Genomic DNA, 265,854 nt, shown 5'->3' with positions numbered 1-265,854 from the left:
AACAACAAAAAAAAAAAAAAAAAATGGTTTTTTCATGAAAGATTGTGTGGTGTTACATGACTTTTGGTTATCATCTGTGTTAGCTTTTTAATGATATTGTAAGTTTATATCATTCCAAAACTAACATAAGTAGTTTTGTTAGAACTTTATTAATTGTAGAAATGCAATGAAAGAGAAGTCAGTCTTAATATCATATTCTTAAGAGAATGAATGAATGTTCTGTAAAGACAACACAATTATTTTTTGACAGTCGAGATATAGTACGCCCACAGATACGAGACACCTCTGCGCATGTCAAAAGAAGGAGAATCCATTCCGATAATAGGATAATCAATCCGTATTGTGGGACGAGTGTTTATTATTACACGTCGGAAAATTAACTTCTCTTTTATGATCATTGTAGTTTTTAAAATGGTAACTGCTTTGCTTGTATAATAGTTGGAAAATTTTATGTATAAAGCATGTGATTTTGCGTGTTGGTGACCAATTCGTACATGGCCTTATTTCTTTCTCCCCTTCAACATGAATTGACTCTACTTGGCAGCCTGCCAACAACAGCTGTTGCTTCTGCAGTCAGACTATAATAGCTATTTCTTTATTTTTAGAAAAAAAGTTGAAATCTTCTAGAAGGTATATATGAACATTCTCATTATTATAACCAAAAAGGAATTATAAAAAATTATTGCCCATGAAACAAATGTCACCTCTTCTACTAGAAGTTCTTCCTTACTCAATAATGATGTTTTTGAGGCAATTCAGTGTAAAAAATAGGTTGTGACAAAACTATTTTTTTACACTGAATAAATTACTAACAAAATATCTTCACATAAATCTCAAATGAAAACATTTGCCACATAACATTCCTGCATGCAAAAAATATCTCTGAAAAAGTTGGTCACATCCCTTAGAAGTTTAGTTATTTTACTTCCTTTTCTTTCGTTAAGAAACTGGCATCATTTTTTCTATCTCCAAAAGGTGAAATTAGTCTTTTCCAGGAGTTTACAGAATCTCTTGAACAAACCATGCAGGTTCTACAGAGTTAAATTGAGCAGTTTTTCATGCATGAAGTCGACTTGCAAACCATGCTTTGATGTTGCCTTAGATCATCTGATAAAAAATAAAAAATAAAAATTCTCTAATTCTTGTACTGAGAAAGTAGTCATCCATGTGGTGAACAGTTTTAACAGCATTCCAGTTATTTCTTCAGTTTTTCATTAAATGAAGGCTCATTTCTAGCACATTCTATTTCACGTGACTTGATTTGTTTTGTGTTGTTCTTTACTTTTTTTTTTCTGGCTTTGATGGTGCTAGATGATACAGTAGGGAAATATTAGCTTTAATATTGTCATTCTTCTACAATAGCATTTGCATTTTTTAAAATTTAATAAGTGAAAACATTTTATTCAAAATTTCTGTAGTATATGACTGTATCTTGTTTTTATTTTTAATAGTAGTTTTCATTAAATAAATTATTTCTAGCTATAGCTGGAAATGCTTCAAATATCTCATTTTAGCAAAAATATTCAGATTATAAATGTATTCTTTATTTCAGCCTATAAAGAACTTATTTATTTTTATTACGTAAACTATAATATTTGATACGAAAATCCACCCACAATGTAGAAGAATATATTTCTTTGAAAAGATGTTTAACCACCTGAGTAATTTGCTTTAGCATTTTTGAAAATGAATGTTAATACAAAAGCTTACATCTTGCAGTATTTAAGTATTATCAACAACAAAAAAAAAAGAAGAAATAAAGATGTCATAATAAAGTTTTTTTGCTTGCTTGCTTTGAGCCACTTATGCCCTTTTAAGCACTCAAAAAATACCTCATTAGTTTGTTACACAAAAATAATGATAAAAAAATATGAATGTTCCAAAAAACACACACTTTTCACTTTTTAGCAATATCAAATTAGATTATTAGAAAAGTAAACAGCAGGCCATTTACCAGTGGGGGGAGGGCACTGTTGTACTAGGGATCATAAGTGATCTAAAATTAAATTAAGAAATGGCATTTATATATATATATATATAGTTTTTCCAGTTACCTGTATACCTGTTTGTCATTTTAAAGTATGTACCATGCTGTTTACTGATTTTAACATTATCATAATAGTCCTTCCCATTTTTAAGATAATGGTTCCAAAAATTGTGTATTGCAATCAGGTACTTAATTATTTCAGTAAATAAGAACATATAATCAGCTTAAGTGATATTTGAATTTTGCTTGACCATATACACAGATTTAATTTCTGATAATTTGGGAACCTTGATAAAAACTTTTCATTATTTCAGTTATTAATTATAAATTATGTTGGTTAGTATCAAAGAAGCCTCTTCACTCAGAGCAAGGATCTCTTAATATGCTGTTATCTCTGTTTTAGAACTGTTATGATTATTCTTTACAAATTAATGTTAAATCTTTGTGGTGGTAAAAATTGTTGCCAAGTCCCTGAAGGCTTGGATTAGTGTGAAAACCCCTTCTCCAGAAAAGTTAATATATTTATATATTTTAGAGTTTTCTTTTATTTAAAAGAAAAATCAGTTTGCAATCATATTTGAATGGTGTATTTAAATAATTGGTAATTTATTGATATTTTGGTGGATAGGTGGAAAAGAGGTGATATAATAAAGATGTTTAAGTTAGTGTTGAGGATTTTATCAGATTAATACAGAGATGATTATAAAGAGGATGGAAAGTGAAAGGAGAAGAACGAGAGTTTACATGGAGAATTGTGAGCGGTGAGTGGAACTCATTACCAGAATGAATTGTTAATTCTGGGATTGTTGAGGAGCAGAGAGTACAATATGATAAACATGTTGTTAGTTAAGTGGACCTCCCATAACTCCATGGAGGTTGGTGTAATCAGGATAATATTCTAATCACTTTACTAAACTCGCTGTATCTATATTCACCCTCCCCCTCTTGTCCTAAACTTTGTGTTCACATTGCATATATTGAAATATTTTAAATATTTCAATAATTTCTTAGCCATGTCTTATCATTTCTATTCATATCTCAAAAAAATAGCCTTTAAAGAACTTGCATGTTTAGTGCAGAAACAAGTTGTTCTAATCAGTATTTTAATGGTTCACTTAAGCGGTTCACTCGTTTGTGTTGTATTTTTTGGATGAGTCATTTAGCATTTGTGGGCAAAATCTGTGTTACTGGAGAGTGACAAATTGAATATAATTCATTTTCTAATAAGTATAAATCAAAAGAACTTTTTTCCTTCTGGAAAAATTTGAAATAATGGAAAGTTTCAGAAATATTATAACCTGGATTCACATCTCACAGGGATAGATAATACTTATTTATGTAATTATCATATTTAAAATTATTTCTCTCTCTTTTTTTGTTATTGGTGAACATCTCAGCGGATTAAATTACTTCGTAATTTAAATTTTTCATTTTAGTTTCATATTTCATTGTGGTTTCTCATTTAGTAGATTCAAAAGTGTTATATCATCATTTTGTGATGTAAAAGCATAGCATGCTGTAATATTATAGATATATTCCTAAGTCTGTTACATCTTATGTCAGAATGTGGTGTCATGAGATGTTCAGTAGTCTAGAAGTGTTAAAATACCGATTTAAAAGGCACCTCTGCCTTTTAAATCATATTTTGACACGAATCAGGAATGAGGGAACATGGATAAATGTTCCCTCATTCCTGTTAAGGAATGAGGGAACATTTATCCATGAGCCTGAAAGATATAGATTATAATCATTTCTAGGATGTAACTGTTATAAAGATGTTTAACTTGTTTGAAATAGATACATAAACATAAAATAAGTACATAAGCTGCCATGTTTCTAGAAATTAAAGACAGAAACTCAAACTGTATGTAGAAATAGTATAATTTTACTTTAGTATCTAAAGCATACTCAGAATGTTAACAATGGAACACAAAATAAAATGCAATAATATAATTATTTTGAAAAGCATCACTACAGTGTAAGTAAGACAACAGATGGTCAGCAAATTTTTTAATTAAAAAAATAATAAATATATATATAATAAGGTAATAATTAGGAATTTTATAGAAAATTGATACAATAGTATTCTATCTGATGACCAAGAGTCATTAGATCTGTTTAAATTTGGGCAATATAGAAAGGCCTGACATCTCCCTTTCTAAAACTATTCTACAAGGAATCTACTATTATGTAAAATCTTGTTTTCTTCCAAGTATCCTAAGTTTAGTCAAGATGACAAGCTCAGCTAGGCTAAATTGCTCTAGTTCATGATTCTAGATGTAAGATTTATGTTCCTCATGATGGATGGCTGCAGATAATGACTTTTCTCCTAAACCTGCAGTATGGTAGAAATGCCTGACATCTCCCTTTCTAAATTTCTATGTTGATATTCATACTAGAATAATGGTGTGAACGACACCAATAGACAAAAAAATTAAAGTAATTAAATAATTTATTGAAACTTATAGATATTTTGCTGTTTTTTAAGTTCACATCTGATCCATAGAGGGCTACATTCCAGACAAAGCTTTTAATAAAGCTCTTCCGCGTTCTCATTGGATAGCATCACCTGATATAGTGGATGAGTTTAAGAAGTGGTACGTAAACTATGTATTGATGTACTGTGATGAGTCTTGTGACTCCATGGAAGTCAGGAAGAAAATAATATACTTTGATGTTAATAGAGTTCTTTTCTTGTTAAATTCCTTTTTTGCTTGTGTTGTTTGTATTCTTACATGTTTTCTGCTTCTCCCATATGATTATTAGGCTTCCTAGGTAGGTAAATTCTTTTACTTGCATTATTCTTTTCCCTTCTAGTGAGATATAATTTGCTCTCCATCCCTGATACACTTCATGACTTTTGTTTGTTTGTTTGTTTTCTGATTGATTTTCATTTAAAAGTTTATTCATTCTGCAAGTGAATCTTGTATTTCCTTTTCATTTTCTGCTACGAAGGCTATGTTATGTGTAAACTTTATTGTGTTATAAAGCCTACCATTGATCATAGTTATACAAAGGGGGCTGTTAGGCTTTTTTTTTTTTTTTTTTCTGCATTGCCCAAATTTAAACAGATCTGAAGGCCAAAGGCCAGAAGTAATACAATAATATTTTCCATTATTATGGGAACTATTGTATAAGTTTTCTGTAAATTCCTAATTATTATCTTAAATGTTTATTATTTTTTTAATTAAAAATTTGCTGACCATCCGTTGTCTTACTTATACTGTAGTGGTGTTTTTTTAAATAATTCTGTTATTGCATTTTATTGTGTTCCATTGTAATGTAATGTAATGTACTGAGGATGCCTTGGATACTATTGGCAAAAATTTTGCATTGATTAAAATTATTTCCATGTAAGTTTGAATTTTCATCTTAATTTCTATAGACTTTTCATATAAAGGTGAATTAATCAGTCTCACACTGATGTTGCATGCTTTTTCCTACTGGAGAATATGCAGTGTCTTACAATCCTAACCTAATCAGTACCAATTAAAAGAAAATAATAAATAAAGATCCTTTGTGAGAAGAAAATTGTTAAAACTGCTTACATCAGTCTGCTAATGTTGAAAATGAAATTGAAATTATACTCATACTACTGATCCCCCATGAATAAGATTTGGTTTCCGTTTAGGAGAAGTAATTTGCCTACTCTCTTGTTTTTTGATGATAATTAATCAAGATATGTACTCATAATTGAGTAACACAACCTGCATTTTACTACTCACTTATGAGTAAATGTAATGAGAAGTGACCATCTTGATAGACAACACCAAAGCTACTACCCAGTTATCATATCACATGCCTTGGTGAGGTGGGATCTGAGTTACATTACAATAATACTAGAAACATGTTCAGAGTTCAGACTCCTTTTTAGCTTGATTAGTAGCAAAGGATTTTTATCTGCCAAAACTACATTGCTTAGCTGATTTATTTTCTAATGGCTTGAAATCAGTACCTTATTACTTCATGAGCCATCAAATGAATTGCTGACTATTCTTAAATGCATTTTTAACTAGGAATTTTCTTCTATACTAAAACTCATTGTAAGAGACCAAACTCTATAGACAGAACAATGGCATGAGTATAAATATTGGAGAATTACATTCAGAAACTAATAACAGCTAGACAATTTCAGTTTTTTGTATTTTTGCTACCAAAATCTGTAAGCAAATTGAAGTTTGTTAAATAAGTATATTTAATTCAGATTTGTGAATTATAACAGCATATCAATTTAAGTAGTGGAATTTTTGTCCTCAGCTTAAATAAAATAGGATATCAGAATCATGCATTGTTCCATTTTAAATGAAAATTTTTTAAATGACCACGTAAGAAATAGACTATTTACTCTAAATTGTTTATACGATAGCTTTCTGATAAACCTTATCATATACAGAAATTCAACTTTTCCAGTATTGATGATGCTGGAAGTGTTGAAATTATTGATTAAAAAAGTATAACTGCTTTGCATTTATTAATGCATCATTTTTTCCCCTTCTTAGCTTAAGTAATATTATAGAAAATTTGATTTAGTTATGATTTTATTCTATATGGAAAATTAACACAATGATTTCCATTGTTTCAGAAGATTTTTGGTATAAATGTTACTTTATGACAATTTAAGAACACTCACAAAAATGAGGGTTCCCATACTCTCCCTCCCCCCCACCCTTAGTTTCAGTTTTAAAAGTATGTGATTAAAAGAATTTCTTTTCGGTCTGACACTAAAAGTTTTGAAAATATAAGAAGTTAGTTGTTCTGTTGCTCAATTTTTATTAGTTAAAATGCCATTTGAAATTGGTAGTATCCTAATAAAAGAGGCATGCGTTTTATGTTGGATATTACATTAAATATGTTTACCACTGCAACTAGGACTTCCAGGGGCATAAGTTCTACCTATGTTTAGTTGGAATGTAATTTAATAATACATAAGTGTGTGTGTTGTAGAGTATGCAGGAACAGCATAAAAGGAACCTACAAGCTCTTGTGTTAACAGTAATTTCATTTGCATTTTGCTTTTTTACTATGGAATTTTAATGTTGCCATCAAATGCCTTGTACAAAGAACTCGTAATCACTTTAGTTATTTGCCTTAGCTGTGGTAGTATAAAAAGAAACCATTTTGTTTCTTCTGATTCAAGGGGAACATGCATTTATTGTACATAAAGAAGTCAGAGGAGTCAGAAGGGTTTGTTTGTTGTATTGGCACTTTCACTTTATAATAATTCATTTAATATTAACCATAAGGTGAATCATTGTCATCACTACTGTATATTCTGAAGGACAGATCTGGCAGCAGATTCTGTATGTTTTGTTTTGCCCCCATTGTGATCTTGAGTTTAAAAAAATGGAGTTGTATTATAGATGTTGCCTAAATATATCATCATGAAATTCATATGTACATAACATTCTTTAAACCTGTTGTCTTTTTGTGTAGTAATTTAGAATAGTGTAACATAATTTTACCAATGCTAGCAAACTAATAAACTACGTTAATTAAATATAGTGCACTAAATGTCCAAATAATCATAGTAGTTGCTATCTGTTTAGTGAATTCATTGTGTTATTGAGTTTGATGTTTATGTTCACTCTGTGTGTTCACATTTTTATGCCAATACTTATTCATTTCATATAACTTTGAGTGAGTGCCACTGTTTCTTGTCCTTCGATATTTCTGTCATTAAATCATTTGTTTTCATGTACTTAGAAGAAAATTTTAAAGCAATATTTCAGAAGCAGACTTGGAAAACATTGTTGAGTTTTAATACAAAAAAAAGTTTAATGTGTGTAAATTAATATTTCAGATTTTTTTTATGTCTCTTATCACAGAATAATTATTTTTATTCATGTAAAACATTGACCTCATTTCTCTTTTTTTTTAACATCTCCTTTAAAAACTCAGGAAATTATAGTATTGTCTCACCTATGTTATAATGTTAGACTTTTCAGTGTTGTGTATTATATTCAATAGAATGAAGAAAATAAATGTTTTCAGTTTTTTGGGATGCTGTTATAATTCCTTAAACTCATTTAAAATCCATAGTAATCATGAAATATCAATTAACAATACCAACACATCCAACACTATATTTATTCAATTATTAATATAATAAATTAACATAAAATTCTACCTAAATCATTCACATTAACTGATATTACGTACAAAACTTTCTCCACCTTATTATAAAAAGATCATTTTTACTGAAGACAAATTAGATATGGAATAGCATCAGTCACAGAATCATATTAAAAATTAAGATATTAGAAAGGAAATTGACATCATTAGCATTCAAAAATGTGCTAACAGAACTAATGTTATTATAGTATTCCGAATACTGTAGAGCTATATTCTGAATAGCACCTCCATAAATTGGGGATTCTTAAGGGGGTCAAATTGTATAACTGGGAGGAGATCTCTACATAGCCTTTTAAGAAATGCAGAGAACTGACTGGGACTTCTGATTTAATGTCCAATCCTCACCTTCTCTTGGTGCACCATGTTAGGTATCTACCCAGATACTGAACGAATGAAGATAAGCTATTGGCAAAAAAGTTACAAATTTCCTAAGAACGTAGTTAAGAAATTCATGCACAGTATTTACAGAAAACTATGCAAAGAAACATTTCAGTATGAAATATGTACAGCCCAAATTGCGATACAGTTCTCACACTGGCATAGAATGCTTAACACCAAGTGATTCAGGAGTTTTCTTGAGGCAAATTGGCATACTCTTCCTTCAGAAAATAAGGCTTATCCTATCCAGGGAAAGGATAAGCCTTATTTTCTGGAGGGAAATTTCGAGCAGCAATGCATCTCAATTGTGTTCTATGGGGTTGAGATCTGGAGAGTGTGCCGGCCACTCAATCTACAGAAATATCTCCACTGCCTGCTCATGTATGATGTGATGTGTCATGGTCATCCATAAAAATGAATTCTTCACCTAGTACAATGAACAATCGAACATGATGTTGAAGAACTTTGTTGCAATATAGTTCACCAGTCATGGTTCTTTTTACTAGTATTTGTGAATTGGTGCGTCCACATACCCAAACTCTTCTTCTACAGCTTCTCCCACTTAAGTGGGGTCACTGTTTGTTATGAGTCTCCTCCACACCTTCCTGTCTTGGGCTGTCCACATACCCAAACCATGACCTGAATACCACCGTAATCTATCCATTTCAAGAACATTCTTGCAATGATAAGCAGTACCACTTTCATGCCAGATCAAGTGTCATCTAGAATCGGAGAAAAGATTAAACGACTCTCATCTATAAAGAGTACTTTAGCTCATTGGTGTCTTGTCCAGCTTTTATGGAACCTAAAATGGCTTCCACAATGAGCTTTGGTTAAAGGGATTGCAGACTACAGGCCTTAGGCATATTGGCTTACTTGTTGCAGACGTCTTGCCACAGTTTGTCGAGAGGTCTTCATGCTAAATGGTAAATCAAGGGCAACCTCATAGCAAATGTCTAGAATGCATTTCATTGGTTTGAAATGCTGCACAGAACCCAGACGTTTTTGTGACGTTACAAGACATACAAATTTTCAACTTTATTCCTTCACAAAAATAATTTGCTTAGTGCAGCTTTTTACCTTTTATCCTGTTAAGTGTGATATTACATGTTTCCTTTGCTTGCGATTCAGAAATATGTGTACCTGCTTTATATACTTGAAATTTTCAGCTATACAAATTGCTGCAAGTTATTTTGTCTGAATTTGGGGTTAATCTTCAGAAATAGTGTTCATCATTCGATTTTTTGACACTAGTGTGTGTGTGTATGTATATAATATATATATATTATATACACACATAGGTAACATAACATAACAATTAACGTTGTTGGAGTCAGATAGTTATTCGGAAATTGAGAGGGATCCAACAAGAGAAATACACAATAGAACCAATAATCTCCTACAAAAGACCACAGAAATTCCACAAAATACACGGCTTTCCATCCGTTCTTTACACCCACTCATTCCAAGGTTATATGGTCTCCCTAAGATACACTAAAACTATCCACTGAGACCTATAGTAGACAGCATCGACTCACCCACATACAGGTTATCCAAATATCTGGCGTCATCGTTAAAAGGTTATGCGGGAAAATCTTCTTATATTAAAAACTCAACAGATTTTGTCTCTAAAATCAAGGACTTAAAACTCAAATCTTCTGCCATCATGCTGAGCTTTGACGTGGTAGCACTTTACCAACATTCCGACACAGGAAGTTCTCCATATTTTAAAGAACAAGATTTCAAATAAAATGTTCTCTCTGCTATCTCACTGTGTAAACTCTGGCTATTTTGAATTCGAGGGTCAACTTTATAAACAGGTCCAAGGATTAGCTATGGGAAGCCCACTCTCTCCTATATTAGCTAACATTTTTTTTTGAGGATTTTGAACAAAAGGCAATCTCCTCTTTTAGTTTAAAACCAAGAATTTGGCTTAGATATATGGACAATATATTCCTCATATGAGAGCATAGTATTGAGAATCTTCACAGGTTTCTCAACCACTTAAACAACCTCCATCAGGATATCAAATTGACCATGGAGTTGGAAGAAAATAGTTCCCTCTGTTTCCTAGATATTAAACTCACCAAGACGCCTGAATTAATAAAAGTCTCTATATTTAGAAAGCCAACACACACGGACAGATATTTGCATGCGTCCTCACATCACCATCCAGTGCAAAAGTTGGGTATTATATCAACTGTTGCGAAGCATGCAAGATCTGTACTGTCAGATGAAGAACTACAACATCTGAAATGGAGCTTTAAAAGCAATGGCTACGCTTTAAAAAAAGTATCAACAAACAATTATCCCATCGTCAACGTAGAGACACAAGACGATTCCAAAGGTTATATCTCCTTGCCGTATATCAGCACACTATCCAATAAACTGAGTAGAATCTTAAAGAAATTTAACATACAAACGTGCTTCCCGACTCTTCCCAAAAATAAGATCAAGTTTCAGCAACTACAAACAATCTCACAACCTTCTACAATTCCCAGGTGTATACAAAGTCACATGCGAATGCAGAAAACCTTACTATAGTCAAATGGAGAAATCTATCCTCCTACGTCTCGAGGAACACCAGAGAGACATTGCTTACAAGAGAACCAGAGCTACTGCCCTATCAGGCCATGTCCTGTTTTCAATAAACACGAATAATGAAAGTCGCCAACATGAAGTAAATTGGACAACAACTTCAACCCTACACATTTGCCATGATGAGGTAGAATGCCACATTGTCGAGTCAAAAGAAATCACCTTGGACCTTCTTCATATGAACAATAATCTCAGCTATAATTTGTCTGACTCTTTCAGCTCTACTATCAGATACTGGAGATCTCGTGGTTCCACACATGCACAAGTGTACAACAATAGAACTTTAACACAGACTATAGCTCAAGTTCATAATAACTGTAATTTACAGTCGAATATTATAGCTTTAGAGTGTCTCAATGTTTTTGTTTTCAGTGTCTTTTAATAGCTTTCTATGTTCTTAACGCCTGATGAAGTCAATCCCGACGAAACATGTTGCGTTTCAAATAAATCTCAATTTGTTATAATTCTCAGTTTTTTAGTCAGTTTATATTAAAATGAACATATCCAACCACCGAGTTAATAGTAGTAGTAGTCTATATATATATATATATATATATATATATATACACACACACACTGCTTTGAAAGAAGTCGATTTACACCTATGCAAAGTGTATTGTTCCATGTAATGAGTCATATTTATATACACACACACACTGCTTTGAAAGAAGTCGATTTACACCTATGCAAAGTGCATTGTTCCATATAATGAGTCATATTTATAGCTAGTATAAATTAGTTGAATATGATGCTTCCAAGTCTTTGTGCAACTGTTTCCAGGTGAAATGGGTGTAAAAAGGGAACTTACATTTGAAAATGGCATTGTAATAGGATGCCATGTTGCAGGTCTAAATGGCAAATGGCAAATTGGGGAAAAATTGGGCCATCTCAAGCCAACAGTAAGTGATACCATACTGAGATGGAAGTGCAGGGAGTCAACTGCATGTACTAGCTGCAGTGGGTGACCCATCACACTCACTGACCATAGGTTGCTACAAATGAAAAAATGCAAAAAACCACCATTCATAGGCCAACACATTGAATGCAGAGTTCCATGCATAGATTGGAATATGAATCAGCAGAAAAGCATTTAGAACCAAAGCTCACAACTTGGGTTTCCATGGTAGGATTTCAATATGCAAGCTCCACAATCCCCAGTATCGTCTTCAGTGGTGCAGAATGTGTACAGTGGGATGTGAAAGCCTGAAAAGTTATGTTATGGAACTATGAATCATGCTACTCCCTCTACTGAGCAGATGGATGGGTGTGGGTATGGCAGATTTTCAATGAGCATCTCTTACCAATAGTGCATATTCCTAGCTCTCCTCCACGTGGTGCACCCTGGGTATTGCTAAATGAGCTAGAGCGACTACTGGCAGTCAGACTTATCTTAACGATTCTCCTGGCTATAGACACATGAAATTACAAACTATGCAATCACCAAACGGACCTTTTCAGAACCAAAAGAAAAGAAAACTAGCTGCTAATTTCTGATTTGTAAACTCAATATTGAAGGAATCAGCATTGCTAAAAGTCAGTATCTCTCAAAAATCCTTCGAGAAAATGATATAGACAGCTGTCATTCAAGAGACGCACATATCTAATGAACAACAATTGAAATCTAGAGGAAAAATTGCAGGGTATACGATATATTAGAAGCTACACATCATCAAGCTCATGGCTGTGCAACTTATGTACACAATAATATAGAGAATGCCCACTTAATATCAGCAAATATTAATCAGAATATACACCCTATCATAGCCAAAATTGAAGATCTCACAGTGATTAACATTTATAAGCCTCCCCTGGTAGAATGGCCACCTGAAGTAATGCCTATATTTCCACATCCTGCTATTTACATAGGAGATTTTAACAGCCATCACACCATGTGGAATTACAATAATAATGATGAAAATGGTGAAGCATTAACAAACTGGGCTGAGCAAAACAATCTTAGCTTAATATTTGATGCAAAGGACAAAGGAACCTTTAAGGCTGCAGCGTGGAAGAGGGAATACAACCCAGACCTCTGCTTTATTACCCAAAATTTGCAAAATCAACCGATAAACACAACAAGTCCTTGAAGATTTTCCACACAGCCAACATCGCCCAGTATTGGTAGAAGTAGGAATACAAATACCAATAATAGTCTATTCCATGACCAAGATGGAATTTTAGAAAAGCGAACTGGCAGGATTTTTCACAAGAACTGGATAAAATAGTAAGATGGATACCTTCTGTCAGTGAAAATTACAACAGATTTATTGGAGCAGTCATATCAACAGTGAAGAAGTGTCACAATCACTTAGAATCTGGTGACTGTGACATAGCTGACGAGTTACTCCAGAAGCTTGATAATGAGTGCAGAGAAAAATGGATAAAAACTACAGAGGAGTTAGACTTTAAGAAATCAAGTAGAAAAGCGTGGAGCCTATTAAAGAAGTTAGGTGGAAGTAACCCAATCACTCGTAAAGATCCTTTGGTGACTCCAATCAAATTGCCTGTCGAATAACCTCGCTGTCTAGAGCCCCTCGAGATCAACAACACACATGGGAAGTTAAACGAACACTCAAAAACTTACGACAAAGTGCAGATGGCAGTTCCCAATTTTCAAGAGAATTTACCACAGACGAAATAACTGAGGCCTTGAAGGAGGTGAAAACTGGCAAAGCACCAGGCTTTGATGGTGTTCACCCTGAATTCTTGTTAAACTGTGGGGAAAATGCTCATCAATGGCTATCAAGATTCTTTTCTCACATTTTAAGGACCGGAAACCTTCCAACTGCCTTTAAGAGAACTAAAGTAATAGCCATATTAAAACCCAACAAGCCTCAAAATCAAGTAGCGAGCTATCGTCCAATTGCGCTCCTCAGTTGCTGTTATAAGCTCCTCGAGAGACTCCTTAACAGAATTGGGCCAAAAATATCTGAAGTTATCCCTGTTGAGCAAGCAGGCTTTAGGACTCAACGTAGTTGTATGGACCAAGTACTAAGCCTTACTACCCATATCGAAGCAGGCTTCCGGAGATGTTTGAAAACCTCTGTTGTGTTTGTTGACCTTACTACTGCATACGATACGGTATGGAAAGAGGGGATGCTATACAAGCTGATATAAGTCATACCATGCCAATCCATCATAAGACATTGGTAACATGCTTTCTGACAGGTTCTTCCATGTGGTACTGGGAAACAAAATGAGCAAACTGAAAGCTGAACAATGTGCTCCCACAGGGCTCAGTATTAGCACCAATTTTATTCAACTTATATACATCTGATCTACCGACAACTAGGTCAAAAAAAATTTGCTTATGCTGATGACATAGCCCTTGCCGTCCAACACAAGAGCATTGAAGTAACAGAAGATATTCTCACAAATGACCTTAGAACCATTGGGGAATACTTTCATAAATGGAGACTAACACCAAACCCCAATAAGACCGAGGTCAGCTCTTTTCACCTAAACCCAAATTGGCAAATAGGTGTTTAGGTGAAATCAGGTCAGCTTTAAAAACACAATGCTGCAGCACCAAGATTCCCTAAATATTTGGGTGTTACCCTGGACAGAACACTATCTTTCAAAAGATATCTAGAGAATCTCTCTTTAAAGATCAGAACTCGTAATAACATCATACAAAAACTGTGTTCTACATGGGGTTCTTCTGCTATTACACTGCGATACTTCACGTTGGCCTTAATCTACTCTGCGTCAGAATGTTGTTCGCCAGTATGGCTAAACAGTCCTCATATCAAGAAAATCGACACAAATAAATGCAGCGATGAGGACAACAGGTTGTGTCAAATCTGTCCCCCTCTACTGGCTTCCAACTTTGAGCAATATTGCACCACCGAAGTTACACAGACAAAATGCTCTAGTAAAAGAATACAAAAAAAAATAAACAGCAATACCCTATTGCCGATACATGAAGACCTCCCATGTATAAACATGAATCAGCTTAAATCCCGATGGTCTCCACTAATACTGGCTGAAGAACTAGTCAATAGCAATTTCAATGTTAATTCAAAATGGCTAGAAACTTGGAAAGAAAAATTGCCACCAGACTTAAACAAGTATATCCTTCCCAACCAAAATCTGAAAGGGAGATTGAGCTTCCACGTCACCTATGGAAAAGCCTAAATAGGATACACACAGGACATGGTATCTGTGCAGACAGCTTATACAAGTGGGGAAGATCACCTACACACCAATGTGACTGTGGGGCCATAAATCAAACCATCTGGCACATTGTGGAGAACTGCAGCATAAGAGTGGTGACCCGAAAGACTTTTTTGAGGCAGATCCTTCAGTTCTTGATTGGCTATCTGAACTAGACTTAAAATTTTAGACTTTTTTTTTTACCTCATATTTGTATATGTGCATTACTTGTTTCATTTTTATTGTCTGCACAAATATGTATTTATATATTCTGATATCATGTGTCTTTATTATGTCATAGGCTAAATAAATAACCCCGATTTTAAATTCTGAGGTGCCACGAAGACTGACTTCTGAGAGGTATTGGAATATTATTATGTGACACCTCCAGGGAATCCAAAGACTCATCAAGGGAGAGTGTGCCAACAGCATCGACCGATTGAACCCCTTTCAACTACTAACCATGCTCAAACTTGCTTAACGTTTTGCGTGAGCCATTAGTAGCAGAGGCATTCTAGACAATGCAATGCTTCTTATTTTGTGGTGTTTCTACCAAGCTGACCATTGTCTCTTTCAGCAAGACAATGCACCATGTTTTTTGGGGTATGGAAGACAGAGATGGAATAATTACTCTTGGTTGGGATATACTTTTGGAGGCGGAGGAGATGGGAGATCTTGGGATGGTGGTGGATGGGGGGATTTGGAATTTGGGAGACATACTGCAAGAGTTGTGAGGAGAAGGCAACAAATTCTGGGAATGGTGCAGAGGACACTGACTTGTAGAGGTGGGGAGATTCTGTTTCCATTGTGTGGGGCTCTGATTGGGCCACATGTTGACTGCTGTGTACAGATTTGGTCACCCGGTTTTCAAAAGGATGTAGGGATATTGGAGAGGGTCCAGAGGTGATTGACCAAAATAGTTTCTGATCTCTGGAATGTTGAGTGTGAAGAAGGATTGATACAATGCAATGTGCAGTCTGGTGGAATGAGGGAGGAAGGGAAGATATGATGGAGACATACAGGCTAGTGGGGGATTGTTATGGGATTAGCACTGAAGAGGTTTTTTTATAAAATTGTGAGAAATTGGGAGTCATCCCTGGAGGATGTGTGGGAAGGGTGAGCAAGGGAGTGAAGAGTTGGGAATGATTGGAATGCATTGCCTGAGACATGGTGTCTGCAGAGAATTTAATGTGTTTAAGGCACAGTGTAATGAGGCATGTATGTGACAGAAGGTACCTCCTAGATAAATCTGTGGCTCCATGTTTTCTTAGGATAATAATGATAATAGTAATAATAATAATAATAATGTCATAAGGTTGCTGCTGCTGTAACTGCATAGTTTGTGGACATGGACATCACCACACTTGACACATGGTCTGCAGAGAATTTGAATGTGCTTAAGATACAGTGTGATGAGGTGTGTGTGACAAAAGGTACTTCCTAGATGAGTCTGTGGCTCTGTCTGGTCTTAGAATAATAATATAATGTTATAAGGCTGCTGTACCTGCATGGTTTGTGGACATGGACATCACCACACTTGATTGACCTCCATAGAGTCCTGATCTCAACCTTATTGAACATTGAACTGGTTTATCAGGTGAGGTAAAGGGATGTCCCTCCCACAACAGTCCACATTACATGGTTACATGAAGTATGGTCCAAAATTCCCATTGATCTCTATTGTATGCTTGTGGAAAGTATGCCCCCATAGGAATGCTGCAGTCAACGTATCAAAAGAAGGTCCTGCATCTTATTAAAGTGGGTGCCATGGCTGTTTATTCATCACACTATAGTGTTCGTAGATTTCTTTCAATGCAGTATATATTCAAGTTAAACTTGATTACTCATTTAGCTGATGATGAAATCAGGCTTATGATGAAATTTACTTGTAGAAATAAATTTAATCAGTAAATTATACTAGATGATGTCCCTCATACTATCCATTCATTCACATCTCTTCCACTTAAGCAATGCCTCCTAATTGATACTTAATCCTTTTAGAGGAATGTGTATGAGAACATAGTTGAGGTTACAAGATTTGATAATAACATCAGAGTTATTAGTAATTAACTACAGTAATTATTTGGAATTCCTTTGTGATAGCAGTTCTGTGACCTTGAAGGGGGGGGGGGATTAAGACTAAAAGAGAGGATGAGTCTTTACCTGGTCTCTTTCAGTGAAAGGTGAGTTAGCTGGTCTCATATGGAGATAGGGCGGTTTTTTAACCCAGAAACTCAAGTTTTTCATCCCCCAGAACAGGCAAACAAGCCCCATGAACACAGATGGATTACAGTCATGAATACATGCCAGCCATATGCTGGTCCCAAGCCCGGATAAAATTGGGAGGGGGGGGGAGAGCAATGGTGAACTACTCTGTAAAAAATCTCACCCAGGAACACTTTGTGGGCAATGCCTACAAAGTCACCTAGGGTTGGAAATGACTGAAGGGGGAAAAACACTACCAGAGAGGATGAGAATAAAAATGCATAAAAATGGATGGAATATCTCCTATAATAAAAATATATGATGTGTATATACATCACGGTTACCATTGGATGCAAAGTGCATATTAAAATTGTAATACATTTGATATTACATTGAAATATATGATGGATACGAAGTGTATGAGGAGTGATGTATTTTATCCAAATTGATGGTAACGTGGTTAATAATACTTTACTTTTCTTTATCTCTTTAAGTCACTGACACACAATATTATCATTAATTCCTCCACTATGATAACATATAACATACTCCTACCTTCAACTCTACAGACTCCATACTTATGCACTACCCCCTCTGAAATTCTTCTTCTGTATAGGTTTTCAATGTATCATTGATCTTATAATCAAATTTTTTCCTAAATTTCAATTACTTTTTAAATTTCAGTAATCTGCTGCTTACAAACCTATTTGGGCACTGATTATAGACTGGAATGAATAGACATTATCCAGATATTTATTATCTTTACCAGGGGTAAAAATAACATCTAGAATTTCTTAGAGAAAACAACCACACATGAGAGTCCCTCATCTGGGATTTGATCATCTCATCAAAGGATATTATTAAAAATGAGATGTCAAATCATCCTCCAGGTGGTGAAAGTGACCATGAAGCATTAGCATAGCTGGGTTTTTAGCATCCTTGTCCAATTCATAACTAAGCAGCTTTTATATTGTGTCAATTTCAATAATTAATAAAATATCCTACTGCTTTGCCTTTCTGATACCAGCAACCTTGGCAACTGTCTAATGTTGAAGCATTCTTATGCCTCATCCATGAAGTAATCAATTGGATGGTGGCCAGCCATATCATAACTTCTGTGAGAAACAGATATATACGGAACTATAAGGCTGCCAGTTATGACAGACTCAGGAGATGGGTTGCAACTATATCACTGAGTGTGGGAAAAGGAGATGAGGGCTGGGCTGCGTGTACCCTTCTCGGGAACTATGTGGCAATGTCTGAATGTATTCCAAAGGTCATAATGTTAAATAAGGTAGGTGTGAAATTGATGAACAAAGAGATTAAGTATGCAGTCCAGAAGAAAAAGGTTATGTAGGCAGCACAAGATGAGTGAAAATAATCAATTGCCCAAGGAGTAATAAAAAACAAGCAAGGAAAGTGAATTGCTTGTTCGGGATAGCAAAAGTACAGTATCATCAGCAGTTAGCTAATAAGGCAAAAAAAAAATTCCAGAGTTCTTTTGATACGTGACCAATAAAAGTATAAATGGTGATGAAAGAATGATATTGGTTATTGAAAGTCATGGAATGACCACTGTGGAGGATAGAGTTGAGACATTAAATGAGCAATTCATAAAGATATTTCATCCTCACAAATGTCATGCAGAACTTTAGTGCACTGGGAAGAGTGAGTAAGGAGGCATTTATGGTAAGTGAACTGGAAGTATATCAGGAACTGAGTAAACTTGATATAAGGCTATAGGACTTGATGAGATATCACCGTGTGTTTTGAAGGGGGATAACATTGACATTCCTTTTTAACATGAGTGATAGACTTGGCCAAGTTCCAAAGGGGAGGAAAGAGAGCAAAACTGTCCCCCTTCATCAGGGTGGTGATAAGAATTAAGGGTTCCAATTATAGGCCAATCTGTGTATCTGGAGTCATGGTCAAAGAAGTTAGCGAGGATCAAGATTCAGAACTGGATTGACAACAGCAGCATTCTCTTTGAATGGTATGGATTTGCTAAAGGAAGATCACATTTTAGCAAGCTACTTACTTGTTATAACAAGATGACAAATGCATTTAACAAGTAAGGTGCATATATAATGGTATATTTAGATTTTGCAAAGGCCTTTGATAGATTGCTACATGACAAGGTGGTAATTAAATTGGAACAAATGGGATTTGGTAGTAGATTATTGCACTGGATTGGAGATTGTCTGATTGGTATCAGCAGGTTGTATATGGATGAGCGATATCCTAGAAGAGGAAAGTCACTAGTGGTGTGCCTGAAGTATCTGTTTCAAAGATACATCTGCTCTATACCTCAAGCATGATTAGTAGAACATGCTGCTTTGAAAGAGAATGGGCAAGTGAATGGAGGTTTCCAGTTCAATGTTGTAGAGTGTAATTTTTTTAAATTCAGAAGACAAATATGGAATGTTGAGTATACAGCTGGTGAGAATATCTTAAAGGAGGTATAGGAGATGAGAGATCTCAGTGTGATGGTGGAAAAGGGCTTAAAATTTTGGAGACACACACACACAGATAAAATTGTGAGGATAGTACAGTGGATCATGGCAATCATGCAGAATATACTGACATGTAGAGAAGTAAGGATATTATATGGTTCCATTGTATAAGGCTTTGATCAGGGTTGCATATGAATTGCTGTGCAGATCTGGTTATTTGGCTTCCAAAAGGTTGAAGAGATATTGGCCAAGGTTGTTTCTAGACCTGACTTAAAGTGGTTTCTAGTCTTTGGAATATTGAGCATGAAGACAGATTGAGGAAATGCAGTTTGTAGTATTTAGTGATCAAGATTAGTGATAGGAGGGTGGATATGATTCAGACATATAAGTTGGTAATAGGTTATTTATTACCAGATTAATATGATGAGGTTTTTTATATATTGGAGAGAGACAGGGAACAGGGAATCAATCAGTTATTGGAATCTGTATAAGAGGGTGATGAGAGAAATAGGTTTTATGCAGCCTGGTGGGTGACTGGAAGGCACTGCCTGAGAATATGGTAAGTGCAGTGACAGTGAATGCTTTTAAGGCACTGTACAATGAGCTGTGTGTATGACAGTGGAACTTCCCATGATGATTCTTCAGACTCCATGAACATCTCATGGTGATAATAATATATATATTTTTAAACTATGTACACTAAAATCTGTCAACTTCAAACATTATATTTAATATTACTGAAAAGCCTATCCCAAGATCCCATATATATATAGGGTGTTCGGGATAAATTTGACAGTTTCGTAAGGAAAAAGAAAATCTTCTTTGTATCTATTAAATTTAATGAATTGACAAAAAAACATTACAGGCAGAGTTAATTACAATACTATCAACAAGATTTACTCAAAATAACCACCATTAGCATCGATCACAGCTTCAATTCTGCTTCGGAACCTCGAACAAGCTGATGCTACAGTCTCCCTGGGAAGGGCCGCAAAAACTGTTTTAATTTTATCCATTAACTGGGCTTTTGTATTACTGGAAGTGCGATTGGTGTCTTTTTCAACTGCGCCCCATACAAAATAATCCATGGGGTTAAGGTCTGGGGAGTTTGGAGGCCAAACATTTGGACTGGTGAAGTCGTAGAAATTTTCAGACAACCATTTTTGACTTTTCCCAGAGGTGTGGCAAGGGGCCGAATCCTGCTGCCATACATATGGCCTACCATTGGCTTCCCTTGTTATCCAGGGCTTGACTACAGTTAGCAACTCCACGAACAAAGCCCGAATTCCAATGCCAGGGTTCTTCAACACCTGTTCCTGCAGATTTGCGAGGAATTCTGCTGTACGAACGCAATCAGATCGTCTGCTAGGGATCTTTCTTCTTGCTACATCCTCGTAGTCACCATTGCAAGTCTCTAGTTCATGCCTGATTGTTTTTACTGTATTCAGGGAGCATTGGGCAGCAGTCGTAATATCCTTATTTTGATGGCGGGCACGAATCATCATGATACAAGTTATTCTCTTCCATGATTCAGGTGGGTTCCAGCTATCCATCCTTTTTGACATCTTGTATATGAATGAAGAAGGGTCCAAACTTTTAAATGAAGAGAAGTGTGTGTTAATACATGTAACTTACGGAAAAATATAATTAATTATAAATATGTCAAATTTATCCCGAACACCCTGTATATTATTGGATATATTTCTTTTATTATTGTTTTTTACCTTTTTTTTGCTTTCTTTGTCTTCTTGTAGGTAACTCAAATATGTTTTTCATTTTTCTTTAAAATTTCTTTTTAATGTTTTCATTCCAGATTTTTAAATCCATTCATCTTCAATATTGTGTTTAGTATCTCCTCTGTAATCTGTTTTACTGTTTGTTATTAAATGTTTGTAATATTTTTGCCATATATATATATATATATATATATATTATTTTATTTATTTATTTTTATTATTATTTTTTTTTGTAGGCTTTCTGGTTGGTGTTAATTCTTTAATCATGTCAGTATTTTTGTTTTAAGACTATTAGAGCTGATTAGAAAAATTACCAACTCCTCTGAGGAGTGAGTGAGTGTATGTGTGTGTGTCTGTCTATCTGTCTTAGGGTGCCAGTTTTTCTGTCTAGAATTATGTAATCAGTAAGGGACCTTAGCCTTCTAGTATTTCAGATATAATCATTTGTTATATCTCGAATGCTAGAAGACTAAGGCTGTGATAGTAAACTTTTTTATTTTTTTTGTTAAAGGTGATGAAATTTATCTAACAACACTCAAAAAATGCAAAAAATCCATTGCTTCTTACTTACTCAGATCTATTCTCAGTAGTCATTATTCTCCCTTCCAGCAACTTCCCTTCCAGATGACTCACACCAAAACCATTCAAAAACAGTCCATCACTTATATTCAGTTCCATTCAGCCTTAAAACTCATCCCACACATTTAAAAATTGCACTCCTTTTTCTTCATACATTTTGGCTAACATACCATTCATCTATGCTCTCCACCTAAACTCATCACTGTCATATCTGGGCAACATGCTGCCTACCTTTCTTACCACACTATTATTTTTTATTCTCCTCGACAACTTCTAGATATCTGTTTTTACATTCTCCTTGTTTCCAACCAAGTCATTTGTTCCTGCTACCAACTCTTTTGTTCTCTATCCATCACCTCAATTATTCTACTCATTCTACCTCCAGGAAAATAAACCTTGTGTATCCTCTCATTCACTACACCTCTAATTATTGAATCTCCATACAAGGGGAGAGATCAGTGGTTAAATTCTAAATGAATAAGCTCCAGTGCCCTTAAAGTAAGGATCATAAATGTGAGGTTATTGCTAAATTGTCAAAACATTTTATTTTATTTTATTGATTGATTTATTCTGGTGAAGTTAAAGCCATCAGGCCTTCACTTCCACACCACCAGAAACATTAAATACAAATACAGATCTTTCCTTTCATTCAATGTATTAATATTATGACATTGCAACTGATGGGAATCGTGTGTTTCTGTGGATTCATTACAGACTTCTTTCTCTTCAGAAACTACACACAAAACTGTCATTACAAACTCATTTTGTATTATCACTGTCATCCTAGCTATTTTTCTGTTTAAAGAAGATACCATGTACTTATCCATAGTTGAAATAGTAGGCCCACATAAACACAAAAATATTACACGATTTTCTTTGTGCCTCTCACAATCATGAACTCTAATAAACAACTGCTAATCTACTGTACTATTGTTGGTTGCTGACAGTGTTGCCAACCAGAAAAAACAAAATATCGCTACGAGTCTGTCAAAATTCTGCTACCCTATGCTGCAATAATGTTTGCTTGTCAATCGCTGTAGGATAACGCATTACAAGAAACTCCAAACCTCTCCATCCCTTTCATCATGCATTCATAATCAGGCGTATGTTAATACTGACCTTATATACACATTCAAAACTGTAAACAATTGTTGGATAATAACAACTGTAAAGGGAGAAAAGTCACAAAACAGAAAAATATTCCGGGTCCGGGCCTGATGCATAAAAAAGTTCCGAAGCTGAGCCCCCAGAGGGCCCAGGACTAGTGAATGCATTTCAGTCAAGGTATGATGAGCTGTGCATGTGAGAGTGGAAACTTCCATGATGAGTCTCTTGACTCCATGGAGGTCTGTTGATAATAATATTTTCATACTATAGTAATGATCATACTAAAATTTCATTTCAAAGACATTTCCATACTAAAATAATTTATAAAAATCCCCCTTCTCTTATGAGAAGGGGGATTTATAAAGATGAAAAATAACTTGATAATGCAATTTGTAGGTAAGCCATTTGTTTTCTGCAATTTTTATATATGTTCATAAGGGACCATTCTTAAATTATGCAGATTTGGATATTTGGGAAAGAGGAGAAGTATTAGAATTTGTGATACTCAATACTGTGAGGGGAGGAGACATATATGTAGAATGATGTGACATCAATAAAAATAAAGCATCTTTTTTTTTTAAATTTTGTATTATTCAGATTACAAACAGCACCTTAACAAATTTATAAATCTTAAACATTAAAAAGCAGAAGCCAGTTCTGTTATCTATCTGTCTATTGTTGGAAGTTTTTCCACTTGTTATACTATAAATTAAAGATACCAAGAAATTATATACTTGGTTTAATCCTTTATCCAAGTCAAACAAAGTTTGTGCCTTAAGTATTTTCAGGACTGGGGCAACTCATATATCAAATAAAGTTTGCACCTGAGTATTTTCAGTACTGGGGCAACGCGTATATATAGAAGCTAATGACTTCACATCACTCACCTTAGTATCCCATAATGCAAAGCACATATCCTTATGGACAAGTATAATACTATGCATTATGGGAAGGGTCACTATCCAGACCAGGTAGTGACCCTTCCCATAAATTTCGACCTTTATTGGGGTCTAATCAGTGGGAGCCAGACCCAGGGGTGATACTAAGGTTGAAGTAAGACAGAAGTCACTGATGAGACCTCAATAAAGGTCGAAACCAGTCTGGGTAGTGACCCTTCCCATAATGCATAGCATTATACATGTCCATAAGGATATGTGCTTTGCATTATAGGATACTAAGGTGAGTGATGTAAAGTCATTAGCTTCTATATACGAGTTTCCCCAGTACTGAAAATACTCAGGTGCAAACTTTATTTGATTACACTCGGATAAAGGATCACACCAAGTATATAATTTCTTAATATCTTTAATTTATCTATCTGTCCATCTTGGAATTTCAAAACATGACAGTGAAGTGTGAACATTATTGAAGTCACAAACAACAGAAATTTTATTTGGAAATTTGAAAGGCTGAACTTTGTATATTTAATTTTAATTTTTATTTGTTATATATACCATGGGGAGGGATGAAGTGTCTTCAATCCATCCACATGCAAGGAAAGATTCAAAAGTTTAAAAAAAAAAAAAAAAAAAAAGCCTGATGTCACTTAAAGTTATTTCAATGACTGTAAAAAATCAATGGAAGTACTTTTGAAAAACATAAAAATGAATATTTCAGTGTAACTATCAAATCCTGAAAAAAAGTAGAGAAAAACCAATTTAGGCAATTCTTTATTTATTTATTTTTTTAGATCTTTGTATTGTGGTGATAATAAGTATGACAAAGAAGTATAGTAAAATAACTGGAACCAATTGTTTTGAACTGGTGTAAGATTCTCCAGAGAGCAAACTGACAGACAACATAATACAATATACATGGTTTAAACAAAAAAAAAAAAAAGAAGAAAACAAATATATAAAATGAGAAAATATAAACATTTTCATATCACATATTTCTGTAAAGCTTCAGGATGCACATCCAGGTTCAAATTCTAAAAAAAAGTTATTCAAATTCTAGAAATCTACTGATCTTAGTTAGTACTTACTCATAGAATTTAAACTTTCATGTTATTGATTTTAACATAAACTAATATTTCTACTTTACAAGTAGCATAAATTAAATTTTTTTCTTTATATGGTAACCTACAAATTTAAGTATTTTTTTATAATCAAATGCATAATTGAAGTGTAGTCAATATAAATAACATAACTTTTTTTTTTATTGTGGTAATTATTTAATAAATGGCATTGTAAACATACAGCATATGCAGAAAAAATATGTATGACTGTTCTTTGGTAGAAACCATCTCTTTGCTGATTTAAAAAAAAAAATTTGGGAACAATAAAGAGATGAGATAAAATTGCTTGCTTGCTATATTTTTTGTTCATAATGTTCCTTCACCATTATTAGATGAATCTGTATAACTGCACAAAGAAATAATGTATGGAGTTTGTGCAGATTAATTGTAGTCCAAAAATGTGCAATCACAGAAAAACCGTATTTAAAGATGACATGCCCATATAAGTCCCACGTGTGAAACAGACCTAAAATATCTTCCATCCTTTATCTGTTTATCAGCTTAACATATACTTCAAATCATGTTCATAAATAGCAATGAGAAGCATAATTGTTATTCCTGTAGAAATTCCAAGAAACTGAATTGCTATGTGATGAGAATTAGATTGCCAAGATTCAGTTGCAGCAGATCCAAGCTCTGGTAACTGAAAAGAAATATCAGAGACAATTAAGAAATAGATTCTCCCAACTATCCTTGATTTAAACTTGTGAGAATAAAAAAAATATATGTGCTTTACACAAAATGGGATAAGTATGAAGGTGTTTCAAATAATAAGTTAACTAGTATCTTCATGTGGAGTACTTCATCTGATACAAGGTGCACATAACACTTAAATCAACTTTAGTACAATTTGCTTTTCTGTGTTGTCACCAAAGATGTTTACGTGTTTGTCCCGTGTGTTGATGCCACGTGTCCACGTGAAACCAAGGAATGCAATTCCATGGATAGAAGACATTAATGTCATATTTCAAACTAAGATATGACAGTATGATGCACATATCACTGGTTATAAATTATCAATTACAATGATACAGCTGCAAATTGCTTATCAGCCAGATGCTTCTTCAAGTGGGCCAAAGACATAGCCTCCATTTACAGTGGCATATATCTTCAGTATTTGTTCTGTCATTAGAAAAAATATTACACTGGATCTAAATTTATTTACATGACATAACATTAGCTCCATACACTTCTGTCAGTGGACAATGAATTTCTGTTGGTGCAATATCCTTAGAATTCAGAAATCTACACATCACTACACATCTTGACATTGATTATTTTTCCAGTTACCATGTAATCTTGCAAATGATGGTACTGCTGAATAGTGACTCATGTGGCTGTATGATGAAACAAATGCTGCAAATACTGTTTCCCTCTTTTCAAATCTCCTCCCATGCCATATGATGTTACCTTATTTTTTGAAACACCCTCGTATAAGGAATGCAATATTTTCCATTAGTAAATACTCATATCTATGACATAACTGAATATTTATTATAGTTATTTATTTATTATTATTATTATTATTATTATTTTAGGATTTTTCTGGACATTGAGTTCATACTGCTCCTAAATATATGAACACTGATTATCTAAGTGCAAAATCATGGAACAGCCTTATACTACTGATCATCAAGACAAACTGGAAAATGAAATGATTGGGAAATTAATTTGTTAGGAGCAAAAAATAATATGAAAGAGATTTATTTTGCAAATGCCTTGCATCTGGTGTAGATCTTTCTTTCTGAATTATTTAATTCTACCTTTTTAAAAAAAAAATAGTGGAAGGGAAAGCTTTCAGAAGTCTAAAGTGATGTGGAATATTATAAAGACTGAAAGATTTGTAGAGAAAGTACATAAAGTCAAAAATCCAAAGGAATCATTAAATGAAAACATGTTGTATAAAAATCCATCACCATTAAATTATATAAAATTATTACCAGGATGACCACCAATATTTTTTTAGAGGTTGCAAATGAGTAAACAAAATAAAACCTGATACATCAGGTTTTATTTTGTTTACTTCATATGTTCCATCACACTCAGGCAGGAAAATTATGGAAAAAGTACAGTAGGGTTATATATAGATACCATATAGATAGGTCTGTATATAAATACCATCAAATTTGGAAAGTGTTAATTTAGTCAAGGAAACATTTTATTGACAGATCAGATTATGTAAAGTCTGTGTGAATTTATGGCTGAGTCAGTTCTGATCCCAGTCACTGAAAGTTGCAATACTGTTGTTGTTTTAAAAATATGAAAATAGCACCATTACAGAATAGTGGCTGTTCTTGAATTTGTTGCCACTGTACTATGGTATGCTATTTTAATTGTTGATTTATTATTATTATATTGTTGATATTTTTTCTTAGCTGATTTATTTAAATGATTGGGAATGTTGGGATGATGATATTCAGATAAACATGACCAAAGGGATTGATATCTAGAACCTACACATATGGCAGTGGAAACTATTATTATTATTATTTTACAGCATCTCCATGGAGTCCAGAGGCTCATCGTAGGAGACTCAAATTAACCATCATACACACCAATCTTATCATACCTCTCCTTGAACCCATTCACCATCAGGGAACTCACAACCAATTCTGGCAACCCATTCCACTCACTCATGACTCTCCATGTAAATAAATCTGGTCTGCACACCCTACTAACCACACTCTTACACAATTTCCACAGATGGCTCATAGTTCTCTATTTGTTGTATTGAAAAATTTCCCTTCCATCAATATTATAAAATCCCATTAATATCTTAAAAGTATCTATCATGTCCCCTCTTTTCCACCTATCAACTAAACTTTGCAATCCACAAACCTTCAACCTATCCTCGTAGGGAATATTCCAGACCTGTCACCACCTTGGTCACTCACTCATCTCTGAATTTTTTGACCACCTCCTGGTGACCAAATCCGTGCGCAGTAGTCAAGATATGGCCAAATCATGGCCTCATAAAGAGGGAAAATAACTTTCTTATCTTTACTTGTTAGCATGTTTTTCAATGTCCAACTTTTGCAATATGCCATCTGGACTTCAACTGTTTGTCCAACATCCCAATCCCTAGTCTTATCAATTTCTTGAAATCTAGTGCTATCAATGTGATACACAGTATGTAATCTTTTCAAAATGAAGCTGTAGAGAGTGGATAAAAGCTGAGAATAATATAGTATATAGATGATAATGCCATTAAAAAGCAATAAAAGATAGTCGACACATAAATCTTTTTATCTGTCAATTATTTGTATAAAATCAGTGACTATATCCCAATATGCTTCCTCAACTGATATTGACCGAGTGATAGTGGTGTATCCATGTTTCAACCAACAGTCTCTAGGTTTGAATCCTGTTGTGAGCATGGATGTTTGTAATTGTCATTAGGTGAGGATGTGAAGATGAAGCCTGGTGTTAGATCACCGAACTTCTTATTGGAGGTCGATGTAGTTTGAAAAAGATCCACGTTTGGTTTCTAGAACAGTTTCTGGGTTATACAAAAAAAAATAAAATAAATAAAAAATACAAAAAAAAAAAAATATATATATATATATACAGGGTGTTCGGGATAAATTTGACATATTTATAATTAATTATATTTTTCCGTAAGTTACATGTATTAACACACACTTCTCTTCATTTAAAAGTTTGGACCCTTCTTCATTCATATACAAGATGTCAGAAAGGATGGATAGCTGGAACCCACCTGAATCATGGAAGAGAATAACTTGTATCATGATGATTCGTGCCCGCCATCAAAATAAGGATATTACGACTGCTGCCCAATGCTCCCTGAATACAGTAAAAACAATCAGGCATGAACTAGAGACTTGCAATGGTGACTACGAGGATGTAGCAAGAAGAAAGATCCCTAGCAGACGATCTGATTGCGTTCGTACAGCAGAATTCCTCGCAAATCTGCAGGAACAGGTGTTGAAGAACCCTGGCATTGGAATTCGGGCTTTGTTCGTGGAGTTGCTAACTGTAGTCAAGCCCTGGATAACAAGGGTAGCCAATGGTAGGCCGTATGTATGGCAGCAGGATTCGGCCCCTTGCCACACCTCTGGGAAAAGTCAAAAATGATTGTCTGAAAATTTCTACGACTTCACCAGTCCAAATGTTTGGCCTCCAAACTCCCCAGACCTTAACCCCATGGATTATTTTGTATGGGGCGCAGTTGAAAAAGACACCAATCGCACTTCCAGTAATACAAAAGCCCAGTTAATGGATAAAATTAAAACAGTTTTTGCGGCCCTTCCCAGGGAGACTGTAGCATCAGCTTGTTCGAGGTTCCGAAGCAGAATTGAAGCTGTGATCGATGCTAATGGTGGTTATTTTGAGTAAATCTTGTTGATAGTATTGTAATTAACTCTGCCTGTAATGTTTTTTTGTCAATTCATTAAATTTAATAGATACAAAGAAGATTTTCTTTTTCCTTACGAAACTGTCAAATTTATCCCGAACACCCTGTATATATATAATATTAATAAAAATGAAAAAAAAATACCATTGTAGCGCAATTTGAAGAACGATAGTATGTCACACCCTTTGGTTGGAAAAGGCCTAGGTTCGATTCTTGTCATGATGAGATAAATCTTTATTATTATTATGATTATCTTCCTGATCCCCATGGAGTCACAAGACCCATCGCAGGAGGTCAACACTAGTGAACACAAAGTCTATCAAACCACTCCTTAAAATCAACCACAGTCTGCACATTCGCCACTCTCAGGAAGTGCACTCTTCCTGTGGGTGTTCCAAGATCTCTTGCTTCCTCCACTTCTTCCAGTATAACTCCACCAAATGAGTATGAAGCATCCCTTCTGTGAATCCTAAATTTTAAAACCTTACTTTTACTAAAATAAAGAGTGCCGAAAGGCTTCAGTTTGGTAATGCAAAGTTATATAAGTAAAGTGGAAGATTTTAAAATTTGGGATTCACAGAAGGAATGCTTCATACTCATTTGGTGTCTATGTGTTTTAAGTTTCTTGGTATGTTGTTGAGTAGTGTGGATATCTCACAAAAAAACCATATGAGTTGTTGAAGGGTCTAGAGATATAAAGAGTTGTTGTGGGTCGAGTTATGTGATATGTGTCTCTGTTGTTACGGTAGGGTGAAGTAATTCCTTAGTAGCATTATTTCTGTGTATCCCCATAAGCGGTTTGGATATTGGCTGTTGTATAGGAGACCTCCAAATTACTGTTGACACAATTTTCGTATGTAATGTTTCTAATTTTGTTAGGTGGCTGTTTGATGTGTCTGTGTAGACTGTTATATCATACCTGAGTAGATTCGCAAATACCATGATATAGGAATTTTTTTTTGTCAGATGGAATCATGTCTTCTACTTGGAATAGTTTTGCTGTGATGATGCAGAGTTTAGTACATAAGTATTCTATATTTTGTCCATTTAAAGTGACAATCTATTCAAAGGCCAAGGTATTTTGCATGTGTTATGGGTGTAACTTCAGGACATGGGCAGCTATTTTTGTTGTTAATGCAGAGGTGTGTGTGTGTGAGACAGTGTAGTGATGGTGGTGCAGGGCACATGATTCTCAGATTACGTATAATTAACATCTGTCTTGGTGCTGTTGATTATATTGAGTTTTGGTAGCAGTAAGTTGTGATTTCATTTAGGTCTTGTTGTGTTTTGGAGAGAACCATGTTGATGTCTATGTTGACTGCTAGTAGAGTGGTGTTATCTGCGTACCGATATATTTGACTTCATGTGGCCAGGTTAGGAATGCCATTAATGTACATGTTGAATAGAGTAGGTGATAATATAGCACCTTGTGAGACACCATGTTTTTTTTTGTATATCCTGGCAGTAATGTGTTCCTATTTTTGTTACTTGTGTTCTGTTTGAGAGAGAGAGAGAGTTCCTGAACCAGGTATGTAGTTATTCCGAATGAGTATAGCAGCAGTATGTCATGTTCAATTGTATCGAAAGCTTTTGGTTAAGTCAAGAAGTATAAGGACAGTGTACTTGTTTTTATTGAGGGCTTTGTTTATGACATCAGCAATGTCTTCTAATAAGGTGATGGTGCTTTTTGCTTTCTGAAGCCATATTGGTTCTGTGAGATAACACTGTACTTCTGTAAATAGTTTTGTAGTCTAGTGTGTGTTATTTTTTCAAGAATTTTGGAGATGACTGGTACGTTAGCAATTTGGTATGTAATAGTTCTGCGTATCATTTCTTTTGCTGTTCGTAAATTGGCATAATTATCGCAGTTTTTAGTTGTTGTGGAATAATGCTAGTGTCGAATATTATGTTCATGAGTCTCAGAAGTATCGGATTTATTTGTTCAAAGTGTGTTAAAAGGTGTATGAGTCTTATTTTGTCTATTACAGAAGTGGTCTTTGGTTTTAGCTGTAAGAGCACTTCCTTCAGTTCCTGTTTTGTTACAGGTAGAAAATACACAGTTTGCTGTTAACTTTGTGTTTGTAATTTTTTGTCAATCATTGGTAGATTATCTTTTTTTTAGTTCTTTGACATTATTTGTGAAGGTGTGGTTGAATGAGTCTGCTAGTTCCTCTTGGTTCATATCCTGACCAAAGCATTTTTGCAATAAAATCTTGTGCTGAAGTTTTCTTTTGTTGAGTTAGTAATTCGTTAAGTGTAGCCCTTGTTTGCTTCATACTGTCATTATACTCTGTAAATTTTTGAAAGCAGTAGTGTCCTTTTGCCCAATGAATTTTTGTTGTTAGTTGATTTTTTTTTTTTTTTTGTGTAATATTTGTAAATGAGTGTTACTGGGTGACTTTTTTAGTTTTTTCACATAGATTTTCTTTTACAGTAATACTACTTAGAATGTCGCTATTTATCCATGGGCTATTGCCTGTTTGCCACTTTGTTTGTGTAGGCTTTGTTGCTTTTTTGTATATTTCTGTGAACATTAGTTGGAAGTTCTCATATAAAGTTACAGGGTCTTTTATTTTGAGCAGGCAATTCCAGTCTGTATTTTTAATAAGGTTGTCAACAATGTCTGTCAACAATGCTCTTTAATATGATGGAGTTTTGTAGAGTTTTGTGGTGTTGTGGGGAGGAGAAAGTGCGTAATGAAATGAAGCTGAGATAAAGTAGTCATCGGCGATTTTGGTGTTAATTACTGATGAGGTACATATGTTAATAGGAGCCCATATGTTGATTATGGTCAATGCATGATTGTGTTAGTGAATTGTTGAGTATTCCTTCTCTTGTTGGGGAGTTCATGGTCTAGAGTTTAAAAGATATATTTCAGTGATTACACCACATTTTTTTTTTTATTATTCAGTTATATAAAACACTGAAATAATAATTCCTGACAAGTTTCGTAAATCGTAGGATTTACATCTTCAGGGGGTAAATAGTATAACTTAAAGTTTAAACAAGAGAATTAATAAATACAAATCATAACCGTCTGGCTATTCATAAAACTCAAATAACAGAATGCAGATAAAAAACGTTATTGACTTTGAACAATACTGGATGATGTCACGTGTTCTTGTTCTCGTTCATACAGCCCGAGCTCAGATTGAGGTAGATTTTTTATTAGAGCTGACCACACTTGATGGAGAATTAAACCGTGATTTTTATTGCATTGGGTTGGGTTTTTTAGCATATTAGCAGCTTCTTTAAATTTTCTTATATAACTGTTGTTTTCTATGTATGACATCATCGTTTTTTGCCAGAGTACATCGTGTCCAGTGGAAGTGGTATGGAAAGCAAGACCCATTTTTTGTTCTCTTTTGTATTGTATGTCTTTGGTGTTCAGCCATGCGTATTTCTCCAGATCTTCCTGTCTGTCCTACATAGCAAATCCCACAAGAGCAATGGATTTTGTAGACTCCTGGTTTTTTAAGAGGATGATAAGGTGGTTTTGGTGGATGTAGGAATCTTGAGATTTTTTCCATAGCAAGGAAGGCTACTTTTATGTTGTGTTTGTTCATTAATTTGGCTAGCTTATCTGTAACATTTTTGATATAAGGAAGCAAGATTGCGTTTTTGTAATCTTGTTTTATTGTGTTGTTAGCTGGAGGCATTTTAAGGATTCTCGTGATGGTTTTTGTTTCATATCCATTCTGTTGGAGGATTTGTGTTAAGTATTTTAGTTCTTCATTACATCTTTCTTGTGTGCTGGAGATATTGTATGCTCTGTCTCGAAGAGTTTTAATTAAGCTTATTTTTTATGAAGGATGGTGGTGTGAGGTTGCATTTAGAAATCTTCCAGTGTTTGTCGGCTTCCCATATATTGAGAAGGAGAGTTTACTTTCTTCATTAACTTCTAACAGAATATCCAGAAAAGGAAGTTTTTTATTTTTTTTTTGTTCTAAAGTGAATTTTATGGTGTTGTTACAAAAATGTTACAGATAAACTAGCCAAATTAATGAACAAACACAACATAAAAGTAGCCTTCCTTCCTATGGAAAAAATCTCAAGATTCCTACATCCACCAAAAACCACCTCATCATCCTCTTAAAAAACCAGGAGTCTACAAAATCCATTGCTCTTGCAGGATTTGCTATGTAGGACAGACAGGAAGATCTGGAGAAATAACCATGGCTGAACACCAAAAAGACGTACAATACAAAAGAGAACAAAAAACGGGTCTTGCTTTCCATACCACTTCCACTGGACATGGATGTACTCTGGCAAAAAACGACGATGTCATACATAGAAAACAACAGTTATATAAGAAAATTTAAAGAAGCTGCTAATATGCTAAAAAACCCAACCCAATGCAATAAAAATCACGGTTTAATTCTCCATCAAGTGTGGTCAGCTCTAATAAAAAATCTACCTCAATCTGAGCTCGGACTGTATGAACGAGAACAAGAACACGTGACATCATCCAGTATTGTTCAACATCAATAACGTTTTATATCTGCATTCTGTTATTTGAGTTTTATGAATAGCCAGACGGTTATGATTTGTATTTATTAATTTTCTTGTTTAAACTTTAAGTTATACTATTTACCCCCTGAAGATGTAAATCCTACGATTTACAAAACTTGTCGGGAACTATTATTTCAGTGTTTTATATAACTGAATAATAAAAAAATATGGTGTAATCATCGAAATATATCTTTTGAACCAATTAGCCACAGAAGTCTACGCCTGCAAATGGTCTAGAGTGTTTATATTAATGTCTCCTATTAGGATGTGTTTCAATGCCTTTTAGCCATGCTTCTAATTTGTGCAGAAAGCTGAGTGGATTTTTATGTGTGTGTGTGTGGGGGGTCTGTATTATGTTTGTCGTCTATTTGATACTATGTTTGTCGTTATTTGTGATTTTCAATATTAGTGTTTCTGCATGTTCAACACGAGTTTGTTTTTCCATTGCATTGTATTTTTCTTTGATAAATGCCATGATGCCACCTCTTCTTTTGTTATTATTATTATTATTATTGTTATTATTATTATTATTAAACAAGACTTCATGGAGTCAAAGACTCATCTAGGAGGTCCTTTTATCTCACACACATCTCATCATACCGTGTCTTAAACACATTCAAGCTCCTTGCAGACACCACACTCTCAGACAAGGCATTCCAATCACTCACAACTCTGCATGAAAAAAACCTGCCTCTCACTCCCCTACTCACACCCTCTTTATACAGTTTCCAGGGATGATCTCTGGTTCTCCCCTGATCTCCCACTATTCTCTGTAGAACTTCTCCACCATTGATCCTATAACAACCCATTACCAACTTGTAGGTCTCTATCATATCTCCCCTCTTCCTTCTCTCCACTAGACTCTGCAAATTACATCTTTTCAATCTTTCCTCATACTCGACATTCCAGAGGTCAGAATAAAAACCCTGTCCACGCCCAAGACCGACTAACTTGGCTATGGATGAGGAAGATCTTTCAGCTCCTAACGTCACCAACGGGAATCGAACCTAGGACACTCCTTCCCCAGGCATATGTTGCAAAGCGCACAGCCACTAGGCTAACCGCACAGTGTTTGGTCTGCATAAAGTGTAGGGCTATAGTTATTGTGTTGTATGCATAAGCTTCTGTGTCATTTGTTGCAACTTCGGTCAGGATTAGTACATCTATGTTCATCAAGGTGCATTGATTGATAACACTGCTTAACCAGTTCTTGATAACACTTTACATTGATAACACTGCTTAACGTTCTTGACATTTCTTATGACTCATTCTCGTTGTGTGTATAATGGTAAAGTCGGTATTTGTGGAAATGTCTGTCCATTTCTTCAGAGTCAAAGACTTTTATATTTATATTTGGGATCTCCACGTTATAGTTTTTAGAGATAATTTTAAATTTTGCTCTTAAAGGTAGGGATAGTTAATGCACTATATTGGTAGACTGCTTAGATCGGATTCTCTTTTAATTATATAAACTTAAGTGTTCACATTTCAAGTGGATTCACAGATATTTATTCTCATAAATATCTGTGAATCCTTAGTCCACAGAAACTTGTAGTTTTTTTCTGTTTTTGTTTTCCTTTTCTGGTAGAAGATTTTTAAAGTATGGGGTCCAGTGTTCGGATATACAGATTGGAGTTTGGAGTTGTTTGTCAGTTAGGATCGATGTTGTTGTTGGCCTTGTTTTCTTGGTTGTGGTCTCTCAGACTTTTGCTGTAATAATAATAATAATAATAATTATTATTATTATTATTATTATTATTATCATTATTATTATCCTTTTGACTCCAAATTGCTTTATTTTCTTCTCTGAAGGTTTACAATCTATTATTGCTGTCAACAATTTTTTCTCGAGTATCTCCCATGCACTAATGACCCCCCTCTTCCTTTAAATTCTTTCATCCATTGCACTGCTGCAAGCTGGTTTCTAAGTCTATAATAGTCATAATCCTGCCTTATAATTCTACATAACTTTCTTCTGTTTTGATACCTCCTCATGTTTATTCATCCTCCAAGTCAGGACTACATGGTCATTTTGCTAAAGGTGGGGGGGAAGCAAATATGACATCTCAGTCACAATCAGATCCTCTGATGGTATGACCAAATCCAGAACTTTTGATCCTTGTGTTTCCCTCCACTACTTGCTCTCTAAGATAGTTGTCCCACAAGAAATCCAAAAATTCAGTTCCCTTATTACTGCATGCTGTCTTCTCTGCCAAGTTAATATCTATAGTTGAAGTCCCCGATAATGATCACTCACTTTGCACTTGCCAAACTAATTTGCCTAAACATTTTCTGCTCATCACCATCTATATTCCTTGGCCTGTAGCAAAATCTCACTAAATATCTTGCTCTATACACCATATACCATCAAAGTCATTGGTATTATTTTCACTGAGATTCTCCACCTTGAGAGTGTACAATTCATCTCTTATCATGAGTAACACTCCACCATCACCACATTCACCTTCCCCTATCTGGCCAAAATATGCTATACCCTTTGATTTCTATCCATTTTAGAACATCCTCCTCAGTTAACCAAGTTTCACTGATACCAATAAGCTCTGGAGAGACTAGGTCAATCAATGCCATAAACTCATTCTCTTTATTCCTAATGCTCCTAGCATTTGTATACAGAAAAATCATTGTATTTCCAGCCTTCCTATAGCCATTGTTATTTCCCTCATACTCCACCTGGCTCTGAAGCAAAAGGTAATTATATGAGTAGAAGATTCTTGTAATATAGCAAAGTTAAAAAAAAGAAACAAAAAAAAAATCAGAGAATATGATAACAACTGGCTAATAAATGATGATACAAAAATCTAAAAGTATGTTTGACAATTTAGAAAATATTTTCTTGGATTCATTATTTAGAAAGATATTTGGTGTAAGCTGTGTATAATTTTGAATTTTTTCTATGACTTATTCTAATCATGCATGATAAATTACATTATATTTCATTATTCTAATAGACAAACTTAAGTGTTGAACATGGCTTATTTTTCACAGTATTAACAACACCACAAACACTTTTATCAACAAAAATGTTTTATTAACGCTTATATTTCGCTGATTTTCTACTCGGCATCATCAGAGCACAACACACATGTAAAGGCAACAGTAAGTGAGTGAAACAATATAATTGCAAAAGACGAAAGATCTCAAGTCCTATTTTTTTTGGCACCCTCTAATGAAAAAAAAAAAAAACAGCAGTTATTCAGGAGTTTTTCTTAGGATAACCATCTCCCAAATTTTTGGCAAATTAATGCAACCACATTTGTTAAGGTTGGGAGAATTCTTCAAAGCCATTGCTGACTCAAAAAATAATCTTTCAGATCTATAACGACTCCTAAATAGCACATTCGTTTTCCTCCATCTAATCCTGTGTGAAGGAGTGTCCAAAGCGTGGTCTGCCAGTCCCGACTTGCCATAGTAATAGTAGCGGGTGTATCTTTCATGTTCTTCCAGGCGGATGTTCACTGATCTTCCTGTTTGCCCATAATAGGCCAAGTCACAGTCACACGGAACTTCATATATTCCTGGGTGTGCTAAAGGGTGAAGTTTATCCTTAGGCAAGCGGATCAGAGTTGCCAGCTTGACATGAGGTTTGAAAGTGGTGTGAAGGCCATGTTTCAACAATACTTTGGCTATCTTTTCCGATGTACCTCTGATATAGGGGATAGAAATGGTCATGTTGTATTCTTGTGTGTTAGAGGAGGGCAGAGTAATGGGCCTATGTAGTATTTTATCTATTTTGTAGGGATTGTAGCCGTTGGCTAAGAACGTATGGCGCAGGTATTGGAGTTCAGTGGTCAGAGCTGTATCGTTAGAACAAATGGCTCTGGCTCTGTGTGTAAGTGTTTTTAAAATGGCGTACTGTTGGACTGGATGATGATGTGATTGTTTATGTAGGTATCTTCCTGTGTGTGTGTGTGTGTGTGTGTGTGTGTGTGTGTGTGTGTGTGTGTGTGTGTGTGTGTGTGTGTGTGTGTGTGTGTGTGTGTGTGTGTGTAGGCTTTCTGTAAATAGAAAAAGATAGTGATCCATCTGAAAGGCAGGTGACTAATGTGTGAAGAAATGGTAAACAGTTATTTGATTCTTTTTCTACTGTGAAGTGAATTTTGGAGTATTGGCTGTTTAGGTAGGTGAAAAAAGCATCCATTAATACTGTGAAAAATAAGTCATGAATAACCATCAACACCTAAGCTTATCTGTTAGATTAAGTGGTGAACATTACTGATAACTTATTTTAACAGTAATGACAACACCAAACGAACTAATTTATAAAAAGATATTTATTTACTGGCTTATATTTTGCTGGACATGTATATTGTATATTTAATTATGATCTACTGCATGCATAAAATTTATATCTACAAATACAGAAGTACAGTTTATTATAAATCATATTTGCTTACCATATCAACCAGAGCAATGTAGAGAAACATCCCTGCTGTTCCAGCAAATACCCACATTGTAGCACTGCTGAGATTACCAAGGGCAACACCAATTGTCATGCCAATAAAACAAAGCACAGAAGACAACAGATTGTACATCAAAGCCTGTTTGACTTTCATTCCAGTTTTTAGAAGCATGGCAAAGTCACCTGAAGTGAACAGAAACAATGAATGTTACACTAATGCTTGCATTTACAGAGCAAAAAAGAAGTGGACTACTTATATTCCTTTAAGATAAACTATCGCACTCTCCAGTTCTGTGAATAGTAAATAAAAATAGGGAAGTGGAATGGTTTAAAATCTTTCCAGAAATCCAGAGAAAAAAGTGAGACAATGCCTCACCTTACTTCAAGCATTGGTTATTATTAATATTACTTCAGGTCTATCTAGTCAAAGGATATATCATAGGAAGGTTCACTTTATTTTAATTTTTTATCAGTCCTATGCCTAATCCTCACTTTCTTGTGGTGTGTCATGTTATTAGATATCGACCTGAATACTAAATAAATGAGGATGGACTAGTAAGTTCAAAATTAGCTGACCAAACTGTATTCTATATTAGCTTAAACTACAAAACTTCCTTCATGATGAAATGTTGTACCATCTAGAATGTCACTCAGACGATCTGAAAACAGGTGCTTTCAACATAAGAAGGTTAGTGAAACAAAGATGATGATGATTTATGGTTTTAATGGAGCAAGGACAACAAAAGTCATACTGCACCATATTATTATTTTGGGCAACTCCAAGGAGTCGACAGACTCATCGAGGGAGGCCCTAACATCATGTCAAGAACAACTATTCGATATTCACACAGTATCTATCATACCTTGCCTTGAACTCATTCACAGTCTTAGCACCCACAATAGACTCTGGCAGCTTATTCCACTCATTCACTACTCTCCAAGTAAAAAACCTAGCTCTAATACCCTTGCTAACCACATTCTTGTCCAGCTTCCATGTATGGCCCCTAGTCCTCCCATCACAAAAATATCTTCTGAATTAATCTTATAGAAACCCTTCAATAATTTGAATGTCTCAATCATATCACTCCTTTTCCACCTATCAACCAATTTTTGTAACCCACAAATCTTCAACCTGTTCTCATAAGGTTCATTCCATAGACCTACTATCATCTTGGTCACTTGCCTCTGGATCCTCTCAATTCCTCCCCATCAAGAAGAAATACTGGCGCCCATATCTGGGCACAGTAGTCTAGATGGGGTCTTATCAAGGCTCGATACAGAGGAACAATAACGTGTTTGTCTCTGCTTGTTAAAGTATTTTTCAGCAACCAAGTGATTTGATGAGCTGATTTAGCCACTTTTGCGATGTGCCCCCTAAACTTCAATTTCCTATCCACCAACACTTTAAAATCATTCTGCCATATGCATTTTTTCTTTTACTTGCAACATATCAAAAAAACTGTTTGGGATTCTCTTTAGCCTGCATGGCTAATGTTCTTTTATAATCCGTTTTTGCTTTTCATACCACACTCGTTACTCTTCTGGCCTGCACTTTATACCGTTCATGTGCCTGTCAGTCACCTTTTTCCTTAAATTCCCTTCATAGTTGTTTCTTTTTTTGGAGCTCAAGCTTAATGTTGTTGTTCATCCATTAATGGTGTTATTCATCCATTTAACCCCTACTTGATTTATTATTCGGATTCTAGGTATACAGTCAGCCATTGCTTCATGCAAACACTTCCTAACCACGTCCCATGCACTATCAACATCTAGCCCTTGCAGTTTTACATGCCATGGTACTGATCCAATCAAACTCCTAAGCTTGTCATACTTACCAGCCCGATAATTCTACATGTACCCTGTCTTAATTGTAAATTCCACACCTTTAGCCACCTCCCAAGTCAAGACCCTATGATCACTGTCACCAACTGGTGGTAACATGGTCATATTCGTTACAGCCAAATTCTCAAATGCAATTACTAGGTCAAGCACTCTCTGACCCCTAGTATTTTCCATTACATGCTGTCGCAGATAGTTATCCCTTAATAATCACATAAAATCCAATTCCTTCCTTCCTCCCATATGTCCTCTCCTCCTTCCAATCAATGTTACCATACTTGAAATCACCCATAATAATTACCCTCCTTCCACTCATTTCTTCTATTTGCTTATGCATACTATCTCCACCATCTGTTCCATCACCTGGTCTATAACAGCACCCAACTGTATATTTTGTTCTGCTAGTTTCAATCTCACACCAAATAGCCTCAAATGTGCTCTTTTCTCTATCCTGCAGTTCCACTTGTATTCTCCTTGGCTGTAGCTCATCAGCTATCATCAATAACACTCCTCCTGCCATTTTATTCTCCTTGTCACTCCTGAACACACCATACCCCTCCAATTCAATCCCACTAGCAATATCATCTTCTGTCAGCCATGTTTTACTAATGCCAATAACCTGTGGCCTGGAAGTGCCAACCAAGGCCAAAAATTCTTCCTTCTTGTTCCTAATACTTCTGTCATTAGTGTACATGAATTGCAGAAGCCCATTTGTCCCCTCCTTATTTTGATGCCTTATACTAACTATCCCATTCTGATTCATAGTCTTTCATACTCGCTTGGGCATATTACACACATTCATACACTGAACTGTCTCCCTAAAGTCTGCATATCTACCCCCCCTTAATAACTCTAGTTTCCCTGATTCTGCACATCCACTTCCACTACATTTGACAACACCTTTTCAAGTCTCTGTACACCAAATCCATTCAAATGTAAGCCATCCATCTTATATAAATCCTTTTGTCCATCGAACTCACTCCAGACATCCACAAATTCCACACCACTTGTCCTGCATAATTCACGCATAAAGTCATTTGCAATTATGGCCCTCCTCCTCCTATACTCTTCATTGTCATACCGCGGCAACAGACTCACCATCCTAATTCTCTCACTCTTCTCTTTTGCTACCTCACTCATAGCCATTTTATCTCCTTTCAAATCATTTGTACCTGCTACTACTATCAATTCTTTCACCCGCTGCTTTTGCATTCTAATTGACTTGCTTACATCCTTAACGTTCGCACCAGGTTGGTACAATTTTGTTAAACTCTCAACTAACACACCTCTTACTAAGGAATCTCCATACAACACTCGCTCTTTCATTTTGTTTACACTCACTATCATACCCTTAATTTTTTCTATCATACTTTTGCCGTTTATCAGTCGCTACGCTCGGTAAACATTTTTGCCAACGCTCTAGCTGCTGATTTGCCCTTTGTATCGCTCCGCATAACTGAGCTATCTCACTCATTGCATCAGTCTCATGATTTTTATTCTCTGATAATTCATTCATTCTTTCTGTATGTTTACCTTCATTCTCACTTTCAATGCCACTCTCACAGCTATCTGGTACTACCTCGCAAATATCGCCATTTTCTCGATTCTCACTTTCAACAACGATATCACTCTCATGACCTGATACACTCTTTAAATCCTCACATTCTTTACACTTTCTGCACACATTCACTCCACTATCATTGTTTAACCAGACTCCAACCGCTCTCGTCAATGCATACATTTCACAAATGGTACACTGAATCAAATCCTTTAAATTAAAATTTTTAGACAAATATGGCGACCTGGACGCCATCTTTGTTGTATTCCTCTTTATGGGGACCATGTGCGATAATCGTATCTATCAATTTACTATTTTAAATACTCAGAAAACATCCAAAAATCACCCAGACATGCTAAAATACGAAAAGTAAACAATACTATGTAAATACTATGCAAATTCACCAATTATTATTCAAAATGTCATCTGTTCAGGAGCTCAAATGTCAAAGATTATAGCAGTACACAAGATAAGACAATCACAAATATCCATGTCCATGGTGGGATTCGAACCTGCAACCTGTTGGTTGGAGAATGGGTACACTAACTACTTGGCCAACCAGGCCAGCAGTGAAAGAAAGAAAGAGATAATAATAATAATATTAATATTATTATTAACATACAGCTTCCTTTCATAACTTCTAGGGATGGCCCCTTGTCCTTGCTCCTTCCTCCTGTTCCAACAAGCAAAAGAACTCCTCAATGTCAACTCTGTGTCTACCTCTCAACAGTTTAAAAGTCTCAATCATATCACCTCTCCTTCTTATATGTACCACATTCTGCAGTCCACATTCCCTCAGCCTGTCTCTATAACTAACATTGTACAGTCCTGATACCATCTTGGTTATCTACCTCTGCGCCCTTTCTACAGTTAATTCATCCCCCTTCAAATCCTGGGGACCAAATTTGAGAACAATAGTCCAAGTGTGGTCTGATCAGGGCTTTATTCAATGGAATGACAACTCTTTTATCATGCAGGTCAGCATCCTTCTCAGTATTGAAGCAATCTTCTGGGTTATTACCTTCACTGCCTTTGCAATATGTTCCCTCAATTTCAGGTTTTTCTATCAATCATCACTCCCCAGATCCCTTGCCTCCCCTATTTCCTCCAGTACAGCTCCTTCAAGAGAGTATGCATTCTCCCATTGATGTATCTCAAACTTCAAAACTTTACATTTAGCTGTATTAAATGAGATCCCCATTCATTTGTCCATCTGTTCAGTTTTCAAATCCTATTGCAGGGCTACCACATCTGCACTATTACTAATAGCCTTTCCCAGCTTCACATCATCTGTAAACAACTAAATATCCCCCTGCAATCCACTGACAATGTCATTGATATAAAGATTAAACAATACAGGTCCCAGTATTAAGATCTACAGAAATAGGTTACGATGCCATTGTATAAGGCCTTGATCAGCTTTCATATGGATTATTGTGCACAGATTTGGTCCCGGGTTTTCATGGTAACGAGGATATGTTGGAAGGGTCCAGAGAAGATTAACAAAGATGGTCAGTAGGCTTTGGAATGTGGAGTACAAGAACAGATTGAGAGAATGTAAGTTACAAAGCCTCATGAATAGGAGGAAAATGGGAAGGGGATATACTGAGACATATAAGCTAGTCAGGGATTGTTATGAGGTTGACATGGAAGAGATTTTTCATAGAATGGGAAATGGGATAGAACAAGAGGTCATCACTGGAAACTTTATAAAGAGGGTGTGAGCAGAGGAATTTGGAGAGGGGTTCTTTGCATGGAAAGTGGTTGGTGAGTGGAATGCATTGCCTGAGTGTGTTGTGAATGTAGACACATTGATTCAGTCTAAGGAATGGTTGGATGAGCATTGTTTGCAATACTGTGTACCTCCCACAGTGAGTCTCTGACTCTATGGAGGTCAGGTGATGATGCTAATAATGTAATAATAATAATAAAAGTCAATCATATTACTAAGGCAAGAGCACCTCTTAACAAATCCATGTTGATTCTCACAGATAATATTACCTTCATCTGCCCAATGCTGTATATGGTCCCTCACTAATTTCTCAAAGATCTTTAACAACTACTGATGAAACATAAACTGGCATATAATTTGACACTTCCAGTCATCTACCATAATAATTATAAGATGTTATATTCAGGCAACAGTGATCAGAGAAAGAAAGAAATGGCTAGAATATTCAACATCTGAATTCTTTCTTTTAAGGTTACATAGTGGTTATGAGGTTGTCATGGAAGACACCTCATAACCACCATAAGAATTTATGGAGACACAATGCATGTGTTAGAATAATTACTTACTTATCATTAAAAAAAAATTAACATTTGACATTTCAACCTCTGTATTGAGGTCATCATCAGGAAAACATACATATCTACAGGATACAAGCTATATTATGATACACTAAAAAGTAAGATGATGAATCTAAATGTTTGTTGATCATTTATCCTAGCCTAACCTCTGGGGGAAGAAAATATATATATATATATATATATATATATATATATATATATATATATATATATATAAAATATTATTAAATAAAAATAATGATAAAATATAAATAAATAATAACAAACACATAAAAAAATAGAACTACATTGAACAATTTCTGAAGTCTTCTCATATTAAGATTTTCTTCTGTTTGGGATTGTTCTGGATGCTATATGAATTGAAGATGGGATCCTCCAAATTTCTGGAATAATTAATCCATCATTCTTGTTCAGATTTGTCCAAAACCAACTAACTTGGCTATAGCTGAGGAAAATCCTTGAGCTCCTCATGTCGTCGACTGGAATCAAACCTAGGACACTCCTTCCCCAGGCATATGGTTGCGAAGTGCATAGCCACTAGGCTAACCGCACGGACGTTTTACCATACTGGAGATATTTAATGTTATGTTTGTGTTCATCTTTTCTAAATGAGATGGTGTGTCCTGTTTCCTTTATTTAGGTAGGTTACAGGTGCATTGAATTTTGTAAACCCCTGGATGAGCTAGGTATGGAAGAGGACCATTGAAGGAGCTAAGTAAATTTCTTAATTTTGCAAGTGGTTTGAAAGTTGTCTTAATATTGTATTTAAGTAGAATACCATAGCCATATCATACATTAGGGTATTTCAGAAAAAAATACATATAACACTACTTACGAGAGGACTTTAGGAACTGTTTAATATAGTTCTATTTTTTTATGTGTTTTTTTATTATTTATTTATTTTTTTTTTATTTAATTAATTTTATTTTATTTTTGCTTTTTGGAAGCCTCAGTTGCTGTTTCTGTATTTAGTGACTAGGATAGGGTCTCTGATTTCTGTCCTGCATCTCTTCTGAAGTGCAGTGCAAGTGACCTTTCAAGTATATGCTAAACACCTGGGGAATCTGAACCTTCCCCATTTGAGGGTGCAGCAGTCGAGCAGTTCTGCAGATCAGTCACTAGATAATATAAGGTACTAAACCTGATGGTAATGCATCAGGAGGCTTCCTGAGCATATAATAAATAATCCTGCTACGAGAACCTCGACAGGAAATTGAGTACCCTCTGTGTGAATATAGCATGGCAGAGTTGAGGAGGGCTAGGAAGACAGTAGAGCAGATGTTTTGACCTTACAGGAGGATTTAAATAGACTTTGTGAATGGAGCTAACAGTCCATTGAAGCAAACTATAAGATTTTAAAATTTGATAACTATTGATGCGAAGCATATATGCTCTTGTTGGGGAAATTTTGAAGTGAAGAAGATAAGAGATCTGGGACAGTTAACTGAAGTTTAGGAGTTGCACTGCTAAAATTGCAATTTGTGGGTGATAAGACTACGATGTCTCAAGGGCATGACTTGGTCTCTGAAATGATGGCTATGTAGACAGATTGGCAGAATTAAATAATAAATAAACATGTAAAAACCACAGTGATATCTTTAATTAGTAAAAGGACAAATTACAACTCCAGTCAAATCCAACAGATACTTGACTCTTATGTTCCAATACCTACAGTTTCTTCAACAGTCCACAGAATTCCTATTCCGTACATTCCAGGAATCTCAGAACCTATAGGTAGAATTCTGAAAAAGTATCAATTGATTCCAACATATATTCCTATCAACAAAATTTTTTCTTTATTACCTTCTACAAAGGATAAACCGTCTTCTCTATCTTTGGCTGGCATTTACCAAATACCTTGCGAATGCGATGTCTCTTATTTTGGACAAACTGGCCATTCTTTGGAAAAAAAAAAAAAAAGAATATCAATATTATATTGATTATAACAAACCTCTGAAGTCTAGTCAGGCGCAGCACAGTATTGACTCTACTCGTAGTGTCCAGTGGGATAAAGCTGTTCTTCTCCATAGATGCAGATTCAAATATGAACACTTATTCAAAGAAAGTTGTGAAACTATCTTACACCGGCCGAATTTAAATAGAAATGATTGTCTTTCTCTCTCAAAGATCTGGGAGACTTTTATCTTATGTAAAAAACCATTTATCTTAATATATTAAAATTGTTATTTTCTATTATTTCCTAGCACATGGTAACAATTGTATTTTAATAGGTGATCCACTGAACGTTTTGGCTTGTATTCCATTCCTATTACTGTAACAGGCACTGAAGATGCACTATTAATTTTAGTACGAAATATTTGTCCTTTTACTAATTAAAGATATCACTGTGGTTTTTTGTGTTTCTTTATTATTTAATTTACTATGCCACAGGTTCCTCTTAAAATCAGATTGGCAGAATGTCATTCACAAAGCTTTGTGGAGGAGAAGTGATATGATTGAGTAAACTGAAACCCATAAATTGGTAAGGGGTTGTTACCAGATTAATATGGAAGAGCTTTTTCATTAAAGGAGACAGAGGTAGAACAACAGTTCAGCCCTGGAACCTGTATAAAGGAATGTGTGAGCAGGCATGTGAGGAGAAATTTTTTGTGCACAGAAAGTAGTTGGGATGTGGAATGCATTTCTCAAGCATATATCTGAGTGAAAAAATGGTGAATGAATTTTAAGTCTTGGTTTGATGAGCTTCTTTTGACTCCTGGAAGTTTAATGTTAATAATAAATTCACTGAACTATTGACATGATTTTTAAGCCAAATTTAATACAGAGGTTTAATTTAAAATAAAAAAAAATAAAGATTTTATTTAATTAAAAATGTAATACAAATGCAGGATAAAATATGCAGTGTTTTATCTAAACCACAGAAATGGGAGTGAATTAAGTTATATGGAATTGAATCATGGCAGTGAAGAGGATAAACCACTAAACAATAACATCAGCAGAAATTAAACTTTTGAGAAAATAAAAGTGAGATGCACTAAACTGGACAAAAAGAAAAAAAAAAGAAACAGAAATTTTACAAAATCCACAGGAAGAGGTAACCTTACAAACGGTGCACAATGTAAAGAAAATATTCAGTCCAATACACAAGGTTCATCAGCTGATAGTACATTGGCACCTTGGATGGGAAAATCAAATTTGAACTTGTTTGCATTTGATTTGAAGCATTGTATTATGTGCATTTCAAAGAACACAATCCCAGTGAATAGCTGCTACATGTATTTCAGTGGATTTACCAAAGAGCTGGAAATTATTGATGTTAATTCAGAAGAACAATGTTGATAGAAGAAGATGCAAGCAGTCGAAGTACTTTTTTAGGGAGCTCTTTGAGGCACTACCTCAGATATGAGTGCAGTATTCATTGGTTGGATAGATTTATGATTTGTGATTGTCTTAAATAAATTCAGCATGTGAACAGAATATCACCAATTTAGCAATAAAAAATACTAAAATATAAATCCAAAGGAAAAAGAAAAGGAGGATGATTCTTAACGAGATGAACTGATATTGAAGCAGGCCACTCATACCATGAAAGGAAGAGGATAAAATTTTTATCATTACTGATCTTGTTTTACATTACCATTTTTATATGTTACTTTATTATTTAAACATTTAGATTCATCTTACTTTTGTCTCGTGTATTGTAATGTTGCTTGAATCATGTACATATGTATGTTTTCCTGATGATGACTTCAATACAGAGGTCAAAACGTTGAATGTTACTGTCTTAATGATACCTAAAGTGATTATTCTAACACCTGTTGTGTCTCCATAAATTCTTCACTATGAATTCGACATCTGAATGTTCAAAATTTAAGTGAGAAAATGGACAATGAGAATTTTTTATGACACACTCCAGAAAAGGTCTCAGTATGGAAGAAGCAGAAGAAGAAAAAAAAGAATAAGATGAATTTGAGTCAGCACAGAGAGGTAACTGACTGAGATAAATAAAAAGAAAAGCATATTCTTGGTTGAATATCTAAACATTAGAGTAAGAAATGATTGCCAGATATGCAAAAATGTCATGGAAAAATTTAGAAAAGAGCAAAGCTAGTAATAATAATGATAGATAACTGATGAATTTTTATTCAGGACATGGAGTCCTGAAATCCATGTATTTATAAATACCATGTTTGTTAGCCATTACAGATTATTATTATTATCATCATCATCATTATAAGGATATCTTCATGGGGCTCATGAAGATATCCTTATAATGAATCCTCATGAAGATTCATTTAAAAGAATCTTCATGAGAGACCTGCAACGAGTCTTTTGACTCATTATTTATATGATACTTCTCATACTTCGCCTTAAACTCATTAACTTTCAGGACACTGTAACTATCTCTGGCAATCCATTCCACTCTTTCACCACTCACCAAGCAAGAAATGTAGTCTGCACACCCTTACTAACTACACTCTTACACAACTTCCAGGGGGTTACCCCCTTGTTCTTCCTACTTATCAGGTATTGAAAAAACATCTTTTGTGTCACTCTTATAGAAACCCTTTAGTAACTTACAAGCTTTATCATGTCTCTACTCTTCTTTCTGTTAACTGAATTCTACAATCTTCAATCTAGGGAGGGTATATTCTCATTCCACAAACGTGTCACTAGCTTGGTCACTCAAATAACATGGTGTTTTAAATGACAAAAAAAGGTATTTGACAAATAAAATGGTATTATATTATATAAATATAACATTATACAGAGCAATATACTTAGTACTTAAATTGCTATTTAAATTGCAAGTAATCATCATAGTCATCATTGAATTTCTGATGTGTACCATCAGGGGTTGTACAGAAGAAAATCATAGTCCTACATGAAGTTTGCATTATTAGTAATAACTTCCTACTAATAATTTTCCTTCCCAAAGTACCTCGATAGCTCAACTGAAAGGACATTGTACCCTTCAATTGGAAAAGATCTCAATTTAATTCTCATGTTCCTAGCTTATTCCTAATGTTTCTTTGCATACAGAGAAAACCAGTGCATTGCGCATTCTTATAGCCATTATTACTCTCCTCACACTTCATCTAGCTCTGCAATATAGTGTGCACCCTTTCACATCTCAAGCCATTATTTCCATATGAGTCCATCCCTACTACATTCCACCTATGCAATTATAGTTTTCCTGCCCTGACACACTCATTTGCCTAGAAAACAACAGTCTCTCCAAATGCCTGCATCCTTCTCGAATTCAAATGTACAAGTAATCTATTTCTTGCATATAGTTCACTTCTCTCTTCAAATGTGCTCCACACATTCACATATTTCAGATCTCTCCTCCAACACATTCTCACTATCATCCCATTCATAATCACTGCTCTTCTCCTCCACTACACACTATCACAGTGGGCAGCATGCTCACTATCTTTCCTCAGACACATTTTTATTTCACTATCCCAAACATCAACTTCAGATCTCGCATTACAATTTACGCTACCTCTCAAGGTAATCATACCAACCATGACTACATATTCTCTACATTTTCACCCCTCTTCATTGCCATTGCCACACTATTTATTGTTTCATTAGGCAAGCACTCCTCTGGTATGCTACTATCCTCCCTGCCCCCCAACCCAGTCATCGAATCTTCATGCATGATACTCTGAACAGATTCATTCATCTTTCTCTCATTAGGATTCCTGATGCTTTCTGTTCCAGTCTCTCTCTCTCTCTCTCTCCATTTTCCCCAACCTCTCTTTTTTTTTTTTCATTTCACTATCTCTTGTTTCCACAGTCTTCTTGACTTTCTCCAGTTTCCTCTCTTTCCCTGTCTTGCTCTCTGACACCCTTCTCTCTCTCATTTTTGCACCAGTCAACCTCTCTGGCTTCTAATATCTTCAATCACCCTCCTAACTCAGTCTTCATAATATTACTTCCACCTCCTTTCAAATGAATCTTGCATCCTGAAACTTTGTGAAGATCAGTAATGATAAAAATGTAGTCCTCTTCCTTTCATGGTATGAGTGGCCTGCTTCAATATTAGATCATCTCGTTAAGAGTCATCCTCCTTTTCTTTTTCCTTTGGATTTATATTTTAGTATTTTTTATTGCTAAATTGGTGATATTCTTTTCACATGCTGAATTTATTTAAGAGAATCACAAATCATAAATCTATCCAACCAATGAATACTGCTCTCATATCTGAGGTAGTGCCTCAAAGAGCTCCCTAAAAAAATTTTATTCAGTACATAAAAGAGAAGTTAGCTTGATTAATAACTCCTCTCACATCAAATCATTTCACTCATTTTCACACAGGCATTCAGATTCGACTGCTTGCATCTTCTTCTATCAACACTGTTCTTCTGAATTAACATCAATAATTTCCAGCTCTTTGGTAAATCCACTGAAATACATGTAGCAGCTATTCACTGGGATTGTGTTCTTTGAAATGCACATAATACAATGCTTCAAATCAAATGCAAACAAGTTCAAATTTGATTTTCCCATCCACGGTGCCAATGTACTATCAGCTGATGAACCTTGTGTATTGGACTGAATATTTTCTCTACATTGTGCACCGTTTGTAAGGTTACCTCTTCCTGTGGATTTTGTAAAATTTCCGTTTCTTTTTTTTTCTTTTTGTCCAGTTTAGTGCATCTCACTTTTATTTTCTCAAAAGTTTAATTTCTGCTGATGTTATTGTTTAGTGGTTTATCCTCTTCACTGCCATGATTCATTTCCATATAACTTAATTCACTCCCATTTCAGTGGTTTAGATAAAACACTGAATATTTTATCCTGCATTTGTATTACATTTTTAATTAAATAAAATCTTTATTTTTTTTTATTTTAAATTAAACCTCTGTATTAAATTTGGCTTAAAAATCATGTCAATAGTTCAGTGAATTTATAATTAACATTAAACTTCCAGGAGTCAAAAGAAGCTCATCAAACCAAGACTTAAAATTCATTCACCATTTTTTCACTCGGATATATGCTTGAGAAATGCATTCCACATCCCAACTACTTTCTGTGCACAAAAAATTTCTCCTCACATGCCTGCTCACACATTCCTTTATACAGGTTCCAGGGCTGAACTGTTGTTCTACCTCTGTCTCCTTTAATGAAAAAGCTCTTCCATATTAATCTGGTAACAACCCCTTACCAATTTATGGGTTTCAGTTTACTCAATCACATCACTTCTCCTCCACAAAGCTTTGTGAATGACATTCTGCCAATCTGATTTGAAGAGGAACCTGTGGCATAGTAAATTAAATAATAAAGAAACACGTAAAAACCACAGTGATATCTTTAATTAGTAAAAGGACAAATATTTCGTACTAAAATTAATAGTGCATCTTCAGTGTCTGTTACAGTAATAGGAATGGAATACAAGCAAAACGTTCAGTAGATCACCTATTAAAATACAATTGTTACCACGTGCTAGGAAATAATAGAAAATAACAATTTTAATATATTAAGATAAATGGTTTTTTACATAAGATAAAAGTCTCCCAGATCTTTGAGAGAGAAAGACAATCATTTCTATTTAAATTCGGCCGGTGTAAGATAGTTTCACAACTTTCTTTGAATAAGTGTTCATATTTGAATCTGCATCTATGGAGAAGAACAGCTTTATCCCACTGGACACTACGAGTAGAGTCAATACTGTGCTGCGCCAGACTAGACTTCAGAGGTTTGTTATAATCAATATAATATTGATATTCTTTTTTTTTTTTTTCCAAAGAATGGCCAGTTTGTCCAAAATAAGAGACATCGCATTCGCAAGGTATTTGGTAAATGCCAGCCAAAGATAGAGAAGACAGTTTATCCTTTGTAGAAGGTAATAAAGAAAAAATTTTGTTGATAGGAATATATGTTGGAATCAATTGATACTTTTTCAGAATTCTACCTATAGGTTCTGAGATTCCTGGAATGTACGGAATAGGAATTCCATGGACTGTTGAAGAAACTGTAGGTATTGGAACATAAGAGTCAAGTATCTGTTGGATTTGACTGGAGTTGTAATTTGTACTTTTACTAATTAAAGTTATCACTGTAGTTTTTACGTGTTTATTTATTATTTAATTCTGCCAATCTCTCTACATAGCCATCATTTCAGAGACCAAGTCATGCCCTTGAGACATCGTAGTCTTATCACCCACAAATTGCAATTTTAGCAGTGCAACTCCTAAGCTTCAGTTAACTGTCCCAGATCTCTTATCTTCTTCACTTCAAAATTTCCCCAACAAGAGCATACATGCTTCGCATCAATGCTTATCAAATTTTAAAATCTTATAGTTTGCTTCAATGGACTGTTAGCTCCATTCACAAAGTCTATTTAAATCCTCCTGTAAGGTCAAAACATCTGCTCTACTGTCTTCCTAGCCCTCCTCAACTCTGCCATGCCATATTCACACAGAGGTACTCTTTCTTGTCGAGGTTCTGGTAGCAGGATTATTTATTATGTGCTCAGGAAGCCTCCTGATGCATTACCATCGGGTTTGGTACCTTATATTATCTAGTGACTGATCTGCAGAACTGCTCGACTGCTGTACCCTCAAATGGGGAAGGTTCAGATGCTCCAGGTGTTTATCATATACTTGAAAGGTTACTTGCACTGCATTTCAGAAGAGATGCATTACAGAAATCAGAGACTCTATCCTAGTCACTAAATACTGAAACAGCAACTGAGGCTTCCAAAAAGCAATATGTGGTACTTCAATGGACAATCAAAATCATTTCTACAACCTGAGGTTTTAGCTAGCATTTTTTTTTACTCGTCTTCAGCTGAAAAGCAATTATGAAAGTTCCTTTAAAACATCATTATTAGTAGTATTTATATCAATTTATTCATTAAGCACTAAATCATTTTTGAAATCAGTAAAAGTTACAAAGCTACATTATGGGCAGAGTAAACTTACCTAGGTTGAAGGCTGCATGTATGAGGATGTATGTGTTACCACATGAAAGAGTACATCTGTTTTTATAGAAACTCTTTCCCATACCTTTGCATTTCTCCATAGCAGTAACAATGCTTTATCAAAATGGTCAATGGGTGGGGTGTTTGAAGAAAGCAGCATTGGAATGTAAACTCATGGTCAGGAGAATAAATGAGGTATAAGTTAAACTGATGAGTAGCATAATTAAGCAGAAGCTGTAAAAAAAGAAAATATTATGGAGGGTATATAAGGAGAAAAATGACCAGCACGTTCACGAACAGTACAAAGCATAGGCAAGAAATAGTAACCATCATGGTAAGGAAGACAAAATTTAATTACATGATGAAACTAGCTAAACAGACCAAAGGAAATCTCAAAGGGTTCTTCCTTGTGGTGAGTAAAATGAAGACTGATTAGGATGAGAGAGAGAGAGAGAGAGATGATAGAACCAGAAAGAATAGTTAAATTGCTTACTCATTTTGGAGGAATGTATAATACAGGTGTAGATAATACAATAACAGATGGGACAGAGATGATGTAGATTACAGCTTGATGAATTGCAAGTTCTTAGGATACCAAAAAATCTCAATGTGAATATTACTTTGGGATTTAATAGGATATTGGCCATGTCTTATGAGAAGGTACAAGACATCTGGGAGTGCTTTATTTACAGTAATCATCTAAAGAGCACAGTCATCTAGATGTGGGCATATCAAGGCCTTATAAAGATGAATAACATTCTTATCTCTACTTGTTAGTGTGTTCTTCAATAGCCAAGTACTGTTATGGACTATCCTAGCAACCTCAGCAATATGTCCTCTGAACTTAACTCTCTGTCTACCATCACCTCTAAATCTCTAGCTTCATGTTTCCTGGAGTACAGTTCCATCAATGTGATAAACAGCTTGTAATCTATTTATCCGAAAATATGTAACTTTACGTTTCTCCACACGAAACTGACACCCATTATCTTTTGCCCATACTGACAACCTATTTAAATTGTTCTGCAAGCTCTCCACATTGCCTTGATTAACTATTACTCTACCTAATTTTACATCATCATCATCAGCAAACAACTGAATATTTTATTTGAGGTTACTTCCTATATCATTTATGTATAAATTACACAGCAGTGGTCCTGGTACTGAACCTAGGCACACCACTAGTTACCTGCTTTTGCCTGAATTCTGCTCCACCATATAACACTTTTCGATATTTGTGGACCTTAGGACTATATTGTAGATATGGGCCTAAGCAAAGGGGCAAAATAATTCCGTTGTATAACAGAGGTTCCAAGACAGAAGCAGCAAATTATAGACTGATCAGTATCCCACGAGCAGTCATTAAGAAATTAGTCAAGGAAGAATTTCCACTATCTTTTCCACCAATATAGGAATATTGTATTCCTATGTTGATATGAATACAATATTCTATGGAGACTAGTACACTTTGTAAAAAGATAGATCTTGCCTTAGTAATTTATGCACTTTTGATAATAAAGTAACAGATGAGTTGGAAGGAAATGGTCTCACTATGTTACTGACAGACTGCAAAGGCATTTGACACGATACCACATGGAACTCTATTAGTTAACTGGAAGAAAGGTGATGAAAACATAGTTGGCAACATGAATAAGAGGGAGTTCAGTCTATTTAAAATAATTTAAAGAGGACTGACTGCTGATGGAAAGACACGAAAGAGTAGTACATAGCAAAAAAAAATCCTAGCAAAAGCAGTTAATAATGGTGATGAAGAATCCTGCAAAATAATTTAAACAGACTGATTGTAGGCAAAGGATAAGAGGAAAGGGAATTTTGAAATGTAGCTCGCAATGAATAAGAGGAATGCTGACATTAAAGAGTAGTATATGATAGAACAGAATCCAAGAGAAGGTAGATGACCAGTATTGTATCACAGGGAAAATATCTTTAATTTGTACATTGAAGATATAAGGAATGATTTGATGAGAATAAAATCAATTTTTTTTTATTTTTTATGATGATGCAAAAGTAAAGAAAACAGTAGTTAATAATGGTGTGAAGAATCTTGCAAAATAATTTAAATAGACTGACTGTGGGCAAAGGATAACAGTTGTCATTTTAATGTGGCAAAGAGTAGAGTTATACACTTTGGAATGAAAAGATTACAAGCTATTTATTACACACACACACACACACACACCACACACACACACACACACACACACACACACACACACACCACACACACACACACACACACCACACACACACACACACACACACACACACACACACACACACAAAAAAAAAAACACTGGATATTATTCAATACAAAAAATGGAATACAAAAAATTGATGAAGCTGGGGATTTGGTAGTGATGGAGATGGTGGGCAGGAAATAGAAATTTAGAGAAATTATTCATCATTATAAAGCTTTGACATGGCCACATCTGAACTACTGTGCACAGATTTAGTTCATCCCCTGGATTTCAGGTCTGCATAAGTGTTGAAGAAGATTTAGAGAAAAGTGAACAAAATAGTGACTGGTTTGTAATTTGCAAACAAGGTGAAGATTGTTTGTGGGTTACAGTTTACTTAATAGGCAGAAACAAGGATAAGGCAGAAATATATGTGTTACTAAAGGAGTTTTATAGATTGAATGCTGAAGAAATTTTCCAGTACATCACAGGATGGAAGAAAAACAAAGGATCACCCTCATGGAAGTTGTGTAGCAAAGTGGTTAACTTTATTTAGAATTAATGAAATTTAGAAAGAAATAATTACTGCATGTACAGTGGGTGAGGTGAAGGGACAGTACCCCAGGATCCCAATCTTCTTAAACCTTTTACTAGACATTTTATTGTAAGAGAAATACCTTGTCTCAGTATGCTGAAATGTTTGGGTCTGACCATGCAAAGATTATTACTGAACCATATGCTGAAAATGCCTGATAGGGTGATTACCTGAAATTGTATTTTAAAAGTAATCTATCCTTTAACTTAACAAAAATATTGACAAAAAGTGTATATATATATATATATATATATATTTAAGAGATCTTAAAAATAAACTTTTTTACCAAGTTCATGAGGAAGCTCGTGGCAAAAGACTGCAACAGTTGTGCTTAAACCTCCTGCTATTCCACTGGCAAATGCAGCACCTGCAAGATTCAATTTATGCATCACTGAAAAATGAGTAAAGTCAAATCAGAAAATCATATACAGGTCATGTTTTATATGCCTATAATGTAAAATGTAAATTTTATTTATTTAGCAAAGGAAACCCTTTGCTGTTGATTACTACTTTTACTCTCCAGCAGTACCAGCAAGATGTTTGCACTTGACTATGCTTTGCTACCTCTTACTCTGTTTCAGATTGCTGTTTATGCTCCATGGTGCCACTTGTAGAGGACTGTCCCTCAATCCTCTACAAGTTTATAATATTTGAGTTCCATAGCCAGAATGCTACATGGAACTCTGCTATGCACATGAGAACAAATGGGGGGATGGATGTGACACTAGTGTGAATAAGACAGTGGCTGATGGAGAGATATCAAAAACTGGCAGAATCAAGGCAAAAACAGGTGACTAATGGTGTGCTGCAAGGTTCAGTGCTAGGATCACTACTTTATAATTTGCACATAAATTATAAATTCAGTTGTTTGCTGATGATACAAAATTAGATACAGTAATAGTTAATTAAGGCAATGTGGAGAGCTTGCAGGAATTTAAATGCTGTTAGTATGAGCAAAAGATAGATGATCCGTTTCATGTGGAGAAATGTAAAGTTATACATTTTGGGATAAACAGATTACAAGCTGTTTACCACATTTATGGAACTGCACTCCAGGAAACAGATGAAGCTAATTTAGGGATGATGGTGGACAGAGAGTTACAGTTCAGAGGACATGTCTAAGGTTGCTAAAATAGTCCACAAGAGTACTTGACTATTGAAGAACACACTAACAACTAGAGATAAGAAGTTATTCCCTTTTATAAGGCCTTGATATGTCCACATCTAGATTACTGTGCTCAGGTCTGGTCTCCTAAGTTTCTTGAGGATGAGGAAACAGAGACGTTTCAGAGGTGAGTGACCAAGATGGTGAGTGGTCTGGGAATGTTTCCTAAAGATAGATTGAGAGTGCGTTGATGTGTGGAGGATAATGAGGATGTATGAAGATTGAAGTTAGTTGATAGGAAGAAAAGAGGAGATATAATAGAGACATTTAAGTTGCTGTTGCTTAAAGAGTTTTATAGGATTGATGCAGGGGAAATGTTTCAGCACTTGTCCAAAGGGGCCAGAACAAGAGGTCATACCTGGAAGTTGAATAAAAGTGTGCTTAGTAGGGATATGAGGACTAGATTTTTTGTTTATAGAGTTGTAAATAAGTGGAATGGATTACCAGAGTCAGTTGTAAGCGCTTTGTCTGTTAATTGGTTCAAGGAGAGGTATGATAGATTGTGTGGATAGTAGTTTGGATCTCCCACGATGAGTCTTTGAACTCCATGGAGGCACCTGTACAATAATAATAATAATATAGAAAGACTTAATAGTAAGAGAAATGCAATTGGATATACCAAAGATCTATATTATTATTATTATTATTATTATTATTATTACATGATACCTCCAGGGAGTCCAAGGGCTCATCGCGGGAGGGCACTCTACTCTACTTTGCTAAATACATTTCACCCTCTTCACTACTACTTAATTCTCCTACTATGACACTACTGCCATCAACCCCATCTACCTCCCATCATTGCCTACAACAGTATTTTTTTGTCTGCATTCTGAAGGCTGATTTGTCTGTATGCAGGATGAAAAACTTGAATTTCATAGAGGAAAAAACCGTGCTACCTCTGTATGAGATTGGCTAACACACCTTCAACTGAAAAAGCCCATATAATAATCCCCCTCATTACGATGAGAATTTAATCCAGGTCTTTTGCAATCGAAAGGTGAAATGTTCCGCTGTTCTTTCATTTGCACTATGAAGACACATATTAGAAGAAGAAGCACATAGGATGAGAAGAAAGTGGAAAGTGCAGTCCAATCCAAGTGATATTTGCAGAAGTACATATTAGAAGAAGAAGAAGCACATAAGATGAGAAGAAAGTGGAAAGTACAGTCCAAGTGATACTAGCAGAAGACTATAGTGAGAGCATTTGTATATAAATTAAGGAGAATGGATAATAGTTTTCTGGTTTGGATAGAAAAATGGGTGATGGATAGTTATTTATGAGAAAGATATGGGAAGCAATGGTTGGAGGATAAAGAGGGTAACAAGTAAGGTGCTAAGATTCTGTGCTTTAACCAATGCTATTCACTTTATATATATGGATTATATGGTTCATGCATTACTACTACTACTTGACACCTCCAGGGAGTCTAAAGACTCATCGAGGGAGGGCATCTACTCTACAACTCTATCTCCACCATCCAAATCCACCAACTAAAATGAACCACAACTACACCAACGGCATCTACCGCCCACCACTACCACTAGTATTTTCACAGAAAATCTCAATGTGAACCAGTTAACTGGGATTCGAACATGCAACCTTCTGGTTGGAGAGCAGATATGCTAACCACTCAGCCAACCAGGCTGGCAACATGTATGGAAGGAGATATTCATTTACTTGCAGATGATGCAAAATTTGGGAGAGGTATGGTGGAAAATTCTGATATGATATGATATCCTCTCTTGAAGGGATACCACATCAGAAATATGAACTGCAATGCCAGTTCAGTGTTGTCAAGTATACTGTATCAGTGGGATATAGAAGGTGAAGGCAAAGGATATGACAGTAATCATGAAAGAGATGAAGTTCAGAATGTTTAGTATCAATAACTTATGTCAGCCACCTACCACTAGAATACCAGATAATGCTCTCCATGCTTGATCTTTTCTTAACCAGTTATCCTTTTAAAACACCAAAGACCAGCTTTCTCACTGATAACTCAAACCATAACTTGTTCATATTTCTTTTTCTATGTAATACCCATTCTTTCACTCTCATTCTTTCACTCTTTCATTCTTTCACTCTCAGGCTTATGTCCTTTGAATACCACAATGCTACAAGAAATTATGGAATGATCATAATTTCTTGTAGTATTTCTTGGATCTCTTTCTGATCCAAACACCTACTCTGACAAATCACTGATAACTACTTTGTGGCAATGTGTAGACACATTGCCACAAAGCTACTCTGCGTATACATTATGAGAAGTGCTATTTCTCTCAGTATTGCACCCTTTTTAAGTTTGCCAGTTTTTCCAAGTATCATCTCTGCGATTCTTTCACCTTTAAGCCTGCACCTGTGCTTACATATTCTGATACTAGAGACAGTCTTACATCATCCTATTTTTTTTTATTATTATTATTATTATTATTATTTATTATTATTACCACGGGCTACTCCAGGAGTCCTTAGACTCATCGAGGGAGGCCCTAAACATCATGTTCACACAGCTGTTCAACATTCTCACAGTATCTATCATACCTTGCCTTGAACTCGCTCACTGTCATAGCACCCACAACAGACTCTGGCAGCTTATTCCACTCATTTACCACTCTAAAAGTAAAGAACCCAGCTCTAACACCCCTGCTAACCACGCTCTTGCCCAGCTTCCATGGGTGTCCCCTAGTTCTCCCACCACCAGTCCTGATCTCAAAAATATCATCTGAATTAATCCTATAGAATCCTTTTAGCAATTTGAATGTCTCAATCATATCTCCCCTTTTTCGCCTATCAACTAGTTTCTGCAACCCACAAATCTTCAACCTGTTCTCATATGGTTCATTCCATAGACCTGCTATCATCTTAGTCACTCGCCTCTGGATCCTCTCAACCTCCTCCCCATCAAGAAGGAACCGAGGTGACCAAATCTGGGCACAGTAGTCGAGATGAGGTCTTATCAGGGCTCGGTACAGAGGTACAATAACTTGTTTTTCTCTGCTCGTCAAGGTATTTTTCAACAACCAAGTGAGTTGATGAGCTGATTTAGCTACTTTCGCAATGTGCCCCCTAAACTTCATCTCCCTATCCACCAACACTCCCACGTCCCTGGCCTCATCAATCTCTTGGAGTACAGTTCCACCAATGTGGTATACTGCTGCTAATCTTTTCACTCCGAAATGCATAACCTTACATTTCGTCACATTAAATTGACATCCATTCTCTTTAGTCCAGAACTCCAATCTATCTAAGTCATCTTGCAAGACTTTGACATCTTCTGCATTCACTATCGCCCTACCCAACTTTGCATCATCAGCGAACAAATGAACTGTCCCACTTAGACCATTCCCTATATCGTTAATGAACAGATTAAACAGCAGTGGTCCAAGAACAGAACCCTGTGTCACACCACTAGTCACAGGCCGTTTTTTGGACTCTACTCCTGAATAAACTACTCTTTGATATCTCTCCATCAACCACCCAGCTATCCATCTCACCAACCCTATATCCATTCCCATATGTTGTAGTTTACGGATTAGAATTCCATGTGGTATCCTGTCAAACGCCTTTGCCAGGTCCAGCAGTATCACTGTAAACCCATTTCCCTTATCCAGTTCAGCCGTCACCTTGTTATAAAACTTGAGCAAGTTACTGAGGCATGATCTACCCTTCACAATGCCATGCTGTCCTCTGTACAGTATCTCATTTTCATCAATCCATTCCTGTATTTTTCCCTTGACTACTTTCTCCAAGACCTTGACAACGACTCCTGATATGCTGATCGGTCGGTAATTTGCAACCATAGTCTTGGATCCTCCTTTATGCAGTGGAACTATTTTCCCCTCTTTCCACGCCTTCGGGACTAAGCCAGACCTGAGACTCAGATTAAACAACATGGTCAAGGGCACTGATAATTCATTAGCCGCTTCATGCAAGACCCGTGCCGGTATACCATCCAATCCCACAGATGTATTCACATTAAGGTTCTGTAATAGACTATTCACCTCCACTTCATTCATCACAATTCCCATATAAACTAATGGTTCCTTCATTTTTTCAACGTCACCACCCGGATGATATACTTTTGCAAAGTGCACGCTCAGTAACTCCACTATATCGACTGGTTCAGTGAACTCTTTACCATCGTCATTCCTTAAAATCATTTTGCCATGTACAGTTTTTTTCTTGCTTGCAGCATATTGAAAGAACTGTTTGGGATTCTCTTTTGCTTGCATAGCTAGTTTCCTTTCATAATCGGCTTTTGCTGTTTTTACCACACTCGTTACCCTTCTAGCCTGTACTTTATACCGTTCGTGTGCTTGCAGGTCACCCCTTTCTTTAAATTCCCTCCATAGTTGTTTCTTTTTTTGCAGCTCAAGTTTAATGGTGTTATTCATCCATTTAACCCCTCCTTGTTTCACTATTCGGACCTTAGGTATACAATCAGCCATAACCTCCTGTAAATGGTCTTTGATCACTTCCCATGCTCTATCGACGTCCAGCCCTTGCAGTTGTACATGCCATGGCACTGATCCAAGCAATCTCCTAAGCTTGTCATACTTGCCAGCACGGTAATTCCACATATACCCTGTCTTAATCACAAATTTCACACCTTTAGCCACCTCCCAGGTCAAGACCTTATGATCACTCTCACCAATAGGTGGCAACATGGTCATATTCATTACAGTCAAATTCTCAGATACTATTACCAGGTCAAGCACTTTCACACCCCTAGTATTTTCAATTACATGCTGTTTCAGATAGTTATCCCTTAATAATTGAATAAAATCCATTTCCTTCCTCACATGTGTCCTCTCCTCCTTCCAATCAATGTTACCATAGTTGAAATCCCCCATAATAATTACCCTCCTTCCACTCATTTCATCAATTTGTTTATGCATACCATCTCCACCATCTATTCCATCACCTGGTCTATAGCAGCACCCAACTGTATATTTTATTCTGCCAGTATCAATCTCACACCAAATAGCCTCAAATGAGCTCCTTTCACTATCCTGCAATACTTCAATTCTCCTTGGCTGCAGTTCATCAGCTATCATCAATAACACCCCCCCCCCAATTTTATTCTCTCTGTCCCTCCTAAACATACTATAACCTACACATTCTATCCCACTAACTATATCATCTTCCGTCAGCCATGTTTCACTAATGCCAATAACCTGTGGCCAGGAAGAGCCAATCAAGGCCAAAAATTCTTCCTTCTTGTTCCTAATACTCCTGGCATTAGTATACATGAATTGCAGTGTTCCCTTTGTCCCACCCCTATCTTGATGCGTTATTCTAAATATCCCATTCCCATTTTTTGTCCTTATTGCTGGCTCAGGTACATTATATACATTTTTACACTCAACTGTCTCACTGATGTCTGGATATCCACTTCCCCCCCTCCTTGGTAGTTCTAGTTTCCCTGGTTCTGCACATCCATTTTCACTTCATTCAGCAACACTTTTTCCAGTCTCCGCACACCAAGTCCATTCAAATGCAGTCCATCCATCTTGTATAAGTCCTTTCGCCCATCAAACTCATTCCACACGTCCACAAATTCCACACCACACCGTCCGCATAACCTGCGCATAATATCATTTGCGATTATGGCCCTCCTTCTAAACTCCTCTCTGTCATACCGCGGTAACAGACTCACCATTCTAACTCTGTCACTCTTTTCTTTCGCTACCTTTAACAATACTTTCAAGTCCTCTCTCATAAAAAATTTATCACCTTTCAATTCATTTGTACCAGCCACAATTGTTATTTCTTTCACCCTCTGTTTTTGCACTCTAATGCTTTCACTTACATCCTTAAATTTCGCACCCGGCAAGTACGATTTAGTTACACACCCGATTAGTACGGCAAGTACGATTTTTGATTGGCTCCTATTCGAAATTTTTTTTCTCTCATTATACACGATTCCGTTGTTATTCCTGTTACTTCTCTAACTTGCACATTCCATTTAATTTTCATTATTATAATCAATAATATTTTCTATATATGATTTTTGGCATTCCACCTTTCATAACAGTGAAGTCAAAGGCTTCACTGACATTAATGTTCATAAATCCATCTGGCTATATACATATATAATATCCACAAATACATGATCACACACACACACACACACACAAAGCTGGTTAAAGAAGCAACTAAAAACGAACAGCTAGAAGTTACCAAAAGTACTCGAAATCTGCTATAAAAACACTTGCAGAAGAGAAAAGCCCAGACTTGTGGGAAGAAGAATGGAAGATATCAAAAAACAGATCAACAACAAAAGAATTCTTGCCAAGCATTAGAAGTAGACTCCGGCTTTTCAGCCGGAGTCTACTTCTAATCCTTGGCAAGTCTACGCCATTTCTCCAAGTTTAACCACACTACTAACGGGACATGGAAAACTAAGACACTACCAATTCCATATCCTGGAATCGCCATCATGAACTTGTAGTCCACACCATCAATAGACTGTTGACCACATACCCTACGACTGTCAGCTACTGGACTCCATCCAGATGCCCCTAATACAACATGTCATCACTTCTGGAGACAAGTGACCAGTATCAAAACAGAGATTTATTGAAAGTATTACTCAGAATTAATTAAATTTGCCAATAAGATCAACTTCCAGTGCTTGTCTAACATAAATAATCTAACATAAATTACTGATATTGTGTGAATTATATGGTGTTAATATATGCATATATAAAAATATAAATGTAAATATGAATATTGATATAAAAATATAAATGTAAATATGAATATTGATACAAAAATATAAATGTTAATCAGTACTTGTAAGCTACATGTAATATAAGTATTGTATGCAATAGAGCATATAGGAATAAATTACCTCCTGGTAGGGTTACTATTGGGAGGAAAATGCAAACACACACACACACACACACACACAAAAAAAACCCTACTCATCCATGACTCCGAATTTTTTTAATGATACTTCCCAATAAGTCAACTGGAATTGCATAAAATGATTAACAATGATGTTAGTTGGAGAAATTATTCGCCAGCCTAGCAAAATCTATCCACCATAGGCAAAGTGTATTTGTCGAGCACTGCTTATAAGTATGCAATATAATAACTTAATATGCTTGAATCTGGCCACATATGAAACTTTTAACCTTTTTTCTATCTTTCATCAACATTCAATCTATACAATCATATCAAATGTGATATCATATAACATTTTATATAAAGAACATCATTTTGTTAAAAAAAAATCATAAAAATATTTTCCTAAGGTTTACTGAATTTGAAAATGAAAATTACTGCATAATAATATGCAGTAATTTTCATTACTGCATATTATTAAATGCCAAAAGGATCAGTTATTATATTTACCAATAGCTAAGCCATCACAGAAATTGTGGAGACCATCTCCCATGATAACCATCCATGCAACAGCACTAACAGATTTTGGCACTTCATGACTATGGCTATGACTATGATGACCATGGTCAGACATTGTAACCACATAACTATGCTCATCATCAATATTTTTGTATATCACAGTTTCCTGTTCTTCAGTAACACTGGGTAGAAGAATAACATCTGACTGAACTTGAGAACTTGCCAAAAGCAACTTATAATCACCCTTGTTAGAATCCTGAGACACAAGTTTTGTTTTTATTACATCAGAAGTAGGACAGTGTACATCATTTTCTTGAGGTGGCACATTTAGCTCTTCAAGAAAAAAATATTAAATATTTTTTAAACAATTAATTTATGGATACATTAAATATGGATAAATTAAATCAAATTTAATATTCTCTCTCTCTCTCTCTCTCTCTCTCTCTCTCTTGCTCACTCCTTCTGTGTGCTAAATAATTAGACTTATAATTTATACTAAATGATATGCAATATAATAACTTATTATACTTGCAATGTGGCCATATGAACTTATTACAATACTAAGAAATTATGGGATAACCATAATTTCTATTTTCTTTTTTACTATTCTCTCTTTCTGATTCAAACACCTACTATGACAAACTGATAACTTATGGAGAAAGCCAGATATCATCTTAGAGTAAATTATAACTAACATACTGAATCCTAGCTAGTTTATGCCTAAAATGTAAATGTGTTATGAAGCAGCAAGCATAAAAACACAGTGATCTCCATTTTGCATAAAAATGTTGTGTGTAGTTTGCTTCATTCTTGACCAGCAAGTATAATAAATTCAGCAAGAAGTTTATAAAACTGAAAAGTACAAAAATCAGCTGTGAATCATAAAACATTGTGTGAAGCCTATGGTGACATTTTGTTGAAAATATATTCAATATCCTCCTCCATCTCCTATGTCTATAATCATAGTAAAGAGCATATTTGCTATATTTATCTTTAATAAATAGAAGCCACCAGCTAGACCATCTTAACAGAATGAATATCAACTATGAAATATTCTAAAGTTGGATATCATCTGTTTCTGTAAATCGTCTATTGCTTGATCTTCTCAGAGTGTATTTTATTATGGATATGATTGCAGGAGAACTTGACATTGTTAGCAAGGAATGTGTGAGCAAGGCTAATCTTAAGGTGTTATGTTCCTTTAAACAGAATGAGAGATGGAAGGTTAACAAAACAGATGTTTGATGCCAGGAAAAATATTCATAGGAAGAAGATGTAGGGATTAATGCAGTTAGAACTGCTTTAGAAGACCAAAATATAAGATCTCACAATATATGAGTCCTGTCAGGTGACAGACTAATTTGGAAGAACTCTCGGTAGTGCATTAGTAACAATGTAAACTTATGCAGTTTATCCTATACCATGATAATATCCTGATTTCAGGCAGCTCATAACTTGGAAACAGCTGATCATAAAATAATGAGTTATGAAATCCTCTATCAGTAATGTTGATTTGCTGCCACTGAATCACATCTTATTCACAAATGATTGCTGATCTCAATTCTTCTTCTTCTTCTGAAGCTTTTCCCACTTAAGTAGGGGTCACTGTTTTTGGTGCGTCTCCTCCACAACTTCCTGTCTTGGGCTGTAGCCACATCCAAGTTCTTCATCCTCAGGTCCTCCTCCACCATCTCCCTCCATCTCTTCTTTGGCTGTCCATGCTTCCTCTTCCCCTGCACATCCATCTGCATGACCTTTCTTCCCACATACTCTTCCTCCCTCCTCATCATATGACCAAACCATCTCAACCTTGCCTCCTGTATCTTTGCTCCTAAGTTCGTAACTTTCACCGTTCCTCTTACATAGTCTTGATCTCAAGACTACAGATGGCAAACCCTTCCTCCAGACATCATTCATTGTTGTAATTAATTTAAGAGAAGAAAACTCTTTTCTGAATCTTTTCAAGTATACTTCATAAGAATGCTTTGTTTGCTAATGCTTGGATAAAGGATTAAAACAAGAATATAATTCTTTGTCTAGTATAATTACTCTGTAATCAAGCAAAAAACTTTCTACAGCTATCTCTACTTCAGAGTGTTTTAATAATATGGTGATATCCATTTTGCTACTTGCATAAGGATATGAACTTCACTGATTTGGCTCTCAATATCTTCATGAATCTTGCTCCTACTGATAAAACACAATAAAAGTATGCAGATAGATGTTGTAAAAACTTCAGGTAATTTAAGCCCCTCTGTAGCACAATTGAAAGAACAATGGTACATTGTGCCCTTCGATTAGAAAAAGGCCTAAGTTCGATTCTCGTCATGATGGGAGGAATCTTCATATGGACTTTTTCAATCGAAGGTGAGTTAGCCGATCTCATATGGAGGTAGCGGGTTTTTTTCCTACCGGAAACTCTGGTTTTTCAACCCGCATACAGACAAATCAGCCCTTCGGAAACACACAATTTACAGACAAAAAATATTAGCTGTGGTGGTGGCGGGTGGTAGATGGCATTGATGGAGATGATTGATAGTAGAGGTTCAGTGTAGTGGTGGAGACAGTTGTATAGTAGGTGTCCTCCTGCGATGAGTCTTCGGACTCCTTGGAGGTGTCACGAATAATAATAATAATAATTGTATTGTTTTATAGATGTCCTGAATGAATTCCACTAAACAGTTGTTATTATTGCCAGTCAAAGCTTATATAAAGCTAATTTATATACAGATTACCCAAATTAACGTTCATCCCACTGGCAGCTCATACAGTAGCACTGAGACACTGCAGCACCCCGAAGGAAAAAATGAAAAAATTAAATTTTGTTTATGTTTATAAAGAATAACAATGCTTACAACATTATATAAACGCAATGCAACATGTTAAAGGTCAGCTTATATTTCAACATTGATTGAATAGTTAATAACTGGAGTTCCATTAACACTTTAGATTATGAAACAAATGCACTGCAATCTATTGCAGTGTCGGAATTATCATGTTTGGTCAGTTGCAGCTAGACTCGCTGATATTACAAGGCTGAATTATGATGAGTGTCACTCTTGAAAATATGAAAAGAATTATATTTTCTCAATTATCGTTACATGAAAAATTATCATTACACAAAACAGATGCACTGCGATCTAATGCAGTGTCGAAATTACCACATTCGGTCAGTTGCGCTAGACTTGCCGATATTTGTTTACACTTGTCACTGCATGTAAAAAGTAAATCTGACACTGCTTGTTGAGCAATGTCACTACAGGTAAATTGTAAGCTTGCATGCAAATATATTAAAAATTTTATTAATATTAAATTTAATATATAATATTAAAAATATTAAAAATATTATTTTCAAATAATATTTTAATAAAGCAAATTTTTTAATATGTAAAAATAATTCAGTTTTTCCTAATCAGTAACCAACTTAGTAATAAATTGGTTACTGATTAGGAAAAACTGAATTATTTTTCTTATTTTGCATATGCAGCACCCCCACTTAAAATTTTCACCAGCCGCTACTGGTTCATCCTGTCACCTATTTAAGCTGTCAAACTCATTTGATATTTTTCCAACAACACGAAGTAAACTTATATCTAGTCAATCCCTAAAAAGGGAGATAAAAGTCAGATCAGATTATCTGGGAGATATGCTGCGAAACAGCATATCTCCCAGATATTCTTATCCACCTGTAGACATAATCTATAGAAAGATTGGGAAAAACTCATCTGATTGCTCTTGACATTTCCAAGCATTCAACAAGTTTGTCACAGAGGCCTCCTTGCTATATGCTACATCCTATGATCTTCAGTCATTTGCAGTTGGGTTGCCAGTTTCCTTTGCCACTCATTCTAAAAAGTTAAAGGTTTCCTCTTTATACAGAGTTCAGATTCAATTTGTTGAGTCATCCCCCCCACCCTTCTTTTTTCATTCATTCCACCTCTGTTCTTTAGAACAGCATCTTCATCACACTGTTTTATGCGAGGACTGTGATTTTCAGGTAATTTCTGTCTTTTTACTTGCAAGATATCACTATATCCCCACCCCCTGGACTCAAGTAATCTCCTTTATAATACTGTGGTTCACACATGTACCTTTGATAACTGTATGTAAATATCAGATCTATTCAGTCTTAGAATGTTGATCTTGCATTTGAGGTTGAAATATGGGATATCCAGAAGGCAATATGGTTAAGTGATGATTCCCCCCTCCCCTTCTCTCTCTCTCACTGGCACATTCCAGCCAGTTTCTGAGAGAAGTTCTGTTTCTTCTTATGTCTGTTCTTTATTCAGCATAACAGCACTTATTTCCATAGATGATGTTCTCCTTCACATTCTTCTAGACATAAATAATGTTAGCATCTGGTGAACATCCATTAAGAATCCAACTTCAAACCTGTGAAACTAGTTTCCTCTTTTATTACATCTACTTCAGTCCTCTGGAACAGCTATCACTTATAATTTTCCATAAGGACTGCTTCATTAACTTCTTCCACACACATTGCACATATATATTAAAAAAAAGAAGAAAAAAACTCCATCTGATCTATTAGCCTTAGTCATTGATCTCAACCAATACAGTATCTTGAAATGTGGAATTCATCCAAAAATGGCTCTGCGAAATCAAGATACTGTATATGTATACATCTCACTTATGCAGTAAACTTTTCATCCTGTTATAAAATGTAACCTGCTATAGGATTTAGGCTGCCAATTATGCAGTGGTTCAGTGCACTTTATGAGTATCACATCATAATATAAATATTACTAGGAAGGAAAAAAGCAACATAAAAAAAATAAATCATTTGCCAATGAAATAATTTGTTTTTTTAGAAGTTTATTACTTACTATGTAAGACATCTTGACTCTCTTTTCCAATAACACTTTCATAAGAATTAGCTTTGTAATGAGACAGCTTTTCTCCAACAGTAATCATAGTTTTGTCTGAATCCAGAGTCACTGATTTGGAGGACTGACTAACCTGAAATTATTAAGACTTCAAGTAATATAAAACAAAACTGAAAATAATACAGATTTAACTACTTCACCATCTGAAAATTTACCAAAAAGTTTACCAAATTCCATGTTTTTTATTAACAATATCATAATAACATGTAATTACTAATAAAAGACATGGGTGTTTTGCAAAAAATCAATAGATATAATTATGAAGCATGCTAAACTTATATGCAATAAATTTAATTTCATGTATAGAGCATTGTCAAAATAATACAGACAATATGTGCATCATATTGCTCTATACCAGTGTTTCTCAACCTATGGTCTGCGACGATGGGACAGGTGGTACACAGGCGGACTTACATTAACCAAATAAATCTATATATTTTAATTATCCAAACAAAAGAAATTAAAATTGAATAAGTAAAAATTATTGAAATAAAATGGATACTTAAAAAAAAATAACGGCACAATGTTCATTCCATGAACATTCTGCCACTATTTTAATTTGTAGCAGCAGAATGATGAGTAATAAAAGAGGGGTGAAGTGAACAACAATATGGTTTTATTGCTTCCACCTTCCCTTGCTGTTTTGTCAGATTTGAAGTAAACACATGTTATCCACATGACTACATTTCAATCAATTGCTTGTTGTTTATTGATTTTTATTGCTGAAGGTTTTCCACACACGTTGCACATATATATTAAAAAAAAAGAAGAAAAAAACTCCATCTGATCTATTAGCCTTAGCCATTGATCTCAACCAATACAGTATATCTTGAAATGTGGAATTCATCCAAAAATGGCTCTGCAAAATCAAGATACTGTATATGACACATCTCACTTACACTAACTAAGAAGTGCTAAGTAATACTTGGACAAAGTGTGTTGTGACTTAACCCCAGTATTTATATATTTTTCAGAAATCGCGAGACAGAAAGATAAAAACAAGCTGACAATTGAGTTGAAATGCTAACTGTCTTCAACCAAATTCCAATAATATGTGAAACTGCCATAACAACATTCACTATATATACACACATATATATTTCTTAGTTTTAGCTCGTTTACGAATTTTAACGTTCAATTGAATGTTATTGCTGCTTTGTGGTGAGCGAACTCACACACATCTAATTAATAACAACAGTTTTTAGTTAGATACCGTGTTTGCAGGTGCAACATATGGTTTTGCTTGAGTCTATACAGCATAGTTTCTGTATGAGGGGGACATGTGATTCATTGATTAGTGTTGTTTTTATCCCAGTTTCTCTAATTGCACTATTTGTTGAGAAATATATTACACAGACTGCTGGTACCTTATTCACTGACATAATAAAAGTACTTGTTTTTCTAGCCTCTGCAGTATAGTGGCTATTGGGGAGGGTGTGTTGTTTACCGCAGGAGCAAGTTACTATCACTCCGACGTGAACATGTTTAAGCTTTTTTTTTTTCATGTGTGAGGTATATGCGATATTTTTAATTTCTTTTTTCGAAAAGTAAAATCAGGGGTGCGAGTTCTATGAAAGGGCGAGTTATATTCGAGTAAGTGTGGTATTTCAACTATGAATAAGTACATTGGTACCTTCTTTAAACGGAAAACTAGCACGGATGACAGTGATAATACAAAACAAGTTTGTAATGACAGTTTGTGTGTAGTTTCTGAAGAGAAAGAGGTCTGTAACGAATTCACAGAAACACAGAATTCCCATCAGTTGCAATGCGATAATATTAATACACTGAACAAAAGGAAAGATTTGCTGACTTGCTGGACACTCGATCAGTGGATCGCATTCAAAGGTAAATACAATTGGTTATTTTGTAGGAACATTTTTCTCTTTTGTGACTTTTCTCCCTTTAAGGTAATTATGCCTACATTATTGAGTTATTATTCAACAATTGTTTACAGTTTTGAATGTGTATATAAAGTCAATATCAACAGTAGCCTGATTACTAACGCGTGATGAAAGGGATGGAGAGGTTTGGAGCTTCCCCGGATAGTATTCAAAGGTAAATACAATTGGTTGTTTTGTATAGGGCCCCAAAACTTATTAGTTTAGAATGTAACCACTGGGAAAAGGTTTGTGTCCTTTGTGTCCACCTCAAAACTCTGAAACAGAATTTGGAAACATATTTCCCGAATAACTTTTATAAGAAATTTCTGTGGGTTCACGATCCATTTCAGGCTTGCAATCATGAGAACGATCTTTCATTATCGAAAAAAGAACAGCTAATTGAGCTTTCAAGTGACAGTGGGCTTAAAATGCAATTCTGTGATCAGGGTTTGACTCGATTCTGGATCTCACCTTCAGTGAGAAGTGAATTTCCCGAATTATCAGAAGAAGCATCTAAAATTGTCATGCAATTTTCTACAATCTATCTTTGCAAGAAAGGATTTTCATTGCTCCTTCAAATAAAAACAAAATACAGAATTCGTCTTTGTGTGTGTGTGTGTGTGTGTCGATCTTTGACTGAAGATAACCAATATTGAGCCAGATATCCAGCAACTCTGCAAGAGAAGAGAAGTTCAACTATTTCATTAAAAGTAAGTAGTAACATAATTATATCATATTATTTATTTTATAATATTTTATATATAATATTATTATATATAAATTGTTTACTTCAAGTTAATTATGTTTTCATATATATTCAAAACATGCTTTTAGATTTATTATGTTATAAATGGCACAGTTTTTCCCAAATGTTGGTAATCCCCATGTACGTTTTTCAAAAAAATTACATAACTTAGTGGTCCATTGAATTGTTTTAGGCATTTTACTGGTCCTTGGGCTTGGAAATGGTGAGAAACACTGCTCTATACAATATGATGCACAGAAATAATCATGCAAAATACATACATACAAAGCATCAAAATATGGTGCACATAGAAATAATCACAAAATATGTACATACAAAGCAATGTACAGATTATATTATATTATCACTGGTTTAAAAATTAGTCACTACTGACCAACTCCAGCTCATCCATCCTTATTCTGGGATCAAAAAAAGCTGGCTGGTAAACAACATTTTATAAATTCCTCTACCTCTGTATATTATCACCATGGCTCTATGGAGTTTAATAGGTCACCTCAGGTCATGTCTATCCTGTGACAAATGTGTTTCCTGTTGCATCTGAAATTCATTCAATTTTAACACTCACCATGCCACATGATATTCCCCTTTCTCTCAACCATCATCATCCAGCCCAAAAAATAAAATAAATTCTGTTCTTTACTTCTTTATTCATCTTACTTTGAGAAGGCCTTCTTTGATCATTTGACATCCTATTCCCATGAATAATTTCTTTCAGTATCAATTTTACACTTACTCCAAGAATCAATTTTTATATGGCTCAATCATATCACTCCTCTTCTTCTATTCACTAAGCTCTATAATTATATTTCCACAATATGATCTGGTAGATAATATTCTATAGTGCTGATTTATTTCAATGACTCATTTCTAGACTTTTTTCAGAATTTCTACTTCTTCCATAATCCAGGATATGAAACTTGTGCACAGAAGTCAAGATCTTCTCAAGAACTCATAATGAAACAACTGTCTCCTTATCTCCAACTGACACTGTTTGTCTCATTATTGTAATAACTTCTAAGTTATCTTTGCAACTTTAGTACTGTTAGTATTATTATTAACATCTGATGTCTATGGAGTCACATACTCATCATGGGAGGTACACACAATCACACACAAAGCTCATCCAATCTTGCCTTAAACTGATTCCATGTTCAACATTCACAACACACTCGGGCAATGCATTCCACTCACCAACCAATCTCTATGCAAAGAACCTACTCCTCACATCCATCTTATACAGTTTCCAGGGATGACCTCTTGCTCTACCCCCCCCTCTCCCATTCTCTAAAAAATTTCTTCCATGTTAACCTGATAACAACCCCTGACTAACTTATGTCTCAATTATATCCCCATCCTCCTCCTATTCATGAGGTTTTGCAATTTACATTCTTTCAAACTGTCATCATACTCCACATTCCAAAGGCCACTGACCACTTTTGTGAATCTTACCTGGACCCTTTTCAACATATCCTCATCACCATTGAAACCCTGTAACCAAATCTGTGAACAATAATTCACAGGAGCCCTAATCAAAATCTTAAATATGACTATTATTATTTTCCTGACCTCCATAGAGTCACAAGACTCATTGTGGGAGGTCAACACTAAGTCTCTCATACCACTCCTTAAACTCATCCACTGTCTGCATGTTCACCACCCTCTCATGCAAAAAACTTACTTCTTACTCTTTTATTTCCCTCCTTTTGCAACTTCCACGGATGGCCCCTTGTCTTTCCCCTCCTTCTACTATAAAAAATCTCCTCAGTGTTAACACGATAATAAACCTTCAATAGCTTAAATGGCTGGATCATATCCCTTCTTCATCTTCTATCCATCAAACTCTGCAGTCAGCATGCTCTCAGTCTGTCCTCAAAAACATTGTACAGTCCTGATATCATTTTTGTTATCCATCTCTGCAACCTCTCCAAAGTTACTTCATCCCTTCAAATTCCAGTGACCAGATCTCAGCACAGAAATTCAGATGTGGTCAAATTAAAGCTTTATACAATGGGACTTTATACAATATCTCCTGTGGTCAATGTTCTCCTCAACATTGCAGCAATTCTCTGAGATATCTTCACAACCTTTGAAATATGCCCTTGAAACTTGAAATCTCTATCCACAATCATCTCAAGATCCCTTACTTCCCCCACTTCTTTCAGTATAAACCCACCAAGTGAGTATGAAGTATTCCATTTGTAGATCCCATATTTTAAAGACTTACATTTAATTTCATTAAACTGATATCGCAATTGGTCTGTCCACCTTTCTGGCCTATTCAAATCCTCCCAAAAAGCCAAAACATCAGCACTGTTACTAATAACTCTCCCAAAATTCACATCATCTGCAAACAAAAGAACATTTCTTTATAGTCCTGTGACAATATTATTGACATAAAGATTGAACGACAATGGTCCAAGTACTGAAATGTCTACTAGAGCCAATTTCCAATCCACTAACCTGATTAAAAATCAACTTGTTATGTGGTACCCTGTCAAATGCCTTTGAAAAATCCAAAAAAAAATGACAGTGTTTGCCTTCTTATCCATTGCTCTTGTTACTCCATTGTAAAAGGTTACCAGATTACTAAACAAGAGCACCCTTTAACAAATCCATGCTGGCCTGCATAATTAATATTGCCCTCATCTACCCAATTCTGTATACAAGCTCTTATCAATTTCTCCAAAATTTTAATCCATACAGAAGAAATATAAACAGGTCTATAGTTTGATACCTCCATTCTATTACTACCCTTATGCAATGGTACTATCTTACCCTCCTTCCACTCTCCAAAAACCTGTCCCATTGCAAGACTTTCATTAACCTTCCTACCGGCCCGAGGTGGATAAAATAGTGAGACCAAATTGCACTTCTTACCCATGTTATTCAACGAGTGTTTCAGAATCGTATCCAGATTTAGCTGGATGTCTATAGACATCATGGCCGGTTGGGGGGGGGGGGCGGTTAAAAGGCAAGCTAATGGCACAGTCAGTTTCATGGCACATTCTTGTAAAACGTGGTGAAATTCCATCTAGGCTCCCTGCCTTATATACATTTAACATACTCAGTATTCTGTACTCAGTATACATTAACATTTCTAACAGTTCATCACTCATTATCCTTTTCTAGGATACGGTACAGGCTTGCTGTACCAGGATGAAACACCCAAATAAAGTGATCATTAAATATCTCAACTATGTCATCTGCATTTTTTGCCTGAGATCAATCTCCATCCAACAAGATAATATGTCCACTATCATTTTTTGGCTTACTTGCCACATGTCAAAAAAACTCATTGGAATTCTCCTTAGACTGCAGCACCAGTCTCCTCTCATATTCTAATTTTTCTCTTCTTACAATACTAGTCACTTTCCTAGGCTGAGATCTATATTCCCCATGCAGCTGTTTCCCACTTCTCCCTTTATATGTCTTCCACATTTTCTTTTTCTTCTGCAGTTCCCCTTTTATTTCTCTTGTCATCTAGTTGACTCCAAATTGCTTTATCTTCTTCACTTGGGATATAGAATCTGCCATTGCTGTCAACAATTTTTTTCTTGAGTATGTTTCATGCGCTTACTGATACTACTTCCTTCAAATTCTTCCATCCATCGCAAGCTGGTTCCTAACTCTGTGATAGCTTATAATTCCACATAAATTGATCAAAGTTGATAAAAAAAAAATTAAAAGAAATTGATCAACCATCTTAATCTTAACAATAATGTGACATAAAAATTCTAAGAATTTGGATGGTACACATTCAGCCCACTTAAATTATTATTCCTGATACCTCCAAGGAGTCTGAAGCCTCATCGCGAGAGGACACCTATTTTTCAAGTTTTCCAGCAAACCATACTTCAAGGACTCTAAGCAATTTCAACTCTTATTGGCCAGTATCTATACTGTTTTGTTCTAATTTATGTGAGTAATTATGTGAGAGCATGTTGCTCTTTAGCTTAATATATCTCTTAATGATTGTAACTACATAGATAATAAGAGGACTCTAGCTTTGATGGAGTAAAGTTTTTTTTTTTTTCATCAAAGGTCAGGCTAATAGTTTTAATTGTTGACCAAATCACTGTGACTTTAGCATATCATGTAGATTGTAACATAGCTTTTTCTTTGTATTATGTATATACTCCAGATAATGACCTTGATATGAAAGTTGAAACATCGAGTGATTATTTTGGTTTATATTAAAATGAAGTGTAACTATAACATGGTAGTTGTTTCCATAATATTTTTAATAATGAATGCTGATTGCCATGTAATGATGAAGGAAAGGATTTCTGCATCGGAGCTTACCTTTACATGATGCAAATACTAGGTGAAGTTGCAGGACAGTAACAGAGTCCATGATGCGCACACACACACACACTCACACACGATGTCATTTAGCAGTTATGTTAATCTGATTTATAGAGACTTATTTGTAACCATGTCAAGGGAGATTAGACTGATTTATAGAAAATATGTATTTTTATAATTATCCATAATATGCTTCCACTTTTATGATTCTATTATTATTTGAATTTATTATGTTTCAACTTTCTGTTTTACATCAGTACTACCTCAAATGACAGCATTAACAACTAAAGATAACAGAGGTTATAATGCTTACTTTTTTACTTTTATACCTTCTCCTGTAACTGGTCAGTACATTCAGAGCTCGTTCAGCTAGAAAAAAGAAATAAATTCCTCCCAGTGCTGCCATTCCTCTCCATACCATGTCAGCTTCATTAGTCTCATGATTTAAATCACCCCCATCTCCTTCTGTTTCATGGCTATGCTCCTTTTCTGTCATCATTGCCTAAAAAAAAAAAAACTATTGCTGAAAAAATGTAAACATAATGTGACATTTCTAAATTTCTTTCATAATCTGTAATTGATTATCCAGATCACTAAGATTAATAAATAACTGAATGTCCAGATAACTATGATTTACTTTAAGATAAGTGGGAATATTCACTTCAAAATTAATGACTGAACAAAATGAAATGCCAAGCTGAAAAAACCCATGCTTGCTGTATAGCTGAATAATACAGCCATGCTCACCATACTGACTAGCTGAGTAGATAGCACTTCTGCTCACTGACTAATAAGTAGTGGGTTCAAATCTTACTGTAAGTATGGATGTTTGTGAATGACTTTAGGTGGTAAATGAATTTCCTGCCCAGTATATGAAACCATTGTACTGCTTATTGGAGGCCTGAAGTCATTTGAAAAAAGTTCTGTTTAGTCTCTAAAACATTTTCTAAATTGCCTAACTCTTAGTTATGCATGGTACTAATGTACAACATGCTTTACAACCTTTCTTGGTGGGATTCATTTTTAAAACAAAACATATTATTTATTACTATTTAAGTAAATGCATTTTTTTATCTGATACACCATGTAATGAGACTGGACAATGGAAGCAGTAGTGCATGTGTATTTATTTGTGTGAGGTAGTCGACATAAGAAAGAGATGGCCTTGAACACAAAGGGGTAATTGGGTCTGGGGAAAAATATGAGATAAGTGGTGATAAAGTAAAGTGTAGGAGGAAGTCAGTTAAAAGATGGCATGGATAGGATTGGTTAAAGACTCGAAAAATATTGGTTTACAAATGGCAGGTAATAAGAGGGATAAAAGTGTTACACTGATTAAGCTGATCCATCATAAAATTGTTGGTTTAAGTGAAACATGGTTATGGTTGGATGAGGATGATATCATAATGGAAACAGAAATGAAGGAATATTGTGTTTTTCAAGAAGATAGGAAGAGCATATTGTGGGAGAGAGAGAGAGAGAGATTGTTGTTAACAGTAGAAGAATTGTGTCCATATAAGGTGATGATGCAAGGATGAAATTGTGGCACTGATTTTGAAACAGTATGTATTTAGTGACAGGATGATATATTTAATTGGATGTTACTATAAGCCTGGAATAGCAAATTGGAAAAGTAATGGCAATAATACAGATTGGAACAAAGAGATGACATCTAAGAGCAAGGAAAATGAATTTATCAAATTTTTGAGAGACAACAGCATTAAAAAGTATGTCCTTAATCAAATTAGCTTCAACGGTCTTGGATTTGATCACTACATTAAAGGATATTATTTCAATAAGGTGTTAAATCTGTCTCCAGTTGCACAAGTGATAATTATGATTAGATAGAGGAATTAGGTGGAAAGAAAATCCATACCTGTTTGGGGACTGGTCAAGAAATGTTTAATAGCAGCAATATCTGCTATTAAACATTTCTTGGCCTTATTTTATACCTTATACCATTAAGTATAAGGTATATAAAATGGATAACTAGTGAGATTAAGCATCTGAATGAAGAATGCTTAATCTTACTGGTCTGCCAAGGAAAGATGGTCTCTTCATGCTAGGAGACTCCAATCAAAAGTGGAAAAGAGTATGACAGTTAAGCCTGGGTGTGGGAGTCTGGAGGAATATAACACCCATGACAAAAGACTAAAAAATGTCCACATAATGTGGATGAAATATACTGAGGTGTTTGAATAAAATTCTATATGATTTTTGTTACTTGTGTTAGTCGTGAAAGTTATTTTAATATGTCTAGTGTACATGTCCCATTAAAACTATTTATTATTTTAATATGAAAAAAGGCTGTTAGAATTTTCTCATGCTAACAGATTAGTTATTGCTAATACCTGCTTCCAGAACAAGAAATCAAAAATGGCTGGAAAGAATATTGCGAGAAACTGTACAGCAGAGAGAGAGAGAGAGAGAGAGAAAGAGAGAGAGAGAGAGAGAGAGAGAGAAAGTGAGTGAGTGAGCAAATTTGAAAGAAGACCCCTCTCCAGGGGAATGTTGAGAATTAGAAACCATCATCTTCACTTAGACACAAAAGTTGAAAGAGCTTAATAACAATAAGACTGGGTACAGATGGAATCTAGGCAGATTTAATAATAAGGCCACAGAGGATGGAGAGACAAGAGTATTTTATAGATTGATTGTAGAAAACGGAAGACAGGTGTATGATCTAGAGATTGGAAGAAGTCAGTATTAACACTAGAAAGATATGAAGGATTGCAAGAATTATATAACTATTAGTTTAATCTCATGCAAGCAAGCTTCTAAAAGATTATGCTAAAGGAGTGAGGTGAGATGTCTGGGGAACAGGCAGGTTTCAGAAAAGATCAAAGATTCAGGGATCAAATCCTTTACCTTTGATCGTTGAAAAGCATAGAGAGATTAAACTTCCTTTGGCAATGTGCTTCATAGACTACTCAAAAAAATTTTGACTGTGTTCACCATGTGAATTTGTGAGAGATAATGAAAGCAATTGGTTTTCCTCGACACATTATCAATTGATAGCTAACATGTATAGTGAACAAGAAGCTATGGTGAGAACAGGTGCTAGATCAATTGACTAGCTTTGGGTAGGCAAGGATGCTGGATTTCTCCTCTCCTTTCAGTATCTATGTTAGGATATCATACATGCACCATTGGATGAGCTAAAAACAGGAATTAGGATAGGTAGAAGACAGTTCAGCAAATCTGAGATATGCTAACGATACAATACTCCTCTATATCATTAGCAAATCAGGAAAGCTAATAAAAATTGTTGATCTCAATTAACCTAAAAAGTTAATGAGAGAAATGAATGAGAAAACAGATGAAAGTAGGAGATTGGTAACTGCTGCAGAGAACATAGTTGTGGTAGTCAACGAGCAGTTCATCAGGGTGTTTCATCCTCAGTGGGAAATCAGAAGCTCAAGTGTAGAGAATGTGATGAGAGAAGACTTAATGGTGAGCAAGCAAGAGATACATGAGGAGTTCAGTGACCTACATGTCAATAAAGCAATAGGACCTGATGACATTATCACCACATGTCTTATGGGAATGTTCCAAGGAATTGTCATCACCCTTGGCCAACCTGTTTAAAGAGTCTCAACAGCACAAGTCCCAAAGGAGTGGAAGGAAGACAAATTTTTCCACTTCACAAAGGTGGTAATAAGGCTGAGACAACAAATTATAGGCCAATCTGTATATCTGGAGTTGTAGTTAAGATATTGGAGAGGTTGGTGAGAGATAGGATACAAAAGTGGGTTGATAACAGTAGTATTCTTTGTGCTTGTTAGCATGGATTTGTTAAAGGGAGGTCATGTTTTACCAACTTGCTTATATACTATAACAAGGTAATGAATGTATTGGACAAGGAGGTGCATAGCAGTGGTATACATATATTTTGCAAAGGCTTTTAATAGATTGGCACACCACAAGTTGGTCACTAAACTGAAGTTGATGAGATTGGATAGCGGACTAGTGATAACTTGAATAGGTGATTGGTTATCAAATAGGAATCAGCAAGTTGTGTATGGGGAGCACTATCCTAGAAGAGGAAAGTCACTCATGGTGTGCCACAGGTGTCTGTTATGGAACAATTTTATTTAATTTGTATATTAATGATATTGGAATTGGTTTAACTGGTGATATGCAAATATTTACAGATGATGCAAAATTGGGAAGAGCAATGCAGAGTTAAGCAGATGTGTCCTTACAGGAGGACTTGAATAGATTGTATGAGTGAGCAACAGTATGGAACTGTCAGTTCAATGTTGCAAAGTGTAAGGTTCTTGGTTCTTGGTTGAGAAATTCTGGAGGAAGTTGAGGAGACAAGAGAACTTGGAGTCGTGGTCGATAAGGATCTGATGTTCAGAGGTCACATTGCACAATGTTATTAGATATACATATTCACAAAAATATAATACTTTTATTATTGCAAATATTTAAATTAGAAACTAACTGCTCATCATCAGAGCATCAGCATAAGCACAAGGTGAAACTAAAATAAAGAATGTTAATCCTACTTTCAGAGCTGATCCACATGCTGAATGACACCTAGTGGGTAGTTACAATAAAATAAGATTACAATTATAAAATTTAAAATGAAATGATTTGAAATAAAATTAACTTTAATTAGATAATGAAACAACCAGCATTATATTAAGTTGAATTTAAAAAATAAAAAAAAAATAGAATGGAGGGGAGGATGCACTATTGCTTACCATTTATGAGGATGTGACTCTCCCAAATCTTGGCAATAGAGAGGCAATCTTTCTGATTTAAATATAGGTGGTGTAGAAGTGCTTTAGCACTCTCTTTAAATAACCACTTTAAATAACTGGGGTGGTAACTGATGTTTGGGATGTCAGATGTGAGGACAGATTAAATACAGTTTGCAAAGCCTTGTGAATAGGAGGAAGAGAGGAATATGAATGAGACATTTAAATAGTAAAGGGTTGTTACAGGGTTAATGTGGAAAAAGTTTTCATAGAATGGAAGAAGGGGATAGAACAAGGGGAACATCCCTGGAAGCTGTATAAGGAGCAGGTTCTTTTGCATGGAGAGTGGAATGCATTGCTTGACATTGTGGTGAATGCAGATACATTAAATGAGTTTAAAGCATGGTTTGATGGGCTTTGAGTGCAACAGTGTGTGTGTGCCTCTTGTGATGAGTCTTGACTTCATGGGGGTCTGGTGTTAATAATAACATGCTTATAAAGATAAAAAAGAATATAATAGCTTGAGTATGATATACTTTCAAACCCAGCTAAAGCATGCTCTATAGAGCTATTTAGTTCTGGTTTAATCAGATGAGGTTTGCTGACAATTTCATAAATGTTTTCATGTGATGATGATAGCTTCCTCTCACACATCAAAAGAAAAAAAAATTCAACATCCATCAATACTGCAATATCTTACAGTGATGGTGAAGCAGGCAAGAAAGATATAAACAGTGAGGTACTAGCCTTAGAACAATTTCAAGTCTGGATGATATCAAACTGCTTTTTTTAAATGGAAAATATAAATATTGGTTAAACACAAGTAACAATGCATTACATGATTTTTGGTTCTTTCCAAACCACTGGTATGTCAAAATTTGCAGACTAATATTTTCTCTGAATCCTTTCTGTGAAATTCACTTTATAATGAGAAATCCATTACTTATTTTGGTCTCCAATTTCACATCCAGAGTAATCTGAATATTATTATTATTATTATTATTATTATTAAACAAGACCTCATGGAGTCAAAGACTCATCTAGGAGGTCCTTTTATCTCACACACATCTCATCATACCGGGTCTTAAACACATTCAAACTCCTTGCAGACACCACACTCTCAGGCAAGGCATTCCAATCATTCACAACTCTGCACGAAAAAAACCTGCCTCTCACTCCCCTACTCACACCCTCTTTATACAGTTTCCAGGGATGACCTCTGGTTCTCCCCTGATCTCCCACTATTCGCTGTAGAACTTCTCCACCATTGATCCTATAGCAACCCCTTACCAACTTGTAGGTCTCTATCATATCTCCCCTCTTCCTTCTCTCCACTAGTCTCTGCAAATTACATCTTTTCAATCTTTCCTCATACTTGACATTCCAGAGGTCAGAAACTACCTTAGTCAGTCGCCTTTGGACCCTTTCCAACATCTCCTCATCCTTCTGAAAACCAGGTGACCAAATCTGGGCACAATAGTCCATGTGTGGCCTAATTAAAGCCTTATACAATGGAACAAGAATCTCCCTACTTCTACACGTCAGTGTCCTCCTCATCATTCCCAGAAGTCTTTGTGTTGTCTTCACAATTTTGGCGATGTGACCCCTAAATTTTAGATCTTTATCCACTATCACTCCCAGATCTCTTATTTCCTCTACTTCCAACAATATATTCTTACCAAGCATAAATTCTGCATCCCATCTTTGTTTTCCAAATTTTAAAACCTTACATTTTGCAACATTGAACTCACACCCCCATTTGCTTGCCCAATCACTCAATTTATTCAAGTCTTCTTGCAAGGCCACAACATCTTCACTACTCTTTATGGTTCTTCCCAACTTTGCATCATCTGCAAACAACTGAATATCTCCATCCAAATCTTCGCCAATATCATTAATATACAAGTTAAATAGTAATGGCCCTAAAACAGATCCCTGAGGCACTCCACTAGTGACTTTCCTTTTCCTGGATATTGCACCCCCATACACAACTTGTTGATACCTATCAGATAGCCAGTCTCCAATCCAATGCACTAATCTAATATCCAACCCCATCTGCTCTAGTTTGACTGTCAACTTATCATGAGGCACTCTATCAAAAGCTTTTGCGAAATCCAAGTATATTACTGTGTATCCTTCTCCTCTGTCCAAGGAAGCAGTCACTTTATTGTAATAAGTAAGTAGATTACTAAAACACGACCTCCCTTTAGCAAATCCATGCTGTCCATCAAAGATTATACCATTGTTGTCAACCCAACTCTGGATTCTAGCTCTCACAAGCTTCTCCAACAACTTAACCACAACACCCGACACACAGATAGGCCTATAGTTTGATGCTTGAGTTCGATCACCTCCTTTATGAAGTGGCACAATCTTGCCCTCCTTCCACTCTTTAGGGACTTGACCAAGTGCAAGACTCGTATTAAAAAAATATGTCAAGGCAGGTGTCAACTCTCTGGCACATTCCTTCAGAATACGTGGTGATATATTATCAAGTCCCACAGCCTTATTTACATCTAGTTTACTCAACTCCCCAAACACCTCTTGCTCACTTACAGTCAGTCTCTCCTCCCCATCATCAACTGCTCTTAATCTCTCCATGAAGTCACATTCACAAGATTGAAAGATCTTTATGAACTGCTCATTAAGTATCTCCACCACACATTCTGCAACAGCTGTCTTTATACCATTTCCTCCAATCAATGTCATCCTTCCATAATCATTCTTTCTTTTGCTGGCTACATATCGAAAGAACTCCCTAGGATTCTTTTTAGCTTCATTAGCTAACTGCTGTTCATACCTCTCTTTAGCTACTCTCACCAACCAAGTCACTCTCCTTGCCTGGTCTTTGTAGAACTCATGAAATTGGTTACTTCCACTTCTCTTATGCTGCCTCCACAATGCCCTTTTTCTCTGTATTGCATGCTTAATCTCTTTATTCATCCATCTCACACCTAACTTATTTAACCTTCTCACCCGTGGTATACATTTAGACATTGCATCCACTAAATATTTTTTGAAAATCCCCCAAGCTGCATTGATCTCTTTTCCAGCTAACTCCTCATTCCATGCTACACCTGCAAGCTGTCTCCTGAGCTCTTCATAATCACCCCCCTTGTAGTTCCACATATACCCTTTTTTCACAGGGGTCCTTGCACTGCTGGCAACCACCCAAGTAATCACCTCATGGTCACTTTCACCAATTGGTGGATGATTTGATACCTCATTATAGAATATATAGCTCTTTCATCTATATATTCAGATATAGATGAAAGAACTGCATGGCACTTGTAAATTAATTCCACACGTAATAAAAGAAGTTTGTGCTGTGACTTGTAGATCTCTAGCTTCTTAACCTTCTTGCAGTCAGTCCTACTGGAGTAATTCTCCTCAATCCAGACTGCATAATCTTACACTTCACAGCACTTACATGACAACAACTATCCTCTATCACAATGCAGTCTATTCAAATTCATCTTAGGATTTTTGCAGGAAGCAAAAATGGTATATCCCATAATTATAGGTAGAGCCTGTGAAGGAATATTTGTTAGCAGCAATCGTAAGCTGTATTCCACGAGTGAAGAAGAGGACACAATTTGGAGTAAAGTGGATGACAAACAATATTAAACTGGAGATACATGCGAAAAAGAGGCTATGGAAGAAATATAAGGAGACAGGTGAAGAGAAGATGCATGAAGAATATAAGACACAGGCTAGAAGAGTGACTAGTATGGTAAGGAAGGCAAAACTGGAATATGAGAAAAGATTGGCCCTTAGATCCAATGAAAATCCCAGGGAATTTTCATTGGAGGAGAAATGACTGTGGAAGAATAACATTGTGAGAAAAAAATGGGAATAGAGTGACTGATGCAGAGGACATAGCGGAATTGTTCAATGAACACTTTATTGGGGTATTTCATCCTGGAGGAGTCAATTTGAATACTAGAGTGATAGAGCAGGTTCGAGGTTTAGAGGTGCAGGAGGAGAGTGTGTTCCACATACTGAGTACTCTGGATGTTAGTAAAGCTGTGGGACGGGATGGTATTTCATCACAAGTTTTGAGAGAATGTGCTATGGAACTGACAGTGCCCTTGACCTGGCTTTTCAATGAAAGTCTGGCTGCAGGAAAGGTGCCCATGGAATGGAAGGAAGGTAAGATAGTGCCATTGCATAAGGGCGGTAGCAGACTGGCAGTGTCTAATTATAGGCCAGTTTGTGTGTCATCAGTAGTTAGTAAGATCTTGTAGAAAGTAGTGAGGGACCATATACAGCATTGGGCAGATGAGGGTAATGTTATCAGTGAGAGTCAGCATGGATTTGTGAAGGGGCACTCTTGTTTTAGCAATATGCTAGCCTTTTATGATAAAGTTACAAGAGCATTAGATGAGGGAAAGGCATATACTGCCATTTTCCTAGACTTAGCAAATGCATTTGACAGGGTGCCACATGATAAGCTGATATTCAAGTTGCAGCACATGGGTCTGGATGTCAGATTGGTCAACTGGATTCAGGATTGGCTATCCGATAGGTATCAGAGAGTTGTGTATGGTGGAGGCAATATCAAAGAGGCAGAAGGTTACAAGTGGGGTTCCACAGGGCTCAGTACTGGGACCTATATTGTTTAACCTTTATATCAATGACATTGTCCGTAGATTGCAAGGGGATATTTGGTTGTTTGCGGATGATGCGAAGCTGGGAAGGGTTATTAGTAATAGTGCAGATGGTAGCCCTGAAAGAGGATTTGAATAAGCTAGATAGATGAGCAAATGAATGGGGGATGTCAGTTTAATGGAGCAAAATGTAAGGTCTTGAGATTTGGAACACATCGATAGGATGCTGCATACTCTATGAGAGAAGTTAAACTGGAGGAAGTAGGAGAGACAAGAGATATGGGTTTGATGATTGATAGAAACCTGAAATTTAGGGGACATATTGCAAAGGACATATTGCTGCAATAATGAGAAGGACACTGACCTTCAGAGATAAAATGGTTATCATTCCATTGTATAAGACTCTGATCAGACTACACTTAGACTATTGTTCTCAGATCTAGTCCCCAGGATTTGAAGGGGATAAATTAACTGTGGAAAAGGCACAAAGGCAGATAACAAAATGGTGTCAGGACTGTACAATGTTGGTTATGAGGATCGGCTGAGGGATTGTGGACTGCAGTTTGGTGGATAGAAGAATGAGGGGTGATATGATTGAGACTTTTAAACTGTTGAGAGATGGTTACAGGATTGACACTAGGCTGTTCTTTCACTTGATTGAACAGCAGGAAGGAGTCATGGCAAGGGGGGGCCATCCCTGGAAGTTACGAAAGGAAACTGAGAAAGAGGGTGAGGAGTGGTTTCTTTGCATGGAAGGTGGTTGAACCATGGAATGCATTGCCTGATGAAGTGGTGAGAGCGAGAATGGTCAATGCATTTAAGGAGTGGTATGATAGACTTTGTGTTTCCTAGGAGGGACCTCCCTCGATGAGTCTTGATAGACTTGTGTTTCTTAGAAAGAACCTCCCATGATGAGTCTTTTGACTCCATGGAGGCCTGAATAATAATAATAATAATAATAATAATAATAATTTGTTTTCTCAGTTTTGCATCTTTCTCAGCAGGTTGTCAAAGGAATGACAACCTGCTGAGATTAAATTAAACAACCCGGCAAGGATATTGACAATTCTCTCACCCTTTCTTGTAAAACATGGCCAGATATCTCATCTACTCCTACTGATGTATTCGCATTAAGATTGTGCAATATCCTGCACACCTCCAGTTCGTTTATTTGCATTATTTTCAACTGAATGATGCACTCTGGTAAAGTGATTGACTCAGTCATTAAACCATCTTCCTTCTATCACTTTTCTACTAACTGTATTCATCAGTTATCCTTCCCTAATCATTCTTCTTCTTATACTTGACAAAAGAGCTCTCTGTGAATTCCTTTCCTGATTTTTCCTTCTGACATATCACCTTTACCACTGGATGGTATGTCTGAATTATCTTGTGATCTGAGGCATAATAAGAACTGTTGTTAATCAGCTTATAATTAGCAACAATATTCATGATAGTGGACGCTGCTGGATACACTGCATATAATTGCAGAACATAAAAAAAGCAAATATTTTTTTTTTTAATATACTACTTACTCATCCTCTTGGTGCCTCATGGCATATAAGGCCGAGATCCATTTCTTCTGGACACCTCTGTCCTGAGACACCAGTTCAGTTCTCTCCAGCTCTCCCAGCCAGCCAGTCTTCTTCTTTCCTTTTCTGTCATTCTCCACCAAGTTAATTTAGGTCTTCTCCTTTATCAAAGCCACTTCAGGAATCTCGCTGCTATCCATTCTCAGTATGTATCCAATCCATTTCCCTCTCCGTTTTTTATTTTTATTTTGTTGGTGATGCTTTTTAGCACAGTCAGTTTACATAAGCCATCATCTGTTATACATTGGGGCCAAAATATTTTAAATATTTTATGCAGGCATTTGGTTTGAAAGCTATTTAATTTAGCTTCCTGTTTTTTGGTTAGCTTCCATGTCTCTGATCCCTATAATAATAACAATTACACATTGTTACTGAAGATCTTTATTTTGGTTTTATTATGGTATTTTGAAGATTTTGATACATTATTTAATTTTCTGACAGCAGTATTAGCTTTTGTCAGTTTTTGCATTATATCTCTGTCAGTTCCACCTTCAGTATCTACATTTGCTTCCAAGTATGTAAAATTCTTAACTTCTTCTATAGCATGCTGATTGATTTTGATCTCTTTGTGACATTTGCTGTTAGTTTAAGCACTTTTGTTTAGGTCATATTTATTTTCAGACTATTTCAGCTGTTTTATACAAGTCTTCCGATTTTGTTTGCATATCATTGTATTTTGATGATATTAAAACTATGTCACCAGCATAATTCCATTTAATTCCTCTTCTTGCACCTGTAACTTTTCTCATAATTATTATTATTATTATTATTACGTGACACCTCCAAGGAGTCCAAAGACTCATCGAGGGAAGGCACCTACTCTACAACTCTCCATTCAGCAACACTCAATCCACCAACTACAGACAACTGCATCATCTACTGTCCACCACCACCACTAGAATTTTCACAGACAGTCACAAACATCCATGCCTAAGGCAGGATTCGAATCCGCAGACTGTTAGCTGGAAAGTAGATACACTAACCACTCGGCCAACAAGGCTGGCAATAATCCAATCGATGACTATATTAAACAATAACTCTACCTTATAACAGATATTATCTCAAATCTTTTATATGTTGTTTGCTATGCAACACAACTTTTATAGAAACGAATTTTAAATCTTCAAATTTTAAAGAAATTAATTTAACTTCTTTTATACATTTCTTTGATTATTCTCACACATTTGTCAGGAATTCTATATAATTCCATATAATTTTTAATAATTAACCATTACATTTCTCTGTCAATACTGTCAAATGCTTTTAGTTAACATCCCTTGTAACCAATTGTTATACAATTTCCATGGGTGACCCCTTATTCTCTTCCTACAGTGTACTGAAAAAAAGTCTTCAATGTTGATCCTGTAAAACTCCATTGACTTACATACTTTTATCATGGCTCTCTTTTTCACATATCAGCTGTTTTTTTAAACCAAATGACCATCTTCTATTCTCATAGGAAGCATGCCGTAAACCTATCTTTGTCAGTTAACTTCTGGATCCATCATCCCAAAGGAATCCAAGTGACCAGATCTCTGTACAGTAGTCTGGATGTGGCCTTATTAAAGCCTTATATACAGGATCAATAACCTCTCTATTCCTGTTTATCAGTGTGTTCTTCAACAATTCAATCTGGTGTGCTGTGCTGTTTTAACCACATTTGCAATATGGTTGCTAAATTTCATCTCCCTATCACAATCACTCCCAATTCTCTGCCCCCATCAATTTCCAGCAGTTCAGTTCCATCAGTATAGTACATAGGTGTTCCCTTCTTCCCAAACTGCATCACCATCTTAAACTTAGCCATGTTAAACTTGTAGCAATTTACCTTTTGCCCATAACGACAGTGTATTTAAGTTATCCTGAAGAATCTCTGCAGCATTTTTATAGACTACTGCTCTTCCCAGTTTTGCATCATCAGCAAGCAAGTGAATATTTCCACTCAAATCATTTCCTATATTGTCATTGATATATAAATTAAACAACAGATGACTAAGATAAGCTTTGCAGTATACCACTAGTCTACTGTAGCACTCACCAATGTCCATCTGGTAAGCACCTCTCAACAGCTTAAAGTTCTTAATCATATTATCCCTTCAAATTCTATCTACCAGACTCTGCAGATTACATAACCTCAAACTATCCTTATAACCAATGTTCTGCAGTCCTGATATAATTTTTATTATATGCCTCTGTACCCTCTTCCAAAGGTACTTAACCCCTTCAAACCCTAGTGACCATAGCCGAGCACAGTAATTGAGATGTTGTTTGATCATTTGGAATCACAGATGGGAAGGTGTCTACTCTAATAGTAGAACTATATTGGGGGAAAAATAGATGCCCTCCCATCTGTGATCACAAATTTCAAAACCTTACATTTATCTGAATCAAACCAACCCCATTCATTTACCCACTTTTTGAGATTATTTAAAACCTCTTAATGAATTAAGTCATCAACACTATTACTAATAACCCTTGCAAGTTTCACACCATCTGCAAACAACTGAATATCTCTCAGCAGTCTAGTGGCATAAAGAATGAACAGTAATCATCCAGTACTGAACCTCATAGAGATATAAATGACATCTTTGTGATAGCTTTCAGAAAGCCGATTCCAATTCATTCCACTAACCCAGCGATTTTCAACCGGTGTGCTGCGATATTTATGAAAACAAATTAATTGAAAGAAATAATGTCGTAATTTGTGCATTTATTTATTAATGTCTGGTCTTCCATCTTCTTGTGTGTGTGTAAATCAATCAAAATTATGGCTATTTTTTTGCCAGATCATCAAAAAAATAAAAAGAATATATTTTTAGTGTGCCGCAGAATTTTAATAATTAGTCTAGGTGTACCGTGTTATGAAAAAAGGTTGAAAATCACTGCACTAACCCAATATCTAATCCCATATGTTACACTTAAATATCTACTTATCACATAGAACTAATCAAATACCATTGAAAAATCTAGAAAATGACAGTATATACCTTTCCATCATCTACCGTTCTTGTTATTATTATAAATGGCAACCAGACTAAATTAGAACTCCTCTAATAAATTTATGCTGACCTTCCTTAATAATATTACTCTCATCTGCCCATTTCTGTATATGAGCTCTTACTAACTTTTTCAAAAACTTAATAACTCACACAAAAAATACAAACCAGTCTATAGTTTAATATCCAAAAACTGGTGTACAGATAGTAGGGAAGCAGTATTTCATTGTAGCAGTTGAATACAGGTGGTATGGCAACACTATGCGAACTCAGTGACTTCAAGAGAGGTGTCATCGTAGACTGTCACATTGGTGGCATGTCCATATGTGTGAATGCTGCTCAACTGGAGTATCCAAAATTAACGGTTGGTGATGTGATCAACAAATGAAGATGTTCTGGCATCACTAGTGCAGGAAAACACCCAGGGTGACCACTAAAAATGACTGAATAGGAATAGGAATGTGTTAAAACAGATGGCATGCAAAAACCAGCTACAATCGGCACAGACCATCCGTGATACGTTAGTGTTACAGAGCACCAGTAAGACCATGGTGAACACCAATACTGTATGAAAAGAACTCTATTTACTGAGTTTCCACAGAAGAGCAGCAGCACAAGGCACAACAACGAACAAGGCAGCTCATCTGGCCTGGTGCAAAGAATGTGTGTGTGAACTGGACAACTGACCAGTGGAAAAAACGGTACTGGAGTGATGAATCAGGGTTTGCCTGTTTCCAGTCTGTGGGCATGGTGAACGCTTGTTACTACAGTGTGTTGTACCCACAGTAAAGTTTGGTGGTGGAAGAATAATGGTGTGGAGTGCATTCAGTTGGTTTAGAGTGGGACCACTGGTCGTTGTCCATGGTTCCATGAAGGCAGATTGGTACCTTGGTATTCTAGATAATCAGGTGCTGCTATGATGTGGAGTTTTTATGGAGTGGATCAGTGTTACTATCAAGATGACAATGCCTCATGCCACAAAGCTGCAGCTGTTATGGAATGGTATAAAGAGGTGTTACAAGGCTATGCTGGCCTGTGCAGAGTCCTGACCTCAACCCCATCGAACATCTGCAGAATGAATTGGAGTGGCAATTGTCCAGAGCAACAAGTCCTTGATCTGTCGCTGAACTCAGCACTGCTTTGATGGAGGAATGGAGACATTCCACCTGATGTCTGCCACATATTGCCTTCCTCAAAGGATGCAGGAGGCGTGATCAAAGCCAAAGGTGGGCATAGCCAATATTACGGTTTGCCTGCGGGTATCAATTGTAAGTTGCTAGTGTCCAAACAATTATTGATAGATAGTGTATGTACCTTCATTTTATCATCACCCTTATGCAATCCCACCATCTTACTCTTCTTTCATTACTTAGGGATTCGTCCATTTGAAAGTGCTTCAGTAAACAGCCTGGTTAATGGCATAGTGATCAGTTCCATAGCACATTCCCTTAAAACAAGTGGTGAATTCTTATGCAGTTCCACTATGTTAATGACATCTACAGCACTTTTTTTCTTCAACACTCTACTCCTCAAGGAATAAAACCTGCTTTATCAGGATGAACACCTAATAACAATCGTTAAACAGTTCTACTATATCATTTGCATTGGTCACCCAACCATCATCTCCTTCTAGCAAGGTTATTCATACATAGGTCTTTTCTTCTCCTACTGGCCACATAAAGAAAAAAACTCTTACTGCAATAGTGCCCCTTCCCAGCCTGAGCTTTATATTCCTCATGCTCCCCACCTTTTTTCTTTTTACTTTTCCCATCGCTGCTTCTTCATCTGAAATTCCTGTTTGATTTTTCTCATCATTCTTTTCATTTCAGATTGCTTTATCTTTTTTTTTTTACTCAAGGTATGCCATTTGCCATTGCTGCTAGCAGATGTTTTTCTTAATTAGCTCCCATATATTGCTGATTTCTCTTACTTCACACTTTTTCATCAAGTATACTGCTCCAAGTTGGTTTCTAAGTCTATTATAATCATACCTTATAGTTTCACATAAATTCTTTCCTCCTTGATACAGCTGCATGCCCATTCATCCCCATCCCCAGTCAAGACTACATGCTCAATCTCACCTGGAAATAAGTACGACATCACAGTCGTGATCAAATACTCTGCTTTGACCAAATGCAAAATGTCATCCTCATGTTCCCTGCAACACATGCTGCCTATGATATTTTGCCCCTCAAGAATTCCATAAATTCAGTTCCCTTATTACTACATACTCTTAGCAATTTTATATTACTATCCCCATAATAATCACTGAAATTTCACTTGCTAAACTAATTTATTTACACATTTCCTGTTCATCATCCTCTGTATTTTCTAGCAACATCCCATGAACACCATGAACTCTCAAAGCCATCATTGCCATTTTTCTCCTAATTCCTTAGTGCACAAAGGCACAACTCATCACTTAGTATAAATAACACTTCATTATCCCATTTATCCTCCTTATCTTGCCAAAACATGCTGCACTTTACAATTTCTATCTCTGCTAAGATGTCTTCCTCTGTCAACTATTTTTTGCTAATACCCATAATCCTCAAACAGACTATCAATAACACAAATTAATTCCCTTTATTTCTGATACTCATGGCATTTGTATATAGAAAAACCAGAGTGCTGTCAGTATTCCCACATGACTACTATTACTTCTCTCAGACTCCACTTGGCTCTGCAATATATTATATGTCTTATCTTCCAACCTGCTATTCCCACTCAAGCTCATCCCTGCTATCCATCAACACTGACAACTCTGGTTTCACCTGTCCTAATACTCTCACTTACCAAGAGAACAACAAGCTCTTCAAATTCCTGTATCTTCCATGTACAAATGCAACCGATCTCCTGGATCCATATACATTCCAGACCTCTTTCTTACACATTCTCGCTGTTATATCATTCATTATCATGAACCTGAATTCATTATCATCTCTGAACTATGCATTATCATACCCCATTATCATCAAAGGAAACACACTCACTATCTTCCCTCTTACACTTGTCTGCTGCACACTCTCTAACATTAATTTCAAATACTGATCTCAGATATATTTATTAAATTTATACTTCAGTAGATAACAAACCAGATAAATAAGCATATTATAAATCAATATCTCAAACAAAAGCAATCAATTAACTCCAATGCTATTTTCTTTTCAAAAAATTCTGATTGTAAACACTTCTAATATTATGAATACAATAGGATTATGTACTCACATGAGGTAACAAATGTAAAAGGGCATCTCCTGACAAACTCCCAACGGCAAGGCCAACAAAGTATTGCAAAAGAGTCTGATAAAATACTTTTTGCATGATAGGAATTACTGCAACACTGAACAAGCCACACAAACTAATGAGAAGCACAGCTCCAGAGGCATACAACCACACTATAATGGTAAACAAAAAAGTTTAAAAAAAAAATTAAAAGAATTTCAAAAGAGTAAACAGCAATAAAGTAAGTGTGGCATATAGAATTATCTAAAGCATATCCAACAGCAGACCCGCAGGCCACATGCGGCCCGTAACGTGATTTTGTGTGGCCCGTGACAGGATAAAAACAATATTAAATTATATGTATCAATTTAGCTATTAGTTTTGACTGCAGATTTTCTGATTGATATAATAGTTATATATTCATTATTTCTGATGACGGAAACAATTTATGTTCTCAACATGGTTTAACCACCTTCAGGATTTGTTAAGAATATTGTCATCATCGTTGAAAATCGACTTTGATGAACTTGTTGCCACACATGAACACTCACAGTGTTCTCATTAAGTTGTGTTACATATAAAAAAACAGAAATATGTAATTAAATTTAATTTAACAACTTATATTTAAATCAATCAAGCATTTTATATTGTTCTTAATATAAAATGCTTGATTTTATATTGAGAACAAATATAAAATCCCAGTAGTAAAATGATTTAACAAATATAGTAATTCAATACATATAACTATTGCCTTGAAAAAAAAGCAGAGTTTATTTTTATTTAAGTTCTGTCTAAAAGTGTTCGGTCCCTGAAGCTACCACTCATCATATATTGCCCCTCGTATAGAATGAAGTTGGCCACGCCTGATCTAAACTATCTGTATTACTATGTATGATATATATTGCACCTTCAATTCATTTATGATTTGCTATTTGTGATGAATCCCACTGACCTCAATGTAAAAAATCAGTTCCTCACTCTTGTTCCACTCTCAACCTCCCTTTTCTTTCCTTCTTGTTTCTGTCTTCTAAAAAATCTCCCTGTATCACTTTGATGAACTATGGATGAATACTGGAGAGTTTCCTATTGTTTGACAAACAGTAGAAGTCCCTAGAAGTTTCACCATCCTTAGAAGTTTCAGCATTGAGAGTGGTTGGAAAATGGAATGCAATGCCTGAGAGTGTAGACAGTTAATGAGTTTAAGGAGTAGTGTGATAGACTTTATTCTATTTGAGGCAGACCACACATGAAAAGTCTAGTGATTCCATGGAGGTCTAGAATAATAATAATAATTAACAATAATAATAATTATTATTATTATTATTATTATTATTATTATTATTATACGGGCACCTCCATGGAGTCCGAAGACTCATTATGGGAGAGCCAATCAATTCACACAATGTATCATGCCTCTCCTTGAACCCATTAACAGATAAAGCACTCACAACTGACTCCGGCAACTCATTCCACTCATTCACAACTCTCCAAGCAAAAAATCTAGCCCTCAAACCTCTACTAACCACACCTTTATTCAACTTCCAGGGATGACCCTTTGTTCTGGTCCCTCTAGCCATGTGCAGAAACATTTCCCCTGCATCTATCCTATAAAACCTTTTAAGCAACTTAAATGTTTCTATCATATCCCCTCTTTTTTTCTTCTATCAACTTCTGCAATTCACGTACCTTCAATCTATCCTCATAGGGAACATTCCACAGGCCACTCACCATCTTGGTCACTTGCCTTTGAATCTTCTCCACCACTTCCTCATCCACAAGAAACCCAGGGGGCCATACCAGAGCACAGTAATTCAGATGTGGGCATGTCAAAGGCTTATAAAAAAGAATGAAAACTTCCTTATCTCTACTTGTTAATGTGTTCTTCAATATTGAAAGTTTATTTTTCACTAGGTTACACTATAATAAATTTATTTTAATCCTTTATCCCAGTGAGAGCAAACAAAGTTTGCACCTGAAAATATCTTCAGGACTGAATATAGTGTTGTACTATCTTACCTGGGTAAGTAGTACACCACCAGGCAACTCAGAGCAAAGGTGGAGCAAGCTACCAACACTCCTATCCCAGTATCTCCCATAATGCAAAACACATCTCCTTGTGGATATGTATACTGTTATGGATTAAGGGATTGGCCACTACCCAGACTAGTTTCGACCTTTATTGAGGTCTCTTCAGTGGGAGCCAGGCCCAGAGTTGGAGATACCAGGCAGAAGCAGTAGCATGGTCATATTTACCTATAGGAGTTGCCAAAAGGTTTGGTGCAAACTTTGTTTGCCTCTCACTGGGATAAAGGATTAAGCTAAATTTATTATAGTTTAACCTAGTGAAAAATAAACTTTCAACATCTTTCTCTAAATCCAGAATAATTTAATAAAAAAAGGTGGCAAACCTTTTGGCAACTCCTATAGGTAAAATGACCATGCTACTGCTTCTGCCTGGTATCTCCAACTCAGGGCCTGGCTCCCACTGAAGAAATCTCAATAAAGGTCGAAACTAGTCTGGGTAGTGGCCAATCCCTTAATGCATAACAGTATACATATCCACAAGGAAAAGTGTTTTGCATTATGGGAGACTGGGATAGGAGTGTTGGTAGCATGCTCCACCTTTGCTCCGAGTTGCCTGTTGTTGTACTACTTACCCAGGTAAGATAGTACAACACTATATTCAGTCTTGAAGATATTTTCAGGTGCAAACTTTATTTGCTCTCACTGGGATAAAGGATTAAACTAAATTTATTATTGTGTTCTTCAATAGCCAAATAATCTTATGGGCTACTTTAGCAATATGTACTCTAAACTTTAACTCTCTGTCTGCCACTACCCCTAAATCTCTAGCTTCATCTATTTCCTGGAATACAGTGCCATCAATGTGATACGTGGCTTGTAATCTGTTTATCCCAAAATGCATAATCTTACATTTCTCAACATTAAACTGATACCCACTAGCTTTTGCCCATACTAACAGCCTATTTAAATCATCATGCAAACTCTCTGCATCGCCTTGATTAATATTAGTCAACCTAATTTTGCATCATTAGCAAACAATATTTCCTGAATATTTCCTTTCAGGTCATATTTCCTATATCATTTATGTACAAATTAAACAGCAATGGTCTCTGAACCATGTGGCACATAGTTCAGGGACCATTACTAGTCACCTGTTTTCACTCAATTCTGTTCTTCCATATACTACTTTTTGACATCTGCTCAGCAGCCACCCTCTTATCCACTTAACCAATGTCATATCCATCCCCATTTGTTCTAATATGCATAACAGAGTTCCATGTGGTATATCAGTTTGCTGGTCACCTTTCTCTTTATATACCCTCCACAGCATTTTCTTCTTCTTCTTCTTCCACAGCTCATGTTTAATGATATTATTCATCCATCAACTCCTACTTGATTAACCCTCCTTACCCCAGGTATACAATTTAGTACTGCTTCCTCAAGATGACCCTTAACTATATCCCATGCACTACTAACATCCTTGCCCTGCAGTGCTTTTTGCCATGGTACAGATTTAAGCTTCTTCCTAAGCATGTCATAATTACCTGCCTTGTAGTTCCACAAATTCCCCTTTTTGATAGAATATTCCTCCTGTTTTACAATCTCCTAAGTCAAGACAGCATGGTCACTTTCACCAATTGAAGGCAATGTTGTCACCTTGGATATGGATAGCTCTTCTCATCCTATGACCGGTCCAATATATTCCCACCCCTAGTCCCCTCTATCACATGCTGCCTTAAGTAATTATCTCTTTGGAGGTGTATAAATTCTATTTCCTTCCTGCTATGTGATCTTTCTTCCTTCCAGTCTATATCTCCATAGTTGAAGGCATCAGTAATAATCACTTGACTTGTTTTCATGATACTAATTTGCCAATGCATGTCTTCCAGATCATTTGTGGAACTCCATAGCCTATAGCAACAACCAACTGTTATTTTGTCTTACTGGCTGTAATCTCACACTGGATTGCTTCAAATGAACAGCCACCCTCATGCCTGTCTCCTATTCTTTTTGGCTGCAATTCACCTGCTATCATCAGCAGCAGTACTCTTCCCCATATCCTATCTTCTCTATCTTCCCTGAAAATACCGAGCCCTTCACATTCAATCCCTGTAATTACACCATCTGCTATTAGCCAAGTCATACTAATGCCTATAACTTTTGTCAAGGTTGCACTAACCAATGCCAAAAACTCCTCCCTTTTTTTCCTGATATTTCTGGCATTAGTATATAGAAACCGCAGCATCCCTTTAGTCCCACTGTAATAACAACTTTTTTTGTCAACTTAAGCATCGTTTCAATCATATCACTTCTTTTCTTCATTCAGTATATACCAAGCTTTGTGAATTGCAGAGTTTCACAAAGTGCAGATTTTTATTTTGCTTGGATTTATATTGCAATCATTATTCATCAAAATATTAAATTAAAAGATGTACTAGAATCATTTTGTAGGAAGTTACTGGTATTTTGATAATTTGGTGTTTACAGCTTTAGAACTGTGAAAAGACAAATGAGAGTGCCTTTGTAATATGGATAATAATAATAATAATAATAATCACTATTAATAAGGCCTCACTAAAGGAGGACATGTTCTAGTCACTCATGCTAAATACCAATTATATCTCTCTTTAACCCTTATCAGGACAACATGTGATATGACTGAGACTTTTAAACTGTTGAGAGGTAATTACAGGGTTGACACTGGGGAATTCTTTTGCTTGATTGAACAGCAGGAAGGAATCATGACAAGGAGCCATTCCTGGAAGTTATGAAAGGAAACTGTGAGAAAGAAGATGAGGAGTGGTTTCTTTGCATGGAGGGTGGTTGAACCATGGAATGCATTGCCTGATGGAGTGGTGAGAGCGAGAATGTTCAATGCATTTAAGGAGTGGTATGATAGACTTTGTGTTTCCTATGAGGGACCTCCCTCGATGAGTCTTGATAGACTAGTGTTTCTTAGAAAGGACCTCCCATGATGAGTCTTTTGACTCCATGGAGGCCTGAATAATAATAATAATAATACTCATACAACTCAGTTCCAACTCTTTGTCATAAAACTTCCATAATTGTAACAATATTGCCTGCTATAATATCTGTTGTATTATTAATATCATTACAAAATGATTCTGTTACACCATCCTTTTTCACAGTTCATTCTTCAAATCAGCAAACTTATAAAGTTGGAAATATTGACAGAATTTTCCTCATCACAAATGCTAAAATTTCAAAGTTTTTGAAGAAAAAAATACATAGAAACACGAATGCAAATAAATAATTTACTGACTAAAATGAATTATTTACAATCTGACATTTCACTGAACTTAAGCTAGCATTATCAGATTCAATTTAACGATGCACAGTCAGTGAAGATAGGGAATAGAATGGAAAGGTAAGTGCTTTAGTAGCAAAGAATGATAGTGTGTTGTGCCTTTCAATTGGAAAAGGCCTAAGTTTGGTTCTCATTGTGACGGAGTAATCTTTATATGGGATTTTTTTATATTGAAGGTGAGTTAGCCGATCTTATATGGAAGTAGAAGAGGTTTTTTCTCCCAGAAACCCAGATTTTTTCATCCCACATACAACAAACTGGCCTTCAGAACACATGCAATTTACAGACAAAAAAATACAAGCGGTGGTGGCGGTGGTGGTTATGGGCAGTAGATGGCATGTGTGGATGATGATGGTAGTAGTAGTTGGTGGAGACTAAGAGTTATAGAGTAGGTGCCCTCCCTCGATGAGTCTTTGGACTCCTTGGAGGTGTTATGAAATAATGATAATAATATGTAATGACCTTGAGAGAAAGGACAGTCGCTTGTGTGTGTGTGTGTGTGTGTGTGTGTGTGTGTGTGTGTGTGTGTGTGTGTGTGGAGGAGATAGTGGCACTCTTCATCGTAATTTCTGTTATTAATGCTAATTGGCAGATAGGGTAGTGAACAAAATCTATGAAGGATCACACTATCAGTTCAAATGCTGTTAGTGGAATTCTGTAAAACTTGTGCTGCTTCCAGGAATAGTCTTTGGACTCCTTGGAGGTGTTATGAAATAATGATAATAATATGTAATGACCTTGAGAGAAAGGACAGTCGCTTGTGTGTGTGTGTGTGTGTGTGTGGAGGAGATAGTGGCACTCTTCATCGTAATTTCTGTTATTAATGCTAATTGGCAGATAGGGTAGTGAACAAAATCTATGAAGGATCACACTATCAGTTCAAATGCTGTTAGTGGAATTCTGTAAAACTTGTGCTGCTTCCAGGAATAGTCTCTCTGATTTAAACTGGGATTTGTGAAGTAGCCTGGCTTTCTTCCATTTAATGAAATGATCTTCCTGTAAGTTATGATGCCGTAGATACACAGAAAGGAGAGAGGATTCTGGTGATTTTTGTCTTAGGAAGGTGGAGATTTTGTTTAGAGGTTTGTATTCAGTTCTGATATAGAATAAAGATATGGTGTATATATAGTCTAGTTGTGTGGGGGGGGGTCTTTTTATTTAAGGAGTTAGTCAAGGGTTTTCCTGTTGTATCCATTTTGTTGGAATGATGTAAACAGAACATATTATTCCAGTGTTGGTCCTGAGGAGAAAATTTGCTCTACCCTAGATGCTAAAGTTTTTAAAATTCTAATTAAAATTTTAATTTAAAAAAAAAAAAAAAATCAGCTAATGCCTTTTTATTCCCGTATATATAGGGAGTAGACAAGGCCGTTTTTAGCCCTATCTAACTTCTGGAGACTGAGTGGGCAGTTCAATCTCCACTGGTACCCAATCAGAGATAGCTGGTCGAAGGCTATCACTAATTAAGCGGCACAGAGTGAAGAGTGACAGCTCAACAAGTGTCGCTATCTCGTGGTCCCTAACCCTAACACTCGTATTTAATGTCTGAAATAATGTGGGTTCTACGGTCGATTTGCTTGAGTTTAGGGGACAAAAAACCTGAGTTTCAGGGAGAAAAAACCTGCTTGCCCATGCCAGAGATCAACTAACTCGGGAACCGGTCAAAAAAGGCTTAGAAAAATTTCCTCTAGTCACCAACTAGACTTGAAACCAAGTCTTCCTTCGTGCGGCCAAGTGCCGTGGTGTGCAAATGCCACATCCACTGAGCTACACAGGCTCTCGTAATTAATTTTAGTCTAGTCAGTAAATTATTTAAGTGCATTCCCATTTCTGTGTAGTTAATTTTTTCCAGAAACTTTGACACGAATCATTGCACCCGGCTTTAAATAATCCATTCTTCATGTACTACTTTGTATTCAGCTGCCAGGATTTCTGCTCCTCCAGGTCCTCTATGAATGTCCTCTACAATATAAGGTTTACCAGCACCTTCTGCTAACAATTTTTCTTACATTTGTGACTTCTTGTTTGCGAATCTACACTGAGCTTCCTTCTATACCTTCACCCCCAAAGTTTACAGCTATTGCACTGCATAATATTAGCAATACTTCTTGCTTAATATTCGTATTAGTTGCTTTAATTCTTCAATTGGTGTACAATTGAAGTGAATTGGTGTACAATTATAGTCTAACCAAAATGCATAGCATTCATCTCTCCTTAGTATATAATACATTTAGTTTAATCCTTTATCCAAGTGTAAGCAAACAGAGTTTGGCCTGAAAATATCTTTAGGACTGACGTAAGGTGGTGCAACACCAGGCAATGCTGAGCAAAGGTGGACCAAGCTCTCATCACTCCTTGTCTCAGTATCTCCCATAATGCAAAGCACATCTCCTTGCAGACATGTATATGCTGCTATGCATTAAGGGAAGGGCCACTGCCCAGACCACTTTTGACCTTTATTGAGGTCTTATCAGTGGGAGGCAGACCCAAACATAGAGATACTAAGGAACTTGAACTTAATTGGTTGATGGACTGAGTCCTTGACTCTTTATCCCTTCATCTGGATTTTAGATTGTGGGTGATGAGATTATTGTGGGTAATTTACCCGCTCATTGTGAGCATTGAGGCTGTATCAGCTATCTCTTGCGATGGAGGATTTCGGTTTTTTATGTTTGAAGCGATCTGAGGGCTTGTAGTCTGCTGCCTGTCAAACTAACTGATTTGGGTGATTATCCGTGATTGTGAAGAATTTCTCTGCAATGTTTGTCATGTAGGTCTTAATATCTGGAAGATTGGCTTCTTGATGTAACTGGATGTTTCTGATGAACCATGGGGCATTAAATGCCATTCTTAGGCATTTATTCTGTATTATCTGAAGTCTGTTGATGTTGCTTTTAGTCGTGTGACCCCAGGTTGGAGAGGCATAAGTTAGTTGCAGTCTGATTACCGATTTGAAAAGTAAGATTTTGTTGCTTATGCGTAGGAAGCTGTTCCTGTTCAAAAGTGGATATAGCTGTGCTATAGTCTGACTTGCCTTAGTGGTAACACTATCCATATGTGACTTGAAGTTTAGACGTCTATCAAGATGAATTCCCAGATATTTGGTAGAATTGCGCCAAGGGATGATTTTACCAAACATTTGTATGCTTGTATTCGGTTCTGCCTTACGTCTGGTGAAAAGTACTGTAGAGCTTTTGTTTGGATTAATTGCGATACGCCACTTGGTGTACCAATCCTCCAATTCATTGACTGCTCTCTGCAGCTTGATTGTAGCCAGGTGTGGACGGAGGGATCTGGCTATAATGATTGTATCGTCGGCATACAGAGCGGTGATAGCTGGAGACAGTTTGGGGAGATCTGCCATGTATATGGAGAAGAGTAGGGGAGATAGTAGAGAGCCTTGCGGTACTCCGGCCGTGATTCTCCTCTCCGTGGATCTGATACCGTTGAGTTTTATTTTAAATTTTCTGTTGTGTAGATATGATTTGATAAGTAGCACTAGTGGCAATGGAATACCAACTTCGTGTAGTTTAAAAATTAGTCCATGATGCCATACTCTATCAAATGCCAGAGTGATGTCTAGAAAAACTGCACCAGTGTGTTGGTGCCATTCATACCCTTGGGTTATATGTTCGATAACTCTGTAAATTTGTAGCGTTGTGGAGTGATATTTCCTAAAGCCGAATTGTTCATCTTGAATTATATGGTTGATATCTGTTGCCTCTTGAAGCCGTGTGAGAATAGCACGTTCGGCTATCTTACCTATGCATGAAAGAAGGCTGATTGGTCTGTAATTTACAGGAAACTGTGTATTTTTCCCAGGTTTGGAAATTAGGAAAACGTTGGCAATTTTCCATCGTTGTGGGAAATAATTTAGCCGGAAGATGGCATTAATGATGGCTACTAGATGCATAACCCCTTTGCGAGGAAGTAACTTGAGTACCTTATTTGTTATTCCATCTGGACCTGGAGCCTTTTTGTTATTTAGTTTTCTAAAAATCTCATATACTTCTGTTGGTGATACGGATTTGTTATTGGATTGGAATGAGGCATTCCATCATCCTGTGGTTTAGAAGATAACCATCAGGTTATCTTCTAAACCACAGGGCCCAGTAATTACTAAAGGATTAACTCCTCTCCCAATCAGCACTGATGAATCTACAATTTCACCTCCTCTCATCAGCAGTGATATTGTGGAGTTAAAATTAAATGAAACATTTAATATAACAAAGCACAGCAAAATTAAAATTAATTAATCAGTTTTAATATTATCAGTTTATATTATTATTAGTTTATGCCTAATCAAGACATACCATCAGATGTTAATGCATTAGTCTCTTGTTTAGCAGGGTGTTTGTGCACTGATGAATCTAGGCAATTTTCTTGATCTAATTCATAAATAATAGCAGGGCAGAGATGTAAAAATCCTACAGGAGAGATGGGCTTGGAAATAGGATTAATGTCAAATGTGTGAAGAATCTCAGTAGCAGTCAAACACTAGAAAGAAAAATAGATAATTGACAATTATAAGGAATGGATCCTACTACAGTCAACTACTGACATTGTTCTTAAGCAATTGTCCAATAAATATAACTGTACTTTCTAATCAACAGATTCAACCAATAAAAGGTGGAAGAAAGAGAGAATAAAAGAACAAACCCAAAAAATTAATAAAGGTGAAGTATCAACACTCATACACATGCACAGTATAAAGATCTATAAGTAAACATGATGAACAAAATACTCAAGCTAGTGTTCAGACTGAACCTTCTGGAGACAGTCAAGGGTGACTGCCTCCAAAAGGTACAAAATTTTGTGCTGACAAATATTTGTTAATGATAGTACTATGTAATGCATATGTTGATTTCCAAAATTTTATAACTTTTCAATCAGTTTCAGTGTTCAAGTTGTTCTTCATTTCATTTCATGAAGGGTGTCCAGCATGAAGTCAACAAACCCACTTTTCCAGTATTGGTTTGTCATTTGTGTTTATAATTGTCAACTGGAGTCATCCTTCAGAAATTCTATTATTAATTCAAATGCTGCAGTGTTGAACTCAATTCAAAGGTCCTCGTCTCGAGCCAGAACACTTGCTATCCAAGTGTTTGGCTTTAAGACTAAATTACTCCAAGAATTAAAAAAAAGTAATTTAATTAATCAAACATTATCTAAAGTAATTATATACAACCCCATTAAATACAAAAATATATTATATGAAGTTTATGATACCCCAATGGAGCTATAGACTCATTATGGGAGGTCCTCAATGTCACACATGATATTCATTATACTATGTCTTAAATTAATTTTCAGTATATACACTGCTCAAAAAAATTAAGGGATATTTTAGTTTCTGTCGAATAATTAAATTTCTGCAAATAATTATAACTATTGGGTACTTTATACATGAATAAACATTTCTTATCGATAGAGTGTAATTGATGAGATATTGTTTAAATAATTGATATTTATTACAAATTTAATAAATTATACATTTTAGCATAAAATAATTTTAACAAGAGTAGCCAACAACACTTTTGTTAATTTTTAATAGGGCATATGGTCTCCATTAACAGCCAGAACAGTGGTACATCTTGATTGCATGGACCGGATAAGATGATCAAACACTTCTTGTGGGATATTTCCCCGCTCTTCTGTGAGAGCAATTTCGAGCTCTTGAAGCAATCATGGTGGCACCAGTAGAGCAGAAAATCGCCTACCTAAAGCATCCCAGGCATGTTTGATTGGATTACAATCTGGTGAACAGGGAGGCCAGTCCATTTGTTCAATACCTTCTTCCTCAAACCACTCTTGTACCAAATTTGCACGGTGTGGAAGAGCATTGTCATCCATAAAAATGAATTCTTGGCCAACTGCAGCAGCATACTGATGAACCATAGGTTCCAAAATCTTATTGTGATACCTTTGCGCTGTTAAGGAACCATTTCTGATAAAATAGAGATCAGTGTGGCCACCTATTTTTATTCCAGCCCATATCATCAAACTCCTACCTTGATGTTGGGATCTTTCACGAACAAACTGTGGATTATTTCTTGCTCCACTTTTACGGCATATCAAGATACGTTCGGTTATCTGGTTGCAGACTGAACCTAGACTCTTCACTAAAAAGTACACGAGCCCAATCCTCATTTGTCCAATTGCGGTGTTCCTATGCCCAAATTCTTTTGGCTCTTTTGTGATTTGCATAAGTGGAATGCAAACCATTGATCTTCGAGCATATAAATCTATGGCACGAAGATGATTTTGTACTGTCTGTGTCGATACCAGCCTCCCTGTTGCTGTGGCAAGTTCTCTTTTAAGTTGTGTTGCATTAAATGTTCAGTTTCTTCTGGCAAGTAATGACAAATATTGATCATATGTTAAAGTTGTTGATTATGGGCGATTTTGAATTTGGCAAACATTTCCCATCTCCAGAAAGCAATTCAAATGTCGTGAAATTATACTTTGAGATACACGACACACTTGAGCGACAACTTGCTGCATTTGTCCAGCTTCTAATCGACCAATGGCTCTCCAAGCCATGGATTCCAGGATATCATGTTGCTCTGCCATTTTTAACAAAATAATGGTGATACAAGTTTACAATTGAAGTGATAATTATGCACTGTGGAAGTGACTCCCACATGCTAATAAGGCTAAGACACGTTTCAACAAGTCTTAACATGATTTTGTACGCAGTTGAGTGTTCTACACTGTTGTATATTAAGAATTTTGGAAGTTTATTTTCCACTTGGTTAGACTATAATAAATTTAGCTCAATCCTTTACCCAAGTGTAGGCAAAAATTTTGTGCCTGAAGTAGTTCAGGACTGAGGCAACTCGTAGCAAAGGTGGACCAAGCTCTCTTCACTCCTTGTTTCAGTATCTCCCATAATGCAAAACACATCTCCTTGCAGACATGTAAAAGGCTATGCATTAAGGGAAGGACCACTACCCAGACCAGTTTTGACCTTTATTGAGGTCTCGTCAGTGGGAGGCAGACCCAAAAGTGGTGATACCAAGGAAGCAATGGAGAGGTCATATTTACTTATACGAGTTGCCAAAAGGTGTACCACCTTATTATTAATTTGTGTATGACTGCCCAAGGCACCAATTTCATGGTGGTGGCTTACGGGACATCCACAAAGTGACGGATGAAGCCTTGGATTGGCTTTCCAGACTGGACCTTGACCTGTAGTTGGGGTATATGGTCGTGGCAGTGGTTATAGAGAAAACAGAAGATTACAGTCCCGTCTCACCACGAAGATGTTATTCTCGTAGTCACTGTCATAGCCCTCGTCATAGTATATGCAGAACTCCTACTGATGTTAGAAGATGATAATGCAATGTGAAATGGGCCTCCTCTAATGGATCACGTTTCTTGCAGAAGACACGACTGCTCTCTAATTAAACCTCGGATTGCTGGACCTGGCTAAGGCATTTGACAGCATACCACATGGAATTCTAATCTGTAAACTACAACATATGGGAATGGATATAGGGTTGGTGAGATGGATAGGTGGGTGGTTGATGGAGAGATATCAGAGAGTAGTTTATTCAGGAGTAGAGTCCAAAAGATGCCTGTGACTAGTGGGGTGCTGCAGGGTTCTGTTCTTGGACCACTGCTGTTTAATTTGTTCATTAACAACATAGGGAAGGATCTAAGAGGTTCATTTGCTCATTTGTTCGCTGATGATGCAAAGTTAGGTAGGGCAATAGTGAATGCAGACGATGTCAAAATCTTGCAGGACAACTTGGAGATAGATTGGAGTTCTGGGCTAAGGAGAATGGATGTCAATTTAATGTGACAAAATGTAAGGTTATGCATTTTGGGGTGAAAAGATTAGCAGCAGTATACTACATTGGTGGAACTGTACTCCAGGAGATTGATGAGGGACTTGGGAGTGTTGGTGGATAAGGAGATGAAGTTTAGGGGGCACACTGCAAAAGTAGCTAAATCAGCTCATCAACTCATTTGGTTGAAAAATACTTTGACGAGCAGAGACAAGCAAGTTATTGTACCTCTGTACCGAGCCTTGATAAGACCTCATGTCTACTACTGTGCCCAGATTTGGTCACCTAGGTTTCTTCTTGATGGGGAGGAGGTGGAGAGGATCCAGAGGCGAGTGAACAAGATGATAGCAGGTCTATAGAAATGAACCTTATAAGAACAGGTTGAAGATTTGCAGGTTGCAGAAATTAGTTAATAGGCAGAAAAGGGAGGGGGGATATGATTGAGACATTCAAATTGCTAAAGGGTTCTATAGGATTAATTCAGAGGATATTTTTGAGATCAGGATTGGTGGTGGGAGAACTAGGGTACACCTATGGAAGCTGGGCAAGAGTGTAGTTAGAAAGGGTGTTAGAGCTGGGTTCTTTATTTATAGAGTGTTAAATAAGTGGAATAAGCTGCCAGAGTCTGTTGTGGGTGCTATGATGGTGAGTGAGTTCAAGGCAAGGTATGATAGATACTGTGAGAATGTCGTATATTTGTGCGGACATGATGTTTTGGGCCTCCCTCGATGAGTATAAGGACTCCCTGGAGTCACCCATAATAATAATAATAATACACAACATTTATGTTGTGCAAGTTGTAAGAACATTCAACCTTGTCAACTTGGTGCAGCAGGAGGATAATTGCCCCAGGCTTGATTCTGACAAGTTACTTTTGCTTTATTTTAATCAAATAAGAAAGACTTAGAAAACAGGTTGTGCCTTTTATGTAATGAACTTTTATATGTTAAGATTTTCATCATTTGTTTCTGGAAATTGTGATTGTACTTTTCACTTGCCAGTTTCATGTAGACATAAGCATAAATAAATTAATTAATTTGCCTACACTTGGGTAAAGGATTAAGCTAAATTTATTAGAGTCTAACCAAGTGGAAAATAAACTTACAACATCTTTCTCTAAATCCAGAGTAAATTAATAATAAGGTGGTACACCTTTTGGCAACTCGTATAAGTAAATATGACCTCTCCATTGCTTCTGCCTTAGTATCACCACTTCTGGGTTTGCCTCCCACTGACAAGATCTCAATAAACGTCGAAACCAGTCTGGGTAGTGGCCCTTCCCTTAATGCATAGCCTTTTACATGTCTGCAAGGAGATGTGCTTTGCATTATGGGAGATACTGAGACAAGGAGTGATGAGAACTTGGTCCACCTTTGCTACAAGTTGCCTCAGTCCTGAACTACTTCAGGTGCAAACTTTGTTTACCTTCACTTGGGTAAAGGATTAAGCTAAATTTATTATGCACATTAAGAATATTTTATAACAAATGTGTTACATTTGTAAATTATTTTTATAACTTTATAATTCACAAGAAAACCAAAATATTCCCTAATTGTTTTGAACAGTATATTACTATTATTATACCACTCTATATTATTATTATTATTATTATAGTAATCTCCATGAAGTCAGCAGACTCATCATGGGGAGACCACTTAACTAGCAATATGTCTATCATATTGAATCTTAAAATTATTTACACTCCCCTCATTCACAATAGATTCTAGCAATACATTCACTCCCCCATAACTCTCTATGTAAAAAATCTACTACTCACATCTTTCTTCACCACATCTTTAAACAGCTTCCATGTACGGCCACTTATTCTCCACTCTTTTTATAATCCTTTCTGTCTTAATCTAGAATAACACTTTCACTAACTTAAAGGTCTCTATCATATCACCTCTTTTCCTCCTATCTGCCAAGCTCTGCAATCTACATGCCTCAACTGCTCTGAATAACCAAATTCCAAAGTGCTGATGTTACATTCATTATTCATCTGTGGATCCTTTCTATTGTTTCCACATCATAGTGAAAACTAGGCAACCAAATTTGAAGATAACAGTTCATGTGTGATCAAGACCAGTGCTTTATACAGTTTCTACTTATCACTGTGCTTCTTGTCATAGCAGCAATATGACATGCTGTCTTTGCAAAACTTGTAATGTGCCTTCCTCAGAACCTTAGTCCACCATTGATGATCGCCATATGAACCCAAATCTCATCCACTTTTTGAAACAGTTCCACCAACAGAGTAAACAGCCTTATATCTCTGCACTCCAAAGTGCAGCACCTGGCATTTATTAATATTAAAACTACAACTCCACTCATATGTCGAAGCTAAAAGTCTATTCAGCGAATCCTTCCTGTAGGAAATATCATCAGCAATATTCCTTATAATTCTTGTAGAGAATTATAAGGAATTATAACTCCTGTAGGGAATTTTAAGAATTCCTAACTTTGCATCATCAGCAAACATTTGAAGATCCTCCACCATGCCACATGAAATATCATTAACAAATAAATTAAACAGCAAGAAGGGCCCAAGAACATAATCCTGCAGCACAACACTGGTCACCTTCCTTTTCTGAGACACCGCTCAGCATACATAACTTGCTGATACCCCTTCAGAAAGCCAATCTGTTATAAAATCCCATCTTCTACAACTTATACACCAACTTGTCATGTTGTAATCAATCAAATACCTTTGACAATCAAAATATAGCTGTATATGAATCTCCCTTATCCAACACCTTATCACATAATGCAAGTGGACTGCTAAAACAAGACTTACCCTTTACAAAATCCATGCTGACCATCAGAGAGAATGCTGTGTACATCAACCTAATTCTGTACTTTATTCCCAATCAGTTTTTCCAGTACCATAACTACAGATATACACACTGGCCTATGACTGGAAATGTCTGGCCTAGAACCATGCTTATGAAGTGGTAATATTTTGCTTCCTTTCCACTCCTTAGAAACCTTTCCCACTGTAAGACTTTTATTAAATAACCAGGTCAAGGGAATAGTTTACTATTTTGCACATTCCTTAAAAATACACAGTGATTTATCATTCATTCATTCATTCCCATAGCCTTATTAACACCTAATCCAAGCAAAACACTTGATACACCTTTGATTCTTACACTTTTCATTTCCCTTAATATTTGCTTCCCTTCTGCATGTTGAACAGCATCATTTGCACTAATACTTATTAAATTAATTAACTCTGCTACATCCTTTGCTATGATCATTTTGTTACCATAAATATTCACCAGCATCACCATTCCGTAATAATAATAATAATTATTATTATTATTAATATGTCACACCTCCAAGGAGTCCAAAGACTTATCAAGGGAGGGCACCTACTCCACAACTCTCTGTCTCCACCACTCAATCCACTAACTATAATGAGCTATATCATCTACAACACTGCCATCTACCGCCCACCACCACTAGTATTTTCACATAAAAACATCCATGCCCACGGCAGGATTCGAAACCCAGTGGATATGCTAACCACTTGGCCATCCAGGCAAATTATATAACTATTCTTCCTCTTTCTTGCCACATACTAGAAGAATTACCTTGGATTATCTTTGAACTGACTGACCAATCCCGTACTGTACTTTTTTTCTTTTTTTTTTAACATGCTTGTCATTCTGGCATGCTGTTTGTTTTCCATATATCTATTGACTACAAACTGCATTGTATCTCCTCCATAACATCTTTTTCCATCCTACATGATTGATTTCACTGTTCATCCACCTACTCCTACTCTATTTACATAACTCTTGGTATACAGTTATGCAGTACATGTATCAGATGCTTCATAACCAGTTCTTATACTTTGTCAGTCTCTTTCCTCCACTGCTCATCAATCCATTTTATTGATGCCAGTTGACTTGGAGCCTCTCATATTCTGCCACTTTATAATTCCACATATATACCATCTTGACAACAACAACAACAACAACAATCTTTTTCTGTTTGACAACCTTCCAAATCTTCATGAGAGTATTGATACAGCTGGTGTGAGAGTATCAATACTTTCACACCAGCTGATGACAGTATTGATACCTCATTCCCATCCACATGTTGTGAGTAGATCACCAAATCCAGCACTTGAAAACCTCATGTTACTTCCATCATATACTACTTAAAATAGATGTCATTCAGAAACTTTGTTGAAAGTTTTTCCACTTGGTAATACTATAAATTAAAGATACCAAGAAATTATATACTTTGTTTAATCCTTCATCCAAGTGTAAGCAAACAAAGTTTGTGCCTGAAGTATTTTCAGGACTGGGGTAACTCGTGGTAAAGGTGGTATGACTTCACATCATTTGCCTTAGTATCCCATAATGCAAAGCACATCTCCTTGCAGACAGTATAATGCTATGCATTATGGGAAGGGTCACTCCACAGACCGATTCCCTGTTTAAGTGCGGGGTTTAAGTTTAAGTTCCAAAACTCGTGCAGTTACTCAGATCATCCAACAATGAGCGACCTGAGTGATCATTTAACTCAGTGGTGGCTCTGCTTGGTGACAGACTCCCCTACCACCAAGCAGAACCGCTCATATTTCAGGAAAAGCACCAGCCAAGGAGACCCTAATACAGGTTACCCCAATGAATCCAAATCCCTGGATGCTCAAAAGCTCCCTAAGGCAAAAATTAAGGGAGCAAAAACTCTGCTCCCCCCAGAATCAAACCACCAACTGGTTTCGATCTTCACTGAGATCTCATCAGTTGGAGCCAGACCTAGAGGTGATACCAAGGTTGAAGTAATGCAGAAGTCATATTTTCATATATGAGTTGCCAAAAGATATCACACCTTATTATTATAGTACTCTGGATTAGAGATAGATAGTTGTTGAAAGTTTTCCCACTTGGTAATACTATATATTAAAGATACCAAGAAATTATATACTTGCTTTAATCCTTTATCCAAGTGTATGCAAACACCTTTAACCTTTTGGCAACTCTTATGATAAAATATGACTTCTGCATTTCTTCACCTCTGGGTCTGGCTCCCATTGATGAGACCTCAATAAAGGTTGAGACCGGTCTGGGTAGTGACCCTTCCCACAATGCATAGCATTATACATGTCTGCAAGGAGATGTGCTTTGCATTATGGGATACTAAGGAAAGTGATGTGAAGTCATACCACCTTTACCACGAGTTGCCCCAGTCCTGAAAATACATCAGGTGCAAACTTTGTTTGCTTACACTTGGATAAAGGATTAAACCAAGTATATAATTTCTTGGTATCTTTAATTTATCATTCAGAAACATAACAAATTTATTCCTTGTTTCCATACATCATATCTTTCTTCCAATATGAAATTTTGATTTCTTCAAAAACTGGCTGACCAAATACGAGCACAATACTCTTATTTCTTTCTACATATCATCATTTGTTCTTTGGAATTAAAGTCAGACAATTAAGGCTAGGAGGCTAGTGTATGCTGCTTGGAAAGAAGCCAACAGACACCATAGCATGAGGAACAAACACCATGGTGTGCACCTTAATAAGATGTAGGACCACTTTTTGCTGCAATTACTCAGCAATCCTATGGAGCATACTTTTCACAAGTATATAATAGCAATCAATGGAAATTTTGGAAGATTCTTCCTGTAGGCATGTAATGAGGTCCTGAACTGTTCTGGAGCAGACGTTCCATGACCTGACCTGCTTCTCCAGTTCATCCCACAGATGGTCAATAATGTTGAGATCAGGACTCTGTGAAGCTATTCAAGTGTGTGATTCATGTTCACAAACTACGCAGTTACAGCAGCAGCCTTATGACATGATACATTGTCCTGCTGAAAGCGATAGTGATCAGTTCCACAGAAATGCTACAAGGTAGGAAGCATTGCATTGTCCAGAATGTTCAGATACCTCTCAGAGTTCAATGTTTGTGGCAGAGGTCCAAGGCCAAACCAGGAAACACATGACCATATCATCACACTGTGATCTCCAAATTTCATAGTTGGGGTTATTTTATTATTTTTATTATTATTATGTGACTCCTCCGAGGAGTCCAAAGACTCATCGAAGGAGGACACCCACTCCACAACTCTCTGTCTCCACCATTCAATCCACCAACTACAATGAACTGCAATTACCATCGTCATCTACACCAATGCCATCTACTGCCCACCACCACCACTACTAGTATTTTCACAGACAATCACAAACATCCATGCCCACAATGGAATTCAAACTCACAGCCTTTTGGCTGTAGAGTGGATACACTAACCACTCAGCCAACCAGGCCTATCTGTTCAGCAAATGTTGACAAATTGCACCATCCCAGATCAACAATGCACTTGGGTAAGAAACGTTCACTGGGTATCCACCACCTCCATCCATCTGGTAGAGGGTATAGCATGATTTGTTGCTCCATAACACAGCTTTTCCAGCTTCCACTTTGCCATAGCATCCTATGGTCTCACTCGTTGAACATGACCACACTCACTGAATGAGACTCTATGGTCATGTTCTGTGAGTGTGGCAGGTCATACACTGCTGGTAGCCCTTGCAGTAGACTCCGTGCACTTCCATCTCAGTATGGTATCACTGACTGTTGACCTGGGATGGCCAAATTTGTCAACAAATTGGTCGAACAGATAGGCCTGCAATATAACATCGTATCACAATGCTTCTTTCAAACTCTATCCGTTCCCCCTTCTTGCAGCTATTTCACCATACACATTTGCTGCACTGACTTGGAAGCATCATATTCTGCCAATTATACCAGCTACAAACACGTGACTTGTTGTATGGTATAATGCACCTTGTCAGTGAGGAGTGTTCATCTTTCCAAGCAGTGTGTATTATCTGTTATTATTATCTGTTAATTGTGTGTATACTTATGGTCAGGTTTTTCTATTTTATAGAATGAAGATCCAAGTTTCTAGCAGGTAACTCTACCTCTGCATGAGACTAGTTAACTAATGTTTGAGAATAGAAGCGACCTGTATGCAAGATATGGCTTATGTTTGAATATACAGAAAGATGCAAGCATTTGGAGAGACTGTTGTTTTTCTGTGCAAGTGAGTATGTCAGGAGGAAACTAGAATTGCATAGGAGGGATGGATGGACTCATATGGAAATAGTAACTTGAGATGTGAGAAGGTGTACACTATATTGCAGACCAAAGTGAAGTGTGAGGGGGAGCAATAATGGCTATAGGAATACTGCAGTGCACTGGTTTTTCTGTATATAAATGCTAGGAGCATTAGGAATAAAGGGAATGAGTTTATGGAAATCATTGATTTAGTCTTTAAAGATTGCTGGTATCAGTGAAACTTGTTTAACTAAGGAGAAAATTCTAACAAGGATAAAATTCGAAGGGTATAGTATGTTTTGGCAGAATACACAGGATAAACATGGTGGTAGAGTGCTACTCATGATAAGAGATGAATTGTGCCCTCTCTGCATTGAGAATCACAGTGAAAATAACACTAATGGCTTTGAGAGAATATATTGTGTAAGATAGATAGATAATTATAAGACAAGACATTTATTATTATTATTATTATTACCTAAGACCCCATGGAGTCAAAGACTCATCTGAGAGGTCCTTTTATCATACACACACAGCTCATCATTCTATGCTTTAAACACACTCAAATTCTCTGCAGACACCACACTCTCAGGCAAGGCATTCCAATCATTCACAACTCTGCATGAAAAAAACCTGTTTCTCACTCCCCCCCCCCCTACTCACACCCTCTATTTTTTTCTGGAGAACTAGAGGTGATTCCAGGGATCACCTCTGGTTCTCCCCTGATCTCCCACTGTTTTCTGTAGAATCTCTCCAACATTGATCCTATAATAACCCCTTACTAACTTGTAGGTCTCTATCATATCTCCTCTCTTCCTCCTGTCCACCAGACTCTGCAAATTGCATCTTCTCAATCTTTCCTCATATTCGACATTACAGAGCTTAGATACTACCTTAGTCAGTCACCTCTGGACCCTTTCCAACATCTCTTCGTCCTTCTGAAAACCAGGTGATGAAATCTGGGTACAATAGTCCATGTGTGGCCTAATCAGAGCCTTATATAATGGAACAAGAATCTCCCTACTTCTACAAGTCGGTGTCCTCCGCATCATTCCCAGAAACCTTTGTTGTCTTCACAATTTTGGCAATATGTCCCCTAAACTTCAAATCCTTATCCACTATCACTCCCAGCTTATTTCCTCCACCTCTGACAATATATCCTCACCAAGCATAAATTCTGCATCCCATCTTTGTTTCCCAAATTTTAAAACCTTACATTTTGCAACATTGAACTCATATTCCCATTCCCATGCCCAATCACTCAGTTTATTCAAGTCTTCTTGTAAGGCCACAACATCTTCTGTACTCTTTATGGTTCCTTCCAATATCATCTTTGCATTATCATCTTCAAACAACTGAATATCTCCATCCAAATCTTCGACCAATATCATTAATATACAAGTTAAACAGTAATGGCCCTAAAACAGACCCCTGAAGCACACACTACTAGTGACTTTCCTTTTCCTGGATATCACTCTCCCATACACAACTTGTTGATACCTATCAAATAGCCAGTCTCCAATCCAATGCACTAATCTAATATCCAATCTGCTCTAGTTTGACTATCAACTTATCATGCAGTAATCTTCCACTCCTTGGAAACTTTGCAAAATCTAAGCATATTACTGTATATCCTTCTCCTCTGTCCAAGGAAGCAGTCACCTTATTGTAATAAGTAAGTAGATGACTAAAACATTACCTCCCTTTAGCAAATCCATGCTGTCCATCAAAGATAATACCATTGTTTTCAACCCAATTCTGGATCCTAGTTCTCACAAGCTTCTCCAACAACTAAACTACAATACCTGACACACAGATAGGCCTATAGTTTGATGCTTGAATTCTATCACCTCCTTTATGAAGTGGCATAATCTTGCCCTCCTTCCACTCCTTAGGAACTTGACCCAGTGCAAGACTTGTATTTAAAAAATATGTCAAGGTAGGCATCAACTCCATGGCACATTCCTTCAGAATACGTGGTGATATATTATCAAGTCCCACAGTCTTATTAACATCTAGTTTTCTCAACTCTCCCCCATACACCTCTTGCTCACTTACAGTCAGTCTCTCCACCCCATCATCAACTGCTCTCAATCTCTCCATGAAGTCACATTCACAAGATTGAAAGACCTTTGTGAACCACTCATTAAGTATCTCCACCACACATTCTGCAACAGCTGTCTTTATACCATTTTCTGCAATCAATGTCATCTTTCCATAATCATTCTTTCTTTTGCTGGCTACATATTGAAAGAACTCCTTAGGATTCTTTTTGGCTTCATTAGCTAACTGCTGTTCATACCTCACTTTTGCTACTCTTACCAACCAAGTCGCCTGTCTTGCCTGGTCTTTGTAATCCTCATAGAATTGGTTATTTCCACTTCTCTTATGCTGCCTCCATAATGCCCTTTTTCTCTGTATTGCATGCATAATCTCTTTATTCATCCATTTCACCACCTACCTTATTTAACCTTCTCACCCTTGGAATACATTTAAACATTGCATCTACTAGATAGTTCTTGAAAATTCCCCAAGCCATATTATATGCATCGTATGCAGTATGATGATGCTATAGATCAGGGAATAGATGGGGATGAGAACGACATTTTGAGGCAAATTAGTTGGGCAAGTGCAAATTAAGTGAATCATTATGAGCAACTTCAACTATAGCAATATAAACTGGGCCAAGGTGATAGCATGCAGCAATAAAGAATTGAATTTTTGGATTTCTTGAGGGACAACTACCTTAAGCAGCATGTGGTGGAGAGAATATGAAGATTAAGTGTTTTGGATTTGGTCATAGCATCAGAGGATCTAATTGTGACCGAGATTTCATACTTATCTCCAACCGATGAGAGTGATCCTGTAGTTACGACTTGGAGGATGAACAAACTTGTAGAAGTATCAAGGCAGAAGGAATTTATGTTGAATTATAAGGCAGGTGACCATCACAGACTTAGTAACCAGTTGGCAGTGGATGAAAAAATTTGAAGAAGAGGGAGTCAGTAACTGCATGGAAGACATTCAAGAAAAAAATTGTTGACAACAATGGCAGATTGTGAAATAAAAAGGGGAGTTGCAGAAGAAAAAAGAGATTATGGAAGACATATAAAGAGAGAGGTGGAGAACAGTTGCATTAGGAATATAAGGATCAGGCTAAGAAAGTGACTAGAATTGAAAGAAGAGAAAAATTAGAATATGAGAAGAGAATAGTACTGCAATCCAAGGAGAATCACAAGGAGTCTTTTTTTTTTTTTTTGCTATGCAGTGAGTCAGAGGAAAAATAATAGTGGATGGATTACCTTACTGAATGGAGATGGGTCATAGGTAAGATGACATAGTTGGACTATTTAATGATCATTCCACTAAAGCGATAAAGCCTGCTATACCATGATGGAAATCATGGTATAGCAGGCTTTATTCCTAGAAGGATAATAACTAGTGAAGTGTTAGAAATGAATGAAAAGGATGTATTCTGAATACTGAGTATGTTGAATGTCAATAAGGTAGGGAGAAATGGAAGAAATTTCATCATATTTTTAAGAGAATGTGCTATGGAACTAAACCATATCATTAACTATACCATTAACTTGGCCGTTTAATGAAAGTCTTTAATGAAGTTGGCAAGAAATTTAAGAAAATTGGGCAGATGAAGGCAATATTATTTGTGCAGGCTGTCATGGATTTTTTAAAGGGCATTCTTGTTTTAGCGATCTGGTTATCTTTTACAACAGACTAAGAAAAGTAGGACGAACATAAGGCATACACTATCATTTTTTTTTTTTAATTTCGAATTGTTCAAAGGAATCTGACAGGGTGCCACATGAGAAGTTGGTTTTTAAGTCAACATATGGATTCAGAAGTTAGGTTAGTAGATCGGATTGGTAACTGGCCTTCTAATAGATATTAGAAGGTTTTATATGTGGAGTAGTATCACGGAGTATGAAGGTTATAAGAGTGGAGAGTCCACAGGCTTCAGTACTGGGGACCTTTGCTGTTCAATATTTATGTCAATGATATCGCACAGGACAAGGTGGAATACAAACAATTGATCATTCAAAAGTAGAGCGAGCCGCATGATGTTACATTGCTCAGCACTAAAGAGAGGTAAATTTCATCAGAGTGATGAATAAATTATAGGTATCAATTCACAATTTCATACAACAATCTTAATTTATAAATTCATTTAAAGATAACATTAGACGAATGTAAGAATTAGAAGGTCTCAATTTAAAAAATAAATAAAAAAATAAAAAACTTTATGTGTTATCTGGATTAAACTTTCCCATATTTTTTACAAGGATAGGCAATCATTTTGATTCAAGTTATAGAGTTGAAGTAAGGCCTCAGCACTCTCTTTGAATAGGCATTCGAATTTATAGCAACATCTGTGTATAAGGCGAGTCCTGCACCAGAGAATGTTGTGACTTGTCTCTATCCCGTGTTGTGCCAATCCAGACTTATCGGATTTGTTGTGAAGAATGTATGATTGATGTTCTTGTCATCTTTTTTCTACTCTGGACAAACTGGACACTTTATAGAAAAAAAGAATACAAGAACATCAATTATAATCACTTACAATCTTCATTGTAAGGGATTAACTACTACTACTGGGAGCAATCCCTTATCAGTTCTCTATTATAGTAGTAATCCCCAGTAGTGGTAATCAGTTATTGGCCTATAGGTTCTCTGTTAGCTTTCATATGTTAGTTGAACAAGGCAAATGGGAGACAACACCAAAGCTATGGCAATGATAGGGAGAAAATTAGCATACAGATATTAAAGAATTATAGTCCCACTTAATTATGTCACATATCATTGACTATTATGTACAGACTTTGTCAACTTTGTTTTCAAAGAGAAAAAATATACGCAGATTAAGGGGATACCATGTGCAGAGCCTGATGGATAGAAGAAGAAAATGTGATATGATTGAGACATAAGTTTGTGAAACATTTATACCAGATTCATGCAGAAAAGATTTTTCAGAGTTGAGAAGACAGAAACACACAAGAGGCTATTCAATCCCTCTTCAATCTCTCTCTCTCTCTCTCTCTCTCATACAGACACTCAATTTCTGCCTTATGCCTCTTCTACAGATACGTTCATGGACAGTGCTCTGCTGAATTGACCACTATTATTCCCCCACTCTCCAAAATCATTAAAATAAGAGCCACTGCTAACCAACACCCTTGCACAGTCCATCTTGAAACTCACTGAACCAACTTTACTGCCTCCTCTTTCATTCCATCTACTTCTGTTCTTTGGAACAGTCTCATCCCACTCTGCCTTCACCAAAGATTACAACCCTCAGTTGTTTATGTTAATGTGAATAGATTCCTCTTTTCTTCTATTCCTCTTCCCCACACATGGCACTAATGTGCTATAGGTCACTATATTTCATGTGTGGACCAGATATTAAAAAAAAAAAAAATATTGCAAAAAAGCTGAATAATGAGGGATGAGCAGAGGTAGTGAGGAGCAGGTTTGTGCATGTGTGTGTGTGTGTGTGTGTAAGGGTAGACAAATTGATGATGGGGAAGGGAATAGGAATGCAGTGGGATCATTTGTGTCTAACCCATTCAAGTGCAATTGTGTTGCTATACAGTCTATCTACCTCTCAAATTTATTCCTCAATAGCTCATCCAATATACCATTCTCTGTCTATGCTCATTGTCTCAACTTATCATTGTCATACCTGGGTAGTACATGATTCCTTCAGGCTAATAAAAAAAAAGATTGAGAAAGGCTGCTCTAACCTAATCATTTGTTCTTACAACTCACACTAACTCTTCTGATCATTTATTCCTCATATCCAAAGTCTCAATCACCTTGCTTGCCTTGCTCATGAAGAACAAACCCTGAATACTGCTTGATTATTCATAGGTATATATATGTATGTATGTATTGAGTACTATGTTATAATAGGTTGTAGGCAATTTTCATTGCCTAGTGTGGGATCACCATTCTGTTCATCAGAGGCCCAAGTGGCTTGCCACCTTTGAATTCTTGGCAGGAATCATCTAACCTTTAATCCACCCACAGTGCTAACATGTTTTGCAATCCCTACCTTTTGTGGGTAAAATTATAATAATTGCAAAAATATTCTTTTTAGAATATATTATTTGTGACACCTCCAAGGAGTCCGAAGACTCATCACAGGAGGACACCTACTGTGTAACTCCGTCTCCACCACTACACAGAACCTCTACTACTACCAATCATCTACATTAACACCATCTACATTAACACCATCTACTGCCCACCACCACCACCACAACTAGTATTTTTGGTCTGTAAATTGTGTGTGTTGTGAAGGGGAAATTTGTGTGTATGTGGGATGAAAAACCTGAGTTTCCAGGAGAAAAAATCCTGCTAACCTCCATATGAGATTGGCTAACCCAAAGTCTTCAATTGAAAAAGTCCATATAAAGATTCCTCCAGTCACGACAAGAATCGAACTTAGGCCTTTTCTAATTGAAGGGCGCAATGTACTGTTGTTCTTCCAATTGCGCTACGGAGGCACTTATATATATATATATAAACATAAGGATATAATAATTTTTATGAGATCTGAAAATTATTTCAAGGGTTCCTTCAGGCTAAAAAAAAAGATTGAAAAAGGCTGCTCTAACCTAATCATTTGTTCTTACAACTCACACTAACTCTTCTGATCATTTATTCCTCATATCCAAAGTCTCAATCACCTTGCCTTGCTCATGAAGAACAAACCTTGAATACTGCTTGATTATTCATAGGTATATATGTATGTATGTATTGAGTACAATGGTAATAATAGATTGTAGGCAATTTTCATTGCCTAGTGTGGGATCACCATTCTGTTCATCAGAGGCCCAAAGTGGCCTGCCACCTTTGGACTCTTGGCAGGAATCACTTAACCTTTAATCCACCCACAGTGCTAACATGTTTTATAATCCCTACCTTTTGTGGGTAGAATTATAATAATTGCAAAAATATTCTTTTTGGAAGCAAAAATAAATACAACATAACAATGCAAAATGATATTAATTACCTGTTTCCTCACAGCAAGAACTACTTTCTTTCTTTCTAGTTCTTGATGTTCCTCCACCAAAGATGTCAAATTATCTAAAAGCTCTGGTAATGGAGATGATTCAGCTGAAGTATCATTATGCTGATAATCATCTTGGTGATGATTCAGGTTATTATATTCCTGATGGTGATTATTGTCATGGGAATGTATGTGTTGATGACCTATAAATTCAAAATTAAATATTCAATATTAATTTGAAATTTTATATCTAAGAAAACTAATGGATGAAGCTTTATTTTTTTATAACATTCTAATATATTATTGTGGAGTTTGGCATAAGACATGTATAAAAATAAACTTTCTTCATGAGAGATGATTGTTTAAGAAAGGGTACCCCCAGTCGTCCTAAGGGCCAAGGAGAACTGGACGTCTGTTGCATCCACAATGAAATCTTCAGATATCACCTTCATTAAAGCCACAAACACAGAAGAAGGGATTCGCATACAACCTAAAACATCATCAGATTACAGAAAAATGACCAAACTTCTAGACAACAACAACTTGCCATATCACACTTTTGCACTCAACAGTGAAAAAAATTTAAAAGTAGTGTTAAGGGGAGTAACTGAAACATTACAAATAGAAGACCTCACTGCAGACCTCCAACTTAAGGGATTTAGCCCAGTTAAAGTCAGCCGAATGCGGAGAGCTGATAAAACACCCTATCCCCTAATTCTAGTAGAAATAAGCAAAGACCAAAATCATATATACAATCTCCAAACCATCTGTGATCTAGTCATAAAAGTTGAGGCATTGAAACATAAATCAACTACAACTCAGTGCCATAGATGCCAGAAGATTGGGCATGCCCAACGATGCTGCAAGGCCGAATTTCGTTGCGTTAAATGTGGTGGCAAACATGCATCAAATGAATGCCATAAACCTCGTACACTTCCAGCAAAATGTGCAAACTGCGGAGGACCACACCCTGCAAACTATAGGGGCTGTATAGCATTTCCTCAAAACCAAAAATTACAACTCAAAACCAGTAAACCTCTTCAAGAACAAGCGTCTTCCCATCAAACCATAGTCTCCACAACGGATGGAAGATCGTATGCTGAAGTTACAAGATCAACCTTCCAAAAAGACCCAAAACCAAAGCAGTCACAGCAAACCAACAAGCCTATCCTACTGAACATAACAAGTCACTTAGGTGAAATGCTTGCTGAACTCCAACAAACCAACCCAACTCAAGAAGCCAAAGATATCATCTTAAGGCATACACAATCACTCTTTATGGAAATTCTTAATGGATAAATCTAAAAGAAAACCGAAATCATTACAAATTGTTTCATGGAATGCAAATGGTTTATCTATCAAATTACAGTAGCTGCAGGAGTTTGCAGCAGAAACTCAAGCAGACATCATCCTCATAAATGAAACATCTTCGTCCAAGTGACAAAATCAGAATCAATAGTTATAGCACTTACCGAACAGACAGATGCTTTGCTAGAGGTGGAGGCACTGCCATCTTTGTGAAAAGTAACATAAAACATAATTCAATAGCAGAACCCCAAACAGAACACATGGAAACTACAGGAATAGAAATACATATGGAAAATACAAGCAGCATTACGATATATGCAGCCTACAACCCCCCAAATAAAAAACTCCTTGAATCTGACTTAGAGGTGATACTAAATACAGGCAGAGCAGTGATTATAGCCGGAGATCTTAATGCCAAACACTCAGTCTGGAATAGCAGAAACTCAAATATTAATGGAAGAATACTCAACTCTTACACCACTTCAAGAAATATAACAGTAATAGGACCCACTGAACCCACACATTATGGAGCTACCGGTCGTCCTGATGTACTAGATATAGCTATATTAAAAAACATAGCGCACAGCTATCAGATACAAGCAATCAACGACTTAAGTTCTGATCATAACCCCATCATATTACAACTAGGCACCATACAAGATATAACAGAAAACACCGCCGCATTTATAAATTGGAAACAACTTCCCTCAGCCTTCCAGGAAAACCTTGGTCCAATACCGCATATAACATCTGCTGAAGATGTAGAAAAAGCAGTGAAGACTCTTGAAAAACAACTGCTGACAGCTATAACGCAGGTAACAAATATAACCAAATGTACACCATCAAATAAACTTCCACAGGATATAAAACGTCTTATCCAAGAGAAAAACAGATTAAGAAGACAATATCAGAGAACAATGGACCCAGCGGATAAACAAGCAGTCAATAGAGCAACAAACCAAGTTCGATATGCCCTAAAGGACCACCGTAACCAACTCTGGAATAACAAAATTCTCCAATTAAACACAGAGGATCAATCAATATGGAAAATGATGAAATCACTCCGTTCAAAGCGTTTTACATTTCCTCCAATCCAAGGTGAATCTAATGTTGTCTACAACGACGAGGAAAAAGCTGAAGCATTTGCTGACAGTTTAGAAAAACAATGCAGCCCCAATTATATCAATACAGATATAAATTTCATAAGTAAAATTCACACCCAAGTGCGTAAAATAACTCAAAATGCCTCATTCCAATCCAATAACAAATCCGTATCACCAACAGAAGTATATGAGATTTTAAGAAAACTAAATAACAAAAAGGCTCCAGGTCCAGATGGAATAACAAATAAGGTACTCAAGTTACTTCCTCGCAAAGGGGTTATGCATCTAGTAGCCATCATTAATGCCATCTTCCGGCTAAATTATTTCCCACAACGATGGAAAATTGCCGACGTTTTCCTAATTCCCAAACCTGGGAAAAATACACAGTTTCCTGTAAATTACAGACCAATCAGCCTTCTTTCATGCATAGGTAAGATAGCCGAACGTGCTATTCTCACACGGCTTCAAGAGGCAACAGATATGAACCATATAATTCAAGATGAACAATTCGGCTTTAGGAAATATCACTCCACAACGCTACAAATTTACAGAGTTATCGAACATATAACCCAAGGGTATGAATGGCACCAACACACTGGCGCAGTTTTTCTAGACATCACCCAGGCATTTGATAGAGTATGGCATCATGGACTAATTTTTAAACTACACGAAGTTGGTATTCCATTGCCACTAGTGCTACTTATCAAATCATATCTACACAACAGAAAATTTAAAATAAAACTCAACGGTATCAGATCCACGGAGAGGAGAATCACGGCCGGAGTACCGCAAGGCTCTCTACTATCTCCCCTACTCTTCTCCATATACATGGCAGATCTCCCCAAACTGTCTCCAGCTATCACCGCTCTGTATGCCGACGATACAATCATTATAGCCAGATCCCTCCGTCCACACCTGGCTACAATCAAGCTGCAGAGAGCAGTCAATGAATTGGAGGATTGGTACACCAAGTGGCGTATCGCAATTAATCCAAACAAAAGCTCTGCAGTACTTTTCACCAGCCGTAAGGCAGAACCGAATACAAGCATACAAATGTTTGGTAAAATCATCCCTTGGCGCAATTCTACCAAATATCTGGGAATTCATCTTGATAGACGTCTAAACTTCAAGTCACATATGGATAGTGTTACCACTAAGGCAAGTCAGACTATAGCACAGCTATATCCACTTTTGAACAGGAACAGCTTCCTAAGCATAAGCAACAAAATCTTACTTTTCAAATCGGTAATCAGACCGCAACTAACTTATGCCTCTCCAACCTGGGGTCACACGACTAAAAGCAACATCAACAGACTTCAGATAATACAGAATAAATTCCTAAGAATGGCATTTAATGCCCCATGGTTCATCAGAAACACCCAATTACATCAAGAAGCCAATCTTCCAGATATTAAGACCTACATGACAAGCATTGCAGAGAAATTCTTCACAATCACGGATAATCACCCAAATCAGTTAGTTCGACAGGCAGCGGACTACAAGCCCTCAGATCGTTTCAAACATAAAAAACCGAAATCCTCCATCGCAAGAGAAAGCTGATACAGCCTCAATGCTCACAATGAGCGGGTAAATTACCCACAATAATCTCATCACCCACAATCTAAAATCCAGATGAAGGGATAAAGAGTCGAGGACTCAGTCCATCAACCAATTAAGTTCAAGTTCAAGTTCAAGAGAGATGATTGTACTAAGGTTTTTCGCTTGGGCAGAAAGTAAATTATACTTGATAAGAAATCATATTCTTGTTTTAATGCTTTACCCAAGCATTAGTAAACAAAACTTGTAGATGGCAAATGTGACTTTTGCATTGTTGTAGCTCTCAACATCTCCACAAGGAGAGCTCCTACTTTTCAGACCAGTTTGGATAGTGAATCTTCTTGTAATGCATAGCAGTATTCAAGTGTGGAAAGAGATTAATATGCTGTGTATTACACAACACTGAGACAATTTGATGTGAAATCAACAGCTTCTATGTGCAAGTAATCATGAAGATATATACAAACAGCCTAGTTGTGAAGATATTTCATGTACAAACTTATGCTTGAAAATGGATAGAGGAGTTAAACAAAAAGATAGTTTCATATCGGGGTATAATTTATAAATCAATCCTTAAACTAAAAATTATAGCAGGTCATTACTAGATATTAGTTATTATAAGAGCAGCATTATTACCTTTGGATTTCACTGTGCGTGCGTGCGTGCGTATGTTGGGAGATAATTTCCATCTGACACCGCACACATCCTTGTTCATAACTGCATAATGCCAAAGTGTTCCTATGCCTCTAATATTTCTCTCTCTCTCTCTCTCTCTCTTCCCCCTCCCCTCAATAAGAGAATTACATGGAAGAAAGAATGTTTGGTCATGATTCGTTCACCCTCACTACAGCTTGCCAATATTTACAGAATTTATTCAAAACAGCAGACCTCTATGTAATGACATTTTCTTTTTATTGCTGGAATATAAGGAAATCTGACTGGATTTCTCATCCTATTTAAACACTTTCCATCCAAAAATCATTTTTCATACTTAAATTAGAAGACAACAAAATGCTCAATTTCTGAATGTGTTCATCTCCATTTTGAGCCAGAACAAACATACATATACAAAAAAGAAAACATGGTATTATAAATATGCAAAGCACATTATATCAAGCAACAAGATGAAGAATCACAAGGGACGTGAATATCTAAAGCATATCCTAAATAAATGGATACGAAATTTTAAAAAATTCTGTAAATATTGGCAAGCTGTAGTGAGGGTGAACGAATCGTGACCAAACACTCTTTCTTCCATGTAATTCTCTTACTGAGGAGAGAGAGAAAAATCAGAGAAATTTGACAGGATACCACATGGAAGTCTAATCCGTAAACTGCAACATATGGGAATGGATATAGGGTTGGTGAGATGGATAGGAGGGTGGTTGATGGAGAGATACCAGAGAGTAGTTTACTCAGGAGTAGAGTCCAAAAGACGCCCTGTGACTAGTGGTGTGCTGCAGGGTTCTGTTCTTGGGCCACTGCTGTTTAATTTGTTCATTAAAGATATAGGGAAGGATCTGAGAGGAACGGTTCATTTGTTCGCTGATGATGCTAAGTTGGGTAAGGCAATAGTGAATGCAGAAAATGTCAAAATTTTGCAGGATGATTTGGATAGATTGGAGGTATGGGCTAAGGAGAATGGATGTCAATTTAATGTGGCAAAATGTAAGGTTATGCATTTTGGGGTGAAAAGATTAGCAGCAGTATATCACATTGGTGGAACTGTGCTCCAGGAGATTGATGAGGCCAGGGACTTGGGAGTGTTGGTGGATAGGGAGTTGAAGTTTAGGGGGCACATTGCAAAAGTGGCTAAATCAGCTCATCAAATCACTTGGATGCTGAAGAATACTTTGACAAGCAGAGATAAGCAAGTTATTGTTCCTCTGTTTCGAGCCTTGAGAAGACCCCATCTTGATTACTGTGCCCAGATCTGGTCACCTAGGTTTCTTCTTGATGGGTAGGAGGTTGAGAGGATCCAGAGGCGAGTGACCAAGATGATAGCAGGTCTATGGAATGAACTTTATGAAAACAGGTTGAAGATTTGTGGGTTGCAGAAATTGGTTGATAGGCGGAAAAGGGGATATATGATTGAGACATTCATTGCTAAAGACAGACATTGCTGAACGGTTTCTATAGGATTAATTCAGAGGATATTTTTGAGAACAGGACTGGTGGTGGGAGGACTAGGGAGGGGGCATCCATGGAAGCTGGGCAAGAGTATGGTTAGTAAGGGTGTTAGAGCTGGGTTTTTTACTTTTAGTGTGGTGAATGAGTGGAATAAGCTGCCAGAGTCTGTTGTGGGTGCTATGACAGTCAATGAGCTCAAGGCAAAGTATGATAGATACTGTGTGAATGCCGAATAGTTGTGATGGACATGATGTTTAGGGCCTCCCTCAATGAGTCTAAGGACTCCTTGGAGTCACCCGTAATAATAATAATAGAATGAAAGAAAATAGTAACTACAGAAGTGTTGACTTTAAACTGAAAAAAATGTGAATAATAGAATAACCCAGTGTGTTTCATCCTTAAAAACAATCCATAATTTAATGCTCTCCAAAGTCACCTCATCTGCAATTAAGAAATGGCAAAGGAAATTAGATAAAGAAGTTATCATTCATCTTTATAAGTCCTTGATACATTCACATCTCTATTGCAGTATTCAGGCCTGGTCACCTGGGTTTCTTAAGGATGAGGATACAGACGAGAGGATCCAAAGTGAGTGACCAAGATGGTGAGTAGTCTGTGGAATATATCCTATGAGGATAGATTGAGCATTTATGGGTTGCAAAACTTTGTTGATAGGCAAAAAAAAAAAAGAGTGGATGTGACAGAAACATTAGTTACAAGGTACTTTTAAAGGGTTTTATAGGCTTGATGCAGATGAAATATTTCAGTGATTAGCTAGAGAGGGAAAGAACATCTCTGGAAACTGAACAAGACTGTGGTTAGCAACAGTGTGAGGATTAGATTCTTCACTGGAAGTGTGGTGAATTAGTAGAGTAGGTTGTCAGAGGCTGTTGTGAATACTTTGTCTGTCAGTGGGTTCGGTAAGAGGTACAATAGATATTGTTTGGGTAGTTTGAGGCTCCATAATGATTCTGTGGACTCCATGGAGGTGCCCATGCAATAATAATAATAATTAAAGAATGTAAGATACACTGTTTATAGAATTTGCTATGTGGGTGATGTGGTCCATTTAGAAGAATTTCAAATAAGTGAACAAATTTAGAAATATCGTGCTAGTAGGTCTTCCACGCAATAAGAAAGAAAAAGCATAATATTCTGACAACAAACCAAATTATTAGGTATTCTATATATATACTAGTTAAATAGTAAGTTCAGAGAAGCATTGAAAATTATTCTTATATCCAATCCCCTTTCCTAATGACCAAACAGCCAACGAAATTAGATTTAACTTAATTAGTATTGCACTGCAGATATATTGAGATATATATTTAAGATTGTTATGGTTCTAAGCTACAACTTTTATTAATCCCCCCACCATATACAGAGTCGGAGTCTCTGTGTGTGATGCAAGGCTCTAGGTACAGCTTGTCCAGCTTATGTGCAAATCCAAACCTGTCTCCAACCAACAGACTTCGAGTTCGAATTCTGCCTTGAACATGGATATTTGTGACTGTCTTTAGGTATTCATGTTCAGTCTCTTGATCAGAGTCCCCGTACTACGTAAAAATTCAATAAAAACACGAAAAATTAAAAAATTAATAAATAAAATAGGAAAAGATCCTTAGCCACTCATGGTACTAATGCACTATAGGCTCACAATTTCTTGTGAGTGGGAATCACAAAAAATCAGGTAGTACCACACTGTACAATTTTCTTTCACATTAAACTGTTAGCTTTGCAGCTTCCAATAATGTCAGATCATGTATATCAGTATTTTAAGTCTCCAGAAACTTCATCACTCTGTCTATATATTGGTGTTATGCTATCTTATTACTGCTATCCTGATATCAAAATAGGAAACATTAGTTACAAGGTACATTAGTTAGAGATTAGCAGAACACATGTTTATTAAACACACATTCTGCTAACAATAAAATATTATTGTTATAGTGCAAGTGATTGATCATAAGGTGAGCATTTCTGCTATTCAGCTTAAAAACCATCAAATCTTTCTGAAGCATAATGTTTGTGAATATCTTAAGGGTGGACAGTGATTTCCTTCAACTAATGTAAGACAATTGCATTGCTTACTGGAGATCCATGTTTGGTCTCTAGAGCAGAGTTCCTAGATTTTCTAACCCTTAAAAGATTACCAGCCATGTACCATATGATGGAACTGCACTCGAGGAAATTGAATATAGCAGGGATTTGGGGGGTATTATTAGATAGGGAGTTGAAGTACAAAGGGCATATTCCAAAAGTCGATTAAACATCTCCTAGGATTACCTGGTTATTGAAAAACACCTTAACATGCAGGATAAATAGGTTATTATTCCTCTTTATAAGGCATCGATAAGGCCTTATTTGGATTACCGCTCATAGATCTGGTCACCTGGGTTTCTTGAAGATGTGGACACACAGACAGAGTGAATTCAGAGGCAAGTGACCTATATTCTCCATTGAATCTGTGTGATTCTCCATATGAGGAGAGATTTAGATTTGTGAGCTACAGAGGTGGGTTGATCACCAAATAAAGAGGAGGGGGATATGATAGAGACATATAAGTTGCTTAGAGAAGTTTCTAGAATTGATGTGAAGAAAATATTTCAGTACATGAATAATGTGAAGAAAACTGGAGGTCATCCAAGGGAATTGATTAAGGGTGTGGTTAGCAAGGGAGTGAGGTCTAGATTATTTGCTTGATGAGTGGTGAATGAGTAGAATAAATTACCAGCGTCAGATATGAGCTTAGTTGGTGAATGATTTCAAGGCAAAATATGACAGGTATTGATCATTAAGATTATTAAAGACTTCCCTTGATGAGTCTATGGACTCCATGGAGGTGTCCATATTGGAATAATAATAATAGTTTGTTACTAAACATTCCACAAGTTTTTCAAACTTTTGCTGAAGTAGTTAGTCTCATATGGCAATAGCAGGAATCATCCTCATAGAAAACCACATTTTTCATCTGACAAAACAGAAGAACACCAGCAATTCAACACTGGTCCCAGAGCCTTTGTCAGTTATCAAATTAACATTATAGAATCAGGCTGTAATTCTAAGACCTAAGAAACAGCAACATACAACCTTTGGCAGATGGGATTGACAAAATATATAAATAAAGAGATATGGCTAGAAGAAAGATCCCTGTTTACTCTTCAGGGTTACTTTTTTTTTTTTTTTTTACTGAGAGCCTTATTGTTATTATTTGTGTGTTGGAGGGTATCCATTTTTGATTTAAATCTTCTATCCACACAACTGATATTTTTTTACATTTTTTGAATGGCTTCATTCTGAGAAATGAATGATTTCTTTGCCAAGAACGGAGTAATATTTTCACCAGTTTCTTTGATTTTATCCTTATCTTTAAAGATTGTTCTTATTATTGACTCACTTAATTTAAATTCATGGGCGATGTCAACAATCTTAACCGGCCTCCAGTTTTTGTATGATTTTTAACTTTGTATCCAAATTGATAACAGCATGCCTTTTTTTATGTCCCTGCATATCCTCATTCTTGTAACTTTCCTTCGTCAGTCTTACTGCCATAATGAATGCAAATTAAACATGTGATAAATTATGTGCGAGTGGGCATCGGAATCGAACCGAAGTTGACGTATTTTCGTTTTTAAAGGTCGTCTTGAAATCAACAAATTCGCATATATGAGATGATATGCTCTGTAATGTAAGGGACACAAACACACGGCAAAGCAATAGGTAGTTGCTTTGTGGTGTAACATTAAAATATACAGGGGTTTTTTTGGGGGGGGAGCGCATAAAAGCGAATCCGGGTAAAACGCGAAATTTCGTTTGTTATTTTTTTTCTTAAAATGTTTAAGAAGAAAGAAACTACTGCTGGGAAGGCAATGGTGAAAATAGAAGATACCCAACCCTCCCTTGCGGGAAGGATCGCTATCTAGTATTTTTGGTCTTTTCGCTGGAGCGCCAATAATAATAATAATAATAATAACAATAATACACTAGCGTCCAAAACTAAGGATAAACTACAATTTTACCGGTATATGAAAAGATTTTCATGACTGCAGCCAAATGTGGACATAAATTTATTGCCAGCATACTAATAAATTATATTGCACAAAAATGTGTTATAAATTTCCTAAATTGCAACACGTTTTTGGCAAAAGTTTCAAATTTCCGAGGGACATGGTTAAGGAATTAATCATCATCATCATACGTATCAAGGATTTAGGCCTAGTATGGCCTGTTCCGGCCTTAGAAGTCGTCGTTTAAGAGGACGTCCTGGTTTTCTTTTTCCTAATGGCTTGTACTTTAAGGCTTGTTTTGGTAATCTTTCTGTTTTCATTCTTTGAACGTGTTCCATCCATCTATGTTTATATTTTTTAATTTTTTCAATTACTGGTTCTTGGTTTAATTCTTTCATAATATCTTCGTTTCTTTTGTGATCAAATAGGGTATACTTTGCAGTTTTTCTCATAAACTTAATTTCTGCTGTTGTTAATCTTTGTTTGTCTTTTTGTTTTATTGTCCAGATTTCGCTTCCATACATTAAGACCGGTAGGGCTAATGTATTGTATACTTTTAGCCTGGTTTGTTTTTGAACTAGGTTTGGTTTAAATATAGAGTTAATTACTCCTGTTATTTTTAAATATTTTGCAATTTTTATGTTTATATCTTTTTCATTTTCGTAAGTGATCATACATCCTAAGTAGTTAAATGAATTCACCTGTTCTAAGATCTTATTATCTAATACTATTTTAGTTCTTGCTGGATCTTGTCCTTTAAAGGCCATAGTTTTTGATTTTCCCGTTGATATTATCATACCATAATCTTTGGATATCTCATTTAGATTTAAAATAGCTTTCTGTAAGTTATCTTCAGAATTTGTAATTATTATTTGGTCGTCTGCAAAGAGGAGAGTGTTTAAGTTAACTGTAGGTGAAAGCTTAATTCCTTGATGTAAATTTTTACTCCATTTTATTATTATTTCGTTTAAGTAGATATTAAAAAGAGTTGCTGAGAGGGGACATCCCTGTCGGACTCCTTGGTTTATCTCTCTTGTATATGATAGCTCATGATTTAATCTTATTTGTATTTAATTATTTTCATATATACTTGTGACAGCTTTTAGGATATTATTTGCTATTTGTCTTTCTTTTAATATGTTAAATAATATGTTTCTTTTAACTTTGTCAAATGCTTTTTCAAAGTCAATAAATACAATATGTGTTTCTAAATTATATTCTCTTCTTTTCTCTATTATTAATTTTAGGCAGAAGGCTGGGTCTATACATGATCGTCCTTTTCTAAATCCATTTTGTACCTCTAGAATAAAGTTTTCGGAATATTTCATTAGTTTGTTATTTAAGATTCTGCTGTATATTTTGTAACATGAATTTAGCATACTGATACCTCTATAGTTTTTAGGTTCATCTCTATTACCTTTCTTAAAGATAGGAATCACAATTGCTTTTTTCCATTCTATTGGAGGGATACCAGTTGAGTAAATTTTATTTAAAAATAATAAGTCTTCCTTTGAATCTTGTTCCTGCGTATTTATATAGTTCTGTACCTAGCTTATCTTCTCCAGGTGATTTTCCGTTTCTTGTTTCTTTCAGGCTGATTTCTAATTCTTCTTCAGTTATTTCCTTTTCATTTTCGTTAATTGTTTGCCAGTTGTCTTTTTTAAAATATTTGTCTGTCCACAGTTCTGTGTAGTAATTTAGAAATTCTTCTAATTTCATGTAGCTCAGTGGATGTGGCGTTTGCACACCACCGCGCTTGGCCGCACGAAGGAAGACTTCATTTCGAGTCTAGTCGGCGACTAGAGGAAATTTTTCTAAGCCTTTTTTCGACCGGTTCCCGAGTTAGTCGATCTCTGGCACGGGCAAGCAGGTTTTTCCTCCCGGAAACTCGGGTTTTTCGTCCTGTAAACTCAAGAAAATCGACCGTAGAACCCACATTATCTCAGACATTAAATATGTTGTGTTAGGGTTAGGGACCACGAGATGGCGGCACATTTGAGCCGTCTCTCTTCACTGCGTACCGCTTAATTAGTGATAGCTTTGGGCCATCTGTCTCTGATTGGGTACCAGTGGAGATTGAACTGCCCACTCAGTTTCCAAAAAGTTAGATAGGACTAAATGGCCTCGCTTACTTCCCGTATACGGGAATAAAAAGGCGTTAGCTGATTTTTTTTTTTTTTTTTTTTTTTCTAATTTCAATTCAGTGTTTAATTTTATGTTTTCTTTGGTATCTGCATTTAGGTGTTTCAAAATCTTATATACATTGGGTCTTATTTTATATAAATCATGTTCTAAATTAGAAACAAATTTATTCCATGATTCTCTATGTCTTTTTCTGACTTCTCTTTTAGCTATGGCTCCTATTCTTTTATATTCTATTTCATCTTCTAATCTTTTACTGCTTAACCATTTGTGATAGGCTTCTTTTTTCTTTTTGATTATTTCTTTGATTGTATCATCCCAGATCTTCAGTTTTTTCTTTTATTGAATTTTTTGGTCTTTCCTAAGCTTTCATTTGCTGCTGCATTTAGTATCGTTTTTATATTAAGCCATTCTATTTCAATTTCTTCATTTTGTTTTATTTTATCTAGATACTGGTTAATTCTTTGTTCATATAGCCATTGTACATTTGTGTCATTCAATAGTCTAGTTTTATAAACAAATGTTTCAATTTTTCTTTCTGTTCTTGTTACTTGTAGCCATTTAGGTGGTAATCTTAATTTTATTTTAACAAGGAAGTGGTCACTGCTTATTTCATATCCTCTGTGAACTCTAACATCTAGTGAAAATGTTGATGTTTTTTCATTTAATATGAAGTAATCTAATATTGATTTCCATCCTCTTGCTGCCCAAGTATATTTATGTATGTCTTTATGTTTATAGAAGGAATTCATTATTTTTAAGTTATTATAAACTACAAAGTCAATCAATTTTTTACCATTTCTGTTTAGAGTGTGTTCTCCATGTATTCCTATATTATTATTAATTTTCGTGTTTCCAGTTCTTGCATTTAAGTCTCCTGCTAATATTATGTAGTTAAGGAATTAATGTACACCGCTTACGGAAAAATGTGCAGAGAGACATTTCAGTATGGAATATGTATAACACGAACTGCGATGCAGCTCTTACAACGTCTTATCATGCTTAGCACCAAGTGATTCAGGAGTTCTTGAGACAAAACTGGCCCACTCCTCCTTCAGAGCAGAGATAAGGCTTTGTTTCTTTTTCTTGAGAGGGAATTTCGAGCAACAATGCGTCTTCCTATTGCGTCCCAAACGTGTTCTATGGGGCTGAGATCTGGGTAGCATGCTGGCCACTCGATTCGATTAACCACCTTACCGGTCATTATGGATCAAATATGCGTCCTTATACGCTTCGTATCCATCATATATTTCAATGTAATATAAATGGTATTACAATTTTAATACGCACTTCTCATCCATAGTAACTCGGACGTATATATATACGTCCCAGCCGGTAGCGTGGTTCCTCGGTCTCCAGAAACATATCCACTGCTCGTGTACGATATGGTGTGTGTGTGGCATTGTCATCCATAAAAATGAATTATTCGCCCACAGCACCACGGAACAATTGAACATGACGTTGACGAACTTCGTTGTAGTATAGTTCACTGTCATAGTCCCTTTTTTTTCCAGAACTTGTAATTCTGTGCGCCATGATGCACAATGCCTTTCCAAACCATGACCTCATCACTGCCGTGTCTATATCTATTCCTTTCAAGAACTTTCTCGCGATGATAAGTAGTACCACTTTCACACAAGACGAAGTGTCGTCCAGAATCGGAGAAAAGACCAAAACTACTGTCATCTGTAAAGAGTGCATTAGCCCATTGGTGTCTTGTTCGACTTTTATGGATATAAAAGTTGAACATCGTAGAGCACTGAAAACGTTCTCTACGATGACTGTGGACAAAGGGACGCAGATTACAGGCCTTCGAGCGTATAGGCCTACTTGTCGCAGGCGTCTTACCACAGTTTGTCGAGATATCTGCCCATAAATCTGCTTGAATGGAGCCGACTAGCAAGATAACCTACCGTGGTGAGTCGGTTACGTTTTACTGTTACAAAAATCTGTCTTCATGCCCCTTGGTAGAGCGAGGGCAATCTTTTAACGAACGTCTGGAACACATTATATTGGTTTGAAACGCTATCTGGAGCCTTGACACAAAGATGACGTCTTTGAGACATTACAAGCCGTTCAAGTTTGCAACTTTACTCCTTCACGAAAAAAAAAGCTTCCTTCAAACACAATTCGCTTAGCACAGCCTATTGCCTCTTATCCTGTTCAGTGCTACCGCGTTACCCCTTTGCTTGTGATTCGAAAATTTGTATGTGTACCCTCTTTCTACTCGAACTCGTCAGTTATATAAATTGCCACCAGCTGATTGGTCTAAATTTGAGGTTGTAATCTTCAGAAATAGTGTTCATCCTTAGATTTTGGACACCATTGAAGAAGAAGAAGAATTTGGTTTGAAAATTACATCGACAATACTAGCAAAGTTTGATCGATTGGTAGAGCCTCTGCTACCAATGACTCACGAAAAAAGTTAAGCAAGTTTGAGTGCGGTTAGCAGTTGGAAGGAGATCAATCGTTCGATGCTGTTGGCACACTCTCCCTCGACGAGTCTTTGGACTCCCTGGAGGTGTCAAATAATAATAATAATACCACTGAGAAAAAACTCCAAACCGTTTCACAAAAAACTATTTTAAAAGCATTTTTGATTATTATTACTTTTTGATTATTGTAATAATAATTATTATTATTATTACTTGACACCTCCAGGGAGTCCAAAGATTCATCGAGGGAGGACACCTACTCTACAGCTCTCTGTCTCCACCACTCAATCAAACTACATCAACGCCAACTACCGCTCACTACTAATACTAGTATTTCCACAGACAACCACAAACATCCATGCCCACGGCGGAATTCGAACCCGCAGCCTTTTGGCTGGAAAGCGGATACGTTAACCACTCAGCCGACCAGGCCGGCCGACTGGTTAGGGTGTAGGTTAGTGGTTAGCGTTATAATCACTGAATCATGAAATCTATTAAAAGCAACAGTAAATAAATCCGATCACAAGAAAGAACAGCAAAATGATGCTTTGAGAGCAGGAAAAATAAACCTTACATGGAGAATATTTGCGAGACAACGAATAAAAAAAATCAAGACGAAGACATAACATTGGCTACAGTGTGGATGTATCTAGAAAATAATTAAAAGTTTTATTCTAGTCACCCCTCAAGGACAGGCATTACAAACGAATGTAATTAAAGCAAAAACTAAGAACATCGGTGATAACAGTAAATGCAGATTATGCGATTAGACAAATAAAAATGCAGAACATCTGATCAGTGACCATAGCAAAATTGCTTAAACTGATCACAGATACTTCGTGATGAAAGGCCAAGAGCATAATTCGTTGGTATTGAAATTGAAAATTCTCCAGGATTTTGGAATACAAGTTGATTGGCGTTCAACTAAATGTAAACCTGACATTACAGTTAATACTGAACATCAACGAGTTTGAATCATTGAAGTCTCAGTGCCTTGTGATAACAACATCAACAATAAAGATCTAGAAAATATTATTAAGAAATGTCGAAATCTGGTATTGAAATTGTTAGGTTGTGTCTTAAAAAGATCAAGTACATCCCAATTATAAACTAATGTACATGATGCTATTTCAAATAAATAAACAAATAAACTGTTTACGAGATTCAAACATCGATATTTAAACATATATGGCATGTACAAAAAACGATTACTTGTAAGATCCGTATTTTACTTTCTTAGATTCTTGGTTCTGATTAGAATCTGAAATGAACTGTATCACCAGTCTAATTGCTGTGATTGATATCTTTTGTTTTGGCTGTATCTGGAATGCATGAATAATAATAAGAAGAAGAAAAAGAAATCAGAATGATTCATTAATATCTTATAACCATACTATACTGTAGTTCTTTTTTTTTTTTTTTTTTATTAATCCCACAAACCAGAAGCACAAGAACCTAAACACATCACTACCCTGTGTGAAGTGCAGATAAGGATTGAGAAAGAAGAAAGAAGAGAAGAGAACCCCTGTTCTGGAGGCTAAACATGGAATTGCCACTTCAGGCCCCCAGTAAGCAGGATGGGAGTGTTTCGCTGAGTGATGAAGGTCACTACCACCTAGTGCACTAGTTAGCATTTCAAGTATGTTGTTGGTATTTCAGTATGTTTTAGTTTTAGTATGTTCAGTTTAGGGATCCCAGATATATTGGAAAAAAATATGGGACACTTATGACTGAGGGTGAAAGTTTAGTATGCGCATCCATCACATATGCCAGTTTTACAAAATGATTCTAACTTTACCAAGTGTGTGCGTGGTAAGGTTTACTATGCACACACTTTACTAAGTATAAGTAAAAACAAATAGTAAATCCAGTTGTTAGGCTGCATATTTTCATTAAGCCACTTTAAGTTGCCTTCAAATGGTTTTTTAAGTAATGCTTTTCTCACCTGACAATATTCTTATTAATCAATCAGTCTTGCTCACTCTTGCAATACTTTTCTGAAGAATGAATTTCACTTAACAATTGTTTGTTTTTAAGAATCATGTCATGAAAAGCTACACAATCCTCACTGAAGAATGATTTCACAATAACCATTCATTTTACAGTTTTTACAGACAATTTGTTTTTCTCATCAGTCCACAGTGTGTTCACGCGAGAAAATAATCTTTCGACACACGCATTTGTTCCAGGGATACACATAACGAACTCCACTACTTTCTTTAAATTTGATAGTTCTCCTTCAACATTTTTTAAGAGATCCATCCAGACTTCATCTAAATGTTTGGATTTCAACATGTCCTTCACTTCACTATCTTCTTTGTACTTCAGAGCTGTTTTCACTATCATTACTTCATCAAACAAATGAGATTCAACAATTTCGTTATGACAGCGGTCTGATTAATAGTTTTGACTGTTTGAATAACATTTTCCTAACATAATGCTGTTCTCAGTTTCACCCAACGCATACTGTCTAATTTCAGCATATACTGTGACCATTCTTTTATATATGGCACACATGTGTTGTAGAAATCAATTTTATGAGATTGGAATGCCTTTTCACTAATCAATCCTTCCTCTTACAACTCAAGAAATAGCTTCTTTCCGGTGGTTGTTGTCAAATTTTCATCTCTTCTCATTTCAATTTTTCCAACCAGTGACTGTATAATTGACTGTGCTTCAATGAAAGATATCGTTTCGCCTTCCATGCTCCTGATAGTAGTATGGAAAATTTCACATTGCAACTTCAAAAAAGTGGAAAACAGCTTCGACACTGGGTTCTGGAAAAAGTCTTTCAACATTGTTGGACATTTATCTATTGAAAGAAAATAGGCTTTAAGTCCTTCCTACATTTCATTCAACCTTTTGATAGCTGGATGCAATGACAGCCACCTTGTCTTTGAGTGTTTTAGACCTGTTTTATACTCATTGTCCACAAATTCACAAAATTCTTTTAGGGACTAGACTCTTACAGAGTATATATAAAAGTGTTGAAATATTTTAGCTATAAGCCTCAATGTCTACAGGCAATGTATCAGCTGCAGTTTGCACAGCATTGTTTAAAATATGAGCTAAGCAATCAACTCCAATCAATCCGCGGCCAAACTTAGTTCTCAATTTATGGTACACGTTGTTTTTTCCCTTTCTCGAGCATCCACCGAAGTTAGTATTAGTATTGTCCACTGACAAACTATGACTTTATCTTTAATCTTCCAAGATTTTAACAAGTCCCATATGTAATCCGTAAGTCGTTCTGCGCTTTCACTTGGAAGGTCTGTAAATTCTAGAATCATGGTTTTAACACCTTTTTCTGGAAGGAAATATCGAACTATCAATGGCACTAATTTTGAAGCACCATGGTTTGAAGCATCAATCAGAATGGATATATAATTTGCTTTCTCCCTTTCAGTTTGAATTGCTTGGTTGCAAATGGAGCCAAAACATTTACAATTAACACTTGTGTTTTTGTTTGCCCACACGTAAATTTTCTATCATATAACTTACGTATTATTTTAGATGTACAATCCATTGATCGAAAACTCTGGTTGGGAAAAACACGTGTGATACGCGAAAGTTGCTTCTTCTGCAGCAAGATTCTTTTCCACTTCCCCCATCTCTTTCTTGGTAAAGAAATCACTGACTTTTGCACTTGTACTAGCTCGAGATACAGATTTATGTCTTTTCGTAGCAATGCGCTGAGTAATGTTGGACTTAGCGCCATGCTCGACGCTAAACAAGCCACCACAAATCGTACACTCCACTTTATCTGTCTCGCCCAATTTAGTAGATTTTTTTTAAAAAAACGAAAATTGAGTTTTTAAAGCGTCTGTATAATCACACTTCCTTTTCGGCATTTTCAACGTTCAACAGGGCCACAGGGGAATTGAAAAACCATACATTTTAACAGCAGCCGTGCAGTAATTAATACTCTGCAAGCACCAACCTGTTTCTCTCTGAGAAAGCTTCTAAAATGGCGTTGGCCAAGCGGACCCTTCCGTGCTATTTAAAGCTGACCAATATCACGGCACACGCCAAAATGTCAATGCACATGCGCACTGTTCTAACGAACTTATCATTGGTGCAGTGTTGTTATCACTCGCCTTGAGAAAATAACAACGCGTCTACAGTTCCCTGTAATGACGAAGAGCGATGTTTGTAATAGAATAGAAATTGTAACTCATCGATTTTGTTATTCAGTTTTGAACTCTAAAATACAGGAAAAAAAGCTGTCCCGAAGAGTTTTCTCGGGACAACTGGATGCATTAGCCAAAAACGGGACAATCCCGTAATTTACGGAACATCTGGGATCCCTAGTTCAGTTCAATATGTTTTAGTTGGTATTTCAAGTATGTTTATAGTATAGTATGCTATACTATAGTGTACTTATATTGTGACTTCTAAGCATACTTATAAATACTTGCAGTATATACTTATACTATAGTGTACTTATATTTTTATATATTTCTAATAGTAATATTTTAGTACTACAAGTACTTATATTTTTATATATTTATAATGCTATCATATCCTATTTCCTCAGCCATATGGCTGGTGGGGATAGCTATATGCTACCATACTAGGGAGATGATTATGAGCAAGGTGGTTTCCCGTTGCCTTCCTTGCCATAGTATATTTTTATGACTGTATTCGTGTGTGTTTATTTACGGAACCAGTTTGCCTGTTTTGAGGGATGAAAAACCCTAGTGACTGGGAGAAAAAAAAACCTTCACCTCCGTATGAGATCGGTTAATTCACCTTTAGTCGAAAGAGACCAGATAAAGGTTCCTCACGTCACTGACGGGAATCGAACCCAGGTCTTTCCGACCAAAGGGCTTCATCTGTACTGACTGAAATACGAAGGCTCCATTTATAATAATAATAAATAATAAAAATAACAAAAATATATGAAAGGTTTTCTTCTTTGCTATTCAGCTGAAAATTCACAATCCTTTTTATTTTCATTTTATTTTATTTATTATAATTTTATTAATAATTATTTATTTATTTGCTACTCTAATTCCTGTTAGAGAGAAAACAATTACTATATCTTCACTTTCTGGATCAGCCTCTGATAGGATTTTTTGCTAATTCGAATACAAATATAGTACCTTTCTATTCACAGAGTGACACATCCATGAGCAGTACCTATTATTGGACAGGAAAGAAATCTAACGGAAGGGTGAAGTCCGTTATTATTATATTATATTATATTATATTATATTATATTATATTATATTATATTATATTATATTATATTATATTATATTATATTATATTATATTACAAATCCACAGAAAAGTTTCCCTTACCTTGAGGTTCTTTAACAGGTAATGAAGTAGTTCTTCGTTTGCGATCGAAACTGTGATCATGTTCGTGATGTGGGTGATGATGGTGATGATGATGATGATGTGAGTCTCTACTCTTGCTAACTTTATGTGAAGCACTTTTTAAATCTGAGATCTCTCTTTTCTTACTAACTTTTGGGATGTCACTATGATTATGATGGGAATGATAATCCTCAAATTTATCTTCCTTCTTATGGGCAGAGAGGTCGTGGTCTTTAATAATAATACCGCCAAGACCTAAGTTTTCAAGAAGATGTTCAAATCCTTCAAATGTCATCATTCCTTCATGTCCATATTTGTTGAAGAGTTCATTAAGAAAGAATCGGTGGTCCACAGTTTCAGAAGAAAATTGAGAACGTTCTCGGTAAGGATAGGATTCATCAAGATCATGATGATTATGGTGTCCTTTTGTGGAGCAGCAACATCCCATCATGAGGGAACACATGAGAAAACATGCAAAATTATTCTTCGAGGGATCCATTATTATAAGCTGTGATGAAGAAAATAACTGATTTGAGAGTGTCGCAGTAGAAGAGGTAGCAAGGCTTCACCCCAGTTTAGCGAATGCTGATATGCTGGAAAAGGAAATATACATTTCATGACACAAGTAGATTGTCAAGGAATATTTTTTTATTTCTATACAATTTCTGAAAGAAGTGCTAATACCATTAATAATAAATATATAATAAATAGTAAAATAAATAATAAAATGCATTAGCTAATTTTTAAAATAAATAAAGAATTATTATTACTATTTATTTATTTAATACTTGTACTTGCGAAGTTGCTTGAAGCTGTAATTCCTTAGTATTCCTCATATCATCCTTGAAAACCTTCATCGAAGATGCTCCCTCACAATATCCACTGACAGTTTATTCCATATACTTACCATATGCTATGAAAAGAGCCTGAATCTCACATGCTTCCTGACCACATCCTTACTCATCTTCCATGGATTACCTGAGTTCTCTTTCCGCCTGCCATCAGCTGCAAAATATTCCCTATGTCTATAGTGCAAGATTTCCCCTTACTAGGGTGAATGTTTCTACCATTGACGAGCTGTTTGGGCGAGAGGTTAGCATAACTGCAATCCAACAGGCTGCGGATTCGAATATCGCCTTGGATATGGATGTTTGTCATCGTCATTTAGTGCAAAATAAATGCGAGACCACTGCCCTGATTTTTTTTTAGGCCAGAATGGCTTGAAAAAATTCCATGTTTTGTTTCTAGCGTAGGCATTCTGGATTTTGTAAAAAAAAAAAAAAAATTAAACAAAAATACACGAAATTAATAGAAGAAACTCATAGTCCACCCACGGTACTAATGTAGTGTAGTTTACAACCTTTTGTCTCCTATTTCTCAAACTCTGAAAATAAATTTCCACAGCCCAGATATGATTTCGATTAACGAGTGCTGGATCTTTCAACAAATTTCTCATATCCATGAAACCCAGATGACCATGTATGAGTACTTCAGTCCAAATGAGATCTTATCGAGGTATTGTAAAGTGAGAGAATAAGTTTTTTGATTTCTAAATATTAGGGTTTTTTCCAACATTGCAGTTATCCGATGTGATATCTTAACACCTTCAGTGTAGCTTTCAAACATTAACTTACTGTTGCCCTAGGTAATCATTAGTATCGTAATCAGTGGCTCTTACAGGTATTTAAGCGACGACGACCTCCCAAGTATCCTTGGCTTTCGTAACCATAATTACATGATGCTAACAATCCATAGTTTCTTGGAGACAAACCCCGACACCTCCATATGAGACGAGTTAACTCACCTTCCGTTGAAAAAATATTGATAAAGGTTCTTCTCATCCTAGATGGAATTCGAATCCAGGTGTTTCCAACCAAAGGGCCTCGTCTATACCGACTGAACTACGGTGACTCACCCCTAGGTAATAGCTTCCACAAGCATTTGCAGCAAATTCTCAATATAATACTCAGTGTGCAATGTCTTCAGCCAAAAATGCAGAACCTTGCACTTAGCAACATTAAATGTACATATTAAAATTTGTCAAAACATGAAATAGTCTGTTCAAGTTAGCATGCATGTACTGCGTATTAGTTATTTTCTATTATTATTTGGATATTCCGTCAGAATATCCAAATTATTCAATCATTCAAGCATATAATCGAATGTTTTCTTCCATCCCTAATGCCATTAATATATAAGTTAAACAGGAGTGATTCGAGAACAAAACCTGTGATACTTCACAAGTCACCCTCATTCTCTTGGATTTAGCACCTCCATATATCCTTCTTTTATACTTGTCTGATAGGTTTGTGGTTATTATGCGTACTTTTTCCCTGAGCTTATATGGTAATTTCTTGTTTGAAATTCTGTCAAAGTGCTTTGGCAAAATCTAAAATAGTTATTGTGCAGCCATTCCCCTAATCCATCTAGGTAATTCTATTGGAAAATGTGAGTCGATTAATAAAACAAGATTCACCTTTCATAGTCAAGCTATCCTCTAGAAAGGATCGAAGTTATCACGTACTCTGAATGCAGTTCTTATCTTCCTCTATAATATCTTAATACGAGAGTGGTTTGAAAAGATCTTGACCTCGACCATAAATGGCGTATCGGCAAGATTTTTTTCTATAAGTTGGTACATCTGTCATAAGCATCCATGTGAAATTGCAAGTCATTCTCTCAAGTAGTTTATTTAATACAGCTGTCTGAAGCAAAAGTGTTGTTTGTATCCCTTGAAATGGATAAAAATGAGTATTGCGGTTATAAAAATTCTTTGTAAAAGAAGCTTTAACGCCAAATGAAATTCATTCGAAGTTCATAAAAGTTCATTCGAAGTTCATAAAAGTTTATGGGCACTCTTCCTTCGTTTTCGACAATTAAGAAATTGGCTGCAGAGTTTAAACGTGGCCGTACCAGCCTTAAAGATCTTGACCTCGTACATGTATACATGTATGATCCACGTGAAGGACGTCCAAAAAGTGCAACAATAACACCAGAAATCATTGCTCAAGTACACGATATGGTATAAAATGACCGATTAGTCAAAGTGAGTGAAATTGCTGAGACTATAGGCATTTCAAAAGAACGTGTAGGATATAGTTTGCATGAAGAATTGCATATGAAAAATCTGTGCGCATGATGGGTGCCTCGCTTGCTCACAGCAGATCAAAAACGCACTCGCATGAAAATCTCTGAACAGTACTTCGAGTGTTTTAACAAGAATAAAACTGATTTTGTGTGTCGATTTATTACTGTGGATGAGACTTGGATTCACTATTACCCACCAGAATCCAAACAGCAGTCAAAACAGTGAACAGAAGCCTGTTGTTCAGCGCCAAAAGAAGACAAAGTCGGTTCCATCAGCAGGAAAGGTCATGGCATCAGTGTTTTCAGATTATAAAGGTATTTTGTTTATTAATTATATTGAAAAGAGTAAAACAATAACCGGGGAATAATATTCCGATCTTTTAACCAGACTATACGAAAAAATTCGTGAGCAAAGACCGGTTTGCAGAAGAAAAAAAATAAGATCCCAAAACAGATGTGTCTGTGAAATAGAAGAAAAGTCAGTTTGAAATCTCTATTTTCATACACTATTTTTCAAAACTAAGAGCTCCGTCTTTTTGAAAAAAGACGGAGCTCTTAGTTTGCAAAGACCTGTGTTCTAATCCTGTCTAGGACATGAGGAACTTTATCAGAGCTTTTCAATCAATGGTGAGTTAATTGATCTTATACGAGGGAGGAGGATTTTTCTCTCTCCGAAAAACTCGAGTTTGAGTTTTTCGTCCCCCAAAACAGACAAACCGGCTCCGTGAACACGCATATCTACAGACAACGTACTCTCACTTAGGAAATGCAGCAGATGAGTGGCAAGCAGGCTGCATTAATTGCCTAAAATCCATAATTAGAGGATTCAACCCGTCTTCGATGGACGAGAAGATGAATGGATTTCACAATTATCTGCTTTTATATATATATATATATATATATATATATATATATATATATTGAAGACAGTGGAAGAATCAATACGAGAGGACGACCGGTAAGCGATGCTGCGAGGTGATCGCACCACACACATGATAATAATTTCACTTAGACTTTCCTTACTTATTTTTTGTTTCTTTTTCTTTTGCTCAGATTTTGGCACCATAATGACACATTTTGCCCAAATTGGCGATATTCCATCCTATAAAACAGAAATCTTTGCGTCTGAAGTGATAACGTGATATTAAACGTGATAACTTTCATATTTAGTTTCATATTCATACGTTAAAGATAAGTAATTCAAGAAAAATATAACCATCGTTTTGAAGTTTTAGTGAGAAAATAAAGAGACAAAAGGAAAAGGCGACTGAATAAAAAGGAGTTTAAGAGCTATGAAATTTGGAATGAAAATCAGGAATAAAAACACACAAAAAAAGAGAGTCCATTTTCAATCGGTAGCTTATAGGACAAGTAAAACAACTTTTTAGGATTGCAAATATAAGTACGGAAATAGTCAGTATAAAATAAACTGTCTACCCACTATTTCAGGAAGCCCGTAAAATGCGGAGCCGGTGAATAAATTTATGTAGAATAAAAGAAAATCAGCCAAAACGCTCAACTAGCAATATTCAAGACAGTGTTCAAACTAGTTTTAATTTGTGGACCTGGGAGTTAGGTTAGAAATAGAGCAGTTGAACTTTTGATGGAGTTCATAGATATGATATTTAAGAATTGGACATTGTTAGCAATCAACAATGTGTGTGCATAAAACTAATCTAAGATAGCATGGTCACTTAAACAGAATGAGAGAGGAAATGATTGCAAAATAGATGTTTGATGCTCAGAATGCTAGGAAAAATTTCATATTCTAGGAGGTTTGATATACTCAAATATTGGAAACTTAACAAAACAATTAATTAATTTGGTAAGATAACCTAAAATGGTGATAGTAAGTTAGCAGTAATGTAAATTTAATTAATTAGTGCTGTTACAGTATTTTCTTCTCTTCTTGAGAGATTTTATCAGAAACTGATGATGACAGAATTTGTAAACTTACTATCAGTTCTGTTCTCCATCGAAAACTTTCGGTCTCAGTGATTGTAATCAGTGCAGCTGTCTAAGGTAGCGGTTATAATAATGCGACCTTTTACTTCCTACTAAAATTAATAATAAATATAATAAATTTAGACAGGCTGATAAAACAATGTGACCCTGAACTCGATAACTTTCTAATCAATAATATTAGTGCGAAGGGATAAATGTCTTTCAGCAGAGACGTCGCCAAAGGATGTGAGGTGATTTCGGTAAAAGATACCAGAAAAATGATGACCCATTGCAATGCATTTATTTCTTGCAGCTTCTTTTAAAATAAAATGCATAATGAAAAGAAGAAATGCTAAAATATTATTATTGTGCTTAATATAAAAATTGTTATTTTAATAATAATCAGTTGGTTCAGGCCATTTTAGTTATGTTTTACACTGAAGCTAGCAGCTTACTAATATCACTTTTGTTTTTCAGCGAGTTCCTCTAGAGCTCCAGCTGGAAAAGAATTTGAAATTTGACGGTTGGATTCTTTATTGAAAGTTGTTCAACTATGTCTATTATGGTTTTAAACTAGAAACTTTTCAATTGTAAATTATGCGAAACGATGCCAAAGGTTACAAAATATTATTCTGCTATGTCATACAAAACTAGAAAATTAGTAGCAATATGCAAAAACCGGAAAATATGATAACGAAATAGCATTAGATCAGAGACACCATGAATTATAATTAATGATTGTCAGGATTATTATCAAAATCAATATAAAATTAATCGTATAAAAAGGGTTGCATATTAGGAGATTGCGTATACCCGACTATGAATGCATTGTTTAAACACAAGTTTAATCAATATGCAAATATAAAAATCGATAAAGAGCCAAGAGGCTATTTTTCCGGCGGCGTAAATTAAGTTAAGGGGATAATAAATCGCTCATTATTTTAAAGCCGGATACGAAACTCGGAGATCGAAATCTAAGAGTTTCATGTCGAAGAACTATCGGCGAGTCCAAGCGTTAGTCAACACCTGGGTGGTACAACACTAGGGCAACTCGGAGCAAAGGTGGAGCAAGATCCATTACTATCCCTAGTGTTGCCCTAGTGTTGTACCACCCAGGTGTTGATTTACGCTTGGACTCGCTTTACGTTTGGATTACGCTTGGATTTACGCTTGGATAGTTCTTCCGCATGAAACTCTTAGATTTCGATCTCCGAGTTTCGTATCCGCTTTAAAATAATGAGGGATTTATTATCCCCTTAACTTAAATATAAAAATCATTAGAACGAAAACGCTAGGACACTGAAATTAATGCTCACCGAAGACAGTTCATTTTTAATTATTATATTTTCTTTCAAATTTTATGTTAACTGTTTTAATTTTTTAATCATCGGGATGCTTATTTATGGATCATTTTTTAGGTTATCATTTTAGCTCCTAGTAGCTTACGATGCTGAGTTTCTATTGTATTTGCTTTTGGACTGATTTATCTATTATGAGAGAAGGAAAAAAAAAAACTATTATTGAAGAACACTTACCTCCAATGCGTAAGAATGGTTGCAGATGCTATGAACTCTTCATTTCCCAACCAAAGTAACTAGTGATGAATTTACAGCACCACGAAGGCATGCTATTCGCTGACTGACAACGCAAACATAAATGTCAGTCATCAGATATCAGTTTCCAAACGAAGGCACGTGGATGATCATCGTTTCACAGTGGAATAGAGATGAATGATTACATTTCAGAATACCGATTAAGAGATAAGAAATCTCTACACACTACCAAAAAGGAAATGAAGGAAATAAATGTCATTTGCAAATTTGTGTGACGTATTTACAGGAGCGGAATTTATATAGCACTTATCAAAGATTCCTCTCGCCTCTTTTTGGTTAAAACTTTGCATTTTGTAGCAAGCAGTGCAAACTTAAAGGGACATTTGTATGCGCCTGAAATAAATACGATCGCACAGAATAAATACAGATTTTTTTTTTTTAGATATAGTAGATATAGCTGATTACTGAAAGTATTTGCTAATTTCGGGGTGGGGGGGGTGGGAATAACATAGTGAAACTAACCTTTCAAAATGAAATCCAATGACTATGTCCACGCATTCACTGGCATTATAGTTAACTTACGAAGTATTTTTTACTTTACTGTTCCTTCCACACGATATGCTAATAAAGTTTCAGATCATCTTTGGAGATTCGAATCTTACACGACTGAATTATTAACAGAACAACGACAAGAGTTCCAAATGTTCATGAAAGAAACTGCAGCGTCACAAAAGATCAAAGTTTTCATTGAATTGACCTTGTGACCATTGAACCCGTGGGTTTACACATGGCATATCGATACCTCATCTTATCATGTGTTGGGCTTTTTTTTTTTTCATCTGACATTATTTCGTGAAGTAAAGAGAAACGAGAGAATATACAGATCTGAAATTGCATTTTAAGTTCATGATAATGGATTTAAACAGCGAGGGAATTTATGTCTAGGACCTAAATATGAAATGCCGATGATTTACGCGTACTTTATATTTCGTTTATTCTTTCAGATCTTTCGTAATCTTGCGTATATGCTTTCAAAATAATTGAAATTCTCTTGTGATCTCATCTGTCTTTAAACGCTAGCAGTTGTTAACAGTAATAAATTTTCGACATTAATAAAGTTTCGACTATCTTGAAGAGACTGATTCGATAATTTTTAATTTAATATTCACAGTATAAATGAATATTGTTTTATAATATACCTTTTTATAGCTTTTATTATTATTGTTTTTGTTTAAATTCAAGAATTTGGAAAAGTAAGGTACTAACAAAAGTAAAAATATCCCAATCTTTGACCAATAATAGCATATACATGTTACAGAAGAATGGAAGCATTAAAAATACTAGAAATAAATATGACGTGTGAAATGAAAATGAAAAGAAATAGTAATAAACATAATTTGAGAGACAACTAAAAAAGGAAAATATTTTTGAAGAATGTCTCTCAATAATGGAATGAAAAAAAAAAAGAGATCGGAATAACCTTGAATATATAAATGGAATGGGCTCAGAAATCATAGCCAAATTATTGGTAATAAAATACAAAAAAGATAATTGAGGGGGAAAAAGATGGTTGGACTGTTTACATATTGAAATATTGTATGGTAAGCAAGTTTAAGGCTTAAATTAAAAATAAGACTTTATATATATATATATATATATATATATATATATATATATATATATATATATATATATATATATATATATATATATATATATATACTCGTGATCTTATATATATATATAAAATCACGAGTGTGGTACCAAGATTAGGCAGGGATGAATTAAACAAAATAGCGATTATAGAAAATGGAATGATGTCAAGATTGTGTGAAAACTCTTGTAAAGAAATGAAACTGAATATTCATTTTATGAATATCTGGGATGAGTTTGATAAAAGGTAGGAATTTTTTTAGAGGGGTAGTTTGCACAACAGATTGAGCGAATTTAGAATATTTATTGATAATGGATAGAGTAAATGTTCAAAAACAGGGGAATGGAATTTGCTAGGGAGGAAAGTGATAGAGTCAGCTGTTAATAGTACTACGGTCAATAATCGCTGTGAATGTGGGATTAATTGTTCTCAGAAAATAAACTGTCTACAGAGTGGGCTAATTAACACAGGAAAGTTATGGGAGGAAGGGAATATTGCAGTTCATGAGAATTTGTATGACCAAATACATAACAATGGGAAAAAATTTTTCACATGCCAGTAGTAGATATTCAGAATAGCAAATTATTATTAATAATTTATATATTTATGTATTATCAATGTATTATGTATATAATGTATTTAATTTTTATTTATTTTTTATGTATATTTAAATACATTGGAATGTATTTAGTTTAAATATTATTTCAGATATGTTAATTCTTTTATAATAAAATATATTTAAACATATTTAAATATATTTTTTTAAATATCGCACCTTTTTGAATATCGCACTGGAAATGGAAAATATGCAAAGCTCTAGCATGCCCGACTGCTTTTAGAAGCGCATACTGAATATGTTTTCTTTTGAATATTAAATGGTAAAAAAACATATGTAGGCGCTCGACTAGAATCGCTCAAGACAGTACAAAAATAGTAAAGAAACAGAAAAATAAATTAAAAAAAAACTCCTCTCGAACAACAGAATAGATGAGCAGAACGGAACCAAGAACTGTTCATTCTTGGCAATTACCTAAATTTTAATCTTTACAACACATGTCAATGAGGTGCTGAACAATATCGAGAGAATTCAAAACCTGTCTGGAAGCTGTATTGCCGTTTGCATGAGAACTTCAAGATTTCTTGCACATGTCACGTTCCACAGGTTTTTCTCAATCCTGGTATAGCATAATTATCCATGGAAGATCGTTCGTGGTTTTAAAAATCCATTGTCCCTCCGTAGGTTTTCTCCTGCTTACATTTCCATCTGCAATTGACCCTTTCCATATTTACCACTTTTTCTCATCCTCCTATGACTTGAGTATTTCAGAATGCTCATTCGATACACAGATGTATTTATACAATGAAAAACGCTCAATAAAATTAAAAGCAGATGCATAGGGACTCTATGGTATTGGGACAGTTTCAAAGGGTGCCGCGATCAGAATGGCGCCAGTGACAGGATACCTTACCATTTATTGAAATTGTCATGGCTAAAAAAATAAGGCGTGTAACTGTGAATCTGCTAAGGGGCTCCAAAAATCGAACTACTGCACTGATTATTAGGTAGTTTTGAGTATGGGAAGAGAACCCACAATATATGAAATATCCACTTTTATTTATTGTTAAGTGGAACTTCTCATACTATGTTACAAATGCAGCTTTGCTTTTCGTTCTTTCTTTTTGTGGGTGAGGCATTCTATTGCGCTTGGTTATTGTGCTTTGCTAAGGCTTTTGACAGAATACAGCATGGTAGACTGTTGCATAAATTGGAGTATATGGGTTTGGGTTATAGAATATTAGCGTGGATAAGAGGATAGCCGACTGAGAGATATCAAAAAGTCGTATACGGGGGATGTGAGTCTGCAAGATTTAAGGTAACCAGTGGTATAACTACAAGGATCAGTGCTTGGTCCACTGTTATTCAATCTGTACATTGATGTCATTGGGAAGAATTTGACAAGCGACATACAGCTATTTGCTGATGATAATGCTGATGATATAAAGATTGGTAGGATAATCAGGAATGCTGCTGATACTTGTAGAATGATTTGAATGGGCTGGAATTGTGCGCATGGGAAAATGGATGTCAGTTCAATGTCAGTAAATGTAAAGTGATTCACTTCGGCGTGATTAGATTCAGTGTCGTATAATATTGATGGTGGGATTATGTTTGAAGAAACTGACGAGGCTAGCGATCTTGGAGTGTTAGTAGATAGGAAGTTGAAGTTCACGGGCCCATGTAGCAAAGATTGCAAATACAACTCAAAAGATAATTGCAATGCTGAAACGAACATTCACATGTAAAGATAAGGATGTCATTTAGCCTCTTTACAAGGCATTGATAAGACCTCACTTGGATTATTGTGAGCAGGTCTGGTCTCCTGGTTTCCGTTGTGACTCTGATATATTGGAGAGAGTGCAAATGAGAGTGTTAAAATGATATCAGGATTATGGAACACCTGATTATGAAGACAGATTGAGTATTTGTAGACTGCAGGCACTAGCAAACAGGAGAAAGAGCGGGTATTATGATTGAGACTTTCAATCTTCTGAAAAGGTCATACAGGATTTCAGTTGATGGAATTTTTCAATTTATGGATAGCGGGGAAAGGACAAGAGGGCATCATCCTTGGTAGCTAAGAATGAATGCTGCTAAGAAGGGGGTGAGGGCTACAGTTTTCTCTCATAGGGTGGTGCGTGATTGGAATGGATTGCCATTGGATGTTGTGAATGCAAGCAGTGTGAATGAATTCAAGATTAAGTATGATAGCTGGTGCGTGTTGTATGTGGCCTCCCTCGATGAGTTCTTGACTTCCTGGAAGTATCTCTCAATAATAATAATTATTATTTATTTTTCGATGAAAACATTTCCTCTAATAAGAATATAATAATTTAAGGGACATATTTAATTAAAAATTGAATATGTCCTTTAAATTATAATATACAATCGTTCTTCGAACCCTCACTGTAACTTATTCTCGAAACCGGAACCAACCTAGTGAAGAAGAGGCTGAAGATGGGGACAGCGCTGTTTACTTTATCTCACTTTCTCAGCCCTTCTTATTCATTACCAGAACCTTGAAAATACTTGGCAAAAACAGCTGGGCGTTCCGGTGATCTTAATAATAAGGCAGATAAAAATTAGGTCATTGAATTCTTGAATTACTCTTTGATGCGACTTCGCAACTGAGAAAGCAAAATATAATAAAGGATAGCAAAAGTAGGGTAAATTAATGCATCAAATGGTGTTTTTATTCAACGGTATAAATATGCAGAGATGTATTTCATATCGTTCTTTAAATAAACCAGGATCATACATACAGTGACCATATTTTTTTGGAGAAAATAAAGAACAAATCAGAAACTGTTTCATAATAAAAAAAAAGCAGGTTGGGTTTATTTGTTTCACTAAAACTTTATAAACTAAACTTTTTAAACTAAAGCTTCATAACATTTATTATAAAATATGAGCATATACCATTTTAAACAATCACATTATTACATAAAAAATTTAATTTTGATACTTTTCATAAGAAAATGTTTTTTAATAAATCAGGTTTGTGTTTTAAAAATTCATAAAACTTTATAGAATTCATGTCAAAGTTGCATTTGGTATAAATGCATGCTTTCAATGTTTCGATTTTTAATTTTTTTTTTTTTTTTTTTTTTTTCACTGCTCCACATATTGTTCACCAATGAAAACACTCGTTCAGTGGGGGCATTAGATCCAGGGAGACATAAGCAAAATTCAACGATTTTTAAATTGTTTTTACAAAGATACGTGTTTATCTGTGAAATATTTAAAATTTTCAACCGATCTACGTTGGCAGGACTCATGTTGTCGCCATTCTTCGATCCTTTCACTAGTGACATAACTTTTAATACACGAAACTTCATCAAATAGTTCGTCATTTATATTTAAGTTCCAGCGAATGGAAATGAACAAAAACTCTTTCCTCGATCTTCGCCCACAGAGGGATTTCTCGTAGTAGGACTCATTCAAATACTCCATTTCCACGAAAATAATTAATGCAGGTTTTGGTGAAATTTATGAATTGCATCTAAAGACGTTGGCATCAATATTCAATTTACTATTTCAATTCACAAAATAAAGGACAAAATGGCCATTTTAGAAAAAAATCTAAAGGACAGAGTAGTGAAATAAAGGGCTGTTCTCTTAAATAAAGGACGTATGGTCATCGTAGTCATACAGGATTTCAAGATACAAAATCCTTATACCTGATGTAGGTTATATTTTGTCTCTTTTATGAACGAACTGTTTATAAACAATTTATATAAAAAACTGTTTTATAAATAGTTTATATAAAAAACTGTTTTATAAACAGTTTGTTTATAAATAAAATTTTATAAAGAGTTATCCGAAACTACTTTTTTGAAGACAGGTGGCAGGCAGCCTCAATCTTTTAGTTTGCACTTATAGTAATCCCAAGGTAACAAGAGAGACACAGAGAGAGAGAGAGAGTGAGTATGATAGACAACTTCCGCCAGTCGTGGTCCCTTACTCTAACACACGTATTATTTACAGTAACAGTGCGAGTTCTACTGTCCTTTTTTTTATTTTTTTATTTTTATTTATTTATTAGATGCGGGGATGATGAACAACACCGAAGTTTCGAGGGAGGGGGGGGGGAGGGCCTACTACACAAATCGACCACGTTAGGAACTGGCCGAAGAAAGTTCTCGAGCCGATGACTATTTGAACCAATACAATGAAAGTAACTCTATTTCTACAGAGCTCCATTAATAAAAAAAAAAATGAAATAAAACAATAAATAAATAAAAAATATTTAAAAAAAAAATTATCTGAGTGATCAGCATAATCATCAGTTTTTAAAAATGAACAGACCGAGAGAAAACATGCAGATCTCAACGAAATCTCTGGGTAAGTGGATATGCTATATAAAGCAGGATCAGTGAGATCTGTTGTCACTATTACTTTGATTTGCAGTTAGGCTCAGAGGAAGTAGTCAAGGCTGAAGTTGTTCGGTGTCTAGGAATGCAATCGTTATTGTTTATCTCGAATGCAACTCACTCGTTCTACGTGGTTTTCGTAATCTCAAAGCTACCGCGTCTGTTAAAGGGATGGAGACTGACTGCACCACACTTTCTAAAAAATCTACACCTTTTGGAGTTTATTCTCCATTTTTAAAAATGTAAAGCTTCTAAAAAAAAAAAATAGACCGTAGAACTCACATTGTTACTGTCAATTATGCATGTGAGTTTGTACCATAAGCACTAAAATATACCAATATTGTAACGAACAAAAAATTGTCCAACTCCTGCACCTAGAAATTACGCAACAGTGCTGCTTTTGTGCTATCCTCTTCAATAATTTAAAAAAAAAGTATTGAAATTGCACTTTTTAAAATAGGTAAACATGCTAATATTAAAATACAATTATCATATATAAATAACGTGGTTGCTTTAAGGAAGTAACGCCTGTGTTTATTTCAGCAATAAAGGAAATATTACATGCACGTACGCATGCTCGAGAATACCAGAACAAGGTGAAAGACAATTGCGAAACGTTTAAGGTATATCATCCAAGATTTTTTTTAAATAGAATTATTATAATTCAAGTTACACCCGCCGTTCTTACGCGTTCAAGGTCAGAACTTTGACGCCTTATGTTAAATGGTCCTGTGTTCCGTATTCTGTCACAAGGAAAGCAGTTCTGTACATAATTTATTAGAATCGAAATTTATCTAAGCTATCAAACTTCTTGAATCGCAAGAATTGATAAACATTAGAATCACATTTTCGAGAACTATTTAACATTTCTTGTCGTTCACTTCCAGTGTGTTACTATTAATTAATATTCTTCTTATTACTATTCTAACCATGAAATTAGGCCAATAGGTGACCTGTTTTGAAGACTCAAAGTGTATCTATTCACAATATATATATATATATATATATATATATATATATATATATATATATATATATATATATATATATATATATATATATATATATATATTACACACACACACACACACACACACACACTGTATATGCATTATGATAATAGTGTTTCTTCCAGAGATTCATTGATTCATTTTGCTCGGGAGAAGGGGGGGGGATGTAAATGACTGAAAAATATTCATTAGGGTTTTAATATTTCTTTATCATAATAATATAATTAAATTTACTTCAGTTTTCTACCAATAACATTAAATTAAAAAAAAAATAGGTTTCATTTAGCTGAAATTGGTTGAAAAACCTAGGTTTTTAACCAATTTCAGGGCTTTTCATCTGAAGGTTGAGCTAGCTTGTCTTATGAAGAGCGGCTGAATTTTTTTTCCCCAAGGAAATTGGGGTGTTTTATCCCACCAACAAGCAAATTGGGGAGAACACACACAATATACATGGGAGACAAATGGAAGTAAGGATTAACGACGCTATTCTGTCGGTTCTGGTTTCTAAAGCATTTCGTGGTACTGTGTGGGTATCGTACGTGTAAGACAAAATAGAATAGAACTTGCGAAACGTTGGTAATTTTTGAATATTTGGTAATTCTGTTAAATGTAATGTACATTTATTGATTTTATCAATTATTTTATAAACTGTAATTCATAACGAAATCAGGAAACACAATATATAACGTTGAACAGGGACAGGAAGTATATTATGAATTGGAATCCGAGCTGTTTCTATAGGAATGTGTTTATTTAATGTTTATTAAAGAAACCTTTGTCCAAAAGAAATGTGGGTTTTTAATCCCAAAATTCGGCAAAATCGAACATAAAAACACAAAGAAACTCTTTGTGTTTTTTACGAATGATGATGATCATTCGTAAAACCTAGCACCATCCACAGATGATGCTAGGTTTTAGGGTAAAACCTAGCATCGTCTGTGGGTCAATTGGAGAACTATCATACATTTTTTCTACAAAAAAAAAAAAGTAAATAAAAAAAAATCATATTATGTGCAACAATCGTGAATTAAAAAGGTTAGCAAGCGTCTTGGAATTCCTCTGGTATATAAATATCCATTGCATTGTATTTTTCAATATTCAAAATATTTCGACCTGACGAAATGTTAAAAATAATAACATGCGGTAATTTTAACTTGAATGACAGTAATTATCCATAATAGAATATTTCCGATAACACGAAACTGTGGTGACAGTTCCAGTTAAATATCCTTCAGTGGAGTTGTTGCTGCAATATTCGAAATTTGGCTCATTAGCCATGCCCTAAGTCAATATTCTAATTTACCATATAAAGTTTGTGTGTGTTTGTGTGTGTGCGCGCGCGCGCGCGCGCGCGTTCACGCTTTAGAACTAGTGGGGGGGACATCTTGTAGTACGCTAACTATCGGAAGGGCTTTTATTACTATTATTTTATTTATTTTATTTTTTTGGATTTAAGTAAACATATTATTATAAAGAGGAATAAGTTGAATTAATATCTGAATTAATATCGTGTATCCATAACAATAGTATATTTTATGAGCTAGATAACATATATGGTAGCTATCAGTAGTAAATACCACAACTTATTAGTATGTAAAGTTTCAGCAAGAGCTCGTTTATAAAGTAGACATTGTTATTTTACAGATTTTTTTTTAATTCTCCAGCCAATTGTTACAAAGTGTCACATATACATAACATAATTTAAAATACTCTGGCTTATTATCATAAAATGTTGAAAAATTTCATCTGAAAGTATTAGTTTATGTTACGTGACACCATTTATGGAATAGATGCCAGTAATGGACACTGTCAATCCACATTACCAGCCAAATAGCCGAGATGACAGCTCAGCGTCCAACCTTGAATGAGTCACTGAAGTAAGCTACGACAAGCTGATTAACTACTTCAGGCATGTAATATGAAAAGCGAAGAAAAGAAATTCCCATAATAATGTCACCACAACGTGGTATAGCGTAATTGTTAATAATTGCTTGCAAAGTATATTCAAATACTTTCGATACACGTTGGAAGCACTTGGACTAAAGAAAGGAAATAATCTCCAAAATTGTTCCTTACAAATTCATCTTACAGAAATGTGTACTTTCCAATTTATCCTATTCACTTCCGAAAATGTACTCGAATTTCCTCGATGCCACCTCCTCCCCATCTCATATTAGAAGTTGCAGTATTTTTCTTCCTGGAAATTCGAGGTTTTCAAGCCAAGAACGATGCAAACTAGCCAGAAAGAACATACGCACTTAACGGACATAATACATTGGCCTCCCCCAAGTTGCTTCGTACTAATTTCAAACATCTCAATCTAACCACCTTCTCCCATCCTGCCGATGCGGCTGCGCGTCGAGAAATTTTTTTTTTTTCATAGATATTTTCACTTTGTCTATGAGGGAAAAAAAAGTTTGGAAGCATTTTAACTATTACACTCGGATCATTATTTTCGAATTATCAAGCTAATTGTGCAATTATCAAGGCGCCTTTCAAGCTAGAACAGGTGGAGTTGTCGTACAAGATCCTGAAAGATCTATATTTAAATTTTATAGAGAGTACGCACTACTGCGGAGTTAGCTATTAATATATGTATTGAAATTTTGATGGACAGTTGTTATTGTAAGCGTATGGGAGTATCCAAGATACCAATATTGGCATTTGAATCCGAGTGTGGTGTAGGTCAAAAGTCCGAGCCAGAGGCCAGTGCAGGCTGCCATCATTCCCTGAAATGTTGTATACCAATGTATATACAGTATATGTGTGATCACCGGCAGGTTTTGCCTATTTGAAGAAGTGAAAAACCCCCATCGCTATATGAGATCGGTTAACTCATCTTTAGTCGAGAAGATCTGATCACATTTCTCGCGTTATAGACTGGAATCGAATCCAGGTGTTTCCGACCAAAGGGCTTAGTGTATACTGACTAAGCAACGGATCCTCCTGAATGGTGTGTGTATATATTATGAATGGTCAAATTCATCTTACGAAATTATTCTGTTGAAATCTAAACAAGATGAGGAAGTTGGGTATACTTTAGATACGCGTGGATAGGCTTATGTGTTCGTCAGACATGTTGTAATAGGTATGATAAGAACACAGATAGTTAAGAAAATAACTATTTATTAAATTAAAAGCTAATATTTCGCTGGTATTATATCCAGCATCTTCAGAGCACACAACACAAAGTTTGTTACAAATGCAAGACAACCACAATCGGTGTAACAGTGGGTCTAGTATAAGTGATTGCAGCGTGCAACACAAGACTAAAGTCCTAATATGGCGCCATCTAGGTTAAAAAAAAAAGTGCGTATTTAAACCTTATATAAAATTAGCAACTCTCATCCGTTCACTAAGGACAAATGCACTCCTTTATCACATCCAGGTGTCTATGAAGTGCCCTGTTCTTGCCATCAAGCCTACTACGAACAGACAGGAAGAAATGTGGACATTCGCCTCAGTGAACACAAAAAAATATATCCAACACTTTCGCTATGGTAAGTCGGGTCTGGCAGACCATGCTTTGGATACCCCTGCACACATGATCAATTGGAAAGAAACAAAAGTAACGCACAGAAGCTTCTACAAATCAGAGAGGTTGTTCCTGTAATCAACAGAAGCCTTAAAACATACTCCAAACCTTAACAAGTGTGGCTGTATAAATCTACCAAACATTTGGGAGAGTCATCCTAAGACCAAATTAATATTTATTACTTTTATTTTTTAATTTATATTTTTTCAAACTTTCTAAGACTATCATTTGGACTACTATTTCAAAACTTGAATTTTTTTTTTTTTTTTTTTTTTTAACCTAGATGGCGCCATATTAGGACTTTAGTCTTGTGTTGCACGCTGCAATCACTTATACTAGCCCCACTGTTACACCGGATTGTGGTTGTCTTGCATTTGTAACAAACTTTGTGTTGTGTGCTCTGAAGATGCTGGATATAATACCAGCGAAATATTAGCTTTTAAGTTAATAAATAGTTATTTTCTTAAGCATCTGTGTTCTTATCATACCGTGAAACCTATTACAACATATACTTTAGATAGTTTTCAATTACAATCACAGACACTTAGTGTTGTCAAAGGGTTCATTAACATTCAAGTGAAATTTGTCCAATAGGAAATGCAATTAATTATAACATTTATTAAACAAGCTTACTATTACGATGTTCATGATATGATGTTATCCCACCCAGTCTTAGATCAATAACTGACAAAATAAATAATAATAATGGAGAATAAAGATTCACAAAATGCTTCTACACACACAAATGCAATATTTGGAGTAATGATTTATCATTTTGTTTAATTTTGTTTTGTTTTGTTTAATTTAAAATGTCACAGAAATTTACTCTATTGCGAAATGATTTCATAAACGATTCATTACGGTAGGATCCCCACCGATCCTTTATTTATTTATACCGTGGTTTCGTAGACTCTTTCTGCACAATGACGTGCAGAAAGTTGATTAAAAATGAAATCTGGATTCAATGTGACAGAAATTTCAGGAGCTCTTTTTTATTGATTCTTACTTATTTATATTATGCAGATACGTTAACTGATCTTAGATAGATATGGAAAGCACCTCCTCCTTTCCCGAAATTTGGACATTTCCTTCATTTTTGTTCAAGTTCTTTTACCAGACCGTAAACATAATGCACAAATATAACAAAATGCGGGAGTGGGGGGGTAGAAAAGTACAATGTAACCATAAAATCCAAACTTGCTTTGAGGGAATGGCGTCCCAAATCCAGACGTCTCCCTGGCCTATTCATAACAGGGTAGAAATAATTAAGTACGAATGCTGTTAGAAGTGAAGAAACACTTTTAGATATTTGTAACTGAAGCAGAATTATCTGGTTTCAGACGGAAGAGGAAGTTTTTAATTCTAGAAACTCAAATTTTTCATTCAACAGACAAACCTGCCGGTGGACACACACACAATTTTCATACATAAAAAATTATTCTTTTTGGCTTCGGATACTCCAGGGGTGATTTTAAAACTCAATCTCGTGTAATAGAATTGAATACTACGTACTGAATAATTAAAGCCACATAAAATTTATCGATGAATTGGATGGCAAAAGGAAGAAGAGAAGCAGGTTCGATGTATTTGCAATTGGACTGAAGAGTAATTATTTCTATCCTTTTCAGCTGCTGCTTGTGTTTTAACAGGCACAACAGAAAGCGGAGGAATGGTGGATGCTAGTTCAGAGGAATAATGTCCGTGGAAATACCTGCGTACAGAAAAGCTGAATCAGTGTGTCTGAGATAGTTACTGAATTGTGTCAGTGAACGTTGCATCATATAATCCCGAATCACCCTCCTCCGAACAACATCAAAAATGTTTAGGTGAATGCACTACACCAAACATGTGAACAGTTTTCGAGGGATAGGATTTGGGTATACAGTTAGCAACTGAGTGGGTGAAAGTAGTATCTTGAGGGAAACCATGCTGAGGAAGCTGTTGTGAGGTCTTTATACCAGGAGAGGATAGAGGTAAATGTTCGGTCCCAGGTATTACTGAGTGTACTGTGAATAAAGATAGGTGAGCTGAGATTCCTTTTGAGAACTGACTTTTGTAAGCATTGAAGTTAACCAGATTACCTTGGTCCATTTGAAGGATGATGTGGAGTCATTGTTTAAGCATCCCCGACGAAAGAGGGGGGGGGGGAAAGAGGAGGTCAGAATCCCCAGACCCGGGAGTAAGTTTTTTTCTTTGTAAATGAAAATAACAATAAATCACAAAATTCTAATTTTTTCCCACTTCAGAAGGCTCAGTAAGTTCTTTTCTTCAGGTCCAGCGTTAGCTTTTGACACCACTGTGTTTAAGATACTGGTTACAAACGATTTTGAAGCTTGGAATGTTTGAGTACCGCACAGTTTGTTGAATGAGTAACATGAATGAAGTGCTCTATTGTCAGCAAAGCTAACGTGACTGATAATATTATTAATGATTGAGTGTGGGTCGTTTATGTATAGGAGAAATAGAAGAATAGAACCCTAAGACACATCTACATTGGTGCAAAAGCTCGAAGAGTGGATCCATCCACCATGACACGCAGTCAACGGCCAGAGAGAAAGTGAGCTACCCAATTATAGTGGATAGAAGGAGACATGAAATATTACCATATAGTTATATTTAGAAACAGATTTCCAAATGAACCGTCTAATTTTTCAATCTTAGTGGAATAGTTTTGTACGAAGTGATAAACTTTCCATAGAGATAACGGCCATCCTCATTTCGAATAACCTTTATGAACTGTTTTGCACTAAAAATGAGTTATCCGGTCTCATGCAGAGGTGGCATGTTTTTCCTACCAGAAACTTGGGTTTTTTATGCCACAAGCATGAAAACCTCCCAGAAAAACGCGCAGTTAACAGACATAATACAATGGCCTCATAGCGTTAGTTGCTTCGTCCATAATCTGTAATCTTTTAGGGTGTATTGGTTGGAAACACAATTCGTTTGGTCAATTTAACTTCTTAAGCGCTACTAAAAATAGGAGTAGCAATTTAGACACTGGTGTTTCATCAATTATTGAAGTACAGCATATTACTAATTTATAATCCATACTAGAAAGAACATATTCAATCTGATATCGAATAATTAACATTTTAAAAATTTTGTTCTTGTTTAAAAAAAAAAAAACGAAAGTTAACGAATGAATATAGAAATTTGTATTTCAAAGTAAGCTTAATAAGCATGAATAAGACATTAGCAGGATCATTTGGATCATTTGGAAGAACATCATAAACTTCAAACTAATTTTGTGTGTGGATATAGAAGGGTTTAAAGTAGTCTGCTTAATCAAGAATATGTCGGTATGCACTGTCAGTCAAGTATCGTTGCGTGTACATTTGCTTGGTCGACTAGATTTTCCCGTAAATGCATTGAACCTTAAGATTACACAAAAAAGTCGTGATTTCTAATTTGCGTTCAGCAAGTCATAAAATTACTCATCATCACTTTCTTAGTAAGGTATACAGGCATGTCACTTACCTTGGGCTATTGCTCTGCTCTTCAGCTGCCACAGATATTTGCCAGACATTGCGGGAGGAAGAGCATCATAAAAACGAGGTGTTCTACATCTGGACCAAGGTCGCTGACAGCTATGCGTTAGTGACCGACAGATGTTCTTTATAAAACGGTTGTATTCTCACTGTTTTTACAGTCTACCTTGAGATCTAATAGCTGTAGAGCGTGTTCAAAGATGGATAATGAGCAGTAGGAAAGAATATAAAAGGAAAAGTATTCAAAGAACACCCATGGGATGGTATAACCCCAGGGTCGTTACTTCACCGAAGTAAGGAAGAGAAATGAAACTTGACGATCTGATTACTACGGAACTGAATAAAGCTACAACAGATCAGGAGGAAACGCTTGCTGTTTTTCGCTAGCCTGTCATCGCCAGGATAATGACATGGGGTTGCCTGGTTCCATAAAATGCCATTGTTTTTACATGAGGCACGACAACGCACCGTTTCTTACGTGACCTGTTTTGAGCACGTATACAAGTCAGGGACTGTCGCCACTCTACGGAAGAGAGAGAGAGAAAAGAGTAAACAGTTTTCAGTGTCGACTTTCCCTAATAAAGGATCCTCTGCCTACAGCTGATGACGAAGTCGACTCGTGATCGGAATGGTTAATTTTCTGTACCGGAACATAGGGCGAGGCATCGAAATTTCAAGGTCCAGGAGCTTCCCCAGGACTTCCGCCATTCTGATGTTTATTATTGAGATGATGTAATAGATACGGTGAATACGTATCAGGGTTTTTATGAATATTCAAGTAAGTTATCGTCCATCTTTTTACAAGTAAGGAATGCCAGTAATTATAAGAAAAAAATCACATGGACTGGAGATGTCTTTATTAGCAATTCAAATATTCATTTTGTAACCAGATAGGAACACGGATAGTTTTTTTTTTAAACAAACAACAACAAAAAATAAATTGTAACATACTTTTTTATTCAATTCTTTTATTTCTATTCCACTAGTGTTACAAACGCTTCTTTTGTAACCCTAATGGATAACAATTTTCAATTCAAGATTTCTTTTAAGCTGCGAACTTCTCGTTTTCATTGTGTCAACTACAAGTTAGATCTTATTCAAGATTAAGGAGATAAAAGAGATATCTCTCCACGCCCAAGTCTTGATGTAAGTGTGTAAAAAGGGAGGGGAATGAAATCGAAAGTGTTGCGATTCGACAATCGGATTGTTTTGTTTCTAATATTAGGCGACCTGTTTCAGTTTTTTGTATTGTACAGGTCATAGCAGATCCATTATGGGTAAGCAGTGGGAATTTTCCCTCATTGTTTCTTTGCAATTTTAGTACCCGTTCCTTTTTTAAGTAAAATATAAATTATCCCACGCTTACTGAGTTTTTTTTTTTTTTTTTTTGTAATGATGCTGATTTTTTTATCCCAAGCAAACCCTCCATCTAAATATAAATATTACCATTATAAAGCATCTTTCTTTTCTCTCGTAAAAACGCAGATCAAGAGGATGGCGCCGCAGAGTACAAGCGATAACAGATCTGCGAATGCCAAACTGGACAAGATGCGGCGCAATGGATGCTAAGCTCGAATTGTAATTATTCGAACACATTCGCCTAAACGTGGCAGTTCATTCTGCATTCTGGTGTGTGTGTGGAGAATTATTTTAGAACTTTACTCGCGTTGTAAACGTAGGATCGTCACCCAACGATGTTTATATTCATCCCTCCACCATAATTCTTAATCATCGTTAGATTCCATCAGATTCAGGTATAAGATGCTGTATCTCTCTTTTTTTTATTATTTGAATTATTTTGAGTTCATTAAAGTTTCTTGCTTAATCTCGATATCCATCCATCTATCCATCAGTGGCTTTAACAGGTACTCAAGCGCCCATAGCCTTCCAAGTATCCTTGGACTTCCCAACCGTAACACGAGGATAAGGTGATTACCCCCCCCCCCCATGCCTCTAAGTATTCTTGTTTGCAAATTGCGTCTGTTCTACTGGCTGCTTTGAGGAACGAAAAACCCGAGTTTTCGGGAGAAGAAGCCCTCTACCTCCATATGAGACCATCTAACTAACTATCGGCTTTAGTCGAAAGAGACCAGATAAAGGTTCCTCACGTCACTGACGGGAATCGAACCCAGGTCTTTCAGACCAAGGAGCTTCGTCTATACTGACTGAGTTCCTGAGGTTCCAGACTCTCTGTATATTTAGAAGAAAATTAATACACGTTTCGTATCTAGTACTAGCGAAAGCGATAAAGATTGTTTTATATTTACGAAATCAAAGTTTAGTATGCGTTTAATACTTGCAAAGTAGCTTAAAAGTTAGCCTACTTCAACATGAGCTTCCATTTAATGAACTACTATAATCGAAAGATGACATTCTTGAAAGGAGGGTCCCATTTATCTTCCTTTATAATATAAGATTTCACTTGCTAAATAGCCGTTTCGGACCTCATGTGCACAGAAACAGAATTCTTTTTTTTTTCTACTGTCGTGAGTGATACTGAGTAGTATTTGCTGGCTTTATGGCTACAAGAAAGGAAACTTTCTACCAACATTAATGAAATTCTAAAAGAAAAGAAATATTCCATTCCTTCTCCGTGATCAAATCTTCCGAGAAGGAAAGGCAACTTAGTTCCAAACTATTGACGTATTATTCCAAACGAACTCGACGAAATCTTCGGTATCGTTCAAATAAATAACTTCTTTCAAAGGAGATTAAGTTCAGACCAAGGGAAGCAACGTGTCTGACTGGACATATTGCTGAGATGGGAGAACGCCTCGAATGTTTAAAATTAAAATAATATGCCATCACATAATGTCTAAATGAAGAATGCATTCAGTCAGATAATCGATGGTTTACATTTGCGATCTGTAAGCCATATACTTAGTCTACAACCTGCACCCATCGGATATGAATCATTCAGGCCAAAAAAAAAAAATATATATATATATGAAATTTAAATATCCTAGGAATCCATAGGATTGTACCTTTAATCATCACGTCGAGTTATAACAAGCTTCCTTAAGACTAAGCAGTCTGTTATTTGTTTAATTAATTAATTTATTTATTATTATTACAGGCACTATTTCCAACATGCCAAGCAGCAAATTTTCCCAGAAAATTGACTGTCTTAACACCATTATTCTTCCTCGAGGCTGCGGATGCTTTGTCTTGCTCTCCGAATCCATTTGTTCGTAGTTCTTTTCATCGCCGCTCATGCTCAGCCTACACACGTGCAAAACTGAAAATTGTTCGACATCTCTTCGGCTATCACTCATGATGTGCAATATGAAATCAATTGTTTTCACTTAATCTACTATTAAGTTTCCAGACATTCAGTCTCCAGATTTTTTATGCATTTATGATGCAGGTGAGATATATTATTGTCGTGAATTTATTATTCCTGGCATGTGCAGTCAAATCTTTGATATGGCTCAATTTCCAGCCGAAGAACAGAAAAACAACAATGCTGAAATTAAAGAAGGAAAAAAAAGAAAAAAAAATATATATATATATATATTACCTCCGCTCTTCTTTCTATTTATTAAACTTTATGAGGCACTCTCCTTCAACCTGTCTTCATATGACAGAAAAAAATTCCACAGGTATTATTTTAGATATTATTTTAGTTACTAAATGATCAATATGTTCGACAGTTTCCTTGTCTCCATAGAACACAAGCAACCATATCTGAGCTCATTAGTCCAAATGTCTTATAAAAGCATTATAAAGTTTGAGAATAACTTTTTTATTCCTTCAACTTAGGATTCTCTTTATTTTTGCAGTTAACCGATATTTTAATCACCTTAGCAATGTGGCTTCTAAACTTCAATTGAATGTCCTCCATCATAGGTGCCTAGCTTCATCAAACTACTTGTATGAAATTTCCATTAATGTAATACTCAGTATACGTACCTTCGTTCCAGAATGCAAAACGACATTAAATTTACACTCATTAATATTTATCCGTAGAATCAGTCTGACTGTTCAAGTTGACCAACGAGCCTGGATCAGATATATCCCTGATCGCTCAAACTAATTTATATATTCACACACACACACACACACACACACACACACACACACACACACACACACACACACACACACACACACACACACACACACACACACACACACACACACACACACACACACACACACACACATCTAGACCATCTGGATCTTCCAGACAACTCAGGTTTCATTAATATATAAGTTCAGCATCAGAAGTCCAAACACAGAAACCTATGGTGCCTCACTGGTCATCCTCCTCCTCCTCTTAGACATAGAACCTCCGCATATCAGCTGGTATTCATCAGAAAGTGATATACAGCCATTCACGTATCTGTGACATGGCATAAGCCTGTTTTCTATCTCTTTAAGTTTGAATAATAAACTTAAATTGGTTTAAAACCCGTCTGCAAAAATAGATGTGTTGCATATTGTTTTGAAAGAAAGTTAGCAGAGCGCCAGAACTCCCAGATAGATAAATGTTGCATACTTGGCATTGCGTGAAACTGATTCATAAACAAACCTTACATTAGATCTCTTCCAAAAGTCAGGTTTCAGACCTAGCTTGGGTTGTGAACTGTAGGGTTTAAATGATATCAATTCGGGTGGAACTGTAGTAAAATATGTTGTAAATCTATAGTAAAAAAAAAGTTTGTAAATCTATAGTGCACTAGTACCGTGGGTGGACTAAGGACTTTTTCTATTTTTCTTCTTCTTATTATTATTATTTCTTGTCGATATAAGTGATATAATTGTCATATGCGTAAATAGAACTGTCAAATCAAAAGTGAAAAATAAATAAACAAAGAAAAAATATGACTCTGTACTTAACTGAGTTCTGGAATTTAAAACCAGAGCAATTATTTTTATTTGGTAATTTTATTTCAAGTTGAAGCCCAGTAAAACTCGAAACATTAAAGTAAAGAACACTGCCAATGGTATTTAATAGCTAAACATTTCAAAACAAATTTAATTCAGGATGCGAAAAAGCAACACAAAAGGAAAACGCAGTCTTTGTAGAATGATTTCTTATATAGCTTGTGTATATCCATAAGTGATATGAACGACCTTCGAAAAATAAAACAGGTCAGAATTCCGTGAAACCGGTTTAGCAAAGAATTATATATTCATAACAATGGATCACTGTAGTGACAGAAAAGGAACGTCACGAATTCCAGAAAGGGAATAAACAAAGGAGCTAACAAGACAACTTCAGACAGAATAACCTGAAAATGATAATTAGTACAATAACAATAACCAATAAGAAAATGGAATTTACTGGCGTATGAGGATTTTCCTGACAGGTCACCTTTAAAAAATGTCATGCTCTTATAAGGTTAGAAGGAGAGAAGCGTGACACGCTTTTTCCAGGGATAGGAAGCATATTTTGAATTATTTCACGTCGCACTATTTGACCTTTTCTCAGTAACTTTTGAATTTTTCAGATTTTAAATAAATCGTTAAAAGGATTTTTCAAAATTACTGCTTAATACAACGAGATTTCAGTTATATTAGCTTGATATCTATAGTTATTGAAGTTAGAAAAAATAAGTAAACTTAATCTAGATTTGGCTAGTATAATACTAGCGGAGTAGATATTCCTCGTAGCGTAGTCGTAGCGATGACATCCATTAGTTGAAAAGAACGGAGTTCAAATCCTCTCAAAGGAAGCGAAGAGCATTTTATAAGTTTTGCCGTGAGCTGATTAAAATTATGGTCGAAGCAAACAAAGACAGTGACGTCAGCATAGCTTGTGAATTGCTTGCGTTCTGTGGCCAGTCTGCCAGTTTTGCAGAATGAGAAACGCGAGTTTCTAGGAAGAAACATTCAGCCAGTATATGAGACCGGTTAACTTTCCTTCAATTTTAGAGCCCTGATAAAATTTTCTTGCTTCCTGTACAAGATTCCACTGGTCTTTCTACCCGAAGGACAATGGCGATCCATTTATATACGTGATTTACGCGTAGTACATTGTTGTCATCATAGTTTTAGTTGCTCTGACATAATCAAAAACAAACAACGAGAGTGATCACCCTCCAAATTTTGAAGTAAAGAATTTTTCATGACAAATGTGTTCCATTAGTTTACATTATCTGAACCGATAGGAAATATTATACAATGTGTATACTCTAAAAATTTACGTTTGTCCTTTAGGATATGACTTAAGGTTGGGCAGGAGGGAAAACATTGCTAAGACAGACACTGTGTTGCAGATGCTAGTATGTAAGGTGGGATAAGTTTCCAAACTAACAGTACGGTTAACGTACTGTTCCTTGATAGGATAAAATGCACCGCATCTATTTACAAGACATCTGTGATCGGCTGCTTCTAACTTGCAAGAAACTGCAGTATGAAAACTATGTACCGATTTTGGTTTTTAATATGAAGTGCCTGAACAAACTAGATCTAACCTGGGATGCGGGAAGGGATAAGAAACGTGAAGGCCTATTTATACAGTCAGCAGAGGTAATTACAATCAGAAAGGAAACCGTTTGTTGTGTTATTAATGAAATATATAGTTCCACTTGATTTCTCTTCTACAGAAAACAGGTTCGCATCTACTAGTGTAGCAAGTCTCCTTCCTGCGCATGTGCTCAATCAACAGTTCGCATGCTCTAGAATTTTACAATCACCTTGAGCCCGGATGCTTGTGAATGCGTCAGCGTTTATGCATTGCTTTCTCAGTAATGCGTACTTTAGGCATAGAAGGAGTAAGAGATATGAAAGTATATGTCATACTTTTAATCAATGTGTTGTTGAGAGAATGCCTTTGGATAGCTTAATCGATGTTTTCCACGGACAAATTAGCATCGGCGGTTTTAAGCAATCACAGACGAGTTAGCTACTTATATACCTCGTCCGCTGTGCTGTGTTATTCTCCTAAACTCACGTGATATGGAACGTGTGAACAGCCTCCGACTAATAATTGACAGCTGGTAGCCGTGGCGAATACAGAGGGAAAACTATGGGAGGATCTCTGTAGTTCTTATTATCAACATACTATCAACGCAGTTGCTTTTCAGCTTTAGCTGAAAAAAAATTTTTTTTTTTAGATATGCATGATATATTTTTTATAAAAACAAAACAAACATAATACCTATTAAGAAACTGAAATAAATTATACATGAAATTTTGTAGGAAATTATTCATGAAGGGGGAAATGCTAAAATATCCATTATCACCCTCTGTTAAATTATTCTTCAGAAAAACTCGTCTGGATTTAGATGTGGCAATTGGTGCCATCGATCACTATTTGATGAGAAAGAAAGAAAGTATTAGTGAGCAAGTGATGAAAAGTCAGAGTCAGACTATTACCTGTTTACATCCCTATCCACCTAGTGATCCGTGCTACACAAAGCTGAAATCCGTCTTCTCCAGTTAATTCTGTCGTGTACAACTGATCTGCTATTTTCCCAACCAGCCATAATTTCTTTTTCTTTTTGTTTCTTTTTTCTGTCATTCTCTGCCAAGTTAGTTTAAGTCTCTTTCCCTTCTGAGATCAATTCAAAGCTATCCTTAGAATCTCTCAATCTGTCCATTCTCAGTATTACGCACAATCCATTTCCATCTTCGTCACTGGTGATACTTTTTTGCTCTGTCTATTTATATAATTCACAATTTGTTATACGTTGAGGTTAAAATATTTCCAATATTTTACGCAGACATTTTGTTTTAAAACTGTTTAATTTAGCTTCCTGTTTTTTTTTTTTTGGTCAGTTTCCATTTCCATGTCTCTGATCCATTTAATAATATGACCTTGACGTTGCCTATTGAAGATCTTTATTTTAGTTTTATTATAATATTTGGATGATTTCGCATATTATTCAATCTTCTGAAAGTAGCATATGCTTTCATCAATAGTTGTGTTATATATTATTTTCAGTGTCGCCACCAATTTTATCTCTCAACTATGTAAAATTCTTTTCTCGGGTGAAAGATTTTTCTCTTTTACTGCGTGTTAGTCAATTTTAATTTTTTCTGACATTTGCTGTTCAGTTTAAGACTTTTTTTTTTTGGTTCACATTTATTTCAAGTTCAACTTTTTTAGATAATTTATAAGTTTCTGATTTTGCTTGTATATCAGTCTGTTTTGATGAAATAAAAACTACGTCATCTCCATAAGATAGCTATTTAAGCTGTGATCTATAAAAGTCAATTTTATAACTCTCCTCGTAACTTTATTTTTCATAATCCAATCAATGATTAAAAAGCAGTCTAGATGTGAGCAACACTGTCATACACCAATCCTTATCTCAAACCAGTCTGAGGTTGTTTGCCGTGCAATAACACCACTTTTAATTTCTTTAAACATTTCTTTTGTTATGCTCATATTTGTAAGGAATTCTTAAAAGTTTCTAATAATTTTCTAACAAATTTCTAATAAATCCATGATATCTGTCTCTTTCAATAGTGTCAAAAGTTTTGACAGAACTAAAATTTAAGTATAATGAGCTTCTAAGTTCTACATTCAATTCTTCCACCTGTTCTAAACCCAACTTGCTCTTGCCTTAATATATTTTATATTTCACTTTTAATCTTATTAAGCAAAATTTTGCAAAAAAAAAAAAAAAAGAAAGAAATTGTGAATATGGACATTAGACTAGTTTGCCTCCAGTTTTCACATTTAGTGAGATCTCCTTTCTTTAGAATTAGTCATCACTGCATCCTTCCACTATCTGAATATTCTTTCAGTCTTTAGCAGATTATTAAAGATCATCTGCAATTTATGGGCAGCAATTTCTTTAGTCTTAAGCATTTCTGTTGCTATATTATCATTGCCACATGTCTTTCTACTTTTCATTTTCTCTATTACGTTCATTGTTTCATTTTTAGATGTTGGTTCTAATGTAATATTTCTAGCTAAACTTAAAGGAAGTGCCTCCATTATTCAACTTCTTTATATCAGTTATATTCTTTTCTATATTTAAAATCAAAGTGCTCTCTCTCTCTCTCTCTCTCTCTCTCTCTCTCTCTCTCTTTCTTTCTCCATTTTTAATCATATTAACCTGTTCAGTTAGTAGCCTACATTATATTTATTCTTATAGAATTTACTTTCTTTCTTATTTCAGTGCATAATTTGCGTGTTACCTCATGCATTTTTCTGGTATGACATAATACTTCAGCCGTCTGTGCTTCTTCTGCCATGTTGTCCACGTATTCCTCTTATCTTCTCTCTCCAATCTTTAAAACTTGTTTTTCTGTCTATAATTTCTCAAATGAGTTTCTTTAATTCTCTGAGACTTAACATTTTCAAGCAACATTTTAAATGTATGTCTTCCTTCCATGAGATTCTAGGTCTTGCTTAATAACCAATCCTTACGCTTTTTCCCCCTTTCTTAATATTCAACCAGTCTTTTGCCACTTCTTCTGTTATATGCTATCATCAAATTTCTCCATCTTTTTTTTTCTATTCATGTCTTTTGAGCTTTCTTCTCTCTAGTTTCTCATTCTTAAGACCACAACCCTGGTTATTGGATTAAAGATCTCTAGAGATGCGTTCCAAAATATCTAACCATCAGCCCATTCGCGGCAATAAAAAATCGATGGTGTTTGCTACTTTGTTGTGTGGGATTTACACAAAACAAACAAACAAAGAAAATTGGCCTCGCAATGCTGTTTATTGGCGATCAGATATCAGCAAGATGGATTCAGTTTAAACTACGCATCGCACTACAAGCGTGAAAATGCCACAATTTGATTTTCGAAATAGAATTCAAATTCGAAACAAGCCTTCCGATTGAAAGAAATCTCTAAAACAGTTTGCTAGTCAAAGATGGCCATTGTACCATGGTGAAAAAAAAAAGGGCGACAACCAATTTAAAGATAGGGCGAGCTTTAATTTGATGTGCCCTTAGTTACTTTATACCCTAGCTGTTCTCAATCTAATCCAGAAAGGAGAGAAATGACTACAATCTTCAGAAATCAACTACACACTAAAAAGTTCTCTCTCTCTCTCTCTCTCTCTCTCTCTCTCTCTCTCTCTCTCTCTCTCTCTTTTATTTTTTTAAATTTTTTTTAATGATGAACAACTTGGATTTTTATAAATATCTGAATGGAACTTCTGTGGAATAGAGTATACTTCATATTATGGAAAATGTGAAAAATAACAAGCAGTTTTCTGAAACTTCTACACTCAAATTCAAAACATCATTAAAGGATTACCATGTACATTCTATTGGCCTTACAAAGATAATTTGACATACTGTTAATTGTGCCAATACTATGTATAGATAAAGACTTAAATCAATTTATTGCAGTTATCTCTCTTTAGTCTTTATTACTTTATCGACATTTAATGTGATACAATTTAATGAAAGTTTTTATTAAAAAAATAAAAGAACACAAGTACAAGTCTTCGGAAACAAAAGAACTTACTCAAAAATGATGGAGCATCGGGAGCTCAATTGGTAACGAGGATTTCTTTGGATGGAAAGACCTGATATGGTCATTCCATCCTGATTTTCGTCGAAAATCCGAGTTTTCGATTTTTTTTTCTTGATTGATGAGAATAGAAATATTCATTTCAAAAATTCATATTCTGATCAGTCCAGATCTATTTTTAACCAGCCTCTCTAATACTTTTACCACTACACACACACACACACACACACACACACACACACACACACACACACACACACACACACACACACACACACACACACACACACACACACACACACACACACACACACACACACACACACACACACACACACACACACACACACACACACACACACACACACACACACACACAGGTGTAGTTTGACACCATTGACTAGATTCTTCCTTATGCAATGGTACTATTTTTCCTTCTTTAAGTCTTCCGGTTAATAACATGCAGTTAACAGACTACGCATATAGGATTAACCACCTTATCATAAGAATCAGTTAACACATTAAGAGGAAGATGAAAAAATGCAATTACGAGATCTCTTAATAGCATCGCCTTCTGTTAACGGAAGACTTTCGCAAGGCTATTTACAGCACAACTAGATATTCAAAAGAGATATTTTATTTGGAGAATTACCAGGAGCAGGAGTGTGGATACTTTATATATATATATTTATATATAGTTTCATTTGCTCAGCTGGTCAATTTTCCAGTCAGTTCAGTTAGGGTAAAACTAACCAATTTTTAGTACTTAGAAAGCCTGCGTGGTTAGCTTAGTGGCTATGCGCTTCACAACCATATACCTGGGGAAGAAGTGTCCTGGGTTCGATTCTCGTCGCCGACGTGAGGAGCTTAAGGATCTTCTTCAGCCATAGCCACGTTAGCCGGTCTTGGGCGTGCACAGCAGGGTTTTTTCTCCCAGTTTATCTGGGGTTTTTCATCCCGCAGGCAGGCAAACCGGCCCCGTGAACACACGGATCTATAACCATAAATACTTAACCATCCCATGAGGGGGCTCAACTCGCCCCAATAGGGACGGGGGGAGAAAAGGGAGGAAACACCATATGAATAAATAAAGTACTTAGAAAGAGCTGAAAGGGAATTCCCTCCCTGCTCTCCAACAAGCACATAAAATGGCTTGAGATAATTCAGTTTCTTTGAAATAACAAGAAATTTAAACACACAAAAGTTTCCTCAGTTATATTTCATGATTGATAAAATAAGCGACGTGAGGTCTTTAATACGTAGCATCGATCAAAGTCCTTAAAATTTTGCGAATAACATTACACATAGATTTCTGAATTAATTTTTAAATACTAAATATTCGAGAAATTTAAAAATAATTTCTTCCATCAACTTACCTACATTCATTCAAACAAGTAACGTGGATGTTCTCTAATAATTAAAGGCCTACCATTGAACAGCTAATCATCCTCAAAACAAAACGATGAAATTACCGAATCCTTGCTGGGATATTTTACGTTAAGAAAATGAATAAAATAAATGCAAAAATATTCTTGAAAATATCAAATTCTTTGAATCGGAACACTATAAATATAGTTAAGCTTCCCTCTGTTTTAAAAATGTATTCATCTAGGATAGCACATACATCCATATGATACTAGTAATCTAGTAATACATGTGTCATGTGACTTGTTCGTATTACGGATGTCTTTAGTGGCTTCCTGAATTGAATAACCACATGTGGCATAAGCAATGTGTCATTAATGTATGAAACTGACTGCGATAAATGAAAGAGCAAAATATTCGCTCATTTGCTCTATTGGAATGTAACTTCCCAATATGGACGCAGTAATATATGTAACGAAAATTTCAGTTACAATTAATATTTTGTGGGGCGTCTCCAAAATTGAAGTAAGTCAATGTAAAGATGCTGTTCAAAATGATGTGCCAGTGTGTGAACAATTTGTTTCAAATTTATAAGCTGTGTCAACATACAACACTGATTTTATTTATTTATTGTATTTATTCACTGATTGTATTTATTGATGCGTATTACAATCTATTTATTGGCATCAGTTCGTTTACATAATTTCGTCTGGGAAAATATCACCCCTTTAACTTTAGGTTTGGTCTGAATATTATTAAAGGCCGAAGTAACTGCAATTATGAGGCCAATATATGTCTGTCAATTCGATCCTGTCTGCGTATGTTGTAGAATGAAAAATCAGAGTGTCAGGAAAGAAAAAAAATCCTTCCATTTTGGCTAGCTCACCTCCACTCGAAATGCCTCCATGATCGCGTCCTGTATGAGAATCGAACCCATGTGTATTAGATTCAGTCTTTTCAACCGAAAAAGATGCATGCTGCTTTTTTAGTGATTACGCTTCAATGTCTCAGGAAATGGTTTATATGTGAGCTAATAATTGATTCATCCAAAAACTGAATTAGTCATCTTTAGACTATTTTAGTCTTTTTTTTTTCTTTTCTTTCCTTTTTTTTTTTTTTTGTTTTGAGACGGGGAAAAAATCTTTATAGAGAGATCAGAATATATTAGAATAAATCATCCTACTTTTCACTTTATCAGGTCAAAGATAAAGCAAGATTACTAACTCGAATCAAACCAAATGCTTGGATGTTGTTGCGGCACCACATTTCCCATCCCATCTCCCCCCCCTCCCCTCGTATTAAGCTCGATGGCCTGTCACAGACTTCTTTGAAACTTGGCTTCTTTAAAACTTAACTTATGTTCTGGTAGGATGATTAGTTTTATATACATGGTGTATTATGGCTGTCAGTTCTGTGTGTGTTTTCTAGCCAGCTTTGTGAAATGAAACGCCATAGTTTCTAAAGGCTAACTCACCTTCAACTGAGAAGCCTGATAAAGGTACTTCGTGTTCTACACGGGATTCAAACCTAGGTCTTTTCAACCAAAGGGCATGGTCGAAACCAGCTGTGCTTAGATAAACTCTTTAGCATGTCACATTACCTTTTAAATTACACTAGCTATCAGTATTTGCTTAAGTGAAGGCAATAAGGGAAGCGCTACTTCAGTTTTTGGTCTGTGCGCAAGTAATTTTGGAATATTGACAATAATATCTGGTACCAAATAACATAACTAGCTCTTCAAACGAAAACAGAAGCAAACGATATCTTCAGCTCAAAGGACTGATTATTATACATCAAGAAGTTATTACAAATGACGATTCCCGTGAAGCTTTGAATGAATTTTAATAGTTCATTAAAAATGGTCAGTTTATTATTATTATTATTATTATTATTATTGAAAATATTAAATTCGTTCTACTTGCGACTAGTTGGAGACATTTAATGATGAGACAAACTGAATTCCATAGGGTTCATTTAACGGCGCCGCAGTAACAGGAATTACTATTACGTTATAGTTTGTTGGTTTTATTTCGTCACTCACCAACAGTCTCTTTCCGTTTGACTCTGTCCTTTTGTAATATCCTGCTGGTCAGGGCCGGCGCTAAATAGCATTATTCTTTCTAACCACATGGGAGAAATACTTTCCTGCTATTTTCTAATGCAGGAAAAACTAATTATTTTTCGGGAAGCAACAATTTTTTTTTAATTCCTCGCCTGAATCATAAGATTCATCCATGTATAGTGTGTCAGTTTTCCTGTAATGGTTTACTTTATTTTTGCATTATATCTTTAATTTCCTTCTGGAACATACTTGAAACAGTTTTCCCAATCTGAGGCTGTCTATTTTATTTTATTTTATTTTTTTAAAGTTGAAAGTTAAAGGATGCAGAGAACATTTTCGTTGCATCTTTTAGTCTCTTTTCTGTCACATTTCGGATGACAGCAGACAAATGCACTGATTACTGTGTGAAATCAGAACCTACGATGGGTCAGATGGTCTATTTTCTAGAGATGGCAACCTACCCACGAGAATCAAAGGAATTGTCCACACGGACCTACTTGTATAAAAGTTGGAAATATCCCCGGGCGAAAGCAAAAACATTAAACAACTCCATCATAAAAAAAAAAGCTTTACAAAAAAAAGTAGACACGCATGTAAACTAATTTCAGAAATACATTACTGAAAATTCCACAACTAGCCCTACAATCAATGATAAGTGAAAGATTACAAATTAATCTAACGAAATAGAAACCTACGTAGACAAAATTACAGCAGGAAATATATTTAAAATATGAAAGAGAAAGAAGAAGAAAAATGATAATTAAAGCCAATACGACAAGAAAAATATTTAAAAAATGAATCAATATTAGCAAATTTTATTAGTTATAAAGCGATTTAATTCCTTCATCCAGTTGAAAGTGACAACTGGATCCATAGATCCATAGCAACATAAACAGATTCTGAGATACACCATTACTTATCAAGGAGTAGTGGTGTAGTATTACGTGTGTAAAACAAAGACCAAGATTACGGGATAAATTAACATGGATTTCAGTGGAAGGCGTTAATACAGCATTTTAGGAAGGACAACAAAATAATTAATAAGAATTATAATTAAACTTTGCTTATCACTAAATATTAATGAAAAAATCGAAAAGATGATTGAAATCTGCATCCTATGGAGAAACAGCACAAAATAGTCAAACTGAATTTGTGAAAATCGTCTCATTAAATAAGTGACGGTAAACAGACAAAAATTACCCAGAAATTGTTTTAAAACTTCTTTCGGAAGTTTTCTGAGAAAGCCTACACACAAAGATTGAAAATTGATAGCATATTAGAACAATCGAAAACATACAGTTACCAGCCACGGATCTTTCACTATTGCGCCACTTCTTATCCCTTCTTTGGTGAGTGAGTGTTTTGCTCACTGATGGGTTTCGAATTTCATTGGTGGATATTTTTAAATATTTACTGAAAGAGAACGAAAATATTATGACCCTGAAATTGCAAGAAAAATAGTTTGATGATAGCTTCGATGGTCAGACTGCTTCACCATGATCGTTCAAGGATAATTCATATTCAATTGATTCCTTGATGGTCGGACATGTAAACAGTCAAGGAGTGTATCTGATCAGGTGAATAGGACCTGGAAACTTCTACGAGAAACATTAAACACTGATTATATTGGTAAGTTGATGTTTTCACTTGTCAACATTTAAACTCTTGTTATCACATGGGCTTTCTAGAGGCAGTAGGCCATTCTTTTCTAAAATCATCCTGAAGGCTTCTCGGCGATTTTTAAAATATTTAAAAACTAGCGAAAATATTTCATAAATGATCTTGTAAGATCTTATAATAATTATTGAGAAAGTTCTCAGCTGTTTCTTTTTCTTTTTTGTTTTCCTGCGATTTAATTTACTAACATTTTATTTGGTGGTTTCACAGGTTTTAACACAAAATTATATATTCTCAAGAAAATAAACATCTCCCATTGCAAATACAGTAAATTAGTATTAAAACTGAAGTGAAAGCTGAAACCGGCGTCTGATGATTACTGTGATTCTGGACGGGAAAAATAAGCATATTTTGTCAGGGCTTCATAATAAGTATCTCATCATAGCACCATTTGGCAGATTATAAGGTACTTTTTTATCGGTTCACGTTTTTCTCATAATTTTAGAAGAAATTATGAATAGGGAAAAGAGTAATATATTCTTTACGCTAAGATAGGAAAGAAATGTAGTAGCAAGAAATCCAAAAGCGTAGGATGCATAATATATAACAAAAATGGAATGAGTTACATCCAAACATTAAACTAAAAAACGGAAAAGGTCCTTTTTTGTTTGTTTGTTTGCTTTTCAAGAATGGCGCATAATTAGCTTCTTTATGTCCATTTTCCGTTTGAATGTAATAATTCGAGAACCAGAAAGAAAACATATATATATAGATTTATTCTTCTTTACATCAGCTGCTTCTTCTTGTTGAGTCGCTGTAATTTCGTATTTGTAATCTTTGCAGAAAACTTCGCCTTCGTCTTCTATTTCCATTATTTACTCTGTTGAATTTTCTTGATGTTGAAAGATTCTAGAATTCGTCCCCCCCCCCCTAGAGTTGATATTTCCAAAATCAACTTTCATTTTTCTTTTAATTTCGTTCGTTCTTTCTAATGATTCGGAGAATTCTTTCTTCTTAACATTCTTAATATGTACTTACAGTTCAAGTCGCATTTCCAATTTTCCATAGCGAAATTAATCCACATGTCTAATTTTTATGACAATCCCATCCACGACAGATGTAAATCTGCAGTGTACATAAAAAAAGCATGGTGAGCCGCAAAAGAAAAATAATTAGATAAATCTGGAAATCAACCCAAACATGTAACTTTTTCGAACTACTTCAAGATTCCACTGAGAGTGTCGACAGTTCTCCGCATGACGATGAAATTCGTTTTTCTCTTAAGGAGTTCTACAAATATCCAATCCATTTTAATGAACTATCAAAATTCATTCAACGCTTCACGAGAATCGTGAAGTAAAGTTCCAGTAACTTCCTGATGTATAAGAATCAGTCCCTTGAACTGTATCTATCGTTTGAAAAGAATAGATCGAAGTCATCATTTCGAAAATGGATACGTCATCCACTCAGCTGACTAGACCAGCGACTTGCCTCACATTAATTAATTTTTTTTTTTTTTTATTCTTAGTACTAAATATTATAGTCGTGACCCTCTTATTGAACTAAATAAATCATCTTATAATTATCAAGTAACAGTTTTGGTCTTCTTTTTCTCAGTAACATCAATCTAGTCGATATGCTGTTTATGCAATTCCATGATGGGTCTTTCCATCAAGTAAAGTTCCATTAAAAGTCTCTTCATTAGGAGAGTATACGAGTAAATACCACATCCATATAACGCCTACTTCTTTTCCTTTGATGCCTCATATATTGGGGAAAACTACTTTTCTTTCCATCGGGACTGTTTCTTTAGTTCACCTGAAGAGGTTAGCTCTGGTTTTCCTTGACGAAAATACCAGGATAAATATCTTGTTTAACGCTGGATCCCTCAATTAACTTAATTACATTGTGTTATAGCGATTTTAGTTTAATCAACTTACACTGTAGAGTACAAGTTGGTCATAACTCGATATCTTTTCGCTTCTGTCTTTCTTAGTAGTGTTAAGTAGCTGTGGATAGCGTCTCCACTCTCCGACCTACAGAATGTAAGTTCGAATCCCAGAGTCCTGCAGTGGAATGAGATGTTTGCGAATGTCTTTAGATGAATCTCATTTCCAGGAGACTATCACCCTGCTTATTGGAGGCCTAAAATGACTCGGAAAAATAAGTATTAAATTTAACCTCCGTTCCTATATTATCTAATCCTTATCTTGTTCACTCACTCATTCATGGTACAAATATAAAAAGATTGTATACCTCTTAGAAAACGTACCGTTGTCCTGTACTAAACTAAAATGTATATTAATAAATAAAATGTTTCCTAATCTCATTAGTCGATTTGTACCGCACATAAATTGTGAGACATTTACATCTATTATATAAAAAAAAACTTTCATTACGATTCTGTGTGATGCATAAGTTGCACAGATTTTATTTATTGATTTTCTTCTTATAGAGAATAAGCTCTCTGATTACATTTTAATATTGATCCGCGTGTAGCATTGCGATTCTTTCGCACTATTGAAAACATGACACTTGAAACATAAAGTCTATTCTTAGAAGTGAAACACTTTCACCGCGACTAAGCTTGACTTTGATATCAGTTTTAAGTGAAAATTAGATTTCACAATGTACAATGTGTTTGCCTTGTATTTCTTACTGATATCCGATAGTCGTCTGTGAAGTGAACGGAGTGGATATCTTCAATCGGTTTGCTGACATTTCCCAACACTGACCTCCAGAAGACGAGTCGCAAAAGGGCTCATTAAAAAGATTCGTAGAATTCGAATATCAGTTAACTGACACACATACACACTTTTGCTGTCTTTCGATTGTCGTTCAGTGGGATTTGTCCTTAATTCTTCCAGTCAACGACTTAATATTCTTACTACGGTAATTCTATGGAAATTTTGTTTATGCATAGCATTTTATGGTAGTCTTATCTGCAAAAGGGTGTAAATCTATATTACATTAGTATCGTGAGTGAGCCAAGGTATAGATAACCCTAGAATCTATTCTAGTCCAAACCTGATACTTTTACAGATTTCTAATAAGCAGGAAGTTAGAAAATCGTTATGTACTCGGCCACCAGTATTACTACTGAATCTCTCTCTCTCTCTCTCTCTCTCTCTGTGTGTGTGTGTGTGTGTGTGTGTGTGTGTGTGTGTGTGTGTGTGTGTGTGTGTGTGTGTGTGTGTGTGTGTGTGTGTGTGTGTGTGTGTGTGTGTGTGTGTGTGTGTGTGTGTGTGTGTGTGTGTGTGTGTGTGTGTGTTCTCCTCTTTTTTATTATTATTTTAGAATGTAAATGCAAGGAGAAGTTAGACCATGCAAATGAAACAAGAATTTCACAGGGACTATTTCAAATCACATGCCGTAATATCGACAAAGTAAAAGTTTAGTATCGCAATTTCCTGATTGCCCATAATGGAACTGTTGGAAAACGTTCAGCTTATCATCTGTTGCTCAAAAGTTTTATCTTCTAGATGTTACTACAGAATGTTGCTTCCAGATCATGTATTACAACATTGTAACTTAATTTAAAGAAAAAATAATAATTAACTTAACTTTGAAGTAACTTAATGGTTATTTCAAAATGATGTAGCACATGATCTTGAAGGAACAGTTAAAGAATTAAAGTGACTTTTATACCCTTAAAATAGTTTACTCCATTCTAAAATCTCAAGAAAACTTATGAAGAAACCAGGTGTTCTTTGAAAGTTTTCGTGCATGTGGCATTTGTAACGTAGAACAAACCGACAGATAGGAAGAAATTCGCCGAGGTGACCAAACATGAATGACACTTGAAAAATGGATCGCAAAGTCCTTATTATTAATCCATATGATGAAAGAAATTCACAATATTACCAGAGGAAGAGACAAAAATGACGAAAATAAATAGCATAGATGATGGAAGGCGAAGAAAGGAATGATGGTGCTAGACTACTGAAGCTAGAATTAATTGCATCCGAGAAACTAAATAAATGAGCTTGATTTGTATTTAAGTGAAGAGGACTGTTTTGTACCAGTTTTAAATTGTGAGGCAGAAAATAATATGAAAACTTTGAATAAAAACGGATATATGTGGAACTACAAGGCAGGTAATTATGATAGACTGAGCAGATAGTTGGAAGAAGTGAAAAAAGCATTGTTAGAGGAATTAGCAGTGATCAGGAAGTGGTGTCAGAGGATGTTTGAAAGAAGTTATCAGACTGTATCTGTAGAGATAGGTTAATGAATCTCATGGAAGTTACAAGGATGAATATTGCTTTGAAGCAACGGCTGCACAAAAAGAAAACGTTATGAATCCAATATTGGGTGATGGCCATGCCTAGGAGTAGTATAAAAATGGATCCAGGACAGTGACAACTATGATAAGGAAAGCAAAATCAGACTAACAGTTTACCTTACAAATAAAGAGAAATCTGAGATAAATTTCGTTGCCATGCACGTGTCAAGCATCCTGACAGTCAATGAGGATTTCCCAGGCAATCCTGATTGACACGATGCTTGCAGTGGAGCTAGATGAAAGGATATAGGTGGATGAGTATGAAATATTAAAGCTATTGCAGGAGCTAGATTCTAAAATAACAATGGGATTGGGTGAGATATATGTAAAGGTGCTGAAGAATTATGCAAGAGAATTGGCAGTGCCAAAAAACCCATTCAACTGCTAAATATTTTATCTTTGTAAATTTAACTCTTAGCCTCTCCATGCTGTAAACATCGACCAATTTCCTCATCATAAAATCAATGTCATCTTGAGCAATTATCACTTGAAGGTCAGCAAACAGCAGTGAATCAATAACACTGTCTCTTATCTCAATTCCCATAGTGCTACATAAAGCGTTCCGACGTGCTAGCACTGCATCAAGGTAGATCTTAAACAGGATCGGTGACATCCTACATCCATCTCTCAGACCTTTGGATGTTACAAACTCAACTGATACCATTCCCCCCCCCACCCTCACACTAGACAGCCTCTTACAACTTCTGTATATTCTCTTAATCAAATTGATCTTCGACACATTCCTCTTTGATCCTTTGGAGTCTGCATTTCTAAAAATGAACTTGTTTTTTAAGTCATTCTTATTCTTACTCTTTCTTTAATGTTTTCTATTTTTTATATTTTAATGCTTACTAAATTCATATATGTCATTTCATATATTCAAATTAATATCCTTTCAGAATGATCCTGAAGATGTTTCTTTAAAAAAAAAAAAACCTTGATCTAATAAGCCCAGATTTTTATGTGGAACAATATTATGTAAACACTATTTTATCATAGTGCAATCACAGAAGCTTGAAAACATTAAGGCATTATTTCTACATGTCCTTGCAATTTACACCGTATTTGTTTTCTGGTCTGCTGCTCCCAAACCACTTAAGATGATAATTATTCTCTTTACTTTAAATCTCCTTCAAGTAACTTCTTTTCATTTTTTTTTGTTAGTCACATTGCCTTGCTAAAAGTATCAGATAACGTCATGTTATCTTTATTATACTGCTATTATTATAAAGTTTTTTTACACTTAGCCTTTGAAATATAGAGTTCAATAACCTAAAGCTACAATAGATAAGACCAAGTTTACATTTCCATGTCATACCTTCAGTAAACTTTCGACAAACGATACTAGTTCACTAAAGAGCAAGAGTCTCGCCTTCGTTCTAGCTTTTCTAAACACACTTGAGAGGTTGTTTTGAAATATTTACAGGAATTCAAAATAACTATCACAATCACCTAATTCATCATATTAAAAAAGCTCAGAATGTAACATTACTAAGTAGCTGACAGAATATTGCTGTTGAATAACCAGGAACTCTTTGAATAGAGAATGTAATTAATATGGTGAATCGGTTTTATTTATACTAAATCATCTTAGTCAGTAATCATTAATATGCACTTCGCATAGAATCTTCGAAATTTATTCTCATCATGTGTACAATTGTGGTAGCCCAAGTATGGTACGCCAAAGTTTTTTGTAAGAGAGAGAGAGAGAGAGAGAGAGATTGCGAAACAAATTTTTTTTTTTTTGATACTTCATTATTAATATTGATTTACGTATTTTCTATTTTATTCTGACTGACTCCGCTTCTGTTGAAGAGAAAATAAAAGATAATTAGCGTCATTAATCTTTATAAAATATATAATATACAACGAATCCACTTAGGAAGATGCAGCTCACTTATTTCGAAGCTTACTCTCTCTTAATATTTATAAAATTAACTTTTTCTAAGAAATCATTTATAATTTGCATAATTTTTTTTTTAATAATTGAAATTATGACTCAATAAATACTATTTAAGAAGACCGATCACTCCTTTTATAGTCGCGGTGTCCTTATGTTGAAAAACACATTTGAAAATACTCTTTAATTTGCATAAAAAGTAGGAAAACGCTACAGCTCAATAAACGGTCTATACGGTGTATAAACTACACTATCTCATGTCCGTTGTTATCCAGATGCAGCATTTGATAGATTTTACTCTCTAGTGGTAAATTATGAAATTAATGACCGAACTGACACATACCGACAAAAATTGGGATTACATGTAATAAGTGCATCGTGATTTTATGGGGATGGCAAACTATTTCTGATGCGACTAGATGTAGAAACTGTTGTACTTAGTGACGTGTCGTCTGTGGATAAGAAAAGTTCGTTGGTGCCATAATGAGGAGTACATGAGTGAATCGTAGTCCTTGTCAATCTTATTCATCCCAAAACAGTCTACTGGTAGAGATTTCAGTTCTTGCTATCACAAAGAGATTTACTCACTCAATCCTAAGTTAATGATAATGTAGGAGATTTCAAAGTTCAGCAGTTTGAATCAGCAATCCGTTTAACGTCAGTTAGCAATCAGTTTGAAAACTAAGGATTTTATACCAAACAATTACAACATAAAAGTTTTTTAACGTGAGGGCGTTCCCACGACTCACTCATTAATTAATTTTAATTAATATTAAAATGATATTAATATGATATTAAAAAGTTCATACAAATCAGTACACGACACTAATATACCATAGAATTCTGTAATTTCTCGTGTATGAGAGCGTTATAAAAATTCTAAAGAAGAGAAATGATTTTATTGCAATTTTAAATTGCTTGTAATATCACGAATATTTCTTATTACAACTGCTGTGCCGTTCTTTTTTTTTGGGGGGGGGGGGGATCTTGCAATTTGGATATCTGTGTCCAGTATATTATGCAAGTAAAATATACTGATTTTGGTTTAGTCAATATTTTAAAGGGATTGGAACTGCTTAAAAGCTCTGGTCGTATCGACACATACTCTCCTTGTAAATGATTAAAAGTGAAGTTTTCAAAGTGATTAAAGCTTTTATATCACAGACTTTTTAATTATTATTCAGGAGATTGCATTCGCAGTGGAGAAAAAATGATATAACATCATTTTTTTCACTATTATCTACAGATCGCATCCAGCGCACTGGAGTTTACTAGTTTTGAAGTGTCTATGCTAAATAAATGAAATAAGGGTTATTAGGAATAACGAACCCCGAGGAAGACAAGGCATTATACTTGTCAGCTGTGTGTGTGTGTGTGTGTGTGTGTGTGTGTGTGTGTGTGTGTGTGTGTGTGTGTGTGTGTGTGTGTGTGTGTGTGTGTGTGTGTGTGTGTGTGTGTGTGTGTGTTAGGATGATACAGATGATGTTAGGCATACCATGCCAAGAAGGACATCCATCAGTAGAATTCTCAGTCCTAACATGTCGTGAAAACTTAGCGACAATCAGATAATGGGGGAAAATGATTTCTACATCTCTTTCCACCTACTTTCTCAGCCAGTCACGCCTAACAAGATTGTAACTTTTATTATATAACCCAAGGTCGAGAACATCATTAAGCATAAAATTGTACACGCCCAAAAAAAAGGGGCATATCGCTAATTGTTAAAGTCAAGTTAATTTTTGAGGCATTTACAGGAACTACATATGGTTGAACGGTAGTCTGTCAGTTGTACAATTCAATTAGAAACAATAGCCAGAATGCTAATCAAAAGTCAGCTAGACTATGTCATTCATTGTAATTATAAGGGCTATTGCAAAATGAACATTTACTTATGAGTTGTCTATCCAAATTGGAAAGCAATCACTTACTAGCGGTGTGCTTTTTTTCGAACAATCTACTAATTTATTTATTTCGTTTGCTTATATATATATATATATATATATATATATATATATAAAGCAAAGAGAAACGAAATTGGTTTCCCAAAGAAGGCTTGCTTAAAATTTCAGTAAGACACACGAGTTAGCACAAAAATCATATAATACTTGAAAGCAGGCAAAATACTTTTAAATAATTGAGTATATGCTTATTAGAGATCAATAACAGCAATTAGAGGCGCTGTGTGGAAATGGCGTTTCCATCCATAGTGCTAGATAAGCTGAAGAAAGCTGCTATAAGTTCGATTCTATTCTCCAGCTAGAGGAATTTCTTCTAAGCCTTTTTTCGATTGGTTCCCACGTTAGTTCCGCCGATCTCTTACACGGAAAATTCATGTTTATCTCCCGGAATCATGGATTTCAATCCAGCATCTAGAAAAAAATTAACCGTAGAATCGACAATAATACGAGTGCTGAGGTTTAGGTTCACGATATGGCAGTAGCTGTCTGCCGCTCTCTCTCTCCCTCTCTCTCTCTCTCTTGAAAAGATTTGATTCGTTGATAGCCTGGTGTTATGAGTGAAGGTTTGAAGTATGAATACCACCTGCCCACCTGTCTTTCTTTCAAAAAGTTACGGCTAAGGAACTCAACCCACTCTCTTTGAAGAATAAAGGCGTTATAGGATTTATGTATTTTTTTATTTAATGGTACTTAGTTAGTCCTCATGAATCTGTAATAAGTGTATGTGTGTGTATCTCGAGAAAAATAAGAATTTCAATATTTTGTTATAATAATAAAAAAATTAAAAAAAAAATCAACCAATCAGAGATAGATGGCCCAAGAGACGGCTCGAATGTGCCGCCATCTCGTGGTCCCTAACCCTAACACAATATATTTAATGTCTGAAATAATGTGGGTTCTACGGTCGATTTTCTTGAGTTTATGGGACGAAAAACCTGAGTTTCCGGGAGGAAAAACCGCTTGCCTGTGCCAGAGATCGACTAACTCGGGAACCGGTCGAAAAAAGACAGAAAAATTTCCTCTAGTCATAATCATAAACATAAAATAGTTTTTTTCTACCCGAACAGATTTGTGTTTATCTTAGATACATTATCTGAAAAAAAAAGCAAAAAGCCAAACCGGTAAGTGACATTTATCAACTGTCAAGGCAAGTCCACTCCTTTTAATTATAATAGCTGATTCAACTAGCCAATTTTGTAATGCATCCTGTAGCCCTTACTGATAGAGAGATAGTTATATAGTAAAAAAATACGAGAAAATAAATGAACAGAGTTATTTTCATTATCACAAAGTAATGCGTTTCATCTGAATTAACATAATCAGGAATCGTTGTTTAGATTGGATGCTTACTATTTTTGTTATTACAACAGAAGCAGAAGAGGTGTATGATACGAAATCAGAGTACTATGAAGACACGGGGAAAGCTTGACATCGGTTTGTTAATTCCTGACGAGTTAAATGAAAGAATTATGAAACCACTAAATATTAAAGAGACGTGCAGAGTAAAAAAAAAAAAAAGTACTCGTATTCTGCGAAGGTTGAAGGCATGGAATAAAAAAGAAGCATAATTGGTAAAATAAGTGGGATTCCCAAATTGGATTACGAAGTAATAAAATACGACTAAATAATATCAGTGAATAAAAGCTAATAAAATTTCCTATTAAGATAATAATGAAAGTTAGTGTAATATGACTGTAACAAAAACTAAATTACAGATATCAGGAATGAAATATTTTGCATGAAGAAGCAAACAAAACATTTCTGGAACTGACACTGCTTTGTATGAAGAATTTCTGAGCTGAAGAAATTCTAAAACTGCAGCCCGAGAAGCATTTTGGACTGGCTTGCGAATAAAGAAAAATAATTAATCATAATCATATACATTTTTTGTGTGTAAATGCATGGTCACTTCTGTAGTTTCAATAAAATCTGAAGATATATATGAAGGTTTCAAAATATTGATTTTTTTTTTTTTTAATTTAAACCAGCTAATTTTATAAAGTATTTCTCTCCAGCTAGCATCTAATGCAATACTGAGTTATCACAAACTGCTTCCTTGACATAGAACTTGGGGATTTCTGGTTATACTGATTTCAAGAATCGCGAATTATTTCCATTCATCTGGAATTTCCCGTCAACTAAACTTCCGTTTTATCGAATAAATGAAAGGAGATGCGGTACTCTTGTCTACCGTATTCTTATTTTGTCTGCTGTACTTTCCCCTGAAAAGTTTTGAATATTTGATAGTTTGGGCTCGCTATCAGTAAATGCTTGAAGGATGGAGGCTGGCTGCCAACTAGTCTTCAAAAGCTTAGGAGATAAAGGTGCTCCGCCTATTTCCTTTAGGGAACAAAGTCTTTGGAGGATTTTTTATTCTAATTTATTTTGTTAGAATAATTAATTATCATTTTAATAGAAAAGGAGGAGTTAACTCGTTTTGATACGATACACAGACTTACGCATTCAAACAGTTTAATAAAAACAAAAAATGTTTTTTCACTCATTTTACGATTCATTAATTTATTATTTCTATTTCACATTAAGAATATCAAAACAATTTGGATACAAGCACACACGATGAAGAAATATCAAAGAAAAGTCCTTTTCCCTGGAGGCGCAGGTGTGTTATGGGTCAAGGTTGGGTAGAAAGTGAAGTAGATCACCTTGTACTAAGGATGCATCGAAGAGAAAGTCCAAGGTTGATTAGTCCGATGAGGCGTGGTGGGTTCAGACAGGTGTGGGGTGCTTTTCTTTGTTCTTCTGACCTTTCTCTCTTCCTTCACACCCAGATGCGCTTCTTTTGGGTGCACAAAAATCAGCCAAACATTTATTAATGCTAATTCCCAGAAAGAAAGTCTTTATAAATGCTAATTACCATGCAACAAAATCCAACAGTGCGGAAGCAGACAGCGCGAAGGTTAGATATGCAAAGGGCATATCTAAAGCTCTTCAAGGGCCTATTGAAGCTCAGTTGGGCCACATTAAAAGGTTTATGAGAGGGATGAAATCGTCTAACGCTATTCAGAAATCAGAATTTTGGAAGACGTAATGCATCTAGAAGTGTAGAATGCAAGCAAAGGGTACGAATTCTGCTTCCCTTATCTATACTTCTCTGAAGAAATATCAGTACACCAAAAATAGTGTAAAAACTGTCTTCAACACTAAGATGGTGTTGGATGTTTAAAATATCCTCTTCTGTCTTAGAAAACTTCTCAGTTCGGTCAATGCTTCAGAGAGAGAATAAAAGAGAGAGAGAGAGAGATTCTGCGATATACATCTAAATATTCTGAATATGGCAACACTTTTATGAAAGAATTAAAACTCTCTCGCTCTTTCTTAAGATTTTCTGTGCTTTAGAATGTGCAGTAGCGATGAGTTAATTAAAAGTAAATCCGTCACTTGATCCAACGTGGAAGCTTTGATTGGAACATTACAAAGAAATTTATCAGGCCAAATTCTGATTAGAATCTGTAACTCAATTGATAAAGATGATGCAGTGTAGTTGCAAAAAAAAACTTGATTCGAATCTCATGTAGGATAGGAATAACTAGTCTCGTGCTGATGTGGAAGTTTTCCCATTCAGAAAATCGAGAATAAAAACTGTTAAACAATAAATAAATAAGTAGAACGTACACAGTGAACAAAGAGCAGACTATTTACATGAGATAGACAACCTCATTATTATTTGGATTAAGTTTATATGATACCAAGTTACTTGGCCCTGATAGACCATTGAGTTCAAATTCGTTAAAGAGTACTAGTTACAAGTATTCATACATAAAACTGGTAGTGCGAAATTAATAGTAAAAAAATAAAAGTGGACAGAAGTTATTATACAGTAACAATAATTGTACATATGTTGGCTCTTTGTATATTTTATCATTTATCTTCTGGTCTTTTAATAATAAAAGTTGTTTATTTTATACAGTAACAATGTTAAGTGTGGATGTGAGCATTCTTCATCTTTCCTGGTTTCAAGTCTGATTTATTCAAACCTTGTAAATCTTTCATAAACTAATATGACTAGTTAGGCCCTTAGTCTAGTTGTTTAATTTGAGTCTCGGCTGAGGAAAAATCACAAAAAAAAATGGAAAGAAAGTATGCTAGTCCCGTTGTACAAGGATAGTGCAAAAGCTGATGTGTCTATCGGCGACCTATCAATATCTCTGAAGTGGTGATAATGATTTTAGAAAAGTCAGTATATGGAAATAATTGGCAGGCAATGCATACTTTGCAAAGAACCATCGATTTACCAAAGGGAGGTGACGTCTGAGCAATTTGCTCTTATTTTATAATAATGTTACGGCTGAGTTGGATAAAGGGAATGTATACACTATGATAATTTTGGACTTTAGCTAAAGCTTTTAATCATATACCAGTTGAAATGGTGGATAAGGAATCGGTGGATATGAACTGGAGGATATGGAATCCGAATATAAGCTATTGATTTGGATAAGTGATGGTTGACGAACAGACATCAAAAAAGTGATAGATGGGGGATGAGTCCAACAGACTTAAGGTGACCAGTGGTGTTCCCCCAGGAATTAGTTCTTGGATCATTGTTCAGTTTGTACATTAATGATATTGGGAAGGACCTGATGGGAGATGTTCAATTGTCTGTTCAATAGAATGATGATGCAATGACAGGCAGTCAAGCTGCAGCAACAGATATGTGGTATGCAGTACTTATAGAATGATTTCAATGCATGCGCGCGCGCGCACACACACGCACGCACGCACGCACGCGCGCGCACACACACGCACGCACGCACGCACGCACGCGCGCGCACACACACACACACACACACACACACACACACACACACACACACATTACACACACATACACTTAGTTTATGTTAAGTCAATTTTTCTGCTAATATTCATATTTCGGGATCTATTAGACAAAATTAAACACTACTTCGATACAGCTGAATGTCATGTAAAATTCCCCATTTTCATACATATGAAAGTTTCAGCATTAAATCAGAAAGCATATATCACAGGTTTTCAAAATAGAAAAGAAAAAAATAAACTTCATTCTTAACATAATTGGTTTTTGCATAATTCGAATACTTACTTTCTCTTTTAAAGATGCGTATACTTTTAAGAATTCGTGTTTGTACCTCCAGAATCAGCTTATTATCCGCTCTTTGCTAGAAGAGTAAGGCGATTAGGAAAACCTGAAAAAAAAAAAGTAGAGAATCTCAGAACCGTAGGTAGATCTACATTACAAAGGTGCAATAATAATTCTAGACGAAATGTCATTAACAGAAAAGCAATGTGGAGATCTAGACGTGATTATAAAAGTTAAATAAGTTAGTCAGCGTAAGATATACGGAAAACCGAAGCCGCTGTATTTAGTAATTCTAACTTGTAGTAGTTAAGTTGATAACCTTGCATACCCAGTTATCCGGGTCAGTTTTAAAAGATTGTATTTATTTATTTTGATAACAACTATGGATCTTAAGTGAATCTAATATTTTATTCATATAGTATAACAATTCCATCTTTAAAGATTTTCGAGAAGCGGGATTTTTGAGATTTTCAGTCCTAGTTTGTATTTCACAAGTACTGTGGACCCAAAATACACTAACAACACAAAAAATTTCAAAAAGAACAAATATTTCAATCTTCTGAAAGGCAAAGCTTAACTCTAGATCTTATAACCCAGAACTGCCAGTTCAGACCTAGGCGAAAAAGATCGCTTTTTATATTGTAACTGGCGATGAAAATTGATGATGAAACAAAGAAAGTATATACCCCTATGTTCGATAAGTAGATTTTTGTAAATGTGGCACATTCATTATCATAATAATGATATTATAGACATACTTTTACCACTGCAAATGATCTTACTGAAATCAAATATGAGAGGATTCGATAAATTTTAATCGATAGTAAAAAAAATGCATTCGTGAATCAAATTTATCCAGTAATTTATCTAACTATCACTAAATTGTTATTTCAAAAAAATCAGCTAACGCCTTTTATTCCCTAATAGGGAGTAGGCGAGGCCTTCATACCCTATCTAGCTTTTGGAGACTGAGTCGACAGTTAAATCTCCATCGGTAGCCAATCAGAGATAGCTGGCCCATGTCTGTCACTAATTATAGCAGCCACCGATGAAGAGGCTAGCAAACAAGTGCTACTATCTCTTGGTACCTAACCCTAACAAGATATGTTACTGTCTGAAATAATGTGGGTACTGCGGTCGATTTTCTTGAGTTTACGGGACGAAAAACCCGCGTTTCCAGAAGGAAAAACGCGCTTGCCTGTACCAGAAATCGACTAACTCGGGAACCGGTCGAAGATAGGCTTAGAAAAAGTTACTCCAGTCAGCGACTAGACTTGAATCTAGGTCTAATTTCGAGCGGCCAAGCGCGGAGGATGCAAGCGCCACTTCCACTGAGCTACACAGGCCTTAAATTGTTATTTAGTTTTTTTTTTTTAATTTTTAATTTGAAAAAAAAAATAAATTTCTTATTTTTAATAATCAAGTTGAGATCAAAATGGAAGCATATAAATTTTTGCTAGAAATTTATTAAAATTAAATATATAGTTCAGTTAAGACTACAGTAAATATAAACCAACCTATAGATAACTGTGACACAAAATTTGCAGCTTTATTAAAATTATGGTAATAAGAAGCTGATCTTTCCGATCCAGAATGCTTATTGGCTATCAAATTATCCAAGATAACAGAAAAGCTACCAAGATATGCAAAACTTCTATTTTACTTCTATGATTTTATTTCAGGAAAATAAAAAATATTTATATTTCCCCTTTTCTTCGTTTTGTACGCGAATACTAGCGATATAAAATTTGCAAAAACAGATGTTTCGCTAGTATGTCTTTCAAGACAGTTATTATCATAATGTAAATCGCTCTATAAATCCATTTAGCTATGAATTTACAAACAAATTCTGTAATAAAAACAAATGTCTTCAAATGTATCGCTTTGCTTTTTTTAAGCCATGTCATTTTAATGAGATCTATGCAAAAAACCAGTTGCATATCATTATTTCTCAACAAACAGGTCAATTGTAAAATTGCTGTCCAACGGAAATGTAAACGTTACGTTTCTTTTACAAGACTGTGACATAACTATGGGGTTTCGTCCAGTCCAACAAGCTTTCAATTGGTCCTTTAACTGTTGTCATTTTGATTGAATAAGCTCTATCGTTAAGTTCGCTAAGCTATCGGGCTCCCTTGTACGGCGGAGTTTGGCATTTTAGTACTAATTCCAGTACAGCTGTTTGGTTAGGTACTGTGAAATGGATATTATTTTGTTCTTAGAAAAGGAATAAAAGAAAAAGAAAAAAAAAGGAAGGGATTTCGCGACTAGCATTTTAAAATTAATATGCCGAGAATCTATTTTAAAGTTATTAACGTTTCCATATCATTCTACTTTGAATATCAATTTTATTGTCAACCGTTTCCAATAATTAAGTAATACGAATTTTGATGGCATTTAATAAGACTTTTATTATCCATAAAATCGCAAGGTCAAAAATATATGACGCTAGAGTCTCATTAAAAGTCACTCTCCATTAACAAGAAAGTTCGAATATTGTAGAATAATGAGCTTTTCACCATGTTAATTGCAAATTTCTAAAATAGCTGTCGCTACTTTGAATGCCATTTAAGCATAATTACATAAATCCCATCGTCACGTGAAATGTGAAATATGCAATAAAATATGAAGATGGAATTTATCATTAATATGAAGAATAAACTACATCAGAAAACAGTAAAAACCTGTTTATGTATTTTACTTGCGAATCATGGAGAAAAACTTTATAATTGTAATATTATTTACCGAACTAAATGATCCAGGAACTGGCAATAAATACTAAAATCGAACTGTGATATTAAGTCTTCACGGATTTTGATGACATTTAACTTTATTGCCTATAAAATCCCAAGGTCAAAATTATAGTAAAGATTATAAACATTCCATTAAATAAATAAATTGTTGGTTATTAAAATGTGATATATTACTTATTACAGCATAGTGCATAGTGAAATTCACCAGTGATAATATATACTATGTTGAAATAAGTATTGAAATACCCACCTATTTTTGAATGAAAGATATGCATATGTACACCCTCTGTCCAAAAAGAAACCGAACGTTTCGAAAATAGAAGAAACTAGTGACGCTACCTGTTGTACCTTTTTGTTGTCGAAAGCGGCAACCTTCATTAGTGTTGTGTCAACTCTTTATGACATTTGTTTCATTAGAAGCCGAGTTATAGTGCCAAGAGTGACAGTGTGCGTTTTGACGAACGGTGGGTCGTCACGATATTCATGCCGTACGCGAAGAATTCTCGCTATCAATCGCTTCAAAACTTCGAGGTAAAACTCACCATTGACCGTTTGGCCAGGTGGAATGAATTCTTTGTGGATAATGCCCTTGTAATCATAGAAACAAATTAACATTGTCTTTACTTTTGACTTCTCCACGCGACTTTTTTTCGGATGCCCCTCTTCTGGTGGTCTCCACTTAGCACCCTGGCGCTTTATTTCGGGCTCATGCTCAAAACATCACGTTTCGTCACCAGTAACGATCGTTTCAAGGAAGTTTGAGTCCTTACGAAGTTTTAATGAAGTCTTTGCAGTGTTCACTTCGAAACATTTTTTGGTTGTCGTTCAACTTGTGGGAAAGAAATCGCGAATTCAATTTACGAAGGTCCAAGCTCTCAGTGAAAATGTTGTACACAGTTGATTTTGGAATCCCCAATTCATCTTCAATCAATCTCATCGACGATTTCGGGTTTTCTTTGATGAAATCACGCACTTCTTGGATGTGCAGTCCAGTTTTTGGACGGCCCGTCTTTTTGTCGTCCTTAAGCATCTCACGACCACTTTGAAATCGCTTAAACCACTCGTAAACTTGAGTACTGGATAAGCATTCATCACCGTATGCTTTTTGAAGCATTTGATGCGTTTCGGTAAAACGTTTACCAAGTTTAACACAAAAGTCAATCGTAGCTCTCTGAAACTCATTTTCCGACCGTTCTTCAAAACACACTGTCACTCTTGACTTTATAATTCGGCTTCTAATGAAACAAATGTCATAAACAGTTGACACAACACTAATGAAGGTTGCCGCTTTTGACAACAAAAAGATACAACATGTGGCGCTGCTAGTTTCGTCTATTTTCGAAAAGTTCGGTTTCTTTTTGGAGAGAGGGTGTATATTCGTGTTAATGTGGTCTAACAAATATACCGCTATAGGACCAAAGTGCGCTCAGAACGCTATAGAAATATCAGTAGAAACGATAACGTCTGCAGAAGGAGATTGTGGTGCAACACATCTCATAATATCTTTCTGATGGCCATTAGTCAAACAGCTCTCTCAACAATCTTCTGTGATTTTTGGAAGTGTGGCTGTAAAATTCACATCGCAATGCATTTTAGATCACCAAACACTATAATCAACGAGTCTAATGTATGATCATTACCCACTCACTATCGCAACACATTTCCATCACTGATTTCAGGTGTTCCCTTGTATTACATTATATGTTATAACCATAGAAAATTCTTCGTCGCTGCTCTTATTTATCGAGATGAGTTCTCAGCATTTTTACAATAGCACATGATACTCGTATAATACAGGGTATTCCATAACTCATGGAACATTCCGTAGCAAGGGCCTCTTTGTGAAGCCAAAAATGGAAGGTATTTACGTGATGTGGTTTTTCATAACTAATAAAAGAAATCTAGTGATGTTAAAAAAAAAAAAAACTTATGCAGTTGCTTCACAAAGACGGGCCCTTTCTAAGGTATGTTCCATGACTAAGAGGCTACCCTGTGTTTAGGTAGTAGACGATTTTATCGTCCGTTATACAATCACGATTTTGTTTACTGTAGACCGGAAATTTGTCTAAAAATTTCATGTTTAGTACTCATCCGTGACACTAAACGTACCATAAGTTACCAAATTTTCTTGGGCTAGGACACACATAAAAGTAATATAAGATAACGGAACTAATTACACTATAACAATCTGATAGTAGTAACTAGTTTATAAAGATAATTTAAATTGACTTACTTTTTATCGCTTGCATATCGAATAGTAACAATGCATATAAATGAAAAATCAAAATATACGTCCCCAATTCGGTTTCTAGGAAAGTAGTCAGCAGACGTTTAGAGAAAACAGAGCCTTTTGTGAAGGAGCAATGAAACATTAATTATCAAAACTCTCCAGTTCAATGGAGTGTTGATTTAATTTTTCCTTCGGGAATGGGGGAGCAAATCTTCTTCAGACTTAGACTCATCTTTCAACATGTCAACTTATCGCAGCATTCCATTCTGTATTGTCAAATGTCTCTGCAGCGAGGACGGCGCGATATTTGGAAATACCTAGGTTAGAATCCTGTCTAGGACGAAAGGAAACTTTATAAGGTCATACGGAGGTGGCACGCATTTTTCTTCCGGAATTTTTTTTTTTTTTATTCGCCAAACAGGCAAAACAACTAATATATTGTCCTTTAATTGTTTTAGCTGAAATTTCTATAAAATGGAAATGCATCCTCAGCGAGTAAACTGTTACATATCCGGAGATGACGCTGAACATGAAATCGGGTTAAATGGATTAAATTTACGCAACACATTGTGTATTGTCCTTATTTGATTTTATTAGTCTCGTGTGCCTTTTGAAGTTGGACACGTTTGTCTAAGTTGCTTTCCTGCATAACTTATAGTAAGCTGGCACTTACAAATTATGAAAATATTCTCATCATCTGAAGATGGAGTATGGAAATAAAGAATATTAAAATATATTTTTCCTTTCTCTGTTACAAATCAAAGGGCGTAATTGCAGCGAATATTATATGGACAATTCGTAAAATCATTCACAGAAGAATAAGAAGTATTTTGATTTTGACATCGAAGAAAACAGAATTGGAGAACTCTTCTTCAATAATGTTACTTTTAAAATTTGACTTTAAAACTTTAAATAATAATAATAATAATAATAATAATAATCTGACCTTTTCTTCTGTTTCGATACAGAACCACTTCTCAAGTTTTTCAATGCATTTCCTTCATTCTTCTGTTCAGGTCAAACATTAATGTTTGAGCACCTTTATTTATAGCTTCCAGAGACAATTTCCGATCCAAATCACCGATTGCAGTTTCATTTGTAACATTTTTTTAAATTTATTTTTTGCTTTTACAGTGTGTCTCTTTTGAGATAAAAGAGACATGTTTACCCAACTGTTATATTCTGCAGCTTGAGCACGGTGTGACTAAACACATTAGGATCGGTCACTACGATTGCTTTGGGCGTGTTCAAGTGCTATTTTGAGTGTTCTGTAACAACGCGTTGTTTAACTCCATATATCAGGACAATTCACTGTATGTGATTTACATTCCCTGTGTTATTTCTGATAAGAAAAAAAAAAACATGCCACTGACAGATAAATGGACAGATAAGTCGAATACAAGAGATTAAATGACTATTAACAGCTATTAATTCACAACAGAAGAAAAAAAACTAGAAGGCAAAGTGTACTTCATAAACGGAGTTACAGACTCTCCAAGGTATTCTTAACATACTCGTTGGCTTTTATTTATCTTAGAGTTTAGAACTTACATAAATCCAAGATAAACATTTATTTTTGATGCGGTAATCTCATTAAAAATTACTCACCGTTAACGTATTGTAGACTAATGATCTGTCCCCAATGTTGATCGATGATTTTCTAGAGATCATCCCGTGGAATCATTTCAGGGCAGCTATATAAATCTCAATTCAATACACGAACGTTTCGATGTTTAACAGAAGGCATTGTAACCTACATATGCTAATAAAGCTTTTGTAACATGTGTTCAACTTTGGCTTATTAAATATACCAGCTGAAAAGCACAGAAAAGCAAGAAGTGTAACAGTAATTAACAGGCCAATTGATAATGAGATTCTGTGCCAAACGGCAGAAGAAAAAAAAAATCAATAAAATGAATTAATTGAAATTACGAAATACCTTTGCATTTCAGCATGGAATTTTTAAAGCAGCCAGAGCAGCAGAAATTGTAGTCATTTTTGTCCGAAAAGGCGATAGAAATATGGACTTTGAACCTAAGAATAAGAACCTAAAATACAAATAAATACATGCATTGTTCGTCAATTGGCTCTGAACTCTCGATTGAAAATCCATGCACTGCAGTATACGTTACACATTGTGTTAATATATCCTTAAAATTGCTTGAACCTTTAACAAACTGTTTGACATTCTTCCGAATTGACTATTGTGTTGTGAATTAATGCTCTGAGGGGGGGGGGGCGTTTGATCCTATAGGTATAGTCTGCATGCCTCTCAATTGTGCGTGTTTTTTTCTGACAAGTTTTCCTGCTTTGCAGTTTGAAAAATCCGAGCTCCCTGTGAAATAAAAGCCTTTCCACCTTGCACGAGACCAGCTAACTCACCTTCAGATGAAAAGCCCTGATAAAGGTTCTTTGAATCCTAGACAGGATTCCAGTTGAAATCGTTCCAACCAAAGGGAACTCCGTAGCTCAGTTGAAACCGACTGTAAAATAAATTATCGTGTGTGCGATAAATGACAGCATTGGTCTTAAATAATAATCAGGCATTTATGTACCAAACACAGTTTAGGTGCCTTGAAATGTATCTGGTAGCTGCTCGGTAATGCAATTAAGACACTCAAATCTCAAACTCAAGCGGATGGCAATTCAAAATACCCATCCTGATTTTGGTGAAATTTAGTATTAGTAACTTTACCATATATTTAAGTTTAAAGTTTGGTTGAAATCTGTTAAACAAAGACTTGTTATTTACACGACAAGCCAGTAACATGAGAGTATGCTGGCTGTTTCATTTAAATCGTTAGATGTAAATTTAGATTAGATTTAGGACGTAAGCTGAAAACTAATAATTCAGTTTGCGTTCAGAACATCTTTTTTTTTTTTTTTTTTTTTTCACAAGATGATGAGACTTTATTTTATTATTAAATAAATGAAGAAAAACTTGACGAAAATACTTCGCTTAGATAAGTAGAATAATTCTAAGGATTATATTAGAATAAATTACTCCGAATCAATTGTTCCCCTTGCAGATTAGTATAACTTCACTTTCTCAATTAAGGTTAAACCATTCAAGGCCAGCCGATAATTGCAAGCATGTTATCCGGTTATACGCTACTGGAAAAACAGCTTGTCTGACGCTTTTATGTTGAATGTGTCCTGTTATATTCTATGATTAGTGATGATCTAGTAACCAGTTGAATAAAATAACTATTATCGAACTCTCTGAAATCTAAAGCAACAGCTATCTCAAAATTTCCTGAAAATTAGTAAAAAATATTCCAGTCGAATAAAGGTCGACTTTGCAGGTCACCGTTTTCAGTAAAAAATGGAAAGCGTATGTTTTTCATGAAAATTATTGGGAAAAAAAAAAGAAATTAAAACACCTGAGTAGCCACGGAATATTTTTGGATCTTTTTAAATGACTCATTTTAATGTGATATTTTAATATAAGTTTAATTTTAAGTTCGGTTCAAGTTAATTCCAGCTTAATCATAAAAACATTGAATTTTATGACCCTAAATGTACTTACAGTAGATGTTATCGGTTCAGTTTCGCACAAACCATTAAGAATCAGCCACTGAAATACACTTTAGATTCGCAGAGAACTAATGGTAAACAATTTGGGTGTAAAAAATTAATACTCACATAATTTTGTTTTAAAAAATAAGCCTTTATCTTCGTGACAGATTTCAACTCCGTGTATGATTTTTAGCTTAGGGAAATCCTTGAGGCTGAAAGTAGAGACTGCTGTTTTCACTCATCGATTCTAATCATCACAGTTCATATTCCCTGTTATCACTTACTTTGCATCATTAAAAGAATGAAAAACAAAAAAAGGAGATAAAATGCTTTCTAGTAATTGCACTACCTAGGTGAACACGCCCATACACACAAACACATTCAAAACATCTCTACCTGGAACTATCACTATCTATTTCCTTTCACCAAAGTAATTTATGAATAACTGGATAGCATCTTATCTGTAACAAATCTGCATTTCATTCAACTCTCTGATCAAATATTTGTGAGTTTTCTTGTGAGCTGAAAGGATCTCAGAAATCAGTATAATACGGATAAAAATAAATACACACATGAAAATCATACCACTACTAGACAAGAGGAAACACAATAATCCCGACAGTTTTTGAAATATCCTGATAAAGTTTTGTAAGGAAATAAACATTTCCGACGACGGGAAAAACGAAGTAGACAAAGAAGCGACCATATTTTTTACATTTATAAACTGAAGTTCGAAGAGCATATATATATAAATATATTTTAATATGACTCGTACCCACGAAACGCTGTAAACTGTGTGTGTGTGTGTGTGTGTGTGTGTGTGTGTGTGTGTGTGTGTGTGTGTGTGTGTGTGTGTGTGTGTGTGTGTGTGTGTGTGTGTGTGTGTGTGTGTGTGTGTGTGTGTGTGTGTGTTTTGTATAATCTAAAACTATGCTATAGAAATCAATCTTTTGAAGCCCATTTCAGGACTTCAGTGAGAGAGAGGCAGTGGTTTCACACTAGTGATGAAATTCTTCATCTCCCAGGTAAAGGCAATCACCAACATCCACGCCCACCGAAGGAACGAGAACTGCAGCCATTGTTTGAATAGTAGAGAGGCTAACCATTTAGCCAATCAGACGTCAGAAGCGCTCTGTTAATTGATACATTTCGAGTTTAGTTTAATTATTCAGGTCCATACATTTACTATTTCTCTTAATGGTATCTCTTGAAGATAATATTTTGCCATTAGCGGTAATTAAATAATGCAAATAATTTAATTAACAGAAGTGAAAATAGGCAGCTGCCCTCTGTCGGAAGGATATTAACATATACTGTTTTCACTGTAATAGTTGATATTTACCGGAAATATTTCGGTAACAAATAATAATTATTATTATTATTAAGAGAGACCTCGGAGTCGAGACTCATCGAGGGAGGCCACATACTGTACACACACACACACACACACACACACACACACACACACACACACACACACACACACACACACACACACACACACACACACACACACACACACACCAGCTACATACTTAATTTTGAATTCATTCACACTACTTGCACTCAACATCCAATGACAATCCATTCCAATCACACACCGCCCTCTGAGAGAAAAATCTAGTCCTCATACCCTTTTTGGCGGACTCCATTCTCAGCTTCCAAGGATGCCCTCTCGTCCTTTCCCCACTCTCCATAAATTGAAAAATCCCATCAATTGAAACCCTGTATGACCCTTCCAGAAGTTTGTAAGTCTCAATCATATCACCCCTCTTTCTCCTGTTTGCTAGTGTCTGCAGTTTCTTGATCTGTCTTCATAATCAGTATTCCACAATCCTGATATTATTTTTAACACTCTCCTTTGTACTCTCTCCAATATATCAGAATCACAACGGAAATCAGGAGACCAGACCTGCGCACAATAAAGAGGCAAAATAACGTCCTTATCTTTACATGTGAATTCGTTTCAACCTTGCAATTATGCAAATATATGTCTTAATTCATTTTTTTTCCTTGTTTACCTATATTTAAGTGTCATTTTGTATACTCCTCGTTATGTTCCGTTTTGGTTAGTGCTAATAATTTGGTTTAGTCTTTCTCTCGCTTGCGTTGATGTATCAATCAGAGGAACATATTTCCTCACTGCGAGCAGCCTTTTAGCAAAACATATATAGTTGTCTATTTTGCGAAATGTCTAGACTTTGCTAAACAAGGGTGATCTACTTTAATGACGTTCTAGATGAATACTGGCACAACAAGAATGGAGTTATCCTCTGAAAGCTGCATTTTTTTATTTTTTTTATTTTTCGTCACAAATTGCAAAAGCAAACATTTTTATACACCACTCATCCCGTTCTTAATTCCACTCGCAACCGTACATTCATTTAGAAACTTTCCTTAATTGCTTTAAATAAAATCGTGGAAAATTGGTACTAGTAATGTGTAAAAATATTTTTATGTTCATAAAAATGTTAAGATTTTTTCGTTATTCTACGAAACTGATTTTGCGTTTGCTTCATTATCTTCAATAATGTATCTGTCTTTCGAACTTCATTTTTTTTTAAATTATTTTTTTTTCGTAGATTTAATGGTATATTATATTTGACAATAAATTGTGTTCTTGCTTTTATGATAATAAAACTCTTCAGGCTAAACAACTTCACGACTTCCCAAGAAAACGAGATTTATATTACGAAAAACTAAGACCAACTTCTTATGAATTCGACTGGTCTCAATAAACTTAAGAGAGAGTCGTAAAGTTACTTCATTTGCGATGTTTGTTATTTGCTTAAGACAGAGTCAAATACCGATGGGAAAAAAAAGGAATAAATTATTGAATTTATGAAAGATTTTATATGCATTCTACCCAAACGGTTATAAATCGATACTACACCATTAGTATTGTAGGTGATAATCCAGAATTACTGTAGAGATCAAATATTTTTTCAAGTCACTTCAGTCCTCCAATAAACAGGATACCGGTCTCACACTGGGGAGACGAAAATCATCTATCTGCCATCTAAACGCATTCACAAATAACCTTTATTATTAACAGGCTTAAGAACAAACCGATGTTGGCAACATTGCAATCACCTTCCTCTTAGGGCATTGTCTACGAAAATGTGGTGATATGTTTTAACCTTTCTCTGTCACTTTCCCCTTAAATATGTTCGGACTCAGTGACCTGAGTCCGAACATCACGCCAAGAAACGTGGTTTCATAATTAACTTAATTAATGCTCAAATCGGGTGATTAAGCCTATCTGCACAGTCCATCAACAAAACATGCATTATCAAGCTGGATAAAAACTCGGATGAAAAATTCAACTTTTCGGGAGGAGAAATTCTACCACCTCATATGAGGCCAACTAACTCACTTCACTGGAGAAGACCATGTGAAAGTACTTCACTTCCTAGACGGGATTCTAATCCAGATCTTTCCGACTAAACATTATCGTTACCGACTAAGCTATGAAGGCTCTAATCACTTTAATATGAAAAAGAAGAATGTTATTGAAACTTTAGAATAGAAATAAATAAATAGAAAATAATGACTGCTATTATGCTACGGTTATTATTATTATTAGTAGTAGTAGTATTCAGATAAGCTTAATGAAAAGTTTCGAGGATGTAAGCTGAGACATAACATCTCAACCAAAATCAACACAAAGAAAAAAATCCATTTATTATATTTAAGTGCTGTAACTGCAGCACTTAAATACATCAAAGCAAAAAATGGTAAATATATAAAATTTATCGTTATCGTATAAATACTATTAAAATGTAATCTTATTCAGTCGTAACTATAAATTACCAACTACAGTAACTATTATTAATATACTCGTATCCTACAAAAAAAAAGGAATATTTATATGAATTTCATTGTTAAAAAACCCAGAACAATACATGTTGTAAACGCATAAATATATAATCATAATTTTAATAATAAAATTATTAATTTTTTTATTGAAATCAAATGTGGAAAATGAACCATAATCTGCATCACTCAGTTGCTGTACTTTGTAAAATAACGTATTGTATTGTCACCCAAGACGATTATTGTATATATGTAAATATTTCTGAAATCAATAAAAAATATAAAAATATATTATTATGATTATTATCATCATCATCATCAGTCATTCCACCAGAAAACTTAAATCCTTCTAAGGTAGCAATGACACAATTCGTCCAATAATCCAAATTCATGCCTCTGTACATAAGTACTATGAAATGCATTCGAGACCTCTGTAAATACCCATTACAGTTCTCCGATTGTTTTCAAGATAAATACTATTCGAGGCAAATACTATTTAATTGCAACTGAATTTGAAGGAAACGCGTTTTAGCCATTCATATAATTTGGATCAGTTTTAAAAACTGGCATTTGTTAAAAAATTAAAATAATAAGAAAATACTGTCAATTTTGAAAATGGATGGCATCATTCAGGATGAGAACAGAAAAAATTATTTTTCATATTTTATTCGTTGTTCTATCGCAGCAATTTGTCTAGTTTCGGGGAAAAGTACAGGTGGTAATTTACTGACGCTGTAAAGCAGGAAGATGATTTCTCTCAGCACGCTGGCCGTAGGAAGTCATGTAAAGAGGAAGTATTAGAAAAGGAAAGTACTTTTTTGTTAATGTTCACAGGCATGCGCATTCAGAAGAACCTAGTTACTTTCATTAGATATACAATAGCCAGTTGTGTTCCAGCTGTTAACATAACACACTTAGCTTAACGAATTCACAATTCGACCAACAGATCACACACACATACACAAACACACATGTTATAATTTTTATAACATTATCTACCGAATAAATATGAACGATAATATATATATATATATATATATATATATATATATATATATATATTAATAAATCTTCCTACGTCTTCCATCGATGAAGGGTGTAGATAGCTCTCGCTCTAGCGGACGCTAACGATTTTTGGAAATGGGTTGGTAGCCGGTCTCTTCATCATCTCCAGTCTATTTTTTTTATCATCATCAGAATTTTTTTTCATATCAGAATTTTTTTTAAAAAAATTAGCGATTGCTATTTAAGTTGTCCTGATGTGACACTTTGAATATCGATGTTCCTTTATGCTATTGTAATCTAAGCAGAGCCAGAATGTGTACTCAATGAAAAAGTAAAAATGTTTCAAAATTTTTAAGGATGTTTTTCAGTATTTTTCAAATCCCTTTTTCTTTGTTTTTTTTTTGCTTAAGATATAATTATGTTTTAAATTCATTAAGCTTTAATCATTATGCTTTAATCGTTATCATTTTAATTATATAAAAATAGTGGATATAAAGGATCAGACATTATTTCAAAGTGGAAGATATGTAGAAACTTCGGCAGTTTCGAAATTTTGACCAGAGAGCTTATGAGAATACACTCCTCGGCATAGGAGTTGCTTTAGCTGGCACTACTTAAACGTAGTGCCAGCTGCCTAGGCGTCCGTATATTCTCCTTTTATTAATGTATTTGATAAAGGTTTCAATAGCCTGACGGTAGTTTCGAACTGGTTGGTTCTCTTCGGAGTACCAAATAAAAAAGCAATCCTATGTCGGAAAGTTGTGTTTTTTATGTATCACACTTATCAAATGTACTAATAAAAGACGAATATACGAACCCCAGGGAAGCGCTCGTGTCTTTTTAAGTAATCTACGCTAAAGCAATTCCTATGATGCATTCTCATAAACTCTCTGGTCAAAATTTCGACACTTCCGAAGTTTCTACAAACATTCGGTTTTGAAAATGTCTGATCTTTTATATCCACTATTTCTATAATAATTTATGTCGCCGCAATGAAGTCGTATGGCTTTTTCTTTGATAATTATTTTAATTATTTTTAGATCGTAGATGAATTTTATCGCCCTGTGTAAGACCACCGTCCTGCTTATTTGAAGGCCCGAAATTGTTCAGAGGTTTGGGTAGCAGAGGTTTCTGGATCAGGCAAAAAAATGAATAAAAAATAAAAATTAATTTAAAAAATCCTTAGACCATCCACGATATTAATGTACTATAGGTTTACAACCTTTCTTTGGGAGTCACATTGATAGCTAAAGAAAGACTAGAAATATGCAACTATTTATATTGATAAATTATATTATTGCCATTTGTACTATTCCACTTAAATTTTGGATGCTTTATCATTTATTAAAAATGATTGAAGAGCGATTATAATATTTATCATTTGTATTTAAACTATTTGCCGTTATCTGTGAACAGAACACAAAGTAATGACAGCAAATATTTCTATGACGAAATGGCAACCAAGATTCACTTTCATTTGTCTCTTCTGAGCATCAAGCCATGACTACAGCAAAGTTAAAAAATCAGAGGTCATTGACGTGGGAACGAGAAAGGAAGTAACGGTAATATGTCATTGCCATCAGAATTAGAATAATTTTTTAAGAAAAATATTCATAAAAAATCACTTTAAAAAACAAACAAACAAACAAACAAAGCTTGTTTGAAGTCAAATACTCCAAGAACGTTTTTATACAAAAAAAAGAAGCATTATAAAATTGTTTGGAAACAAAAATGGAATTCAAAGTCTCAATTACTGACGCCTACGAACATAGGTACGCTTCAAGACTTCATGCCAACTATATCCACTAATGGTGCATGCAAACGTTTTAGTGTGTTTTTTTATTCCTTTTTTTTGTCTTCAAAAGTGAACTTTCTAGTTTTTCTATGGAGTGCTACTTATATCAGAATTAAAGGCGAAACACGCCACTTGGACACACACATACACACATACATATCATTGTCATTAACGCAACACACATGAATGCTTCCATTGGCACATATAAAACTTTCTCTCAAGGGTTTTCTATTTTAAATCAAATGAAGTTTTCTAAATGCGAGTGCACCAATTTAATGAGTAAGGAGCAAAAATAAACTTGAAATAAATGGTTTGCATGAGATAATTAAACTTGTTACAAAAATGAATACATTCGAATAATTAACGTTAATATTTAATATTCAAATATGTTTATTTATCTGCTTGAAATAGCTAGCATATCATTTCTCGAATTGCATCTTCACTAAAAATTGTGTCAAAATAGTTTATATGTTTCGCGTGTTTCATAAGTTTTCCATTCAGGATACAGCTTGCTTCCTACTTATTTTCATAGCAGTTGTCATTTTATTGCTGATTTTTAGACCAAATTTGATACAGCAGCTACTCAATTCAGTTAAGAAATCCTGCAGATTGCAGATTTGAATAACAATAATGCATATTTTGAAGAACAGAAATAAATAAAGATAATCAGTAGAAACTGAAATTATTTTCCCAAAAGCCTAGATAAACATCACTCTGAAAAAATACATGTGTGGCCAACTCGTGTAAAAGGTGGCTAAGTTCTAAAAGCCCTGTCTTCATCACTACTTAAAGTGGATTATTGAATAGTAATGTTATGTTCTCAGAGTGACAAGCCATAATATATGAAAACATTTCATAGGAATATAGTAAGTAGATAGGATATCTTGGCTTGATCTGGTTTATGCTGCCTGACGAATTTTCATCTGTGGAAAGTTTATGGAGAAAAGAGAAAATAAGGAACAGGGTCTGAAAAAACAGCGTAGAATTTAAAATTCAATGAGGAGAAGGAGTGATAAAAATGAATAATATCTACTTTTAGTTTTTGCTGTACCATGTGTCAAATACAAGTCATTGATATATCTCTTAAGGTCTTTGACTTTAATTTAAAAAAAAAAAGTTTACACAGATTAAATTTTCAAAGTACTCATTACACGTAATTGGGTTCAAATTTATTAAACTTTATCTGAACAAAATGTGCTATTGAGAAAGAACATTAGTTATATTTAATGATGAAAATATTGAATATTCACATCATGGAAGACAGTAACCTTAACTAAAGTAGCATAGCTGAGAAAAGAAATGAATAAAATGGGATTCGATCTTAAAGCTATTATAAGCCTCTAAATGGAAGTTTTCTTGCAAATAAAATTTGAGAAGCTGAACTTAAGTGATATGAACTCAACAATAGAAAATTCATAAGGTTGAAATCGAACACTTGAACTCAGTTATCTTATCATTCACATTTAAAACAATGAAAAATGCACTGCATCTGAAGTGACAAATTTCATGAACACCTTTTTGACAGGCTTCATATTTCAGTCTGAGTGATAAGTTCTACTGTTCTATGTTCTATTGTTCTAAAATGTCTAAATGGATACACGGTACGGTCTTAACTAAATATTTTGGTATCCTGCTTGAAGCAGTTTCACCCTCTGTAGCTTATTCGGTAACTGCAATGTTCCTTGGTTGGTAAAACCTGGGTTAGAATTATGTCTTGGACGGGGGGGGGGGATGAACCCTTATCAGAACATGTCAACTAAAGGTTAGTTAGCAAGTGTCATACAAAGGCAGTGGAGTTTTTTGCATCCTGAGAAATAACAAATCCTCTAGAGAAGCATAATTAACACACATAACATACTCTGGCCTCATGGTCTCAATTGCTTCTGTGTCCTAATTCCAAAAAACTCATTCCATTTTTATGCCATAAATACCGTCTCATCTTGAATAACTTTGCCATTACGAATTTAATTTGCTACCATCGAAAAATGAACTATTTCTTGTACTGAAATAAATATATTCCAAATCAATCTGAAAATATGTTTGAAATTATGAATATTAATTTTGTTGTAATTATTTGCAGAATAAATATTGCAGGCTAGTTAAGAAAAGCCTTTACTTATCAGAAAGTTACAAAATTATTGCACTATTATAAAGAAAAATAAGCGTGTTCCGACTTTGCCATAAACAGCGAATGACAAAGAACATTTTGTTTAAATTAGGTAATAAATTAATTTGATATATATATATAACAAAGCATCAGATTAATTTAAGAGGTGGTGCACTAAAACGCTAAATTTTATTTCTGTTTCTGTCTAAATATGCACAACAAATATACAGAATTACAGAAAAAGAAATAACAAGAACACACTGGCTAACTGGGAAAGAGTTAACGAATCAGTTCAGGCAAACAAGAAATCATATAGAAAGCTTATAAGAAGGAAAAAAAATCAATTTTGAAGGAGATAGATATGTGTAAAAGGCTTGGAAAGAATGCGGTAACTAAAATAAAAGTAGCGAAATAAAATAAAATAATAAAATAAAATAAAATAAAATAAATTGGAGATTGAGAAGGTGGACCAAACCAACCAAAAATACGAGAGATGTTATTAAAAAATAAAATAAAATAAATTTTGATATCTCTGGTAGTTACTTTGAAAAGCTCCAAAAGATGCAACTAATAATAAAATAGTGAAAAGAAATATTTGGGTTGGAATTCTGCGGAGGCCAAGTTACATAATTCATAAGGAAGGTTGATTTTAAAACCATTGCGGCTTAAAGGCTCTCGTAGACCTTTTCTACAAAACGTGAAATGTGACACATGAAAAAAGTCCTTTAAATTTCGGCCAGCATGTGACCAAAAAAATAACGAACAAATATTACTATAATAAATTCATTTTTATATCATTATATTCATATATTTTGCATTACATTCCAGAAAAAAATAATAATTCACGAATAAAAAAAAGGAACTGAATTAGTCTTCTTTGTACTTTGTACAAATAGAAGTACAAAGTAATCTAAAGTAAAGATCCTGGATAAGAATATTATAAATAAGCTCGGTTCGATATAAGATTAATTTACGATTTAAGCATTCTTCATTACATTACTACGGGTCTAGTTGGTTAAGTGGTTAGCGTATCCTCTCTCAGAAAAGGTCGAGGTTTCAAGTCCCACTGTGGGTATTAAAGTTTGCTATTGTCTTTAGGTGGGAATGAACTTCATAATATCAAAAGTGTTTCGCCTATATGGTGAAATCAATGACTTTGACGGAAGTTTATTTTTGTTTAGTATAAAATAAATAAACAGATTAAATTAAGAACAATTTTATTTTAAGTTTTGTAGAATTTTGAAAGAAGCATGTTATAAGAAGTTAAGAGAAAGAAACGAACTGAGTAGGATCGAAAAATCTATATTAATTAATTTTTTTTTCTCTTGCAGTAGCAACAAAATACAGTGACATAATTAAGGAATAAATATAATCAGTGATGTTATTATTAATCTCTGTTGTTAATCGTAGATCTCATGAAGAAAAACTGAACACAACACTCTACAGAATGATGGATTTAGTGTGGGTAGAGCTTTAAATGCATCCGACATGCAGAAGTCCAAATAAGGAAAAACCTACGGTATTCATACAATGTATTATGTAAATATACTAAATGTTTCTTTTTCGCTTTAACCAGACACGTAAGAACAGCAAACTCCATTTTATTATAAATCACTTGTGGAATTTTTATCGATGGAGCTCCTCTTTTATTACTAGTAAATACGACATTATTATTATGATGTTTAAGAGCATTCCCTGATTTTTAAACTCGTTGAATTGAACCATGTAGTTGAGTGATTAAAGCATAAAAATAATAACATGGGTGCTAAAAATAAATCCAGATTTAAAAATAGGTATGGTCCTATTATATTTCAGTAAAACCATAACTTGAAGCTATAGCTGAAGTAAGGTATAATTTATTCTTCGTTCTTTTCTTGTCATTCACTAACAATTGAAAAACAAATAGTGGACTGAATTCGTGTTGAAGCAAAAAGCAAATAAAAGAATATTTTAAAATTTAACTGGAAGACAAATCAAAATATAAATGAATGAATAACATACTAAAAGATCCTCTGTAACTCAGTCAGTATACACGAAGCGCTTTAATCGGAAACACTTGGATTCGATTCCCGTCAATAATGTAAGAAACCTTTATCTGGTCTCATACGGGAGGTAGTGTATATATATCACACGCCATTAATGATATTAAAGCTGATATTTTATTTCTTTACTCTTTGAAGGTGATGTGCTAATCTTAAATTGATAAATAAAAAAATGTGTGAAGATTTAAAGTTTTATTTTCATCATTGAAACTAAAAATAAAAATAAAAAAAAGATCCAAGTGGATTTGATGACATCGAAAATGATAACTTCTAGGAACTATAAGGATACTGCTCTACCAATTTGTTTGGCTGAAATGTGAAAATCTTAAATATCTCCTGGTGGCGTCAAGTGATTCTTAATGTTTGTCTAAAGTCCGCTACTAAGAAACCTATTTATTTATAGTGGGTTGATACTGATGCTGAAAATCATTCCCACGAAGAGCAGTGTCTTCAATCCAAGGTCAAATGAAGGGATGAATGTACTCTATCAAATTATTTTCTTCGAAGAACAAACTGAGTGCAACATAACACAATGCGCTATCGCGTTGTGCTATATTACTTCTCATTTTTTTGTTTTTACTGATCACAAATTTCACTTCTTTTTCCCAATGAGAAGCTTAAGAATATTTCGAACATTCAGAGATTTTGAGACTCACCTCACTTCATACATTGTATATTATTTATAAATGAATAAATCCGTTAATAGCTTTATTCCCCAAAGCAATTAGGTGTGTTCGTTTGGTCCTCACTTAGCCATCACGAATAGCTGACTCCAAACTATTTTTGATGCTAAAATACGAGTACATTCAAATTGAGAGAAAGAGATCTCCATGGGATCAATAGGTTATAATAAGACTGCATAGTGCGAAAGAATCACATTTCCAACATCTTTCAGTTATTCACAACCTTTTCTGGGTATTTTTAGGTGAGTTTCGTAAAATTCGTATAATCAGTAAATAAACTCGTTTTTACCATTGGTCTCTTCGGATATAATAACTCTACTCTGGATAGATGGATGTTAATAAAATGTTATGTCTGAGATACTTATAAAAAATGTAAAACCAAAAGAAGTATATCCCAATTTCAGTTTAAGCGAGACCAGTTTCAGCAAAATTAAAAACAACAAGTCGTAAACTCGTAAAAACTTTGACTGCAAACAGTTTATGTTTGCAGTTCGAAGACTACAGGATTTATATACAAGAATGCTGTTGAGGGGTAGCTTAAGGATCAAAGGCGATTACTAAGAGGAAACTTCCATATGGCCTATACAAATTGTAGAGAACTGACCAGTGTTTTTGGTCCAATCTTCACCCTCAAGTGGAGAGAGAGAGAGAGAGAGAGAGAGAGAGAGAGAGATGGTGATCAGATATGGGAAATAGCTGACCACATTATATTCTGTATTGGCTTAAATCGTAAACAAAACAAGGGACAACAAGAGGAAATGTCACAGAAAAACCAGAGAGCGAACTGTGAAAAGTCAGCCACTGGAGCAAATTCGTCCTCAGCACAATTACAGATACGCACCACTAACATAACATAACATGCATCATAGAAAAACAGATGGAACGAGCTTAAGAATTAGAAAAATGCTCAACGAGTGACGACGGAGAATAAAACAACTGAGATGCTGCTAAATAATAAATGTTATATTTGAGTAATACTGCTATAGTATTCAATATAACACAATGATAAACTTTTTGAATGGCATCCAATTTCAAGTTAAATAACGTGGAAAATTTTCAAAATGTGAAATTGAACGATGAGACTTATTTGCGCCAATGATCTAACAGAACGTTCTATAAAGGGAGAATAAAAGAATTTTTCGAGTAATTTTCCTCAAAGAAAAAAGGAGACTCGGATTATTGTTGGAGATTTAAACAGCGGACTAGGGAATGAATTACAGGTGTACAGAAATACTTTGGGATTATAAAAAAAAAAGAACAAAGTCAATAATAATAGTAAGTATATGTTGGATGTCTGTTCAGGATAGGGAGTGGTCACCAACACCATGCCCAAGCATAAAGATACGTACAAATTCAAATGTAGAGAATACACGAGAAATAAGAAAAGTCATATTGTTGATAGTACCATATTCCTACTGATTCAGAATACAAGTATACATAGAAATTAAAATAAAGAGTGATCACTCTTTAGATTTGAGCAGGATACAACTGAATATCATACTAAAAAGAAAACTATGTACAAAAGTCTTCCAAAGATCAATGTTGAGCAACAGTTATCAGAGAAAGAAAAATGAAAGAGTTTGAAAACAAGACCAACCAAACGTTGGAGTGCCAGTAGTAAAATCTGAAGAAAACATTTTGAGACACAAAATGTTGTCTCAAAAAAAAAAAAAAAAAAAAAAAAGTTAAAGAGGCTTTTCAAGAAATAAAGCAATCAGATCGAAAATCTTCGGAAAGTAATCAGTATGTGATTTTAAAGAAAAAACAGCGAAAAATTTAAAAAGCTAAGCTATATGTAATGCAGCTAAACAAAAGTCATGAAAATAGTTGATAAGAATGTAGAAGATAAGTATTTTAAAGGTAGCAAAATATTCTGAAAACTGTTGGAAACGTTTAGAAATAGGATTTCTAAAGAGTATAATAAACGGAAAGAAAGAAAGATGAAAAAAAGAAAATGATAAAGATATTCTGAATGTCCGGAGAAAACGAAACAAGCAGTAGAAGAAAAACTATAAAATAGTTAAGAGATATGCAATCGGAAATACATATATATACTTGAAGTAGAAAAAAGGAATAGAAGATATTTGACCAGTGATGTTCAAATATGGAGCTTTAAGTTTTACAATAATTAGAACTGTGTAATGCAGAAGGTACGGAAGTAGAATTACTGATGACAGGAGTATCAGAATACCTGTCTATAAAAGGGAAATAAAACTAAAAGTGCTACGGAGGAATTTAGATAAAGAGTGTTCTAAGTAAGACAGATTTATGCTCTCATACTTGAGAAGATGCTAAGAAAAATTGTGAAGACAAGCTAGGTGATGACTGGCTCTCGACTGAGGCAGGATAGTTGTTAGCATCAGATATTTAGAATCGAGAAATCACGGGAATACAAGAAGGGCCCCGTATCTAAATCTTGCTTATTGGAAAATGGTATATGAAAAGGTACAAAAGTCATAAATTAATTGCTGACTCTTGGCATCTGCGGTTTGATATGGATCGATGGTTTTGATGGTAAATGGTGCATACTATCTCTCTATGTCACTGGGCATCTACAGGTGCCGTATGGTCACTCCAATGCTCGATGATGTTCCACACCAGGCCTCGCCATGTAGTCCTGTTGTTTGCTTTTCTGGCAGCCTGAACTCTCTGAAGATCAGTCACTCCACACACGCCATTTATCCATCTCATTGATGGTCTACCCCTGCCTCTTTTCCCAGGAACTTTACCTTCTATTACAGTTCTGAGAAGTCCTCTTTCCATCCTTTGTATGTGTCCAAAATATTTAACTTTTTTCTGTCAATATCCTTAAGGAGCCTTAAAGTTCTACTAATCTTTTCTAACACCCATTCATTTGTACGCCTTTCAGTATATGATATCCTCAACAGCCTTCTGTAACACCACATCTCAAAAGCAGATATCCGTTTCTTATTTGACTTCTTTAGGTTTCAAGTCTCGCATCCATAAGTCGCTATTGGAAAAACAACTGCATCTAAAATCCTCAACTTTGTTCCCATTGAGATAGATCCATCCTTCCAGCTTTTAGACAGGTCTCTGACTGTTGTTTTAGCCATTCCTAACCTTTTTCTGACATCTTCTGAACAGCAATTCTTCACATTAATAATGGATCCCAGGTACTCAAACTTGCTGACTTCCTCAATTCTTTCTCCATTAAGATACACTTGTTTCTCAAGAGCTTCTCTGTTTGTTTTTCCATTGAGAACCATGATCTTTGTCTAGCTAGAATTGAGTTGAAGTCCTCTGTTATTACTGATGTTGTTAACTTTGTCAAGAAGTAGTCCTAGTTCTTCCGTGTCATTACAAAGGAGTAGTGTATCATCAGCGTACCTCAGATTACTGATCAATCTACCTCCTATCGTAATTCCTGTCCTGAGCTCATCCAATGCTTCACGCATGATGTCCTCTGCATATATACTAAACAAGTGAGGAGAAAGTAAACATCCTTGTCTAAACTCCTTTTCCAACTTGAAGCCAGTCAGTCAATCCAACACCTGTTCTTACCGTGGCTTCTTCCTCCTTATACAAGTTGGCTATCAACCTGATAGTGTGTTGAGGAAAACCCATTCTTTACATTACTTCCCACAGTTTCACATGCTCAACACAGTCAAAAGCTTTAGAGTAGTCTAAGAAACACATTACCAGAGGGAGTCTGAATTCTTTATATTTTTCTATGATCTGTCTAAGGCAAAGGATCTGACCTCTGGTGCCCCTACCTTTCCTTAAACCTGCTTGTTCCTCGGGCATCTCTGCCTCAACTTTGGCCTCAATCCTATTTAGCATGATCTTTAATAAAAATTTTGCTTGCATGAGATATCAAACTAATAGTTCTATAATTCTTGCATGCCTTCTTATCACCTTTCTTGTGTAGTGGTATGAAAACTGACTTCTTCCAGTCTCTAGGCCATGATCCTGTCTCCCATATCCTTGTAATCAATCTATGAAACACTCTTATCCCTCTATCCCTTGTGGCCTTAATTAACTCTGCTGGGATTTCATCTGCACCTGGGTCCTTATTGCTGTTGAGCTGCTTAACTGCTCTTTCAACTTCATGCCTAAGTGGAGGAGGTTCCAAATCAAAATTTTCTTGGTGGGAGGACTCCACATTTTATTTATCCACTCTGCCGTATAGTTCCTCACAGTATTCTTTCCATCTGTTTTTGATTTCCAACTCTTCTGTTAGTAATGATCCATTCCTGTCTTTGATGACATTCGATTTAGGCTTAAACTTGTGCTTTATGTCACGAACTAAATAAAACACCCTTTTATAATTATGCCTTCTCATCTGGAACTCTATTTCTTCACATTTATTAGTATAGAACTTTTCCTTGTCCTGCTTGATGGCTCTTCTGATTTCTCCATGTAATCTCTTGTATTCTTCGGTCCCTGTGTCTCTGTTTTTCCAACCGCCTTCTTTTGATCAGTTCCCATGTTGAATCTGATATCCATGGGTCTCTTGGTTTTCTTATTGGGCCGAGATACGTCTTCGCTGTATCCTATATTATCATCTTGACTCCTTCCCAAAGCATTTCTGGTGAGATTTCCTCATTGGTCTCCAAAAAATCATCCAGCCGAGTTGATGTTTCTTCTGTGAATCCACTAGGAATTACTCTAACATCCAATCTAGTCGAAAGTGCCTGACCTGGAAGTTTTTGGAGTCTTAGTCTTACTTTGGCTCTTACCAGCTGATGGTCTGTACCACAATCTGCTCCAGGCCAAGTATGCACATCAGAGATGCTTGTCTTCCACCGCTGGAGAGCCAGGATATAATCAATCTGGTGCCTTGACCTATCAATGTTAGATGTCAAAGTATAGGTCCGTTGTGGATGTTTCTGGAAGCAGGTATTGGTAATAACTAATCTTTTAGCACGGGCAAATTCCAATAGTCTTTCACCATGGGTGTTACGTTCACCCAAACCAAACATGCCACACTCCGGCCTGACTCTCATACTCTTTCCCACTTTTGCATTTAAGTCTTCTAAAGATGTACAGTATGTCTCTCCTTGGTAGACAGTCCCAGTTTGTAAGTTTTCATAGAATTCTTCACTCTCTTCTTCAGGCCTATCCGTGTGGGGTGCATAAACTACCACAATTGATACATTGATAGGCTGAGCCTTAAGTCTAATGGAGAGTATCCTATCATTAATGGGGTTATAACCAAGAAGGCTTCTTGCCTGAGTTGTCTTCGGTATCACAGCTACCCCATGATGTTTTGAGTCACCACCTGAGTAAATAACTAGCTTACCATCCTGTCTTTTGAAGTGACCTTCTCCATTCCATCTGGTTTCTGTAATTCCAAGATGTCAATTTTATACCTATCCATCTCTTTACAGACAATCTCAAGAGTACCCATCTGTAAACCCCGGACATTCCATGTGCCTATGTAAAATTCCTTTCTAAGATTAATCTTATACATTCTGTCTTGCTCATTCACAGTATCACTGACTTTTGATGGAGACTGTAATATACTTCTCGAACAGGACCCCTCTGCCTAAGCCCTGAACGCGGCTCTGATTATTTTGCGCGACAGCCGATGCAGCATGAGATGCGTTATTAGGCACAATCATAGTAGTATTTTGGAGTGAAGCCACTGCAAGAAGAAAGTGGTAGGGTTGCAGAGGCCCTTTCCACATAAGATGAAATAGCACAATAGGAAAGATTCACCTCTAGCCCTCGAATACTCTAATAGCATTGGGGGGAAGGTAGCAAGAAGAAAAGAAAGAAGGAAAGAAAAAAAAGGGGGAAGCATGGAAATCACAACTAAATTTCTCATTAGAGAACTATAGAACGAGTGAAATATTTCAACTTATATAGACAAAATTTTAGTTAAGATCATAACTTAAACTGGAGCATTGATAACAGAATAATCAAAGCATGTTGAAGTTTGGGTTAGTTGAATAAATTTTTATGGAATAAGGGAGAAATTAAATAAAACACTGAACAATGCACAAGCGTATTCAAACCAGTTTAAACTTGTGCACCTCAGAGTTGGCTTAGCAATAAAACAGTCGATTGAAGACTATAGACACCGCAGACACGACAGTGCTGGGAAATATTAGTGAAGGGACTAGACAGATGATCAATAGCAAAATAAAAAAATGAAGATATCCGAAAGAAACTCGACATTATTGGAGTTCAAGAATGCGTGAGCGAAGTTGATCTAAGGAGGTATGAGCAGAATGAAAAAGGAAAGGTTAGCAAAACAGGTGTTTGATGTTAGAATGGAAAGTCAAGACTCAGAGGAAGGCCTAAATCTAGGTGGACTGATGCAAGTAGACGCGCAGTAGAAGACCGAAATATAAGATTTGACAACATCAAAGACCTTAGACATACCAAATTAATTTAGAAGAAAAATATTGATAGGAATCTATTAATAATGTAATCATAATTATTTAGTACTACCACAATATCCTGTAAATTCTTGGGAGTACACATTAGGAATTGATAACGATTATGAAAACATCTTTTTCTAGGATTATCTTGGTCATTTCTACAATTTTTTATTTGCCAAATCAATCAGCTTGTGTTGGGGGGGGGGGTAAGGCTTTCCGCATGAAAAACTTCAGTTGTTTTTTGTTTGTTTGTTGTATTTTAATGCATTTAAAGTAACGAATCCGACTAGCAAATAAAACCATTTCAGAAAATCCTCGCATATATCAGCCATTACAGTTGATAATATTATCTACATTTGCACGATAACTGTTAAGGGTGGGCTCACACGTACCCGACGTCAAAATATATCACCTATTCGCGTCGAACAATTCGAGAACTTGATTATATTCGACCAAAATTACTGCGATTGTTTCCTGCACTTGACCGTTTTTATTTTATTTTATTTTTATTTATTATTCTTATGTGGCTCTCACCTACGAAAGGTTTATTTATGACCCTATGGTACATTCGCACTGTGGTGAGTTAAGGATTTTTTTTCTATTTTTATTAATTTTTATTTATATTTTCACCTAGTCAGGAAACCCCCCCTTCTCAATAGCCCAAACATGGAACTTTTTCAAGCCACTTCAGGCCTCCAGTAAGCGGGGCAGTGGTCTCACGCTGGGAGATGAGGAATGTGAATTACATAAGAATTATTTAACAGTAACACTTCGACAAGGTAAAATAATAATAATATCGATTGACTGAATAGTAAACATTTTCTTTCTTTTCTTCTTTCATTTTTTTAACTGTCGTTTTTATATATGAACGTTTGTAATGTTCAAACTTGACTCCAGGAGCTGCGTAGTTCTTGATGACTTCTATGACGCTGTCTTCAGAAGAAACAATTATAAGTTCTGTTAAAGATACCAAGCAATTTTATAAGCTAGGTTTTTTAAATCCTTTTTCCCAAGTAAGCAAACAGACAAGTAAGTCAAGTTTGCGGCTGCACGTAGTGCAACACTAGGCAACTCGTGGTAAAGGTGGAGCAAGCTCAGATCACTTTCCTTAGAATTTTCCCCTAAAAGCACATTTCCGCAAGGAAATGTGCCCAAGGTAAAAAAACATTTTTACAAATTATAGGTTCTATTCTAGTTGCCAACTAGTGAAACATTTTTTGGCAATTTTTACGGCTGGTATCAGCGTTATTCGAATTACCTGAAGTAGGATATGTCAATTTATGTAGACTATTTCTTTAAAAAGAAATTGTTTTAAATTCGCACACAATAAGAAATCGTTTTTTTTTTTTTTTTTTTTTTTTTTTTGTAAAACAGGTTGCATAACTTATCGTACCTTAGTATTAGTACTACGGGAGGGACTTTATAATTCGGAAACACTGTTCTAGAGACAAAATGTGGAAATTTTTTATACTACCAGACGACGCAAACATCTATGCTTCGTCCTGTTGATGATGAGCGAATAAGCTATTCACTCAACCAAATCAGGTTAGTGACTAGGAATAATGTTTAGGATTAGGAACATCTATCATATGTCGAACTACACCTATTCCCTTTAACCATCGCCAGCATCGGCTACCAACCAATTTTCAGACGGGTAGGTTAAAGAAAGCACCGCCTGTACCTTTCGGAAATGAAAAACATATTAAAAAGTTTCGGTTTTAAACCAACTTAGTTCTAAAACACACTCTGACTTAATCGTTACACTAAAGAATACCGTCAAATGCAATTGTGGTTATTATAATGGCACATAATTCAGATCAATTACTACAGTTACGAAGGATTTATAATAAGCCTTTCCTTTTTTTTTTTTTTTTTGCTTATATTAAACAAACATTCCTTGAAATGGTAAAGGCAATAATGAAACAGCGAGTTAGGATTTTTAATCGTATTATAGAAAGTTAATTGCAAATAAATTTGAAAATACCTTGTCTAAATATAGCGAGGGACTATCCCACTATACACAATTCATGAAATAAGAAGAAGCCAGCTTAGAGTAACTTGAACTGAATTCTTTACAAAATTTAGTCAACTGAGGTTTAAGAAATTAGAACGTGAACGCATAAGTAAATAGAACTTTTAATACTAAGATGATATAAAACTCAAGACAGTTTCATGTTTAGTATACGAACCATATTTTACATTAGCCAATAATACCCATTTCACAAATGCAAAGTTTGGATTAGAAAATAATTTTTACTTAGCAAAATAAATAAAAAAATAATGGAAAATGAAAGTAAATGTTCATTTCACCACGAACATTGTCTCCCTTATCTCTTCCAACTTGGTTTTTTCGTATATAATCAGATAATGAAATAGAAGGAACACTTATTTGGAGATTAAGTTTCGAAGATGAAAGGCCTACTTACTTAGCGATCCAAGAAAGAGAATGCTGTAAGGTAACTGTATAATACCTATTACTTTCTTAAATATAACGCCCCTTACGTCAATAATACGCATCTGTGCGTTGGTTCTGACGAAAGAATGTTTTCTCGAAACTTATTTACTCATTCGCCTATCGGTCATCGATATTTTAATGAACAGTATGTTGAGTATCCCTGGTGTCAAACTTAGCAGGGAAGAAGCCCGATTTCTTTACATGCTGTCCTTTCTCCATCCATGGCAGATGATGTTGATGGAAGCCCACTGTAAGAGCAACAGGTGTGGATAGGGGGAAGCATGCTGGGAAAGGTTATTTTGTGAAGCAAGAGATCTTGTCTCCAGTGACGTCTTCGCACTTATTTCCCCCATCATTTTGTAAATGATAAGGAGAAATCTACGAAATGTTACACTCTGCAGAAACTTTACGACTGCCGAAGGTCACCGCAATACCTGATCCGCCTCTAGATGTACATCGTATTGCATACTTCGAAACCATGAATCGATCAAAATATAGCGATATAAACTTCTTCCGTATTTTGAAAAGAAATGGAATAGTCTTGAAAAACACTATACGTTTGTTAATAATCAAAAGATCGTACTGGTAAGAAATACATTTTCTTCAACACATCTTGCGACATTTTTGGACACGATTAATTAGGTGCAGACCAAAAACGTATTTTGATATCAATTAGCGTCTTTCATTAATTTAGCACCGGTTTTCAAACTGTGAGCTGAGCCCCACAAGGGGGCGGGAGCCTCTTTCTTCGGGGTGCGCAAAATCATGAACAATATTATTTTTTATTTCGAGCACAATTGCTGCATATGCGCGATATTCTATGAACTTATTTCAATATAATGTAATGTTAAAAACATTTGCAACACTTATCATTAACATACAGGAAACTGAAAATTTTTCTCATTTTAAAAATAAATATATTCGTGTGCTATTTTACTTTTGGTTTGGTTTGAAGTATAATTGTGTACTATCAAGAAACTGTAAGAACATTTTAGTATTGCTAGAATAAAATACACGATAAGAAAACTGTAGATCAATATTATCTTATGAGAAGTGTAGGGCCACAAGGATTTCAAAAAAAAAAAATAAACAAAAAAAAAAATTGGGAGCTGGGGACTTTTATAAAGGTAAACACCTCGGGAATGATGTATGAATGCCGTCTGTTGCGCTGAGTAATCAACTTTCGAATTATTAATATTGTTGTAGAACGAGTTCGTCTACTACATCAAAATTTACTTAGTATTCAAACAAAGGTATTATTATTATTATTATTAACTCTTCACAAGGAGACTAAAATCTATATTAGAAGAGAAGAAAAACGAAAATTTACACACACACACACACACACACACACACACACACACACACACACACACACACACACACACACACACACACACACACACACACACACACACACACAATAATAATAATAATAATAATAATAATAATAATAATAATAATAATAATAATATCGATATATCCAAATATTTGTCATTCGTAAATCCTTAATTAATCTGTGGTCCAACAATATTAAATGTGTAATTCCTTCTTAACGCTACGTACGTTCACTCTTTCATAACCAATTGCCGAAAGTCTTTCTGCATGTATTTTCTATCCTAAAAGTTAAAAAAAAAAAAAATGTACTTGTTCTTTCTTCTGCAGCAGGGGGGGGGGGGTATTCAACGCATGCCCGCGGGCCACCTGTGGCCCGGGGAGCTCTTTGCCGTGGCCCGCCGGCCATTTTGAAAAAATAACTGCTTAACATTAAAACACGATTAAATAAAAAATAATTTCAATGAAACCCGCAGGCCACTAAGCTATACTGCGGGATTTAGAATTGTAAGATGCTTTCCAGATTCACAAGGAACACTGTGCATTTGATACTTTACATAAAACCCTATAAAAATAAATATTAAATAGACATGCTTCTTCAGCCATCGACCAGCACCAAGCGGCACTTAAATACCAGTACTAACGTCGCAGGTAGATGGCTGAAGCAGTAGTTCGTTCGAGTGCGCTGTCTAGTGCCTTCCAGATACATCTCGAAGGTTCTCGATACTTCGTTATTTTCGTATAAATACAAGAGGATCTCACCCACAGTCAGTCGTGAACAGTGTGATATTCGTGTATAAGCGCACGCAGGTTCGTGTCAGCCGTAGTCTATATTGCCAGACGTTTTTTCAGTAGTTGAGACATAGTCAGTGGATAATAACCGTTACACGATTTTGATCATTTTTGGGTTCACCTTCCATCACTATGGCATCTACGAGTAAAAAGTGTAAATCAAGTGATTCTTGTCGGGTTTTTTAATGAAAAGTGGACCAATTTGTACTTTTTTGTGCCGATCGACGATAAGCCAGTGTGTTTAATTTGTCGTGAGTCAGTGAGCATCAAAAGAATACAATACAGAACGACACTATGAGACAATGCATGTGTCCAATTTCGATCACCTTCAAGGGTGACTTCGTGTGGACAAAGTGAGCCATCTCCAAATTGATTTAAAATGCCAGCAGGGTAGAGGTAAGAGAGCGAAGAGCGTGCATCAAAGTAAGTTATGTTTGTTGGAAAGGTTTGTTCGAAGGGTTTGTTTGAAAAAATTGCTAAAAAATCAAAAGGCTTCTTGGACGGCGAGTTTGTGAAAGAGTGTTTCATCGCTTCTGCGGAAATTCTGTGCCCGAATAATAAGGAAGTGTTTAAAAAACCGATTTTGTCTTTGAGTAACTGTAGCCCTACGTGTCGAAGAACTTTCCAATGACATTGAAGGAACTTTAAAAAACGATCATCCCAATTTACGTCATATGAACATTATTAGGGTAGGAGGATTGAATCATCGTCATTTCCAAGAATTTTTGACTCAAGAGTGCCAAGCGGATCACGGTGATCAGCTAAAAAAAAAAATCAGCTAACGCCTATGTTGTTCTCGTATAGAGAGTAGGTGGGGCCGTTTACCCTAATCACGGCAATGTGGTTTATTATAGCGATGTGCGTTGGTTGAGCAAAGGGAAGGTTCTTAAAAGAGTCTTTGACTTAAGGAGCCAAATACAGCAGAATTTACAACAGACTACCTTTTTGACCGACATCTCGTTGCATATGAATGACATAAATACGTGCTACAATCCAAGGATCAACTGGTGCACACTCTGTTTGATTACATGAAAGCTTTTGTGACTAAGCTCAAACTTTGGGAGGCACAATTCGCAAAAAAAGACTTAACTCGTTTTCAGCTTCTCGCTGAGTCCAACTGTTCGTCTCTTTATGAATACGCTACAAAATTAGCTGTGTTGCGAAGTGACTTCGAAGAGAGATTTAATGATTTTCGTAACCAACAGTCTTCTTTAGATTTTATTTTCAATGCCATTCACTGTCAATGTTGCCGAAATGCCAGGCTCAGTACAAATGGAGCTGCCTGAACTCCAAAACAACTCTTCTTTGAGAGAAATCTGCTCTTGCTTACATTTTACAAAGACTACATTTCTGAGGACGCATTCCCTAATCTTCGCCGGGATTCCTTGAAGATGTGTGCTTTGTTAGGAAGCACATACTTATGTGAGCAGTTCTTCTCCAGAATGAAGCATGTGAAGTCCAAGACAGGAGCTCAGATTACGGACCAACATCTCGAGAATACTCTGCGTATAGCGACTTCCAACATTGATGCCAACATCGACAAGCTAGTGAAGGAAAAACATTGCCAAGTTGCCCATTGAAATAGTAAAAAATGAATGTTTTCTTCATTAAATTATCTTTTTTCAAGTATCGATTGTATTTACTTATCATGAACCCGACTCCTACCTACGCCCTTAAAGCTGAATTTGTTTATTTTTATAGGATTTTATGTAAAGTATCAAATGCACAGCGTTCCTTGTGAATCTGGAAAGCATCTTACAATTCTAAATACCGCAGTATAGCTTATTGGCCCGCAGGCTTCATTGAAATCTTTAATGAGGCTCGTACTGACTGAAAGGTTTGAAGACCCCTGTTCTACAGTATTTATTTTTATACCCTCTTACAGTGCATGGCTCAGAGAAATTCAGTAATATCCACAATAGCTCAGTTAATCCATCTCTCGGTCTTGTGTTAGACTAATTCAACAGATTGCAACAACCGAATCTCTGACATCGCAATGACAGAGTTCCTTCATACAGTTAGTGAATCTCTCTTAATACTCTCGATTCCCACGACAACCATTAAATAGCTTATTGAAAACGCAGTGAGCCATAATCCAATATTCGCCTGATCAGAGACTTCCATAACTCTACTATAACTTTATTTCTCCTACAAATGAAGCTTCTTTTAATTGAACCTTCATTTTGCTGAACTTTAATGCTATCATGATTCACGGACATAAATTCCTATCTATCAAAATACTGAGATTCTTGTAACTGTTAACTCTTTGTGAAGCAACCCATTCAACATGGATTCATCTAATACAATTACCTTAAGACATCTCATATATTAGAGCATGTTTGTGTTCAATTTAAAATCCTGCTTTCCTGATCACTATTCCTGACTACTCAGCATCTCTGTTCTCAACAAAGACATAATTTCACTATTAATATTTAAACTTAAATCATTTATGAATGTAATAAACAGTAAGATCACAATAACACAGAACAGCGTGGTGATACATTGTACACAACTAGCTCGTAGAAAATTGGCTTGTAAATAATATTTCTTATTACCTATTAGTATCAGTTTTCTACTATTCCCCTATGTGATCATCAGAAATGTCAAATGCAATTAAAGGCTTTTTTTAATCCAAATAAATTACATCATAGCTGCTGACTTAGGATATTGCTCCTTGACTTCTTTATAAAAAGTAAGCATGTTCGTCATAATCAATATTCCTTTAAAGAAACCGTATTGGCACCTAAAAAGCGATCCCATCGATAATGTGCTGGATACAATCCCTGATTAATTTTCCATTATTTTGATAATAAGACTAGCTGGTCTGTAATTCTGCACTTTAGACGATGAACTACTCGTATGAGAATCCTTGCAAATTTCTAATGAAAATCCGTGTCTGGCCTTCACGATCAGTTAAGTCTGATGTAAATGTACTTGCCAGAAAAATAAGCCATAATCATCTCTTCCTTTCAGTTGTCACATTATTTAAGATACGAAGTATTTTTAATCTTCTATGTTATATCATTTGGTCGTATCCTTCAAGCAGCATTTCCTCTCCTAATTGGCTAGTATCTTTTTTTTTTTTATGGACTCCCACCCACGAAAGACTTTTATGTAAACCTATAGCATATTCGTATGGTGGGTGGACTACTTTTTATAATTTTTTTTTGTATTTTTTACTTATTTTTAAAATAATCCAAAAACCCTGTTCTCGATACCAAACATAGAACTTTTTTTTCAAGCCAATTCAGGAATCAAAATGAGTGAGGCGATGAAAATCACTTCCCATCTAAAAACCAAATCATCCATGCCAACTGCGGGAATTCGAACCCGTAGTGTGTTTATTGGGGAGCGGAAACGATAACCGCTTGGCCATCCAAGCTGGCGACTCTCCTTCTCCTTGCACAGTTCCAAGAAGATTCAAAACTATTCCCAAACATATGGTTACATTAATTCACTTGATTCGCTTCTGTTACCTTAGATACTTTTTACATATCGATAAAAGATATTCAGATCAATTTTAGTATTCCCATACTATTCAGTCTTATTTTAAAATAAAATGTAAATAAATAAACCAAACTATCAAAGTGACTTGAACTCAGTTTTCAGGTCGCTTCTATTATAAATAATGGTTGAAATTCTGAAATATTGTCACGTGTAATATTTAATTTAATAATAATGGTACTGTGGAGCATTGTAAGTTCTGGTTTGACATGCTCCTTTTACAGCCGACATAATTAATATCTAGTATAGGTTCCGAGGAGAAAGGAAACTTGATACAACACTGTCTTAAATCACCAGCGCTAACAATTTAAGACTACGAGCGAAAGGTAAATAGGCACCAATAGCGTGACTAGCATTGATAAGTTCAATAGAGTCGTTTGGACCGTAAGAGCCTTCAGGAGAAGATGAAGAGTGGCTTTTCAGTCATGAATCTGTTCATAAAACTTGAGGTGACGTAAGAAAGATCTTACTTCCTTTCACCTTGTAATTATATTAAACGAGATAGCAGTTCGATCCTATGAACCGAATTGGAAAACCAATCAAAGTTTATTTACTTTTCTATCAGAAACGTTAATAAACTGCCATTAGGAGTTTACGTGACCAGAAAATTCAAGAGCAAAACAACATAATAATTATGCCGATTGCTGCGAGTTTATAATCTTTTGGACATGCTGCCGTTATTACCACTGCTCGTTCCATCAGTATCATTCTTAAGTTAAACAGTATTGTAAATGAGACATTTATTTGACACTGTACATTCGTGCTACATGAGGCAAAAGTCAAAATCTATTAGGCGACTTCCAATTAAGATGAAGCTGGAAAGCTTTGGAGTATCTCATGTGTGGAGAGCGTCCCGACATGAGACCTTTGATCATTTCGCTAAAATGAAACTTCCCCCTCCTCTCTACTGATTTTTAAGCTCAAACAAGAAACATCTTACACAGTAAATTTCATTTCTGTGCAAGATTTTCTTCTAAAGAAGGATCTGTCTATTATCAGCGCTACCTTTAACTCTAATTGTTATTATACAGAAATTATCTATAAAATAATAAGTACGGCTTACATCATAACCCTCCACAAAAAGTTTCCAAAATTTGTCTTCCATATGTTAAAAGACTTTGAAAAGAAATAGCAAGAATTCTTCGCCAGATTAATATACGTCTCTTTCCGTCCAGCTCGTAAAATATATACGCTGCTTGTCAAGAAGCCAAATGACACCATAGCGTGAGGAACACCCAGCCATGTTGTCCACCTTAATAAGATATAGGTCTTCCTTTCGCTACGAAGAATGAAGCAATCCTACGGGACATATTTTCCACAGGTGTACGACAGTGATCAATGGGAATTATGGACGATTCTTCCTGTAGGGATATAATGAGATCCTAGACTATTGTGCGATGGAAGCCCTTTGACCTCACTCGACGCTGTCTTCATCTCACAGATGTTCAATAGAGTTGAGATCAGGGCACTTTGAAGACCACTCAAGTGTGGTGACGTTTATGTCCGCAAATCACGCAGTTACAGCAGCTACCTTATAACATGGTGCATTGTTGTGCTGAAAGAGACAATGGTCAGTTGCGTAGAAACTCCACAAAGTAGGAAGCATTGCGCTGTTCAGAATGTTCAGATACCTCTCGGAGTTCAATATTCGTGGCACCACAACCCGAGGCCAAACCAGGAAAATCAGAAACCATACCATAACCCCACCACCTCAGAATTTTATAGTTGGGGTTATGCACTTTGGTAAGAGACGTTCACAGGACATCCGCCATACCCATATCCGTCCGTCTGCTCGGCAGAGGGTGTAGCATGATTCGTCGCTCCATTGCGCAGATTTCCAAGCCCCGCCCCCCCGAATACGTTCTTTGCATATTGTTTCGGTTAATGTACCGCTTGCATATTGAGGACCTACCATGGAAACCCATCTGTGAGCTTCGGTTCTGAAGGATTTTGTGCCCATTCGTGTTACAGCCGATGCCCAGAACTTCTCATTCAATGTGTCGGCTGACGAATGGCAGTTTTTGCATATTATCCTTCGTACTACACTGCGGTCAAGTTCGGTGAGTGTGGTACCCAAATAGTCCACTGTGGTTAGCACTCACTATGCTTCCACCTCAGTATGGCATCACTGAATATTCACCTGGGATGACTCAATTCATCAACAATGGCCTGAAACATAACATCCAATCACAACGCCTCTTTCAAACTCAGTCATTTCTCACAGCTATTTCATCGGACGCAGTTGCACTGACTAGAGAGCATCATATTCCTTCAATTTACCGGTTACAAACGCTTGACTCGTTACATGGCACGATCTATTTTGCCCATAAAGGCGTGTCCGTTGATTTCTTTCCAAGCAGTATACTTTCTTTATCTCTTCAAAAGACAAATATCTTCCTCTTTCTTATCCTGGAGTGTACCGGATCCCCTGCTCTTGCGGCTTATGTTATTATGGACAGACTGATCGTTCTGCATAAATTCGTCTTGAAGAAGATCAACAATATATTTCACTTAAGGATCCCAATAAATCGCAAGCCACGTCTTATCTACAAAACACAGAATTCATTGGAACAATACGAAAGTATTAAACAAAAGCTATTTTCTTCTAGAACGACTGCACGAAGAAAGTATGGAACACATTCACAATCCCAATCTTATCAAAAACGATAACCTTAAACTTTCTCAATTTTGAGAAGTTATCCTAACTAAAACTCAGAATTCCTTTGTTTCATAAAAACGAAATTAAATAATTATTTAAATTTAAAAATATCTTATTACCTATTTTATTTTTATTTTTATTTATTTCATGATATCTATTAATGCAGATGGAGTCATTCTCCTACAGTCGATAGCACAGATCATATCACGAGCTTTCAATTTAATTGTTGTTCTCTCTTTTTTTTTTTTTTTTGGTTATCTTCCTGTAATGTATTGTAAATGGCTATGAAACATAGCCGAGAATTCTACAAATAAAAATTTTTACGTAATTTCCTTCATTGATTAATATTATATAATGTATCTTATTTTAGCCCTTCCGATAAATGGCCACAGCAGAACATTAGTAACGAAAATTCTATTTCGACATCCAAACAACTAGAGACTATAAAAGAGCAGTGGCACTCCCATATATATACATTCAGTCACAGATAAAATAGCAAGATTGCTTCTGCCAACAAAACTTGATATCGCCTTCTACCTAATCAACGAAATCTCTACGCTCCACATAGATTACGGTTTTAATCAAGAGCGTTCAAAGAATCAGCTAAAATGATGAATCTACATCCTCTACAGTGTAACAAAAATCAAGGGATGAGTAAACATCGTCTGGTATTCCTTAATCCATCACGACACACCCGTATCCATCAGTAGTATACAGTAGGAACTAACTAATTGACCCACGAACCAGTAGTATACAGTAGGAACTAACTAATTGACCCACGAACCAGTAGCCAGCGTAACAGCTAATGCACGCTTTTCATTGTTTAAACGCATTCATTTTCACTAGAGATGTTAACTTGGTTCTAGTTTTTCAGTTCTTTCGTGTTATTTCTTGATGAAGTGAAACAAAGCATTTCACGAAACTAGTCGACATAAAAAAAAAAGAAAAAAGTCTCTCTTTGGTAACTTTGTTTGTGGTTAAATATCGGATTAAAAATTTCTAGAGTGTCCTGTCTCCATAGAAGCTTACGCAACGTAATGCGCTTTTTATCACTCTAAATAGCCTCATGGTGGATGAACAGTTTATGACTGTTTAAGATGCCCAGCTAACGAATATCACACTACAAAAGCAGCAAATATGTAGTTTGGGTCTCACGTTTTTTTTTTTTTTTTTTTTTAAGAAACGACTTCTTTTTTTGTTGTGTAGTTAGTATAATTTATGTACAAATTCTTTGAATGAAGGAAAGAATCACTTAAGTTTCTTATCACTAAGGTGTTAGTCACCCTATTAACATCAACAGTGATGACCGATGCTTGTCCATATTAAGGCTATCTAATAGGAAATGCATTAATTTTACTACAATATATATATATATATATATATATAACAGCACTAGTTTGTTCTTCGTTTGACGTTTCAGTTGGTCTCAAAGCTGTTCTGTAAATTGAGATCGGAATCTATGCAGTCAAGTTGTTTCACATCATTTTCCTCAAGCATGTCGCAATAACCAGCAGTAAGATAAGATGTATTGTCATATTGCGGTTCCTACATTGCAAAATAAACTCATATATATTTCGTAATGTAGAAATAGTAGAAATAATAAATTTCCAAGACATTTCTTACATTAGAAGGAAATGTCTTGGAAATTTCAAGTAAAAAATTTCACTTGAAATTTAGAAATTTCAATAGACACGAATCTATTTCGCAATGAAGGAAATGTCTTGGGAATTGGATTACCTACAGTGGCGACAGCAATACAATTACCGTTTTTATTTTAAACAGAAAGTGTGCTAATACTTGCTTCAGCATAATGTCTACTTGTTCTATGGACATAAAAGATATAAACTTACTCAGAAATGTGAGCACGTTCCATCCACGAAGAAAGAAGAAAGCTGTCATCTTATGAGCAGTTTCTCGTCGTCTTGTTCCAAAGGCAAAATATTCCCGTGAACCATTCATCATCATCATAAATTCCTGACATGTATCCTCAAGGGGTGTACAGGATATGATAGTACTACTACATGAAAAATTACATCATTACTAACTTCCTATTTACAATTTTCCTCCAATCAATCTGTTACCTGTCAAGACTCCAATATTATCAGATCTTATATTTCTATCTTCCAAGGCACTTTTTACCCCGTATCAATCCACCTATATCTTTGTCTTCCTCTGGGTCTTTTCTCTGCCAAGAGAACACTTGTTTTGCTAATCTTTCCCCCTCCCATCTGTTTAAGTAACCATACCACCTGAGATTGCTAACACATTCCTGGATGCTAAAAATGTCAAATTCTTTCTTAATATCTTCATTTTTAATATGATATTACCATTGATTCCATCTATTCATGCCCCCTAATCTTTTTCAAGACTTTCATATGTGCAGTCTCTAGTCTTTGGTCAAGTGTTTTACTTCTAACCCGGCTCTCAGATCTATAAGTTAAACTTGGTTTGAACACTGTATTGTATACTGTTAATTTCGCATTTTGACTAATTTCTCTCGTATTCTATATGAATTTATTCAATTACTTCCTACCATACCAGCTTTGTTGATTCTGTTGTCTATTTCCGTATTTAATTTACCATCTTCACTAAAAATCGTGCCTAAGTAGCTGAAATGTTTTACTTGTTCTATAAGTTTTCCATTCAAAATGCAGTTGATATTTTCAATGCTTCTGCCTATTTTCATTGTCTTTGTCTTGTTATTGCTGACCTTCATACCATATCTATTACAACAGTTATTAATGTGAAACATTTTACATTAATATCTCTGAGTCCAATTTCAGAAGAGAATTCATGGTTGTGTCACATTACATTTCTCACTAGTAATTAGTTGTTTGTTTACTTGTTTGTTTTTGATTATTTTTTATTCATAAATGTAGAGTTGCCTCCAGATAAATCGAAAAGTCTCAGGTACTTATACCCTTTAGTATTCTGTTATTTCTCTCCTCTTTCTCAAACATAGAACACGTTTCATTTTCTTGTTGACAACCGAATTTTTCCCGTCAATAATTGCCAATTAGTATACTTTTAAAATACAATGTCTATCCGGGTACTATCAGTCTCCGACAAACCAAGCCATCACCACGGTCTCCTGATCTTAAAACTGGCACTACAGAAATGGATCAGAAATATAATAATAATAATAATAATAGCGGTTATTTCGAATAGAAATTTTTGACTGTGTTCTAAGTACATGGTTAATAAATGAGGTCCTTTGAAATAATGATCTCAATTATTAAGCATGTACATGTAAACTTTTTAAAGCAATCTTCATATTCCTTTTTTTTTAATACTGACCCTAACAGATAATTTGCAGCTTTTAATCGAGTTATTTTACTTCTTCAAACTCAGACTGAGATTATAAATGCATGTTGCGCTTGACGACGATGTGATATGATTATTAATATAAATCAAACAGACATTTTTAAACAATGTTATCAAACCGGTCTTCCATGGTTCAAAATAGGTAACCGAAAGCCTGTTATTACACCAAAGAAACTGCTGATTTGAAGTTTATTATTGGTAATTTAATCACTTATCGAAAACCATATAGGTATAATAATAATAATAATAATAATAATTAATATAATTAAACATTTAACAAAAACCCTGTTTGAATTCAGACAATTATCTTTAAATTGCACTGGTACAATTTATACAATTTGTACTGGACATTATATACAATACGTAAGTTAGTTTATCATTAGCATTTTTATAATTAGAGTTACGATTAGGGTTTTTTATATTAATATTAATATTATATTAATTTATATTAATATTAATATAATGAAATTAATATAATATTTTATTTTATATTAATAAGACTTATATTAATGTGTTTATAATATAATAAATATATCTAAAAACATAATGTAATGTAATGTAAATAGTAATGAAGCGTTTAAAAATGTGTACATGGTTTGAAAAGCATCAAAAACTTGAAACATTGTTTCTTGTTGGTATCGGAAACTCAGGCATGAGGGCTGATCAAATATCCAGTAAAAACGTTTATTTCATAACATTTAACTGGTTAAAAATATAATAATCAATGGTAATTACAGATCCTGAAAGCCCACAACCTATTTTGATTGACTTTCGTAACCATAATTTTAAGATAAGGTAGTTAGTTCTCTCTTCTTCTTAAGGCAGTTAGTCTTATCCATAAATACAACTGTGGGCAATTTATGAGAATTAAAAATCAGAGTTTCCTGGAGGAAAAACTTTAACACTGCGCATGAGACCGACTATCTGATCTTCAGTTTGAACAGCCATGACAAATATTCTTCGTCTTAGACGGAATTCGAATCCAGCTGTTTCACTAAGTTATACAGACTCTAATCGCAAAAATGAAATAAAATAAAATAATAAATAAATAAAAGAATGAGAATAATAATTTTTCTCAGTGCGGAATAAATATATATTGTTCTATTTAATGTTTTATAAATTACAGTAAGCCTCAGGTGGTGTTGATGTCATCACTATTTCAGCTGGAACTTTAAATAATTCTATGCTTTGAGGAAAATAACAGAATCAAATAATGAAAAAAAAAAAGTGCATTTCTTTTTTCAGAGCTGTTAGTATTCATTACATCGCGTTCTTTAGAAGTGACCTTGTCTATAGATGGCCACACCTCTAGTCCTTAAACTTCAATTATATAATACAAATATTTGCACTACCTTGATAATAATAAAGTCCGAATGCCTATTGTGATGCAATGGGAACCGAGTTTCAACTGGTTAGGATTAAAATTCGAATCTTTCAACTAACAATCGAAATCCGTTAAAACTAAATTTTAATGGATTCCAATTAGATAATTAGGCAAAGTCTACTTGACCTTTGTTAATTCAGTGGTACTCAACTATTTTTGTTTCTGATTTCGCTCTAAAATGAGTGCATTATAATCTTCAAGGCCACTTTATTTATAATCATATGCAGATGCGAAAAATCGCAGTAAGATGATATTTTTTAACAATTGCTCTGTGTGCTGAGATTCACTATGTTTATTTCCAAGTTTTTTTTTTTAATGCAGAACTTCTTAATGCACAGTAGCACAGTCAGTTAAATGTCATCAAAATCCTATGAAATCATAATAAAATAGTAGTAGATAACAGGCTGCTAAAAGGTGTCCTTGGAGGCGTAACTGTATCGCAGCACATTAGCCGTTGTTTTAACTATGCTTTGTATGTGACTTGCTTGTGATGATACGAATTTTTGTTTTCAGGAAAGCTTAATTTAGTCGATGTATTAAACGAATGTAATTGAGTTTCTATTTACAAATAGAAAATCGCCTAAGAATAGACGCTATAAACAACGAAACAAATCAAAGAACTAGGCTCATCAAAAGTACCTTAGGTTATGTAGTAAGGAGGCAGCATCAGACGCAAGTGACCGGAGACGAAAGATTATATAGAAGGATTATAGAAGGACCGTAATCGAGCCAAGATTTATAATTTGGAAGCATCTTTGACAACAGATGATGAGCAATATTTCTTCATAGTCCGTCGAAACTTAACTCGCCTCACAGCATCAAAGTTCCATGCAGATAGCCAAGCATCACTTCTTTCTTCCTTTCTTCCTTGTTCTGTGCAATCGGAATTATCCGCGATCGGTCGTTTTACCCAGGACATAACACAAGATATCATACAGGGTGACCTCGTATCGTTTGAAGGGCTTCTGGTAAGAAAATACTATTTCCACAGGACTACAGGCGCCCACTGCGAAGCAAAGTTAAAAGTGAGGTTATACAGGGTTCAGTACCAACTATTCAAAGTTTATATCGACTGTACCATCACTGGACAGCAAGGAGATGTTGGTTGTAGATAGTACGAAGTATTATTTTAGGTTATTTTGAATTACTGCTTAAACAACTTAAGCTAAGTGGTTAGTGTGTTATGTTTGTTAATTCCGTGTTCTTATATCCTTCTGCATATTTTGTGGGATGAAAATCAAAGTGTCCTGGAAGAAAATCCTTTCAGTCCCCAAATTAGACCAGCTAACTCACTTTCAACTGAAAAAAGGTTCCTCCCAACGATAAATTTATGGAACTCGAAACTGAGTCTTTCCACTCGAAGGGTATATCGTTAACGAATGAGATAAGAAGGCTCAATACAAAGATAAGGAGAATTATTCAAAAATGCCAATGTCACGAGGCCCACCAATAGGATTTAAATAAGCCAGAATACAGACAAATAAATATGGGAAAAGGAGGTTCAGTATAAGGTTTTAAACATTGGGATCCACAAATAAGAGGTTAGGTACTCAGTTTTTTGGAATATTCCAGTAGGAAGAGGAAGCAGTGTATGATCGTGTTTTAATAAAGGACAGAAATTTGAAACTAAGGAACATATTACAATTACTTCGATTAGTAGAGATACTTCGATTAGCATAGTAATTCGTCAGAAATTCTATTGTTGTATCCTAATCAGATCAGATCATATCTAGACCATTGTGCTCAGATCTAGTCAAGAGCAATTGAAACGAATGATGAAACCTTGGATAGGGTGCAAAAGCAAGGCAGCTTGAAAGTACATAAACTGCATGCTTAGGTAGAGAGAAGGGATATATATGATACGAATGAATGATGTGATTGAGAGGATTAAGCTGTAGAGTATTTATTGGATGGACGTGGGAGATATTTTTCAAATGGTAGAACAAGGGGAAATGCACAAAGGTTAAGGGATATTCCAAAGTTGGAACTGTTTTTCACGTTGAGAGTAGTGAGAGTGATAAGGAATGGAATGCCTTGCCATGAAGCTTAGCAGTAACTTCATGTTTGTCTACTTTTGTAACCTCGACTTACTTTCTCAGTCATTTTTTTTATCATAAATGTTAATACAGGTAGTCCAAAACAGGTTTCTTCTGACAGCCACCAGATATACTCCATGACAGTGTATCAAAGAAAATGTCTTCGTCTCTCCTTCCAGAGTAGGTCACAAATTCCCTAGCTTCTCTATAGTTTATAAATTCTTTCTCAGTATATTTGAATTCAATAATATTCGGTGTTTTTTTTTAATCTAAATTAGTTTTTTATTTAGTGCTTCCTTTCCTTAACAATTAAGTTCTGCGTATAACTGACGGCTGAGAAAATAATTCTCAAAATAATAATAATAATAATAATAATAATAATAATAATAATACATATTTCAAGAACCATTACTCTATTTTATTCTTCAGTGAATATAAACTAGACGCGAGATATCAAGCGACAACGATGATCCAAAAATTAATCCACATTCTGTTTTAGATGACTTTATTTTTTTACAATCAAATTTACGCTGTTCGTATATCTTTTTGCTTATACCGAAAGAATTTTCCTTTTTTTCTTCTAATCTTCTATTAGCACTGATTTTATCGCCTGTGCTTCCTTCGATATTTTCCATGAAAATTTTAGGCCATATTTGTGAATATGGCCTAAAATTTTCCATTTGTGAATGTTTTTTTTTCTATTACTGTCGCTCATTTCTCATTATTTTTCTCCTCTGATACTTTTTCTTTGTATTTAGTTGTATTTAGATGAAATTTTAAACATCTCCCCATTCCTCTGAATTTCAGCTGCTTATCGATTTTGTCTAAACCACTGAGAAGGCATTAATGAGAACCGGTTTCTAGCATACTCCAGACAGCATGCGCTGTAACGATACTCAGAGAAATACAGATGAAACATCAGTTTACACGTTCAATGAGATTTCATACTCCACGTGTCTAATACCAACACCTGTACTTTCCACGATCTGATATGTGAATTTACCTTTTCTCGATTGCATTTACATAAACTGAATCACTATTTCAGGCATATTTTGACACACATCTTGGTGTTAGATGTCACTTAGCTGCAATGCTTCTCTGCGATTAGTAAATGCCTGTTTGTGAAATGGTTCAATTTATAAAGGAAGTAGTAGACAGAACGAAATGAATCATATTTCGGATATATTTCTTCATTCTTATTAATACCATCACTTGTATACCGTTCTATATAAACAGAAAACTTTTTTTGGGTGTTGTCTTTCAAGTATATTTAAAATAATTAAGAATAAATCAAACTAAAGAAGTGCATAAAAAGCTGGTTCATATATTATAACTAGTTTTCCCCTGAAAACTAGTTATCTGTCTGACTTTAAATATATGACGAACAAAATTTGCGAATGTTTTGCATGGTAATACATACTTTTACATTACTTCGATTTTTAGTTGGGGATTTTCAGCAAGTATATATTACTTTAGCAAAGAGCGACTGCACCAGTTTTCTTCAAATTAAAAAAAAGGGTGGGAGAGGTCACATATGAAGAATTTTCATCATATAGAAGGTTCAGTTTCTTGAACCCTCATTAATTGTTTGTTATTTTACCCACGAATGGTTGTAAACTTATAGTACAAAAGTACCGTGGGTGGACTGAGGATTTTTTTATATTTTAATTATTGTTTTATAATTCATTTAAGCCTAGTTCTGAAAGCCTGCTCTAGAGACCAAACATGGAATTTTTTCCAAGCTACTTCAGGCCTCCAATAAGCGGGGAGATGGTCTTACACGGGGCAATGAAATTCATCTCCAAACAGACAATAATATCTATGTCTACCACGGACTGGAACCTGCAGCCTGTTGGGTGGATAGCAGGTACTTTAACCATTCGATCAGCCTGGTCGGATTAATTAATTCCTTGAACTTCCCTTGTACGCTAAACTTTTCTCATACCTAGAACCATTACTGGTTTGATATTTTTCTAATGATTTTATGTGAAGATCTCATTACAGTTCTGAATACATCAAGAACCTCCACAGTGTAGACGATAGCAACGACCCTTTTTAGCTTGAAAAACTTGCGTTCGAATCTCATCTAGGATAACAGAAATATTTATAAGATTTTGTTTTTTCTTCCTTTCTTTCTTTTCGACTGAAGGCAAGTTGGCCGGCTCATATGAAGGAGACAGGATTTTTTTCCTCCTGAAAAAATTGCATTTTTCATGTGCAAATCTCCAGAAGATACAGGCAATGGCAAACTTAATGTATTGGCTTCACACAGTACCGTTGACAAGGTGTAGCATAGAGGCAGCTTGCCTCATGGCGAGGCTTAATAAGGGCGCTCGTTCAGCCATATTGCGGTAGGCGCCGTCACTTAGCATAAGAAGTGGGGAAAATATTTCCAAGCTTAAACTGATTTTAAAAATTATTTGCGAACAGCAATGACCTTAGAAAGATTGATTGGTCTAGCAACTATATCGATAGAGGGGACATAGCTTATAATTTAAATTTAGAAGCGCTATCAATCTTCTAAATCTATCAATCGTAGAGCAAACATTTAATTAATATTATTATGTAATTGTTTTACATTAATGTTTCTCCTGTAATAAAAACAAAATAGCAAATTGGAGATTTTCTTATATTTTTGTCTTATATCCATCAAGGGCGATATTTAATTGTTTGTCTCAGGGCGCGATCTAATCTGGCGGCTGCCCTGGCCTCACAACCTTAGTTTCTTCAGCTGTAATGCAAAACAACTCAAACCCGATATAAACAAATGATTCGAGATAGTGTTTCCCTTAGCCTTATATTCCATGAAAAAGAACTCTTTCTCTAACCAAAGTAATCGAAGCCATGATTTTTAGAGTATTGTTCATTATTAACGAAAGGAAACAATTTCCCGTTCGCCTTTGTTAGTGCGTTTCGCACAATGCCTTCCTATTTAGACGAATAGCCAGTGTAATCTTTCTCTGCAACCAAACAAGCTGTGAATTCAAATTCCACTATAAGCAGTGATGCTTGTTTTTGTCTATAGGCGGAAATTATATTCATGGCCCTATATGAGATCACAACCCTGCTTATTGGAAGTCTGAAGATGACTCGAAACAAGTCACAAAAATTGCAGTCACATAAAAACTGGGCAAACACCGATTAGTTTTGTTTTCTATGTTACAAGTATCCATATGTTCATGGACTATGGTGAAGCGGATTTTGCTGAAATTCGGGATTTAGAATCCAGAGATAAAACACTTCAAAATTATACGTATAACTGACTATAAAGTAAATAATTGATAAAAATTAATAATCTTTTGCAAATCGTTGAAAAAAAAAAGTATTTGGCTTAATAGTATTCAATATTACTATTCGGATTCAAGTCTTGCTTGGTTGAGCGAATGGTTAGCGTATCCGCTCTTCAACCAAGCGGTTTTGGTTTCGAATACATCAGTGATATGATGTTTGTGATTGTGTTTAGGTGAGTGATGAATTTCATCGTCGGGAGAGATCACCGCTTAGCTTATTGGAGATTTGAAGTGGCTTGAAAAAAGTTCCATGTTTGGTCTCTAGAACAAGGTTCCGGACTATGTAAAAAGTAAATGAAACTATATAAAATATACAAAATTATAATAATAAAAAAATCTTTAGCCTACCAAGGTAATAATGCACTTTAAGTTTGAAACCGTCATTAGAGGAGTCACAATACAAAATAATAATAATTCCGCATTTCATGGATTTTAATGAAATGTGGAATTATTTCTAATTAACATTTTATGATTTCTTTCAAATGGACTCTCTAGTAGCAAGTTAAAGAAAACAAAATCAACCATATATTTAAACTACATAACCTAACAAGTAAAAACATAAACGATCACAGACGGGTATAAAATGTACTCTTCATAATACCGTACTTGTATAATGGTACCATTGATTATCGCCACAAGTATACTGTAGATAAAACGGACAAAGAGAAAGGACTCAAAATTATTGATGACGTAATCAATGCATTGCTCGACGAAATTAGCAAACCACTTAAAAAATGTAGTGTAATTTGCAGTATGCGATGAAGCAGTTTGCAGTTTGCGGGTAGAATAAAATAACAATGGAGGGAGAAGATAGCGAGAAACGTCGGACAGGTATAAGGGACATTCAGTATGTGTATAAGGATTACCAAAAAGATCACATTACCGAAATCAACGCACTACGCTCGGAAATATGTTAATATAGTTAATATAGTCGTGACTTCAATGGATTTTGTAGAAAAATCCCATTCGGATTTAAGTCTGTGATCGTGTTGACCACGGCAGTCGTTGGATATCTTCAGTTTCGAGATATTCCTTCACCACTTGAATTCTATGGCATGGTCATGCATGAAAAGAAAATCTGGGCCATTCCCATCCCTACAAATTCACAAATAGGGTCCGAGGATCTGTTCTCGTTATTATCTTTGTGCAGTTGCGGAATTCTTATTACAAAACAAGAGGGAGGGTGCATTCGCCGCACACGATAACACTGCTTCCATCATAAGTATCCCTTTCTCTGAAGTTAAATTAACAGTACCGTATTCCTCGTTCTTATCGCTCAAATACAAAATCCGTTTGTAAGCTAAACAGAACTCATCAAAGCTCAGAACAGAACAGGAACTGTGTCCAACTTGTGAGGGCTCCAAATCTCATGCTCATGGCGCTGGTTTCGATCAGCTCAGCAGAGGTTTGTGGTTAATAGGATACAAACCACTGGCTTCCTTACATAGGGTTCACTTGAATTGAGCCGTCTTAACAAAAGCAGGGTAGGTTGGAAATGTTTTTACCTGTAGTCGCAGTAACTTCAAGAGAATATTGGTGAAAGACATAGTGGAGTTCCTTCTAGCTGTTAGAGCCAGATAACGATTTGTTCTGGTTAAAAATAGCTTTCGAGCTACTTGGTCTCCTTTTCCTGAACCTGCGTCCACAGTGTAGAGATGACACTTTGTTTTGTGACGCATAAAGCCAACGTGTCACTTTCATCTTTGCCTGTGATTGTCAGACGTCAAGTCATCCATTAGCTTGCCATCTCAAAGAATATCTAAACAATGATGACTTGCCATCTTGGAGATGTAGCTAACCCACTAAGCAAATTAAAATAATAATAATAATAATAATAATAATAATAATAATAAAAGCAACAAAGTGTTGTCGCATCCCGTATTTTTATAGGCATGAGCAATTTGCATTGTGTGTAGAATTTCTGTTCGATACTAGTTACTTGAATGTCAGATGCTGATTATATCAAATATTCGCCTTCGGAGACGTTGTTAATAATAAAATATTCATGAAAAACATTTCATTGTGTAAATTGTTCGAAGAACATAGCAAGAAACGTGAGTGAGAGCGAATCGTTTTTATCATAGAGAAAATGCACAACTTAGTGGCATTCAAACTGACGGCACTCAATGGGCAAGTATTGAGGAGAAGTGAAAACTTGAAATATTTGGGAAATGTACTTTTTTGTTTAGATCAGGAGATATCAAGGAGGAATTTACTTTTTTTAACAGTATAAGTAGTCTACTTTAAGAAAGTGAAATTCCACTGAAGAGTAAGCATTTGGCTAATAGAAGTTACTTTCTGAAATGTCTTATGCAAACTACAAAAATGTCATAAATTTCTTTGTCTTATGTAAATAAACAAAGACATGGAGACTAATAAAAAGAGTCATACAGAATGCATGAGCGAAAGTGAAAGCTTTGAGGTCAGTGTTGGAAAGGAGAGAGAGAGAGAAAAAAAAAGAAATGCAAAAAGAAAAGGAGGATGACCATTGAGGAATGCTTGTAAACTTCCGCTTTAATTAGCTTGACATTTTATGAGTTTAGCAAGAATACTAAAGAAGATTGTGAAATCTTCTTTAGTATTTATATGGATCTAATGTGATCCATATTGCAGACTGATTAAAAAAAGTGATTTAAAAAAAAAAAGGCTATTCGGATTTTGCCCTTAGTACCAAATTTCATCAAGTAACTTCTATTAGCTTAACTTCTATCAAATTTCATAGTACCAAATTTCATCAAATTTCATCCAGCAAGAGAATAATTATCATCATTTCGATTTGCTAATATAAACGTGGGTTACAGGAAGGGAGAGAAAAGAATCTTGCATCATCTTAAATGTAAAACAGAAAATTGCTGTACTCATATAGATCTGCCATACAGCAGATCTATATCACCAAATATACATTGTGTTAGTGGTCTCTTAATAGTTATTTAAATACGTTCAACAATTATTTCATTAAGTTTTCCATTATCAATGATAATGTTCATTTATAATCGAAATTAATATTTCCATCATCAGAAAGTATGTCTTCTATGACAAACCGACGGCATTCAAACAGCTCTATCGAATAGTGGTACTTTAGTAAAAATCTGGTGTGTCAATTTTTTATGAAAAATCGATACGTTTCGAGATGCCTTTTGAAATGTATCAGCATCAATAGGATTCGTTTTGTCTGTCATTCGAACAATAACTTGCGTAGGTATATTTCCAAACGCTATAATTTCCAAATGTTTTCCTCCTTTGTGCCGTTGAAAATGATTCCTCTAAAATAAAAATCGAGAGATGGCTTGCCCAAATTTCATAAATATTCCAAATACTAAACTATAATAAAATCCATCCAGTCAGAGATCAGAAATAACTTGCATACTGACAGGCGGGGAAAAACAAACCTAATAGGTGCATGCGTATTTTGCAAAAGGAACCTAAAAGCTGGGCCAAAGTTTCTTCGTTGTCATTGAATTTTTTTAAGTACCACCAATGGCTCGAAAACGTTTTATACGAAAATACACCACAGGTGCATTCAACTATGAATAATTTCATATTAAACATTTAAACATTTACAGAGACCGCTAATGGTATTCCAGTTCTCTAGTTTATCAAGCATTTTAATTTTGGTTTAAACGCAACCTTTTAATAGCAAAATTAGGTAGACAAAGAAATCAACAGTACACAATACAGTGATAGATCCCGGATGAATGGTATTAATATACAATAATGCTATTACGAAACGCACAATCTTAAAATAAAATAAAATAAAATATGATTGTTTAATTTCATCGCACGCTTTGTTTTCAGATAGGTTAAATTCATGCTTTTTTTTTTGTCTACGAATTTCATTGCCTCACTGACTTAGTGGCCACGAAAAGGGCTTAGATAAATCCTATAAAAATCGGAAAAACGCTTCCATCCCAACAATGCATCTGGTTTTTATTAATTTCTCCTTTTGAAAGCTGGCCTATTTAAGATAAAGTAAAGATAAAGCACAAAGTATGCGAAAGTATAAAGCAAAAGTGTGGAAAGAAAAAAAAAAAAAACACAAAAGAGTGCCAAAAAATAAATTTCATTCGGAATTTATTTTCTGGCGCTCGCTTCTGAACTGATGTTAGCATTCTGGTCATCGAATGTAAAGTGGTGACATTACTTGTGCTAAATTTTTAATGTAGAATGACCTAAATAATAGACTTACGCAATTCACATTCTTAATGCAAACACCTTCGTTTATTTTTGTAATCGAAAATGACGATTTTGAAAGGTATATAAATAGACATATCTTTCAGACATGTCAATATTCAGATGTGAAACTATTTTGATGACTGATGATAGGCCGTTCTTTCAGTTATCGTCTAAAATTCCTCAAAAATAAAGCGTCTATCAAAGATTTTTTATCATTCATACCAAATGTATCATGGTTGTGATAAGAAACATTCTTGTGATTAATCACAAGATCCTTATGATAATCCTATTTATATGTCATAAATTTTTATCGGCGATTGACGATTCAGTTATATACAACCTTACACACGACATTTCCGACCTTCCACGTGAACATAAAAAGAGTTATCAGTACATTTGATTCTACTTAACACGTACAGAAACTAAAAAAATGATAATTTGCTCCTTAATATTCAGGTACATTTAGTGACACATATATACTGGCACATACTTTATCATTACTTTTTGTTGTTTGTTTCACCCTTTTGCTTTATACTGTACTTTCGCATGCGCTGCGTATAAACACAAGTCTTAGTCAAGACGTGATAAAATGTGCTTAATATTTGGTTTTAATATACCTTCTGTTATCATCACTGTTCTTAAAAATAGAAAAAATGTTATTGTTAAACAAGGCCTTAAGTTCTTGTCTATTCATGACGCATTCACTACTTTGAACTATTGAATGCATTCTGAATGTTCAATGCAGTACCTTTCTGCACATACCGGCCACTGAATTAGAAACATTTATGCAGATGAACGTAAACGTCACTTACACAGCGTATATCCAAGAGACTTGGTGAGGTGCGTTATCGCGTGTTCTAGGCAATGATTTAAGAAAGCTGCTGGGCAGTAATTGTCAATGTGTTCATCACAATGGGAAACGTAAAGGATATCTTTCGAAGTTCGATGAAGGGTTTATTGTGGGTGCCCGTCTGGCTGGAGTCAAGATTTTAAAAACAGCAGAGCTCACTGGTTTCTTAAAAGGTTAGATATCCCTAGTGTTTAACCAGTGAAAAAATAACCCACGTTGCTTGTCTAAGAGGCGTAAGACAGAATGTCGTCCTAAGATGATCTATCGGGATCGAGATCACCGTCGTCTTAGAAGGCTTGTACAGACAAAAGAAATTCCTATGCAGTAGTTGACTGAAGCATTGAATAAAGGCTAATTCCGATCCTTATCTCACCGAACTATGCGCAGGGAACTTGAAAAGAATCGGTATTGTCAGTCGCATGCCTAGATCGCTGGTTTCTGCGAATAACTGAAAAATTCACCTACAGTGATGTCAGGAACACCGTGACTGGACACTGGAAGACTAAAAAAAAAAGCCATGTGGCCCGACGAGCCACGTTGTTCGGTACAGAAGGACACTGGAAGGCTGAAAAAAAAGTCATGTGGCCCGACGAGTCACCTTGTTTGGTACAGAAGGTAGGTTTGGCCAGAGACTCAATAACCTAGATTCCCCTGTAAACACAACTCGAGGTTCTGGAGGTAGTGTCATGGTGTGGGACATGTTCTGTTCGCACGGTACGGGTCTCCTGATATTGGTGGAAGGTCGGATGTCCTCCAAGTAATAATTGAACATTATTGTCGATGAAATCCATCTTGTAATGTTGATTTTATCCAGCAGGTGACGGTTGTTTGAACGACAGTGTTACTGTCCATCGCGCAAGAATTGTTCGTCAGTGGTTCAGCAAACATGAAAGTGATTTCCATTATCTTCCAAGGCCACCACAAAGCAGGGATCTGAACCTGGTCGAGAATGTATATGGGGCATGTTAGAAAAACAGATCTGAGAGCAAAGTCTCTTCCGTCAAATCTGAGCCAGTTAAAAGACTTTCTGGTGAACGCCTGGTATGTTGTAGACATAGATACAAACCAACATCGTGTGGAATCTATACCAAACTGCATATTTGCTGTAATTTGGGCCAAAGGAGGTCCAACACGATATTAAATAAAAGTTTCCAATTCAGTGGCTGGTATGTGCATACAATGCTTTCTTCTCGCCCATAGGACTTGTGTCTCTTACTTGATTGATGGTTTTAGAATACTGCCAAATCACCTACAGCACGAGAATATTCGTACATTATGTTCTGTCATTAGTAAGTTTTCTAGTCAGTTTCTGTTTCTCACGAATTAAAAATTGGAAATTTCTCGCAAAAAAATCTTTTCGTCTTCATATGAAACCGTCTAACTCTGCGTCAATGGATGATGCCTAGAAAACGTTTCTGTCACCTTTAACATGATTCATACAAGGGTTTTCCAACAACATGCGAATGAAGAGGAACGCAGCTTTGTTGTTCTTGAATTCAGTTTTCTTTGACAAGAGATTTAACAAATTGGTGTGTGGGGGGGGGAGAATAAACAACAACTACAAAAAAAAAAAAAAAACGGAACTTTATTGACAAGTTTAGCCATGAGCAATACCAGAAGTGTCTATCTCCAGTTATTTTATAATAACATTATTATTATTATTATTATTATTATTATTATTATTATTATTATTATTATACAGAGGAACATACAGAGAGCTGAAACATTCGCTATATAAATATTATAGTGAGAATGAAAATTAGAGCATTTCCTGTTTCTCCCCCCAACACACACACGCACGTACATACGCACACACACACACACACGCACACACCTATGACAACCCCCCCCCTCTCAAAAACCATCACTACAAGAACACAAACAAACAAACAAACACACCATGTCTAAATACAACCATACTTCCAAAAAAAAAAAAAAAAAAAAAAAAAAAAGTTAAACTATAATAGCAGTTGAAGTCTTCCAAGCACGTACCAACAAACAGTAATATCAACACCTGGCTTGCGACCAGTATAGAAACATAACCATGAAACCACCGCCATCTATCATCTATTATCTTCCTCAGATAGGCTCTGCTAAGCTTCGAGGAAGAAATCAGAAATGCCTCCCAAAGAAAGAATATAATACATTATACAGAAAAGAAAAAAAAAATATTATTTAAAAACATTATTAACTTGCAAGTATCTGTTATTCACAATTGTAATGTATTATAATTATTATTGTATCTGTGTATGTAATTTATCTGTGTATGTAATTTATCGAAGGAGGCCATATTGCTTGCACCAGTTGTCATGCCTATTCTTGAATTCATTCACGTTACTCGGACACACAACATCCAACGGCAATCCATTCCAATCACGCACTACCCTCTGAAAGAAAAATCTAGCCCTCACCCATCTTCTTGACAGCATTCATTCTCAACTTCTATGGATTCCCTCGCGTATTTTCCCCACCCTCCATAAAAAGAAAAATTTCATCTACTGAAATTCTGTATAATTCTTATAACACATTCTCTGCACCCGTTGGGCACGCTTCTTTAATCGCATCCACCCTTGATGCGGTAGCTCTCGTCCAATTCTCACAGCTGTAGAGTGATGTAGCTGCGCGTCGCCTAAGGGGTACGCCATAGCCCGTGTATCACTTTCTTGACTCATTTGATCATAGCTAGAGCTGGTAGTGAAGTTTTTACGACCGGATGCCCTTCCTGACGTCAACCCTCGCCATTTATCGGGGATTGGGACCGGCACCTATTGGGGCTCGCTTGTCCCCTTTCGTGGCTGCATAAGACGAAATGACAGCAAAATAGGAAAGATCCACCTCTAGCCCTTGAATACTCTAATAACACTGGGAGGGGGGGGGGGGAAGAAGCAAGAAGAGAAGAGAAGAAAGAAGCAAAGAAAGAAGGAGATGGATCAGTCTACAGATAATATAACAGGGAGAGGAGTAAACAACAACAACTACAAAAATATTACATAAAATAAGGCATGATACAGCATCAGGTACCTCGGGTTAGACATTCACGTACTCACTAAAGCGAGCTCTTGAGGTGGTATAAGACTGATAGAATCAGTCTTATATCAATTAATATATATATATATATATATATATATATATATTTATTTATTTATTTATTTATTTTTTGTCTGTTAACAGTGCCACTTTCGAGACATTTCTTGGGCCAGTCATCTCTATGTTTCTAAGTGCTCTCCTCCCACCAAAAAAAATTATATACATATATATATATATATATTAAATCTATATGAAAAGACTGTTTATACAAATGAGAGGGGAGAAATACAAAAAAAAAAAATACTGTAATTCAAGCACCAAATATGTAAATTTAACTCTTCTTTTAATTATTTATTTATTTAACCTTAGATGTCAAAAGATGCAGAAATTTAATAGCGCAGTTCATCATCATCTAGCCTAGGGCGAGATCCGGGAATACAAACACGCCCATGTTAAAATGCAAATAGCCTACAATTATTGCACTCTTTGATAGGACAACGTCACATTTTATGACTCATCAGCATTTTATAGGCATTATTTCGTGTTCTAAATAATAATTCTATCCCATCTTCATTTTAAGCACATTTTTCCAAAACAGTTAAATACGATAAATGCTTGACTGATTTGTGAAATTCTAAAAAGAATTATTTAAATATGAATATAAAAAAAGTCCATACAGAATTAGGTGGGTGGTGTGGAAAGTACTGGTTGTTATGTCATCTTATGAACAGGAAAAAAACAATGAAGACGTTGATATTTAAGTTTATTTTAATGGTGTGTGTGTGTGTGTGTGTGAACTGTTGCACACAAAAAACACACATGAGAGATTACATAGGGAAAGTGGATATTAGATCCAACATTCAAAGCAAAATGTTTGTAGAAACTTTTGTAAAATTGATCAGGTAGCTTACGAAGACACAATCCTGGGCATCGGAGTTGCCTTAGCTTGCACTACTTAAAAGGCATGAGCGCTGCCCAAGCGTCCATACAATAGCCTTTTATTATTAGTGCGTTTTTTAGGTTGACTGGCCTGACAGCTGTTTCTAACTGGTTGATTCTCTTCAGAAATCAGGCAGAAATCTTAATAGAGCAAAATCTCTGATTCAGCACTAAGGAAATCAAATGTCAGAGAAATGTATTTTTCGTAAGTGAACTCTCGGTCGATGTATAAAAGTAATGCCTGGTCTTTGAAGAGAAAACTAACCAGTTCGAAACAGCTGTCAGGCCTGTGAAACGTAAAAAATATGCACTAAAAAAAGGCGAATGTATAGACGCTTGGATAGCGCTCAGGTCCTTTAAGTAGTGCAAGTTAAGGCAACATCAATGCAGAGGATTGTAGTCTCGTAAGCTCTCTGGTCAATTTTACAAAACTTTCATAACAAACATTCGGTATTGAAATAATGTTGGATTTAATATGTAATTTTACATTGCCGGAATGAAGCTGTATGGCTCTTTTTTTAGTAATTTCACATGAACAATTCAATCATGCAAATCTTGTGATGCCGTTGCACATTGGCAAGACGTAGGAGTAAAGAAGTACAGTCATCAAATTTCAAAATGCTGAAAATTAGGTTTGATTTATCTTAATATATTTATATCCACTGTAATCTTTAAGATTCTGGGAGAATTATTCTTCCCTTTGTAGAACCATTAGTTACAGTCCTCTCCATTTGTTGAAGGTTATGTAATACCAACATTACACAATTAAGTAGGTCCTCCTTCTGTCTTCAATCTGGTCGTCAGGGCATTCATTTTGCTTCCTGTGGATACTTAGGGTGATTGTCTTTGACCGTCGCTCACTTTTCATCTGTACAATATGTCCAAGCTTCATTTTAATTTTAAAATTTCTTTCTCTGCATCCAACAATTTTGTTTCTTTTCTTATATCTTGTCTTATGTCATTTCTTATATATTGAATGAAAATATTCATCCTATAGTTTGTCTTCTAGTTAGACGTTTTAGCACGACTCTCCATTTAAAGCTCTCTTCCCCATTCTGTATCCAGTATTTTTTAATGTAAATCTCATCCACGAAAAAATTTTAAACTTATATTTACATGAGTACAATGGGCGAACTAAGGAATATTTCCTATTTCTTTATTCATTTTATGTATTTTTTCCACAGTCTGGAAGCTCTGTTCTAGAGACGAAACATGGAACTATTTCAAGCCACTTCAGACCTCTAATAATTGGGGCGGTGGCCTCATACCAGACGATGAAATTTATCACACACACGCACACACCTGTCCATGGCGGGATTTGAATCTGCAGCCTGTTGACTGGAGAGCAGATACGTTAACCAGCCTAGTTGGGTGAGTGGTTAACGTATCTGCTCTCCAGTCAATAGGCTGCAGATTTAAATTCCGCGATGGATAGGGATATGTGTGCGTGTGTGTGATTGTCATTGGGATATAAATTTCATCGTCTGGTATGAGGCCACCGCCCCAATTATTGGAGGTCTGAAGTGGCTTGAAATAGTTCGTTAGCCGACCTTTAGAAATTGTTGAAAAAATTCCTCTGTAGTAAAATAAAAGCTGAAAATAAATCCAAAATTTTCAACCCTTGTTTTAATCACTCGGTTATTGCCTGTATCTCTGATATCAGTGTGTCATAACAGAGTGATTAAAACAAGGGTTAAAAAAATTTGGTTTTATTTTACTACACAGGAATTTTTTCAACAAAAGTTGTCCGATCGAGCTAATTATTTTTATTTCTTCATAAATGCGTCTTTCTTAATGTAAAAACTTTGCCAGCTTGATTTTGACACGGGGTAACATACCCACTCTCCAATCAACAATGGCTGAGGGCTCGAATCCCGCCGTGGGCATGGACGTGATCGCCTTTACGTGAATGGCAATCACAAACCGGTGTGAGAGCACCGCCTGGCTTATTGGAGTCTTAAAGCGGCTTAAAATGTTTCACTTTGGGTTTCTGGAGCATGGTTTCATGACTGTGCAAAAAAAATAAAAGAGATAAATATAAAATGAAAAAAAAAAATAAATAATTAAGAAATCCTTAGCCACCCACGATACTAATGTACTATAGGTTTACGACTTTTATAATAGGTTTACTACTTACGACTTACAATAGGTTTACTATAGGTTTTCGTGGGAGGTGCACATAAAAAAATACATATTCATATACTTATTCTTTACGGTGTATTTGTTCTTCTATAATCATCTGGTTTTCTTCAATACACGAGATTGAATTTTTTTCAGTTTATATATAACACACTATATTGGATGCTATATTTAATTAATTCATCATTTGTTCTGTTCTTTTGTTTGTTATTGCTACAATATCATCATCATATCGCAAATGATTCAGTTTTTTTTATCATTAATATTAATACTTTTATCACTCCAATCTAGTTCACTTATAAATGTGTGGCTCCCACGCACGAAAGGTTATTAGTAAACCTATAGTACATTTGTGCCGTGGGTGGGCTAAAGATTTTTTTACCAGTTATATATATATATATATATATATTTTTTTTTTTTTACCAGTTATATATATATATATATATATATATATATATATATATATATATATATATAGTATTTATTTTTACATAGTCTGAAAACCCTGCTCTAGAGAACAAATACGAACTTTTTCCAAGAAAGCTACTTCAGGCCTCCAATAAGCGGGATGGTGGTCTCACACAGTGTGATGAAATTGACCTCCCACCTAAAGACAATCGCAAACATCCACGCCACGGATGGGAATCGAACTAACGGCCTGTTGGTTGAAGAGTGAGTACTCTAACCCAGCGCTTCCCAAACTGTGGGCCGCAGGTTTTGTTGAGGGAGGCCGTGAAATAATGAAAACAAATTTAAAATGTTTTAAGACTAAGTAGATTTTTTTTATTTTAAAAGAAACGTATTTAACTTTTATTATTTCTTTTTTGTTATTTTTTATATTTTAATGCAAAAATTCACGCATTGGTGTTGGTTCACAAACTTTGCTTCCTGCGTATTTCGGCGCTTAATGAATATTAGTAAATATTGTTTATTCATATGTTTAATTTCAAAGCAGTGGTTAATTGTATTTACTTCGAATGCTCTCCAGGGAAGCTGCAAATCTTCCTGTCCCTTTCATCACGCGCTCGTAATCAGGGACTGTTGATATTGACTTTATATACATATCAAAACTCGTTTTATATTATCACTGTCATCCGAGTTAGTTTTCTGTTACCAATAAAAGTTTCGCATATACTTGACACATGAAAAAAAGCTTAAACAAGTTCATGTAGGGAGATAGTAACTCACTTGCAGTGGTAAACAACACCCCTCCCTAACAACCACTATACTGCAGTGGCAATAAAAACAAGTACTTTTATTATGCCAGTGAACAAGGTATGAGCAGTCTGTAATATATTTCTCAACAAATAGTGCAATTAGAGACAACTGGGATAAAAACACACTAATTAATGAATCACATGCCCCCTCATACAGAAACTATGCCGTATAATGTTGCATAACACAGTATCTAACTAAAAACTATTGCTATTAATTAGATGTGTGTGAGTTCGATTTCCCAAGGCAGCAATAAAATTCAACCGAACATGTTAAAATTGTAAACGTTTTAAAATTCGTAAAAGTGTTAAAACCAAGTAATATATATATAATGAATGTTATGGCAGTTTCACATATGGAATTCGGTTGAAGAGAGTTAGCATTTCAACTCAATTGTCAGCTATGCTTTTATCTTTCGGTTGCGCGATCTTTTGTTAATACCACACCAATCATATGCACGTTTTAATAACCTGCCTTTGCTGTCTGTTTCGCGTTAGGCTTAATTACCATAAAGGGAGAAAAGTCACAAAAGAGAAAAATATTCCTGGTCTGGGGATTCTCTTATTCAGGTAATATTCACTAATTTCATGTTATCAGTCTGTGGTGTGCCAGTATCGGTAAGTTGTGATATTATTTGATCTATTCTACGTTAAAAAATTTAACCCTGAGATGGAGAAGTGGCTGATAAAAAAAATCCCGCGAACAATCAGAAGAAGCAGAAACAGACTCAAAAAAAAGGACAGTATTTCATATTTTACCAGAACAGCCCGCGTCGTCTTCAGAACCAAACGGTAAGAGGCAAAAAATGTAATACATGCATTTGATTTTTGCAATATTCGCTGTGTATGTTTTGTATTAAATATAAATACAATAAATATTATAATAATATATCTCTCTATTACGATTTTTTTTGAGGGGGGCCGTGAAATATTTTAATTTTTGCAAAGGGGGCCCTGACATCCAGAAGTTTGGGAAGCACTGCTCTAACCCGTCAGCCAACCAGGCCGGCAATGCGCATTCTGAAGGCATATTCTAATACTACATTGACGAATTTGGGTAAAAAAGTATCTTATTGCATATTCTTTTATTTGTTTTGAAAGGTCTGTTTTATTCATACATAATGATAAACATTACTTTATATATTTTAATTACTTTTTATTTCTTCTGTTTTATAGCCATTTAAAACAGTACAATGAGAGAGTTGTATTCTCTGCATTTTTCTCTTATTCCTTTTGAAGGGTCTGTTTGAAAAGGACACATCAGGATAATAGCAGGTGCCTTTTCATATATGTATTTATTAGCTGCGTATAATTTTGGCTTACTTCATGCTTCTTTATTGCTATCAGTAGCGCTTGTTTTTCAACTGAATCAGTTTTTTATAGCCTATTAAAACCTAATATAATGCTATGTGGTTGTAATCTCAGCATATCTGTTAGTTGATTCAGCGTCTGTAGTAATTGGGGGAAAAATAGGTAAACAAAATTACACATCTCTGAAATACCTTTACTGTTCGGCATCGAATTGCTTTAACGTTATGAGATATAAATGATCCTAATTCGTCTGCCCTTCTCATGCTGTGCTTTTAAAATAATCCTTCTAAAGCAGCGGCGTTAAATGCTGAAAGAGCATTTCCAGCCACATCACGAAAATTAAATATCAGTCGTTAGGGTAAAAATCAAGTTTGTGATAAAAACTTGATACTGAGTTATCAGGATGGAACGCAGCTATGATCATTTTTAAGTGACATAAGACTTAGAGAGATTCGACATGATGTAGAAAATGAAAGCTGATCTAACAGAACTGGAGGGTTAGAATCCCACGAAAAGCTTTTATAAGGGCTTTTTCTTTAAAATTAGTTAGCCGGCTTTGTGTGGAGGATAGGATTTTTTCCTCCAAACTCTCGAGTTTTGCCCGCAACGCAAACTGGCCAGGACAACACAGTTAAGAAACAAAACATATTGCCTAGTTGCTGCAGTTATAATTCCGAACAACATAATTGGTGAAATCATGAACAAGAAGAGGACTTTAACTCTACCACACTAACTCGAGTGTACGAATGATGACAGGAATTAAATTTAGATGGAAAAACCACGAGATTCTGATGGAGAATAAGGTGGTGAAAGTTCATATTCATCTCTAACGATGGAACCATTAGTGAAACTTCCAATTTACTGTTTTAGCGTCCTTGTCAATTTTCCTTTTTCTGAGTGTGCTTAGGTTAAGTGAACATTAACCTCACTGACCATTCTGTTTATATAAAATTAACTTTTTAAAAAATTGAAAAAATTAATTAAAATTTGAAAAATTGTTATTAATCGAAACAAATTTCGATTAATAACAATTGACAACAACAACTGTAGCAGAGTTATTAATCGAGTAAATGCTTAAGCATTAACTCGATTCCTCGATCTCCGGAGGTCTCACGTAATAATAATAATAATCTACTATGTGAAACTTGAAATCTGCTCTGTTTAAGTTTAACGAGCTTTGTATTTAACCAAGTATTTTGATCACAAGAGATAAAAATACCAGGAGTGTAATTTTTCAGGGAAGCGTGACCGTGTTTGAACACTACGGATTACTTATTAGCCATAGGAAAGTAAAGGCTTAAGTTAGCCGCTTAACAGATTCTACTGTTCGGATGGAATGGTTAACTTCTGTGAGTTGGGCACATGTCTTCTCAAAGCATATTTTTGACCAATTGTATGTTTTCCTAGATGTTGGGTTGTTATCAGCGGATCGATTGTATCCGTTTTACAATGTTGGGTTATTATTTTTAAATAAATATATTATATTATTAATGCAATAATAATAATAATAATTTTAGGACTGTTTCATAGCTTTCTTAACACATCACTAAGCGTGAAAATACCTCACTATTTCAGAGGATATATACAGGGTGTTCGGGATAAATTTGACATATTTATAATTAATGATATTTTTCCGTAAGTTACATGTATTAACACACACTTCTCTTCATTTAAAAGTTTGGACCCTTCTTCATTCATATACAAGATGTCAGAAAGGATGGATAGCTGGAACCCACCTGAATCATGGAAGAGAATAACTTGTATCATGATGATTCGTGCCCGCCATCAAAATAAGGATATTACGACTGCTGCCCAATGCTCCCTGAATACAGTAAAAACAATCAGGCATGAACTAGAGACTTGCAATGGTGACTACGAGGATGTAGCAAGAAGAAAGATCCCTAGCAGAGATCTGATTGCGTTCGTACAGCAGAATTCCTCGCAAATCTGCAGGAACAGGTGTTGAAGAACCCTGGCATTGGAATTCGGGCTTTGTTCGTGGAGTTGCTAACTGTAGTCAAGCCCTGGATAACAAGGGTAGCCAATGGTAGGCCGTATGTATGGCAGCAGGATTCGGCCCCTTGCCACACCTCTGGGAAAAGTCAAAAATGGTTGTCTGAAAATTTCTACGACTTCACCAGTCCAAATGTTTGGCCTCCAAACTCCCCAGACCTTAACCCCATGGATTATTTTGTATGGGGCGCAGTTGAAAAAGACACCAATCGCACTTCCAGTAATACAAAAGCCCAGTTAATGGATAAAATTAAAACAGTTTTTGCGGCCCTTCCCAGGGAGACTGTAGCATCAGCTTGTTCGAGGTTCCGAAGCAGAATTGAAGCTGTGATCGATGCTAATGGTGGTTATTTTGAGTAAATCTTGTTGATAGTATTGTAATTAACTCTGCCTGTAATGTTTTTTGTCAATTCATTAAATTTAATAGATACAAAGAAGATTTTCTTTTTCCTTACGAAACTGTCAAATTTATCCTGAACACCCTGTACCTGTCACAATTTATGGCCACGAAATAGCGACAGTTGTTTGACGTACTCCAGATAACATTGATTAAAAAAAAAAAAAACTTAGTTAAGGCTAAAAGAGTTTCTACTACTCCGTTGGGGAATAAAAGACATTTAAAAAAATAATCATAAATCCTCTAATGTAAAACTGTATAAAGCATATTTCACAATCAGAATCCTATTAATTTCACAAACAAGACTGGTGTGAAAAGACCCCCGCTGGATAAAATTATCCAAAAAGTATGAATAGGAAATACAATCACTGTCTTTAAAATGCTTGATAGGCATCACTCTTTACGGTCAATTACGTTTCATATCCCAAGTAGCTGTGTCTGCTGCAAGTGGACGTCGCATTCCTATACATAGTCAAACATTTTTAATATATTCGCATCGGCAATAAATATTAGATGGCTTATATAAGCTATATATACTTTTTAACAAAAAATAATTTTTGATTAAAAAAATTATAATTAAAGTTTTCTAAATAACACGTATATAAACCTAATTTTTTAAAAAAAATGAAAACTGACAACAAAAAATAGTAGCGGAATTTTAAAAAAATAAATAAAACAAAAAATCTAAAAGACACTAGCAACGATTATGAAAATAAATAGCAATATAATATATTACTTTTCATGTTTTCGCTGAAGAGAACAATCTGAAAACCGGTTTTCGATTAAAAACATGGGATGCTTAGATGCAAGAGCTAAGCACTGTACATACTAACACCCCACATAACTTTCATCCTTGACGCAACATACTGCTAACAAGAACGTTTAATCTTTGTTCATTTGTGTAAATGGTAAGTCAGGAGGAAATTCCACTATTTCGAAACTCGAATTTATTATCGTTGTCATAACAAAGAATGTCCCTTTTCTGTTCACACCCAGAAATTTGCTCTTAAAAATAATCGTTACCTTGTTGAGAAAGTGTTAAACAATGTCGAGCATCAAGGTTGCTTGGAAAGATGGAAAATGCAGATCTCTGGAATTCCCCAACATTGCTAATCCTGCTCAATTCAACAGAAGATATCGTGGAAAGAGATTTGTGTTAGGAGGGAAAAAATACGGTTTGGAAAGCAAAAATACTACAGTTATTAACTGCATAAGCAGTACTAGTAAACGGTCACGAGAGAGAAAGAACGAAAATTCATTTATATTGATTTATAAGAAAATCTATAATGCTTTCATAATCATCAATAACACTTTATACAAATCATGCAATTAGTGATTTCGAACACATCAGTTTAAAAAAAAAATGGGAAAAAGTGACACTAGTTAGTACTGAATATAGAAATTAAAATTAATAATTTCTTTATCCCTAAACACCCCTTAGGGGTACATATCAAGAGACTGATGATAATGGTGACACTGATCATTCTTTTATCTATGAAACTTTATGAACTGAAGTGTTTCTAAACATATAAAGAAAATGATAGTTTTTCTTTATGCACTTATTTTCTGAATGCAACCTACTTCACATGTGTGGATCACCTTTATTTAATTACTTGGGGAGATACGCCCCCCCCCCCCCAAGTTCCGGACTGGTAGGCCGGTTCTCCTTGAATTCTGATGACTCGAATTTTGAAGACGACACTCAGGGTAGCCCCTGAGTTTCAAAACGTTTCAAAAAACGTGACATAAAAAAGGCTTATCATTTTATATATATAGGGTAGATTTTATTTTTTTTATTGAAGAATTGTATGGTCTTCCTGTCCAAAAAGGGGTCTTGCTTTAGCAACATGCTCACATTTTATAATACAGTGACAGCAATGCAACATGAATGGGAGGTTATTATACAATATCTAAGGAGATGGGTGTACAAAACAGGCCTCTGACAAGGATAAGAGAATAGCCGGCAGACAGAGTGATTTATAACAAAATGAGATATGACAAGTGGGGCACCACAGGGTTTTGTGTTTGCACATCTGCTGTTAAAAAATATATTAATGACACTAGAGATGGCCTAGAGAGAAATGTCCAATTATACACTGAAGATGAAAAGTTGAATTTGTGTTCATAAAGGGCATCCAGTACTGAATCCTTGAAAGCTAACTTTGACTGACATGCAAATTAAGATCAATCTAATTGAGGGAGGACAGATCTATGAACAAATGTTAATTAGTGTCAATTTAATAGTGTTAAATGAAGGGTTATGCATTTGGGACTGAAGACAAGGCAGACTGAGCATTATATTAATGGAACTGCTAAAAATGGTTGATGCAGTTGACCTAGATGTGATAGTGGAAAGTGATATGAGGTTTAGAGGACACTTTGTTAAGGTGGTTAACAGCCATTGCATCAGATAACTGCAACAATAAGACTACTAACTTATAAGAATAAGGAAGTTATTCTCCCACTTTACAAGACTCTGATAAGACCATATCTGGATTTCTGCTTAAATATGGTCACCAGGTTCTGTGAAACATCTAAAAATATTCAGCACAGGATAACAAAGCAATATCTGGCCATTAGAAATTTGAATGATAGACTAAAAGGATGTAGTCTTCAAAGTAGAAACAATGATATATGACAGAAACATACAAGTTAAATAAATAAATTTCGTGTGATGGTACAGAATTCCTCCTTTATACGGGAGTTCACGGTACCATTAGTCCCCCCCCCCAAAAAAAAATTTTATCCGGGCTCTGGAAACAGCATAGGCTGATGAATCAGACCTTTGGCTGGGTCAGTATTCCTGAATGTAATCTGTGTGTATCCTCGGACCGGTTTGCCTGCTTGCAGGATCAAAAACACCAGATAAACTGGCAGAAAAAACCTGCTGCCCACGCGCAAGACTGGCTAACTTGGCTATGGCTGAGGAAGATCCTTGAGCTCCTCATGTTGTTGACGGGAATCAAACCTAGGCCACTCCTTCCCCAGGCATATGGTTGCGAAGCGCAAAGCCACTAGGTTAACCGCAAGGACAACATACAAGTTGATAAGGGAAAATTACAATATAAGTAAAAAAAAAAAAAAAAAAAAATCTTACACTCATGGCAGGTGGAGAGAGAACTCTGAGTCACTCGTGCAACCTAAATGTGTTGTTAGGAAGCATGTGAAATCCAACTCACCACATGCTGTGAGAGGTCTTCTCACAGCATGTGGTGAGACAAGTGAATAAGTTGCCTGTAGACATAGTGAGGATACTGGCATCTTTGGTGAATGTTTTCATTGAGTGTGATATGTATAACCAGTGCATGACCTAAGAAGGGCCCCATCTTCAATGAGAGTCCCAAACTTCCCAAGACGTGCCATATCTTATTGATTTTTTTCTAACATCACCCAGTGTGTGACCAATGCTTCATGCTCAACTTATTCCATAATTCAGGGTTTATGAATTATGTAAAAAAAAAATTTAAAAAAACATTACCCTACCCATGATAGTAATGTACTATAGGTTTACAAATTTTAGTGGACAAGACTCATAAAAAAAGTCCATCCTTATGAAAGAAGAATCAGATGATTGGTTACAATTAACCTCAATATGAAGAATTTCTCAAGAATTTCACTAACAATAACTACCAGTTTAAAGGAAGACCAAAACTAAACACTGTTTTAGTTGTTCTCTCCAGATATTAATTGAACATCATCTTGCACAAATATTATTGCATTTATTAAGTGGTTAAATAATACATCGCAATACTGCAAACATGCTGCAACGTTATGATATGCATACATTTGCTAACTTGCTGTATGACATTAGAAACTGTTAAAATAAACTATGCTTCCTGCTTCAGAGAGAGAGAGATGACTTTACTTGTCTCAACTCCCCCTGCTTATTTGCAAATATTAATTGGGGACTATATTATGCATAATATTAGGATACATATATATATTAGGATAACCAAGTTATTTTATAAACTTGGTTATTTTAACTCCTTACCCCAAGTATGCAAACAATTAAGTTTGCACCTGAAACAAAGTTCAAGTCGAAAGATGGTGCAACACCAGGGCAACTCATTGTAAAGGTGGGTAAAGCTCTGATTTCTATTCTTAGTATTTTCCCATAATGTAAAGCACATCTCACTAGAAGATGTATACTGCAATGCATTATGGGTGGGGTCACTACCCAGACCGGTTTCAACCTTTTTTGAGGTCTCCTCAGTGAGTAGCTAGACCCTAAATACCAAGGTTATAATAATATGGAGCCTTATCAACTTTACCTATAGAAGTTGCAACAAGGTGTTTTTATTTTTAATAAAAATCTCTGGAGGAGATATAGATGTAATAAATTTTTTAACTTGGGGATATTGTATATTAGGATAACCAAGTTATTGGTTATCCTAATATACAATAGTGCAACACCAGTTGCCCTGGTGTTGCACCATCTTGAGACTTGAACTTTGTTTCAGGCGCAAACTTAATTGATTGCATACTTGGGATTAGGAGTTAAAATAACCAAGTTTATAAAATAACTTGGTTATCCTAATATACAATATCCCCAAGTTAAAAAATTTATTACATCTATATCTCCTCCAGAGATTTTTATTAAAAATAAAAACACCTTGTTGCAACTTCTATAGGTAAAGTTGATAAGGCTCTGTATTACTATAACCTTGGTATTTAGGGTCTAGCTACCCACTGAGGAGACCTCAAAAAAAGGTTGAAACCGGTCTGGGTAGTGATCCCACCCATATTGCATTGCAGTATACATCTTCTAGTGAGATGTGCTTTACATTATGGGAAAATACTAAGAATAGTGATAAGAGCTTTACCCACCTTTACAATGAGTTGCCCTGGTATTGCACCATCTTTAGACTTGAACGTTTCAGGTGCAAATTTAATTGTTTGCTTACTTGGGATTAGGAGTTAAAATAACCAAGTTTATAAAATAACTTGGTTATCCTAATATACAATATCCCCAAGTTAAAAAATTTATTACATATATATATATTGTTTCATTCAATGCAAAAATAGTTAGCCCACTATTTGAGCAAGCACAAAAAACTTATCTGATAACCCATTTAATTTCTTACTAATGATATAATAATGTCTGCCATTGAATTACTAGAGATGGATTGCAAAACCAGTTGCTATTGCATTGAAACTTGTTTCAGAAAAATAATTTTTAAAAAATTCATAAAAAAACCCATTCTTAACAAGAATATGAATCAAGCTGAACTGAGATTTTTCATCTCTATGTATAGTTCTGTCAATACAACCTGGAAGATATTAATGATTTTTTTTTTTCCAAAGTTTCTTTCCATTATCTAAAAATGGCTGCTATAGTATGCCCACAGATACAAGACCCTTCGACACTTCTGCTCATGTCAACAGAAGGAGAATCTATTCCGATAATAGGGTAATCAATCCGTATTGTGGGATGAGTTGTTTATTATTACACATCGGAAAATTAACTTCTCTTTTATGATCATTGTAGTTTTTAAAGTGGTAACTATTTTGCTTGTATAACAGTTGGAAACTTTATAAAGCAAGTGATTTCGCATGTTAGTGACCAATTCGTACATCGCCTTATTTCTTTCTCCCTTCAATATGAATAGACTCTTCTTGGCAGTCTTCCAACAAGAGCTCATCCTTCTGTGGTCAGACTATACCCACTAGTATCAATTCAGCATAAAGACAAAAATTTACTTTCAAAGAGTGTCTGTAGACACGTGCTACTTAAATTCATATCAATATTTTCCATCTGTTTCTCTTTTTAAGTGAGATGTTTATTTTTATTTTTTGGTGATATATGAATATTCATAATATAATTTTTTCTGTTTTTGGCATTATTTCTTTCTTACTAAAATTATCACTTACCTTAATATTAATTATACGTGTAATTTTGGCTCTAAGCATTAAGCAACACTCTGAATTGTGGACCAAAGGGGGGTGCTTAAGGGTCAAAGCTGTATAACTGAGAGGAGACCTCCACATAGCCTTTAAAGGAATGCGGAGAACCGACCAGGGCTTCTGACCTAATGTCCAATCCTCACCTGCTCGTGGTGCACCCTGATGGGTATCTACTTTGACACTGAACGAAAGAGGATGGGCTGGCAATTTGAGATTTAGCCGACCAAATTGTATTCTTATTGGTAAAACCAAAATAAAAAATGATGGTACAACATGACAAAATTTCATGCCGGCTGGGGGGTCGCCCGGTTAAACAAGGCTCCCGTTGTTTTCGCCAGTGAACCAGGGCGAACAGCGAAAAGTCAGCTACTGGAACAAATCTGAAAACAAACTCCAACTCAACATCACCAGAGTTAAAGATTGGTACTATCAATGTAAGAAGCCTGAATGGCAAAGAAATGGAGCTAGCTGAGGAATTAGATAAGTACCAGATCGACATAATAGGGGTGACTGAAACAAAAAAGACCAAAACTGGTGAGATCTTTCTGAGCAATAAATACAAAATGTTATATTCAGGCAATGACAATCAAGGAAAAGAAGGAGTAGCCATAGTATTCAACACAAAATACAAGGCTAATCTTCTTGAATGGCAGTCAGTCTCAAGTAGAGTAATGTGGGCAAATATGAGAATGGGGAACTGGACAATGAGACTTATTTGTGCCTATGGTCCCACAGAAGGTTCTACTAAGGTAGAAGTGGAGGAATTTTTTGACGCTTTAGAAAAAGCAACTGACACAATGAAAAAGGAAAAGTTGGTCCTTGTTGGGGATCTAAATAGCAGAGTAGGAAATGATTGTGAGACATACAAAAATATTTTGGGAAAATTTGGAGAAAAGAGCAAAGCTAATAATAATGGCAAATATCTGTTGGATTTCTGCTCAGGACATGGACTGGTTATTACTAACACCATGTTCCAACATAAAAATGTGCACAAATTCACATAGAGAGAAGAGGCTAGGAATAAGAAAAGTCTCATTGACTATGTTATTGTTGATAGTGATGTTTTCTTCCTGGTGCAGGACACCAGAGTGTACAGAGGATTTGAAATTGGAAGTGATCACTATTTAGTCTTGAGCAGGATAAAATTGAATTTCATATTGAAAAGAATAACATGTAAGAAAGTTTTAAAGCGAATAAAAGTTGAGCAGCTCTCAGATGTGAACTGTAGACTAAAATACAGAAAGATTATTGAAAAGAAAATGAAAGAGTTTGAGAACAGAAATCAAACCTTGGAGATTCAGTGGCAAACTCTGAAGAAAACATTGATTGATTCTGCCAGAGAGGCATGTGGTGAGGTTGTGTGCAAGGATAAAAAAACAGAACTCCCTGGTGGACACAGGAAGTTAAAGAGGCAGTGAAGGAAAAGAAGAAAGCATATCAAAAGTTCCTGGCAAATAAGTCAGCTTTTACTCTTACAGAATACAGAGACAAATGTAAGAAAGCTAAACAGTGTGTAAAACTAGCAAAACAAAAGTCATGGGAGGACTTTGGCAAGAATATAGAAAATAAATATCAAGAGGTGGCAAAATATTCTGGAGGTTGTTGAAGAAGCTTAGGAATGGAGGAAAGAGTGCTGTAAAAGGAGTTAGAGATGATAAAGGTGACATGAAAACGGGAGAAAAAGATATCCTTGAAGTATGGAGTAATTACTTTGAAAAACTGCTAAATGAAACAAGCAGTGATGACAGCACAGTGATAAAAAACACTGACCAGGCATGCAGTCAGGAATACATATCCATACTTGAAGTAGAAAAAGCCATCAAAGGCTTGAAATGTGGAAAGGCAGCAGGAGTAGATGATATTCGACCAGAAATGCTGAAGTATGGTGGTATAAAAGTCCTACAGTGGCTGCACTGCATAGTTCAGAAAGCCTGGACAGAGGGACGAATTCGAAATGATTGGAGTAGAGCTCTCATAGTACCCATATATAAAAAGGGAAATAAAACTGAATGTGAGAATTACAGAGGTATTTCCCTACTGAGTGTTCCTGGCAAGATCTATGCAAGTATACTTGAGAAATGGTTGAGAAGAATTGTGGAAGAAAAGCTTGGTGAAGAACAAGCTGGATTCAGGCCAAATAGAGGCTGTCAGGATCAGATCTTCACTTTACGACAAATAGTCGAGAAAGCATGGGAATATAACAAAGATCTGTATTTAAGTTTTGTCGATTTGGAAAAGGCATATGACAAGGGGCCAAGAGAGAAGCTATTCAATAAGCTGCAGTTATATGGTGTCAATGGGGCATTATATCAAGCAATACTTAGTCTTTATTTGATTTGTAAGTCAGCAGTTAGAATTGAAGGAAGTACAGGAAGATGGTTTAATGTTAAATCTGGTGTGGGACAAGGATGTACATTATCCCCTCTGTTATTCATTATCTATATGGATCACATTATGAAGGAAAGTGGTATTAAACCTGATATCAAAATTGGAGATGTTAATGTCAGCTCTTTGCTTTATGTCGATGATGTTATACTTCTAAATAAATCCGCTACAAGTCTGCAAGCTTCTCTGACTAAATTGAATAACTGTTGTAATAGATATGGTATGAAGGTCAGCAATAAAAAGACAAAGACAATGAAAATAGGCAGAATCATTGAAAATGTCAACTGTGTTGTGAATGGAGAACCTGTGGAACAAGTAAAACATTTCAGCTACTTAGGCACGATTTTTACTGAAGATGGTAAATTAAATATAGAAATAGACAACAGAATCAGCAAAGCTGGTATGGTGGGAAGTCAATTGAATAAATTCACATGGAATAAGAGAGAAATTAGTCGGAACACTAAATTAGCTGTACACAAGACAGTGTTCAAACCAGTTTTAACTTATGGATCTGAGAGCTGGGTCAGAAGTAAAACACTTGACCAAAGACTACAGACTGCAGATATGAGAGTCCTGAGAAAGATTAGAGGCGTGAACAGATGGCATCAATAGCAATATCATATTAAAAATGAGGATATTAGGAAAGAACTTGACATTGGCAGCATCCAGGAATGCATTAGCAGAGCTAATCTCAGGTTGTATGGTCACTTAAATAGAATGGGAGAGGAAAGATTAGCAAAACAAGTGTTCTCTGCCAGGTTGGCAGGAAAACGACCCAGAGGAAGACCAAGATATAGGTGGATTGATACGGTACAAAGTGCCTTAGACGATAGAAATATAAGATCTGATAATGTTGGAGTCTTGACAAGTAACAGACTGATTTGGAGGAAAATTGTAGATAGGAAGTTAGTAATGATGTAATTTTTTCATGTAGTACTGTCATATCCTGTACATCCCTTGAGGGTACATGGCAGGAATTTGATGATGAGCATTGACTGATCTTTATGAAAATAAAATCTTAGCTGTGCCGATTTCAGTGTAATTTTTAAAACCATATCCAATGTGATAGAGAAGTTCTATTTCATATCTTTCTGAGCTACAGAAAATTCTCTAGGGTTTGAACAGAAAGCACAGAACATGGCTATAATTATCCAAAACTGAATTTTTATAACTGTTTCTATGGTGTTTCTTTTGTTTTATGTTTTTCTGGTTATGATTTCTTTCTAAACATTTATCCTCCCCAGTAATACCAGACTTCAAGAGGAAAATTACTGGTCCAGTTGTCAAAAAGTTTTTTCACTTGTTGTAAATTAAATTAAAGATGCCAAGAAATGTTTGTTTAATCCTTGATCCAAGTGTAAGCAACAAAGTTTGCATGTGAAATCCCATCACAAGTAGGCTTCTTGCATATAGAGGCTAGTGACCTCACATTAATTGCCTCAGTATCCTATGCAAAACACACATCCTTTTTGATGTGTATAATGTTTGCATTATGGGAAAGGCTGCCACCCTGACTGGTTTCGACACCTTTACTGAGGTCTCTTTACATCGGTGAGAGCCAAAAGAAGTGAAAAATATGGGAAATATGTGACTTCTGAATTACTTCTTGGTATATCTTCTAGTTAACCAGTGTATACTTCTGGTCATTACATATGGTTGTGAAACTTGGCTGCTGACAAAAGCACTGGCAAATAAACTAACAACAACAACTCAAAGAAAAATGGAGGGGGTTGATGCTAGGCATCACATTAAAAGATAAGAAGCAAAACACCTGGATAAGAAGCCAGACTCACATCACTGACATCAATCTTCACCATAAGCGACTAAAATAGAAATGGGCCAGACATCTATCCATAAGAGAAGATGAGCGATGGACCATCATACTAACTAACTGGATTCCAAAAGAAGGGGAATGAGGCCGAGAACATTCTAAGAGAAGGTGAGGTGATGACCTGTCAAATTTTGTTGGGAAAAATTGGTCAACCATAGCCAAGAACAGAGAAAGGTGGAACGAACTGGAGAAGGCCTTCGTCCAGCAGTGGATAGAAAATGGCTGAAAAGAAAAAGAATATCTTCTGGATCTGGCTCCTAATGATGAGACTTCAATACAAGTCTTAACCTTCTTAGATAGTAGCCCTTCCCATAATACACAGCATTATACACACCTGAAAGGATTATGTGCTTTGCATTATGGGATACTAAGGCAATTAATGAGAGGTTGCTAGCCTATATACAAGTAGCCCTAGTCATGAAGATACTTCACATGCAAACTTTATTGCATTTTTACACTTGGATAAAGGATTAAACATGAATATAATTTCTTCACATCTTTCATTTAAAATGCAAGTTATCACTGCTGCTCTTGCAAATTTAACTTCAAAGCATCTGTAGGCACATGAAGTTTAACCTCATATCAGTATTTTCTAACAAGCTTTCTGTTTTTATGTGAGGTGTCTTTTATATTTATTTATTTTTATTTTGTGCTATTTGAATTTTCATAATATTGTTTTTATTTTTTTATGTTTGGAATTATTTCTTAAGGGGTGTTCAAAATGCTATGACAGCATTCTATTTAAGTGGCATACCACATTAGATTAGCTCTGCTGACACATGTTGAATGCTAATAACATCAAGTTCCTTTATAATATCTTCATTTTTAATATGATTCTGCCATTGATGTCACTGGTTCACTTCTCAAATTTTTCTCAGAACCCCCTCATTCTGTGGTCTCTAGTCTTTGATCAAGTGCTTTATTTCTAACCCAACTGCTAGACCCACAGTAGTTTGAACACTGTCTTGTATACTGCTAGTTTAGTGTTTTGGCTACTTTCCCTTTTATTCCAAATAAATTTATTCAGCTGGATATACTAGCTCCATATCCATTTCCATTTGCTAACTGTTTTGTTAGTTTTCCATGTGACATTCTGTTGAATGCTTTTGCAAAGTCCAGGAGTGTCAACAGTGTAGCTATTTTTTTTTTTTTTTTTTTGTTTATCCAATATAAAGAAGGAAAAGTTGGTTCTTGTTAATACTTAGTGGGAAGAGTAATAATAATAACAGAAATCATCCATTATATTTCTACTCAGGCCAACATATTTCCAAAGTGTTATTAAAATAAACTCACATGGAGAAAATGAAACAAGTTTTATTGGTTAATGCTAATGTTGATAGTAACATATTCAGACTAATCCAAGACACAACAGATTTGAAATAGGAAATGATTACCTTGGATTGAGCAGAATAAAAATGAATATCTCAGAGAAAAGCAAAATGTGTTCTAAAGTTCTGAAAACAATCAGAGATGAGCAGTCCTTAGATGTGAACTGTAGATTCAAATACACAACATTTAATGTATTATCAAATTTAATAAATTATCAAAATAAAAAGAACAGCAACTGACTTAGCTAATGAAGTTGTCTGTAAAGATAAAAAAAAAAAAAAAAAAAAGACAGAATTCCATGAAGAAAACAGAAAGTTAAACAAGCAGTTTATGAAGAAATGATATAGAAAGTTGTTGCTGGTTAGTAAGTCAGCATGTGACTATTTGTCTATATTCTCTTTGAGAATAGAGATGAGAGAGGATATATAGAAAAACTTAATTATGTGTAATAAACAAGGCCCCCCCCCCTCCTCCCTGTTGTTTTCACCAGGGAACCAGGGCGAACAGCAAAAAGTCAGCTACTGGAACAAATCTGAAAACACACCCCCAACTCAACAACA

The 265,854-nt window shown here is 35.4% G+C and overlaps 1 protein-coding gene across 2 annotated transcripts; it reads right to left on the bottom strand.

The window, feature by feature from the left end:
* Positions 1–24,987: 24,987 nt before the first annotated feature.
* LOC150110378 (zinc transporter ZIP10-like) lies at positions 24,988–219,722 on the bottom strand. 2 transcript variants are annotated; one of them, XM_090399110.1, is made up of 12 exons: positions 219,430–219,722; positions 190,707–190,809; positions 140,827–141,437; positions 120,842–121,041; positions 103,247–103,430; positions 93,584–93,753; positions 76,762–76,950; positions 69,435–69,567; positions 64,582–64,923; positions 56,337–56,417; positions 38,650–38,837; positions 24,988–25,990 (listed from the first exon to the last, which is right to left on the bottom strand). In XM_090399110.1, the coding sequence occupies exons 3-12, from the start codon at positions 141,341–141,343 to the stop codon at positions 25,844–25,846; spliced, it is 2,151 nt and encodes a 716-aa protein (XP_090255236.1). In that variant the 5' UTR covers positions 141,344–141,437; positions 190,707–190,809; positions 219,430–219,722; the 3' UTR covers positions 24,988–25,843. The 2 variants fall into 2 exon arrangements, with proteins under 2 accessions (XP_090255236.1, XP_090255246.1); XM_090399120.1 differs by having other exon boundaries at positions 219,506–219,722.
* Between the last annotated feature and the right edge of the window lie 46,132 nt (positions 219,723–265,854).

Source organism: Typopeltis vanoorti, chromosome 1 (assembly GCF_054136105.1).
Source record: "Typopeltis vanoorti isolate ZY-2024b chromosome 1, IOZ_Tvanoo_1.0, whole genome shotgun sequence".
Lineage (NCBI taxonomy): Eukaryota > Metazoa > Arthropoda > Arachnida > Uropygi > Thelyphonidae > Typopeltis > Typopeltis vanoorti.
This window is presented reverse-complemented; position numbering and strand designations above follow the sequence as displayed.

Excerpts from the sequence above, each read along its gene's own strand:
- LOC150110378 (XM_090399110.1), bottom strand. The coding sequence starts at position 141,343 with ATGGATCCCTCGAAGAATAATTTTGCATGTTTTCTCATGTGTTCCCTC. Across the intron at positions 121,042-140,826 it reads ACCTGTTAAAGAACCTCAAG|GTCATCAACACATACATTCC; the intron begins GTAAGGGAAACT and ends TTGAATTTATAG. Across the intron at positions 64,924-69,434 it reads GAGTCAAGATGTCTTACATA|AGCTAAATGTGCCACCTCAA; the intron begins GTAAGTAATAAA and ends TTTTTCTTGAAG.